The following is a 276848-nucleotide window of genomic DNA, read 5'->3' as shown; positions in this document are numbered from 1 at the left end:
TTAGAATCGCAATGATCATCAGTGGCCAAAAACTTGACTTTGAGCCAATCAGAGAGCATGAACCCCCACGCGGGGGTGCCAACAAAAAATGATAATAAATAAGGCATTTTTTCCGTACATCCACAGATGAGCCAGTCACACTCCATATGCAATGCAAGCTATGGGATGGTAGCTAGCTAAGTGCACAGACGCAATGCACACAACACTAAATACTTCCTCCAAGATAGTTAACCACTGTAGCTTGTACCTTATAATATAATTGACCTTATAATTAAATCACAGTGGATGACCTAGTTTCCATTAAACAGCTTCCTATGTTAGCTGCCGAGTTAGTGCAGTATACTTAGCTAGCTAGGGCTTTCTACAAAATAGCAACATTAGCACAGATTGCTTGGAATCTAGACCATAAGCAATACGCATGGCTATGCATTGTCAAACAACGCTACTGCCACCTTCTGGTTTGGAGTATTTAAGGCTGAGTGGCTGACAACTTCCAAGGTCTTTGCTGTGTGAACACAAAAGAGATTAACTGCTGACACTCTGTTCAAAGGTGCTAAGTACTGTTGGAAGGCAATCCTTCCAGTGTGTCTGAGCTATCAAATACTTTCCCTTTAAAATGATTTTGAACAGCTGATGTGTTAACTCTCCTGATTACGGTTAAGATTGTGTTAAATCCTCAATTTGCCAAAATGTGTTACTCAGCTTACTTTCCAGGTTAACACTAGGTTTGAAGCTGACATTTCAAGTCCTTCACCTAAATAACAAGAGGTAATGGCTAGAATGTGGTTGCCTTACACAGGCATGATGAGTAATGTCCTATAGGTGCTAAATCAGTAACAATGTTGGGAGTAGGGTGAAAGCTGATATTTATGCTGGGGTAGGGTAGTAATTGGTTCCAAATGCAAACATTTGGGGCTTCTCTCAACCATAGCCCCACTATCCCCCTATGTTTAGGCTGAATCACACGTCAGAACATCTGGAATTCTTCAGCAATAAAGTAATCAAAATTGATGCCACGCTGCTCTGTGAAGTTTATTCCCAAGAGTAAGCAATCTGGCTCACAATCAATATGCTGTGTAAAGAAACATTTCCTTAACAAATAAGAGTGCTTTATGGTATATGATAACATACTGCAGTGGAACATATTATGCAGCTGTTGTCAGCAACAGACATCACAGTGTTGTGTTGTGAGGGGGTGACTTTGCCATCTGGCTGATGCCACATTGTGTTGAGTTAAAACTGAGTTTAGCCTTCACGTTCCGATTCTCATGTTTGGTAAATGTTACTTTTGTTATCTTTTAACATCTTCCGTTCCTATAGGACAATTCTTTCACTTTCCATAAATACATCAATGTTGAGCCATTTTCAATCATATCTGACAACCAGGTTTTTAGGAAAAGTCCAAAACGAAACTATTCTGAACAAATGTGTGAACACAATATACTATAATTTCAAAGATTCTACTGAGTAACAGTTCATATACGGAAATCAGTCAATTTAAATCATTTCAAATCTTTGGATTTCACATGACTAGGAATACAGATATCCATCTGTTGGTCACAGATACCTTTAAAAAAAAGTTAGAGACAAAAATAAAATAAAAAACAGTCAGTATCTGGTGTGACCACTATTTGCTTCATGCACATCTCCTTATAATATATGCCATTTTAGCAGACGCTTTTATCCAAAGCGACTTACAGTCATGTGTGCATACATTCTACGTATGGGTGGTCCCGGGGATAGAACCCACTACCCTGGTGTTACAAGCGCCATGCTCTACCAACTGAGCTACACAGGACCCCTTCGCATAGAGTTGATTAGGCTCTTGATTGTGGCCTGTGGAATGTTGTCCTACTCCGCTTCGATGGCTGTTCAAAGTTGCTGGATATTGTCGGGAATGGAACACGCTGTCGTACACGTCAATCCAGAGCATCACAAACGTGCTCATTGGGTGACATGTCTGGTGAGTATGCAAGCCATGGAAGAACTGGGACATTTTCAGCATTCAGGAATTGTGTACAGATCCTTGTGAAATTGGGCCATGCTGAAACGTGAGGTGATGACGGCAGATGAATGGCATGACAATGGGCCTGAGGATCTCATCAAAAAAACATCAATATATTTGTTTTTGTTTTTGTAAATTGCTCCGCTGTTGCCCATCCCTGGTATACAATGCTTTCCTCCCTGTGACATAGTCTCACAGCGAATCTGTCCGTCACCTGGAAAAATGTGCAGACATGCTTTTCACCATGCCCTTGATTCCATCTGGCTACTTTATGGCAGACATGCTTTTCACCATGCCCTTGATTCCAGCTGTCTTCTTTATGGCAGACATGCTTTTCACCATGCCTTTGATTCCAGCTGGCTTCTTTATGGCAGACATGCTTTTCACCATGCCTTTGATTCCAGCTGGCTTCTTTATGGCAGACATGCTTTTCACCATGCCTTTGATTCCAGCTGGCTTCTTTATGGCAGACATGCTTTTCACCATGCCTTTGATTCCAGCTGGCTTCTTTATGGCAGACATGCTTTTCACCATGCCTTTGATTCCAGCTGGCTTCTTTATGGCAGACATGCTTTTCACCATGCCTTTGATTCCAGCTGGCTTCTTTATGGCAGACATGCTTTTCACCATGCCCTTGATTCCAGCTGGCTTCTTTGTGGCAGACATGGACTCAGGTATCCTGTCTATTACTCCGTGAAACATCATCAGGACACTGTATTTTTGTGCATTAAAATTGCCGCAATAATTTTGTTCATTGTCCGTAGGTTAAGGCTGCCCATACCATAACCCCACCTCCACCATGTGGCACTCTGTTCATAACGTTGATATCCAAAAATCGCTCGCCCACACAACGCCATACACATGGTCTGCGCTTGTGAGGCTGTTTGGATGTACTGACAAATTCTCTAGAAAGACATTGGAGGCAGCTTATTGTAGAGAAATTAACATGACATTTTCTGGCAGCTACTCTGGTGGACATTCCCGCAGTCAGCATGCCATTTACTCACTCCCTCCAAACTTGAGACATCTGTGGCAATGTTGTGTGACTAAACTGCACATTTTAGAGTGGCCTTTTATTGTCCACAGCACAAGGTGCACCTGTGTAATGAACATGCTGTTTAATAAGCTTCTTGATCTGCCACACCTGTCAGGTGGATGAATTATCTTGGCAAAGGAGAAATGCTCACTGACATGGATTTAAACAAATGTGAGAGAATCAGGTTTGAGAGAAATAAGCTTTTTGTGCTTTTATTTTAGCTCATGAAACATGGGACCAACACTTTACATGTTGCGTTTATATTTTTGTTCAGTGTATTTTAAATATTCAAATATGCATATTTAGAGATACTCAGCAAAATATTTTTGAAGTGAGAACAACATTGTAATTAAAGTGTGCTTAATTCTGCACAAGAAAAATTTCATTTGAGACTTTCTGGAAACCTTTGTGACTGTTTTTATTTAATGGGGCCCCATCGTCAATCCTGTGAGGTACAGTATTTTGCTGAAATTGCATTCAAGTAAAAAGCTGCTGACTGACGTTGGCAGGATATGATGATGTCTGTACTCTGTAGGTGGTTCTCAGGAAAGGAATAGAGATAAAATCCAACCACTGTCAAAATGCACATAAGCTCAACAGCCCATGGAGCTCTGACAGTCCCCACATCTGTACATTTTACGCTATGTGAAGCCCAATAATTAGCATTCAGTTTTAAGCCCAAAATATATATACAAATAGAAAGCCCACATACATTCATCCGTTACTGCACACACCATGTTCATAGATATGTCAACTTTCTTAGGGCCTGAAATTCCCTGTTCAGATTTGGTGTAATTTGTATCACTGTTACAGTTTTCAGCTCCAAGCTGTCAAGTGAAGCTATCTTTCTCTAGTAGAAACCCAAACATGCCAGTTCTGCCTCATGCGACTGGTGGATGATAGTCAGACAGGATCAGTCCTGCTCAGTATGCAGTTTCCTCTCAGTTCAACCAACCAGCTGTTTATTTTGTGAAAATTAATGGAAGGGGAATATATTTCTGAAATGAAGTTTGTTATAGCAAATTATTCCGGGTTTGGAACATGGACGTTAGCTGAATAGAATCCTGTCACAGCCTGGCCTTAGTTATCTTTGTTTTCTTTATTATTTTGGTTAGGCCAAGGTGTGATATGGGTGATTTATGTGTTTTGTCTTGTCTAGGGGTTTTTGTAGATTCATGGGGTTGTGTTCAGTTTAGGTGTCTAGGTAAGTCTATGGTTGCCTAGATTGGTTCTCAATCAGAGGCAGGTATTTATTGTTGTCTCTGATTGGGAACCATATTTAGGCAGCCATATTCTTTGGGTATTTTGTGGGTGATTGTTTCCTGTCTTTGTGTTTTATGCACCAGTTAGGACTGTTACAGTTTTCACAGTTATTGTTTTGTAGTTTGTTCATGTTTGAGTTTTCTGATTAAAGAACCATGAACTATAACCACGCTGCGTTTTGGTCCGCCTCTCCTTCCCAGGAAGAAAGCCGTGACAATCCTCAGATTCCATTTCATTATAATGTCATTAAAGATGACGTGTTTGTAATAATGATTCAGATTATCAACAATGTGTTTGAGGACGCATGCATTTATAAATAATTGATTTCCATCATATAAATAAAACACAATGCAATAGAATAATAATGATACTTGCTAGTTCACTCGCATTACAGTAATTATTTATTAATCGATTAGCGAATGACCATGATAACTATACTGAACAAAAATATAAACACAACATGTAAAGTGTTGGTCTCATGTTTCTTGAGCTGAAATAAAAGTTCCCCGAAATTTGCCATATCCACAAAAAGCTTATTTCTCTCAAATGTTGTGCACACATTTGTTTACATCCCTGTTAGTGAGCATTTCTCCTTTGCCAAGATAATCCATCCACTTGTCAGGTGTGGCATATCAAGAATCTTATAAAAACAGCATATTAATTACACAGGTGCACCTTGTGCTGTGGACAATAAATGGCCACTCTAAAATGTGCAGTTTTGTCACGCAACACAATGCCATGTTTTGAGGAAGCGTACAATTGGCATGCTGACTGCAGGAATGTCCACCAGAGATGTTACCAGAGAATTTAATGTTAATTTCTCTACAATAAGCCGCCTCCAACGTCGTTTTAGAGAATTTGGCAGTACGTCCGTTGTGTGGGCGAGCACTTTGCTGATGTCAACGTTCTGAACAGAGTGCCCCATGCTGGCAGTGGGGTTATGGCATGGACAGAAATAAGCTACTGACAACGAACACAATTGCAATTTATTGATGGCAATTTGAACAGAGATAACTTGACAAGATGTTGAGGCCCATTGTCGTGTAATTCATCTGCTGCCATCACCTCATGTTTCAGCATCATAATGCACAGCTATAATGCCATGGCGCAAGGATCTGTACACAATTCCTGGAAGCTGAAAATGTTCCAGTTTTTCCATGGCCTGCATACTCACCAGACACGTCACCCATTGAGCACATTTGGGATGCTCTGGATCGACGTGTACGACAGCGTGTTCCAGTTCCCACCAATATCCAGCAACTTTGCACAGCCATTGAAGATGACTGGGACCAGTGGTGGGAAAAGTACTCAATTGTCATACTTGAGTAAAAGTAAAGAAATACCTTAATAGAAAATGACTCAAGTAAAAGTGTAAGTCACCCAGTAAAATTCGAGTTGAGTAAAATATATACTTAAGTATCAAAAGTAAATGGAATTGCTAAAAGGTACTTAAGTATCAAACGTAAAAGAATAAACCATTTCAAATTCCATATATTAAGCAAACCAATTTCTTTTTTAATTTATTGGCGGATAGCCAGGGGCACACCCTAAGATACAATTTACAAATGAAGCATTTGTGTTTAGTGAATTGGTAAGTGTATGAGTTGGACCATTTTCCTGACAAATTGTAACTAGTACTTTTGGATGTCAGGGAAAATGTATAGAGTAAAAAGTACATTATTTTCTTTAGGGATGTAGTGAAGTTAAAGTAAACGTTGCCAAGGATAATTAATAGTGAAGTAAAGTACAGATACCCCAAAAAACAAATTAAGTAGTAGTTTAACATATTTTGACTTAAGTACTTTACACCACTGAGTGGGACAACATTCCACTGGCCACAATCAACAGCCTGAACAACTCTATGTGAAGGAGATGTGTCGCGCTGCATGAGACAAATGATGGTAGCACCAGATACTGACTGACTGACTGGTCTTCTGATCCATGCCCCTACCTTTTTTAAGGTATCTGTGACCAATGGATGCATATCTATATTTCCAGTCATGTGAAATCCATAGATTGGGGTCTACTGAATTCATTTCAATTGAGAGATGTCCTTAGTTTAACTGTAACTCAGTAAAATCCTTGAAGTTGTTTAATTTATAATTTGGTTCAGCGTAGTTCTAATTATATCAAGTAGAGTAAATCTGTCTGTTTTCAATGAAAGGTACCAGATATAAAAGATCTAGCAAAGCTACAGCTGGCTCAAAACAGAACAGCATGCCTTGCCCTTAACTGCACATACAGAACTAATATCAACAACATGCATGACAGTTTTTCCTGGTTGAGGGTTGATGAGAGATTAACTGCATCTCTCCTAGAGAAATATTACAGTGATGAAAATTCCAGATTGTCTGCATAATCAAATAACATTCAGCTCAGATACTCATACATACCCCACAAGATATGCCACCAGGGGTCTCTTCACAGTCCCCAAGTCCAAAACGAATTCACAGCAACACACTTTATTATGCAGAGTCATGATCACATGGAACTCCCTTCTATCTCCAATTACTCAAGCAAAAAGCTAAATTACCTTCAAAAATGGATTAAACAACATCTCCTGGAATGGCAGGGACTGTGAGGACACACACACATACACAAACAGACACACTCCAACACATATATAATTGTTGCTGTTGTGTTGTTTGTATAATTTTTGTTGTTGTATTGTTTGTATATCGTTGTATTTAAAATTTCTGTGACTGTCCTTGTCTGTCAGTGTATCAGTGTTTTGTTACTTGTGTTTCTTGGGGACCCCAGGAACAGTAGTTGCTACTCCTGCAAAAGCTCATGGGGATCCAAATAAAGAAAGAAAGAAATATAGTAGATTACATGATTCAATATTTTCACATAAAAAATAAAATCTCCAGCTCCATAAGATTGGCATTGCTAAACAAAGAGAGTGGGGTTGTTCTGTTGTGTATGTTTTGTCCTACAGGCAGAGTAGCAGGACAAATCAGCAGGCCCCAGGACAAACCTCCTGTAACTAGAGATGGAGAGCCTGGCCAACAGCATTGACTGATTGTTAGCATTAGTGGCTGTGAGTGTGATTAATATGCCTGCCCCTCACATAGCACTCAGAAAAAAAGAGAGGTGTTGCTTAAAACTGAACAGGTGTGGCCACATTTGATCCTTTTAAAGAAGATAATCCATAACCTAATGCATAACCACATCGAAGCTGGCTAGTTGCATACGTAGCATGTGCCAGAATGGATGTCTCTGGGAGTACAGATGCTGTTGCATTAATTCCTCAAACTAAAATCAGTGTGAATGTGTCCCATGGCCTAATGATCTTGTAGTGTGGGATGCTGTGAGTGCTGCTGAGATGCTGGGAGAACATACTGTGCTCCGCTTTACTGAATTCTCAACTCTCATAATTGCTGCACTATGATTTCTCTTCTTCCAAGCAGCCCCATAGCATCTGCTTGTTTGCCTGGGCCTCCTGTCTTCTACGGTCTTACCAGTCCCTCAGCTGACACACACACACAGACTGTGCCTGTAACATTTGCCCGAACATTTGGACTAAAATTTTAGAAGATTACGTTCCCATGCTGATATGTCAAACACTGTGACTGTACCACAACCATTTGGTTTTTGTGGAATGTTGTCTGTCACTAGATAAATGCCAATGCAGTCGTGCCCGCTCTGTCTGGATTGCTACAATACTAGCTCACTAAAAACAGCACAGTATACTTCTATAGAACATTGTGAAAGTGATTCATGTATTACAAATCAAAGGAAAGAGAAGTCTGATTCATGCTTAATCACAACAGAACCCTAATCACAGACATACATGACATGGAAGATCCTTCATTCATTCTCCCATCTCCCATCTTTCAGAAAAGACTTTGAAATGGCCAAGCGATTAACCAGTCTGCGTTCTCAACATCTGTAAGAGGTTCATCTGTGCAGCAGAGATCGTGGGCTCAAGCTCTCCCTCTATGCCCCTACGGAAAAAGGGGTCTGCCAGAATGAGCAATGATGCTGACGGCCCTGATTATTAGGATTAATTGTCTTTTAGCCATGCAGTGGAGCAAGTATGCCAGGATAAAGCAAGATGGAAGTAACGAGGGCTATTGAGTAGTTGTGTTTTCCTTCAAGCCACCCTTCACGAAACGGTTGTTTTAAGGTCCTTCGCCTGTCAACACCACTGAGATTGGCATTAATAAAATGTCTCTTAGAAAATGATGGTGAGCTGTGAAGTACAGCTTTTCACTGAGGTATACTGTACTCACAGTCATGGTGAAGGGATGACAGGGTTTTTAGCAGATACCAGAGTCAGCGTAAAAAGCTTTATAGTGGGTGGCCTCTGCCTGCACACCTGCTAGGGTAACACCAAGGGGTATGTCTAAAGGGATGTGACCTGACTTGAGCTCTTCATTACATTCTGCTTGACCTTCTATACATCACTGATATTGATTATCATACATGGGACAAGCGCCCCCTATCACTAGCATATGGTTGTCTGACAACATGTAATGCTACATGACAAAGATTCATGTGTTTTAGAAAAACAGAACGAGATTCTTGTGTTCTTTTCCTCCACGTTTTCATGGGGTAGGCTATTGTGGAGGTGCTTTCAAGCTTCTCTTGAGGCAGAGAGCACCTGGAATGTCCTAAGGTAAACATACACAAAGGGGCCGGTCAAGACCTTTAGATTAGGATCTTTTTATTAGCACGCTCTTCGTGAGGATAAATGTGAAAAGGTTATGCTTTCCCCGTGTACCACAAAAAAACATGACAGCTACAGTGTCACCCAACACTGACCTCTTTAAACGAATGGGGATTTTGGTTTTACTTCACCTTGCATTTTGGTAATAGATATGTACATCTACTATTGAAGTGTTGGTTTTATCTTCCCTAAAACATATGTGAAACCCATCATGTGGTAAAGTTGTTTTGGGTACATCTCCTCAAAGTCAAACAAACCTGATTTCAGGGGAAGTTGCAAATAGATACCTGACTGCAAACAAAGCACCCAAACAGCTGTCACTTCCAGGCATGTTCATTCATCATTATTAGATAATAAGTAGGGAATAGCCCCTGAAAGCCACTATTACTTTTATGTACTCTGCACAAGTGTGCCACCGATAACAGATGAGGCCAATGTAAAATTAAATTGCTTTTTATATTGGTTGCAATTAATGGTTGTTAGAAGCAGTGCAGCTCAGTGCATTTGAGGATGTGTCCTATCGACTCCTCCAGGGAGGAACCTATCAGCTCACCATGGGCCTCTGACTGCGTGCAAGCTATTCTAATCTGTTCACTTTCAGACAAGCCCCTTTGAACAACTTTCAAAAACATTCAGTTTGATGATGGAATATCTGTCAACAGGATGTCATTAATGTTGTATATGATTAAGTGTATTTAGGACACTTGTCAAACTAAAGTTTGGATGTGTCCCAGGTTTTAGGCAGGAAGTTTCACTCACCCCAAGATTATACTCTTATATATGTTTTTATATCCAAAGAAACTTGGACCCATGCATGATTAATTGTACTTTAAGTGCTTTGGGATTCAACGTCATGCTGCATATGGGATTTCTCTCAAGGTGACAGGGTTTTAGTTAATCTCATTTGACTAATCATTGTTGTCTGTTTCTTGAATTACATTTCATTTATACTTGTCTACTTCTGTACATGTCCTTCACAATATCAGTACCTTGCAAGTATATGCATGATATTTCACATTTTGCAAACATGGTGTTTTATTCTGAGGATTTGTAATAGTGTGTTTTCCCATATGAAAGTTGTGGTTTATTGTTGTCTTTGTATATCTGATTAGTTGTTTCTGTTTATTTTAGTGTTTGCAGATACCTCTTGGCCACAGCGAATCTCCCCATACCTCGGTTGTGACAATATGTTGGTTGAAAAGAAGTCATAGGAGAAATCCCTTTGATTCTGGGATACAACTCAGAATCTTCCATTGCCTTGGTAAGAACACAGAGGAGGAAGATAGAGGTACAGTACAATGGAGGCACTGAACATGAACTAATCAGTGCTTTGGGAATATATTTGTCTCTCTTCGACTTTCAAGGGAGTTAAGGGAGGGAGAATGTTTTGAAGTTGTTTCTTATCCACAACATATCTTCCCTGCAGCACTTCTTCTTCATACTTCTAATAATAGTGACTGGTTCAAATGCCAAAATGTGCGTTACTCTGACATATTGCCCACACCATGTGGTATCATCGGCGTATAATTGTGCGTGTGTGTGCGTGTGTGTGCGTGTGTGTGTGTGTGTGTGTGTGTGTGTGTGTGTGTGTGTGTGTGTGTGTGTGTGTGTGTGTGTGTGTGTGTGTGTGTGTGTGTGTGTGTGTGTGTGTGTGTGTGTGTGTGTGTGTGTGTGTGTGTGTGTGTGTGTGTGTGTGTGTGTGTGTGTGTGTGAAGGTGGCTGGCTGATGGCTGTCTACCACAGAGTCACGAACCTAGAGGACTACATTTACCATTTCAAATATGCCTGTTTTTCAAAAGTTTACACACACTCACACAAGCACACTCCCACACGCTGCTTCCCCAGCTTGTCAATGTGCAACGTGGGCTGTGCAGGCTTCGTGCGAACAGATGGGAGGAACAAACCGGCATAAAATATAGTTAAACTAGAACAAAATGACTATGCAAGTGGCGTGGCTGCCCTTTGTTTGCCAGGAAGGTGATCCTCAGCATCTGGGAATGATGGAACACATGATTAAAATTACCAGAGGGAATGATTAATATCTCCTTAAAGCACACACTTCCAGCTTATCAATCATCTCATTACACTGGAAAAGTTAATTGTCTGAGGGGAGGGTTGGGGCCCCTGAACCATGAAAAAGTAGCCCACCCCTCGACATGTTTACTTACACAACAGAACAGACCCAATAACTCTACACGTTCATATCCCACCACTTCTTTCTCACGCTAAATATTTAAAGTATAATCATTGTATATTGAGCATTAGCAGTTATTTAAATAGAAGACATGTTTATTCCATGTTGTCATTATAACAAAATATTTCTGCATGGCCACTGTCCTCTAATTGTATTGCTAATGATTCTACTTTCATCCAAGAGTTTATTCTATGACAGTGCCTTGTAGAAGGAAACAGGATCACATCCAAAGGTGAAAACTTCCAATTATCAACTACAGAAAATTGCTGCACTGCAGTGTAATAAAATTCAAGCGCTATGACATTTAACCCTAATGTATTTTAAAAGTTGAAATAAATTATGCAATGTTTGCCATGTATGTGTGGGCTATGTGCATGAAGAATATTTAAACAGTGAGCCATGGTGAGTGTGTATGTGGTGAGAAGAGGGGCGGTATGGGAGGTAGGGGTCCCTGTGCCTACGGTGGCCTGGCTTGCCCTTGCCTTGCCTCGCCTCCCCCTAGTTGCCAGTGTGTCCTACTCTTTGCCCTCTCTGCTCCGTTGCGCTCGCTCCCGTCCCCCAACCCACCTCTCCCTGCGTGCCTGCGCTGCCTGAGCCAGCTGCTCCCACTTCATCTTCAGCAGCGTCACCAGGCGGGGTATTAATCATGTTTTTCAACGGGGACACTCCGCTATTTATCTCCCTGACACTTCCAGCATTCAGAGGCCCGTTGCTGGGCACAGCCCATTGAGTAGTAAGATTACACATTACCTCGCTCCATTGCCTCTCCCTGCCCTCTTCATTGACTGGCTGTTCAACGGTGGCATCGTGCTTGCACGATCGGACATAATGTATGCTTTACATGTATGAATAAAGACTATCCTGTTTCTTTTTTTCTCCTTTTCCCCTTTAACTTAAGCTTAAGTGTAGCATGTGTACTTGTAATTGGTAATCATCTCTCTGTGCTCCTTCTACGTATGTACAGTACAAAGCATAATGTGGTACAGATCTGCTATTTTTATTCCTTCTAAGTGGAACTTCCATCATGAGCTAGCCAGCTAACTAGCTACTAGTCTTTGTTAGCCACGGCTAGCGGTCCTCGCCTTTTTCCCCCAGCATCAGCCAGCCTTAGCTCGGACAATCACCTGCCAGTCTACACAGTGCGATATCAACTCAGAGCATATCAGACTACTTCTCTCTACCATATCACCGGTTTCCTGCCGCTCTGGGTCATTACACCGCATCGTTACTCCGCATCATCGCAGCTAGCTAGTTACAACCGAGTGGCTACTGTTAACTAACGCCTCTGTCCCGAATCAAGCACCAGCTAGCCTTGAGCAAGCCTCGAGCTAGGCCCAGATACCAGCTAATTCTAGGGCTATGATACCTCCTTTGCCAATTGGCCTGGACCCTTTATTGTTGACAGGAGCCCTGCCAATCCATCACGACTGGACTGCCGACGTGTTCGTCCGGTGTGGTTTCAACAGGCTATTCTGTTACGATATCGCCGAAGAACCATCTAATAGCCCCGGCCTGCTAGCTTTTCTGAATGCTGTGTCCCCTGCTCGCCTAGGGTAGTAGTGACTACCGAACAGCACCCTGACTCCCCTATTGCTGCTCTTTTGACCCTATGATCACTCAGCTACACAGCTGATGCCCCCTGGACTGTTTCAATAACACAGTACCTCATTTTGTTTACCTAACTGACCCGCTTTGCCCATTCATTGCCATTTACCCGTTGGTGTCTTAGCTCTCATGATCAACACCTGTGATTACTTTATGCCTCTCTCTAATGTCAATATGCCTTGTCTACTGCTGCCTTGGCTAGTTTCTATTGTTTTTTTTCAACGATAGAGCCCTCAGACCCGCTCAAAATGCCTTAGATATCTCTTTCGTCCCACCCCACACACATGCCGACACCTCACCTAGGTTAATTGATGCCTCCAGAGATGAAACTTCTCTCATCGTCACTCAATGCATAGGTTTACCTCTACTGTACTCAAATCCTACCATACCCTTGTCTGTACATTATGCCTTGAATCTATTCTACCACGCCCAGAAATCTTCTCCTTTTATTCTCTGTCCCCAACGCACGAGACGACCAGTTCTTATAGCCTCTAGCCGTACCCTTATCCTACTCCTCCTCTGTTCCTCTGGTGATGTAGAGGTTAACTTAGGCCCAACAGCCCCCAGTTCCACTCCTATTCCGCAGGTGCTATCATTTGTTGACTTCTGTAACCGTAAAAGCCTTGGTTTCATGCATGTTACCATCAGAAGCCACCACCCTAAGTTAGTTTTTTCACTGCTTTAGCTCACTCCGCCAACCCTGATGTCCTAGCTGTGTCTGAATCCTGGCCTAGGAAGGCCAGCAACAATTCTGACATTACCATCCCCAATAACAACATTTTCCGCCAAGATAGAACTGCCAAAGAGGGTGGAGTTGCAATCTACTGCAAACATTTCAAGCTTCTACCTTTCCAGAAATAAGTTTCTCACTATTGGTGCTTGTTATAGACGCACCTCAGCCCCCAGCTGTACTCTGGACACCATATGTGAATGAATTGCCCCCCATTTATCTTCAGAGTTTGTACTGTTAGGTGACCTAAACTGGGATATGCTGAACACGCCGGCCGTCCTACAATCTAAGATAGATGCCCTCAATCTCACGCAAATTATCATGGAACCTACCAGGTACAACCCTAAATCCATAAACACAGGCATCCTCATAGATATCATCCTGACCAACCTGCCCTCTCAATACACCTCTGCTGTTTTGAACCAGTATCTCAGCGATCACTGACTCATTGCCTGCATCCTTAATGGGTATGCTGTCAAACGACCACCCCTCATCACTGTCAAACACTCCCTAAAACACTTCAGCGAGCAGGCGTTTCTAATCGACCTGGCACGGGTATCCTGGAAGGATATTGACTTCACTCCATCAGTAGAGGATGCCTGGTTATTCTTTAAAAGTGCTTTCCTCACATTCTTAAATAAGCACGCCCTGTTCAAAAAAATGTAGAACTAAGAACTGATATAGCCCTTGGTTCACTCCAAACCTGAACCAGCACAAAAACATCCTGTGGCGTACTGCATTAGCATCCAATAGCCCCCGCGATATGCAATTTTTCAGGGATGTTAGGAACCAATATACACAGGCGGTTAGGAAAGCAAAGGCTAGCTTTTTCAAATAGAAAAATAAGTTCTGGGACACTGTAAAATAAATGGGTGTCACGCCCTGACCTGAGAGAGCTTTTTTTATGTGATTTGGGAGGGCATTCTATGTTCTGTTTTCTATGTTTTTGTATTTCTATGTTTTGGCTGGGTATGGTTCTCAATCAGGGACAGCTCGTCGTTGTCTCTGATTGGGAATCATACTTAGCTAGCCTTTTTCTCTTTTGTCATGGTGGGAAGTTATCTTTGTTAGGGGCACTATAGCCCTGTTAAGCTACACGGTCATTTTTGTTATTTTATCTTAAATAAATTAAATGTATGCTCACCACGCTGCGCTTTGGTCCACTTATTCATTTCAGGAAGACGGTCGTGACAATAAGAGCACCTCATCCCAGATGCCCACTGCACTGAGGCTAGGAAACACTGTCACCACTTATAAATCTACCATAATCGAGAATTTCAATAAGCATTTTTCTACGGCTGACCATGCTTTCCACCTGGCTACCACTACCCCGGTCGACAGCTCTGCACCCCCCACAGCTACTTGCCCAAGCCTCTCCATTTTTCCTTCATCCAAATCCAGATAGCTGATGTTCTGAAAAAGCTGCGAACTCTGGACCCCTACAAATCAGCTGGGCTAGACAATCTGGACCCTCTTTTTCTAAAATGATTTGCCACAATTGTTGCAACCCCTATTACTAGCCTGTTCAACCTCTCTTTAGTATCGTATGAGATCCCCAAAGATTGGAAAGCTGCCGCGGTCATCCACCTCGTCAAAGGGGGAGACATTCTAGACCCAAACAGTTACAGACAGTTTCTATCCTACCCTGCCTTTCTAAGGTCTTCGAAAGCCATGTTAACAAACAGATCACCGACCATTTCGAATCCCACCGTACCTTCTCCGCTATGCAATTTGGCTTCCGAGCTTGTCATGGGAGCACCTCAGCCACGCTCAAGGTCCTAAACGATATCATAACCACCATCGATAAAAGACTACTGTGCAGCTATATTCATCAACCTGGCCAAGGCTTTCGATTCTGTCAATCACCGCATTCTTATCGGCAGACGCAACAGCCTTGGTTTCTCAAATGATTGCCTCACCTGGTTCACCAACTACTTCTCAGACAGAGTTCAGTGTGTCTAATCAGAGGGCCTGTTGTCCAGACCTCTGGCAGTCTTTATGGGGGTGCCACAGGGTTCAATTCTCGGACCGAATCTTTTCTCTGTATACATCAAGGACGTCGCTCTTGCTGCTGGTGATTCTCTGGTCCACCTATACGCAGATGACAGCGTTCTGTATACATCTCAAATCAAATCAAATCAAATTTTATTTGTCACATACACATGGTTAGCAGATGTTAATGCGAGTGTAGCGAAATGCTTGTGCTTCTAGTTCCGACAATGCAGTGATAACCAACAAGTAATCTAACTAACAATTCCAAAACTACTGTCTTATACACAGTGTAAGGGGATAAGGAACATGTACATAAGGATATATGAATGAGTGATGGTACAGAGCAGCATACAGTAGATGGTATCGAGTACAGTATATACATATGAGATGAGTGTGTAGACAAAGTAAACAAAGTGGCATAGTTAAAGTGGCTAGTGATACATGTGTTACATAAGGATGCAGTCGATGATGTAGAGTACAGTATATACATATGCATATGAGATGAATAATGTAGGGTAAGTAACATTATATAAGGTAGCATTGTTTAAAGTGGCTAGTGATATATTTACATAATTTCCCATCAATTCCCATTATTAAAATGGCTGGAGTTGGGTCAGTGTCAATGACAGTGTGTTGGCAGCAGCCACTCAATGTTAGTGGTGGCTGTTTAACAGTCTGATGGCCTTGAGATAGAAGCTGTTTTTCAGTCTCTCGGTCCCAGCTTTGATGCACCTGTACTGACCTCGCCTTCTGGATGATAGCGGGGTGAACAGGCAGTGGTTCGGGTGGTTGATGTCCTTGATGATCTTTATGGCCTTCCTGTAACAACGGGTGGTGTAGGTGTCCTGGAGGGCAGGTAGTTTGCCCCCGGTGATGCGTTGTGCAGTCCTCACTACCCTCTGGAGAGCCTTACGGTTGAGGGCGGAGCAGTTGCCGTACCAGGCGGTGATACAGCCCGCCAGGATGCTCTCGATTGTGCATCTGTAGAAGTTTGTGAGTGCTTTTGGTGACAAGCCGAATTTCTTCAGCCTCCTGAGGTTGAATAGGCGCTGCTGCGCCTTCTTCACGACGCTGTCAGTGTGAGTGGACCAATTCAGTTTGTCTGTGATGTGTATGCCGAGGAACTTAAAACTGGCCCTTCTTTGGACACTGTGTTAACAAACCTCCAGACGAGCTTTATTGCCATACAACTCTCATTCCGTCACCTCCAACTGCTCTTAAATGCAAGTAAAACTAAATGCATGCTCTTCAAACGATCCCTGCCCGCACCTGCCCGCCCGTCTAGCATCACTACTCAGGACGGTTCTGAATATGTGGACAATTACAAATACCTAGATTTCTGGCTAGACTGCAAACTCTCCTTCCAGACTCACATTAAGCATGTCCAATCCAAAATTGAATCTAGAATCGCCTTCCTATTTCGCAACAAAGAATCCTTTACTCATGCTGCCGAACATACCCTCGTAAAACTGACTATCCTACCGATCCTTAACTTCAGCGATGTCATTTGCAAAATAGCCTCCAACACTCTACTTAGCAAACTGGATGTAGTCCATCACAGTGCCAACTGTTTTGTCACCAAAGCCCCATATACCACCCACCATTCCTACCTGTATGCTCTCGTTGGCTGGCCCTCGCTTCATACTCATCGCCAAACCCACTGGCTCCAGGTCATCTTTTAAGTCTTTGCTAGGTAAAGCCCCGCCTTATCTCAGCTCACTGGTCACCATAGCAGCACTCACCCATAGCACGCGCTCCAGCAGGTATATTTCAAAGCCAACTCCAAAGCCAACTCCTGCTTTGGCCACCTTTCCTTCCAGTTCTCTGCTGCCAATGACTGGAACGAATTGCAAAAATCACTGAAGCTGGAGACTCATATCTCCCTCACTAACTTTAAGCATCAGCTGTCAGAGCAGCTCACAGATGATTCCACCTGTACATAGCCCATCTGTAAATATCCCACCCTACTACCTCATCCCCATATTGTTATTTATTTTTGCTCCTTTGCACCCCAGTATCTCTAACTGCACATTCATCTTCTGCACATCTATCACTCCAGTGTTGAATTATTTTGCCACTATGGCCTATTTATTGCCTTACCTCCCTAATCTTACTTAATTTGCACACACTGCATATGGACTTGTTCTATTATGTTATTGACTGTAAGTTTATTTATTCCATGTGTAAGTCTGTGTTGTTTGTGTTACACTGCTTTGTTTTATCTTGGCCAGGTTGCAGTTGTAAATGAGAACTTGTTCTTAACTGGCCTACCTGGTTAAATTAAGGTGAAATACATTCAAAATAAGTATATGCTACTTTTGTATTTGCATCACATGGACAGTACATTCAGAGTAATAATATTTCAAAGATATTTTAACCTTGACAATTTAACATGCTTCTATGTCAATATAGTGATGGTTTTCATTTCCTCATGGTTTTAAAATAAGGCTTAGAAATACTGTAGTTACTTGAAATAGCTTAGCATCAAACTACTTTCTTACCCTATCATCCAAAAAGAATTGTGAACAGCTTCAAAATCGGTATACTTTTCCACTTTCTTTGGTACTTTAATGAGAGTGGTGAAATGCTTACCTAACTTAGCTATGTATACTGATGTATTGCTTTCAATGAGGCAGTGGAAATGTAGGCGTCTGTTAACTCCAATTACTCTCACTGACCCTTTTCTCACTTCTCTCTCTCACTGTGTCTTGAAACACTTATCTGATTAATACTGTAATGTGTTATGGTTTATGGCTCGTCATTTTCAACTGAAAGAACCTTACTCTAAAACGTAATTGCCTGAATGCTTGAAATAAAACTAGTCATGTAATTAAAACTTAAAGGGCCGGTTTATTGGACATAGATTAAGTTTAACACTAAAAGGCATTTTCAATGCAGATTCTTCATAGTTTTTTTGTTGTTTTTTTGTCGAGGAGAACACTTAATCTGTGTCCGGAAAACCGGAGTAAAAGTACATTTCCTGGTCTGTGACTTGGTACAAGCTTTTATGTTGGTAAATTGAACATCAATCTCAAGTTGAAGTAATACGATGCCTCTTCCTCTAGTATAAAAATTGTTAACACAACTGAATTAGACAGAAGATGAGAAAAAGGTGTCTTGGAGAAACAGGAAGCGTTACTGTAGGCTGATAGCCCATCTAATGCACTCATGTGAATGCTGAATGAATGAATGAGAGGTTCCTGAGGGATATCTTCAGCTTTGGGTTTAGTTTTGAATGGGAGTGTCAACTAAATCCCCTTCAGATGGAAATTGAGGGTGAACGTGTGTTGAAATCCAGCGAAATATTAAATCAAATATCTATTTTCAAAGAGGAAGTGAATTTTTAGAATAGTGGAGTAAAGAATTATCTCTCTCTCTCTCTCTCTCTCTCTCTCTCTCTCTCTCTCTCTCTCTCTCTCTCTCTCTCTCTCTCTCTCTCTCTCTCTCTCTCTCTCTCTCTCTCTCTCTCTCTCTCTCTCTCTCTCTCTCTCTCTCTCTCTCTCTCTCTCTCTCTCTCTCTCTCTCTCTGAACTAAGAATGTCTAAGAATTATTCTAGCATATTTCTTAAAGCATAATTTAAGTACCAGTATCTTCAAGTTTAGAATCATCTCTCTTGATCTCACAATGATCCCAGAATTTTTCTTTAGATTGTGTGAACATTGTGGTAATATATCAAGAGATAGGTTCCCAAAACACTAAAACTGTCCAGTTTGCTGACATTCAGATGTTTGTATCAGGGTGCACAAACATTTCCTTTGATGTTGCAAGAATATTGACAGAACACCTGGGGCCTATTTTATAAATATTGCATAAACAATATACAAAAATATAACTTAGGAACGGAATTTACAATGTTCGTATGCATAGAAAAAGTGTGATTTATCAAACAATCCTACAAGCGTCATATGCACACTGGTAGGAGATAAATACCAATTGTTCTCAGCTTCAGTGCTCATGTACGACCTTGGCTATTTGCATTTCGAAATGCCCTAATTAACCATACAGTATATAGTCAAAATCATTCCTTTGAACCACGTGGGGAATATACAAATCTGTACAATTAAATACCCTACAATGGCGCAACCAAAAGAAAGCGACGAATAAAACACTTTTTCGAGACTGAAATAGAGAAATTGAGTACAACCAAAAGGTTTTATTTGGCTAGTTCAGTTGTGGTTTGACCAGTAAAAATGAAAACATAGCTACAGAGAGAGGACCATTAGGACAATTGAAGTTGATTTAGCAATGGCACATATACTGTACTTCAACTGAATAGGCAACACTCACCAATAAGCCATCCATCCTCAACAGAATATAGGCCAACATTGCTGTTCTGCAGAACGAACTAATCATGCTTTCCATCTGGCCACCTGGCCACCTTGCCATCACATTCAGCACTGTTTTTTCACCTGCACATTAAGAGTGGACGTATTTTGTGTTCACATAAGTCATTTGTTCTTTTGACCATTTTTAAACATGTATTTTTCCATATATAGACACAGACACAGACATGTGTTTTAATAAAATCAACTATATTGTCACGTTCTGACCTTTATTTCCTGTGTTTTGTATTTAGTTAGTATGGTCAGGGCGTGAGTTGGGTGGGCAGTCTATGTTTGTTTTTCTAGGTTTTGGGAATTTATATGTTTCGGCCTAGTATGGTTCTCAATCAGAGGCAGGTGTCATTGGTTGTCTCTGATTGAGAATCATACTTAGGTAGCCTGGGTTTCACTGTGTGTTTGTGGGTGATTGTTTCTATCTCTGTGATTGCACCAGATAGGACTGTTTTGAGTTTTCACATTTATTGTTTTTTGTAGTCAGTTGTTCATGTGTACCTTAACGTATTAAAAAGAACCATTGACACTTACCACGCCGCATATTGGTCCTCTGATCCGTTTCGCCTCTCCTCTTCGGAAGAAGAGGAGGAAATTCATTACATATATGAATTGACCTTGTCTAATGCTTTAAGCTTACTGTTTGATGGAATGAGACACAAATGACAAGAGGGAGCCAGAGATCTAGATAAACAGAAGAAAATAAACTTAACCTGACCCAACCATTCTCCTCCCACTCCTGCTGGCCTTCGCAGATTCCGCCTTTACTCTTGTGAAGTTGCCGGGAATAGGCTGCACGAGGAGTCAGCAAACTTTCTCATGTAGAATGTCAATTTATCTTACCATTTCTACCGATCTGCGTGCCAGTTATGGTTTTCATGTGCATTTTTTTGTGCAATGTTATCATTTGATTTTTAATAACGTCTTCATTTCTCAAATTCTATCCAAATCTAAAGGAAAATGATACAAACCTCAAAGTAAGTTCTATTGCCAGTGGCAACTAAGTAAAAATAGCCTACATAAAGACAGCAAATAAAAACTGCAGCCTGCAGGTAGAGAATATCCTGATAAAAATGTCTGGCCTGTCTGCAACGAATTTGAAACATTGTATGAACTATTAACTGGGTCCAACCTGAAGCTTGCACTGGCGAACTTGCAACTTTATATAAAATATTCTGGGCCTTAGAGTTTCCCTACAGTGAGCTTGGAACTGACACAGCTGTGTAGGCTATTTGTGCAAGGGATAAGAAGCACTGCTTCTTTTCTACTGCTTGAGCTCCTGTTCCTCTTATAGAATATTATCACAAAAGTATTGTAGATCTCCTGCATCTAAATATAAGTACCAGCACCCAAAATGAGTACCGGAACCTATTTCAATCCAAGTCAAGCACTGATAAGAAGTTATCAGGTAGGCCTATTTTATGACATTTCCACTGTTTCAGAGCATGATATTTTTCCCTTACAAGTTGAGTGATTATCGAAAGGGAGAGAGCTGGAAAGATTTTTCAAATACATGAACTATTGTCATTCTTAATGGATGTAAAAACATACTTTGTTTGCTTGCTGTTTGAGGTGAAGAAACATTACTTTGAGAAGCTCCACAGCTCATTAGTGGTGGTGCATAAAGCCAATCAGAAATACTATCAGGTCCCCAAATGGGCACATTTACATGCCCACATTGGCGAACAGGCCATGTAGCCTATAGGTCTACTTCTAAGCGTAATCAGGTGCACATCCTTACTCAATATTGACAGAAGCGCTCCAAACAAAAGTCAATGACTATATTGAATTGACAAAACATGTAAATGGAATGAACTAAACCAACACTTGTTTCTCACAAGTGTTGCATAGGTTGTGTGCTCTGCAAACAATGTCCCCCCCTGACAATGAGGAATAATATATTGGATGCATTTACAGACATTACTGTGACCAAACAAACATTGTAGATTAGAAATGATAAGATTTAACGGTACTACTGGTGATATATGTAATGGAGAATTGATATACACTAACAATAAAACACGAACAATTGACACAACAAGGTTATGAAACAATGAATGTGCACAAATTGGCAGGAGAGAGCGCATTCTGCAGAAAGAAGTGCATTGTGCTTCTGAGCGCGGTGTGGTCAATCCGATGTCTACTTCTTGAGCTTTGCAGAGCAGTGCAGAGCTGTTGGTAAGGAAGTTGTCAAGGAGAGTGAGTTTGTGTTTATACGGGATGTACTGCCCTCACCTACCTTCAACCAATCTTGTAAATCTCTCATGAACTCTCAACCTACTGTGCAGTTTTACCAACAACCACAGTACTACCTTGAGCCTCAAGTCTATTCCAACCATTACCAGCCTCCTCCACCCCGGCACCCAGAGGTTTACCCTACCCCTTCCTAAGCAACTCCTGCACCATGTCAGCATTGTTACCCAGCACACCAACCTCAAAGCGTCACCACCTCTCAAACACAGATAGGAAGACCCCCCCCCCCCAGATGTAAAGTGAATTCGCAAAGTATTCAGACCACTGAAATATCACATTTACATAAATATTCAGACCCTTTAGTCAGTACTTTGTTGAAGCACCTTTGGCAGCAATTACAGCCTTGAGTCTTCTAGGGTATGACACTACAAGCTTGGCACACCTGTATTTGGAGAGTTTCTCCCATTCTTCTCTGCAGATCCTCTCAAGCTCTGTCAGTTTGGATGGAGCACGTCACTGCACAGCTATTTTCAAGTCTCTCCAGAGGTGTTCGATTGGGTTCAAGTCCGGGCTCTGGCTGGGCCACTCAAGGACATTCAGAGACTTGTCCCAAAGCCACTCTTGCATTGTATTGGCTGTGTGCTTAGGGTCATTGTCCTGTTGGAAGGTGAACCATGCCCCAGTCTGAGATCCTGAGCGCTCTTGATCAGGTTTTCATCAAGAATCTCTCTGTACTTTGCACCTTTCATCTTTCTTTCAATCCTAACCAGTCTCCAAGTCCCTGCCGCTGAAAAACATCCCAACAGCATGATGCTGCCACCACCATGCGTCACCGTAGGGATGTTGCCAGGTGTTCTCCAGACGTGACTCTTGGCATTCAGGCCAAAGAGTTCAATCTTGGTTTCATCAGACCAGAGAATCTTGTTTCTCATGGTCTGAGAGTCCTTTAGGTGCCTTTTGGCAAACTCCAAGCGGGTTGTCATGTGCCCTTTACTGAGGAGTGGTTTCCTATCTCTGTCTGGTTTATCATTTATTTAATCCATTTTAGAATAAGGCTGTAACATAACAAAATATGGAAAACGTAAAGTGGTATGAATGCTTTCCGAATGCACTGTATATGAGTGGCAAGTCTTACCCTTTGCAACAAACGCAAGTCCATGTCTTAGTTTTTTAAACCTTTATTTTTTTTAAACACAGCATGGTAGCAACACAACATGACAAGCAACACAACATGGCAGCAGAACAACATGGTAGCTTCAAAAAACATGGTATAAACATTATTGGGTACATACAATAGCACAAAGGGCAAGAAGGTAGAGACAACAATACATCACACAAAGCAGCCACTACTGTCAGTAAGTGTGTCCATGATTGAGTCTTTGAATGAAGAGATGGAGAGAAAACGGTCCAGTTTGAGTTTTTTTTACAGCTCGTTCCAGTTGCTAGCTGCAGCGAACTGAAAAGAGGAGAGACCCAGGGATGTGTTTGCTTTGGGGACCTTTAACAGAATGTGACTGGCAGAACTGGTGTTGTATGTGGAGGATGAGGGCTGCAGTAGGTATCTCAGATAGGGGGGAGTGAGGCCTAAGAGGGTTTTATAAATAAGCATCAACAAGTGCTTGCATATGTTGTGCCACATATGCATTTCAGAAACATGTGCACGACAACCGAGAGAACAGCAAAGACATCCATAACTCAGTGCTACACTTCTTCTATGTGGATAACTGTCTACAGAGCGTTCCCACCATCCAGGAGGCCAAACAACTGCTGGTCAGAATGCGAGAACTGATAGCTTCAGGGGGGCTTCGAAATACGGCAGTTGGCCAGCAACCAGACATCTGTAGTTGACCACCTTCCTCCTGAAGCACGTTCTGAAAGGGCTGAACTCTGAGTCATTACCGAACAGAACCAAGAGAGGGTACCCTCGGCCTGAGTTGGCACTGTCCATCGGATACATTGGGCTACAAGCACCGACCAGTTGAGTACAAGAGCCTTACCCTGACAAATGTGTACAAACTCTTGGCAGGCCTGGACTGAGTGGGAAGGTGAGCTCCCTGACTTGGACAAGATCCAGATTCCCAGATGCTATAGCCCCAGTGAACATCTCACAGAGTCACTTTCCAGAGAGCAGGCTTATGGGTCAATGGCATGCCTCAGGAAACCCTGCAGGCACAAGTCCACGTCTTCTTTGTCATGGCTCACTCAAGAGTAGCTCCTAAACATCCTCTCTCAATTATCCGCCTTGAACTGTGCGCAGCCCTTACAGGTGCCCAGCGGGTCAAGCTGGTACAGACCGAGCACCTTACCTGTGGACAGGACAGTTCTGTGGTCAGACTCCACTACAGTGTTGACTTGGTTTCTCTCAGAATCCTTCCGATACAAAGTCTGCGTGACTGAACTCCTGGACCACACATCACCACAGGATTGGAGGTATGTTGACACACAGATAAACATAGCAGATGACATCACCAGAGGAAAGCATCTGGCTGAGTTTTCAGCTACGCACAGGTGGAATCATGGCCCTCCATTCCTTCACTTACCCCCTGATCAGTGGCCAAAGACTCCCTCTGTAGCACCACAGGAACAACTATCAGAGTTGAGGAAACCACTGTTCTGTGGACTCATCCAATCCCCCCCCCCAAACAAATGGACAGTTTTAGTATTTTGGGAACCTCTTGTCATATCCACACAATGTTCCAACAAAATAAAGACATTTGAGGAACGTTTAAAGAACATGTGTTCAGGAAATGTTCTTGCAACGTCAGGTGAATGTTTTTTTGCATCCTAAAATTAACATTATGTAATCATCTGCAAAACTGGACCGTTGTTGTGTTTTGGGAACATATATTTTTAGATGACCATATAATGTTCCACCAGACTGTTCCCACAACCTAATGAAATATTCTGGAAACCTTTTAAAGAACAGAACATTTGTTCTGGGAATGTTCTTACAACCTCAGGCGGATGTTTTATACAAAAATGGTTTAATCATCAGCACGACTGGACAGTTTTTGTTGGATATGCTGGATATATGCAAGGATATTTAAAGTTGTTATTATCCTAATGTTAGATAAAACCCTAACCAGAACTTAATGGGAATCTTCGCTAATGTTCTGGGAATGTTCCCGGTTTGCTGGGAAGAGACTCACTTTTCACTCACTGATACCACCTGACTATGTGGAAAAAATGAAATACTTTATTGGTCATTTGCCCTTCACTTATCTTGTAAATCTTGGTGGAGAGACTGAGGGGGTGATGGGTGGCTATTAACAAGAAAAAACATCCCTTAGGCAGTCAGTGTAAGGAGGAGACCTGTGTTGTCTTTTCTCCCGCCTCTTTCCTCTCTTAATTTCATTCCTATAGTTGTAACCCAAAGTTTTGAAACAAGTAGAGGGGGTGGAAAACTTGGATAGAGAAAATAAATACTTGCCATCCTATCAGTATTTGGGCATGCTGTATCACTGCTTAATCGTAGCGAACAGTTTTTTGGGTTTCTCTTTTGGCCCAGGGTCTCAAATGGGCCTCAAGAGAAGTGATTACAGTCAAAGAGAAAATCCAATCCATGAAACTTGTTTTTTTCCCTTCTTTGTCTGAACACTCCCTGGGGACTTGTTGCAAGCACATATGGTTCAGATTCCAAGTGTGAAATAGGCCTAAACACCAATTATTTTATGGTATAAACACTGGAGAAAGATTTTCAGCCTTGTAACTACTTACTGTAGCTTAGATTAGCCGTGCATATATGTTTCTCCTACATAAACTGTACAACACTGTTTTACAACACAACTTAATGTCATAGTTTTAAAACCGATGACTCCCAGTCCTACTGCTCAGGTCAGTTGTTTTATGGGAATTCAACCACACCCCTCCACTCCCCTCCTCTTCCTCTTCTTCTCCCCTCCCCAGGCCCATGCTGCCAGTGGTCCAGGCTGGCTGGGTTAATTTCAAACAGGAAATGGCAGCATCATGACTGTTGGTATTGTCTGCTTACACTGCCTGTAATTGGTTGAATTCAGAACCATGAGGAGTGGGTGTTAGTGGTGGGGTCTATGGGGCAGGGAGCTAGAATGACTTCATAAAGCCACCATAAGACATCTATAGAATAAGATGAAACACTGCTGAGTAAGAAAAGATTAGTTCCATAATTTCTCTTATATTCTTGGTATCTTATTTTTTGGTATTTAAATATTTTTCTTGGTTATAGCTCTACCAATTTCCATTGTGTTTCCATGTCTTAGAGACTTGTTGGGATTGACCCAAGCACTGGGGGTTGAAATCCTTAACAAATGAATTCACCCAAACAAGCATTGGCAAGCATGCTTTGATTTTACACATGTATCAAGTGACACTGTCCCACAAGACATTCAACCCACTAGTTCACGTTCAACCCACTAGTTCACGTTCAACCCACTAGTTCATGAGAGGATATGAATGTCTGATTTCATAACATTCTTCAGTAATGTTGAATTATAATGATTGTTTAAACTTACCACAATGGCAGAAACTATTATATTAATCTGCCTGCAAAATGTTCACGGTAAGATTTACCCTCCCAAAAATGTCCATCACATGTCAAAGTATTTATTTTCATTTTAGTGTGTGTATTTTTAGCTTGTCTGTCACTTGGTAGTTGGTTGTACCTGTCATGTCTGAACATAAGGCAGGCATTTTGAAAAGTTAACCATCAGTCACAATGTCATTTCTCATAACACTGTTGGCTTCTATATCAACGGTGGCTCTTGCATGAAAGACCTGGACTCCTATCAAAAACCTGGGAAATGGAGCTTGGAATATAGCACTGATAACAAGACTTTGGCTTCAAACAAGTAAAACATCAAATACTTCAGCAGTGTGTTTGTGTTTGTGAGAGTGTGAGATTGTGTGTGTGTGTGTGTGTGTGTGTGTGTGTGTGTGTGTGTGTGTGTGTGTGTGTGTGTGTGTGTGTGTGTGTGTGTGTGTGTGTGTGTGTGTGTGTGTGTGTGTGTGTGTGTGTGTGTGTGTGTGTGTGTGTGTGTGTGTGTGTGTGTGTGTGTGTGTGTGTGCATGCGCGTGTGCTTGTGCGTGCCTGCGTGCGTGTTCACCCACAGACATCTGTGTTTGTGTGTCTTTACAGCCAAACCCACCCATCTTGAGCTCTAATGACACAGTCTGTTGTGGTTGAGGCCATGGGATTTGGACATACATTCACCTTGCTTTTGATGAACAGAAATTGAGACCAGAAGAAAGGGAACAACATTTGGACCAGGGATTCACCAAAGGGAATAAGATGAAAAGGGAAGGACTAGATGGGTAGTGAAAATACTGTCATGACCAACAGAGTGGCCCATTCATCTGCTGTAATTCAGGGCATTAGTGCCTCATAGGATCAGCATTGTCAAGGCTACAAACAAGAATTGTTATAGACTTCAGTAGTTCTTTAGATGTGTTCCATGACATTCTTTCATGTAGATCTCACAGTACAATCCTGTACAGTAGCTTTCATTGTTGTGGTATGATTGTAATAATATTACTATGAAAAGGATCATAATAGGATGCACTGTATTTTGTCAACCAGTAATACAGAATATTGAACATGGATCTTTATTTTACTCTAGATATATTCCACAAAAGAACTGACATATTTATTAACATAATGATTTGCTTTCCTGAACTTAAAGGTGCTATACAGATTTTTTTTGTTGAATTCTTACATTGTAATTTCAGAAAATTTCCATAATATGTCTGGCACTAAAAGTATAATGATTGTGTTTCACAGTATTACTTACCCACCAGTGTTTTGATTGGCTGTGATATTTCCCTAAAACTAAGGTTACTTTCAGTTTTGGTCCACAAGCTTCAAACAGATGTAAAGATTATATTTTTTGTTATTAAAAATATATTTTACATCAATTTAGATGGTACAATGATTCCCTATGCTATTCAGTGCTTGTTTTTTCACATAAACTGAAATTGAGTGAACAGTGTAGAATTTGAGCAACCAGGTAATGACAGCGCGTTTTCCATACACATCCACAAAGTTAAAACAGCTTTCCCAGTTTGACAGACGATGCCGCTCGGACGGGAGAAATCAATAGGTGAATATCACAGCCAATCACAACACTGGCAGTTAAGAAATACTCTGAAACACCATCATTCCACTATTAGTGGCAGATATATTATGTAAATCTTCTGAAATTACAATGTGAAAAAGCAAAAAAAATCCTGTGTAGCATTTTTAACCTAGTACTTTGTCTGCAATTAAGCTGGGGAATTTTGGCGTCTCTAACCCAATGCTCGGAGTTTAAGAGTAATGATGAATCACCTCTATCTGGCACAGAGTCCTGGAGGACTGGTGATATTCTATCTCCAAATGTCCTATTGATTCTGATCATACTCATAAATGTGTAGCATGACCTCTCTTTAGAATTCTCCCTGCTACACATCTGAGCCTCTCCTCTGTGGAAAGACTCATTAATGCTTTTGCAATTGGCTTTATTGAAATGTCTCGTTTTTGCCTCTATGATTGATTGTTGACATAGAAACAGATTGGAATAGCTCTCTCCTGTGATTGTTTTGTTAAACAACTACATACTATCCATTACTAAAGGTCTTTTGTCTTCCCAGAATGCTTGATCCCAGTCTATATCATTTTGAAAAATCAATTATACTTTTAATCCACGCTTAAAAACACATAACCCATGAGTCCTGACAGTCATATCACCAATGCATTTAACTTTATTTATTAAAGTTAGCATTTGTTTTTCAAGAAGTAATTTGTATAATTGTTGTCTCAAGTCAGTTAAAGAAGCTATTATTATATAGATAAATACTGTATACACAACAAACAAACAGTTACTGTCAAATTATTGTTTATAGTTTATCACTTGTTTTCAATGCTAGATGTATATATCAGTTGGCATCTCTATAAGCTACAATATGAGGTCAGTGCATCTTTGTAACATAAAATAATGATTATATTTTGTCCGTTTTATGCATAATAGGCATAGTTTTTTGCAATGTGTCATGCACATGAACTCAAGATAAAGGGACAACTCACTGTTGTATTAAAATGTAAAGTAGTCCTCAGCATCTATTAGACTGAATATGTGCATTTGAACTTCACAGTTGAGATAAGAATTCCAATCCGGCAGTATGTATGCAAAGAGAGAAAAATCATTGATCCCTTATTGCTGTCCCAAAGGGTCCACTGGTGAAGTAAAATTAAGAAGCCATAATACTAGGCTATCATCACTCAAATCACAACAAGCACTGATTGGGTTTAAAATAATGAAGAAATCAACATGATCAATCATCATCAAGGGCCCTGCCCTTCATGTATGAGCCCAGGCCTTGAACAGGGTGGAACCTAGTGTGGCAAGGAATAGGGCTCTATTTACAGGGGCCAGGCTGGAGCATGTCCGTGGGGCACACATCCATCCTCCATGATCAACCTCTGACTGTCTGGGACACAGCAACTTTGGAAAGCTTACATTAACTGTTCTCACCAGCCCCATACTGCAGTAGAAGATACTGTAATTGTATTTGATAGATTATTGTATGGAGGATTTAGTCAGGATTAATTTGGGTCAGTGCTCATCAGTAAATCCTAATCCATGGAAATTTCTATGCGTTTATGTTCATAATGAATCAAAACGTTTTGGAGAAAAGCTCTTGATATTGCCTTTATTATTGCCAGAGTTTAAATTGAATTTGAAAGAAAACGATGAATTGAATAACTACTTTTTTATAATCCCACTTTTATAGAATAGAGCACTTGCACCACCTATTATCATTCTAATACCCTGCTGCACTTACTTCAATCTGAGTTGCTGACAAAATGGTTTTCTAAAGTAAGTAGTCTTACGGAAAGGGAAGTCATTTACGCCCATGGTTCATCGTAGATAGCTCTATGAAGATAAGAGACTCGCATAATAGAGAAAATTTAAGAAATATTAAGGAGAATATGCAGATGTACAAAAGTAATCCCTGTGGTGATTAGGAACTATTATGTGATGAATTATGTGATGGATGACTAGAGAAAGTAAGTGTGTCACAGGAGGCTGCTGAGGGGAGGACAGCTCATAAGAATGAACAGATCAAATGGAACCAAACACCTGGAAACCATGCGTTTGATACCATTCCACCGATTCTGTCATTACCCAGAGGCCATTCTCCCCAATGAAGGTGTCACCAACCTCGTGTGTGTTTGTGCGCATTCACACACAAAATGTATTACGTTGCTATTATCTTGGTGAGCTCACCTCATGTTTAATATGCCACCATTTCATGTTGCTGTTTTCTTGACTGCGTTGTGTGAGTAGTAGTTCCTCACCTATTTCTCCCCGTTCATCTTCCCCATTGTGCAAGACATACAGATGTGGGATCTTAATTTGATCACTCTTGTTGCTGAGAATTTTCCTGCATTGCAAGAAATGCAGATGAGCTTTGTGATTTACATAATGTCAGTGAAAACAGACACTAACACATGATGATATTAACAGTATTGCACTTTTCATGTAGCATACTTTTTGCCAGTTAATAGCCTAACCACTGATCATGCAACATTATGGACTACACCAGAGTGTAATGAATACACAGGGAGAAAAAGGTGTAGATTCATGCACAGAGCACGGAAGATGTTTATTATGCCTTCGCAGAAGGCAGGAATCGTGGTCACAGGCAGGCAATGGTCAAACACAGGTAGGCGGACAAAACAATACCTCAACCATACAAACAGAATGAACTAAATAGGGAGCTGATGAGACCAGGTGAGAAACAAACAGTGAAATAAATGAACAAAATGAAAAACAGGGCTATTTTCAAGAACACAAGGTTTACTAAGAAAAGAAAGGCAGAACCTTACAGTTCATAAAGGATTGGAAGAATGCGGGGGCGTTCGTAAGGCATGACCAGGTATTCGTAGTGCCCTCGAGCGGTGATAAAGGCCGTCTTGCATTTGTCGCCTTCATGTATACGGACATGGTTACATGCACTTCACAGGTCAAGTTTAGTATAGATGTTGGTGCGGCCCACTTGTTCAAGGGATGCTGGGATCAGAGGGAAACGGTTATTGACCGTGATGTCATTTGGGGAATGATAATCAATACATGGACGGAGGCAACTGTCCTTTCTTCCAACGAACAAGCTGGACGCAGCCAGGGAAGAAGGACAAATGAAACCATTTGAGTGATTCATCAATGTAGTTCTCCATTGCCTCCTTTTCAGGGATAGATAGGGTGTAAACACGGCCCTTCGGTGGGGATACTCCAGGGAGTAAGTCAATAGCACAGTCTCCTGGGCGATGTGGTGGCAGAGTGGAGGCCTTGGTTTTGTTGAAGACATTGCTGTACTGGGCGTATTCAGATGGTATGGCGCAGAGCCACCACCATTGAGAGTCCTCAATGGTGGTGGCTCTGCAGGGTATGCTGAGACAACTAGAGAAGCAGGTAGAAGACCAGGACAGTAGTTCACCTTGTTGACACGAGATGGCAGGGTCGTGACGACAATGCCAGGGGTGTCCGAGGATGAGTGGATGTTTGGGGGATGAGAGTTCCATGAGTTGAATGGTTTCAGTGTGGAAGACTCCAATCTGGAGGATGACGATGTGTCAGGTGCGCGATGAAGCGTGTGCGCAATGGCTGCCCATCCAGGGTGTTAATCCGTAAGGGATGGGTGACAGGTGTTAGATCTATGTCAAGCTCTTGTACTAGCTGGTGATCTATAAAATTACTTGCTGCTCCTGAATCTATCAAGCCTTCTACGTACTTGGTAACCCCCTTCACGGTTATCATTACTGGGACGGAGAATTTCTTCTGAGAGATATTTAGAAATAAGGACACGCCTACCTGCATGGCAGCAGGGGGACCCTTCTCATCTCTTCATGGGGGTGAACAGGGCAATGGCTGAGTAGATGATCTTTCCCCCCACAGTATAGGCAGAGCCCTTCTTGGATCTGCTTTTGACGTTCGATACGCAGGAGAGGAGCATGGCCCAACGGCCTCAAACAGGATCATGGAAAGAGAAGGTTTCGGGTTCTTGGGTGGCAGAGTTCTTCGACGGAAGGCCAATCGATGGAGATGGACATACAAATGTATTGATTTAAATCCTGAAGTTCACCACTACAGGCCAGCGCCGCCTGAAGTTCCCTGTTGAGCTCTCTTTGGTAGACGGTAAATAAAGTAGCCTCATTCCATTTACTCCCTGCAGCCATGTTGCGGAACGCTAGGGCATACTTGGCAGCTGAAGTGCGTCCTTGTTGAAGTTCTATAAGGAAGTCTCCTATAAGACGACTGGAGGAAGAGTGATCGAATACCTATTTGAAGAGGGTGTGGAAATGGGTCTTGGATCCGAGTTCTGTGCTGTTGGCAGTCCATATGGCGGTGGCCCAATCCAGGGCTTTGCCTGCGAGTAGAGACAACAAAATCCACCCTGCTCTTGTCTGTGGCGAAGTTAGTGGGGTTGTGGTCAATGTATTTGAGGCATTGCATCAGAAATCCCTGACATTTCCCAGGCAAACTGTCATATTTTCCAGGCATGGTATGAACGAAGGAGGGCTATTGGTTACAATACCTGGCATCGGAGGAGTAGGGATAGGCTGGCGGAAAAGATGGCAAATTTCCTCCATAAGATCCTCTTGCTGGTTTAGGCGCCGCTGTAACTCCACTGAAGCCAATCCGTTTTTAGGTGAGGTATTGTGTAACTCAAGGAGAAAAAGGTGTAGATTCATGCACAGAGCGCGGCAGATGTTTATTTAATCCATTTTAGAATAAGGCTGTAACGTAATAAAATATGGAAAAAAAACCATTTTTAAAGCCGGAATACTTTCCGAATGCACTGTATCTGCCACTATACTGTTTTACAGCTAGGAAATGAATAAGAGTCATTTTGGGGCCTCCCGAGTGGAGCAGTGCTAGAGGCGTCACAGATCCGTGGTTGATCCTGGGCTGTGTCTCAGCAGGCCGCAACCGGGAGACCCATGAGGCGGCGTACAATTGGCCCTGCGTCGTCCTGGTTATGGGAGGGTTTTTCTGCTAGGGATGCCCTTGTCCCATCGCTCTCTAGCGACTCCTTGTGGTGGGCCGGATGCATGCACACTGACTCGTCGCCAGTTCTACGGTGTTTCCTCCGACTGGTGCAGCTGTTTTCCGGGTTAAAGGGGCAGTGTGTCAAGAAGCAGTGTAGCTTGGCAGGTTCGTGTTTCGGAGGACAATATTTGTTTGAAAGCCCGGGACAAATACTGTTGCTGCAGGTTTATTATGCTGTGACAATATACTCTAGGTCAAATTAAGATCCAACATCTGTAGACCTAAACCAGCAAAGTTTTTTGCTGATCCAATCCCTACACAGATTCAGTGTGCATGAAAGCTCCTAAAGTTGCCTACCATCAATAATGAGGTCTCATTTACACAAATTACTCTGAACGCTGATTAGGTATTATCTAACGGCAAGGGCCACCTCGATCAATCATCATCAGCCCCTGGAGTGTCAACGGACATCGAAAGGTTAGCCCAGATCTAGGAGGCCCCTGGCAGTGTCAGCAGAATCAGTGAGGGAGGGCCTCTATAATGTCGATAGAGCAGCCGGACAATTAGGTAATGATTAAAATAGCGGCACCTGGGAGTCAATAAGAAAATGAGCCATCCCGGCATAATTTGAGAATGATTTGTTTACCAATCTATACAGCCGTAGAAGAAAGTCACTGAAGTGCAATCTATTAAATGCAGTTGGTTCTTACGTTCGGCCATTACAAACTTCCTGAATTGCTCTCCTGCATGTGTTCAACAGTTAATACATAGCAGGTAAGCTCACTCTGTGCTAATGCATGATCTATCACCAGTGTGGTTCTCAAATAAAATGTTATTTGTCACATGTGCCATATACAGCAGGTGTAAACTTAACTATGAAATGTGTGCTTACGACCCCTGCCAAACGATGCAGTTAAAAATAATAATAATAAAAATAAAAATAGTAACACAAGGAATAAAATACACAATAATGGAGCTGTATATAGGGAGTACCAGTACCAGATCAATGTGAAAGGGTATGAGGTATTTGCAAGGTAATGTTCTTGTTGTCTACGAAGACACTGTAGTGGTTTGCAGTAGTGGTTTGCAATGGTACTGATTTATCATTATGAAACTGATGAAACTGATGAATGCTCCCTAGAATTGAAAGGATTTGAGAGCCTTCTCTAGGTTCATATTTTATTGAAATGTTTTTGGTGTCGATTCTGCACGTTGAAAACAGATGTTTTCTATTCCACCTACTGCAATTGTATTGGCTCAGATATCGTATAATTGTTTTGTATTTCTTCCAGTTTCAGCCATTTGTGTTTGTTTATGGGTGGTATGTGTTTGGCTGTTTGTGTATTGAGACAATTTGTGTCAAAATGTTCTATCTGTGTGCAGTTTGTAATCTGTGTAGGTGGAGTGTTTATGTAAACATATGTTAGAGCCACATCGACACGGGTCAGAGATGTTCAGAGCCTCTGTTCCAAGAAACAGCTGGTAGTTTGCCATGAAACATAGGTGATAATGTCAAGTTGTGACAGGAGACAATATACAGGTTATGGATTGATAATAAAGATGGATAATGGGAGATGCTTCTGTTTTTAGAGTCTGTGGAAGTTGAAGAAGACAGAGGAACAATAGGCCTATAGAATCCCACAGAAGAACAGAGATGTCAGTCTGAGACTGCATGCAGAGGCTATTGGCTGGTTGCTGACTCCGGGTTTGAATATATTTCTTGGTCGATTCTAGAAAATAGGTGTACACTCCTGCGTGAGTATTTCAGTGCAAAATATGAGATGAGTTATTCAAACCTAAGGTCTTCACAATTTCTGACATTTGCCCAGCAATCCAGAGTATTGCATCCAAATAAAGCTAGACTATATCCTAGCAATGGACCAACTATTTTACATTAACTTTCATTTACTCTCTACTTTCAAAGAATGTCAGGTTTGTGTTAGTTTTCTATTGGTGTTTTTCCTTGCATTCATCATCTCATTACAGTCATGAATTTTACATTCGGGGAATAAATAGCCTCATCACTGGTTAAGCCAACTCTAGGTTGATTTGAATAAGGAAATGAAATCACGTCTCTTTCCTTCCTCGGCCTTCATTGTTTGACTATCACTTACTCTGGGACAGAATATGAACATGACCCCTAATTTAAAAAAATATTTGCACTGCATTGCTGAGAACAGATAGCAAATTAGAGCCATTGTGATGAGAATGAGAGTGCAGTCTCCTAGAACATCCTTCACTCTACAAAAAAAACATTAGTAGGTTTTACATTTAGTAGGTTATGCAACCTTGGATGGTTCTGTTGAATTGTGATGAATTTTTATTGCAATTTGTTTGTTTCCTTATTGGCCACAACAAAATGATTATAATGATTTTATGGAAAGCTTGTTTTACATGTACATGTACATTTTGTTTTGTGAAGGACACATGCCTAGCACTGATATCATCTGATATTCATCAACAAATCTTCCCAAAGGCTCATGTAACACTAAAACATAATCCTAAATATCACCTCGCAATCCTGAACCCCATTCCTTTACATCTAGTTCAAGTCAAAAATGTGCTCTTAGAAAAACCTGTTACCCATATCAGTTGTTGGTCCTTGGTATACATCCACCCCATAAGTCAGGAGTGCAGAACATGCTGTGTGTATCCCCTAATACAAATTAACTCCTTTGCCTAGGTTCGGCAAACTGATGATAGCTTATAGCAGTGAGCAAACTGAGCAGGCTTCTTATCTAATGGATAGCAGTGGGGCATGGCAGTGTTATTATGAAGCACGCAGGCCCATTGCCTCTAGATGGAGGGTAGTGCTGTCTCACAACTGGGATTAACACATGTCCCCCACAGCCAAGTAGCATGCAGCTCCATGCAGTTCCCTGTCTATGGGGCACAAGTAGGGTTACAAGTGTTATTACTCTCACCTTTTAGAAGGGCTTTAGACAGAGAGATTATTAAATGAACCACAGGCCACTACCTTTGTATCCATAAGGCCATGCTCTCAGTATCTTACGATGCAGAGCCAAAGAAAGCTAGAACCTGTGTGGCACAGAGGTGACAGTAGGTTTGCACCTGTAGTTGCCTTTTTGGCGAAAGCAACTCTGCTCTTTAGATCTGATTAACTTTCTCCCCCCTGAAAGGACACAGACGTAATAGTTTACAATCACTAGAATAGTATGTTATAGCTAGACACTGCCTACACATCTTACCTTTTTCATTTTATCACTAAACTTCCATAAACATCCTGCTGTCGGGAGAGTTTGTTTTATCTAATCTAGTTGAGATGGCTATACTTCAACATGAGAGAATGATTGGCAACATCTGCTCACAGAAAATGGTACAGTGTATTGTCATAATCGTCCCTCATTTTTAACTGGCAAATATGTCTGTGTACTTCAGCTATGCTTTTCACAAAGTGTATCCTTTAAATCATTGTCAATAAATACATCTGATAATTGTCAGAGCAGACAGCTGTTTGTGAAAGCTTTGTTGTCTTGACTCGCTGCTTCCTGTCATTCTCACAGAGGGAGAAGTGAGTTTTATACACCCTGACTGCCATCCGGGGAATAGAGACATTTGCACATGAATCAATTGTCAACATCATTGTACTCTGACAACTCTGAGACAGCTCAAATACATTGAGAGATGTTGTTATGCACTTTTTTCTTTGTAGCATCCAAAGTTTACGCAGGTATTTTTTACTCATCATGTGATTCAGAGATGGAATATCAAGGTTATCTCATCATTATGAAAACATAACTGCAGAAAGCTTCAGAATTATGGACATGACGAGAACAGGAAACTATATTAAATATTTTCCTTTTTTCAAAATATCCCCTCTTTCAACAACTACTTGAAAGTGAGTCACTCAGATTATGATTGAGGCTCTTGTTGCTCAAGATAACTGCTTGACATTTGCTTATTCAGTCAGTGTCAGTCTTGCATAGTCAATTTTCCCTAAACTTGAAAGCTCTCTCCAACTTTGGCATTTTTCAATGTTCTGTCACTCAAGCAGGATTTGCTATGGTATCAATGAACAAAATATACACTTCACGGTGTAGAAAACATAAAGTGTATTTATTCCAGAAATAACATACAGTGCTTTCTATCCCTACAATCTGATTAAAAAAGATGGAGACAGTATAGGGGAAAAACATCTCCACAAACTAGGCCCAATAGCTGGTAGATATCAAGTCCTCCGTATGTCTTTTAAGCATTTCATTGTGGTGAAATGTTAATCTTCCTCCTTAACCCCATTTTGGAGGAGGTCCTCAGTAGCAGTATTGGTGTAGGCAACAGTTCCTAAAAGCTTGTTTAAATGCCAACATTAACAACCCATTATGATTTTCAGTCCAGTTAAGCAAGGGCTACTCCTAGACATTTGAAAGCCATTGGCCTCCGAGTCACAGCCCATGGGTTAATAAGTATTAAGAAAATTAAGATGTGCTGACCTGCTGTCGGCACAACAAGCCACTTACACGCCCAGGCAGGCAGTAGCACATTTATCCTCTGTGGTGAGAGGAACGCTCTCCAGTTACATGTCACCCTGCTGAACATCTCTTAAACGTTGGACTTGTGTCAGTGCTCTCAGAGTGCTCCCAGTGAAAAGATAATCACTGTGATCAGTGTTCTTTTAAAGCTTGACCAGCCACAATAATCTGTTCACATCAACAACAGTGCACTCACTTGTGCTTAATGGCTCTTAAGTTCCCTGGCCCCAGACCCCTTTGGCCCCCTCCAACTGACAGCGCTCCAGCTCCAAGGCTGATCAATTAAAACAACTTTATCATTTACAGACCAATCAATAAGCAGTCCCGTTTGGCTCAACAGTTCTTGCCTACATTTGGTTTGCATGTGAGGAGTCAGTTGTTTCCAATCAATTGACTTCAATGTCATAAACAAAGCAAATTCACAGCCAGGGATCCATTACATGGGAGCTAAATGTTGATTTACTTTCAGTTTTCATGTCTCCAGGAAGGGCTTTTCTCTCCTCAGTCTGTTCACACCTTTACAGTAGGCTATGGAAACTCATTAAAAAGGCAGCAGATTGTTTATGGAATTCATATCATACAGTATAGTTATTTTCTTAATGACTGGTGGTCTATTCTGGCTTATTTTCCATGAAATGTTTAATCTAATTAAACGGTAATCTTATTGTACTGCACTACAGATCGTTAAAGACTGATACAAATCCTCATTTTATTAGGGAACAATCTACTCTACTTTAGGAGTGAAGTGGGAGTTGCATTCACATCAGTGTGGTAGGGAGATGAGTTGGAAGTTGATGCTATAAATGGGCTGATCCCTTAAGGGAGCCTTACTTGACATGTGTTACTAAATCTTTCAGAGCTGCCATCTGCCTCCGTGTTAACTGCTGGGAATGCTGACCTCTGCCGGCAATAAGGTCATCCAGAACTGATTAAATCCTGAGTGGCATACTCACAATCCTCAGGGATGCTAAACGGAAGTTTTATACTTTCTTAATGTTGCTATTTTGAGACTTCAACTCATTCGATCCGTATACAACTTCCTTACTGAAGCAAATGTGTCAGCTCATTGTAAATTAAGGGTGTTGTTCTGGCTCTTGACTGGACAGCAATGACCTCCTGCAACCTAAACATGCTGAACACAGATGTATCACACAGTTGCATTAGCTTGTGGCTAGTAGGCCTCAATGGTAACTTATTAGTTTTGTCATTGCCTGTTGCTAGCAATCCTGAGCTTCACAGAAATATTCTATCCTTCAATACTTCATTTCCATAAGGACAACTGTCACTGTACCTTTTTCTCCTTCCAATCGCAGAGTTTTCAGTCGTTAACAAGGCATGAAAATCCCGACAATTCTGTTATTGTCTTCCGTGGGCATACACAGTGTGATATGACGGTGGTGGCAGGCTAAACTGTGGTGGCAGGCAAAACTAATGAAGCTTTGAAGCTACACTAATGAGGTGTTTCCTAAACAAATGTCCATAATGGAATGTTCTAAATATTAACATTTCACAGATATGCAAATATGTGACTCACCACCTGGATTCGATCTTATGTAGCAACTTTTGAAATTGTGTTATTTCATGATATGAAAGTAGAGACTCAGAGCTACAAAATGGTATATAATTCACTGCATTTGAGGAACAATGGGAAGGAAAGTAATTCTGTTTTGAAAGTTGATCAACTTTTGAGAAAATCACCTTTGAATGTTTTGCTATCTACATCCATTCAGCATAGTTCACAACCTCACCCTAAGCTTTAGCCTCACCCATCTCGGTTCGCTCTAAAAGTGCACACAACGCTCTGATTTGTTTACCTCTGGATAACATGATACAGCCTAACCGGGTCTGCAGGCAACAATTTCATTACGCTTCATTACGTATTCAACGAATGTTGTACACAAGTCACGTAATGTTAGCTAATGAGCCAGCCAGCCAATGTTAGCTAGTTAAACAATAAACAGTGCAAACAATGTCACAGTGCTGGGAGCTAACCAACCATGTTCAATGTTAGCTAGCAAACATTAGGCTCTAACTAGAACAGCACACGGCTCTGGGAAACGAATAATAACGTCAGCTAGGCAGCCAGCCAGCTAATGTTAGCTAGCTAGCTAACAGTACACTTTAGCTTGAAATTAATTCACTTTCTTAAAAATGTGAAAACGTGTAATATCTGAAAATGTAATGTTACCTGTATACATCATTGTACATGGACGTGTCTCCCTGTCAGGAATGAGTGATCCTCCAGAAAGTGGAGAGCCACACTTATGCAGCTTCACTAGAAAATACATTTTTTTTAAACCGTGTTGGACAGTACTACCAAAGCAAACTGACCAAGACCAATCCAAACTCCTTACTCTGCCTGTCCAGTCCTCTCATTATCTCAGCCAATCATAGCTAGTGGGAAGGTTGCTTCCCTTTTTCTGTGGCTTAACCAACAAGGCTTGTAATTGAACAATTGTATTTGTATTTACAGATGGCATACAAGTTTGTTATTAAGGCACATGAAAGTTCACATGTTCAACAAGACATTTCTTCCAAAAAAACACATTTCTCCTGTGAAGTCGTGACTTGCGACATACGCCTAGTTTCCTGAATTGAGTGTTCTTGGTTTTCTCTTTTATCACTTGTTGAATAGGTTTTTTTGTCACTTTTTTTCCAGTGAGCTCTCAATCTGGTTCTTGTGACAGGCAGAGCTTAGTGATAGGTTGCTCTAGTGTACTGGACTTTCTGCAATGCTTTGATTTCCTCTGGATACTTCTGTCTCTGGCTGAAGCGGATTAGCTCAATCTTAGTTTGGGCCAAATCTTCCACTGTAGGTGCTTTCTTATGCAGTGTTGCTTTGTATTTATTCATGTGATGCTCTAGAAGATTCTTCTGTTTGTAAAGGGTTCATCTCAGGCTGACTGATTGAAGCTTGAAACTATTTTATTTTACCACTCAGGTGCAGCAGGATTAGGTGCAGCAGAAACCATACCACTTTCTTAAGCTGATGCCAACCTGAGTAGTGATTGATGAGTTTGTTCACCATGTCAGAGTTATTTTCTGCACTGATATGGTTGACTGTGACAGATTTCTTAATCTCGATGTCATACTCGAACTTGACTCGTTTGATCTGGTCGTCTGGCCATTCATTTTGGTCCGTGAATCCAATCTTGACTCTTGATTATTCGTTTTCAGGTTTCAAGTCTCTTGAAGCCTGATCCACTGGGTTCACTGAGGGGTTGACATACTTCCATTGGATTGGTTCTGTAGCCTCGCAGATAGTATCAAATCAAATCAATTTTATTTATATAGCCCTTCTTACATCACCTGATATCTCAATGTGCTGTACAGAAACCCAGCCTAAAACCCCAAACAGCAAGGAATGCAGGTGTAGAAGCACGGTGTAGTGATTCTGCTGGCAATGAAGGTCTTGAAACTGTATGTACTTCAGCACTGTAGTGCTATCTGTCCAGAAGATAAACTCTTCAAACGGAATTCAAAGTTCTTGCCTCATCATCTTGTCAACTTTAACTGCGATGACAGCTGCTATATCCTGGGGATAGTGATCTGTTTCAGTGGTGATATTCTGGATTTTCCCATCAGGATAGAACCATGTTCCTTGCCTTCTTCGTTTGTCAGCAGGAGGTATGTCGCTGTGACATTGCCGTCCTGACTTGCTTCGGAAAAGTAGTGTAGCTGTGCTGTCTTCGGAGGTCCAAAACTTGCAGGCTTGGTACATCTGCTTACATTAAAGCTAGAAAGCTGCTGCAGGTCTGTCAACCATTTCTGCCACTTCTGAGTTTGCCCATATTGGATTTCTTCTTTCCAGCTTCTCTTCATTCTACACATGTCTCTCAGTAGCAGCTTCACTGTTAGAATGAACACTGCCAGAAACCAAGAGGGTCGTGGACAGAGCTGACCACAGAGAGGATACCTCGCCTTGTGATTGGTTTATCCTGTTCGTGCATCTGGAACTTAAATGTGCCCGACTCATAGCATGAATAGACACTGTCCTCTCTCCATGAAGCGCAAGTCTTTGACTTCAGTGACTCGTTCTTCATCTGGGATTGATGACAGGACAACTCTGTTGTTGCTCACCCACTTTTTGTCAAGCAGAATCCTCCACTGGAATACAGAGTTAAGCAATTCCTTGACAGAGCAACGGCGTGGTCTTCTGATGACACAGATTTCAAGCAATCATCAACATGGAAATATTTTAAGACTGTGCCAACCACATCTGGTGTTGTCTTGTCTTTTCCATATTCAGCTGTTCTTTGCAGTGCATATAATGCGCAACTGGGGATGATGTGGCACCGAATAGGTTCACAACCATTTGGGACTCCACTACGGCTTCACTCAGAACGCCATCTGGCAACCACATGTAACTTAGTAGATCAGCATCTTCCTCTGGAACTCTGACCTGGTAAGATATCAACCCAATGTCCGACATCGTAGCCACAGGCTCTTCTCTGAATTTTGTCAGGACACCAATGAGTTAGTTGGTGAGGTCGGGTCCCTGGAGTAGCTGCTCGTTCAGTGAGGTTCCCTGGTAAGTCGCAGTGCAGTCAAAGACTACACAGATCTTCTTTTTCTTTGGGTGGTACAACCCATGGTGAGGAATATCCCACACTCTTCCATATTCTCGATCCTGCCAGAAGGACAACAGTCTCCACAGCACAATCTGGGTTTTATGGGATAGTGGCCAGATGCAAGCCAATCCTGAGAAAAAGGCACATAACAGCATGCCTGGAGTTTGAAAAAAGGCATGTGAAAGACTCTGAGATAATAAGGTAAAAGATTTATGTGGTCTGATGAGACAAAAATGTTACTCTTTGGGATGAATGCAAACCGATATGTCTGGAGAAAACTAGGCACAGCTAATCACCCGTCTAACACCATCCCTACCATGAAGCATGGTGGTGGCAGCATAATGCTATAGGGATGCTATTCAGCAGCAGGGACTGGGAGACTGGTAAGGATAGAGAGAACAATGAATGGAGTCAAATATAGGCAAATCCTTGATGATAACCTGCTTCAGATTGCAAACGACCTTAGACTTGGGCGAAGATTTACATTCCTACAGGACAATGACCTCAAGTATACAGTCAAAGCAATGCTGGAATGGCTTCAGAGCAAGAATGTGAAAGTCCTTGAGTACCCCCAGCCAAAGCCCAAAAGATATGTGGTTCACCTCCACTCCCCATCTGACTTAACAGATTTTGAGAAAATCTGCAAGGAGGAATGGGAGAAAATCCCCAAATCCAGATGTGCAAAGCTGATTCAGATATGCCCAAGGCTGTAATTGCTGCCAAAGGTGCTTCTACAAAGTATTGACTCAGGGGTGTGAATACTTATGTAAATAAGATATCTGTATTTAATTTTCAATTAATTTGAAAAATGTGTAAAAACATGTTTTCACTTTGTCATTATGGGGTATTGTGTGTAGATGGGTGAGGGAAAAAACATATATTTAATCCATTTTGAATTCAGGCTGTAAAATTTGAAATAAGGGGTATGAATACTTTCTGAAGGTACCGTGTCTCCAAACAGCATGTCCATAGCAACTTTAGCTTGCATGTCAATGAAGTTCACCAAGTCTGTAAACCTGGCTCTTCTCCTCTGTCATTCCTGATCATCGAAGGCTGTCCCTCTCCACCGCTCACTCGTCTTGTAAGGTAGCGTCGATGCTTGTGGGATTATCCATTACGTCCATGTACTCAATGTCTTTCATGGTGTTCCGACATCCAGTCAGGAGTAGCGCATACATGTGCAATGATTTCCCACCTTCTGTCTTGATCTGTGGCCACTTCAAAGCTTTATCCCCATGTAGGCAATGGCTTTTTCTTCAGCTCATCACCATAATGCTTTTTAAGTAGCGTCCTGTCTTCTTGATAGCAGCTTTTAGGTTTCATGTTCACAGCTGCAGACAAGATCTTGTGGTTCTCCACTGGTGTACTGTTTCAGGTAGTACAACTTATCTCGGCTGCCGTTCTGTCTTGCTGTCGATCGCATGCCCGAATGCTCTGATGGAGGACTTGTAGACGAGCGGGTCACCTTTGAACACAGGTATGTCTCTCTGCTGGAAATTTGAAAAATCTTGCTGCTTCACGAGCATCTCTATAATCTCCTTCTGACGCTGCATGAATTGATCGAGATCTGTCTCATATCTTGGTTTATCCTGTACATGCATCACAGGCCTTTGGTGCTCTTCACTGGGATCTGGTCTTCAGCGTTCTGTACCTGGGCCAACTTCCATGCCTTCATTCTTCTATATGGTTGTGCATAGGGATGGATTCTGTACTCCTCGCACTGTCTTGAGGCTCCTCTGGATCCTCCCTTGGCCTTGAAAAATCCATCCATGTCATCCAGTGTCATCATTGACTTCAAACCCTTTCAGCTTAGCATTGGATGCTGCAATAATTGTCTCTAGCATCAGTTGCTCCTTCTTAGCATTCAGCTGTGCTTTTTCAAGTTCTAAAGCTAGCTTCTTCTTTAGAGATGCTGCACATGCTACCAGTGCTGCATGTTCTGACTCTTCTTTTAAGCGTGCTGAACCTGAGGAGCTGGTGGAGGAAGCTACTAATCTGCATCCAGTAACAGAGCCATGTTTCCCTTTGTTCTTGCGCCGCAGCACTGAAACTCATCATCATCATCATTATCTTCATCCTTTTTTCCACCCGTACATTTGTGTACTTTTGTGGTCTATTTCTCAGTATGTCGGACAAACTTGTTGATGCTTGCTGATTTAGGTTTATAACAGTATTCTTCTCATCTTCAGGTAAGAGAGCTACAGTAGTACTTCTTCATTAAGAGTTTTAAACTCTCACTATAGAGCCCCACAGTGGAGGTGTCATAATACCCATAAAACCTAGCGGTCAAACAGGGAAATGGTTCCAATCGTTTTTCCACCATTCATTTTAGAAACACTTCAAATAAGGGCTGTGTTTTGTGTAGGCTAACCCTGGCATGACGTTTGATAACTATGTAAATCTCTTTCAACAACAACCGGCATATTATAATTTTCTCTTTCCAATCGCAGAATTTTAGATTATTAATGAGGTGTGAAAATTCTGTCCTTTTCTGTCGTGAGGCTACACAGTGTGTCTGAGGTCCTCAATTTCAAGGCTTGCAACGTGAGCATAGTTTTTGACTAAATTTAGTGGCGCATCCTTCTCAAAAAATGCAACCACAGTAGTCTATGTAAAAAGCAGTGAGTCTGATGCGAATAAAAAACATTTCAAAGCTTTGTTTGAACTTTTATATAGTAATGAAAAGTTTACAAAAAAAAATGAATTTAACACGGTCAAAAAATGTATTGCTCCATAGACTTCTTCTTGCCTAATGAGCTAAGCAATTATGTCAGAGATATGATGTCACACAGGCTAAACTAATGGTGCATTCTAACAGGTTTTTTTCTATACAAATATTCATAATGGAATGTTCTAAATATGAACGCTATACAAATGTGTAAATATACACAAATAATAATATTGTAATAACTTAAAATAGCAAAGTGCTCTTTTCTGCATTTTACACCACTATTAGCCAAGACAGAGTATAGCTGAGTACAACCACATGTCTCCTCTATTTACATTAACTGACCACTGTTGTTTACATGTATTTATTTGTTTTGCACAGTGATGCAATGTAGGTGGGTTAAGTTTATCATAGTCATCAGAAACAGCCTGTGTAATAGAAGCTGTGGAGATCATTGTGAGTGGAAACACTTGCCTGGAGCTTGAGGTCGTGACTTTGACATACCAGGCCCTCCGTCCTTAGAAGTGACTGACAGGAGGAGGCAGCTTGCTGATGTCTTTCACATGGGAATCACAGCTTGCAGCAATTTTAAAACAAAACCGTCTGCAGGATTTTGTGGGAACATTTAATTGTGAGGTATTTGGGTCCCTGTCTGTTTCGCAGGTTGAAGTTTATTGTCATGAATCTTGCCCTGGAGGTAGGTCTGAGCGCTTTCCGCTAGATGGGCCAGCTGCAAAGGCAAAATTGGCTATATCGTAAAGTTTGTTAGTTCAGATAACATTTTAGTCCAAAGAAAGAGCAGCTGTGTTTCAGTCCTTTCCACAAGGTTGTCCAACATACATTTATCACTAAAAATAACTAAACTAATATTTTAATACCAATTCACTTTGAAGTCAATGCACCCCAATACATGTTTTGTATTTGAATCTAACTGTGTCTTTGTCATTGTCAATATCATTAGTCAAAGATTCTGAGTATGATGTTTAAGTTCTGTTCTGTTTTTTTGAAAGATTTCCCCGGAGTTGGTGTTGAACTAGTATTGCTGTCTGAACATTGAACTCGTGATGACATATAGTGGAAATGAGAAACTTCACAGTGCATCATTCTGTCAGCTGTACTGCAGCAGTGATTTAAACGGGTCTACTTATTCTCTGCCATGGACTATTGTGCATGTAAAATGCTTTAATCAGTTGGCAAGCTTATAAAACATCCATTAGTTATAGAGCCATTAAGTCTTCACACCTCAAAGACATCTTGCTTATGGGACAGCGGGGGGGCTGCAGCAGACGTTACAGTATGCACTGTACGTTCTTCACTCTTTTGTGGAAGTTTAGCGGGCTTATTACTCAAGGGGTAGGGGAGGGGTGGGGGTCTTCACTGTTTTTCTAGCGTGTCCCAGGGGTGTCTTTTCCAGCTGTAATGAGGCCTCCAGGACCACAGAGCTCTCTTTTAAAAGGGGAGTAATGAGTCTGTGTTGGCACAGAGAACAGGGATTTTCACTCCTCAGTGGAACAGGAAGGTCAATGAGAGGAGTTTTATTTTGGGAAACTGTCTTGTTTCTGAACCAAACAAAGCTTGAAGGGAGGCCTTGGACCGGGAAGGGGCTGTGGTTGACCATCGGAAATACAACAGCATTTGTTAGACAGCTGTGGAGACTACCCTCACCCTGACTATAGTATGGAATGTCACATGGGGTGATTTTACTTTAGTGTAGGATATTTTAATGTGGGCTAGTACTTGGCAAAATTGCATATGTATGACATTTTATAGACGCTTTGAAGTTGAGTAATCAGAGCTCTGGGAAAATGTTTCAAACCTGTTTCACTTCAATCAAGCACCACTGAATAGTTCAGTCACATGTCAAAGACTATAATGTCTGTTCCCTGCTTCAGCCTTTCAAGGTCAGCAGCAAGGCTTACTTTCAAAAAGGATTAATTGTAAGTTTGATGAAATGCATGAAATAAAATGTTCATGACATGCATGTAAAACAGGCTCTCTTGAAGATACAGTATAGCTTGTTCTCCTGTTCCTACGGTATCACCATGTCCCTTTAATGGACTTGTGCATTACAAACCCAGAGAACAGGCCAGCCAATTGTATGCATGAAGAGCAGGAAAAACACTATACACTTTCAACAATTCATGCTAAGTTTAGCCTCAAATGGGTCCTTCACTTGCCCTTCATTGACCCCAGACTAGTAGAGGAGCTTCAGTATACTGTAGCACCTGCTAACCCAGGGCTAGGTGGAGAGGACACAGCCAGCCTCACGTCATCCCTCTCCACCATTAATAGCAGTCCCCAGCCCGGCGAGCCCGCCACCCTGCCACATTCAGGGATAATTACCCCTGACAAGAGGGCAAGTCATCAGCACAGGCCTGATAAGCATTACAGCCAGATGACAGCGTACAGAAGTGTATTAGCAACAGTGTGACATATCACATTACCACTGTGAATATAATAAAGGAGATAATAAACACTATGGCAGCTTTAAAGACGAGCCATCTCTCCTCTCTCCCGCCGGGCCATTACGTCCCATTTACTAGAGCTGATATGTTGATTCCAACTGTCACCTTCCAAAATAGACGTTGACACACACAAAACACACACACAAACACAGATTAAGACAGATTTGAACCATGTTGATGCCAGATAAGCAATCAATTCATATCGTGACTTGAGTAATTGGTGCTGATGGTTACAAGCATCCTGGTGTCTTAGGTGCCATAGTGATATTATGAAATGAAATACTTTGCTAGTATCACAAAATGAGTACTGTGCTGCACAAAGTTCAGCATCAATTGCTTGCGAGGAGCAGCAGAACTACTGCCCAGATTCCACAGGGCATCTACTTTTGGGAGCATTGTCCCATGTTTAACAGATAAACATCTAGACTATGTACAGAGTTTGACCACACTAACACATTTTTAAAGAATGGTTTAATGACATTTTACATATTTTTCATTTGTTGGTCAGATTTATTTTATATTGACGATCATATAATAGTGAATGATCGGTGCTAAAAAATGGACATTGGGCAACTGATTTCCTATTTGCAGCCAGTGAAAGAGACATTTTCCTTAATTGTTTGAAAATGTGTACTAAAGACAGATGTGTAACTGGAGCCCTGAGATACTGGGAGAGGTCTTGAACCTGATAACTTGTACATGTTTTATCGCTGTTACATTATAAATTATTTCCACAGACTGGGGCCTTGTGGGATCATATTCTGTCAGCTTCAGTTCCTGGTAACATAATTTAATGATATTAACAAATTTGCAGCTCTAGTGTTTCAGCGTTATCTGGGAAATCTTAAACGTCTATGGTAAATACTTGGTTATGATATTATCAGGAGCAGCCGAATGTACGCAGGGTGTATCCGATGGCTATTAAATGTGGGACAGCAGTGGAAATAACTAAGCTCATAAAGGCCTGTGACGCTGTCGAACAGCCTGCCTGCATTTCCTGTTGTAGCTGACAGAGGACGGCTGGAAAAGTAGGAAAGAACAGCCGTTTTAATGGATGCAGAAGCAACATTTTATGGTTTATTTTTCATGGCTCCGTGGTGCTCTGTTAAACCTCTCATTAACCCCCTCCTTAACTTTTGATACGGTATTTCTGCTCAATTTCAATGGTGCCAGTGCTAATGAGGCCAGCAGTAAAGTGTGTGTCCGATATGAACGTCTTTTAGGGTTCACACTCTTATACAAGCTATTTGTAATGTTCAAATAGCCTCAAACTATTTGTACAGATTCCTATCGCAAATTGAGCATGTTCATTAGCCTGTACATTTACCTTGCCATTTATTTTTCATTAATGCCATATGCCTCATAATGCCAAGGGCAGCTGTCAATAAGTTAAGGTACACATGTAATCAGTGTATAACTCCTGTATGTAAAGTGGCAACAGTATTGTTTTAAACCTATACCTGGTCTTACCCATTGATCTACGTTCATCACCATAGGGTTTCTATGTTCAGCCAACGACAGGGTCCTCAAACGTACCAATGACCTTATCAGAGCCCCATCAGGATTGGCTAATGGGAAGAGATTTTGCATTGGAATAAGGCAATTTGAATTATGTTTAGAGGGGTAAGGTACGGCAAGAGCATAATGAACAGATGTAATCATTATAACTGGCTGAGATTTATTAAGGAATATTTCAAAGTGTGTAGCTTATGTTATCTAAATAAGAAAACTTTACTTGTAAATCTGATACTAATGAAAATGTACATGGAATAACGAGCTGCCAGATATCATTCGGAGGGACCATCCCGACATGTCCCGTCTCTGTGGCTGCACAAGACATGACACATTTTAATTTGAGCACGAAACTATGCCAAAGCCTATTTCATCCGGCGGACAGGGAGAGGGATTTGCCTCCACTAATGGAGTTCAATGATTGCAGCATGTCAGATAACTAATAACCATAAGGAGTCATGAGAAGTGAGAGACAGGACAGAGACAGGTGTTGTGTGTGTGTGTGTGTGTGTGTTGTTTAATTTTAAGAGGGGAGGCCTCCATTGTCACAGTGCTTTGTAGCACTCTGGATTTCTAACCAGCACAACAGAGGAGATGGGGAAATGTTCACAAAACCTCCTTAAAATCAGACCTAAGGGGCCATAAGCAGCATCACTCCAGACAGCTATTTATCGGAGATGACAGTTTGCAAATATCTCAATCTGGGAGAAGGCACTCGGGGTGACACTGAGGAGAGCCGTGAAATTGGAGGAGTCAGCAGCCAGCATTTATTTCATCAGGCTTTCTCCAATGAGGTACAGTCGCCTGACAGCATGAGATTGCTGGCGGATACGTCACAGCAGTCCCTTCAGACACTTTAATCCATTCTGCATAGATCAGAATTAAGCTGTCTAATGAAAATGTGAAAACTCAAAAGAGAGAAAGAAAAAGGATAAGATAGAACAGCCATTGTGAAAGCAGGGTAGACACCACACTGCAGAATCTGAATGTGAAAGTAGTAATAGTCTAAATGTCCATTACAGTAAAAGTGCTCAGTTGTAGCTTGTTTTAGACCCCAATCACGTTGGAGAGAGTATAACAGAATGTACAGTACATCATATGAATGATGTCACTGACTTGCAGTTGGCTGCCTAGCCTCCTTCCTAGCATCCTGACTACAATAAGGCAAGTGCTCAGTCCACCCTCCCTCTTCCCCCCTCTCGACTCCCCCTCTCTCCTCCCCTTCCCACTCTCCTCTCTCCTCTCCTCTCCTCTCCCCCCATTCCCCCTACCTCCCTCCCCTTCCAGGGTCTACAGCATACAGTATATCAGTCCCGGGGCTCGGATCTAAGCCATGTCAAGGCCAATGGCTTTCATGATTCTGTAGATTAGAGGAGAAGGGAAACTATGGTGTGTCAGGAGATGTGTCCAGCTGAGGAACACAGCTGTGCAAACGTTATATAACTAATATATAATAACTCAAAAGGAAGCAAATCATTTGCCGTAAAGATCGAGGGAAAGGTAAAGCCTTCTCTCTCTCCCCTGCCCTCCTCCACCTTCTGCCCTAGATCATTTCCAGTATGTTTTCCAAGGTCCAAACGAGGTGATTTAGTGCCATTGGCTCAGCCTGTGCTCATGTGGCTCTTTCAAATATAAACATGGCCCAAAAGGCGAACATTATGTAATTATGGTAAGTGCAGGCACAGACTTATTCTGAAGAATCAACATTTCAGCCACTAAACGAGGTCAGGAGCAAACTGACATCATCAGCATATGCTGCAATTTTTTTAACTTCTAAAATAGTTTAATTCATAAGAAGCTCTGCTTGTCCCTACCTCTTGCACGACCTTACCTCTTGTCCCTACCTCTTGTCCCTACCTCTTGTCCCTACCTCTTGCACGACCTTACCTCTTGTCCCTACCTCTTGTCCCTACCTCTTGTCCCTACCTCTTGTCCCTACCTCTTGTCCCTACCTCTTGTCCCTACCTCTTGTCCCTACCTCTTGTCCCTACCTCTTGCACGACCTTACCTCTTGTCCCTACCTCTTGTCCCTACCTCTTGTCCCTACCTCTTGTCCCTACCTCTTGTCCCTACCTCTTGTCCCTACCTCTTGTCCCTACCTCTTGCACGACCTTACCTCTCCCTGAAGTATCAAACGGCATAATGCTCCACTGGCCTTCATTGAGCATGGCAGTGTGTTTAAGGCCAGCAGCACACACGAGAGTGTTCATCTGGCTGACAATATGCTGTCTTCAGGGTACAGGACCTTTAGCTGTGATCAGAAGTGAAGGGGAGTATAGCCTCAGCAGTCACAGTGGAATGCCTTCTCAGATACCCTCCAATCAGCAGAGACTTCCCTATCCCAGGCCTCCTGACCTCCACCCAGCATGACACAACACTGGCAGTCAGTCAGTCAGTCTTAGTGGTTAACACTGTGGCTGTACTACAAATGGTACCTCTTCATAATGCATGTCTGTATGTCATGAATGGAATTGGAACTAAACTGGAACAGAATTACATACATACAGGTAACTGCCAAAATAATGGATTCAGGTTCCCACTGTTCAGTCCAGAGCAAGGCAAGTTTCATTCCATCAGCCATCGGGCTGCTGAACAGTGGGACAGAGTGGGATGTAGTCCTAATACACAGACAGACAGTAGGTGAACATGTAAATGTATGACCTGTACTAACCTTCCAGTTTGCCATACAGCATGTCATATGTTGTGTTTATGTATTTTTATGCTGACGTCACAGAATTAATTTCCCTGTAAATGGACTATAAAGTATATGCTAGGCAGGCCATTATTTTTTCCATTATTTTGGCTACCATAGCTATGCCCCCATAGGATGACAATGCCCCCATCCACAGAAAAGTTTGATGAGCATGAAAAGGATGTGAACCATAAGCTATGGCTGTCTCAGTCACCAGATCTCAATCCAGTTAAACACTTATGGGAGATTCTGGAGTGGCGCCCGTTTTCCTCCACCATCAACAAAACACCAAATACTCCCATCTCTCCAATAGAGTTCCAGACACTTGTAGAATATATGCCAATGTGCATTGAAGCTGTTCTGGCTCGTGGTGCACCAAAGCCCAATCAAGACCCTTTATGTTGGTGTTTCCTCTATTCTGTTAGTTAACTGTACATTTCATGACATACTTACTGTATGATGGATTGAAAGTATGGAATCTTGAATGTTACTGTTGTAAGGGTTCATTAGAGCTACACTCAACGCTGCTAATAAAAAAACAAGGGTGGGCAGAAATGTATTGTAAAGATGTGTATTCACATTTGAATCAGCTGGGACAACAGAATCAAACCAGAAATACCCCAAATAAACTCAAATGTATAGGATTGATCTAACCAGTTCAATTGTTAGTCTATGTAATAACCTAAAGGAAAAATACCAACATATATGTAAATAGGCCTAAGAAAAGGCCTTCCAGCGGCCTCCCGGGTGGCGCAGTGGTTAAGGGCGCTGTACTGCAGCGCCAGCTGCGCCACCAGAGACTCTGGGTTCGCGCCCAGGCTCTGTCGTAACCGGCCGTGACCGGGAGGTCTGTGGGGCGACGCACAATTGGCGTAGCGTCGTCCGGGTTAGGGAGGGTTTGGCCGGTAGGGAAATCCTAGTCTCATCACGCACCAGCGACTCCTGTGGCGGGCCGGGCGCAGTGCACACTAACCAAGGTTGCCAGGTGCATGGTGTTTCCTCCGACACATTTTTAGTGGTTTGCTTCCGGGTTGGATGGCCCTGTGTTAAGAAGCAGTGCGGCTTGGTTGGGTTGTGTATTGGAGGACGCATGACTTTCAACCTTCGTCTCTCCCGAGCCCGTACGGGAGTTGTAGCGATGAGACAAGATAGTAGATACCATGAAATTGGGGAGAAAAAGGGGTACAATTCACAAAAAAAGTGGGGAAAAAGGCCTTCCACTTTGGTTATTTGAAGTCAATAGTCCACACTCTACACAAAGGAACCTTCTCTTGATGACCAATACAATATCCCTGACAATATCTCACTTGTATGGAGTCAGAAAACTAGGTTTTCAAATTATGAACAGTTTTCTAATTACAAACATTTCTGATCAAATGTCTTGCCGTCAAGATAGCTTATTTCCCCTTCTGACCATGTTCCTGACACTCAAATCAGGGGTTTATTCATTACGTCTTGTCATGTAAATCGTTTACCGTTTTAAGAACCCAATGAAAGCAAACAGAGCAAATTGATACAGGGAGGGACCTATCTGAATTTGTCCAATAGAAGTGCTTGTTTTTGTTGCATAATTTGTTCCGGTTGGAGTAAATGTTTTGCAACAGATCGTTTTGCAACAGAATCAGTCTAATGAATATACCCCAGAGCCACGTTCAGTTGCCAAACGTAGTGGAACGTTGCAGATAGAAATTCCATCAACAGAGCTGACATGATTACTTGTTCTACATGTCGGAGTGGCGTGTTTGTTCTACATAACATATTTATATCTGAACGTTCCAAAGCATTGTGTCCTTCTGATTACGCCACCGTAAGTGCCTGTGGGTGTGGCTAGGGAGTGACCAGGGCAGAGCCCACAGCCTATACACATCTCAAGGAACCATGGAACCTTGTGGATGACTGTATTCTAACTAAAGGTAAATATGAAGATCATATAAAGGCAAATATTGTGATCTTGCAGAGCACAGGTTATGTTTAACACCCTGATTAGGGAACTTTGACCTCTTACATAAACACACCAGTGCAGTATGGCCAGTGGGATTGTGAGAGTAATATTAATGTTAACGTTTTTAGCGTCATGCTTGATATATGCTTGTAGCCAAATATACTGTGTATAATGTGACACAATGATGCTGCAATGGTTTTCCAGACACAAAGGGAGAAATGGGAATGTAAACCCCACAGTTTATGTTGCACTGGCTGTTTGTGTAGTGATATTTTTGAATTGCTTCAGACAAATTTGTTTTGAGACAAGCGTCAAATTCTGCAACGTTAAAGTGCATTTCAGCGGATGGAGCGCGTAAAAGGCGTGTCCACAGGGAGCCCTGTGATGCACTGGTAATGAGTAGAGGTAATGAAAGACTTCACACAGACAGATCTATCCATTTAAAGTAGTAATACCTACAGTTAAGATGGCAAAGAGCAAATTACACACAACTTCCATTAAAGCACATGTTTATCTTGGCTCTGGAGGGACCTGTCATTTTTATCCAGTTCCCAGGAAGATAAGAGCACGCACAACGACCTTCATTGCACCTCAAACAAGGTCAGAACGGTGATAGAGCCTGGATAACATGTGCAACTGGGTTAGGTTCCCCCGAGGACAGGCTTCATTCACAGTGTTATACACCATAATTCTACTGTTACATACAAAGTAACCGGACATGGAACTGTGTTACAGATGTCAAATCCACAAGCAGCTCCCGGCATCATACCTAAAGCAGACATTGCCATTGGCTGCAGGGGGTCGCATTAAGAGAAAAATCATGCAGCTTCATTTACACTTTCAAACACTGGAATGTGAGATGTAATCTACACCTTAGGGATTGAGTGCCATTCTCAAGGGCACGTCGACAAATTCTTCACCTTGTCAGCTCGGGGATTCGAACCAGTGACTTTTTGGTTGCTGGCCCAACACTCTAACCACTAGGCTATTGGGTGACACTGCCCACACCTCCAACACCACCAATACATCAGCTATGCAGGTGTCGGCTATCGCAGGTTAACGCTTGATCTGATTGAATCCTGGCCTCAGCCACATTCATTTTGTACAGTATACCTAAAGGAAAACATGACAATCAACATGTCATCACAAAGGTCTTCCCTGAGGTCTGCTCGTCATCCATATGATGTGGAGGCTATAGTCCAAAAGTTGATGCTATTAAAGGGATATGCACATATTTACTTTTCCTAGAATAGCTTTAAATATATTACGAATATAAAATACGTTATGAATATAAGTGTATGTTTTGCTTCATTTGCTGCAAATGTTGTCCGTACTGTTCCTTGTAATCAACGACTAAATATATAATAACTGCTTCTTGCAATGCCCAACGGCTTACACCATGTTGTAGGCCTACACAATTTACTTAATGAAAATGATAAATGCACAGCAACAGTTTTGGCTACCATTACCAATAATTATATAAGGGATTTTAAATGTGCACTTTGCCTGAGGACTTTATTGCATGACTGTCATTGTAGTTTACCATTATTCAGCAGTTTACAGCAGTACATCTATTGCTGGTGTAGTGATATTATTTCAAAACAACAGTGCTATTTCAGATGATGATGCATACCATTAAAATAGTGCAAAGACATTATACTACAGTCATGTCCGCAAAAACACTACAGTAAATACTATAGTATACTGTATAAATATAGTAATACTTGTAATGTGGTGCGTGCTGGTGGCAGGGAAGGCAGGAGCAGGAGAATGAACTTGGTAAAAACAGAGATGTTTAATAAACATCAAAACCTCCGAAAACCAAAGTATACAAAATAACAAATAGAGGGTGCAAAACCCGTCGCACACCAGAATGAACAATAAACACCTACATACAACAAACAATCTCCACCCAGGACATGAGGGGAAACAGAGGGTTAAATACACAACATGTAAATGATGGGATTGGAACCAGGTGTGTTGGAAGACAAGACAAAACCAATGGAAAATGAAAAATGGATCAATGATGGCCAGAAGGACGGTGACGTCGACCGCCGAACACTTCGGCGGAAGTCGTGAAAATACTACAGTATTTATACCATATTTGTTCATGTGGGTATTACATTACTTCTGCATGCGTGGCATGGATGACCGAGATGAGAACGTGATCATCCATATGGATGGTGAGGCTGCTCAGTGACTTGGTGAATTGCACTCCCCCGAGCAGGGCAGTGGTTCTCATCGGGCTGATTCTGAGTGCTGGTGTATTTGTCTGGCCCAACCCCTTCATCCCCTGGCCTGGCTGTTGTCTCAGGTACAGACAGTCAGTGAATCATTAAAGGTCAATAGACTCCATTGACAGGCCGTAACAGTAGCTCATCCTGGTCTGATGGAGACAGGACGGCAGGTTAAAATACATAGCTGTAGTGTACAGCAGGGCTCCTTATCTGTGCACTCTTTTGTGGCCTGTAATTCCCCTGGTATCAGAGTGCTGCTCTGAAGACAGCTGTAGAACTGTTGTTGGGGAGTCACAACATGATGGATGGTGGGGTATTGAAAGAAGATCACCCTCTTCCTGTGTGTGAGAGTGTACAGTGCGTGTGTGTGGTGTGTGTGTGTCCATGCATGCGCATGTGTGTGTCTTTCCACTCTTCAGTGTCACCTCATCCTTCTTCATTCCAGGAGAGTTTCTCTTCCCATTTATCCTGATTTAGACTGGAGCGCTAACATCAGTACTTCTCTTTGAGGCTGGACAGAAACTGACTCTGATAGATATTATTTTAAACAATGGTGTGGCAAATGACTCGAGTCGGTGGTGTGAAACTCTGGAGGGTGTCTGTGTGTGTGTGTGTGTGTGTGTGTGTGTGTGTGTGTGTGTGTGTGTGTGTGTGTGTGTGTGTGTGTGTGTGTGTGTGTGTGTGTGTGTGTGTGTGTGTGTGTGTGTGTGTGTGTGTGTGTGTGTGTGTGTGTGTGTGTGTGTGTCTGTTGAAGTCGCCTTGTGGCAATAAGAAATGCCTATCTCACTCTCTCTCTGTCAGCCGGCATAGAGATGAGTGGTGTGCCAATTGCCAAAGCACTCCTGCCCACACGCCTAATGGCTGCGATGCGGAAATGACTGGCTGGCTGGGGCAGTGTGTGGAGGCAGGGGATGTGTTAATTGAAAGTTAGGATCACTTTGTGACCATTACAGGGAAACCTGAGATGTGTTAACGCGGCGGAGTCAGGCAGCACCTGCTGTCACCGGCTAATTGTGTTGAGTTTGGTCATGTCTGTCAGCCAGGGCTCCCATCATGCTCCGCCTCCAGTTACATCTGTATTATTACCAGTGTTGACATTACAGCAGCAGCCACAGGGGGTTCTGGGTAACCTGCGACCACACTGCCATGTCAGACAGACAGGCTTCCAAAAGACCACTGAAATCGAAGTATTCTTTAAATGTCTAATGTTGTGATTAATTCAGTTTACATTGTAGCTTTAGATCCTTACATTTATTTCCGTTTTTTAAATACATCATTGTGTTTGTAGGGTAGATTGAAGCAAGAAGCTGTGGTCGCTGTAGAGAGGAATAAAAGCTATGTATTTTAAATTCAGCCTCACTCCTGAACCAGGATGCTGTGAGGCTGGTGGTGAAGCCATACTGTGCTTTTGAGAGCCAGCTAGGGGCAGTTATGTATAATCTGATTTAGACTGGAGCAACCTCCTATTTATTTTTAATTGTCCCACTGTAGCATTTAAGAGCTATTGATCGCCGGAAAGGCATTAAGTGACAGAATCACTATTACTGTTAATACTCCCTGCTTGGCAAAGGCACATCAAAGGACATTTTAATGTCACTGACTTTCTGAGGGAATTTGAAGGCCGGGTTTGAACAGGCTAGCCTATGAGTGAAAAGGACACACAATAGACAAATGCAGAAACAAATGTGAGGGCAATTTGCAGCTAATCAAATTGTATCTAAGCATTGATTTTTGAAGTAAATGTTTATCGTGCATGGATTTCAAAAGTTGGCAGCATTGAATGCTGTGTTCCCATGCTTAATCATTCAAACTGTGAGTGGATACTGTGAAAGGATGTATTGCTATTCAGAGAGAAATATACAGTATACAGTTATTATATTGTGTGAGAGACCTGTAAAATAATGGATTGAGGATATAATTTTTTTACGAGGCCCATTGTTTTTGACAACTGTCTTCTATAAGATATTGTTACATCAGCACATTCATGTCTTCAGGCTTTGTGTGGTTGCAATATATATATATATATATATATATATATATATACAGTTTTTTTGGTCACATACACATATTTAGCAGATATTATTGCGGGTGTGGCGAAATGCTTGTGTTCCTAGCTCCAACAGTGCAGTAGTATCTAACAATTTACAACAATACACACTAATCTAAAAGTAAAATAGTGGAATTAAGAAATATATACACTACCATTCAAAAGCAAGAGGACAAATACATTAGAGTGTATAGTTTGAGAAACAGAGTCCTCAACTGGCAGCTTCATTAAATAGTACCCCCAAAAGAAAATGTGCCATTGGAACACAGGAGTGGTGGTTGCTGATAATGGGCCTCTACGCCTATGTAGATATTCCATTACAAGTCAGCCATTTCCAGCTACAATAGTTATTTACAACATTAACAATGTCTACACTGTATTTCTGATCAATTTGATGTTATTTTAATGGACAAAAAATGTGCTTTTCTTTCAACAACAAGGACATCTCTAAGTGACCCCAAACTTTTGAAAAGTAGTGTAAAATTAGGACGAGCAATGTCGGAGTGGCATTGACTAAAATACAGTAGAATAGAATACAGTATATACATATGAAATGAGTAAAGCAGTATGTAAACATTATTAAAGTGACTAATGTTCCATTATTAAAGTGACCAGTGATTAGATGTCTATGTATATAGGGCAGCAGTCTCTATGGTGCGGAGTTGATGGCCTTGAGATAGAAACTGTTTTTCAGTCCCCCGATTCCAGCTTTGATGCACCTGTACTGACCTCGCCTTCTGTATCCTGTGACATCGGGTGTATCAGATCTCACACCTTTAATTTCAGCCAAGCCCTTTATTGAACAGTAGCCTTGCATCCCCTCTACTTTCAAAATATGGTCCTTTCAAGTGAGCCCTCCCCCCTTTTTCTGCCACCACCCCAGATGTTTTGATTAGCAGCGACTCGTATGCTGGTCAGATCCCTGGATTAATGATGGATAATTTGCCTAAGGTTGGCACAGCACACCGCCGCGCTGCCAGCCTTTGGATGCCATATGGGCAGAAGCAGCTGTTTTCATTACTCTCCCTTGCCCAGATGTGTCAAACAGGATGCCGACTTCAATCCACAGTCTTGCTGGCACTTGGTGGGGGGTGCTTTCTACTAGCTTGGCAGCTAATTACTTTAATGTAGCCGAGGATGGAGGCCCTGCGTGTTTTTTAAAAGCCTTTTACAAACTGCTGAATGCCAGCTGTCACCTCTGTGCACAATGAGGGAAGACGGATAGGTAGTGCCGAGCTACTGATGAGTATGGCCCCAGGCACAGACACATCCCAGACCAGGAGAAGAGCAGGGACAGACCGGGGGCAACAAGGCCTCTTCTCAGGAACAAAGGGAAGGTCATCCCGAACACACGCTGCAGAAAGCCACTGCAACAGCATCATACTGACTCCTACAGTCACACAGTGCATTGATAAACGTCCGCCTCTTTCAGATGCAACTTTTTCCATGTTGTCAGGATTGTCCTCCCAACCTCCGGAGTTGGTTGTTTAGGTTCTGTAGATAGATAAAATCAGTCTCTGATGCTGTAGTAATGTGAGCAGGGGAAGCAGAGTGCCAAGTCACAGCAAATAACACACACAGGCTGAGCTGGCACAGGAGCAGAGAACAGAGCGAAAACAGAATGGAGGATGATGCCAAAATGTCAGCCATGTCTTTACACAAGATTCCAGGGACCAGTAACATGTGTTCCAATGTTCCCACTTACTGCAGAGTTGCTCTTTGTTGTTCAGTGTTACAGTAAGTCCAGAAATGTGTTGTTCTGTTACATTTTAAAATTATTAGCACATGTAATACAATAGACAAGATGTTGTAAATTGTAAAAGTTATTTCTGACACCAGTCATATAGAACTTTCCTCAGCAAACAGACATTGACACATGTCAAACCGTTTGAATAATACAAATAGTAGCTCAGCACATTCAATCAATATCATCATTACAGCAACACAAGTCATCAATAAGTCTTCATGATGGTGAGCTATTTGTCTATATCATCACTTACGCAGCGCCCAACGGCAGAGTGGTGGACCAACTCCACTTGAGGGTCAGCAGCACCTGTCTGTTTCTGATATGTCCACCAATAAGGCTTCACTCTCACTCCCTCGTAAGCGTCGCTTCTCCAGTGATGCTTTGACAGACGGAATTGGTGTATGTCTTCACCACATGAGTAATGCTCAACAAGGGCTATGTATCAGTCAATACAAGTGTGACTTCCTGGGGGAAAAAAAGGATGGAAACGGTCTTTGTTCTTTCTCTCCAGATATGACTTAACTGTAATGTACACAGAGCCCTGGGTGAATGTCATGTCTTGTTGCCTTATGACATGCTCGAGGTAGCTTGAATTCAAACATCTGGATTGAAAATATATTCAGTCATATTCAATCAAATATGCTTTACAAAAAACTTGTTTTCATCAGCAGTTGTCACAAGGTGCTATACAGAAACCCAGCCTAAACCCCCAAAGAGCAAGCAATGCAGATGTAGAAGCACAGTGGCTAGTAAAAAATCCCAAGCAGTTTTTGTAGGTTAGCCTACCTGATATGACAAAACATTAGTGGATCATGAATGCAGTCTGTGAAACCTTTTCTCTAGTTCACCCTAGCGCTCAGTTACTTGTTTTGTTGCTGTTGTTGTGTTCAGTATTGATCACAAGCTTGTGTTTGCTTTCATTGGGGGAAAGAATGAGAAAAGAGTGCATTTTTGCTAAATCAAAAGAGACTCTTCAGGCAAGTATATTTGTATTTTTTGGTTACATTGTGCTCAATTTACATAGATACTGCACCATAGGGGCAGGGAAGAACTTAAACGATTGTTATTGTACAGACACATTTTTCTTTATTTCCCTGTTGTGGCACATAATTGGATATCTGTTGTTTTGTTTATCATGGCCTGCCTCATGTACTCTACAGTGTGGTGAGGAACCCTTTCATAGTCCTACTTTAGTCACGCTCACTCATGGGCATCCGTGTTTTCTCCCATAGGAACCCATTAATATCCTTTACGTACTGTATGCAAGAGCTCGCTGGATTGTGCATCATACTCACTGAGGGACTTGACACACTTGTTTTGTAGAACTAACGCTTGTGTACAGTTTGCTCATGTCTATCGTAGAAGTGTTTCTCATTTTGAAACACCTACTCAATGTGAAAGTGTTCATATTGAAAGTCACACTAAGTTTGGTGAGAGCATGAAGGGTTATAGAATGAAGGCAAAATGGCAGGGATACCTCATTTGAAGTGTGGGCTTGATTTTCCTAAATGTTAAAGAATCTATAACTTGATGAAAATATTAGATCTTGTTTGCTCCTATCACCTATTCATTTGCTAATTGTTGAAGTGTGAACTGGCTTGTAGGCTGTAGCTGTTAGCTTTACCTGAAACCATGCATTTTGTTCAGTACTTCAGAATTATCCCTATATATTTAGCTAGTTGGATACTCCCTAAGTGGTGATTTTCTCTCACTAGTTTCATGGCACATTGAGTCTCCATCTATTTGATTTGGAGTGACATAATCAGTTCTAACATAGAACCCTCTTCATATAAAGTACTAAAGAGCACAGCTGATCAGAGTTTGAGCTAACTACTGTTAATCAACAAGAACTTTACAGTGACTTGAACATTTTAGATTTTCATAGCACGAGGTTAATCATTTTGTGATTTTAATAATTGTTCATTCTTTTTTAAAAGTATTGTTATATTCATTTATTTTACATCATCATGATATGTTGAATCCCCCACCACACACTTTAAGCAACATGTTTGAAACTGAAGTTTTCTGAAATACTTAATCCTATAATTGTTGTCTCTGTTTTATGGAAATACTATGTTTTAATAGGTTTTTGGAGGGATATGAAATTCTGAGTGTCTGCATACCCCCAATGAAAAGCCTTCTCTCCAGAGATGCTTTCATTTCACCTATGAAATTATAATTTTAAAAAGAAAGGGACATATTGCACTTATTCCAATCTAACTTTGTTCCCCAAACTGGAAGATTGGATTTTCTTTATTAAATTATCCTTCTTGTTCACACACTCAAGGAGGACATTGGCTCAAGGCATGGAGAAAAATGTGTCTGGGTTTTGGGATGTAAGGTTGGCATAATGCTGGTTTGTGAAGAGAATGAAATGTTTTGTTCTGGTGGTGCCCTTTTTCAAGAATGGGTTCATTTGGACTCCCTTTTTTTAACTGGCCTTCCTTGCTTTCTTCTGTGCTCCTCTGTGTTGTGCCAGCATCAGCCCTGAGAAGGCTTTGATGTGGCCCCGCTGGGCCGCCGCCCCCCTGTGCCCTGATTGGTGGATGGCAGGCGGGGCTAGCGGGGCAATGTGGGAGTGGATGGGGGATGAAAGCATGCGGGGCAGCAAGGGGGCACCTGCACACAGAGCCTGGCCTGTGTGGCTGCTTCATCTTCAACTGCTTCCCCGACCGCCGGCTGAACTCCTGTGTCAGCGACCATCACGCGGTTGCTGTGACCTCTCCCTCTCTCCCTGCCTCTCCCTCTCTACTCACTCACTCACTCACTCAATCTCTCTTCCTCTGCCCCCTCTCTTTCTCTCTCTCTCTCTCTCTCCCTCGCTTTCCATATCAATGTATTATGAGTGCAGAGTTGTCAGTTGACAGGTGTGGTGTGTGCTGTGTAATGTGCAGCTGAAATATGTGAGGTGAAATAATATGTTGCAAGAATATTGATGTCTCTGCCTCTGGAATTTAACTGGTCTTTGTACAAGAGATCCCAGCATGTGCTCACAACTGTTCAATGTTATAAAGCATTTATATTATTTTGTTGGCTCTTCATACTAACGTCAGTTCCTACTAATATTATAGAAATGCAGAAATTGGTTTCACTGTGAGGGTGTGGTAAGGAAAATTTAACTGAACATTTACAATTTTTGGCATAATAACTCAATATCCATTTAATGTGAAGCAGATGAACATTACCCAACATCTCTCAAGTTTCAACTGTAGGGCTGATTTGCCAGCTCTTGAGCTCCGTGGGAATTTTATTAACCATAAAATGGTACATTATGTCACCCCTATTAGGGCCATTTAGTATTGCCAGAAGGTCAGATCAAAAAAGACAGCTTTTTCAGTTTTATTGAGATGTCTCAGCAATAAGGATACTGTTTCAGTACAGCTGTATGCCAAGAAGGCACAATCAACTACAATGAACTCCTCTGTGCCATCACATTTAAAGTCATTTAACTGTCCAAAAGAATATGTGGTGTGTATTCTTAAAAAAAAAATATATATATAAAAGGAATGCTGGCCTATGTTGCTAGTTCATAATATCAAATAAAGGATGTTTAGTTTGAGTAACGTGATTATCAATTCATTTGGGTTCATCATGTACAGTTGAAGTCAGAAGTTTACATATACTTAGGTTGGAGTCATTAAAACTCATTTTTCAACCACTCCACAAATGTATTTTTAATAAACTATAGTTTTGGCAAGTCGGTTAGGACATCTACTTTGTGCATGACACAAGTAATTTTTCCAACAATTGTTTACAGACTGATTATTTCACTTATAATTCACTGTATCACAATTCCAGTGGGTCAGAAGTTTACATACACTAAGTTGACTGTGCCTTTAAACAGCTTGGAAAATTCCAGAAAATTATGTCATGGTTTTAAAATCTTCTGATAGACTAATTGACATCATTTGAGTGTACCTGTGGATATATTTCAAGGCCTACCTTCAAACTCAGTGCCTCCTTGCTTGACATCATGGGAAAATCTAAATAAATCAGCCAAAGACCTCAGAAAAAAATGTAGACCTCCACAAGTCTGGTTCATCCATGGTAGCAATTTCCAAATGCCTGAAGGTACCACGTTCATCTGTACAAACAATAGTACGCAAGTATAAACACCATGGGACCATGCAGCCGTCATACCGCTCAGGAAGGAGACGCGTTCTGTCTCCTAGAGATGAATGCACTTTGGTTTGAAAAGTGCAAATCAAACAGCAAAGGACTTTGTGATTATGCTGGAGGAAATGAGTACAAAAGTATCTATATCCTCAGTAAAATGACCTGAAAGGCCACTCAGCAAGGAAGAAGCCACTGCCCCAAAACTGCCATAAAAAAGCCAGACTGCGGTTTGCAACTGCACATGGGGACAATGATCATACTTTTTGGAGAAATGTCCTCTGGTCTGATGAAACAAAAATAGAATGGTTTGGCCATAATGACCATTGTTATGTTTGGAGGAAAAAGGGGGAGGCTTGCAAGCTGAAGAACACCATCCCAACCGTGAAGCACGGGGGTGGCAGCATCATGTTGTGGGGGTGCTTTGCTGCAGGAGGGACTGGTGTACTTCACAAAATAGATGGCATCATGAGGGAAGAAAATTATGTGGATATATTGAAGCAAAATCTCAAGACATCAGTCAGGAAGTTAGAGCTTGGCCGCAAATGAGTCTTCCAAATAGACAATGACCCCAGGCATACTTCCAAAGTTGTGACAAAATGGCTTAAGGACAACAAAGTTAAGGTATTGGAGTGGCCATCACAAAGCCCTGACCTCAATCCTATAGAACATTCATGGGCAGAACTGAAAAAGTGTGTGAGAGCAAGGAGGCCTGCACACCTTACTCAGTTACACCAGCTCTGTCATGGGGAATGGGCCAAAGTTCACCCAACTTATTGTGGGCAGCTTGTGGAAGGCTACCGGAAACGTTTGACCCAAGTTAAACAATTTAAAAGCAATGCTATCAAATACTAGTTGAGTGTATGTAAGCTTCTGACCCACTGGGAATGTGATGAAAAAAATAAAAGCTGAAATAAATCATTCTCTCTGCAATTATTCTGACATTTCACATTCTTAAAATAAAGTGTTGACTCTAACTGACCTAAGACAGGGAATTTTTACTAGGATTAAATGTCAGGAATTTTGTATAATTAACAGAGTTTAAATGTATTTGGCTAAGGTGTATGTAAACTTCCGACTTCAACTGTATGCTGTATACAGTGTTTTGGGGGGTAAATGAAAACATGACTTACATTTTAAGGCTAGACATTTTTATTAATGTTTTCCTTTTTGGGCTCTCTGTTTTGGAGAGTTTGTGAGGAACCGACAAACTATTTATTTTTCCCACTTACAGAGGTACTACTACACTAATACTTCAGAGGCTTGTGACAATGCATCATCTATTAGGCTGAAATGAAGGTTGTGTGTAGATTTACTGCTGTGTGTCCGTGTGTGGGTTTGTCCAAATAATGCACTGTATTTCCTGCTAGACCGGGGTCATGACCGTTCTCGCATATGCTGCCGGTGTGCACCAATGTCCCAGGTTTCAGGGAACACTATATGATTAAGATCCCTCTGCTTTTTAGAGCTTTTTAGAGGACAGAGATCTTAGCTGACCCTGTGTAAATGCAGTTGTTGCAGAGTTGACCTGCTTGTAAATGAGGGTCATGGTTCAGGTGCTAGAGGTCACAGGGGTTGGCCCTCTATGTGCATGAGGGTGCCTCTGTGCCTGCCTCCTCTTCGACCCCCTTTCGCTGAACGTGCATTCGATTGTGTTAGAGCCGATAACGTATGGAGCTCAGTGGCAACAGAGTCACCTCTGGGTGAGAGGTGACAGAGAGCAGGATCTCAGCCAATAAGACCTCAAAGAGCATCTGTCATATGTCACAGACCAAAGTGTGTGCTCAACAACCACAAAGACACATGGATATTGTGTGGATGGACAGGTGTTACCTCACTATTGACTGGCACTGAGTTTTGTTTAACCTTTTAATACGTTCCATGTTACTTTGTTGTTTACTTTCATCCCACAAATCTTGGGAGATCTTTCAAACTCTCATTTATTCTGACGCTAAAGTTTCAACTTAGAAATCTCCATGTCATGTATCTAGTGTTTAATTATTATACCTACCTACCTGTCCAGACATACAGTAGGAATAGCTTGAAGGAATTGCCAAAGGAAGTGTGAAAGTGCTGCGCTTCTGGCCGTGCAAGAGAATTTCAGAGCAAAGCGTCAGGACTCACAGCACTTAGGCCCAGTCCCAAAGGCCGTGACTGGCGCAGCGTGGCCCACATTAGCTCAGCCACAGCTCTCTGAAATGGACTCGCCTGAGCGGAATGAAGCACATAAGGCACCATGCACACCATGCCAAGGGCTTTATCAGGCACAGATCAATGAGCGCCTGCATTCTCTCAGAGCGCCCGAGTCGCAAGGGCAAATACAGTATCTTGGGGGGTGGTGGGAGTCATTGATAGGCTTAGTGTGTGTGTGTGTGTGTGTGTGTGTGTGTGTGTGTGTGTGTGTGTGTGTGTGTGTGTGTGTGTGTGTGTGTGTGTGTGTGTGTGTGTGTGTGTGTGTGTGTGTGTGTGTGTGTGTGTGTGTGTGTGTGTGTGTGTGTGTGTGTGTGTGTGTGTGTGTGTGTGTGTGTGTGTGTGTGTGTGTGTCTATCGCCTGCTTTAATCAGGCTTTCCAAAAGCAAACACTGGCCCGTCAAGTGAAGCGTTTCAGGCGGCAAGGCCTTTCAGCCAGGACAAAAGGTGGGAGAAGCTGTGGGACTGCAAGGCCCAGCCCTCTCATTCGCTGAATGCTCCTCAGTTCTCCAGTGGAGCTCAAAAGGCCTTTGCCCTTCCAGCTGTAAAATTGGCTGACAGGGAGCCTCTAAAGCCCCCCACTCATAGATGAGTCCACACAAACTGCAGCATTTACTCAGGCTGATTGAGTCCTGAAGCAACCAAGCTTTTCATCAGGATGATATTTCACCCAGGTAACGACTGAAAATTAAACATTACTTCAGTGGCTGTTTTGGCAAATGTTAAGATGATCATGATTCCACTGTTACATAGTTTATGATAATATAACAAAAATATATATATATTAGCGATGAATGATAAGCTTCCATTAAGTTTGGTAAAGATCAATTTTAAATAATCAGAGAAAATGAAATCACACTAATTGAGGAAATGTGTTTTCAGGACCAAAGCTGAGTGATACACATTTCCATGGAAAACACATTGCAAACATATTGATTTCCATTTTTTATCAGTGTAGAATGAACATATTTATCTCTGAAACCATAGGGATAGTCTATAAACAGAATGAAGAGGAAAGAAAAATCAATGGTAATGTCCCAGTAGATTCTGTCTTCTAGCTAGCTATTACAACAGTCTCTCAGACTGTCATGATGGTGTCTATGTGAAAGCAAACACAACCGTTAGCTTTTCAATGTTGATATTTGGTAGCATCTTGTTAGCATGTAGTTCGTAGAAGGCTTAGCCTATAATTCTGTGATTTTGAATCTGTGTGTGAAAATACACCAAAGTGCATCCTTTGGAAATTGACACTGTGACCAAAGATTACAACAAATGGACTGCTGATTAGAATAGGAGACAAACCATTTGTGAATGTCTGAAATTGGTTAACGACAAGGTTGTGGCCATGGGCTCCAGGACACTGAGCAGTACAGTCGAGGAAATCTGCAGTCGGCACAGAGCACCAACAGTCAGGTGCCTCACCATGTTGTTGACATGATTCCTAGGACTCTCCTTTCATCACGGCCGCTGCCACTCTCTGTCAGGAGGAGAGAGAAAGGATTGTAACTTTGGCCTATTGTTTAACAGCTCCCAAAGACAGAGGACACAGAAATGATTCTGAAGAGCAGGAGACACACGGTGGCAAATGACCTTTAACTGCACTTCCTTAGCTGAATCTCATCCAATTAGAGCACTGTATATTTTCTCTAATAGCGGCTGATGAGGCAGGGCGTATGAGCGAGCACGCCCGACTGGCGTTGCTATGCAGCGAGATGGCTGCTTAGCACCGGCGGAGCGCTAGGGAATAAGTGAGCAGAGAGCTTTAATTTGATAGGGTTAGAATCCTGCAGGCTCCAGGGTCGAGGGTCATCAGGAGCTCGTCTCACACTGAATATGAAGAAATCACAAGTAAATTGCTTACATCTGCTGCCGGTGGCTGGGAGGACTGTGATTGGTTCCCAGAGGTGTGCACCATCTCACGCAGGCAGCGGTGGGTGCCTTGGTGCAAGCAAGGCTTGTAATTGGAGTAATTCTGCATTAATAGATGTTAAAAAATCCTTGGAGCAGCTGGTTTGAAAAGCAGAGCCTTTATGAAATGCTTGTGGATCATGGGGTCGTTTTTTTACCCTTCTTCTTTAAATGTCTCTGCTATTATCACTACAGCCTCCTGCAAGTGCTCTCTCTCTCCCTCTCTCTCTTTCTCTCTCTCTCACTGATGGAGGCGATGATGGGTGCATGTGCAATATGTCAGACAGGAGAGCAGATAAATAAAGCAAACAAAACCGCCATGTGAAAATGACTATCCATCAACATTGTCCAAGGCCTGGAATGAAGAAAAACAGCTTGTAATATTACTGCTCATGAATAATGTTACTGGGGGTTAGAGTTCAAGATGCAGAAAATTGCACTCCCCACATTTTTCTTTTCCACGTATAGAATGTATACGTAGGTACCCAACCCAAACACCTCCTCTGTAATTGCTTACCCATTGAATGTGTTTTGTTTATGTTCGAAACTTTGATAGATACAGGCATGCATTTGGCGAGGAAGTAGTTACTTTGACATTTTTATTTGGATTCAATCACAATTAAGATATTTTGTGGAGCTAAAAATGTATTTTCTCTAGCCAATATAACACTCGCCGGGCGTTCGTATTTCTCATCGTAGCATTTAATTTGGGATTGTGTCCAACAGAAAATTAGACAGGCTGTGAATTATCACAAATGCTCTGGCAAATGACACTCCATTGGAAGGTCTTTGAAACCAATTATGTGTCTATTAAGAAACAGTCAATCAGTCAATGTGCAAATAGCCAACCCTCCAAGGGCTCAGTCATTGACAGGATGCTGTCAATAGCCCATTTGATATGATTTAACTGTGGAGGAACTAGCTGCTCACCATAGGCTGTGTCTACACTTGACACTTACATGCGACTTCTGCCATCAGAATACAAAGATCGCATTGAAAAGACACACGAAAGTCGCATTGTGGTCTGATGGTGTTCAGATCTGGCTGACCGCTTCAGGAGGAGGTCAGGGATGCATTGTGTACGGATTTCTCCTCAGTTTGATTTGAGTTTATTTTATTTTTCAGGGACAGTGCACATGAATCAACGTTTCAGCAAAAGTGCCGGTTTTAGCCAGTCGGCTAATTTTCAGCCCAGTCCCTGGGCAGGTTATTATTAGCCTGGACGGAGTCAGGCTACCGAAAGCGCATACAATGGGCGACGTCAGCACTCTGCCCACAAGTCTCCAGAAAATGTGTGTTTTGGGAGCGAGAGCCATCTTTTCATTATAACATTGGAGGAAATACGTTGCTAGCTTGTGAGAAACATGTTTGTTGGCCGCATAAATGCTAGCCAGCTAACTGTTATTTAGAAAAATATTTTTTTGTTTGGCTAGAGTTATGGTAACCCGTTTGCAATCCTTTTAGCTTTGCTTGCTAGCTAGATACAGAGGTTAGCAGGCTAGTTAGTAACAGTAGATAGCTCATGCCATCAAGTTGTTGTTGTGTTATTATAAGATTTAGCCTATTCCATTTAGCCTAAACAACAAAAAAATGAGGAAATAATCTGGAGAATGGACATGGGATTGAATTGCTTCTCTCTCTCTCTCTCTCTCTCTCTCTCTCTCTGCCCTACAGCAGTCAAAGCAGCAGCAGTACATTTGACTAAACAAAAACGCAAATTGGATGTCTGGTGGACTAATTTGATTTCCGAAAAGCTGAAACTGAGACCCTGTTAGCTACCTCGAATGATGGACACTAATATTATGTTCTCACTTTGTAACTGCGGTTTTAGTGGGTATCCCTTCCCAATCAAAACAACTGCCTCCAAAACATTATTGCATTATGTTACCATTTTGAACCAAATGACTGTGAACTGTCTCCGCTTCATCGGAAAAGTCCATGCACAAACACATTACAATTACTGCTGCTTGACTCCTGTTTCATAGAGTCCAACTGTCTGTGTCAGCTAACTCACCAACTCTAGATAATGGACTGTGTTAGAATATCATCTCCCTACCTGTCAAGTCCATTACTAAAGATTATTGACAGTGACATAGTTAGACATTTCTATACCATTTAAACTAGAAATCAAACTATTTCAACCAAGTCTAATTCTTCCCTCACAGTCATAAGTCATAAGTGACAGGTGCTATTTATGCATTTCACTATAATATGGTCTGTATTTTTGGTAAGCATTATTCTGCTGCAAAATCTGTCAACGGAGGCACGGAAATGAGAAAAGAAAAGAAGTCTGGATGCTTCATAAGAGTGCTGATGGATATTGGCTGCAGCTTTCACATCTTCTCCCTGTCAAGAACTGACTGGATTGTCAGCTAACATAGCCTCGAACGAATGACAATCCTGTAACAATACATCTGCCTTATTAACCAGTGAGCTGGTAACCTTTATTCCAGTTCTAACATAAACCAACTAGATGATCTAATATGGAAAGTACATTTGACCATTGGGCACACTGATAGTGTGATAGTGTGTTTTTCATACATTATTTTCATGACATACAATGCATGTGGTTTTCCTCAGCCACTCAGCCAGTGCTTTTAGGTAGATAAAGAACTGTATGTATTTTCAATATTCCTGTGCTCAGGAGACTCTTTACATCCAGTATATAGATCAGTGTACCTCAGAGCTAGCTGAAGACCTGACCATCCTCCATAATTACTATGACAGACTCACTTAGGCTGCTCTTCCATCCAGCTGCATTATCGACATGGATATATCTAAGCATCTTTGTGGTTGGGAGAGAGAGCCTTACAGACAGTCCACCACATAATGTCTGGATATGTACAGTGTGGAAAGGAAACTAACTTTTTATAATGACAGGTGAATAGTATCCCACTGGGAACGCTTTTAAGAAGGAAAGGGATTAGATAAATTAGTCACATACTCCAAAGTCAGGCGACCATTTTGACGTTCCTTTGAAAACCTTTACAGTATCCAAAATGTATAAAAACAGGTTGGTGACAAAGCCCGAGATGATAGTACTCATCCAAAAAGGAACCGACTTCAAAATATCCTGTTCAAATGCACAAAAAAGGATGTTTGACCTAAACTTGTTTTCCTCCATCTGTCAAAGAATCTTCCCACTAAGCAGAAAGCACCATTACTTTGAATCCCACTTGATATACATTTTAATGTCTAAATGTTTCCCATAACCTTGTTGATTTACATGATTTGTTAGGGAAATAAATTCCTTAATAATTATAAGAGGAGGTATGTTTGGCTTGTGAATCAGTGGTTGGCTATTATGGTTGCAGCTCCAGCTGAGGCTGAGGTAGCTAGCTCAATAAGTCTGCTCTCCTCTTCAACGTTAGGCCATGGTAATGGGAATATCTGGAGGTCAATCAGGGTTACTCAGTCTTCCTCAACAGGAAATTGGCTTTTGGTGGGCTCTGTTCCCAAGGTAATGAGCAATGTGTATGTGTTTAATCTTAGCTAATATTGTTATAATAACTGAATTAATTATAAAAAAACAAGCAAATAGCTACATTCTAAAGACCACCAATGTGAGAGGGATCCGTAGATTCTGCATTAGCCTACTAGTTCTATCAGTACAGTGAAGCTTGGTTGTGAGGTAGTATAATTATGATCATTTGGAGAGCAGGGTCAGACAGTGCCTACGGTGATCAAATGTTACCGTGGATGTAGCTTGCTCAAATTTGATTTGATGTACCACAGAATGGGGGCCAGGATCTCTAAGGAACTAGAACACAACCTTAGTTTGCTGGGGTCAAAGGTCATGGTTACTTTGCAAAGCCCATCTTCACTATTTGTTATTCTTTAGGTTTATAAAATAAATAATGATTACTAGAGAGCAATTTATTGTAAATCATATCATATGTGAGTAGTTATTTTTTTATACTTAGATAGCAACGTTTATTAATCTTTCCTCCCACACACGTTTAACCAGTCCAGTTAAAATCTGTTTAATCATTTTGACCATTGCAAGGTCATCATTTCCCTAATATCTATTGTTAAGTAGTTAGGATTCTGAATCTAAATGTATTCTCCATATTGTATTCTCCTTATTGTATAACCAAATGCAACTGGTATGATTGGGTAGAGAGGGACAAATTGTCCTCTGCCAAGACGTTTTGCGACTGAGAGCAAAAGCTAATTCTGATCTTCCTAATAGCACAGCTCTGTTCAGAATCTCCATGATAAAGGTGAGCATAAAGAGAGAGGAGGTGAATAAATTGCAAAATGAAGAGCCTCTGTTTGCACGGCATAGTCTTTTCTCCTGTATGTATATGAGGTGGAGCTGGACACCATGCAACTGTTTGGTGCAAGACGGTGTAAATACTTTATTCATATGATGCTAATTACACCCTGTCATTTTGATCACGTCATTCTCTCTGGAAAATTGCAATTAAGTTGGGAGAGATAAAACATGCCAACTGCTTTGCATTTCAAGGCTTGATTGGACTATCAGCTAGTCAGTATGCCGCTGTGGTTTTCATCACTGTTAATTGATCCTTTCTTTAATTAATCTGGAAAGGAAAGCCCATATCTCTATCCTGTCTGATGGTTTCCTCCCTCCGTCATAACATAATAAAGGCCCTATCCTACTCTGCCTTAGCCCCTCGCTCTAGCACCCTGCCAACTGGACTACAGTATGTATGGAACACCTGTCTAAAGGCAGGCACTGCTATATACACGCCCAACATCTGGGTCCATTAACAGTGCTTTACATGCAATCGCCTTAGTATGCCTTTAATAAGGATGCATGGGTTAGTGGTAAGCCAAGCTTCAGACCTCCGTTTGACGTCCAACTCCTCTCTATTTTCCCCTCTCTCTCTCAATCCTACTGCTACCTCCTGCATAGTTAACATTTTACTCAGATGGTGGTGCATAGTCCATCACTAGTACCATTATCATCTCAGACACAATCTTCATTCAAGAGTTAACTTATCAGCCTTAAGCAGTATGGCTTTCTTGGGGAAAAAGGGTTGCCCAAGATCTAGCCAACTTTAGTATCATTCATTCTATTCTTCACATCATAGTCCTCTGTTTAGGACATTCACAGCCATATAGTATTTGGAACAGCAGGTGACTAAAAGTTGGATACGGTACTTTATTTTTTCAGATTCATGGGTTTAAGACATGGGCATAAGACAAAGGCTTACCTGAGGCATTTTTCCAACTGGTTTCTTTGTTCAATGTAATTGCCTCAGTACTCTCAATTCAGGATTTTCACAGCTCTACTATGATTTTGACAGAGCTACCTGCTATAATGATTACTCGTAGGAGGTGTGAAACAAGGTCTTAACTCTTGGCTTTTTGCAATGAAAGTGTGGTTATTTTTTTGTGGTTGCAGTTAAACTTACAATAGGACCATAAAGCGTTTTCCCCAATCAGACTGGATGGGAGGCAGCTGAGAAATGAACATGTAAGTATCAGTTTCTGTCTAATTAAATACGGAGAGGAGTCTCAGACCTGCTTCTGCCTAGAGCTGGATCCTCAGCACTGCTGGGTATGCTGCTATTGGTTTTTGTGGTAGCACACTGCCACCTATAGCTCAAACCACAATACTCCTCATAACCACAAACCTTTGTCTGTCTGTCTACTTTCAGATTACTGAGGAGGTTAGGTAGTGACAGATACCTGATGCCAGTTTCATCAGTCAGCTGGTAAGATAAAACATTCATTTTAAGATCACATACTTCTTTTGATGCTTCCTTCATCACTATTTGTACAACATACACCTGTAATAACACTAATCATCAGAACAGGGGATAATGCAACTTCACCTCCTTATCTGCTATGATATGAGAGTGAAATGTGTTTTCTTAGTGTGAGGTTTTGTGAAGCCACATTAGTTGTTTGCTCCTCCTGAGAACAAAGGAGAAGAAGAGGCAGCTGGAGGAGCAATTTTTGTCCATCAAGGGCTTTTGAGAGTTCAATTATTTATCTTGTGAAGTGTTCCAAGGATGTGGTCAGCTCATCGGGGTCATAATGCACACAGAGAGAGGACATGTGCATGAGGCAATAAGAAGAGGATGTTATTGTAGTTGGTGAAGAAAGGCAAACGAGTGTTTCCAGGTCCCCGATCCTCCCACGGTTCATGCAGTGGTTGTGAGGAAGTCTTGGACTCACCACCTACTGTATACATCTCAGCTGGTGAGCTGTGGCAAGACTTTAGTGGTCAACTCTCTGACTTTATTCAGCTGTTTAAGACATCAGTGAAAGACAGACAGACAGACAGACAGACAGACAGACAGACAGACAGACAGACAGACAGACAGACAGACAGACAGACAGACAGACAGACAGACAGACAGACAGACAGACAGACAGACAGACAGACAGACAGACAGACAGACAGACAGACAGACAGACAGACAGACAGACAGACAGACAGACAGACAGACAGACAGACAGACAGACAGACAGACAGACAGACAGACAGACAGACAGACAGACAGTATCACTGTACTAACATACCACAGCATGCTGTACACCCACTCATTTAGAGGATAGTCAATGTGAAAAGTATAATGAAATATTATTATTATTAGCTGTATAATTTGTTCTTTAGGCCTTTTTGCTCATGTTTGTAGATCAGTAGCAAAACACATTTCCCTTGCCAGGATTCTGAGAATTATGAAAATTTGCCTTTAGCTACCCTACTTTCACAATTCTCAAAGCACATCTGAAAAATGACAGTGAATTGTATAGCAGTGGTTATAATGTTATCTGTTTCAGAATCCATCACCAGACTGTTCACAGAAAATATCACCTTCAAATGTACAGTTAATGCCATCTATTGCTCTCAGTGAAATGGACTGGGAGACTTAAGAGAAGTGACTGATTTTACACTGAACTCAATAATCCATGAAGCCGGTTTTGCTTAAGTCATTGTGCCGTGCTGTGGGTATGTTAACACCATTAAATCACCTCAAATGTCTTATTGATTCAATCTTTTTCACAGGGGACGACAAGTGAATTGAATTCCCCCAAAGTGCCTGTCCATTTCCTGTCTGTGTGCGACGAGCAGCGAGGCTGCTGGGAGAAGCTCAGATTCACTCTGTCTTTCAATGCATTTTACACACTTACAAAACGTGACAGCACATATTTCAAATAAAAAGATTAGAAACTTAACTGATCCATTTTTGTTGTTGCAATGCTCAAAATATAATATTTTAACCTTCAATGACTAGAAAATAGTGCAGCACCAAGTGTGATTGAATATACTATTATTGTATAAACACCATTCTTTCTTCAACCAATGCACTATACAATAGCTAATTAATTTTACCTCAGAGCGATGTATAATCTTTTCTCTCATCCAGAAAAAGTAGTATTAATCCTCTCTCTATTTTTGAGAGCAGGCAAAATACATGCAAATTCTGCTCCTCACTCAGCCACCCACCCACCCAGCTGCTGCCCCAGCCTTGGCCCAGCCTGTCAGTGGTACTCTATAGCACGGCTGCTCTTAGTAGCCGTGACTCTGTGACCTGCTTTCCCGCTCTGCTGCGGCGACTCCTGCGTGAATAGCTGCTGGCGCCTCTCTGTGGCCTGTCTCCCAGATCAGGACACAGTCTGAACACATAGAATGGGCACCATTACCACGCACTGCGGATAGTCTTTGATTGTGTTATTTTACTATACGCTTCTTTATGTCTGCCTGTTTCTGCGCTGCTTGACAATGCCCTCCAGGTCAGGTATAAGACTAACAATAGGCGTCTCCTTCTATGTTCCTCAAAGACTCTGTATTGTTCCATTTGCATGCTTCATTCTCTCCCTGCTAACGTTCTGCATGAATAAGGAATATGAGAGAACACAGACAGAGATATAGGCCTTTAGATTTATTTTCAGAAAGACGTGCATCAAATGCATCCCTTTGACCATCATTTATACAAAGGGCCGGCAAACAGGGATGGATGTAAGGAATGTGTGCAATGGGAATGAAACAAAAATTGGCCTCACAATGATGCAGGGGCAAAGCATGCAAGTTTTTGAAAGCCTATGTAAAAGTCCAGTCAGTTACCTCTAAATGCCTAATTAAATATGTCTGTAGCCATAATAACTGTGATAAGTTTCATGATGATGATATGATTGCTGGTCCCTTATGCACGAGCACTTATCATCTGTGTGGGAAAGCAGTCCACCATCCCAGTAGCCTACGGATGGAGTGAGGCAGGGTAGACTAGACTCTAGGCTGGGGAGCAATGATTCCCTCTGATTCCCTCTGCTTGCTACCTGCCTAATCCCTGAGTCTTTAAAATTGTGTTTGGAATAAACTCACTAAAGGGAATAGAGATTCAGAGAGCTGAAGGAAATTGAGAGCTCTTTAGGTTTGATTGACAGCTCTTCTCGGTAAGTGTCTCTTAGTAAGAGGCACCTGCCTCAGTCCTGGTGGAATCTGCATTCTAAAGCGAAGCGCAAAGGCGCTGTCTTAATTATCCCCCGAAAAAAAGAAACACAATTAACAGTAAAGTGTTTAGGGTAGACAGATTATTAACTGGGGTCTATTCAGAGGAGACAGACGCTGGGCACTTCTGGGATACGGACATGTCCGTCAGCATGGGATGGGATTGCCAACCAATCCAATTAAATCTCAAATCTTTCAGCCGGTCAGCACTAGCCAACGGTGTTCATCATCCAACAATGACATTCCTTTGGTTTTTCATTTAAATCCCAATGTGTTCTCAAGACAAAAGGGTTCTATTCAGTCCAAGATTGCGCAACAGCAATAGTTTGCATTGATAAAGCAATCCTTACAATACAATGAAACACATATGATTACATTATGTTTATCCAAGGTTAAGTATGAGTACAGTATTCATGAAGGTTGTATGCATACGGTTCAGTATGGCTGTGAGTGGCTGGTAAAGAAAGGATCCTGTAAGAGCCTGTATGTAGCCTGTATATTAGAAGCCCTGGTTCTCAGCCATCTACATGGGAGGTTGGTCACTCAGGGTCATGGACATGGGGATTCGGATTAAGACGTTGATGGATGTAACAAAGGAGATGGGGGCTGTGACAGAGGGAAGATGCCAGTGCTTTTCTACATGCACTTCACTGGAGAGCAGACCCTCCAGGCAGTGGCATGCCAGAGAAAGAAGGATTGCAATGAGCCAAAGAACTTTACTTCAGGAGAGGCAGACCAAATGAAAGTCTGGAGCTCTGGGTCTCCGGGTCAGCTAGCAGGTGGGAATGAGATGGAGAAGAGAGGGAAAAACAGGGTGGCGGAGCAAGAACGTCACATCTGGCCTGAATTAGGAAGGTAATACGTTGGGCCATGAAAAAGTGTTTGAGGATCTCGGAGGCAGATCTCCTTTCCTAAGTAACACCAGGTTAGTGTGTCAGCGGGGGCAGATGAGAGTGATTATAGCTGGTCTTTGAGGAGCAGGTGCCTCTTCTACTGCTGTGTCATACCCACTGAATGGAATGTCGTTAGTCTAACATTGCCATAGGATATCTACGCAGAGGATAGTTTCAGTTTTACATACTACTCAGTAGTTGCACTAGATCTTGTTCAGTATTTCTCATTTGGAGGTACTTCATCAGATGTGCTATAACATGTTGAAGAAAACAATGGCTGTGGTGAATGTTGAACTTGACCAGTGCACTGTGGTGGCAAAGCAGAGTGTCCCATTTAATCATAGTAAGTGGATTACCTCACCTCACATTACCTCATCCTCTAATTTGTGAACACATTATTTAAAGATACCACAATATAAAACCCCTTGGCCAGCTGATTTAACATCCCCTGACCGCCCACTGTCAACTATTAACAGGGAGATACATTCAGTGACAAAATCCTTGGAGAAGCCAAGAGTAACAACAGCGTCTCCTAATCGTCTCATAATTCCCCCTATGGCTCGATCACATTCAATGTCTCATACGGCTTCTTTCCCCCTGCTACCATAGCAGGGACTGACATTTAGGAGAATTGATTCATCGCTACATTAAGTAATGTAGTAATCAATTACTCAAACTATTTTTTTTTTGGGGGGGGGGGATAAGCATATTACAGAGGCATTAATGTCACTATTGGAGGAATAAAATGGTTTGGTTGCAATGTGAGCTGTATCTGACTGGGAGCTCTCGGAGCCCCTGCTCAGTTGGTAACCCGGGCAGCACAGTGAAGTGGAAGGTCTCTTTTTCACGCTACCATTTCTATCCCATTTCATCAAATCCCCCACTATTGTTATCACATCTTCAAAACAATTCAGTGCTGAGGTTACCCAGTAAGTGAGCCTGCATCTGCTCTCACCGGCGAGTGGGATGAGCAGCTGTGGACAAAGAAGACAGTGTGAGGATCACAGTGTAGGAGTAACTCAGAGATGAAAGGCGGAGACAATGCTATAACACACTTTTACAGAATACAGTGTTGAACTGGAACACAGCTTTGTTATTCAAGGTTTTCGACGGGATATTGGTCACAAAAAAATATGGTTTCATTGTTGTTGTACACTATTATATTCCCCATCCACTTTACTAGAATGCTATATATTTTTTTGTACTACATAGTCAGACAAGGTAGTTATGAAGTAGCTTCAGGACTATTATAACAGAATTGAAACACAAATATGCCTTTGTTATATTATCTATACATTTATTGGCACTTTTTACCCCTTTTTTCTCCCCAATTTCGTGATCCATTTGGTAGTTAGTCTTTTCACATCACAGCAAGGACTCCCGTACGGACTCAGGAGAGGCGAAGGTCGAGAGCCATGCGTCCTCCGAAACATGACCCCGACATGCCTCCCTGCTTCTTGACACACTGCTCACTTAACCCGGAAGTCAGCCGCACCAATGTGTCGGAGGAAACACCGCATGCGCCCGGTCGCCACAAGGAGTCGCCCTAACCCGGAAGTCAGCCGCACCAATGTGTCGGAGGAAACACCGCATGCCCTAACCCGCCCGCACCAATGCCGCCACAAGGAGTCGCCCTAACCCGGAAGTCAGCCGCACCAATGTGTCGGAGGAAATACCGCATGCGCCCGGCCGCCACAAGGAGTCGCCCTAACCCGGAAGTCAGCCGCACCAATATGTCGGAGGAAACACCGCATGCGCCCGGCCGCCACAAGGAGACGCCCTAACCCGGAAGTCAGCCGCACCAATGTGTCGGAGGAAACACCGCATGCGCCCGGCCGCCACAAGGAGTCACCCTAACCTGGACGACGGGTTCACCTTAAGTTTTTTAATCAGAACTGTATGGTCTCCAGAGCTATACCTGAAACCTAGCCCAAAGACACAGAGATGGAACTGAAATCAGATTTTTTTAAATAATAATAATTGTTTGTATTATTGGCCCACCCAACACCCGTTCTCTATGAAGGACAAAGGTAACTTTGTTTTACATTTTCCTTTTTTTTCCCCAGCTATTTTGTTACATATACATTTCAAATACATGGTACTTTTATACACTGTATTAAATGTCAGAAATACACTTTGATATACATTAAATGGTACTCAGCCTTACAGTATCTGATATACATGATATTTAGTGTTTACATATTACAGATCATGAGCTTTAATCACCTCCTCAGATACTCTTAGCCCATCTCACCTATCTCCGCAGGCAGACCACCCTCTCTTGATTTCCATGTCCCACATATTTTTCAACTGTGCTGTGATGTTTTACATGAATTCTGAACCTTTCTGATCTCATAGTATCCACAGATTGTAAATGAAAGTTTACAATTTTTGCTAAGCGTATTATTACTGTATATTGTTAATTGTTTGACTATGGCTTTCCAAATCCAACAACATTTGTGTTTGAACAGCTTTTTAGGCTTGCCTCGAGTACATTGTACACCCTTGTGGTTTAACAGGACATAATAATTATACTTATCTAGTAATGGTTGGTGCAATAGTATTGGACCAGTTTAGTACCTATGCATCCTCATCAGTCCATAAGGATATTTATAAACTGGGTGGTTCGAGCCCTGAATGTTGATTGGCCGAAAGCAGTGGTTTACAATATCAGATCATATACCACGGGTATGACAAAACATGTATTTTTACTGCTCTAATTATGTTGGTAACCAGTTTATAATAGCAATAAGGTACCTCTGGGGTTTGTGGTATATTGCCAATATTCCACGGCTAAGGGCTATATCCAGACACTCCCCGTTGCATCATGCTTAAGAACAGCCCTTAACCATGGTATGTTGTCCATATACCACACCCCCCCGGGCCTTTTTTCTTAAATAGTTCATTACAGATATGAAAATATAATATTGTTGAATATTGAATTTTGAAGCATTATGCATAATTTCCCCCATAGCCACCATATCAACATGTATTATTTGTGTCCACACAACAAAATTCAACAATACACAAACTGGGTTCACATAACTTTTGCTGTGTACTATACCCCAGTTACCCACACTCATTGGGTGATGATGGGGCGCCGGTTGGCCGCAGCTCTGTAATTATTTACAAAGAACAATAAACAAAAGACTGACCAAATCAATAAATCAGTAGATCTCTGGATATTTGAGAGGCAGCATTATTTCTTTATTTATTTGGGTGTTTTATTTGTTTTCGTCTCTCCAAGGCAGGAGCAGGAATCCCAAATTATCCAAGGGGTTAGGGGGTGCGGTGCCCCTGAGCCCCTAGCCCCATAGCGGAGGTAACATATTCAATGGCCTGGGGCGAGTGGTGGAGAGAAGCAGCCCTGCTGCATACTGATGGTAGGGAGAGGAGGCAGTAATTGGAGCTACAGAGGAGAGGGGAGAAGAGGGCAAGCACTGGGAGATGATGGCTTTGTTTTCTCTCTCTGTCTGTCTGTGCTGCTCAAACTCCTCCCCCCATACCTCTCCCTCTCACGCTCACACTCACTTACTGCAGATAGGGAGGAATATAAAAGAGATAGTTGCTAATTGGTTCTCTCCTGCTGCATGCTTAAAGATCCATAGGCATTCAGGGGATTTCTAGGGGTTGTATGTCTATTAAAACTTGTAAATGACATATACAGTACTTTGTGTATGGTAATTCAAGAATTACATAAACGTATAATGTATTGTTATAGTGCACAGTGGCATGTGTGAAAGACTGGTAGTGAAGTTATTAATTAGTCTACAGCGCTTTCAGAAAGTATTCACACCCCTTTACTTTTTCCACATTTTGTGTTACAGCCTGAGTGAAAAAAATAATATGTTTTTTTCACTGGCCTAAACACAATACCCCATAATGTCAAAGTGGAAATATGTTTTTCAAAATTTTTACAAATTAATAAAACATTTAAAGCTGAAAAGTCTTGAGTCAATAAGTATTCAACCCCTTCGTTATTGTCATGACTGCTCCCGCACTTCCCCCCTGGCGCTCGAGGGCGCCAGGCTCCCCGGCATTGCGTCCTCCTGTCATCATCATTACCCACACCTACCTTCCCCCCGTCACGTGCATCAGCGATTATTGGAATCCCCTGGACTCAATCAGCTCTGTCATTACCTTCCCTATATCTGTCTGGCTCTGTTCCCCGCTCTGTTCTCTGCTTCTGCATTAATGTTCGTATGTCTTTGTATAACCGTGTGTTCCGCATTAAATGTTCAACTTTATTCAAGCCATCATACGAAGCATCTGGGAGTGCTGACGTTCCGGTTGTGGGTGACGTCGGGTCCGGGGCCCGACACCTATGGAACCGGGGGTGCCTAAGCCAGCTCGTCGGGTTGTCATGCCCTAGCTGGCTCGAGAGGTTTCTCGCCTCCGCCGGATCGACAGGCCTTCATGCCTCAGTCGGCATGCCAGGCTCTCACGCCTCTGCCGGTTCGTCGGGGTTTAATGCCCAGCGCCTGTGCCTCGGCCGGCCCGTAAGTTGGGTGCTCCTGTGGGGGTGGTACTGTCACGCCTGCCTTCTCCCCATCATGCGCATCAGCTATTATTGGGCTCACCTGGACTCAATCACCTCTGTCATTACCTTCCCTATATCTGTCGGGTTTCTCGCTCTGTTCCCTGCTTCAGCATTAATGTTTGTATATCCTTGTATACCCGTGTGCTGATGCTTTTCTTGTCCTGTTACCTGTCTGTTCCGCCTTAAATGTTCAACTCCCCGTACCTGCTTCTCATCTTCTCATCTCTGGCGTCGGTCCTTACAGTTATGGCAAGACTAAATAAGTTCAGGAGTATAAATGTGCTTATCAAGTCACATAATAAGTTGCATGGACTCACTCTATGTGTAATAATAGTGTTTAACATGATTTGTGAATGACTACCTCAATTATCTGTAAGGTCCCTCAGTCTAGCAGTGATTTTTATTCACAGATTCAACCACAAAGACCAGGGAGATTTTCCAATTGGTAGACTGCAAAAAAAATATATATAATTAAAAGCCGACATATCCGTTTGAGCATTAATTACACTTTGGATGGTGTATCAAAACACCCAATCACTACAACTCAGTTGCTGGAGAGGAAGGAAACCACTCAGGGATTTCACCATGAGGCTAACATGTATGTAAATAAATTTACACATACATGTTATTCAATAATTTCACCCACACTGCTCGTGCGCGTCAATGAGCGTCTGAGTAGCCAGCCGCTAAAATATAACTTGGTTTTATTTGTGACACTTGACTCGCTGCAAGTCCCGCCTCTCCCTCATTGGTTTATAGGAGCATATACCCATGTGGGTGATTGAAAGATGAACTGAGGTCCACATTCCAGTCCAGTTGGTAGTGGTAATACACCTTAAAGCTGGTTGCCAACCGCCATATAGTCCAAAGAAGGAGAAGCCTGAAGGAGGAGAGATTACTAGAAACAAACCTTTAACCTTTTATCTGTGGATGAACTGTCGGAGTAGAGGACCTTGTGCATTTCAGGTAAAATAATGTTTATGTTTATATCCCAGGACAAGTTGAAAGGCTGTGATAGGCAAAAACTAGGATGGATAACAGCATTGTAGTTACTCCACAAAAGTAACCTAATTGAGAGAATGAAAAGAAGGACGCCTGTAGAGAATAAAAATATTCCAAAACGTTCATCCTGTTTGCAATAAGGCACTAAACTAAAACTGCAAAAACTGTGGCAAAGAAATGTACTTTATGTTCTGAATACAAAGTGTTATGTTTGGGGCGAATCCAACACAACACATCACTGAGTACCACTCCTCATATTTTCATGCATGTTGGTGGCTGTATCATGATATGGTATGGTATTTGTCTTCCACTTTGACATTACAGAGTATTTTCTGTAGATGGCTGACAAAATAAATGGTGAATATAACAATCTTCCACATGTATGTGTTCATGCAAAATAACACAGAACTCTTTTAATGTTGTGTAGAAACATGAGTAGATATTCTACGCTCTGTTTGTATCTCCTGGTTATAAAACACATGCTTGGAGTCTATGAAAGGCAATTTAAAGCCTGAAAGGATGTAAATTGGTAAATATCAGTTTAATCAGAGCACATCGCAGTTAATTAAGAAAATTACTCTGACAAACTGTCTGAAGCTGACATAAGAATGCAATCCAACATGGCAATCAGGACCTTTTCTTGTGGAACAGCCACACAGCTCCCTCATGTAGGTAAGAGACCTGCTCATTCAGTATGCTGCAGCACTGTACAGTAGATGTTGTTTAACATCTCAATCTAAGAAACAGTACAGGAGGTAGCCATGCATGATAGTAAATGTCTAGCCTACCAGCCTAGCCTCAAAGATGTAACATAGTAAATGTGAAACTGTGACACTCATATTTTTATATGTTATGTTTGGTATGGTTACATAAGACCGAAGCTTTACTTAAGCCAAAAACAAAGGAGGGTAGTTAGTCAGGGAGAATGGGTGGGCATATAACACGAACGTCTAGCAACCCAAAGGTTGCGTGTTAGAATCACATATAGGGTAACCACATTTCTAATACCCAAATGCGGGACAAAGGGATGAAGTTGCGGGACTTTCTAGGGTGACCACATTTAAAATACCCAAATGCAGGACAATTTAGGTATTGTCCCGCAAAAAAATCCTCCTCCTGCTGCACAGAACGCCCGCTGCACCGAACTAGCTAATTGAAGCCCACTCTTTTGCCCCATGCAAAATTTGGTAAAGAAATGAGAGAAAAAATGTGTGGCTGTTTTATGAAAATCTGGGAATATTTGGCCACGAAACATTTCTGGTTGGTCTCAAGGAGACATTGAAGGGAGACAGTGAAAAATGCATTGAGTAAAGTAGCAAAAAATATGTTGATTGAGCAACTAATGAGCATGGAGAGCCTCACAAGTTTGACAAAAATCACCTTATATATTTTCATTCTAATACAGCTATTTACTTACTTTTGTAGCTCTTTGTCAGACGCACGCTTTAGTTAACTGTCCTCTCCAAGTTTAGCTGGAATCTTGACCGAAAGGATTTGATAAAAGTGATTGGTTGATATGACATTGGCCTACCTCGCATCTTCCGTTGATCAGAATATCAGATCTCAAGAACGATTGGAAACATGTTTAACATCACCAGTACCACATCCTTATGATATATTGTAGATCTTATCAAAAGCATAACTTCACTGCAAAAGAGACAGGTTGGAATGTCTGACTGAAATAAGGGACAAATCAACTTTTTTTTGTAAATTAGTGGTTTTGGCATTTGTTGATAAAATGCATGACAAGGGGCTAAAATGCGTGACTGACCTGCACAATCCGGGACATGTGGTTCCCCTAATCACATCATGGACTTTAGCATTTTAGCTCATTTGCAACTTGGCCACTACTTTTTATCTACTTTACAACTAATTAGCATGTTAGATAACCTTTCCCCTAACATTAACCTCTAACCCTAACTCCTAATCCTAACCTTAACCCCTAGCCTAGCTAACATTTGCCATCTAGCCACCTAGCTAACATTAGGCATGAGAAATTGGAATTCATAACATATTATACTTAATGCAAATTCATAACATATTATATGAATTGCAATTCATAACATATATGAAATGGATGATGGACATCCACAAACTAAAATATACCATATGAAACATAACATACTTGTCAGGACCCGGTTACGAACCCGGGTCTCCGGAGTGAGAAACAGTCACTTAACCAACTGAGCCACGAATAGTCGGCAGAACCCAGAAGATGAGGCAGACACAGCAGTACTTGAGATGGTGTATTTAATGAAGTAAAAAGTGAAGTTCTTCAGGAAAACATGTAACTCCACAACCTCAAAAGGAATTCCACAAGAACAAAGGTAATCCTCCAAGACAAAAAAGGTAAATCCACAAGGTGGAAGGTATAGCACCAAAAGCCTCAAAAGATAGTCAAAAACAAACAAACAAGAACAAAAAACAGAATTCCACAAGAGAGTCCACCGGAATCAACAAGAGTTCCCAGAGTACTAGGGCTGGGTGCTAACATACAAACACAGAGCAAATAACTAAGGAAAACAAAGGGTTTAAATACAATCAGGGGAAACGAGGCACAGGTGCAAATAATAATGGGGATCAAGGGAAAACAAAAGGTCAAAAGGCACAATGGGGGCATCTAGTGACCCTTAACCGGAACAACCCTGGCCAAATCCTGACAATACTGTATCATACTATATGGAGGGAGACAGGTTTACATTTAATATGTTACATCTACCCCTGAGTCCAGGTTAAGCCTACAAGACCATTTGTGTCTTATGAACTTGCCTTGAAGAATTGTATTCCTTAAACGTTCACATCATCACGGCGCTATGCTCTGTTGACACAGATAAGTGATGTGACATGCTGGAAAAACTCTGAGACGACTAACTAGAGGAACAAAACGCTGTTCTCGTGGCGGTGTGTTGAAGTCATTGCTCCCCACCAGACTAGACTGCAGTGAAACAGGTTGAGCCTGGAGCCTGCGGGTCAGTGGAAGGACGTGAGCAATTGGAGCTTTCATTTCCTGTCAAAGAGGAGCAGCAAGGAGCTTTCAGAGGCATCAGTCACAGCCTAATTGGGCCCCGGTGGGTGACACGGCAGCGTCGTAAATAAAACACCGTTTTAGTGTCTCTACCACTGGACTCTTTAAACCTTCATCACAGAGCAAGCACTTCCAATGAAAGTCTATGTCTAATTACTCAGCTAGAGGATGGATTTTTTTCTGTCCCTTCCTGCAATTGATCCTTTTTTCCATATGCATTTATTTTTTAATCTGAAATGAGAGCATACATTGCCTCAGCACTAGAGGACCTGTTAGGAGACAGTAATTAGCAGGCCTGGTTAGTGGGCCTGATGGTATCTGCTGCTGTCTGGCACACTGGTCTGGTGTCACTCTGACACTACTACTGAGGAGAAGGCTGCTGCTGTGTTGGAGGTGAAGTCCATGGGGTTATTCTCTTCACTCAACTGCCCAGCCAAACACACACTGTCCAGGCTTAAACATTACTTCACTCACAGTTAAAACTCAGCAACAAAGGGTTTTGCCACAGAACCTTCACAGTCATGTGTAGCCTAACTGCAGTCATTTCATAAACTTAAAAGGACCACTATTGATCAGATTTAGAAGAGTGATACATCATCTATAAAGCTATGTTTATTAGGATTTGCCACTCTAATTCAAGCATCAAATTAATAAGCAAGAGGATAAACCTATTGAAAATATGCATGGCCAAATGCAATATGCATTGTGCTGGGGAAGAAGGAGAGGCACGAAACACACAAGTAGCTTTGAATAAAAACATTGATTGAAGATATACGAGAGGTAGTTCCTGCAATACCGTTGGTATCTCTATAAGATGAAAGTAGTATGGCCATGTTATGTTTGTAGTGTGCGATTGTGTGGCTGTTGAAATTTCAAATGTGTAGCTGTATAAATGTATGCTAATTTGTGTAAATACACAACTTGTCCTAGGCTGTGAATTATGAATAGGGCTTATAATATACTTTTAGTCTCTTGGTTCTTTTAAATTCACAGCAGATCAAAATATATCAGCTCCTGATTGTCATGTTGTGGGCTTCTTCAGTCTACTAGGTTTGCCCACTGTGATTTCACTTTGTAATTCTGCTACGTCTCCTTCCTAGAGACTGCATATACATATTCATTATGATGCTATAGAATGTGTCAAATAGAGGTGTCCTAATTGTGTCCTTGATGAAAGGCTATTAATATTGAGCATTTCTGCAGTCACACATGTGCCAGCCACTGTGGAAATGTGTTTTTCCCTCCCTCTCTTTCAGTGAGACAAAAAGGAGATCTGTCCTTATCTATAATGATACCGGATTCCCCTGGGGTTAGCAACGGCGAGACTATCGGTGGCTTTAGCAGATTCATCAAACCAAATATTGTGCTCTTTCCTCAGGAGGCTTAGAGTCACAATGTGTTATATCACTGTTAATTCAAATGAAATATGCAGTTAGATGATTCTGCGTATTGTTGCCTGACGCTCACACTAAGTACAGAGCACCGAGGTAACACAATAAGTTAACAAAGGCTTTACAGTTCTGTTGCTTTTCTTTTTTTTAAAGTCAGCCCAGTGTTTTTCCTACAAATATGTTAAAGGTTCTTTGTCAAGGTTGTATAGCTTCATTTTAATTTTTTTTATTTTACCAGGATAAACACAGTAACAGTTGCCACTGTTTTTCAGGGAGTCTTGGGATAGGCATTTTGAAGAATAGGAAATTAAGGTTGAAACCAGTGCAAATGCCTCTGAATGGCATTGCCCTAGCTAGCTTAATTAAAGTACACACAGTATTTTGAAATAGTGCCCATTTATAGATTACTGGAAGTTTTTGTCATTCTCTCAGTAACAGTAGCACAGTAATAACAGCAAGGCTGTCCTGATTTGATGCAAGGCCCTGGTTTCTGTTCACGTGTGACATTGTTCCGAGATAGGCAGAACGGTCACTGCCCTGAGGCCCATGTCAGTACCCAGGACCCCCTGATCCAAGAGCAGCGCCTGTCAGGCCTGCACCTGTAACACAGAGACCTTGTGGCCCTGCATTCAGCGCGCAGGGCCGCTGCACTGCATCAGACATGCTTTGCATTCAACCACCACTCAAGACCCAGGCAATACTCCAGAGACCGGCCATGAACCCAGCTGTTCGCTTCATTTTAATGCACTCTGAATAATATTAAAGCAGTATCAGTTGAATTTATTAATGCAGGCTGCCCCCGGAGAGATGCTTTTAAAGGCCAATGATTTCATTTAATATCTTAAAGGCTACCATCTATTCTTGATATGTTACAAAGAATTATGGCTTTTGAAATGTCTTTACACCACAGAGTACAGTGGACCACGGTATAAATTATTAGCAAACTGTGACTTTTGGAAACAGCCACCATTAGCAGTCATATTTCTCTTTGTTGTTAACATAGTCATATTTTCACCCCTAATCCTAGAGACCATATCAGTCCCTGTTCTTGCGCTTTCTAGTATTCCTGTCATTAGAGCTGGTTCTTGAATAAAGAGCGACACTGACAGTATAAAACTGTTTGATTGGCTTTTTTATAGTTGACTTTGAGGATAAACCGACTCCTACAATGCAAACTGGCACCTGAATAAAGCCCTGGACGTCTTTTTAAAAGCTCTCCATGCAGTCTCCTCGGGCACATGCTTATGGAGGCTGAACAATCTGGGACTGTAGCAACACAATCTGGCCTTCATTTGGATCTCGTTACTGAGTTGATTCCAGGAAAGCCTGCCACTTTATTGGTGTCAAGGTCCTCTTAGGATAGGCCCTGACCTCTGGCATTTTAATTCATGGCAGCCCAGACTCAGGGCATTAGTGCTAATCTCTTTGGCCCGTTTTTCAAATGGTACAACTAGAACAAATGACTAGAACCAAATAGATTTGACACCTGTAAGTATAACCAAGCGTAGTGCCTCTGTTACTCTGCTGCACTGTGGTAATATAGTGTCTCCATGATGGGAGGTCAGAGAACCATCATGAAATCGCTCATGTAACAATTACTAAAAAGAGGTGCGGAGTGTAGTGGAATATTAAAATGAAGCCCTTGCTGGCATCCTCTGAAAGGCAGGGTGGTACACCTGTGAAGGACAGAAGGGATCAGTGTTCTATGTGTTTGCGCTTGCGCTTGCTAGTTTGACGCCTGCTTCGGAGCTACACATCACAGAAGCGACTGCTGAAAAAACAGGTTGTAGGGGTCCTTGCACACAGCCTGCCTGTGGTGCTGCCTGAAGGACTACCATGGAAACAAGGAGTGTGACAGGCTCTGGGGGGGGGGGGGATCTACCACAGCTGCAGGCGTTTTTTTGACAGGCTGATGAAGACATCACTGCCACGCAGTGCACAACAACAACAACAACTAGTGGAAAAAATATGATCCAGGCGATGTTAACTGGCTCAAATGTTCATTAGCGAGCTTGTAAAATATCCAGGGAGTTTCTAATGCATTCAGGGACCAGATTGCATGGTGGCTTCCTCTGATGAGATATAGGCTTTTCCCGGGAGGAAATAAATGTATAAATAATTGATGAAATATGATTACCTCTATAAAAAGGAGAGAGAAAGTATGGTCTGTGAGAATGCAATGGCAGTTCTAATCCTATCTATTTATTCTCTTTATTTCGTTGACTTCGAATGTCTCAAAATTACACAGAGAGCATCCAAGCCCAAAAGCTCACCTATTGACTTGACATCTAGGAAGCAGACAGCCTATTCACCATGACCTCTCAATGCCACTGATGAAAGCTCCAACCTCTTTGTTCCCAGAAGTCCCCAGAGCCAGGCTCAATTCATCAATATTGGCCAACAATGCTCATGTCATACATTGTGGTACATGAAGTGGTTTTAACATCAAGACAAAATGTCACCTTTTATAGTAATTTGGTCATTTCTTTCAGAAACTATTTATCATCAGTAAGCAATTGCAGTATTTCTCTTTGGAATGTTCTGTTTTGTATTTTCAGAAGTTCTGCATTGAATCCAAACAAGAGTCTGTAGGATGAAAGATACTGCAGAACACATCTAACTGTATGTGTGAGATACAGACGTTCTGGTGTGGCGTTTTTGGAGTGTTAAAATATGATGATTAACAGTACCCTGGGAGCGAAGCTTAATTGGTTTCACCTCTCAGGGACACCTCATTGGGTCTCCTCAGTGGTCTGTGGGAACCCCACCCCTCCTCATTCTCCATGCCAGCCCCACCCGCCCCCATTGGAGCCCAGAATGAAGCAGGGCTTCAGCTTGTGTGTGGGATTTAGCTCGTCAGAAGCTCAGGGTCACCTCGACTCCCCCTCACTTTGAAATGGACCCCTGGTGGCAGCTCCTGGGAGAGCCCAGTGATGTCTCTATCAGGCTGTCAAAAGAGATAGCCCGGGGCTCCACCGGGTCCCCCTGAGCCAATCAAACTCTTCACAAAGCACAGACGGATGCTCTTTCACCAGCTTGCTACTGCAGAGGAGGGGGAGCGCCCGCAGCCCGACTGGGATGCTCAGCACACCAATCAGTAGGAACAAATTCCCAGTGCTGAGGTCCAGGGCTCACCGTAGCCCAAACTCTTCTTAAACTAGGGCTATTTATAAGTGTTGCTTACTTGTTTATTTATTTAACTGAGAAAACACACCAAATGAACAATAAGTTATTTTAATGGCCTTACTGTTTGGAGAGCCAATGACAAAAAAGGCCAATCTCTAAGAACTCTGATAACATGTTATATGTTAAAGTTCCACTGTTATATGTGCGAAAAGTATTCCACATAGATTTGATCCATCAAGCAATATGTCCTTAGTCTAGAAATGTCATGAGAATAATTGATTTCCCATTGAAAAGAGATAATAATTTCTCAAAGGCACTGAAAGAGCCAGTTAATGTAGGCCCATCAAGGATAAAATCATCACATTCAAATCTAATACATATAAGATCTAAAACAATCTTCCAAACACACCAATAATCATCTCTAAGTAACATCACATCAGTGCTTGAGGCTAATCATTGTGAATAACTTGAAGATGCCTTGAAGCAAACCGTAAAATGCCCTCTGATTGGGGATTATGTCTGATGGAAAAGAAACCATATGTTACTCTTCCAAGAACTCCATCATGGAGAGAAAGACTATCATGGAGCTGTGTGTGTGCGTGTGTGTCTGTGTAGCCACCATTAGGCAGGGGAGGTGATTTTAATGGAAATGTGAAGCACTAAGTGCTGAGGATGGGGAGTACTCTCTGGGAGAGATGAGCTCTCTCTCATGTGGACCCTGTTATTGTGGGAAGGCAACAAAGCGCTGCATTAGCCACTGCACTGGACCGACGTACAGTGCTTTGATGTGAGCTCAGTAACCAAGGCACAGTGGTGGCCAATGCATGAGCTCTGTTCCAATGGGTGTGTTGTGCAATCAGATGTGTTTACTGTGTATACAGGGATAGAAGTGGCCTAATCCATCCCCAGTACAGTGTAGTTAGGGACAAAATCAGTCTGCAACAACTCCAGTCGGAGATGGGATTGTTTCTATATTTTACAATTCATCAAAAATAGATTTGAGGATATACAAAGAAGAACATACCAAAACAGGAAACCTGAGAAGTTGCACAGTAGACTGGAAACTCAAAGTTACATGTATCAAACTTTCATTTGGCTCGATTCCGAAAATGTATTCTTCATTATAAAGAATATTCTGGTAATTTATACAAATTATTGTACAGTGAATTGACATTTGAATTAAAATAATGATATACAAAGGTTTTAGTTTTTCTTTATTTTTTAACTATTTTCTAAAATGTAGATGAATAGTGAAGACAATGAAATAACACATATGGAAAACATGTAGTAAATTAAAAAGTGTTACACACCCTTTGCCTTGATTGACAGCTTTGCACACTCTTGGCATTCTCTCAACCAGCTTCATGAGATAGTCACCTGGAATGCAATTCAATTAACAGGTGTGCCTTCTTTAAAGTTCATTTGTGGAATTTCTTTCCTTCTTAATGCATTTGAGCCAATCAGTTGTGTTGTGACAAGGTAGGGGGGTATACAGAGGATAGCCATATTTGGCAAAATACCAAGTCCATATTATGGTAAGAACAGCTCAAATAAGTAAAGAGAAATGACAGTCCATCATTATTTTAAGACATGAAGGTCAGTCAATACAGAACATTTTAAGAACTTTGAAAGTTTCTTCAAGTGCAGTTGCAAAAACCATCAAGCACTATGATGAAACTGACTCTCACGAGGACCGCCACAGGAATGGAAGACCCAGAATTAACTCTGCTGCAGAGGATAAGTTCATTAGAGTTACCAGCCTTAGAAATTGCAGCCCAAATAAATGCTTCACAGAGTTCAAGTAACAGACACATCTCAACATCAACTGTTCAGAGGAGACTGTGTGAATCAGGCCTTCATGGTCAAATTGCTGCAAAGAAACCACTACTAAAGGACAACAATCATAAGAAGAGACTTGCTTGGGCCAAGAAACACGAGCAAATGACATTAGACCAGTGGAAATTTGTGCTTTGGTCTGGAGTCAAAATGTGAGATTTTTGGTTCCAACCGCTGTGTCATTGTGAGACGCAGTGTGAGTGAACGGATGATCTCCGCATGTATATTTCCCACTGTAAAGCATGGAGGAGGAGGTGTTATGTGGTGGGGGTGCTTTGCTGGTGACACTGATTTATTTATAATTCAAGGCACATCCCATCTGGTTTGGGCCCTACACACCACCAGGCTGTGTAGGGGCTATTTTTCCAGGAATGAGAGTGATAGAGTGCTGCATCAGATACCCTGCCTCCACAATCATCCGACCTCAACCAAATTGAGATGGTTTGGGATGAGTTGGACCGCAGAGTGAAGGAAAAGCAGCCAACAAGTGCTCAGCATATGTGGGAACTCCTTCAAGACTGTTGGAAAAGCATTCCAGGTAAAGCTGGTTGAGAGAATGCCAAGAGTGTGCAAAGCTGTCATCAAGGCAAAGAATGCCTACTTTGAAGAATGTAAAATCTATTTGGATTTATTTAACACTGTTTTGGTTACTACATGATTCCATATGTGTGATTTTATAATTTTGATGTCTTCACTACTATTCTACAATGTAGAAAATAGTTTAAAAAAATAAAGACTGGTACTCCATTTGTTTTGTACACAGCTGCTATTATCTATGCATAGTCACTTCACCCCTACCTACATGTACAAATTACCTTGACTAACCTGTACCCCCGCACATTGACTTGGTACCGGTACCCCCTGTATATAGCCTCGTTATTTATTGTGTTACTTTTCATTATTTTTTACTTTAGCTTATTTGGTAAATATTTTCTTTACTCTTCTTGAACTGCACTGTTGGTTAAGGGCTTGTAAGTAAGCATTTCATGGTAAGGTCTACACTTGTTGTTTTCAGCGCATGTGACAAATACAATTTGATTTGATTTGTTAATTGTAGCAGAAAAGCTGTAAATAAATAAACAAGATGTGTCCTCCGAAGAGGGAGGTTAATGAAAAATATATATAATAAAAATAAATAAATGTGACCACAAAGTAATAACTGGATTAAACACAGTTACAGTATTGTATTTGCCCTTATATGAAATGAAAATGTAAATGAGTCAAAGCATTGCAGCAGTTCAGTTGAACGCCTTGATCTGACCGAAGGCGCATTTTGTACATCAGAAGTACATTCATTTCCAATGTAACGCTGTGTTTGACTTGCAGCATTGCGTTCCAGAGGCAGTTGCAGTGTGTTTCATATGGTGCAGATGTTGGATAAATCCAATGTAAACATCAAACTGTATGCATAGACTTGACAGAAATAGTAGCAAAAGGGGAATGTTTAACTTTTGTTGCATACACATCCAGCACAAATGTTGGATTACATAATGAAAAAAGTTTGACTGCAGAATATTTTAGGCAGCCTTGATGCAATGAGGCTGTCAAGTCTGATCAAGGTGTTACTATTCAAATCTATAAAAGCAAAACAGCAGTGGTTTGAGTTAAACCAAACTCTAGCTCTCATTCTTTTTATAAAATGCATGAATGGATGCAAGCTGGGCCGGAGTGGGCAGACGGTGTCTCTGGTTCTATGATTGACAGCTCCATGTGCTGCCCTCCTAGCCCGGTGCAGTGTACAGCCCCTGTCAGGGGGTGGCAGACACACAAGCGGGAGAGCGGCTGACTGCACCCCTGCAGCACGGGGCAGGGGAGAGGGGGGAGTAGGGGGATAAGGGGTCGCAGGTTCTGCTGGCACTGGACCGTTGTCATCGTAGCAGACTGGGCTGCGCCGTTTTCAGACGGAGCCTGGTCCTTTCATCCAGCACGTCCAAGGGGCTTACCTTCTCCTTCGTGGTGGGCTCTGGACGCTGGGCGCTCTCAGCTCGCTGTACTGCACCTGTAAAAACAAACAGGAGTTTGGTTAGAGACAGGTAATCTGAACTCAGTAGAGCGCACGGTAATGGCTCCCCCGAGGAAAGCTGGTGCAGAGGAAAGCGAGGCGGGCTCGCCTGTAATGAATCATTTTATAAACACAGGAGCAGAGGGGATTAATCACAAGGAGGAAGGATTTGAGAAGTCAAGGGTTCCGTACCAGTGTACGCCCCCCTCCTCTGCCACAATCGCAATATTAGAAGCTGTCATCAACTTTTGAGACAACCTGCCAGTGAGGGAGTAAACTGCATAATCACTCGTGCAAGTTGTGTCCTTTCTGAGAAAACTTTATATGAAGCAAAGAACATCCTCAGCCAGGTTTCCTGACTAAGGTAGCAACTAGCATCGATGGGATGTCGACTTTTACATGCTTCAATGGGATCTCAAAGATGATAGATTTCATACGAAAAAAAGAGACAAGCCACTTTGGCATTTGATCTTAAACCCCTTTTTCCTTTCAGCTACAGTATGTTTGCACTGTAGAATTATGAGGCTCAACATCAATGATTGTGTCATGTCAATGTTCTGGAAATCAATCTTTAACACAGATTCCTATATGTCCAAAAATATTTGTACCATGAATTAAGGCGGAAAATCTAGAATGAAACTTCCAAATTGGAGCTTACTTTGGCCAATGGTTTAAATAACGTAAGTATCTGAAATATCTGGTATCATTGTGTAATTTTTGTAATGTGTGTAGTGAAAGTAACAGGCCACAAAACATGAAATAAAATACAAATTATGTGAAACATTAGTTTGAAAAAGATTTAGAAACTCAGCATGATGAAGTTTTAAGAAAATTTGCTTTCAAAAGATTTGTTTTTGCTACAACAGTAACATGGTTCTGTTGAATCAAGGTAGAGACTCCATACTAATTACCAAATCCTGATTATTAGAATGGGAGATGGAATGAATGAGGGAACAAAGTGACTGCCGTCTGCATCAGAACATGAAACTGTTCTCAGAACTGACAGATGCTTCTTATTTCAGGACAGACACACTCCTGTCAGAAGTCCCGGTTTGAGGGGGGCTTTGTAGATTTGCACAGGCTCTAATTGCCAAGTAATTTTGCTGTGAGAAAGGAGTCCATTTCCAGCCTTTGTAATATGGCTCGACTGTGTCCAAACCTAGGCCTTTCTAAGGGTTGAAGTTGTAAGGTAACAACAGCAATTTGTGGTGTATTGTTATGGTTATTGTGTTTGTATTATTCAGCAACATTATTGTTCACAGAGGTTTATGTAGTGGTGAGTCACCATGAATGATTTGTAGCCATCATCCAGGACATAGCTGAACCATAAACTAAAAAGTATTGTCCCCATGGTCATTTTCAAAACTTGAACAAATGTGTCACATATAAAAGATGTGAGACATATAAAAGATGGTGAAATTAAATGTATTCATGTTGTTTTGCCAACTTGCTCAGCTGAAAAATCACATAGGCTTCTCTCCAACAACATCACTGAACATTTGGCAATAACTCTTAGAGGGACATAAAGGGGACAGCAGCGAAAGAGACTGGGGTTCAGAGTGTCTTTCCAGATCCAGACAGTCACGTATCCTGGCTGAATACTGTCTGTAAAGTACCTGGGAGAGGAAGGAGCAGTGCTGCTCTATTTCCTGCCCACACTCAGCCTCTCTCTCAGTCAGAGAACAAAATAGAGAGTGAACAGGATGAACACCCAGCTCCACTTAAAGTACAGCACCCTGCCCTGACAGCTATTTACTATCAGCCCTGTGATGTAACCGCAAATGACATATCAGCCATGGCTAATATATGATCACATATGGCAGCCAGCAGGACGGCCGGGGCTCACGACTACATTCATTGACTCCCCCACCCTGATGTGACAGGGGCCACGTCAGAGTGTCTCAACTGACTCAGAGCTGGGCACACCAGCCACACACAACTACAGCCATCAGGGGCCCGCCACCGTCCCCTGGCCAATCATAGGCCCGGATGCCACAGCACTTTTATCACAGAGAGACAAAACTGCTAATCAGGAACGAGGCTGGAGCGATATGGCAGAGGACAGATCAGAGTAGAACACATCCAGGCACCGGGGCGACTGCATCAAACCACTGCCAGAAATAATTGGGCCAGGGGTGCTTTAAAGGCGTGAGTCCATTAATAATCAAACAAAGCCAGAGGATATATTTCCACAACACTTGGGAATTCTGTTAGAGCAAATAATGCAGATATCTTCAGGGAATTCCCTCTGTCTGTATGGAAAATTGGACCCTTACCTTTTGAACATCAGAGGGCACCCTCTTGATGAAATCCAGTATTTCATTATTGTCAATGGCATACGGGTTGCGCAGCTTCTTGGTAAATTTGTTAATGCCTGTGAAAACAAGGACACGTTAATAAATAAAGGTGTCATCCAGACCTGCATATTTTTACAAGGATAAAAAAAATATTGCTACCCATCGCTAGCGCTTTCACCTACATAGCTACGTTTATATCGGTCCACGAATACAGGACTACAGTAGTAAAGCCTTTGTGAAAAATGTTCTACAAAATGTATTTGAGTGTTTACCAGCATTTGTAACTTGAATGTGATAATTATATGTACAAAACAGTTAATCTGATAATATTTGTGAAATATAAAATGTTTTCCAGTTTCTTGAAATACTTTGTTACACTGTATTTCTATGTGAAAACTGAAATGGTCTATTCATTCCTTTTCCATTTTAGTAGACGCTCTTCCAGAACAACTTCCAGTAGTGAGTGCATACATTTTCATACTTTTTACCAGTGTGGTAATCAAACCGACAACCCTAGCATTGTAAGCTCCATGCTCTACCAACTGAGCCACATCATCACAAACCACTTGATGTCTCAATGTACTCAATTACAGTACTGTGCATTGTTTTTCTTCAGGCTGATGGAAACGTCTGCAGGTACTACTGCACAAAAAGTGGTTGTTTTACATGTTATTTGATCAAGAGAAATATTTAATTTGATAAGGATGTTTTGTGTCTTTGCCCATAACTTTGCACGTGTTGATGTACATGACAGGGCAACTACTCTTACAATTAATTTATTGAATCTTGCAAGATACTGTTCTTAATTGTGTAACTACCTTTCTTGCCAAAGCAAAGCAACAAACGTCTATATCGGTCAGCTAATACTAGTCAAGGCCCAGTGCACTACTTTTGTGAGGAAAAAATATATATACTGTATATTTGTAATTATTTTTGTATGATTCCATTTTTTCCCCCTGATTTATCAGGGGTGCTGCAGCACCCTCAGCACCCTCAGCACCCTCAGCACCCTCAGCACCCTCAGCACCCCTATTTCCCACGTCTATGTTCACCACTGTATGAAATTGCACCCTGTGATGCTATTTGAATTGATCCCCAGGAACTAAATTGAATCAGTACATCAATAAGGTGGTGGGGTTGTATGGACAAGTGCAATGGATATGTATCATCACAAATGTAGAAGTTGTCAGCACAACCGTACAGAGGATGCTATAATGCAGGCAGACACACACACATCCATGACAGCTTTTGAACAGAGCCTGATAGTTGACTGCAGAACATACACTTTAGTCTGTATCCAAAGGCGACTCAGGTCCTCTGAGTACAGATTCAGTACAATAGCCCAGAGCAGAGATTACCACCAACCTCCCCTCCCCCTATCACCACCCCACTCCCAACTACCTTTCCATATCACTCAATCAAATAAGTTTATTCTTTGCTCAATACTGTTATTTCCCCACATTTGGTTGCATTCCACAGTAGTTCTGGAAAGAAAACAGACCATAATGGGACCATATACTCACTGCTAGCTACAGCGCTTACCTCAACGTGTACACAAATAACCTAAGGACCTAAATGTGTACAGACTACATGAAAGGCTTGCCTTGCAACCAGACATGGGGGTTAACTGTAGAGTCAGGAGAGTGTATCAGTGCTGTTGTTTGATATGATTTTGGTATCGATTGTGTTGGAGGCAGTGTAGAAGTACAGTTAGTTGTTGGCTAACAGCTGGAGGAGGAGTGTCTGTTTCCCTCTGACCGCTGAGACGACTGTCTTCCTCTGTAGGACTGGAGCAGATAATGAGGGTTTACACCAGTAGCCTACACTGCCCAAGGACATCCTGTTTTATATACAGCATGATGTTCTCCCTGCCTCGCTGCTCGGCTTTGTTTTCTCACAGACCCTGGGCCTAGCCTTAGACTGTCCTGCTTACATCTCACACTGAGCAGAGCTCTGAGCACAATGGGCCTCTGGAGCTAGCAGCCTGAGCTCTGGGCATTCAAGAGGTGTGAGTGTTCAAATGACTATTATATAATGGCTGTAAGCGCTATTTACTGTGATTGTCTTCTTCAACAATGTTTTGCCGAAGGGGAGCTATTCATTACAAATGACAGTATTTATAATAAAAATAATGCTGTATATTTGACTTACCCCATATGAAGATAATGTAGCGCAGTGGGATGTAGTATAATGCTGCTGTTGCCACAAAGAGAACCAAGCAGGCCAGGCAGGACAGGAAGGGCACAGACCAGTTGAATGTGCTGTGGATGAAATATTACATCAAATAAAGTCAGAATATCATTATGACCAGGATGTTACAAGATACTGCACAATCAATAATGTAGTTGCTAGCCAAAGCATTATACACCCACTGCTGAAGAGAACATTGAACTCACCAGTATACTGTGAGCATAAAATGTCAAACTTACTTCTTGACTCTTTCCCCTATGCATGCGATTTCATCCAAAATGTTTTGGACAGTGATGATGATCTCTTGAACCATATGGATTTTCTCCATCAGTCCCTTTTTCCCAGATTCCTAAAAGTACACAGGCACTGATGAGGTCTACTGTGCTGCATGTCAATTGTTTGAGGAAGCAAACGAAGCCCAGTTCATGTCTGCCGTACTATCATGAGTAATTCCATCTATTGAATGGCCTATAATGTCTCTTCAGACTATGCTTTTGAAAATGAGGCAGATTCAACGTTGGAAAGCTGTCATGATTTCTGCTTTTGTCCGCCACAAACAATGGAAGTGCTCTACATCTAAATCACAGATTAACTGGAGGATGAGACGGACATAAAATGGCCATCAGCAATCAGGCAGCATCCCAGATGACCCAGACAGGAAGAGTAGAAAGAGACGACATGGTGCAACCAATCCACGGGGCGGGTTTAGACTTGTTTTGCTAATTCTATCCCACCCACCTATATACTCTGTTTGGCTCTCTGTCCTCACACCTCTGTGTGTGAGAGAGCAGTGGCTCAACCATCCCAGATCACAGGGTCGTAATCATTGGATATATTTTCACTCAGATAAGACTAATGTCATGTGAATGGGCTTTAGCTATGTCCACTTTCATCACCAAGGTAGTGTTAATAGTGTTATATCGTTCATTTTGTATTGCTAAATTAATATCATGGTGCAGAAGCCGTGATATGATACAGACACCCTATATAGACCAGATGGACATGGTATGGTGTCTGCCAATTTCAGTGTGGGGGAAAAAAAACAGATATTCTTCAGTTGAAATAGACATGATCAGATGAGTGCTGCTAACGGCAGAGAAGAAGCAGCACTGTGAAGCTTTCCAGAGGGAGAGGAGAGGCTGCAGATGATAACACCAGTAATGTGAGCTAAAGAGGGCTGAGAAGACATCAAAAGGAGGAAATAATGACAGAAATGATGACAGAGAAGCGCGCGAGAGAGGGGGAGGAAGATATCTGATGGAGTCTAACAGGAGGCTTGAGGATGTCTATATGTTTGTGTTAGAAGGCAGATCCAGCCCCAGCCTGGGCTCAGTGACAGCGTCCAGACAGAATGCCTTTATCAGTCTCATGAGGCAGCCCCTGGGAAAACACGCTGTCCGCCAGCCCAGCACAGATAGACTCCCCACTGTCAGTCCCAAGTCTCCTCCACAACAAACACAGGAAGAGAGCAATTCCCACCCCTGTAGAGAGCCTCCCCTACCAGGCCGCTGGAAATATCTCAAATATGCTTTCTCTGAGAGATCTGTGAAGAGATTATTATCCCATCGTGTCATACAATAGAGACAGAGGGATAGTACTGTAGCCTATCATCCTATAGAAGAGACACGGCACTGTCTGCAGCAAGGCATAAAGAAAACCAACCTCAGTCTAATGTGAATGCAGATCCTTTACTTCACATTAGGTGTTAATTGAGCTCTTTCTCCTGAGCTCTCATTCAAAGCAGATTTTTGCCTGCTAAAAGCCATTTAAGATCCATGTCTGTGTGCTCCTGATGGACTGAGAGAGCTGCGCACAGGGAAATTAGAGCTCACTGGATATGGAGCCTCATCAGTTAGGCTCAGATTCCCTTTCATATCTCGATCTAAACTTGTTTAAGGCCCCCTAAACATGAATTAGGATTCAAACCTGATAAGAGATATGAACTCTTATTTAACTGTAACAGATAGACCTGTGTGCACAAGGTAAATGTAGACAAAGATTATCCAAAGATAAGCTTTCATTTGAATACAAAAAAAGGTCCAAAAGATATGTACTATAAAGTGCGCATCAACAAGCTCTCCTGATTATCACCATTCATCTTCCTTAAGACCCTTGAAGTCCTCCATCTCCATAGTAATGAAAATTGGAAGTCCTTTACTACATCACTCATTTGATGATATTATTTATCTTTGTTCATTTCCCTTTTTAGCCCCTTACAAAACTGTTCTGTGCTCCTGGCAAACAAAAAAAATAAAACAGCTTGGAAAGGGATGGGTATACTGAGGGGGGTGGACCACATAAATCGTAAATGTGTACTGATTAGAAAACATGTGTCAAATCATATTCTCATTTCAGAAAAAAATGGTAAACGCTACCTTTTAAGGCGCCGTAATGGGAACGGATTTGATCTTCTGCACAAAGGTAAATAGCAAATGTGGTTTCACAGGCATGTTGGGCATAATCAAACGCTTAAGAAAGCTCATTTAACATTGCTTTAATTTGAATAAATGGCATCAAATTTGAATATTCATTCAAAGCTTGACTGAATATTTTCTAGTGACTTATTCCACAAAGGCGCAAAAATGCACATCTTAATGAAAAACACCTGTGATTTTGGCATAGGTTCTGGTATGGTGTTAAAACAAGCTAACAAACAAATGAATACACAAACAAACGTGTGAGCAGTGAGCAGCTCCCAGAAGCAGTACGTTTTAGCGGATACATACCTACCAAAATGCACAGATCACAGTCTGCAGTCGGTCTGGCCGGTGTGCTGAAGGTGACCCAACGGTCTGAGGGGGTAAGCGAAAGCACCCCTCCAGCTCAATCTGCCACCTCCTCAACCCCCCCGAATCCAACCCCCTGCTTCCCTGGACAGTGCTTGAGGAGAATGTGCGCCCTCTCCCTCCCCCAGACCAGCCATACCAGCCAAAGGCCATAGGAGACCTATTTTATCTTCTCTGTTCATTATGATGGAGATCTATGGGCTTGTTTTTCTTTGTATTTTTTATGTTTAAATGATTAAATATTGTCTATCTGCACAATTGATACCTAAGGCCAAAAGGAAGTCACTTTGGCCACATCATTTGTAAACCGTCTCTTTCCCTGAGGACAGATTTGAACACAGAGAGAGAGAGAGATCTGTTATCCTGCTGTAACGTAGCCGGGCCTTTCGTCTCTCCTTAACGTCATGCCTTCACATTCCTAGTGCTCTAGCGGAGGTTTATATATTTCCTTCCTCCAGGGGAAAACAGGGGAAACACATATTTGAGTGGTTTTTTTCTTCTTTTTTTCTCCCTTTTTTAAGGGGTGGATCAGCTAAATATTGCGGAAAGAATATTGGTTCCATCAATGTAATTGTCTGCATCATTTCCAATCCCCCATATATTTTTGGGGTAAATATATATATCCATACACACATGCATACATATACACATACTGCATATACATACACATACCTATATAGACATACATACTTTTTTAAAGAATATACCTTTATGATTATTCCCTGCAAACCCTACCATCGATCCCCCAATTGGAGTAAACTAATAAACACTTCGTCTTTTACCTTCAATTTACACATCTTATACACATTTTACAGACACAGTCTATTTTACAATAGTTATTTTTTGTTTGTTCTTAGTCCTTCCTCTATTTCTGATGTCCATCCAGTTTGATTTCTATTTGTAACTGTGCTATTTCACAAAGGTTCTGAACCTATATACATTTTACAGACCCCGTATGTTCTACATGTTTTATCTTTAACACTCTCATATTTGAGTGTTAATGGTAACCTTCTCAGAGGAGATAGCCTTCATTCACATCTTCGCAAAAGGACTAGGGAAAAAAGTCGTGCCTTTGAAGTCATCACATCTTTAACACTGACCACTCTTTAACCCCAAATAGCTTGGAAGAAGACCTTAATATGAAGTGTAACGCTACACTGCTTGATCTGCCTGCATGATATCACATTTAAGTGACAGCAAACCCATAATAGGACAGAAATAAGCCACTTTAAATGAAATCTGACAGCTTAAAACAAACACAGGCAACTGCTTCATTAGTAAATTAAAGAAGAGAGTGTGAATGGTCTTAGCTGGCTCATGTTAAACCGTTCAGAGAGGACTTCAAGGAACAGGAATTATTTGGTTTAAATTGTTACTCCGCAATACATGGCAATACATGAAAAACTCCTCCCTGCTTTTTGAAAATCGCATTTCTTTTTTTAATCTTAAAGAAAAAAAAAGTAAGGTGAAAGGAAACCAAAAACTGTCAAATCATTGAGATGATAAAGACCTGCTTCTAATGATCCTATTTCAGTAGTAGCGTTATTAAAAGGAACACCATAAAAGCGGCACATCCTCATTCACTATTCATGCAAACACACAATTGTCATATCATTGCTATATATATTTGGCCGCAGGATTGTCTCTCCTAAGCTCTTAATGCAGTGCAGCTAAGCGTACGCTGCGTTATGTGTATCCACACATATCATGAGACTTTCATCCATGAATTAGCCTTTGCTTTCAGACCGGATTTGGAGGACGGGCCTGTTTTTTAGCGGAGGGTGTTCCTCTCCATATGAAGGTAGCCCCTGGTCATCACAACAGAATATATTGAGCATATTATGGATATGATTCCTGGGCCTAGACGTACTGCAGAGGGATCATTGCTTGGAGGCTTTGCAGCAGATCCACACTTCCCCACCATAAAGCAATAATGCACATCCCATTAACTCTTAGCTCTCCTGACTAAAATGAAAGGAAATGTCTGTATAGGAGGAATAAGGAATAAAGACCATGTCTCTTTTGTCTTCTCCTTTTGGTGTTGGTGTGCATTAAAATACTTGTTTTGGTATTGGGTGTCAAGAGAAAAAAAATCACATTCAGATTAACAATTAGAAATATGACATCATTATGAATACAGAGGTCCAATTGTTTAAGTGAGTGATAATCTTTATAGAATAGATAAGTAGATACTGTTCAGATGTCTGTAAATATGTATACTGCTGTACCGTTGCGTTTAGCCTCATTTGTTAGGGTAGGGAAAAGGTCAATCACATAGTAACCATCCCATTTAGAAAAGTGAACACATCTTCACCCGCTACTAATATCCCCAATGGCAGACAAACTTCAATTAATGATGCAGTTTAACATCGATTTTGGATTTCAAAGGACTGGGATACTGCAGCAGAGCACATTTGTAGTGATACTGAAGACCCAATGGAATAGAGTGTAGTGCTGAAGTAGACGTGTTTGTCACATGGCATTACTATTTCCTACATTCTGTCCTCATTTTGAACGCATTCAATGTTTGTTTCTGCGAGACCATTTCCAGTGGAAATATGCAAACTAGATATTGTATAACTTGGCATACAGAATATTTGACTATTAAGATAGTTAGAAATAAATCAAATAAAATACCTTCTCATCTTCCTCCTCATCATCGGTCATGTTCATGTTCGTCTACAAGAGAATGGAGAGAGGTAGAGTGTGTTTTCAAATGGACAGGGACACACGCGGGCACTGGAGCATTTTGAACAAACACCTAGTAATGAAATCCTGCTCTAGTACATATACCCCTATTGGGAGAGGCCTGTTTCATAGAGACGGCATCACAGGGGTGACCTCACACAAAAGGAGAGGTGAAAGAGGGCCTTCCTCACAAGAGCACTGTCACAGCAAAGCAATCTCATTTCTTCACAACATCAAAACAGAAAGAGGGGGAAAAAAACATTTAATTTGGATGCCGTTGCCTAGTTTACTTCACGTCAACTCATCCCTGATGCCTACATGGTGCACACTGTGACATTGGGCTGTGTTACTGCTGGGCACAGGGTCACGGAGAGGTGAAAAAGGCTCCACGCTTGATATGAGGGTGAACCCGGGCTTTAACTGCATCTTTGCCAGCAGCCACAAACACAATCAGTGGGTTGGTGTTGGGGATGTTGCTGCAGGGAGGGGATGTTTGCAGGCCAGGGCCCTGGCCATCAAGATAGCTTGCAACACAGTGAAATTGGGGGACATTGAGAAGTGGGAACAGCATTAACCTTTACAGACATGGCTAGGGGAGACTTAATTTCCATAACCTCGACTTTGATACAGAGGAGATAGCCGTACCATCTTGAGAATGTAATAAATACCCTGTGTCTAGAACAGTATCAACACAGCATCAATGCAATGTTGTATGCTCAAATAATACTGTGTATGCCTCAACATAGTAAATAAATGGAAAAAAAATGATGTTAACGGCATACTCTTCATTCACTATTGTAGAGCATTGTGGGCAGTTCGACACAGCCAAATTCTAGTGGGAGTGCCAATCTATATCCTGACAGCCAGAGGCTGCTCTGCTCTGTATGCTTCTGACCAGTGAGTGGGCGAGGGGGACATGAAGAGCTGCTATGACGTGTGTAGTATAGACCAGCTCTGTATAGAGTACAGTACAGTAGGAGGAGACACTCACCAAGTCCTGATTGCTGCTGACCCTCCCCGGGGTGACCTGGAAGTAGTTCCAGCCGATAAGCAGCAGCAGGAAGATGGGCATCATGAAGAGTTCCCAGGTCCACACCATCACCATGAAGGTCTGGAAGGACAGGGGGTGGTCAGGGAGAGGCATAGTGTGGGAGAGAGTGGGGTGTGAGACTCACAAACAGCACGGATACAGCACGAAGGGTGGCATCGCCGTCATACAACATGGCCTAGAACCCAAGCCCAGACACAATGTTCTTCTCACCCCACACATCCCAGCATGCACCTCTCCAAATAAACATAATGGGTTTACCTACCGCCCAAGCCCCATGAACATCACAGAAGAATGCAAAGCTACGCCACTAAACTACACAGCATCTTAGTGGCTGGGAGGTAAGAGAGGCATTTGGGGATAATTTTTTCTATTCCAAAATCCCATTTATTTACAGCGATAACAGTGCTGGCAGTGTGCCTTTATGCAGAACGGAATGTCTGACAAGGGTAGGCATGGAATCCTGTATTTTATACAGCATATCAAACCCTCTTAGACTGGGAAGAATTTCGGCTGTCTGACTGACTGTGACTAGGAACATATGGCAACTGGAGAAGCATTTGCAACATTTACCCCTCCACAGTGATGATAGTGAGAAAAGCCAAGACCCCTGGTTGAAATAAGATGGATCACACTGAATGAGTAATCCCTCATAATTCTGTAAAGAAACGGCGGTAAGCATAGCACACAACACCCACTGCACTTCACAGCAGAGCACTAATTGGACGGCTGCATTTAAACCCATTTAGTGACAGCCTAATGAGTTTGGCTCTTGCTGAAATTGTCCAGTGTGTGAGGAGGAGCACACCAGCAAGTTGACAATGAAGAAATGAAGTCCTCAAAGTTAGTATTATTTTATATCTATTACTGTGTAACACTCTGCCTAGACCAACCCACTGATTGTGTTTGTGGCTGCTGGCAAAGATGCAGTCCCTGGGCAATGTTAAAGCCCGGGTTCACCCTCATATCAACCTGTCAGGCTTAAGTGTACATTTATATTGACATTCATTTTACCCGTTTCTGAGGAGGCCATTTTATTTTGTAATGGATATAAGTACTTCCTTCTATATCATAAAATATGATTTACTCTTTGAAAAGGTACAAAAACTCCTCTCTTTCTTTAACTTTGTTTTCATGAGAGGAGGAACTTAACCATAAGGCTAGAAGAAAACAAACCTAGTAACCTACAACACCCAATGGAATGAGGAGTGGGATGGATTCTCAAAACTCTACACTAGCTCACTACAATAGCATGCTGTGCCGTTTGAGTGTGGACTGCTGGGGGCTTGTTACAGTAGAAACAATATGTTTGACTTAGACCTTAGACAGGATGTGAACCGCTTGGGCCTTCAGGCCTCCATTTGAGCCCTGTAAACAGCAGACTGGTCCTGTCATATCAGCCTGTTTCCAGCCCTACTGGCTCTGGGGCAGTCTACCTACTGCCACACCAGGCTTGGGTTCAATGGATTCAAACTGCCTCCAGGGAAACGTGAACCATGAGTAATACTCCAAACACTGGTCCCTCACAGCCCTAGGCTTCCTCATCGCATAGGTTTATTCAATAATATCTGTGTAATGTGAAGTGTAGGAACAACACCGTGGGATGACCAAGATGTGAGGACACAATATGTTACTGCAATTTCTCCATATCAAATTATTTGAATTACGCATCCACAACAAACGCTGGTGGGAAAACCTAAAGGTAAACAATGAATTTGCATGATGTGCAGAGGTAGCTTTAGCACGTCTGCTTCTATTTATGAATAACCTACATCATATGTTGTCACCTCTATTCCCATGAGACTATTCTAAACCTACACTAATTTCACCCCAGAGGAATTCAGCAGGCTGCTGGACAGGTAGCTTGTCATATTGAGAGCATTCCCGCAACAAAAAAATGCCTGGAAACTGACATGAGCCCAGCAGGAATGTTGAACCCCCTTGCCCTCCCTGCAAAAGCTGCTACATTAACCACTAAAGTCTAATTGCCTGGTCTCTGTCTTCCTGTGCGAGTCAACAATGGGAGGCAATTCATTTCCTCCCAGGGAGTCAGTAGAGAGAATCTGTCACAGGTATTCATAATCGCCCACTAATGCAAATTTCTGCTCACAACGCTCTGGCTTGGTGGACAAGATAAAAGGCTAGAGAAATACAATGGCTGGTGTCTAAACTGAGCACCTAAATGAGGGTAGAAACCAAAACTGTCAGAAACATGTCCACAATTCCTCCCTCGCGGTGTGTCAGTTCGTGTTTGGAGAATTTACATGCTTAAAAAAAAAAAAACACTAATAAAAATGTAACTGTGAACATCTGGGAAAGCTGCTGGAATTCCTTCACTCAGGCTCACAGAGCTGCGTCTTCACCATCAGATATTTCTCATTAATGAGCAGAGGCAAAGTTATACCTTTCCCCCGTCTCCTCACATTCTCTGAGGCTTCTGTGAAATGGAGAGAAGTAATTCCTCGCTAAGTGGTTTCTGTTTTATTAGTGCCGAGCGTGAGTGATTAAAGGACGGGGTGGACAGAGTGCAACCTGTCAGGCTTAAGTGTACATTTATATTGAAAATAATCCACCTTTTAATGGGCCTCAAAGTTGGGCTCCATTTCATTTCAGTCCTATCGTAGTTGTTTTTTATCCCACTACAAATTACACATGACAACGGGAACCTTAAAATCCAAAACACCTCAACACTGATATTTTACATTGGCGGTAAAGCAGTCATTTAGTTCACTAAAAGGACAGAAAGCAACAAACAGGAAGCAGGGGAGCTAATAATAAATGATCTACCTGAGCGGTACGTTTACACACAGCAGAATTGGATAATGAACGACTTGTAATTGCACAAGTGTTAGTATGTGTGTCTGGGAGGAGTGTCTTTAATGTAGGAAACCTCCCTTGACAAACACCATTTTACTGAAAGATTCCTTAATGATTATGCATGGGGTGTCTAATAATGAATGAATAAAAAATATTAGCGTGCAGTGGACTAAGTGATGGAGATGTACTCTCCTTAGCCACCTGTAAGAGCCTGGAGAAGGGCCGACCCTGGGCAGAGCCACTCTGCCAGCGGGGTTAACAACAGGCTGACAGATTTGTTTTATAGTGCCATTAATATGATTTCAGTAAATGCATTCTGCGCCTTCTCATGCAGATCCCCTGGCCAGCAGAATCCAGCACCTAATAATAAAGCACTCAGCGATTAAAAGTGTGAATAAAATAACTCTTAAAGCTGAGCAAGCATGGCAGCTCACACCACCCACACTCTCCCAGGAGGGGGAGAGGGGACCGCAGTAGGAACAAAAGGTCGAAGACGCCTTCTCCAAGAGTTTCTACCATCCTGCAAATTGATTAATGGGAGAGAGAGGACCCACTCTACCAACCAGACGACTGACTGACTGACTAAACACTAGACAGGAGGGCTGCCAAACCCTGCACATATACACAGCTCCATGTAAACATATACTGTATGTGCCAAACTAATGAAATGTGTTATGGAATCATATCATTGAATGTATTTAATCCTACAATTATAGCAATTATTACCAATAGTGTATCACTCATTATTACCCTGACATTAAGCTTGCATTAAAGAGGACACCGTAATTACAAATACAATACTAAGCAGCTCTAATACTGTAACTATAGGAAATCTATAAAAAGGGGAATTTCTTATCTCTTCTGTGTCTATCTTTGGTTGAGCTTGGAAAGCTACTGTAAACTAAGCGAAAAACAGAGCAGAGAGAGGAGAGAGCCAACTAGCATTATGGGGGTCAGTCAGTGGGGCTGTGGATGGATGCCAGATTACATGAATGTAGCTGAATAAGTTTAACAAGGCTTACTACAGGCTCCAGGGGTATCTGTCTCTCTCTTTCTCTGTCTCTCTCTCTGTGTGTGTGTGTGTGTGTGTGTGTGTGTGTGTGTGTGTGTGTGTGTGTGTGTGTGTGTGTGTGTGTGTGTGTGTGTGTGTGTGTGTGTGTGTGTGTGTGTGTGTGTGTGTGTGTGTGTGTGTGTGTGTGTGTGTGTGTGTGTGTGTGTTGTGTGTGTGTGTGTGTGTGTGTGTGTGTGTGTGTGTGTGTGTGTGTGTGTGTGTGTGTGTGTGTGTGTGTGTGTGTGTGTGTGTGTGTGTGTGTGTGTGTGTGTGTGTGTGTGTGTGTGTGTGTGTGTGTAAAGAGGGGTAAGAACCTTGCATAATCGCCACTCTGGTATAGATGTACTTTTTCTGGGTGAAATCAAGGGCAGTGGGAGTAATCTGCATTGCTTCCTCAAATTAAAATACAAAAAATTAGACATTAATAATGAATCAAAGGCACCAGTGGCTGCTCGGCTCACGCAGGCCTTTTTTTCAGCCAGGCTGGAACAGAGAGTCTAGCTGAGGGCTAATGTTGGGGACGCTAGTCTGTGGTAGGCTTTAAAGCAGCTGTAAACGCAGAGAAATTAGACATATAATTTGTGGTGAGCTCGGGCCAATAAGGGGACAGGCTTTCAGGGGGTGTCGGAGGCAGAGAGGAAGCACAGATGAGATTTCTCTGCAGGGCAGGTAGAGATGGTGTGGGCAGCCATGGTGCTCGGAGCTAACGCTAAATAAATATTTCACATACGCTCAGCTCGTCTTATTGACTAGGGAGAGCGAGAGAGAGAGAGAGAAAGAGAGAGAGGGGAAATCTCACCTCCCTCTTGGGCATGAATTTATCATCTGTAGCAGCTCGGACCACTAAATGTATACACAGTACACACAAATAAACCATTGGTATAGACAAGTTTCTGATAATCCAAGCCATATCTAAAAAACAATAAAAAAACAATATGAACAATATGAGTTTTACTTACTGCAATTGCTTTTAAGTATGCCATGAAACAAGGCAATACATTTCAATGTGAATGTAAATCCATTTAATTACATTTGAATAATGAATCTACTTGAGTTTAATTCAGTAATGATTCATAAATAAGGAAATTGAAAGCTTAGAACTCTAGGAATGTTAAGAAAATTCAGTGGCTGCTAGTAAGGATGCCAGTACTAGTACAGTATAGCGATAGCGGGCTCCTTATCAAAGGGAAGGGAAGACAAGAGAAGATCAGCAGCGCTAGGCAGGGCATTAGCATTTCCTTGCAAGACCAGTGTTGGCCATTGTCTCCCTGCCTGTCTGACACATGCCAATGCTAAAGCAGGTCTGGAGTCAGGGTGGAGCGGGGCTGGACCAGGGTTGTACCAGGGCGGTCAGTAGGGGCCCCGTGGTGCCTGTCAGTAGTGACCACTCCAACCCCAAGCTCCAGCACTGGCCACAAGTGTTTAATCCGTGTCGGGAGCGTTAGCACTGAACGACCTCCTGGGTGACAGATCCTTCATGAGAGCCTTTTCCCCCGAGGAGGTGGGGAGGGAGGGAGTAGCATTTACTCTCTCTCCCTTCCCTCCCTGTCAGCTCGGCTCACAGACATGTTAGCGCACACAGGCCGAGGTCTGCCCCGTTACAGCCACACACAGACACGGTCAGGTCACAGGCTCTTGGGAGAGGTGTCCTCTGTGACTGGGGAGGTGGTGAGCATGTTAGAGGCAGTCATTACGATACGGCACACACCACAGGGTTAAACACAGAGCACACTTCATCTGGGGCCAAAATAAGCACAATTTGAAAGCGCTACGGAGGGACAGACAAAGCACCACGGCGGATGCACCAACACAGAAGGGCTGCAGTGTTATTCATAGCAACATCATCTTGTTTATCCTCTGAAATTATCATTTCATACTGCTTTATATTTGTAAGGAAAATGAATATATTATACAATACAAGACAATTAATTATTAAAATGAACTTGAAAATAACAAGTGTACTATTTTGCAGAAAATATGTTATTTAATGCTCTAATTGAGAGAGGACTGCTAGAGAAAGGCTCTCTGTATAATAAGAGGATGTGTCTCAAGGTTACGGTTACCAGCTAGCCCCTAGAGCTGTCAACTGACACACTGCCATCCAATGTGGCACCTCAATAGCAGTACCGACTATTTAAAATAGGAAGGCGGCTCTCAGTAATTGTGGATACTGATATCCCATTCTTTAATAATTAATACATCTTAGACTATTTTCAAAAGGGCTGTCTCCCTCTCCCTCCCTGACATATTCCCAATGCAAACTATGTGAGAACTCCCACATCCATAAGGTTTAAGAGTGTAACCCCCGAGACGCAAGAACCCAGTCTTTTAAGGCCAGCCAGCCGAGCCACACACAGTCCTCCAACCTTTTCAACAGAAAGAAAACAGATGCAGAGAAAGGAACGAGAGGATCACATGCATGTATAAAGTTTGACATTACACTCCTTTCACACTCTTTTGGTCATACATACTGCATTACTGCATCGCAGTAAACCAAAAAGGGACAGATCAGTGTTCACCAAACATGTCACTTTTGGGGACGGTGTTAACTAGAATAATTATGACAGCACTGACTATGGCTTTGATCCTGGCCGTCCTGGTATTCTGGGTAATGGGTCCGGCTGGGGGGCAAGTGGGCGTGGTGCGGCGACACCTCACAGGTGGTCCCTTGGGACCTCTGGATCCAGATCTGACCCTGTCCTGCTCTCATCTGGGAGATGAGGATTCTATCAGCCAAAAAAAGCAGCCGTGGCAGCTGCCAACAGTGTTTTTCAGCTGCACCGCATCAAACATTCATCAACAGCCATCTTTACAGTCTGTGATGTGAGGCAATCAGCATTTCACAGGCTGTCAAATGATGTCTAAACCAGTTGCTACCTGGCAGTGTCAAAAAGAAAGCTGTTCAAATACTCTCATAAGATATACAGGTTTCTTTCTAATCAGAACTCCTGACAGACGAGACCACCTAATATGTTAAAATATTAATTCTACTTAAATACTTAAAGCGCACTAATGACAGAAAAGCTCAAAATCAGCTTTCATGTGTAAATAATCCCTTTTCTTTTTTTTGAGGACCTCCATCCATTTAATCTAAATCTAAATTGTTCTCAACTTTAAACCTCTGAAACAGATTAATATGTCTGGCTAATACATGCTCATTTTAGTATGTTTGAGAAACTTCTGTTCTGTTGGTCCAGCAGATCCACAGAATGGAGGCTTTCACTTTGACAGTTTTTCCCATGAAGAATTGTAGCTGGGAGAAGAGTTATCGCCCATCAGGGTCTCCACTACATAGTTCAGCAGTGCTATAGCTCCATCTACAGGCACTGGAAATGTCTGCAGGAAAGAACTCTGGGTGACCCCTCTCTCTGCAGTTGCTGCTGATGTATGGCACATTCATCTAGCTCAGTATTGGGGAGCAGCATATTTAAAAGGGAGTTATTTGATGAAGATTTTAGCTGTCACACACTCTCTCTCTCTCTCTCTCTCTCTCTCTCTCTCTCTCTCTCTCTCTCTCTCTCTCTCTCTCTCTCTCTCTCTCTCTCTCTCTCTCTCTCTCTCTCTCTCTCTCTCTCTCTCTCTCTCTCTCTCTCTCTCTCTCTCTCTCTCTCTCTCTCTCTCTCTCTCTCTCTCTCTCTCTCTCTCTCTCTCTCTCTCTCTCCCAGAAGAAGGGAACAGGCCATTGACAAACTTTAGAAAAAGGCACATCCTAGGCTCATTACTGTGGCATAAACAAGCGCTGAAAGAAATCCACATTTCTTGTTTGTATTTCTGTTTACCAATGAAGACGTTTATGAGTCTTTGCCAGAAGTTTATTTAGATGCTTGCAAAATATTATTTGAACATTACCTAATTAGAAAGTTGCTATTTTGAAACTGAAACCTATGGGTGGAAAATCCAAGGTATAGACTCCATTTACAAAAGAGATTACGCAATCGGAATCAGTGACCTCAAGCCCTGCAAACGATGACAGCGCTGCAGAAGTTTGCATTCTTAACAGGCTTCCTCTTCGCATTATAATAATAAGATGAGCCATCTTGATTTTAAAACAGTGTACATTGTATTCCCGATTTAAATAGTCTACTCAAAATACTCACTTTTCTGATTGCCACACATGAGGGAATTTTTATTTAACCATTATCATACCAGGTAAGTGACTGAGAACACATTCTAATTTACTGCAACAACCTGGGGAATAGTTACAGGGGAGAGACGGGGGGGATGAATGAGCTAATTGGAAGCTGGGGATGATTAGGTGGCCATGATGGTATGAGGGCCAGATTATCTTATGATAAGTGCCATGGGATCTTTAGTGACCACAGAGAGTCAAGACACCCATTTAACGTCCCAACTGAGAGACTGCACCCTATCACTGCCCTGGGGCATTTCTTTTTTTTGGGGGGCTCCTATTGGCCCTTCAACACCCTTTCCAGCAGCATCTGGTCTCCCATCCAGGGACCAACGATGGGGACCAACCCTGCTTAGCTTCAGAGGCAAGCCAGCAGTGGGATGCAGGATGATATGCTGCCTGCCAGTTGGAGGTAGAAGTTATGTGACTGAGACGTTTAAAAATATATATATATATTCTCAATGATACCTAAAGGCTCAACACATTGCCAATACAGCTCATGGGAAACTAGATTTCACTGTTCCTTTTGTGAGACAAATCTCTCAAACAAACAAAAAATACTTCACACATACCAAAAGGTATTTCATAATGCACACACAAAGATCCCCATTTCCTGAATTGACTGCATGTTTTGAGCAGGTCAGAGCATTAGCCTATGGGACTTACAGTGGCTTGGCGGCTAAGGCTTTCTGGTAAGGCACTAGCGGAGGATCCCACAGTCCAGAGATGAAACCACATCAGCGGTAATGCATTACAGGATGCATGTGGTGTAAAACGGCAGCAATGGTCTGTTTGGCTGATAAATAATGTATTGTAATGTATATTCAAGTCTAAGCCTACACTGCAGCCGTTCCTAGCAGCATATTCTGAGAAGCAGCAGAGGCAGAGTGCTGCTGTAGAAAGGAGAAGACAATCCTCTAATTATGCACATCTTAGAGGCAAGCGGAGGCCATCTGTCAGTGTCTGAATCAGTTACCTATTAGCAGGGCCTAAATATATAAATATAGGAGCGGTAGCTTGTTTCATTAAGGCACGGTGGCATGCTGCTTCAGACAGCTCCAAACACAAACTTAATTGCAAATTGGGAGGAGGAGTGGTCCTCGTGTCGCTGTGCTGTGGCTGACCCCACAGAGGGCCAGGGCAATGGCGTGTGTAATGGTACGCCACTGGGCTTGCAATGGCTGTTAAGGCCCCTCGGCTGCACTCTTGTATCACATGGCAAGGCTTTTGTCTGTGTTAATACTCAATAGTTATATTTGACTGTCGCTCCATATTCAGGTTTTGATTGTTGCTGCTCTTCATGTAGTGAGGTGTTGAGGATGCGATGCCTGATTAGAAATCAGAACTTTTCTTCAGTCTAACTCCTATCTGCTGGTGAGTGGGTGATTAACACGGCTTATTTATCAGCAGGCTGATTCACTCTCTCCTCAGGCAAGTCTTGGCAGACACCTTTAACACAAGCGCAATGCTTTCCAGAGGAAAGAGGAAAGCATTTTCCAGAGGAAAGCATAGGGCTCAGTGGACTGCAGATAGCCAGACTGCTCTATTGCAGTGTGTCTGTCTCTAAATGGAACTGCATGGGTACAGCTGTGCTGTCCACAAACTGTCCATCTTACTCACAATCAAGATAACACATTTTAAAACACACCATTTCATCCCTGCAACAGGAGCACTCAGCTCTTACACAAATTCAACAAAACATTTCAAACTGTTAATCTTTAGGTACAAATATGCAACAACAAAAAAGTACATATTTTTGGTCACAGTATGCCAGAGAGTAAGTCTTGTTTTTCCCTTCTCAGATCTCCTATTTGTGGGCTCGTCTTGAACAGCAGGTGTAGTGGAAGTGGAAATGAAAGATTAGAGTGTGCCACCACACACTGGTGGCCTGCCGAGCATCTAATTATAGGTGGGGGCCAGGAGATGGCCCTATCCCGCTGACCTGTCACCTGTCAGCCCGCCTACCCTCCTGCATGCCCGCATTGCTGACTACGTGCCTTTCTCCTTCCCAGTCTCCGTCTATCTGCCTGCACACACTCGCTTCCTGTCTGCCAGTCTGTCTCCTTGTCTGTCTGTGTCCATACCTGTACTGATACCGTGAGACTGGCCATTGCCTGAGGGGATATGCACTTGAGGATCAGTGAGCAGAGCTTACACAATACACCAGGTATGAAATACACGTCGCCCCTGAAACAGAATATAGTGAGGAATGAAGGCTGTGAAGAAAGGAATCTTCACACACCCTGTCTGTGACTGCTTCCTCACCCTGACTTGATGCTGCCAGGGCTTTATGGCACGAGGATGCTCTTATTCATGATGACATTACATGTGCTTTAAGGTGAGAGATTCACAGGGTGAAATAAAGATTATTTCAGCTTAGGGTATTAGATCACAATGCCTCATTAAAACAGCTAGACAGAGACATTTAAACAAGGATCAAATCTCTCAGGCCAACTGTCACTACTCCTCCACACAGAGGACACCGTCCCCAGGAGGAGAGGGCTTAGCTAAGAAGTCAGATGACCAAACAGCCAGACCCAAGGCCTTCACATAAAGCCCTCGTGCCAGAAGAACACTGAAGGAAGCCAAGTGGGGTTTGAATTAAAGGATATAGCACAGCTTGTACTTTACTTTCTAATTCAGCATGGAGATAAAGACTGACCGTGTCAATTCTAGGGAGCATGTGAATGAGAAACAGTAACAATGATCTAAGTAGGCCTGTACCTGAACATGCTGTACCTATCATCTACCGCAGATGAACAGAAGGAAGTGTTAAAATAGTGCTGCAGTGAAATAGGATACACCAATTGCACAGCCTAAGGCTTGGAACTAGTTCATTAGCATGGGGCAATGACTTACCAGGAAGGCTATTACACTCCGCTGTGTGCTCTCCCACTGAAAACAGCTTTTAATGTACTGTAACATATGCAGCACTGCCAGGGTGATTTTCCGAACTCGGTAGATATTCTGGGCAAGGACCTAATGGGAAATAATTCAAACAAAATGGCAGCTAGCATGATTTGATAAAAGCTTTATGTGTATGATTCAAAATCAGGTTTATTCAAGGCCTTATTTGCTGCAGTATGGCTTTTCTGGTTTGTTGTAATATAATAATTATAATATATGCCATTTAGCAGACGCTTTTATCCAAAGCGACTTACAGTCATGTGTGCATACATTCTACGTATGGGTGGTCCCGGGAATCGAACCCACTACCCTGGCGTTACAAGCGCCATGCTCTACCAACTGAGCTACAGAAGGAGCCAAATAGTTAGACTATGACCAATCAAAGCTAATATGCTGCTTGCCTATGGAAGCTTTGTTTCTGTGATTTAAGGAGCATGTTCCAGTACTCCTTCATCCAACAAACGGTATCTACCATGCTCTATGTGTATAAATCATACATTTTAGACTCTATATGCCTAACATTCATTGCGAAGGCAAACCTTTTTGGAGAATTTTCTGTTGTCCTCCATGAATTTCTCCTCTTTTGGTTTGAAGGTTTTGATGCCGGCTCTAACCTGAGAAAGATGTTAGAAATTGTCAAAGACAAAGTGATTGTGTCAATTGTCAAAGAGCATGAGCTTGGCTAGAATCAGCCAGTGAGTTCTTACTGGGTTGTAGTGGACCTCCATCACCAGTGAGATGGTCCCTTTGGCTGGACCCCTCAAGTTCTCATTCTTCAACCCCCGGGTGACCTGCTGTCCATTCTGAACCTGTAGCATTAGAAAATGCATGTCAATCAATTGCACCACATTAGTATTTACTGAGGATGCTCCTACCTCTCTGACCCCATGACATGTTTTACAACTTGTCAATGTCAATGAATAAACTATTATGAATCAAAAGATCCCCAACTTACAGAGAGTAGTGGAATGGCCACTCTGCCCAAAAAGTCTGGGGCTTTGTCTCCGTCTTCATCAAAGACCTTCAGCTCCAACACATCATGGATGTCCTTTACTGGGCTGTCAACAGATAACTAGTTAGTCCAGATCTGAAGGAATACATTCATTTGCATTCATGTTTACAAAGTACACTTTAAGACCAAGGAAAAACACATGTACAATGTAAAGACTTTGTTCCACTCAGGGCTGAGTGTTTTGTAGATGGTGTGAGTCTGTAGCCTGCTGTTCCCCAGCTCCAGTACACAGAATGGATCACTTTTCCCTGCAAAGAAAGAACAAAGCTGTGTTACATTGTGTGTGCAAGTGTAAATGGACTCAGCCATAGAAAGTGACCAGTTCAAAGGGGAATGGTTAAAAGTGGAGTGATATATCACCATTGAGATCAGTTGATGTGAGATCTGTTGCATTGAAAACCTTGACTTGAAGGAAGCCAACCTCCCTCACACCTTTGTGAGAGTTCTTCAAACTCTGCAAAGGTAAAATGACACCATCAGTCTTAGTTAAATGTATAAACGCATGTTAGTATTCTGCAAGTTAGTATAGATCGCTTTTGAAATGTATTTACTTGTCTGCTTGTACTTACTAATTCAAGCATGTAAAATGTCAAAAGTGACATGAATAAGTAGTAATATTTCCCTAAAGATACTAACATATTTCTCCAGTATTTGGTCCCTCTCGTCTGGCTGTTCCAGGGGAGGTTTGTTAATGTCTGATATGGAGGCCTCACTGCAGGGGTTGAAGGTGGCCAGTAATATCAGCCTGCCTTTGCCTGGGTCCAGGGCTTGTGTGTAGAGCTGCTGTGTGTTTACTGGCAGCTTGGACAGGTCCACCTCAAACCTGCACACAAGACGGTATCAGCCTTCAATATCACGGCTGAACCATGTCCATTTAATAGAACAGCCAAGATAACAAACAATCAGACAATCAAGGCCATACTAACATTCCCCAGGATTCCTCACTCTTCCTGCCTCTCTTAACAAACACCTCCACATTCAGTGGCTCCAGCCAGTTCTCATACTTGTTGAAGTCAAACTTCTCCCTCCACCGAGGGTTGGCCTGAATGCGCAGGTTCTGAGGGAGAGAGCGATAGAGCATAGTGCTGATACAGTACTGTAGTGTGGGTGGGCACTGGAACACACACGGCCTGATGCAAAGCGGTGTCAGGTTTAATGCAGTGTCACAGTGAGCAGAGATTACATGACAGGTGGATTTAGTTTTCATTCAGTGCGAACAGGACGGGGCGGGGGAGAGGAGAGGAAAGGAGAGAAGGGGTTTTTGTGTGAGCGCTCCTCAGCCTCTTCTCTAGGATTGTAACTACTGACAGCATCCAGTTAGGATTAGCTTTGTTCAACAAACAAACAAGCCAAAACAAAACCAGAGAGGTTTACAGAGAAATGACATGAGAACACAAGACTGGCACGCTGCAGAATCATCAGGAGGGAGGCCAATAAGTAGAGGTAGACGAGCAGGGCCTGCTGGGTATGCAAATCAAGTGAAGCATAGTGAAGCCCTCCACCTGAAGGGGAGCATGGTCCTTCTGTAGCTCAGTTGGTAGAGCATGGCGTTTGTAACGCCAGGGTAGTGGGTTTGATTCCCAGGACCACCCATACGTAGAATGTATGCACACATGACTGTAAGTCGCTTTGGATAAAAGCGTCTGCTAAATGGCATATATTATATTATATCATATATAGATGCCCAGTCTAATGAGCTGCTCTGCCATGCTCCAGTGAGCCAAGGTGGAGGTAAAACACTGACACACCTGCTGAGAGAAAGGGAGGGACAGAGAAAGGGAGGGACAGAGAAAGGGAGGGAGAGAGAACGAAAGTGAGGGAGGGAGAGAAGGAGTGAAAGGGGAGTGGGAAGAAATTAGTAGCAGAAAGGAGGGTGGAGAGCTATGTGCAAATGGGAAGGGAAGAGACGAAAGGACTAATAGATCGAGAAATAAGCTCACCTTGCTCTTGTATTTCTGCTCTCCCAGTCTGTAACGCACATAGACGTCCCCCTGGCCGTATTCAGGCATGTCCTGTCCCTCTAACAGGGTAATACCAAACACGCCACTCCACAGCTGGCTCATATTGGTGGCCTCAGCTGAACCCTGGGTCTGGTCCTTATCCTGGGGCTGGTCCCCCTTCTGGTTCTGGCCTCCCTGAGAGACACAAACATGGACACACAGCTGCATTAGGACACCCTCCATGACAAAACCCCCTGAGTGGCTACCCCACTATTCACCGGTGCCTCAAGTCTGGCACCTCATCTGCATGGACTGCATGGGCTACAGCCTCTTTCTGTTTGAGCACATTAGCCTTTCTCCAGTGAATGTAGCAGAGCCACGTCAGTGGGGAGAGGAGAGGTTCCTGGAGAGAGGGGGGTGTCAGTGAGCAGAGCCGCCAGATGTCCCTGGCTGTGACAGTCCCACTCATCACAGACCTAGAGACAGAGTGTGGGGAGGCAGGACACTTGGCATACTGCACAGGAGACAGCCGGCCGCAGTGAGTAATGATGCAAACCAACCACACAGCCCTCTCATCAGCAAATTATGCATGGATGTACATAAAGCCTGGCAATGACATATACAGCATTGTACACATTGGTCTATTCTTCACTAAATCTCAATTATCCAATCAAATCTCTAAAATCAGCAAGAAGGGTATGAGAGGAACAAGATGTCCAGGATATCAGAACACAGAGACATCAAGGACAGCCTTTCCCAAATCTAACCGTCCTTCCGGGCCACAGGGGAAGACGGGGAGGATCTATTTAACATCAAAAGGAGATTGTCTACTGGCCTATCAGGAGATTAAACTGTGGCAGATGTTGCGACTGAATAGGCGTGAGAATAAACCCACAATCACCATAATGAGAGAAGCGTCAGTCTAAAAAACAAAACAATTTAACTGCCTCCAATTTCAGCCTAAATCACAATGCTTAAAAAGAGATAGATCTGAGGCTCTACAGAGTGGGAGAAACAGGCCTTGATACGCATCTATGTGTTCAAAGTTCCCTTGAGCCTGTGCAGCGATAGGCCATCTCTTTCAAAACAAACAGCAGAGAGAGAGGGGATGTGTGGGGCTGAGCGTAATTAAAGAACAGGACTGTAATCTGCTCCGACCTCTTTGATACTCTGTCTCCCTCTGCTGCCCTGGCCGGCACGGCTTCAAAAGGCCCAGCCCAGCCCCAGCTATGGCCCCCCTGCCCCCCCCGTCCCTCCCCTCCTCTCCGGGGTCACTGCCCACACCGTCACCCAGGGGCCAGGCCGCTGGGGATCAAAGCCTGTACGTCTCAGGGACCTGTATTAACATGGAATACCACGGCACAGTGCTGCTCGGCCCTATAAATATCCCTCATCTCCTCTCTAAAGAGGAGGAACACAGTGGAGTGGAGGAGCGACATGAAGCAGGGCCCGCCAAGTGTTTATCTTGGACACATTTCTATCTCAGCGGCCAACAAAACAATTCCACTTAACTGTAAGTGGCCCCTAAAGAGAGTCTATTCCTGGTCCTTAAAGGGGTCTGCGATTGCTTCCATATGCTAGGACAGCATGGGGACGAGCAGGATGGGCTCAGACCTACATCCATTTGGCTGGTAGCTCGGCTCTGTCCATCCACAGCTGTGATATTACATCCTAACATCTGGGTTATTGCCCACTATGCCTGGGAATTATCAGCATCACGAATCTTCGGCATCTCATACTGGCAACGTGCCTCAAACAGCAGAGCCCCCGCTCTCCCACACAGCCCCCTCCAGACAGAAACACTATCACACAACGCACAGGGACAGAGTTTTACTGTGGCATTTTCTATTCACTGTCTCTGTGGTAGTTGCACTGAACAGGAGTGGGGAGTAGCAGTGGGAGATGAAGAATGATTAAGAGCTTAGTGCTCAGTCCCAGACACCAGGATAGGTGTCAAATGGAACAGGATTTTATATTTATATTTATAAAAAATATTAATTCAATCGTGTCACAAAATGAACATAGTCATACTGCTACAGACAAATCTTGGCACTGCCGTCTGCCTCTGCAGAAGTCTATATTTGTACCATAATTTGAGCAGAGGAACATCGGGAGAGTCGGATCACACATTTCTGTCTCTTTGTCTATTCATTTGTCCATCTGCAGAGCATACAATGTGTCTATGAAATGGGTTTTATTTCTTATCTATTTAACATCAAATGGAGATCGTCTACTGGCCTATCAGGAGATTAAACTGTGGCAGATGTAGCGAGTGAATAGGTGTGAGAATAAACCCACAATCACAGTAATGAGAGAAGCGTCAGTCTAAAAAACAAAACCCTTTAACTGCCTCCAATTTCAGCCTAAATCGCAATGCTTCAAAAGAGATAGAGCTGTATATTAAACCCCAAAGAGGCTCTACTCCTAAGTGAGCTTATTTAACATGTAAATATGTTAAAATGTTTAGATCATTCTAATGTATGGTTTAGTCGGACATTGTAAACACAATACAATTCCAAAAACAAAACTTGTCGTTGGCAATGTGACAAGGAAGTTAACCCCATTAACTAAGAAATACATTATTTCACACAATTAAGATTGAAAACGCATGCACAAAAACAAAAATCCTCAGACTTGACTTCATTCTTTGTCATGATCATCGTTTATAATGCAGTGATATACTGCCCCCTGCTGCTGGAAATTAGGCACAATATCAGCCATATTTGGATTTCTCATCTGACGAGTAATGAGGAGTATACTGTTAGTATAACTTGTATTGTGAATATCTATTCTAGCAATAGACACATTGCCAGATATTGGCATAGAACACTTTTTAGAATTACATTTACACAACAAAAATACGCAAGTAGAAAATGCAATGTCCTACCCTAAATCTTCTTCTATTTTTCAGGTGCCGTTTCTGTAATGGAGATAAACATTTACGGACAAACGTGAAAATATTGAGATTGAAAATCTGAGATGCAACATTATTTTTAGACTCCAGTCAAATGAGGCTTACTGGTCTTTTGATCGTAGCATCTCTGAAAGTTAGGCATGTGTCAATGACGATGACGCCCATGTCATCCTCCAGACTGCTGGGGTCCTCCAGACTTAGCACCATCTCACTGGTCCTGGACAAAGAGAGAGATACAGACACATACAATCATTTACCAGATCGAGTCTACACAAGACGTTCTGCAGTTTACTGGATGATATACAGGCTGAGTGATTAGTAGTGTGTGTATTACTCACTTGTCTAATTCAAGGTTTTTGATCACAATTGTGCTGGAACCCATGAATTCATCAGTGGTACGGTCCTTATCATAGACCTACAGCAATTAGAAACACCATACTCGGAATAAAATATTGTTTTTTTGTATGTCAATCAGGCTTTGGCACAATGAACTGTTATTGTATGCCAGTTGTGTATCCTATACAGGCCATAGCTATGACACTTTTAAGACAATATAAGTACATTGTCGTTCATGTGCAGGTGTTACTTAGACAACGAAAGTCAAAACAACAGATTCATGGGATGCTCACCCTCACGTCGACAACCTGCTCCCAATCCTGCAGGGGGAAAGAGAAGGACTCACTCCATTTTGGATTCAGGTTCTTATGCACAACTTTGCTTTTGTAAAACGTCTTTCCTTCCAGTTTGAACTTGACATAAGGATCACTTGTACCTAGAGAAAATGAAGGAAAATGGAATGTTCAGATAATAGCAGATAAAAACCATTATAAGATCACAACATTATCAACAAAATCAATCATGACACAAAATCATACTTGCTAAGAGGTGAGTATCATAATTTACAAAAATGGTATAAAAAAGATATGACATACACATACACACACATACATATATATATATATATATGACAATATATATCCACACCCTTCCCCCAGCTAGATAAATCAAAGAGCGGTTGTGTGAGAAACTGAGATATGCAGGGAGGAGGTGCACCCCACATTTATTTCAGAAAACAGAGGGATGTAGCTGTTTAATTGTGAAAGAGTAGAAACTCTCGCCAGCATGAGAGAACCAGTAAATAAAGTCCAGCAACCAGGAGCAACCGGTGTTAATCTCCCAAGCCTGTTAAGAAAGTCTGCCTGGTGGTGGAGTGGGGGGACGGGGTGTCTTTGTTTCAGTCATTGCATGCAGATTGGCTGAAAAATGAAAGCCAGTCCCATACCTTCATTTGTATGGAGGAATAAAGGGGTGCTTGAGAGAGCCTGCAGGGAGGCTTGAATCACATGACAAAGCCCTGCGGGGATGGGCTGTCAGGCCTGTCAGCTCCCCACTCCAAATGAACATCTCCCAAAGGCAGGCAGGACCCACAGCAGCTCCACCCTGCCAGTCTGTGACAGGGAAACCTCCAGGCAACTTGACAGAAGGAGAATGTGGCAGCCAGTGAGAAGAAAAGCTCTGGCATGACTGAGAACGGTGACGATGGAAATTAACGGTGAAAAGGGAGAACAAAAAAATAGAAGTGGGGGCTGGTGGCAAGGGTCCTTTTAGAATATGTAATGACAGTGGATGGTGTTGGTGGGTCTCTGGCACCATGTTGATTGTTGGGAAAACGGTGAAGAGGCAGCGGGCGTGTGGGGATTGCATCATCATCATGGTGACATGCTGTCAGGAAAAGTAAGGTCTCAACTAGCAGGGAACTGTGGCTCGAGACAACAAGGCCAGGGAAGCCATGGCCACAGTTACACAGGAAACCTCAGCACAAGTGGAGGGCTACATAATTCTATCCTCCTGATTCTTGCTTACAAGCAAAAACGAAAGCAGCAAGGACCAGTGACTCGCTTAATACGGAAGTGGTCAAATAATGCAATTGATAAGCAGATGCTAAGCTGGACTGTTTTGCTAGCAGAGACTGGAATATGTTCCGGGACTCATCCGATGGCATTCAGGAGTATGCCACATCAGTTACTGGCTTCATCAATAAGTGCATCGATGACATTATCCCCACAGTAACCATACGTACATACCCCAAACAGAAGCCATAGATTACAGGCAACATCTGCACTGAGCTAAAGGGTAAAGCTGCCGCTTTCAAGGAATGAGATTCTAACCTGGACACTTAAAAGAAATCCCGCTATGCCCTCAAACGAACCATCAAACAGGCAAAGCCTAAATACAGGACTAAGATTGAATCCTACTACACCGGCTCCGATGCTCGCGAGGCCCATCCGCGAGCTGTCCAGTGACAAGCCTACCAGACAAGCTAAATTACTTCTATGCATGCTTCGAGGCAAGCAACACTGAAGCATGCATGAGAGCCCCAGCTGTTCCAGATGACTGTGTGACCATGCTCGCCGTAGTCAATGTGAGCAAGACCTTTAAACAGGTTAACATTCACAAGACTGAAGGGCCAGACGGATTACCAGGACGTGTACTCCAAGAATGCGCTGACCCACTGGCAAGAAAATGACATGTTCAATCTGTCCCTTGCCGAGTCTGTAATACCTAAATGCCCACCATAGTCTCTGTGCCCAAGAACCTGCCTAAATGACTACCGACCCATAGCACTCACGTCTGTAGCCATGAAGTGCTTTGAGAGGCTGGTCATGGCTCACATCAACACCATCATCCCACTCCAATTTGCATACCGCCCCAACAGATCCACAGAAGAAGGAGAATGATGGAGTGCTGCATCAAATGACCTAGCCTCCACAATCACCCGACCTCAACCCAATTGAGATGGTTTGGAATGAGTTGGACCGCAGAGTGAAGGAAAAACAGCTAACAAGTGCTCAGTATATGTGGGAACTCTTTCAATACTGTTGGAAAAGCATTCCTCATGAAGCTGGTTGAGAGAATGCCAAGAGTGTACAAAGCTGTCAAAGGCAAAGGGTGGCTACTTTGAAGAATCTAAAATACAAAATATATTTTGATTTGTTTAACACTTTTCTGGTTACTACAGGATTCCATGTATGCAATTTAATATTGTGATGTCTTCACTATTATTCTACAATGTAGAAAATAGTAAAACATTAAGAAAAATCCTTGACTGAGTAGGTGTGTTCAAAATGTTGACTGGTACTGTAGATATTACCTCAATTACCTCGACGAAACTGTACCCCTGCACATTGACTCTGTACCGGTACCTCCTGTATATAGCCTCGTTATTGTTATTGGTGCCCTTTTATTTTTTACTTTAATTTATTTAGTAAATATTTGTCTAATCTTTTATTATTCTTAAAACTGCATTGTTGATTAAGGGCTTGTAAGTAAGCATTTCATGGTAAGGTCTACTACACCTGTTGTATCAGGGCAGCAGGTAGCCTAGTGGTTAGAGTGTTAGACTAGTAAACAAAAGGTTGCAAGATCAAATCCCTGAGCTGACAAGGTAAAAATCTGTAATTCTGCCCCTGAACAAGGCAGTTAACCCGCTGTCACTGAAAATAATAAATTATTCTTAACTGACTTGTCTAGTTTAAAAAGAAAAAAAATGTATACATTTGACAAATACCATTTGAAATGGAGAAAATAAAAAGCCTACATATGGCAACGATGGTCGATGAGGTGGAACTTAAGATTGGAGATCTAAGAAGGTTTTATTGAAATGCAGCCAAAAACATCCAACAAACAAAATGTTGCAGTGATGTTAGTTTTCAATAGCAGAGGAGAAATGAATGAAGGCCACGCGTTACTTTCAAACAGCAATTCAGTCTATTGACACTTGAGGTTGCTGCTTCCCCAGATGAAATCCCTTTGTATCCCTACAAGTCCACAATGACAATTGACAGAGGACTGAGGAAATGTAAAAAAAAATGGAGGTATACATTTGAGTTGTATTTTGGAGGTGAGATAAGATAATTCATATTCAGAAAATGTTATGTCTAACAATCAATACTTTTTTGGATCCAGACCCCAAACAATCAGTTAGTATTCCAGAGTCGTTGAGTATAATTCAGGGATGGGCAACTTTGATGGGGCCGGCCCTAGCCTTTTGTGGGCCCTAAAGGCCACTACACACTTCACGCAAACAGAGCGACGGAGTCATATATGTTCCGTTCCGAGATTTGAGCCAAACAAAAGTATTTAGAACTACGTGTGAAAACTACGCTCTGTCGTGTAGGGCCCTTAAGCAAGATTTGATTGTGGGGCTCCCCCACCTTAAAGTCAAAACATTTTATTGGCCCCTGTCTTGGCGGCAGAGAGACAAGTTTATGTTTTAAAGTTAATTACCTGCAATTTTACAAATGTTTGCCATGGGGCAGAGAGAATTGAGCAATTGTATAACACATTTCATGCAATTCCACAAATTTTGCCATGGGACAGATATTTATTTATCCAGTTAATGTCCTGCAATTCAACCATTTTGCCACGGGGTGCAGAGAAATGTTTGCAGTTGTAAAGTACATTTCCTGCAATTATACACATTTTTCCATGACTTATGCCACGTTAATGTGATATCTGAGTGAGAGTGACTAACAAAATAAATGTGGGCCCCCTGGAGTCAGGGCCCCTGGGCACGTGCCCTGCATGAACGGTCGGTATTCGGCCTAATTTACCAGTCTAAAAATTGTTAGCTGACATGGCTAATTGAGTGATTGTCAGTGACTGATAAAACAAGAGAAACTGCTGATGCACAACCAAGTTTCTAAATTGCACCTTGTGTATTCTACTATTCTAACTCTCAAAAGTACATTGAGACCCTGACTGAGTTCCATAAACAGTTGCCCATCCCTGATCTAATCTGTGTAGAATATGACAGAACGCTATATAATGACATTCCAACTAGTCAACATCTACTGTCCTATACAGACTGAACTCATAAGTATGACAAAGTAAACAAACATTTCACACCATAATGATGTGAGATCAGGGATTTCCTTTCAGGGGTTCAGAACACACAAAAAGGTGAGAACTTCTTAGGATGTATTTTAGGAAATCTCCAGCAGGTGGCAGTTTGTCATTTATGGCAGGAAAATAGTTTGCCAGCAGCTGCAAAACATTGCATGCACTCTCCAACTGACTTAACAATTTAGCCTTTAAAATTTGCATTGGTTATTAAAACCACACCACATCATTTGTTTCTCCACACACGTTTGCCTACATAGAAACCGCCACAGTGCTTCGCAATCTATTCAGCCCACCACTAGGAGCTTGGCTGGCAAAATAAACTTCTGCAGTATATGAAGATAGGTTTCTGTCACTGGAAAATATGGACTAAAGATACCAGGCCCATGTAACCTCTAGTGTAGCTGCTAATATGGAGTGGAGTAGGATGTGCCTCCATAAGGAAAGGCTCCCGGGTGTGTTTTTGGAGACAGAGACCAAATCTGGTCTGACTGCATGCCTTTCTGGTGTCTCCCTGCTCTTCACTGACAACATTTAACAGGGACCTTCACTTGTAAACAGTAGCATTGATCAAAATCATTGTCATTATGCCTACACATACTGTAGACCACACCATTTCCCCTTGTTTGACTTCTGTGTGTATGAGACACACCCTGAAATTCAGGGCGGGATTAATGTTGAGTGAAAGTGGAACTCAGTTTCTATTGGAAATTACCATAGTAAAGCAAACAATTTGAGGGACAGTTTCACCAAATATACACCACTGTTCAAAAGTTTGGGGTAACTTAGAAGTTTTTTTTAAAGAAAAGCAACATTTTTGTCCATTAAAATAACATCACATTGATCAGAAATAAAGTGTAGACATTGTTAATGTTGTAAATGAATATTGTAGCTGGAAACAACTGATTTCTAATGGAATATCTACGCAGGAGTAAAGAGGCCCATTAATTGATCATTAGAAAACCCTTTTGCAATTATGTTAGCACAGCTGAAAACTGTTGTTCTAATTAAAGAAGCAATAAAACTCGCCTTTTTGTTGAATATCTGGAGTTGAGTATCTGGGGCATCAGCATTTGTGAGTTCGATTACAGGCTCAAAATGGCCAGAAGCAAAAACTTTCTTCTGAAACTCATCAGTCTATTCTTGTTTGGAGAAATTAAGGCTATTCCATGTGAGAAATTGCCAAGAAACTGAAGATCTCGTACAACGCTGTGTACAACTCCCTTCACAGAACAGCCCCAGTGCACAACTGAGCAAGACGACAAGTACATTAGAGTGTCTAGTTTGAGAAACAGATGGCTCACAAGTCCTCTGTACACCTATGTAGATATTCCATTAAAAACTCTGTAGTTTCCAGCTACAATATTAATTTACAACATTAACAATGTCTACACTGTATTTCTGATCAATTTGATGTTCTTTTAAATGGACAAAAATATGATTTTCTATCAAAAACAAGGACATTTCTAAGTGACATTTGAACGGTAGTGTATAATCTCAATTGCTCTGCTTCAGTTTGTCTAAAACAGTGAAAACATACTGTTTGGGGCAGCTACTGTGATATGTACATATGTCTTTACGCAGGTGAAAATAACGATGAACAAGAACAGCATGCTGTAATCACTGTCAAAAATACATTCGACACAGGTAGGTGCCCTTTGTACAGTATTTGCTTCCACAATAGTTTTTGAAGATCAGCAAAGTAAATATGATTAACTGCTTTGTCATCATCTGACTCAGCATAATATACACCTCCTCAAATTGTAAGTATGTACAGTTGAAGTCGAAGTTTACATACACTTATGTTGGAGTCATTAAAACTTGTTTACAGACAGATCATTTCACTTATAATTCACTGTATCACAATTCCAGTCGATCAGAAGTTTACATACACTAAGTTGACTGTGCCTTTAAACAGCTTGTAAAATCCCAGAAAATTATGTCATGGCTTTAGAAGCTTCTGATAGGCTAATTGACATCATTTGAGCCAATTGATGTGCCTCAAACTCAGTGCCTCTGCTTGACATCATGGGAAAATCAAAAGAAATCAGCCAACACCTCAGAAAAAAATTGTAAACCTCCACAAAGTCTGGTTCATCATTGGGAGCAATTTCCAAATGCCTGAAGGTGCCACGTTCATGTGTGCAAATAATAGTACACAAGTATAAACACCATGGAACCACGCAGCCATCATACAGCTTGGGAAGGAGACGCGTTCTGTCTCCTAGAGATGAATGTACTTTGGTGCGAAAAGTGCAAATCAATCCCAGAACAACAGCAAAGGACCTTGTGAAGATGCTGGAGGAACAGGTACAAAAGTATCTATATCCACAGTAAAACGAGTCTTATATCGACATAACCTAAAAGGCCGCTCAGCAAGGAAGAAGCCACTTTTGCAAAACCGCCATAAAAAAGCCAGACTACAGTTTGCAACTGCACATGGGAACAAAGATCATACTTTTTGGAGAAATGTCCTCTGGTCTGATGAAACAATGGCCATAAAAACCATCACTATGTTTGGAGGAAAAGGGAGAGACTTGCAAGCCGAAGAACACCATCCCAACTGTGAAGCACGGGGGTGGCAGCATCATGTTGTGGGGGTGCTTTGCTGCAGGAGTGACTGGTGTACTTCACAAAATACATGGCATCATGAGGAAAGAAAATTGTGTGACTATATTGAAGCAACATCTCAAGACATCCGTCAGGAAGTTAGCGCTTGGTCGCAAATGGGTCTTCCAAATGGACAATGACCCCAGGCATACTTCCAAAGTTGTGGCAAAATGGCTTAAGGACAATAAAGTCACGTTATTGGAGTGGCCAACACAAAGCCCTGACCTCAATCCTATAGAACATTTGTGGGCAGAACTGAAAAAGCGTGTGCGAGCAAGGAAGCCTACAAACCTGACTCAGTTACAGCAACTCTGTCAGGAGGCATTGGCTAAAATTCACCCAATTTATTGTGGGAAGCTTGTGGAAGGCTACCCGAAACGTTTGACCCAAGTTAAACAATTTAAAGTCTACCAAATACTAGTTGAGTGTATGTAAACTTCTGACCTACTGAGAATGTGATGAAAGAAAGAAATCATTCTCTTCTATTATTCTGACATTTCACATTCTTAAAACAAAGTGGTGATCCTAACTGACCTAAGACAGAAAATGTTTACTAGGATTAAATGTCAGGGATTGTGAAAAACTGAGTTTAAATGTATTTGGCTAAGGTGTATGTAAACTTCTGACTTCAACTGTATATATCAATATATCCAGCATGTCTCAGAGATTACATTCATCCATTTGTAGACCTCCAGAAGTTCCAGGTACTTTCCTTCCACTTACCGTGACGGTCTCTGATGACCAGGTTCCTGCCCTCCTTCAGGTTGACAGTGAGGAGGTACTTCTGAATGGGACCAGGTTGGCTCCCTGCTGCCATAGCCTGTCAATGAAAGGAATCACATTAATATGATGCTCTATAGTCTACAGCCTTAATGTTGTCCATTATCATTAACAGTGTCTGAATGTCCAAGTCCAGTACTCACATTGTTGCCTGCTTGATCCTGCAAGGGCTGGGCATAGAAGTTGTGCTCGTTGGGTAACTACGGGAGAAAGAAAGTAAGCATATCAATAAGACATTCTACAAAGTATGTAACAAAGTTACATGTTATAATGTTCGGTTGTCATTCTTCACCAACGTTGAACTTACTATAATTGTGACTGCAACTAGTTAAGATCGGCAAGTTTCCGGCCATGCATAGCAAACATCAATTAGACAGATCCACAGATAATACATTGGAAGTGACTTTAGGTCTACACAAAAGTTTCAAAAAAATGTTTGCTTCTATTTGACATCATATCGGGCTCCCGAGTGGCACAGCGGTCTAAGGCACTGCATCTCAGTGCTAAAGGTGTTACTACAGTCCCTGGTTTGAATCCAGGCTGGATCACATCTGACCGTAATTGGGAGTCCCATAGTGCGGCACACAATTGGCCCAGCGTTTGGCCTGGGTAGGCCGTCATTGTAAGTAAGAATTGGTTCTTGACTGACTTGCCTAGTTAAATAAAGGTTACATTTCTGACAAAGAAACACTGAAGCATTATCTTAAGCACAATCCATGACTTTATGCAATTCTATTGTAACAGATCTAGAGACTGATCATAGAAAACCTTGAGGCAGAGAGCAGGCATAACAGCTCAAGAGTGTGAAAAACCAGTCCACATTATTTGAATGTGAAAAGAGAGCTTGCAAATGTTCATGCTAATGAGACCACAGTGAAAACACACTACGTCAAACATACTGTCTTATGGTCACTAAAGTATCCTGTGTTACTGTGACATACTGTAGATACATTTATTTTATATGAAAACGTGTGTGAAAACTGTATTTTAGTCCGTATTTTGACTTAACACTGTGTGCACTAGGCCTATAACTATATCTGTGGAGGGTATGATAAAGTTCAATATTAGTGTGTCATCTGACCTCAATGTCTTCCTGAAGCTCCCTGCAGAAGATGTCTCTGATGTATGTGGATACGGGGGGCTCTGGCATATCCAAGTCCTCAGAGGGCCAGAACATGTAGGGTTCTTTCTCTAATGGGGTTCCACACGCAGAACCGTCCATACTGTCAGCAGGGGTGCCCATCCTGTCCGCCCTGTTCACTGGCAGAGACCATCTATCTGGAGGGATGTTCAATCTGTCCTGTGGGTTTGGAGGAAAAGACCATTTCACTTCTGCTAGTTGTTTCCCTCCCTCACTGGAAGCAGACAGTCTCTCTGTACCTAGGTTTGTTTGGTCAGAGACAGAAGAAGCAAATCTTTCAGCAGATGTACTCACTCGGTCCCTAGCGGCCACTCTGTCTTCAGAGAAGAGCAATCTTTCTGTAGAAACATTAATTCCCTCCACTGATGAAGTCAATCTTGTTGTGCACACATATATATTTGGAGCATTTGATTTCGGGGTAGGTACGGGTGGGTTCCCTCTGTCCGCTGGTATTTTTACTATTTCTGCTGAAGTAGAAGAAGCAGAAGAAGTTGATCTCTCTGCAGGTGTGTTCCATTTGTCTGATGGCATGTGGATTCTGCCCATAAAGGTTGCCATGTCCTCCTCTTCTGATTCATCATAGAGAGTTTGTGTCTCCACAGGTGCACTCATTCTAGAAACAGACACATTCATGTTATCTTTGAAAGCCAAATCATACACAGTCTTTCTACCTGAGGGGCCGGCATCAGTTGCAGTCAGCCCATCCATGAATAGAGGGACTGAGATAAAAGAGGTGTTATCACTTGAACCTGAGGAGCTACCAAATAAGATGGCGTCCGAGGCTGTGGGGAATGCACTTTCTACTGCAGAGGATTCAGCTTCCTGAACAAACCTCAAGTCCGGCACTGACATACTGCGTCTATAACGCAGGGGCTTGGGCTTTTTCTCATCCAGCTTCCCCGGGGTTGTCTTCTTCTTTATGTTGTTAAACTGGGTCTTGGTCTTCTCACGCAGGTTCTCCCAGACACTTTTCTTCTTGGGGCCCATGCTGAGAGATGCAGAGCACAGGCTACACCTTTCACACAGAGACTGCAACGACAAGATCAAATGACAGCATTATTGGTTCATCCTTGATAGTATATTGACCCACCCGTTGGTCAATCTAAGTAATATAATAGCAAAAATCCCCATCAAAATCCATCAGTTTAAGCTAGAAATATTTTTTTGCATGGACTGTGTTTCAATCCACCGCATTCACATATGTCAGCCTTCCGCATCTGTGGTGGAAGATGGCCGAGCATCCGATCCGGAAACTCAGTTTTCTCATGAAAACATATGTATTGTCCGAATGGTCTGGGCTCCACTGTGAAAAGGGGAGACTCTCACGATGGTGTTCTCCGTTTTGCTTTACGACCCCCACAAGTGTCACGGGAGTCGTCTGAAGGTAACCCAACAAATCAATGGAAGTATAGAGATAGTTTATGCCAACAAAAATAAGGGGTTAAATATGTGTAAATATATATATTTCCTGGGCTTTATTATATGTCCTAGATATAGGACAGACACTTCAAAACATTATTCCTCGTGATTAATTCTCTAACGGTCTTTTTTGACATGTATGCATTTGTTATTGAATGTGTTTCTATGGGCTATAGTTGTAAAGACCAAATGCTAGATTTTGTCAAATAATTTTGAAATGTATATTTTTTTAATCTAAAGGGGTCCTAAAATGCTAAATCAAATAGAATCATGGTATGACCATCTTAAGACAATTCCCTATGTTAGCTTAGTGTGTATGCACATTTCTGGGTTCTCATCAAAGAAATGTCCTTCATATCGTATCCTATAGAGATTGTTAAAGGCCCGGTGCAGTCAAAATTCAGTTTTTTTTGTATCCTACTGTACAACTGTACATGAAACTAACAGTGTGAAACAATTTGATCATTGTCTTTTCTTGATAGTTGCTGGTTGAAAATACAATCGACACAGGACCTTCTAACCAGCAGGTTTTGCAAGAGTGGACTTTCGGCTTGCCGGGTGACATCACCAGGCGGTAAATAAGTTAATAGACCAATAACAAAGTAAGTTCCAAACCTCTCTGCCAATAACAGCTTAGTTTTCAGGTTTCCCCTCCCCACTCAGTTCACTCCTAGTAAAACTCTGATTTGATAAATTATTTTTTGCTTTTGTTTCTTTTTTTTACAATTTTAATGAAAAGCTGTACAGGAATGTACTTGATACTCAGAAATAATTTGATATTTATATAAAACCGGCAGCATTGGGCCTTTAACAAATTATCATCATATAATTACATAATTAAATATGAAAAACATCCAAATACCTGTTTAGACAGTACACCGCTGCTTCACGACCTTACAGAAAGGAAATATAAATATGTTCCAAGTATGTTGTTTGAAACTTCCAGAGAGTTAGTGAGTTGACAGTCATCAGACAACAGTATGGTGAAAATGAGGAAGTCACTTGTGAAGGAACTTATAAATACATGCTCTTGCTTCAAGACAGGTTTGACAATTGGTGGAGAGAAACAACACCGCCAAACAGGCCACACCAGTTCCACCCTTTTAATGTTCATGGCCCAACCAGGTGAGTTTCATCACAAGGTAATGCTTCCTGTCCACCAACAGCAGGTTTAAGTGGTGAACAGGCTTCTATGTCTTTACTTACCCCATTCATAGATGCAAACTACCTTTAGCACATATCGATGAATGTATCTTCTTACCGGGGAATTTTTGTGAAGAGCTCTGACAGTCGGTCTGAGTGTGAACACACATTGCTTGTGGTACCGTTTTGGAGACATAAGGAGTGTATCTTTCATACCAGCAAGGCATCGTTTTCAAAAAAACAAAAGGTAAAATTATTACACACCTTTATAGGGTTAGAGTTAGCGTACAATATTCCCTGCCATTTTGGGTACTACGTCACTCACCTGTTTCTGCATATGCAGAAATGTGCATATTTTGCATAACTGGTTGAAAGCAGCAGGGAATTGTACGCTGGTGCCAACATTGCCTTTGTTATTTCCTTACTTACAATAACTTTGTACAAGTTTGTGTTCATGCAACACTAAGTACCTTATCATAATGCATTTTGTTTTATGTCGTTTTTTTTACTTTAGCACACCGAGTTGGTATTTTTACTAGCCAATTGATTTGCACGTGCAGCCTCATGTCCAGCAATTTGTATATGTATAGAGATTTGTAATCTGTTGTAACTGCTTACACATGAGTTCTTATTTACCACAAGGTACTACTTCTATAACCTTTAAGGTATGTGCTTATGTACATTCCTCCACTAGTTCTTTAGCTATAATCTGTATGCTAGTAAAGATGGGGAATTGCTAGTTTGTGCTGCTAAAAGCATCCGCATTCTTCCGAGCCAAAACAGTTCAGAATAATTTGTTTGTTTTGGACTTCGGTGAGGGTTCTTTCGGTTGTTCGAGCACACAAAATATCATTAATATCTGTTGGTGTCCGGTTACTGAGTAGACTAAATTACCTGCACTAACAAATGTATTTGTTCAAAACTGTTCAACTATGGTCTTTCTCTCTTTGAGTTAACTACTCAAAACACCTTATGCACTGTAGTGCTAGCGAGCTGTAGGTTATACTTTCAGTATTCATTGTCTGATCCTTTGATTGGATGGACAACGTGTCAGTTCATGTTGCAAGAGCTCTGATGGGTTGGAGGACGTCCTCCGGAAGTCATCTCAATTACTGTGTAAGTCTATAGAAGGGAGTGAGAACCATGAGCCTCCTAGGTTTTGTATTGAAGTCTATGGACAGAAAATAGCTGTCCTTTGGCCACACCATGGAGCTAACCTAGAGAGCGCTGTTGAGCTACATTGCAAAAGTGTTTTTAATCCGTTTTTTTTGGTGACATGATTATATTTAGTATAGTATCAGACATTGTTTTTATTTTTTATGTTTCACTATTTATTTTTCTTCAGAAATTCACTGAGTAGGATGGTCATCTCTTCCTCCTCTGAGGAGCATCCACTAGTGTACAGGAAGTGCGTGTTTTGCATTTGTGAAATGATTTTAAAGTGGTATGAAAGTAAAGGGCTTTATGTTTCTAGAACCACATTGCAATTGATAATCGAGTCACATTTAGATGGCTGTTTTGGCTGCCAGAGCAAGTCTACCTCTGAAAATAACATAAGGTCCTTGGACCTTGTTACATGCTTTGGTTTTCAATTTCGTGGTTGGTTATATTTGGGTGTGGACGTGCACTGACTGGAGTCATCTTCGTTGGTCAGGATGTGATGCACCTGGCCCCTCGTTAGTCTGTTGTTAGTTTCACCGGTGCTGGCACAGGTGATATTTAAGAGCGGCAGACCCAATGCTCTAGTTGGCATGAGAGCTGTTGAACGACTGCTGTTTAGCACTCCCTCTAAGTTATGAAACCAATCCTTTTTTATCTTGTCTCACCTGTTTCATTTGCAGTCCCTTACCTGTTATGGGTTTTCTTTTCCTTTAGTTGGTCTGATATCCGGCAAAGCGAGTGGGCATCCATGGTGTTTAAGATCCTGCTCGAGGTTGCTTTGCCAGCACCCAGTCAGGAGGAACCCCCATGGATGACTTTCAGAACACATTTTAAAAACCCACCTGTTTCCTTCTGGTTGTCAGTGGCTCATTTGGTAGTTACCTTTTTCTGTTGAGGAGTGATATTTTGCATTTCTTATTAGGGAACGTAACAATCTTAAGACGTAACGGTAGGCTCGCCTACACTCCTTAAGAGTAAAATTGTTGGGCTTGTCGTTACTATTCTTCACAGGCCATTTACAAAGGTAAAGGCACAATGACGATCATTCTCCACTTTAAATAAATAGAGATCATTCGTTGAGCAAACAAACAGGCCTACAGTGTGTCATGTTTGTCATTTATTATCATGTCTTGTCCCTGTGCTCCCCATTCTATTCGTTTCCCTCTGCTGGTCTTATTTGGTTCTTTCCCTCCTTCTATCCCTCTCTCTCCCCCTCCCTCTCTCACTCTCTCGCTCTCTCTTCTCTCTATCGTTCCGTTCCTGCTCCCAGCTGTTCCTATTCCCCTAATCATCATTTAGTCTTCCCACACCTGTTCCCGATCCTTTCCCCTGATTAGAGTCCCTATTTATTCCTTTGTGTTCCGTTCCTGTCCCGTCGGTTCCTTGTTTAGTATTCACCGTGCTGTGATTGTGTTTCGCCCTGTCCTGTCGTGTTTTTGCCTTCATCAGATGCTGCACAGGTGTCTCTGTCAACTACGGCCTGCGCCTACCCGAGCAGTCTGTGGCCGCTTCTCTTGTTATTCCCCTCTACAGACTAGAGGATTTCTGTTATTCCCTGTTTGGACTTGAATAAACTCTGTTTCTGTTAAGTCGCTTTTGGGTCCCCTATCACCAGCATGACAGAAGGAACCGACCAAGGAATGGACAGCGACTTCAGACGCTCGTTACACTGCCGTCAAGATCCAAGGAGCCATGCTCGGCAGACACGAGCAGGAATTGTCTGCTGCTCGCCATGCCGTGGAGAACCTGGCCGCTCAGGTTTCCGACCTCTCTGGACAGTTCCAGAGTCTACGTCTCGTGCCACCTGTTACTTCCTGGCCTGCCGAGCCTCCAGAACCTAGGGTTAATAACCCACCTTGCTACTCCGGGCAGCCCACTGAGTGCCGCTCCTTTCTCACGCAGTGTGAGATTGTGTTCTCTCTCCAACCCAACACATACTCTAGAGAGAGAGCTCGGGTTGCTTACGTCATTTCACTCCTTACTGGCCGGGCTCAGAATGGGGCACAGCTATCTGGGAGGCAAGGGCTGATTGCTCTAACAAGTTCCAGAACTTTAAAGAGGAGATGATTCGGGTTTTTGACCGTTCAGTTTTTGGTAGGGAGGCTTTTGGCTTCCTTATGCCAAGGTGAACGGTCCATAACGGATTATTCTATTGAGTTTCGCACTCTTGCTGCCTCTAGTGAGTGGAACATGCTCGCTCGTTTTCTGGAGGGACTCCACGCAGTGGTTAAGGATGAGATTCTCTCCCGGGAGGTTCCTTCAGATGTGGACTCTTTGATTGCTCTCGCCATCCGCATAGAACGACGGGTAGATCTTCGTCACCGGGCTCGTGGAAGAGAGCTCGCATCAACGGTGTTTCCCTGCTCCGCATTCTCCCTCCTCTGGCTTTGAGACTGAGCCCATGCAGCTGGGAGGGATTTAAGGAGAGGGAACGGAGGATCACCAACCGCCTGTGCCTCTATTGCGGAGTTGCTGGACATTTTGTTAATTCATGTCCAGTAAGAGGCCAGAGCCCATCAGTAAGCGGAGGGCTACTGGTGAGCGCTACTACTCAGGTCTCTTCATCTAGATCTTGTACTACTATGTCGGTCCATCTACGCTGGACCGGTTCGGGTGCTACATGCAGTGCCTTGATTGACTCTGGGGCTGAGGGTTGTTTCATGGACGAAGCATGGGTTCGGAAACATAACATTCCTTTCAGACCGTTAGACAAGCCTACGCCCATGTTTGCCTTAGATGGTAGTCATCTTCCCAGTATCAAATTTGAGACACTACCTTTAACTCTCACAGTATCTGGTAACCACAGTGAGACTATTTCTTTTTTGATTTTCCGTTCACCGTTTACACCTGTTGTTTTGGGTCATCCCTGGCTAGTATGTCATAATCCTTCTATTAATTGGTCTAGTAATTCTATCCTATCCTGGAACGTTTCTTGTCATGTGAAGTGTTTAATGTCTGCCATCCCTCCCGTTTCTTCTGTCCCTACTTCTCAGGAGGAACCTGGCGATTTGACAGGAGTGCCGGAGGAATATCATGATCTGCGCACGGTCTTCAGTCGGTCCCGAGCCAACTCCCTTCCTCCTCACCGGTCGTATGATTGTAGTATTGATCTCCTTCCGGGGACCACTCCTCCTCGAGGTAGACTATACTCTCTGTCTCCCGAACGTAAGGCTCTCAAGGATTATTTGTCTGTGTCTCTTGACGCCGGTACCATAGTGCCTTCTTCTTCTCCGGCCGGGCGGGGTTCTTTTTTGTTAAGAAGAAGGACGGTACTCTGCGCCCCTGCGTGGATTATCGAGGGCTGAATGACATAACGGTTAAGAATCGTTATCCGCTTCCCCTTATGTCATCAGCCTTCGAGATTCTGCAGGGAGCCAGGTGCTTTACTAAGTTGGACCTTCGTGAACGCTTACCATCTTGCGCATCAGAGAGGGGGACGAGTGGAAAACGGCGTTTAACACTCCGTTAGGGCATTTTGAGTACCGGGTTCTGCCGTTCGGTCTCGCCAATGCGCCAGCTGTTTTTCAGGCATTAGTTAATGATGTTCTGAGAGACATGCTGAACATCTTTGTTTTTGTCTATCTTGACGATATCCTGATTTTCTCCGTCACTCGAGATTCATGTTCAGCACGTTCGACGTGTTCTACAGCGCCTTTTAGAGAATTGTCTCTACGTAAAGGCTGAGAAGTGCTCTTTTCATGTCTCCTCCGTTACTTTTCTCGGTTCCGTTATTTCCGCTGAAGGCATTCAGATGGATTCCGCTAAGGTCCAAGCTGTCAGTGATTGGCCTTTCCAAGGTCACGTGTCGAGTTGCAGCGCTTTTTAGGTTTCGCTAATTTCTATCGGCGTTTCATTCGTAATTTCGGTCAAGTTGCTGCCCCTCTCACAGCTCTTACTTCTGTCAAGACGTGTTTTAAGTGGTCCGGTTCCGCCCAGGAGCTTTTGATCTTCTAAAAGAACGTTTTACGTCCGCTCCTATCCTCGTTACTCCTGACGTCACTAGACAATTCATTGTCGAGGTTGACGCTTCAGAGGTAGGCGTGGGAGCCATTCTATCCCAGCGCTTCCAGTCTGACGATAAGGTTCATCCTTGCGCTTATTTTCTCATCGCCTGTCGCCATCTGAGCGCAACTATGATGTGGGTAACCGTGAACTGCTCGCCATCCGCTTAGCCCTGGCGAATGGCGACAGTGGTTGGAGGGGGCGACCGTTCCTTTTGTCGTTTGGACAGACCATAAGAACCTTGAGTACATCCGTTCTGCCAAACGACTTAATGCCCGTCAAGCTCGTTGGGCGTTGTTTTTCGCTCGTTTCGAGTTTGTGATTTCTTACCGTCCGGGTAGCAAGAACACCAAGCCTGATGCCTTATCCCGTCTGTTTAGTTCTTCTGTGGCTTCTACTGATCCCGAGGGGATTCTTCCTTATGGGCGTGTTGTCGGGTTAACAGTCTGGGGAATTGAAAGACAGGTTAAGCAAGCACTCACGCACACTGCGTCGCCGCGCGCTGTCCTAGTAACCTCCTTTTCGTTCCTGTTTCCACTCGTCTGGCTGTTCTTCAGTGGGCTCACTCTGCCAAGTTAGCTGGTCATCCCGGTGTTCGAGGCACTCTTGCGTCTATTCGCCAGCGCTTTGGTGGCCGACTCAGGAGCGTGACACGCGCCGTTTCATGGCTGCTTGTTCGGACTGCGCGCAGACTAGTCGGGTAACTCTCCTCCTGCCGGTCGTCTCAGACCGCTCCCCATTCCTTCTCGACCATGGTCTCACATCGCCTTAGGCTTCACTACCGGTCTGCCTTTGTCTGCGGGGAAGACTGTGAGAGCCGCCAATAAACGCAGGATTAAGAGTCCAAGGTATTGTTGCGGCCAGAGAGTGTGGCTTTCCACTCGCAACCTTCCTCTTACGACAGCTTCTCGTACGTTGACTCCGCGGTTCATTGGTCCGTTCCGTGTCTCCCAGGTCGTCAATCCTGTCGCTGTGCGACTACATCTTCGTCGCGTCCATCCTGTCTTCCATGTCTCCTGTGTTAAGCCCTTTCTTCGCACCCCCGTTCGTCTTCCCTCCCCCCCTCCCGTCCTTGTCGAGAGCGCACCTATTTACAAGGTACATAAGATCATGGACATGCGTTCTCGGGGACGGGGTCACCAATACTTAGTGGATTGGGAGGGTTACGGTCCTGAGGAGAGGAGTTGGGTTCCGTCTCGGGACGTGCTGGACCGTTCACTCATCGATGATTTCCTCCGTTGCCGCCAGGATTCCTCCTCGAGTGCGCCAGGAGGCGCTCGGTGAGTGGGGGGGTACTGTCATGTTTGTCATTTATTATCATGTCTTGTCCCTGTGCTCCCCATTCTATTCGTTTCCCTCTGCTGGTCTTATTTGGTTCTTTCCCTCCTTCTATCCCTCTCTCTCCCCCTCCCTCTCTCACTCTCTCGCTCTCTCTTCTCTCTATCGTTCCGTTCCTGCTCCCAGCTGTTCCTATTCCCCTAATCATCATTTAGTCTTCCCACACCTGTTCCCGATCCTTTCCCCTGATTAGAGTCCCTATTTATTCCTTTGTGTTCCGTTCCTGTCCCGTCGGTTCCTTGTTTAGTATTCACCGTGCTGTGATTGTGTTTCGCCCTGTCCTGTCGTGTTTTTTGCCTTCATCAGATGCTGCGTGTGAGCAGGTGTCTCTGTCAACTACGGCCTGCGCCTACCCGAAGCGACCTGCAGTCTGTGGCCGCTTCTCTTGTTATTCCCCTCTACAGACTAGAGGATTTCTGTTATTCCCTGTTTGGACTTGAATAAACTCTGTTTCTGTTAAGTCGCTTTTGGGTCCTCTATCACCAGCATGACACAGTGTGGACACGGATATCCTCAAGTTATGGAAGTGCTTCAAAACAAAGGAACAGTAGGTCACTAATGGTCCCAAAAGATGAGTTACTGTACAGTATGTCTAACATTTTTACATTCAGAAATTAAGAGGAAAGTACATACACAGGAATGCTTTGTTGTTCATATTTATATTGGGCAAACAATATGATACAGATGGATTCTGAGTCATGAAGTCTGAGTAAAGAATGCAGGCTATGGCTATGATCTACTACTACTGACCTCCAACACTAACATCCAATCACTGAATCACTTGTCTGTAGATAACATATCCAGGCTCTGTTTCTTTCATTCATCTCCGTTTGTTTACAGTGCAACATGGTAAAGCCTAAGCTCATCAAAAGTGAGAATTTACGTTGGCTGAGAATCAACAATAGTTTTGTCCACACACGGATGTTAATACAACAGGCCTAGCGATGCTCACACACTGATCTTCTCTGCATAACAGCGGTGACTCTGTGACAACCGATGCATTTGAATCTGGACCAAGCCTTGTTCAATATTTGCCAATGTCTTAGAGCTCAGGCACACATGAAAGAAGCCCCAGCTTGGCAACCAGTTAAAAGCGAGGACTTGGGGCCCAGAGTGGGCAAGCCCCTGTTGCAGGTGGCCTGTTGCCCTCTATCTCAAACAGTCCAAAATCCTGCCTGGTTACTTTACACATGCACACTGGACCTCTTCCAGTACCATGCACAAGTGGCCCAGAACACTGAACCCCAAAAAACATGCACTAGTGGAGCACTAGAGGTAAATATACACTGTTTGAGGGCAGAGATTAGTAGACCCATGAAAGATGGCCTGTAACACAGCGCTTTCAAGTGCCATTGGTCCATTCAAGGGTCAAAATGCATTCATTAGAGTTGCCTTCTACACTCTTACGTCCGAAGTCTACAACAGCGCAATACAATGAAAGTGCCGAAGATACATTTTTTAAATTGCTTGTCAATTTTATTCATACCTTTTTTTGGAAGTACATACTGGCCAAACGGTAATAAATGAAGATGGTTGCTCAGCTAAACATCATATTTGGAGAATAACGAATGCATTTTGACATAACACTTGCAGAGCTTTCGAATGGGAGTTGGAATCTGAGCTTCCTGGGTGTTAGAGAGGAGACACATCATGCACTTTTCAGTTTGTGGCAGCTAGCAACTGGAATGAGCTGCAACAAACACTCAAACTGGACAGTTTTATCTCAATTTCCTCATTCAAAGACTCAATCATGGACACTTACTGACAGTTGTGGCTGCTTTGTGTGATGTGTTTTTGTCTCTATCTTCTTGCTGTTGTCTATGCCCAATAATGTTTGTACTATGTTTTGTTCCGCTACCATTTTCTGTTGCTACCATGTTGTTGATATGTTGTGTTGCTACCATGCTGTGTTGTCATGTGTTGCTGCCTTGCTATGTTGTTGTCTTAGGTCTCTCTTTATGTAGTGTTGTCTCTCGTCGTTAAGTTTTGTCCTATATTTATTTATATATTTATTTTATTTTTAATCCCAGCCCCCGTCCCCACAGGAGGCCTTTTGGTAGGCCGTCACTGTAATTAAGAATTTGTTCTTAACTGACTTGCCTAGTTACATAAAGGTTCAATAAAAAAAATATAAAAATACTCAACATAGACATCTCTAACATACAGGTAATGGGACGTACAGACACATGCTCCAACGTAACATAGCAAGAACTGTCGCTAAGTGCATCATCTTCAATGCATGGGAAATATGCATCGTTAAAACACTCTTATCGCTATATGAAAACCTGGGACTGGTGTGGCCTGTTTGACCCTGTGGTTGGTCTCCACCATTTGTCAAACCTGTTTGGAAGCAAGAGCATGTATTTCTAAGTACCTTCACAAAGGACATCCTTATTTTCACCATATTATTGTCTGATGGCAGTCCACTGACTGAGCACCGCTGACCTCTCCGTCTGGGTAGAATTCCGCCTCTGCCTATCTTAATTGAAAATGAATGGGAAACTCTGCTGCCACTTCCTGTCTGGAAAGCCCTTTACTTAGGTCTTAGGGCTTATCGTTTTTTTGCTCCAGAGTCCAATGCTGGCAAGCTTTACACCATTTCAGTCGACGCTTGGCACTGCACATGGTGACCTTAGGCTTGTGTGTGGCTGCTCGGCCATGGAACCCCATTTCATGAAGTTCCCGACGGATAGTTTTTGTGCTGATGTTGCTTCCAGAAGCAGTTTAGAACTTGGTTGTGAGTGTTGCAAACGAGGACAGATGATTTTTACGCGTTTCAGCACTCGGCGGTCCCGTTATGTGAGCTTGTGTTTCCTACCACTTCGCGGCTGAGCTGTTATTGCTGCTAGACGTTTCCACTTCACAATAACATCAATTACAGATGACCAGGGCAGCTGTAGCAGGGCAGAAATTTGATGAACTGACTTGTTGGAAAGGTGGCATCCTATGACAGTGCACGTTGAAAGTTACTGAGCTATTCAACAATGCCATTCTACTGTCAATGTTTGTCTATGGAGATTGCATGGCGGTGTGCTTGATGTTATACACCTGTCAACAACAGGTGTGGCTGAAATAGCTCAATCCATTACTTTGAAGGGGTGTCCAGGACTCTGGTCCTGGAGTGCCGCAGACGCTTCATGTTTTTGATTTAACCAACCTGGAAGAACAGGTGTGTTGAATTTAGGCAATCGCTGAACTGATCAATTAGCTCAGTCGGTCCGGTGTTGTGCCTAGTTGGAACAAAATCCTGCAGTACCTGTGGCACTCCAGGAACAGGGTTGCGTACCCCTGATATAGTGTGTGTGTATATATATTGTATATATTTTTTTTTTTAAGATTGAAAATGTTTCATATTTCCAACGATTACAAGCACATATTCCTGTTGATATGTCCCACAGTTATTACACAATAGCATGTGAATACATTTATTTTATGAACAAGTGGTGGAAAAAGTACCGAATTGTCATACTTATAGATACCTTGATAGAAAGTTACTCAAGTAAAAGTAAAAATCAGCCAGTAAAATACTACTTGAGTAAAAGTCTAAAAGTATTTGGTTTTAAATATACTTAAGTATCAAAAGTAAATGTAATTGCCAAAATATACTTAAGTATCAAAAGTAAATGTAATTGCCAAAATATACTTAAGTATCAAAAGTATAAAGGTAATCCATATATTAAGCAAAGCAGACGGCATAATTTTCTCATTTTAAAAATGTACGAATGGCCAGGGGCACAGTCCAACTGATATTATTTACAAAAGATGCATTTGTGTTTAGTGAGTCCGCCAGACCATAAGCAGTAGGGATGACCATGTGTTCTCTTGATAAGTGTGTAAATTTAACAACTTTCCGGTCCTGCTAAGCATTCAAATGTAACAATTACTTTTGTTTGTCAGGGAAAATGTATGGAGTAAAAAGTACAATATTTTCTATAGGAATGTAGTGAAGTAAAAGTTGTCAAAAATATAAATAGTAAAGTATAGGTACCCCAAAAAAATACATAAGTAGTATTTTAAAGTGCATTTAATTAAGCACTTTACACCACTGCATTGTATCACCGACCTGCTGCCAACTCACTTTCTAGCCAAAAGGCTGGCCGATGGTGATATTGAGTCATTTCATCTTATCGTCGAAAAGGAATTTATGCAGCTGCCTATACACTCGTACTCTGTGGTGGAAAATGGTGTTTCATAAAAATGTATGCATATTTTCCAAGTTTTCTTCTGCCTTCTCGCCATTAAATCGAATTAAGGAGGAAATTGACGCCTTTGCAGCCTGAATGGAGAATGCTGAATTTACGAACCGGTTCACGGGGGATATGAATCTATAGCCAGTTACTAACATTAATTTTGGATGGTAAGATGAATGACTCGATATGGCCATCTGCCGGCCTTTGGGATACTCACCTTTCAGATTTTTTGGACTGATTTTGGACTGATCAGATGCTATGTTGTGGGGTGTTTTCCTAATATCTTTATCCATTGAATGCTTGTGATTTTACAGGGTATATCCTGATATTGTGAAATTTATTGGCTATTTGGTATATTGGCTTTAGAGAAATATTGATTATAGGATTACATATTATTGATGAAATAGCCTATCTCTTCAGTTATAGGTGATCTGCCTAGTTTGGAGGCACTCTGCAGAAGCCAGTCATAACTTCAGTTATTGGCTATTTAGATTATTCTTTGTTATTTTGAAAGTCTACGTAGGACAGAGTTCATCAACATCTTGTAAATACTTGTGGATCCAGCTTACCTTCTAGCCCAAAACCTGTAAATATACAACAGCATGTTTCACCTGATTCCGTTTGACTATTTATGCTTCACACACACTGACAGTAGGGTCCTCCTATTTTACTAGTAGTATTAATGTTAGCATATAATGGCTAAAAAGTGTATTGATTATGGTCAGGCTATGCAGGAGTTCCAGAATATTTTTCCCATCCACCCGCCAGTAAGCATTGGTACTGCACAACTGTAGTTCAACATTCCTGCCTATGTGTACACGGAGTATACGAAACATTAGGACACCTTCCTAATATTGAGTTGAACCCCCACCTTTGCCTTCGGAACAGCCTCAATTTGTCAGGGCATGGACTGTACAAGGTGTTGAGCGATCCACAGGGATGCTGGCCCATGTTGACTACAATGTTTGCAGTTCTTGTCACAAACCAGTACAGTACGCCTGGCACCTGCTACCATACCCAGTTCAAAGGCACTTAAATATTGTGTCTTGCCCATTCACCCTCTGAATGGCAAACACCCACAATCCAATTCTCAATTGTCTCAAATCCTTCGTTAACCCATCTCCTCCCCTTGAAGTGGATTTAACAAGTGACATCAATAAGGAATTATAGCTGTCACCCGGTCAGTCTATGTCATGGAAAGAGCAGGTGTTTTTAAGGTGTTGTATACTCAATGTATAATAGCCTGTAGTGTCTGAATGAAGGTTTTCCAAAAAGATCAATGACAATGTGAACTATTCGGTTTGAAAACGCACTTCCTGCACTTCTGTATTATGAAAGCCAACTTGTGCTGACCTTTTGTGAACATTACATGATGCTTGTAAATAATTAATTGGGACACTTTCCTCTCCATCACTCCCATATGAAGGCACATAGAGTTGGTGTTTAAGCATACATTGAGGTGTTTAATAAAGCTGACAGTCTCTATTGTTGGGGACTTCACAGGGGGACAAAATCTAGGTAAGAGAGTTGTTTACTTAATTTTATACAGGATGAGTGAGAGAACCTAAAATACACAGTAAAAGCCAATAGTTTTACTTTTAGTGAATGTAGAATACAAATTTGTACAACAATCTCTAGCTTGGTATGTTAGTCATTCAATAAAAAGTTCACTAGAATATTTATTGTATAATGAAGATAAAACAACACATTCAAGGGAAATAAAATGCAGATTAACTTAAAATTCTCTCTTGATTTTGAAACAGTTTGTTTCATTCATGGCAACAAAGTCCAGCTTGTGCCGCCAAACGGTTTGAGCATCCAAACCGCAAACAGCTTCTTTAAGTGAACTATTAACTACAACAATTACCAAACACATAGTTCTGTTTTGTAAAAGCCATAAAGCAAAGCATTGTAGGCTTACTCTCGCAAAGCAAAGTGAAGAAAGTACTTCAAACAAAGTTCTGTTGTCTCCTTAAATCCTGTTCTTTCACATTCAATAGTTGTGCATATTTTTACACAGCACATAGACCAAAAAAGCAAGTCTATCCCTTTACATTCTCAATACATTCCTTGTGTGAATCTGATTTCAGGGGAGTGTGATTATCCAGTCTATGTACTGTGATGTATGTCAGCTTCTTTAGCTGTAGGGGTGCAAGTTTGGAGCTTTTTGAGGCTTTTCTTGATGTATAACATGAGTAATTCTTTGGGATAAGGCTATTTTCTAACCGTGCATATAAAGAGTGAACCTAGAAAAATTCCCTGATATCCTACCAAGTGCTAAAGTGTGCATGTAATTGTGTGATGAAGTTATTAAAAAAGACTGCTACTGCCTTTTAAGAATAGTGTAATGGTTTTATTGCTATTCTGAAACCTGAAGTGTTAAATTTTATATTAATAAGTTATGTTGTGTTTCTTATGCATCTCTAAAATATTTCTGAATTGATCAAGACTGAGGAAAACAATGTGTTCAGAAAGGTTTACATGATTTCAAATTGATGTGCAACTGCCTATCAAGCTCCCTCACACAGTGGCACTTAAGGACTAAAGGTTAACAGTCATATTTTCATCTGCTCAGGCCCTGTAGGCCCTAAGCACATAGTTCCTACTTCATCATAACCGCAAATCTTCATTCTAGTGCTGAGGATGACTATATGGGACTTGCAATAACATCTAATAGTAGACTGGACCCTTCAAGTCACATTTTGTTGGGGTCCCATCTGGACAGAGTATGAGTTGTAAACTACATAGATCACTATTGGCTTATGGCCAACTGTTATGGATCAAATGAAAGGGGTGGAGGTGGGCATGGAGAAGAAACACACAAGGGAAAATATAGCAAATATAAAGAGAGACTCCTTTTGTACAACACAATTCTCATACAAATGTGTGCAATCCAGCAGTGTGAGATCAAGTCAATTCAGTTGCATTGTCTCTACTACGTTTTAGCTGCTGAATTCTCTGACACTTAGCCACTGTGAGGATTGGGTATAATGAAACCAGGGCCACCTGTAACAGACAATGACCTACATGCCTCTGCCAGGTTCTGATATGCTGACACAGGCAAACATACAACAGTGAAACAGAAAATGGCTGTTTCCCCTCACCAGTACTACACCCTGTTTATGACATCATGATTTCTGGATTATTCATTTCCTACTAGTGATGGGGCATTTACAAAGGATATTTTACTGTGCCAATTTATAATGACTGAGATGTACATTTAGGCTATGATATTTACAACGTTTGTAACTTAGTTTACTCAATGTGAAAAAATTCACCAGAGTGATCTATCGATGGATAATTTAATTAACCATAAATAGGTTTATTGGCATGGTTAATGAAATGGTATATCTTTCGATTGAGCTAAGCACAATCACAATGGGCGGTTTTGCAATGCTGAGATGGGACCTTGGGTTTGAAAGTTGGCAGAGTATCCAGCAGCTGCAGGTAAATAGTTAACACAATAGAAGGAACCATGTTATCCTTAGCATTGCGATTTTCCTTCACAACATACGGTATACAGGAACTTTAACCTCACAGCACTGTTATTACAATTTCATAGGGACAGATATTCACCACTATTAAAGGGAAAATGACCCAAAAAACTACTCTGGAAATAAATCCACTGATTTTAAAACAGTAATAACAAAATTTTAAAGAAAGCACAGTATAATTAACAAAATAGTAAATATTAACCAGTGAATACTCTACTTAATAAGGATCTCGCTGGGTAAACATGGCAGTAATCCACAAAAATATACCTTTTTCTTGAATCTGGTGATGGTACAATACATACGTACTTAACACCAAGGTGATAAATATTAAAGTTGCTATTTACATAACAAAAGAAAACATTTGGCTCAAATTTAGAATTTTACAAACAGAACATCAAGTGTTCATGGCTTTAGATATTGATTCAAGATCTGGCTTGCATGTCTTCGTATTGGTTGTAACAGAGCACAGTAAAAACATAACTAAGATAAACAGTTGTTTTTGAGAGAATTGCTAGGAAAACATAGCTACAAAATAACAAATAAACATACAGTACAGCTTTGGCTTACATTACCAATGAATTGTTGGAGCAATGAGAATATTTCTTACTATTACTATGCTACCAGTTCAACTGGACCATTTCCCATTATCTTAATTTCCCATATCAGATTATAAAATGAATATGTTATTATTGCAATATACTTTTCCTCTCTTTTAGAACTAATCACATGACTCTGAGCCATGTCCTTCCCATACATGATAGCTTTTCCTGTCTCAAACCCCACGAGAGAAATTCTACCTCTTTCAAATTATGTTGTAGTGTCTCTGAGGTCGATTTTGTTTTAAAATGAGATTTCACATCGATTTGATGTAATAACTTAATAGAAAGAGACAAATTGAGTCAACATTGTGTGAGATTAAAGGTGTATGCCGTTACACCATCATGTTGGAAACCTGCGCTCTAACAGTGGATGCCACAAGCAGGGGCCCTCAGCCAGTAGGCAACACTCTGACTTTCTTTGATTGTTTGCAACTTGCAACCACAACAGCAAAAACAGCAACTACAAGTAAGTGCCAGACTAGACCAGTGACTACAATGAACTAGATTGTTTCATTTGCTTTTTTTTCTTTGAACATCGGACTCCTGCAAACATAATCTTGATTGCACCCAGTACCTGATAACATCTGTTTGTGTACATAATTCAGTCCAACTACTTGAATGCTCTTCTTATTCATGTGAGATGTATTTAATTTAGATATGTCCTTTAATTGTATTTGCCATTCTCCTTCTTACAAAATGAAATGGAGTTAAATAATAATATTATAATGATAACTATAAAGGACCTTACCTACCCCATCCATCTCTCCCCCAAGTCTACCCCCTCCCTCCCTCCCTCCCTCTGACTAGCTGGTGACTGGAGGCTTGACCATGTGGCTCTATGTTACCCAGGTGTCCATGCGCATGCGCTTGACAGAAGGGCTTGCCCTGTTGTCCTCGGTGCCGGCCGGGGGTCTGCCCAGCCCCATGGAGGAGGTGTGGAAGTCTGGCCGGTGGTCCTCGCGGTCGCTGCCATCATATGAACTGCAGGAGGAGCTGAGGCTGTCCACTGGCGAGCGGCCCAGGTCCTGCCGGCTGGACGCCTGCTGCTGCTGCTGATGCCGCTGCTGTTGCTGCTGCTGGTGGAAGCCAGAGGGGGTGACGCGCTCCCGAGGAGGGGAGATGGGTTCTGACTTGATATTGATGTTTTGGCTGGTGTTGATGGAGAGGTTGGAGCCCTGAGGTAGGTGACCACCACCCCTGTGAGAGAAACAGCATGGGCTCAGTGGCCATTTGGAAAGTGACATAGATCAGGTTCTTGGAGTGGTGGTTGGAAAAGGGATATTTAAAGGAGCACAAGCTACAGTGCCTTGCGAAAGTATTCGGCCCCCTTGAACTTTGCGACCTTTTGAAAAATTTCAGGCTTCAAACATAAATATATAAATCTGTATTTTTTTGTGAAGAATCAACAACAAGTGGGACACAATCATGAAGTGGAACGACATTTATTGGATATTTCAAACTTTTTTTAACAAATCAAAAACTGAAAAATTGGGCGTGCAAAATCATTCAGCCCCTTTACTTTCAGTGCAGCAAACTCTCTCCAGAAGTTCAGTGAGGATCTCTGAATGATCCAATGTTGACCTAAATGACTAATGATGATAAATACAATCCACCTGTGTGTAATCAAGTCTCCGTATAAATGCACCTGCACTGTGATAGTCTCAGAGGTCCGTTAAAACCGCAGAGAGCATCATGAAGAACAAGGAACACACCAGGCAGGTCCGAGATACTGTTGTGAAGAAGTTTAAAGCTGGATTTGGATACAAAACGATTTCCCAAGCTTTAAACATCCCAAGGAGCACTGTGCAAGCGATAATATTTAAATGGAAGGAGTATCAGACCACTGCAAATCTACCAAGACCTGGCCGTCCCTCTAAACTTTCAGCTCATACAAGGAGATCAGCCAAGATCAGAGATGCAGCCAAGAGGCCCATGATCACTCTGGATGAACTGCAGAGATCTACAGCTGAGGTGGGAGACTCTGTCCATAGGATAACAATCAGTCGTATATTGCACAAATCTGGCCTTTATGGAAGAGTGGCAAGAAGAAAGCCATTTCTTAAAGATATCCATAAAAAGTGTTGTTTAAAGTTTGCCACAAGCCACCTGGGAGACACAACAAACATGTGGAAGAAGGTGCTCTGGTCAGATGAAACCAAAATTTAATTTTGTGGCAACAATGCAAAACGTTATGTTTGGTGTAAAAGCAACACAGCTCATCACCCTGAACACACCATCTCCACTGTCAAACATGGTGGTGGCAGCATCATGGTTTGGGCCTGCTTTTCTTTAGCAGGGACAGGGAAGATGGTTAAAATTGATGGGAAGATGGATGGAGCCAAATACAGGACCATTCTGGAAGAAAACCTGATGGAGTCTGCAAAAGACCTGAGACTGGGACGGAGATTTGTCTTCCAACAAGACAATGATCCAAAACATAAAGCAAAATCTACAATGGAATGGTTCAAAAATAAACATATCCAGGTGTTAGAATGGCCAAGTCAAAGTCCAGACCTGAATCCAATCGAGAATCTGTGGAAGGAACTGAAAACTGCTGTTCACAAATGCTCTCCATCCAACCTCACTGAGCTCGAGCTGTTTTGCAAGGAGGAATGGGAAAAAATGTCAGTCTCTCGATGTGCAAAACTGATAGAGACATACCTCAAGCGACTTACAGCTGTAATCGCAGCAAAAGGTGGCGCTACAATGTATTAACTTAAGGGGGCTGAATAATTTTGCACGCCCAATTCTTCAGTTTTTGATTTGTAATTTTTTTTTAAATATCCAATAAATGTCGTTCCACTTCATGATTGTGTCCCACTTGTTGTTGATTCTTCACAAAAAAAATACAGTTTTATATCTTTATGTTTGAAGCCTGAAATGTGGCAAAAGGTCGCAAAGTTCAAGGGGGCCGAATACTTTCGCAAGGCACTGTATGTAGTTTGAATGTGTATATAATGTGTGTTCATGTGTGGGTTTCTTAATGTGTATGTATGTGTGTGTGTGTTTGCTAATGTGTTACTCACACCAAAGAACTGAGAGCTGCCTGGCCCAGTTGATGTTGTTGCCATGCCGACATGGAGCCCAGAGAGAGCCCTGGAGAGCCGAAGCCCTGTAGGGAGGAGATCTCTGCACTGCTCAGGGAGTACTCTGCAACAACAGCACCAGAGAACAGTGAGTTACACACAATCCCCCTCACACTGTTACTGCAGCAACACCTCTCACCACAGGAGACCAGACCAATCAGTAACAGCCAGGCAGGCAGCTGTGGCAGGGGACAGAGGGGTAGACTCACCGGTGTTGTAAGCGGTGGGCATGCCTGAGTAGACCAGGCCTTGAGGGGGCAGGCTGGGGGTGGTGACAGACACTACTGGGGTGGCCAGTGGCTGGGACTGGGAGCTGCTTAGCCTTTGGGTGTTCTGCAAACAAAACCAGGAAAACACAGATGTAATGAACAAAGCAACAGTATGGCCCTATAGGCCTTACTGTAGTGAACCCAAATTTTACAAAATGTCAGTTGTTATATATTTCATTTTATATGTTTTTAAGTAGTAACTTGATAAAGACCATTATTATTGTGACAGTGGACAAATGTGTTGTGATACTACTTTCCACCAAGAGGGGGCATTGTAGCTTCATGTCACATGTAGCTACAATCCAGATAACATACTGAGGCTTGTTATATGACAACGGCTTGACAATATGCACAATAAGCATAAAACTCAATCCCATTAAGTAAAGACATTGCATGTGTTTGTCCAATATTGAGAAGAGGGCTGTTGTTTGTGGATGAATCTCTTAACAGTTATTCAATGTAGGGATTATGGATAAGGGAATATAGTTCTGAAGTATGATATCGTTTTACCATATACAATAGTGGGATTGGTGCTGATATGCGATCTTTTTCATATTCAATTGTCCTTACAAGCTAAGGCAAATGCTCTTCAGCACTCAAGTCGTTTACAGATTGCAGATTTCTTAAGCCTGATACAAAAAGAGATGGGTCCTACATTTGGATAATATACAGTAGCTACTACTAACTCCTTTTAAAACCGCAATCCTGGCTGCAGTGGCTGGCATGCTGTCCTAAGCACACAGTCACACACAACGCAGTGCCTTCATAAGGCAGCAACTGGACCACAAAAGCTCTGAGGGAGCCTACTACACTCACCAGGCCCACACACTCACACTGAACTCAGATCTATGCATGCTTTATTCAAATCTTCTGAGGTTATAACATTCTGTCCATTATGTACCACTATCAACTTTGAATGCTACACTTGTTTGTTCTGATCTAAAAGTGAGACATACAGTGTATTCGGAAAGTATTCAGACGACTTCCCTTTTTCCACATTTTGTTTTACGTTACAGCCTTATTCTATAATGGGTTTAATAAAAATGTTTCATCAATCTACACACACTACCCCATAATGATAAAGCGAAAACAGGTTTTTGACATTTTCGCAAATGCATTCAAAATATTTAAAAAACAGACCCTTTGCTATGAGACTCAAAATGGAGCTCAGGTGCATCCTGTTTCCATTGATCATCCTTGAGATGTTTCTACAACTTGATTGGAGTCCACCTGTACTATATTAACTTGATTGGACATGATTTAGAAAGGCACACACCTGTCTACATAAGGTCCCACAGGTAACAGTGCATGTAAGAGCAAAAACCTAGCAATGAGGTCGAAGGAATTGTCCGTAGAGCTCTGAGATAGGATTGTGTCGAGACACAGATCTGGGGAAGGGTACCAATAAATGTCTACAGTAATGAAGGTGCCCAAGAACACAGTGGCCTCCATCATATAGTGGCCAGAGATGCCACTCCTCAGTAAAAGGCACATGACAGCCCGCTTGGAGTTTGCCAAAAGGCACCTAAAGGGAAAGATTCTCTGCTCTGATGAAACCAAGATTGAACTGTTGTGACAAGCTTCACGTCTGGAGGAAACCTGGTACCATCCATACGGTAAAGCATGGTGGTGGTAGCATCATACTGTGGGGATGTTTTTCAGAGGCAGGGACTGGGAGACTAATCAGGTTCGAGGGGAAGATTAATGGAGCAAAGTACAGAGAGATCCTTGATGAAAACATGGTCCAGAGCGCTCAGGACCTCAGACTGGGGCGAAGGTTCATCTTCCAACAGGACAACAACCCTAGGCACACAGCCAAGACAACACAGTGGCTTCTGGACAAGTCTCTGAATGTCCTTGAGTGTCCCAGCCAGAGACCAGACTTGAACCCGATCGAAAATCTCTGGAGAGACCTGAAAATTGCTCTGCAGCGATGCTCCCCATCCAACCTGACAGAGTTTTAGAGGATCTGCAGAGAACAATGGGAGAAACTACCCAAATACAGCTGTGCCAAGCTTGCAGCGTCATACCCAAGAAGACTCGAGGCTGTAATCACTGCCAAAGGTGCTTCAACAAAGCACTGAGTACAGGGTCTGAATACTTATGTAAATGCAATATTTCTGTTTGACATTTTTTATAAATTTGCAAACATTCCAAAAAACCTGTTTTTGCTTTGTCATTATAGGGTATTGTGTGTACATTTATTAAGAAAAAAATAATTTCATAAAATTTAGAATAAGGCTGTAACATAACAAATTGTAGAAAAAGTCAAGGGGTCTGAATACTTTCCGAATGCACTGTATTTGCTAGCACCTGATAGAGGCAAAATGACATTTAGCATGAGCAGCAGGACTGTTTGGGATCTGGGTGGGAATAACATCAAGAGACACCTTTACTCAATAAGTGTAGCAAACACATAAGGCAAATCCTTGTAATATAGTGCAGCTGAAGGTTACATTTGAGGCAATATTGCATCATGACAGTTTGATAAATATCCGCTGCTCCTATTCTCTCCAACGAGGTGACATCATCAAAAACAAACTTCTTCATAGACTTAATCCACAATGAAGTAATCTGCCCCTCCCAATTAGAAAAATAAATCCAAGATCTGAAATCTCTTCTTGGAAAGTTACTTTGGAATTTCTGTGATATTACGAAACCTTTCGTTTGACTAAATAATATTTGATGTCTGTCCAAACGACTTTCTTGAAGTAACCAGACACAAGATTGATGTAGGACCTGTCTGATAGTTCTTGTGAACATGTGCATTGTGTGCTCATTCGCAAACAAACAGAAACACACACAAACCCAGCAGGATGTCTGGCATTCCCTGAACAACACATGGGAGTGGCGGTGCACAGCACATTAGACAGGTTGAGGCATCTTTAACAGGCCAGGCCTAAAACATGCAGTGACACACTGATGCTACTGTTCATTTCTCAATTTAGTCTTTATAAAAATAAAATGCATTCAATCAAATCAATTCAATAAACCCAGTTCAAGTTATTCAAATCTACAGTTCAAGTACAGCTTTCACTCCTGAACACGTGTTACTGATCTATATGCCTCTTTCTGTTGTTACGATTTAAAGTGTGCTCATTCAGCCATTTTTCTCAGGCATTTCTTAAAACTCACCAAATCCATTTCCTCTTCCTCTGACTGCTCTCAACAGAAAAGAAGAAGAGAGGCAGGGTTACAAGAGAAGGTCAGGATGGCTTCTACAGTCACCCTTTTAATGTTGAAATCCAAAGTCCTAATTGCCTGATTGTATTCCACAACTAAAAGTCATCTAGACGTGCCTGACCTCTAGACTTACAAATTCATTCTGTCCTCTGCTATTCATGTTACCTTGCAAAACCCTCTTTGTCAAATGCAATGTCAATCAATTTCTTTGTGGACTCATGAACTTCCCTGAAATACTTTGGATAGAAGAGTCTGCTAAATGACCATGTTATAACACTCTAGCATTGTTTTTGTGACCATTTCTGAGTTTGACCTATGATTTTGGATCCACCACTATTCGCTACTCAGAAGGTTACTGATGTAAAACCGAAATGGATAAACTCTTAAGGTGAAGAGTTTAAGTCAGCAAACACACGTTGACTTGGACTTAACCTCACATTGAATAAGTTCTTAACCTCTCATGCATCAATACATAACTATGTCAATCAAATTACTTCATCAACCCTGAGGCTCTAACGTGACTCATTTGGAAGGCTCTCCACTTTCAAAAAACTGTGTTCAAGAAACTAAGACTGACTAGTTAGGTCAACTCATGAAAAAACAAATCTTTGTAGCTCATGTAAAGTAGTCAACGAGGTACCAGTCAATGCAATATATTGATAAAGTAATACTAAGCCTGCATATGGTGCATGTTTGTTTCACCTAGGGATTACTGGGGTCTCTCTGTATCTGAGGGCTACTGTTCTGCTACACAGGAGACTAACTGGATGCCCCTCTTCCAACTTCCCTGTGCCCTGGCCAGTCCTGGTCTTAATACCACACTCAATCAATAGCATCAGGAAGACACGACAAGGGCGACAAGATATTATCTGGCTCACACTGGGGCCCTGATTAAGCCTTCATCCCCACTCTGTCACACTGAGATGTGATTAATTTAATACCATTATGGCCTAATGACAGGCTGTCTGCAGACCTGCCAGCCCCCAAAGCCTTAACCTATCTGGAATGTTGCGTTTACACTGATAGAGCAGAGCAGGCCCTCCCTTTCGTCTCAATACTACTGACACATTCAGGCCTTCTAAATTATCTCTGTCTGAACCATTCTACCAGTTATATCTAAAATAATGCTTTGTCTTTGTGACGTATGGAGCTCTACCACTTCCAGATGCTGGCATGGTAACAGTACCATACACATGTTGATCCCCTGCTCCGGGCTGGTGGATGGTTCACGGGTGCCCAAGCTACGGGCACCCCTGATCCAAACAACGCCTCTGTGTCTTGGAGGAACTCCCGTTGCTGAGAGCTCCAGCAACATGTAGGTTGGAAAGAGTCTATTACTGGCCAATTTCGGAACACTTTTTTCCTCTTTCTCTTTCTTCTCATTTAGATTGATGAGACAGTCTAGTGGAGCCTCCGGTGCTCTGCACCTTCATTATAATAATTAGAGAGGGCCTATCATTTCAATATGAATAATTGAGTGACTGGGCCTCAGAAATATAGACCAACTAGCTATAGCGCTGTTTGTGTTCTTGGCACTGTCCAGAATCTTGCTCCTGTAGGTGATCAAATAAAAATGCAGCATGAGAACGAATGCCACTTGCTGATTGCTGTTGATGGAAGTGAATCTAAGCTGCACGTCAACCAGTCCCACCAGGAAGAAAGGGGTCCTCAGACAGCACTTATATCCTCATGACATTGTCTCCTGCGCCAAAACATTTCCAGCATGGCACGCTATACCACAATGATACCGTCACGATCCTGTGTAGGGAAAATGAAACTCCCTCTGTTGCACACATGTGAGGGGAAAGGAGAATGCTTCTAAGCCAGAATCTAAGCCAGCCCTAGGACTGAGAGATACATAGTGTTCCTACAGTCTGCTCATGTGCAGTGAGGAGTGGAGACTGTAGACTACTCACCAGTGGGGGCATCATGCCTTTGCTGGATGGGGGGATCACCACTCTCAGGTCTGGCTTGCGGTTTCCCATCCCCATGTTCACTCCAGGGGGCGGTGGAGACTTGGTGGGCATAACTTTCCCCAGGCCATTCCCGCTGGGTGTGCCCAGGAGTCCCGGAGAGCCCCTGGAGTTGACAAAGCCACTCCCTGGAGAGACACACAGAGACAAAAGCCATCACGGGACTGTGAGCCACTACAACAACAGGCATCTGCCAAATCTCCAACCATTTAAAGCTGCATAGCTTGCTACGGCATGCAACGTTAAGTGTTCCCAACCCTCTGGGAAGTTTTAATAGACTCTGATAATTATCCTGCACATTTACCAAAATAAAATGTCCATTTCAGAATTGATGAGCCTTTCATTCTTGCTGTGAGTGACGATATCAAAGTCAACTCCTTGTATCCTGGGATGAGGAGCAATTCACTTAACAAATGTACTGTGACTGCTGTTTAAGGTGGGAATAGCATGCCATTACAGTTGGGTAAAACACTTTGCTAAAAGATTGTTACTTTTTTTAAAGTGACAATATGGGAATACTATGTACTCATAGTACTGTATTCGTGGTACTATATACATTTGTGTGAAATGTAATTTCCTTGTTTTACTCTAATGGTAGATTTACAGAAGAATGAGTCATAAGGCTGGTTTCCCCCCACCCAGAGTCATTTCCTGTGGCAGCAGCTCTAAAACAAAGTGAAAGAAAGCACAGGGAAATGACACCATCTCAGAGCTGATCAGGAGAAGGACCATTACAGTGCATGTCACACCATGCATATATGGAATGGAACTGATTTGAGGTATATATGCAATGAAATCAATGAAATCCTATGGTATCAACGTGAGAGTATAAGCACATTTAATAGCAGTTTCTAACTTGTTTTGATCCATTATTCAGCTTTTTTTTAAAGATTACAGATAGTCATTTGTTTTATTTGAAACAGAGGGATGAAAGAATCTATGCTATCTATTATTTCATCAAGAGATCAGTGACACAATTCAACATGTAACTGAGTACTCCATTGTGTTGTATAGAGCCTCGTGAAACACAAGCCAGCTGCAGAATAAGCAGGACCTCGCTCTGTGAAATATTGGAACGATCACCTCTCTAGCTACAGATAAGAAACACCACAATGCATGGCCAAATAAACAGTTATGAGACATACAATGGTATCTCACAGCTGAATCAACAACATACGCAATGCAAACTACTATAGCTCCCAGCACTCGCTTTCATCTTATACTGGAAGTGAATGCTGCAAAATCCAAGGTGCACGCATATAATTAGCCATGTAAATGACCCAAACCCTATAAATAGCAGACACTGCTATTGCTTATGGCAAAACATCCAATACGTTAACATAAGCATAGGTCCATTGGAGGACGAGTACCATCTGGGTCAACAACCGTTGGTCAACAACCGTTGCAAAGAATGTATCTTCACTATTGGAAAGTCAGTGCAAATCAGAATTCTTTATTTCTAAGAAAGATAAATTATTTTCTGAAAGGCAAACTCTGGTTGTGGATTTCCACACAGAGGTTTCTTCTCTGCTCGGCTGTACTCAAAAACCAATGTGAGAGTGGGCGAGCAAATCAAGTGAGGCAATATCTGGGCTGGAGTTTGGGAGGGGGAGGGTCCTATCTTGCTTGATATGACTGTAAAAGGTGCAGCAACACAGCTCTCTGATAATGATCAGAAGCTATGATATCATCGTAAGGAATCCGTCCAAAAGTGTTCCTACAAATGTGGATGTGTAGGCAGTAACTAGGGCCTAACGGAGGAGAAACATGCTCCTTGAAGCTAATTTGACATGGACTAAAGCCAGTTGTGCACAAAAGCAACATGCAGAATAACTGTAGTGTACATTTGTACAGATGACCATGCCTAAAAATATCTGATGAAGAAAATACTTAAATGTAATTAGTGCCAGCATCCCTTTTAGACCTTTAAATGGTTTCTAAATGGGGCACTGTTACAAGATAGAAACAACTATTTTTACCTCACAGTTCATTTTAAAATGAGAAAATTATCACAAGAATGGAGCCAAGCCTTTTGGCAGAATCATATTTGTGGATTTCTTTTCTGTGTGTCATCTGAACCAGAATGGTTCTTCTGCCATCAAATCCTCAGTGAATGACCCCAGGACATGTACAATGATGTTTAGTTTCTGTTTGGGTAAATAAATATACTTTTTGTTGTAAGTAATTAACACCGCCCACTGTGGGAGCAAACTTACAAGGTTGTCTGTACCACTCAAACCTTCAGTTTTCATCTGAACGTAAGACAAAATAAACTCTGTTGACTAAGTCGTGATTTCACCAGAATGAACCGCAGAGCAAGTGAGGCAGATCTGACCAGACCTGACTGTCATTAAGCAAACACCAGAGGAACATGAGTCTCAGTGAGGGAAGAGAATACACATTAATGAGAAAAGATTAATGGGTGTGAATCAAGAGCCTCTAATAGATTAAGTGGAAAGGAGAGCAAATTATAATTAATGATCCTGGACAGAAACTCTTTAGCGGGTGCTCTGGTATTGATTTGACTCAGGAAACAGAGAGCAGGGCCACAGTATGTGAGAGATTACAGTACAGTCACTCACTCGGTAGTGTTTCCAAGAATGCCAATCCATATTTCACTTGGAGGGCCCCTTAACATAAAACAAATACAGTTTAGAAGGCTTTTTAAAGGAAAAAACATACACATTAGAAGTGGTAATCTACTGGGAATAGCTACGGCTTCCACAGTTGTCTAGAAATAAATAAATAATATGTTCAAATAGACTCTTTTTGACACACAAACATCCCTTGTAATTGCTCTTCAAGAGACTGTAACGCTCCGGCATTAATGAAAGAATCTGCACAACTTGCAGGCATATTGCACAACAGAGAGAAGAGTGACATCTCTTACATATTGACAAGCTCTCATTCTGAATGCTCGACAGAGTGGGAATAGAGAGAGCATGGCAAGAGTGGAACCTTGTGCAAAGCAGCCCTAATGCATTGAGCAGTGTGACTTTATCACATAAACAATTCTACATTAGAATGCTAATTAGGAATGTATATATATATATATAGAATGCTAATATATATATATATATATATATATATATATATATATATATATATACAGTGGGGCAAAAATATTTAGTCAGCCACCAATTGTGCAAGTTCTCCCACTTAAAAAGATGAGAGACGCCTGTAATTTTCATCATAGGTACACTTCAACTATGACAGACAAAATCCAGAAAATCACATTGTAGGATTTTTAATTAATTAATTTGCAAATTATGGTGTAAAATAAGTATTTGGTCACCTACAAACAAGCAAGATTTCTGGCTCACACAGACCTGTAACTTCTTCTTTAAGAGGCTCCTCTGTCCTCCACTCATTACCTGTATTAATGGCACCTGTTTGAACTTGTTATCAGTATAAAAGACACCTGTCCACAACCTCAAACAGTCACACTCCAAACTCCACTATGGCCAAGACCAGAGAGCTGTCAAAGGACACAAGAAACTGTAGAAAATTGTAGACCTGCACCAGGCTGGGAAGACTGAATCTGCAATAGGTAAGCAGCTTGGTTTGAAGAATTCAACTGTGGGAGCGATTATTAGGAAATGGAAGACATACAAGACATACAAGACCACTGATAATCTCGCTCGATCTGGGGCAAGATCTCACCCCGTGGGGTCAAAATGATCACAAGAACAGTGAGCAAAAATCCCAGAACAACACAGGGGGACCTAGTGAATGACCTGCAGAGAGCTGGGACCAAAGTAACAAAGCCTACCATCAGTAACACATTACGCCGGGACATTACAGTAACACACTACTATCAGTAACACACTACTAGGGACTCAAATCCTGCAGTGCCAGACGTGTCCCCCTGCTTAAGCCAGTACATGTCCAGGCCCGTCTGAAGTTTGCTAGAGAGCATTTGGATGATCCAGAAGAAGATTGGGAGAATGTCATATGGTCAGATGAAACCAAAATATAACTTTTTGGTAAAATCTCAACTCGTTGTGTTTGGGGGACAAAGAATGCCGAGTTGCATCCAAAGAACACCATACCTACTGTTAAGCATGGGGGTGGAAACATCATGCTTTGGGGCTGTTTTTCTGCAAAGGGACCGGGACGACTGATCCGTGTAAAGGAAAGAATGAATGGGGCCATGTATCATGAGATTTTGAGTGAAAAACCTCCTTCCATCAGCATGGGCATTGAAGATGAAACGTGGCTGGATCTTTCAGCATGAAAATGATCCCAAATACACCGCCCGGGCAACGAAGGAGTGGCTTCGTAAGAAGCATTTCAAGGTCCTGGAGTGGCCTCGCCAGTCTCCAGATCTCAACCCCATAGAAAATCTTTGGAGTTGAAAGTCCGTGTTGCCCAGCAACAGCCCCAAAACATGACTGCTCTAGAGGAGATCTCCATGGAGGAATGGGCCAAAATACCAGCAACAGTGTGTGAAAACCTTGTGAAGACATACAGAAAACGTTTGACCTCTGTCATTGCCAACAAAGGGTATATAACAAAGTATTGAGATAAACTTTTGTTATTGACCAAATACTTATTTTCCACCATAATTTGCAAATAAATTCGTTAAAATTCCTACAATGTGATTTTCTGGATTTTTTTTCTCATTTTGTCTGTCATAGTTGAAGTGTACCTATGATGAAAACTACAGGCCTCTCTCATATTTTTAAGTGGGAGAACTTGCACAATTGATGGCTGACTAAATACTTTTTTGCCCCACTGTATATAACACCTACTCATTCAAGAGTTTTTCTTTATTTTTACTATTTCCTACATTGTAGAATAATAGTGAAGACATCAAAACTATGAAATGGCACATATGGAATCATGTTGTAACCAAAAGTGTTAAACAAATCAAAATATATTTTATATTTGAGATTCTTCAAATTGCCTCCCTTTGCCTTGATGACAGCTTTGCACTCTCTTGGCATTCTCTCAGCCAGCTTCATGAGGTAGTCACCTGGAATGCAATTCAATTAACAGGTGTGCCTTTTTTAAAGTTAATTTGTGGAATTTCTTTCCTTCTCATTAATGCATTTGAGTCAATCAGTTGTGTTGTGACAAGGTATGGGGGCATACAGAACATAGCCCTATTTGGTAAAAGACTAACTCTATATTATGGCAAGAACAGCTCAAATAATCCAAGAGAAACGACAGTACATCTTTACTTTAAGACGGAACATTTCTTCAAGTGCAGTCGCAAAAACCATCAAGCGTTATGATGAAATTGTCTCTCATAAGGACCGCCACAGGAATGATCCAGAGTTACTTCTGCTGCAGAGGATAAGCTCATTAGAGTTTCCAAATAAATGCTTCACAGAGTTCAAGTAACAGACACATATCAACATCAACTGTTCAGTTGAACATCAACTGTTAAGACAACAATAAGAAGAAGAGACTTGCTTGGGCCAGGAAACATGAGCAATGGACATTAGACCAGTGGAAATTTGTCCTTTGGCCTGGAGTGCAAATTGGAGATTTTTGGTTCCAACCGCTGTGTTTTTATGAGATGCAGTGTGGGTAAACGGATGTGTATATCCCACTGTGAAGCATGGAGGAGGTGGTGTTATGGTGTGGGGGTGCTTTGCTCGTGACACTGTCAGTGATTTATTTAGAATTCAAGGCACACTTAACCAGCATGGCTACCACAGCATTCTGCAGTGATACGCCATCCAACCTGGTTTGGGCTTAGTGGGACTATCATTTGTTTTTCAACAGGACAATGACCCAACACACCTCCAGGCTGTGTAAGGGCTATTTTACCAAGAAGGAGAGTGATGGCGTGCCGCATCAGATGATCTGGCCTCCGCAACCGCCAAACCTCAATCAAATTGAGATGTTGTGGGATGAGTCGGGCCGCAAAGCAGCCAACAATTGCTCAGCATATGACGGAACTCCTTCAAGACTGTTGGAAACTGAGTCAGGTTTGTAGGCCTCCTTGCTCGCACACACTTTTTCAGTTCTGCCCACAAATCTTCTATATGATTGAGGTCAGGGCTTTGTAATGGCCACTCCAATACCTTGACTTTGTTTTCCTTAAACCATTTTGCCACAACTTTGGAAGTATGCTTGGAGTCCTTGTCCATTTGGAAGACCCATTTGCGACCAAGGTTTAACTTCCTGACTGATGTTGCTTCAATATATCCACATAAATTCCCCTCCTCATGATGCCATCAATTTTGTGAAGTGCACCAGTCCCTCCTGCAGCAAAGCACCCCCACAACACGATGCTCCCATCCCCGTGCTTCACGGTTGGGATGGTGTTCTTCGGCTTGCAAGTCTCCCCCTTTTTCCTCCAAACATAACGATGGTCATTATGACCAAACAGTTCTATTTTTGTTTCATCAGACCAGAGGATATTTCTCCCAAAACTATGATCTTTGTCTCCATGTGCAGTTGCAAACCATAGTCTTGCTTTTCTATGGCGTTTATGTCGATATAGGACTCGTTTTACTGTGGATATAGATACCTTTGTACCTATTTCCTCCAGCATCTTCACAAGGTCCTTTGCTGTTGTTCTGGGATTGATTTGCACTTTTCGCATCAAAGTACGTTAATCTCTAGGAGACAGAACGTGTCTCCTTTCTGAGCGGTATGACGGCTGCGTTGTCCCATGGTGTTTATACTTGCGTACTATTGTTTGTACAGATGAACGTGGTACCTTCAGGCGTTTGGAAATTGCTCCCAAGGATGAACCAAACTTGTGGAGGTCTACAGTTTTTTTCTGAGGTCTTGGCTGATTTCTTTTGATTTTCCCATGATGCCAAGCAAAGAGGCACTGAGTTTGAAGGTAGGCCTTGAAATACATCCACAAGTACACCTCCAATTGACTCAAATGATGTCAATTAGCAAATCAGAAGCTTCTAAAGCCATTTTCTGGAATTTTCCAAGCTGTTTAAAGGCACAGTCAATTTAGTGTATGTAAACTTCTGATCCACTGGAATTGTGATTTATAAGTTAAATAATCTGTTGGAAAAATTACTTGTGTCATGCACAAAGTAGATGTCCTAACCGACTTGCCAAAACTATAGCTTGTTAACAAGAAATTTGTGGAGTGTTTGAAAAACAAGTTTTAATGACTCCAACCTAAGTGCATGTAAACTTCCGACTTCAACTGTATGTATCACAGTTGCTTTAATTACATCCATATCATGTATGTTTGAGCAAAGCATGAGTTCATATTCTTGTGAGCCAAGGTCTAGGTATTTGAACGAAAGCCAATACAGATGGCTCATTCCAGACAGAACAATTTATTAGTGAATATTTAGACCCTGACTCTCGCCTTTTGTCATGGTCACCAAGAACCAGGCTTCTTTATGGAGCCCGGGGCTCTTCAAACATAATCTCAGCCCCATCTCCTTATCTATCATGATTCATGCCTGCAGAGCACTGGGACTGAGCCACTGCGAGACCTCTCCAAGAGGAATATTGGGGAACTTTTCCCCCCTTATTTAAACACTGGCTTGTGTGCTCCTCACGTGCTAGATGACCCTCTCTGCTGATCCTCATTTACCCAAGTTAAACATGGTGTACATTTAGCACTGCCTGTAATGTTCTACGGGTGAAATTCATGTATGAAAATAGAAAATCCTATTGTGGCTTAACGTAAGATGTGGTGTGGTGCATTAACAGAAACACACTGTCATGTTTTTGTTTTAATATTATTATGTTCTCGGATTGAAAACAGGCTCATGTTCATTCTGAATCAATACATACTCGATTTCCAATCAAATGACAAAGGCCTCTAATGTATTTCCTTCACACTGCTGCAGAAAGGAAACTATGACAACGGCTCCAAAAAGCTACAGCTTTCCAGCTGCAGTACTTCTGCTTCCACAATGTGGAAGAGAGAAATGCTAAGGTGCAATGAGATGTCATGTCCATGGACAAAATGATTAATTTGCACTTTGTCTGTGCATGTCAATATTAAGAGAGTTTTCTTTCCAAGGACAAGAGCTGGCATGACAGGTAGGATTAGTGTTCGGATCAGGGCCACCATTCCCGAGGCTTAATCATTGATCCTGAGCATTTCCCAGGACATTCTCCATGCTTGTAAGCTCTTCTTAGTAGAGATATAAAGCCACACCACCGAGGGAGAAAAGAGAGCAACCAGTACAAGACAGGAGCATTCCGTCTACTTTGTCCAAAAGGCCTCTCTTCTCCCAATAGCTGCAGCTTGTGAAAAATCTGAGCTATGTAAGAAATGGCCATCTGACAGCAGCACTGAAGAGAGAGGTTTCTCTCCCAAGCAGTCTGTCTCTGCTGTTCCACCCAGTTTGGTACATACAACCCCACAACCTTACCGCTTACCCCTTACCCAGCACAGGGTCAGGGTTCCGAGCACTGCCAAAGACCAAATACAGACAGACCAAACATTTCACACAGCACTGACTCAGAGTATTGAATCACCTCACCAACCTCTTACTCAAACTTCTACCCAGCATATCTAGGCTCACAATTCAGGACAGAATTACATTTAATATCTATAGCTTTAAAGGGATACTTCGGGATTTTGGCAATGAACCCCTCTATCTACTTCCCCAGAGTCAGATTAATTCATGGATAACATTTGTATGTCTCTGCATCCTGTAGGAAGGAAGTTAGAGGTAGTTTCGCAAGCCGATGCTAACTAGCATTGGTTACCATAGACTCCCAATCATTGCGCTAACACTGGTTAGCAATTCCGCTAAAGATAATAAGAAACTTCCTTCAAACTCCACAGAGAGACATACAAATGGTATCCACAAGATCATCTGGCAAAGTAGATAAAGGGCTTACATTTTTTTTTTACCTGGCCTACCTGGTTAAATTAAAGTGAAATAGAAAAATAAATAAAAACTTCTTTTTTTTTTGAGTCTCATAGCAAAGGGTCTGAATAGTTATGTAAATAAGGCATTTAAAAAATCATTTCTAATAACATGTTTTTGCTTAGTCATTATGGGCTATTGTGTGTAGATTGATGAAATAGTTTAAAAAAATCAATTTTAGAGTAACAAAATGTGGAAAAAGTCAAGTGATCTGTATATAGTATTCAGTTTTTTAAATGTATTCAGACCCCTTGTCTTTTTCCATATTTTGTTACGTGACAGCCATATTCTAAAATTGATTAAATCAAACAATTTCCTCATTAATCTACACACAATACCCCATAATGACAAAGCAAAAACAGAAATAGCTTATTTACATTAGTATTCAGACCCTTTGCTATGAGACTCAAAATTTAGCTCAGGTGCATCCTGTTTCCATTGATCATCCTTGAGATGTCTCTACAACTTGATTGGAGTTCACCTGTGCTATATTAAATTCATTGGACATTTTTTGGAAAGGCACACACCTGTGTATAAATAAGGTCCCACAGTTGACAGTGCATGTCAGAGCAAAAACCAAGCCATGAGGTCGAAGAAATTGTCCATAAAGCTCCGAAACAGGATTGTGTTGAGGCACAGATCTAGCAAATGGTACCAAAAAAATGTATTCAGCATTGAAGGTCCCAAAGGACACATTTGCCTCCATTATTCTTAAATGGAAGACGTTTGGAACTGGCCCGCCCAGCCAAACTGAGCAATGTGGGGAGAAGGGCCTTGGTCAGGGAGGTGATCAGCGGCAGGGACTGGGAGACTAGTCAGCAAAGTACAGAGAGATGCTCCAGAGCGCTCAGGACCTCAGACTGGGGCGAAGGTTCACTTTCCAACAGGACAAAAACGCTAAGCACACAGCCATGACAACGCAGGAGTGGCTTCGGGGGAAGTCTCTGAATGTCCTTGAGTGGCCCAGCTAGAGCCAGGACTTGAACCCAATCTAACATCTCTGGAGAGACCTGAAAATAGCTCTGCAGTGACGCTCCCCATCCAACCTGACAGATCTTGAGTGGATCTGCAGAGAAGGATGGAAGAAACTCCCTAAATACAGGTGTGCCAAGCTTGTAGCGTCATACCCAAGACGACTCAAGGCTGTAATCACTGCCAAAGGCGCTTCAACAAAGAACTGAGTAAAGGTTCTGAATACTTATGTAAATGTGATATTTCCATTTTTATTTTTAATACATTTGCAAACATTTCTAAAAACGTGTTTTTGCTTTCTCAGTATGGGGTATTGTATGTAGATTGTTGAGAAAAAAACTATTGAATACATTTTAGAATAAGGCTGTAACGTAACAAAATGTGGTAAAAGTCAAGGGGTCTGAATACTTTCCGAATGCAGTGTATATATTTATATACAGCAATATAAAAATTGAAGTTTATTGGTCGCGTATACAGATTTACAGATTTTATCGCAGGTGCTTGAGTTTCTAACTAGGTATTCACTTTCCCTAATATTGTATCATATGAGACACAGTGGCCTGCCTGGCAAGGAAAGTGGTTAATGTCCACCTGCCTCTGCCTCTGCCTCTGCCTCTCACAGAGCACATAGCAGCCATGACAGGCTGTCCGGTCATTGTGTACAGAAGACTTAGAGGGATGTCATGGCCGGAATACCTCCAGAGTTCTGCTGGCATAGGCATCTTGCAGGCTCTCTCCAGCCATATAAGGGCTGCCTTGTTACTTACTGGGAATAACAGATGCACCTGTCAATAGGAGGAAGGAAGCTGGAGGAGGGATGGTGGTATGGAGGTGTCAGTCTTAAAGGAAACATTGTATTTATTTACCTGCTAAAGAGAATCAGCCACCTCAACACTACCCTTTAGTATGTTAACTCTTTCAGACACAGACAAGTTCCTAATGAAGGGAGAGCCCCTAAGAAAATATAGTGACTGTTGTCATCTCTAAACCCTTAACAAAACATGTTTAAAGCAACACAAAGTGAGCAATCTATTGAGAACAAAAGACAATCTAGTTCTGTTACTATCCAGAAGGAACAGTTGGATGTGTGACCTTCCTGGTGTCCTTGGTAATTTGATTGTGTGTTACTATAGCGGAGGGACAGACATTAGCAGCTGTCGCCATTTTCCTCGGTTACTGTACTCAACCATCTATTCCTCTTCTTTGGAACAAATTGCCAAATAAAGACCTGTCCCTCTGGTCTTGGAGCCTTGGATGCATCATTACTCCAACATGTCTAGCTGCAGTCTGAATAACATACTGAACACTGTCAGGGTGTTGGGGATAGAAAAGAACATGCTGACATTCTGCTTGTCTGTCTTGCTATACAGTAAGGACAGTGTCCCATCACTCGAACATGCATATGTGACCTGTTTCAGGAAACTAGCCGTATGTCACGGATCACTACTTCACAGGAGAGCCATTTGAATGTGAACTTTACATTTTTTAAAAAATCAAAATATGTTTTTGGGCAGAAATGCCTTCTCATACATGTGAACTTTCATGTGCATTAATAACAAACTTGTATGCCATCTGTAAATACGAATGACATTTTAAAATTATGAGCCTAGTTGGTTAAGCCAATGAGTGGGTAATGAGTGGGCTGGACATGCCGAGAGATGAGTTTGGATTGGTCTACCATATAGCAAGCTTCTGTCTATTTGAGCAGGTCAGTATGTCAAGGGAATCCTTTCTAACACACTTTTTTTATATCATGTAGTAAAACTGCATAAGTGTTTTGAAATCAATTGAATTCGAGTATGATAGCTAAGGAGATGGAGAAAACACCTGTCTCCGGATTACATCTTCAAACTAGCTAACGTTACGTGTATGATCTTATTATTCATATCTCAGAGCCATTTGCTTGGCTAGCTATAGCCTAATGTTAGCTAGCTAACATTGAACCTGTTTGGTTAGCTACCTGCCGATTCATGCAGGATAGTAATGTCATGTGTTGGGATTATGGTTCACTGTTTACCTAGCTAGCTAGCTACATGTCTTAATAAAAGACTCCACTATGCAAGTAACCACTTCGGGTGCGTTCGTAAATTCAGTCTGGTCATCTACTCAGATTTCAGAGAACTCTCGTCTGAGTGTGTCAGAGAGAAGAATAGCTGAATTTGCGAACACTCAACACCCGTTGAATATCGGCAAAAAAGCATAATTAAATTCTTGCCAGCAGCACAGTTACAGTCACCAACGATCTGGATAACATAACCGCCTAACCAGCTCTGCTTGGGCGAGTAATGTTCAGTGTTCTCTTATTTGTGTCTGGAAGTAGCTAGCAAGTTAGCTTGGGTGCTTGACAGCTGTTAGTACAGAACGCTCAGTCAACCCTTACAGAGATGGGTGGGGATAAAGCTTCAGAGGGTGTGAACGACGGGTGTAGACAAATAAGGGCTCTCCAATAGTAATAATCAAATAAAATAAAATACACATTTTATTGGTCACATACACGTGTGTAGCAGATGTTATTGCGGAAGGCTTGTGCTTCCAGTTCCGACAGTGCAGCAATATCTACAGTAACCAGTAGTATCTCACAATTTCACAACAAATACCTAATACACACACATCTAAGTAAAGGAATGGAATTAAGAATATATGGATGAGCAATGTCAGAGCGGCATAGACTAAGATACAGTAGATAGTATAGAATACAATATATGCATATGAGATGAGTAATGCAAGATATGTAAACACTATTAAAGTAACATTATTATTACAAATCAGCCAGGCTAGATAATATCTCTCTTTATAAAATTATCTGCCGAAATTGTTGCAACACCTATTACTAGCCTGTTCAACCTCTCTTTCGTATCATCTGAGATTCCCATAGATTGGAAAGCTGCCGCGGTCATCCCCCTCTTCAAAGGGGGAGACACTCTAGACCCAAACTGCTACAGACCTATATCTATCCTACCCTACCTTTCTAAGGTCTTCGAAAGCCAAGTTAACAAACAGATCAACGACCATTTCAAAGCTCACCGTACCTTCTCCGCTATGAAATCTGGTTTCAGAGCTGGTCATGGGTGCACCTCAGCCATGCTCAAGGTCCTAAACGATATCAAAACCACCATCGATAAGATACATTGAATACGGCTGCGCATTATCGACCTAGCCAAGACTTTCGACTCTGTCAATCACCACATTCTTATCGGCAGACTCAACAGCCTTGGTATCTCAAATGATTGCCTCACCTGGTTCACCAACTACTTCTCGGATCAAGTTCCGTGTATCAAATCGGAGGGCCTGTTGTCTGGACCTCTGGCAGTTTTTATGGGGGTGGCACAGGGCTCAATTCTCGGGCTGACTCTCTTCTCTGTATACATCAATGATGTCGCTCTTGCTGCTGGTGATTCTCTGATCCACCTCTACGCAGACAACACCATTCTGTATACCTCTGGCCCTTCTTTAGACACTGTGTTAACTAACCTCCAGATGAGCTACCATGCCATGCAACTCTCCTTCCTTGGCCTCCAACGGCTCTTAAATGCAAGTAAAACTAAATGCATGCTCTTCAACCGATCGCTGCCCAGACCTGCCCGCCCGTCCAGCATCACTACTCTGGACGGTTCTGACTTACAATATGTGGACAGCTACAAATACCTAGGTGTCTGGTTAGACTGTAAACTCTCCTTCCAGACTCACATTAAGCATCTCCAATCCAAAATTAAATCTAGAATCGGCTTCCTATTTCGCAACAAAGCATCCTTCACTCATGCTGCCAAACATACCCTCGTAAAACTGACCATCCTACCGATCCTCGACTTCGGCGATGTCATTTACAAAATAGCCTCCAACACTCTATTCAACAAATTGGATGCAGTCTATCACAGTGCCATCTGTTTTGTCACCAAAGCACCATATACTACCTACCACTGGAACCTAGGTCATCTACATGTCTCTGCAAGGTAAAGCCACGCCTTAACTCAGCTCACTGGTCACCATAGCAGCACCCACCTGTAGCACGCGCTGCAGCAGGTATATCTCACTGGTCACCCCCAAAGCCAATTCTTAATTTGGCCGCCTTAACTTCCAGTTCTCTGCTGCCAATGACTGGAATGATCTGCAAAAATCACTGAAGCTGGAGACTCCTATCTCCCTCACTAGCTGTCAGAGCAGCTCACAGATCACTGCACCTGTACATAGCCCATCTGTAAATAGCCCATCCAACTACCTCATCCCCATACTGTAGGTATTTATTTATTTAGCTCCTTTGAACCCCAGTATCTCTATGCACATTCATCTTCTGCACATCTACCATTCCAGTGTTTAATTGCTATATTGTAATGACTTCGCCACCATGGCCTATATATTGCCTTAGCTCCCTTATCCTACCTCATTTGCACACACTGTATATAGACATTTTTTCTACTGTAATATTGACTGTATGTTTGTTTATTCCATGTGTAACTCTGTGTTGTTGTATGTGTCGAACTGCTTTGCTTTATCTTGGCCAGGTCGCAGTTGTAAATGAGAACTTGTTCTCAACTAGCCTACCTGGTTATATAAAGTTGAAATAAATAAAAAATAAAAAATGTAAGACTATTGTTCCATTTATTAAAGTGGCCAATGATTTCAAGTCTGTGTATGTAGGCAGCAGCCTCTCTGTGCTAGTGATGGCTATTTAACAGTCTGATGGCCTTGAGATAGAAGCTGTTTTTCAGTCTATCGATCCCAAATGTGATGCATCTGCACTGACCTCGCCGTCTGGATGAAAGCGGGGTGAATATGCAGTGGCTTGGGTGGTTGGCTTTGATTATCTTTTTGGCCTTCCTATCAGATGCTGTAGGTGTCCTGGAGGGCAAGTATTTTGCCCCCCGTGAAGCGTTGTGCAGACCGCACCACCCTCTGGAGACCCCTGCGGTTGTGTGCGGTGCAGTTGCCATACCAGGTGATGATACAGCCCGACAGGATGCTCTCAACTGTACATCTGTAAAAGTTTGTGAGGGTTTTAGGTGACACGCCAAATTTCTTCAGCTTCCTGAGGTTGAAGAGGCGCTGTTGTGCCTTCATTGCCACACTGTCTGGGTGGACCATCTCAGTTTGTCAGTGATATGTACGCAGAGGAACTTAACTTTCCACCTTCTTCACTGCTGTCCCGTCGATAGGGGGGTGCTCCCTTTGCTGTTTCCTGAAGTACACGATCATCCCCTTTGTTTTGTTGACGTTGAGTGAGCAGTTATTTTCCTGACACCACACTCCCAGAGCCCTCACCTCCTCCCTGTAGGTTGTCTCGTTATTGTTGGTAATCAAGCCTAATACTGTTGTGTCGTGCATTGTCAAGCTGTCATGGATGAACAGGGAGTACAGGAGGGGGCTGAGCACTCACCCTTGTGGGGCCCCAGTGTTGAGGATCAGCAAAGTGGAGATGATGTTTCCTACCATCACCACCTGGGAGCGGTCTGTTAGGAAGTCCAGGACCCAAATGCGCAGGATTGGGTTCAGACCCAGGGTTTCGAACTTAATGATGAGCTTGGAGGGTACTATGTTGTTGAATGCTGAGTTATAGTCAATGAACAGCATTCTTACATAGGTTTTCCTCTTGTGCAGATGAAATAGGCCAGTGTGTAGTATGATGGCGACGGCATCGTCTGTGGACCTGCTCCCCTCTCTCTCCAGATGAAATCTCGCGTCTTGTGACGGCCGGCCGCCCAACAACCTGCCCGCTTGACCCTATCCCCTCCTCTCTTCTCCAGACCATTTCCGGAGACCTTCTCCCTTACCTCACCTCGCTCATCAACTCATCCCTGACCGCTGGCTACGTCCCTTCCGTCTTCAAGAGAGCGAGAGTTGCACCCCTTCTGAAAAAACCTACACTCGATCCCTCCGATGTCAACAATTACAGACCAGTATCCCTTCTTTCTTTTCTCTCCAAAACTCTTGAACGTGCCGTCCTTGGCCAGCTCTCCCGCTATCTCTCTCTGAATGACCTTCTTGATCCAAATCAGTCAGGTTTCAAGACTAGTCATTCAACTGAGACTGCTCTCCTCTGTATCACGGAGGCGCTCCGCACTGCTAAAGCTAACTCTCTCTCCTCTGCTCTCATCCTTCTAGATCTATCGGCTGCCTTCGATACTGTGAACCATCAGATCCTCCTCTCCACCCTCTCCGAGTTGGGCATCTCCGGTGCGGCCCACGCTTGGATTGCGTCCTACCTGACAGGTCGCTCCTACCAGGTGGCGTGGCGAGAATCTGTCTCCTCACCACGCGCTCTCACCACTGGTGTCCCCCAGGGCTCTGTTCTTGGCCCTCTCCTATTCTCGCTATACACCAAGTCACTTGGCTCTGTCATAACCTCACATGGTCTCTCTTATCATTCCTATGCAGACGACACACAATTAATCTTCTCCTTTCCCCCTTCTGATGACCAGGTGGCGAATCGCATCTCTGCATGTCTGGCAGACATATCAGTGTGGATGACGGATCACCACCTCAAGCTGAACCTCGGCAAGACGGAGCTGCTCTTCCTCCCGGGGAAGGACTGCCCGTTCCATGATCTCGCCATCACGGTTGACAACTCCATTGTGTCCTCCTCCCAGAGCGCCAAGAACCTTGGCGTGATCCTGGACAACACCCTGTCGTTCTCAACCAACATCAAGGCGGTGGCCCGTTCCTGTAGGTTCATGCTCTACAACATCCGCAGAGTACGACCCTGCCTCACACAGGAAGCGGTGCAGGTCCTAATCCAGGCACTTGTCATCTCCCGTCTGGATTACTGCAACTCGCTGTTGGCTGGGCTCCCTGCCTGTGCCATTAAACCCCTTCAACTCATCCAGAACGCCGCAGCCCGTCTGGTGTTCAACCTTCCCAAGTTCTCTCACGTCACCCCGCTCCTCCGTTCTCTCCACTGGCTTCCAGTTGAAGCTCGCATCCGCTACAAGACCATGGTGCTTGCCTACGGAGCTGTGAGGGGAACGGCACCTCAGTACCTCCAGGCTCTGATCAGGCCCTACACCCAAACAAGGGCACTGCGTTCATCCACCTCTGGCCTGCTCGCCTCCCTACCACTGAGGAAGTACAGCTCCCGCTCTGCCCAGTCAAAACTGTTCGCTGCCCTGGCCCCCAATGGTGGAACAAACTCCCTCACGACGCCAGGACAGCGGAGTCAATCACCACCTTCCGGAGACACCTGAAACCCCACCTCTTTAAGGAATACCTAGGATAGGATAAGTAATCCCTCTCACCCCCCCTTAAGTTTTAGATGCACTATTGTAAAGTGACTGTTCCACTGGATGTCATAAGGTGAATGCACCAATTTGTAAGTCGCTCTGGATAAGAGCGTCTGCTAAATGACTTAAATGTAAATGTAAATGTATGGACCTATTGGGGCGATAAGCAAATTGAAGTGGGTCTAAGGTGGCAGGTAAGGTGGAGGTGACATGATCCTTGACTAGCCTCTCAAAGCACTTCATGATGACAGAAGTGAGTGCTATGGGGAGATAGTCATTTAATTAGGTTTATTTTGCATTATTGGGTACAGATACAATGGTGGCCATCTGGAAGTAGGGACAGCAGACTGGGATAGGGAATATGTCTGTAAACACACCATCAGCTGGTCTGCACTTGCTCTGAGGAAGCGGCTAGGGATGCCGTCTGGGCCAGCCACGGAGAAGGAGAGCCCACAGTCCTTGGTAGCTGGCTGCGTCGGTGGCACTTTGTTATCCTCAAAGCGGGCAAATAATGTGTTTAGCCTGTCTGGATCCAAAACGTTGGTGTCCACGATGTGGCTGGTTTTTCTTTTGTAGTCCGTGATTGTCTGTAGACCCTGCCACATACGTCTCATGTCTGAGCCGTTGAATTACGACTCCACTTTGCCTTTGCCATATTCCCAGTCACATTGCCATGGTTAAATAGTACCAAAACATTCAAAGGACATTTTCTCAAAAGTGAGTTTACAAGTTTATCAACTTTCAAAGCAGAATGACTTTCCCATTGTTCCTCAACTGTACAGTGGTGGCCAAATATTTTGAGAATGACACAAATATTAATTTCCACAAAGTTTGCTGCTTCGGTGTCTTTAGACATTTTTGTCAGATGTTACTATGGAATACTAAAGTATAATTACAAGCATTTCATAAGTGTCAAAGGCTTTTATTGACAATTACATGAAGTTGATGCAAAGAGTCAATATTTGCAGTACTTTTTTCAAGACCTCTGCAATCCGCCCGGGCATGCTGTCAATTAACTTCAGGGCCACATCCTGACTGATGGCAACCCATTCTTGCATAATCAATGGCTGGAGTTTTCAGAATTTGTGGGGTTTTGTTTGTCCACCCGCCTCTTGAGGATTGGTCACAAGTTCTCAACGGGATTAAGGTCTGGGGATGTTTTGTTCCCCGAGCCACTTAGTTATCACTTTTGCCTTTTGGTAATGTGCTCCATCATGCTGGAAAAGGCATTGTTCGAAACCAAACTGTTCCTGGATGGTTGGGAGATGCTGCTCTCAGAGGACGTGTTAGTACCATTCTTTATTCATGGCTGTGTTCTTAGGCACAATTGTGAGTGAGCCCACTCCCTTGGCTGAGAAGCAACCCCACACATGAAAGTTCTCAGGATGCTTTATTGTTGGCATGACACAGGACTGATGGTAGCGCTCACCTTGTCTTCTCCGGACAAGCTTTTTTCCGGAAGCCCCAAACAATTGGAAATGGGATTCATCAGAGAAGATTACTTTACCCTAGTCCTCAGCAGTCCAATCCCTGTACCTTTTGCAGAATATCAGTCTGTCCCTGATGTTTTCCTGGAGAGAAGTGGCTTCTTTGCTGCCCTTCTTGACACCAGGCCATCCTCCAAAAGTATTCGCCTCACTGTGCGTGCAGATACACTCACACCTGCCTGCTGCCATTCCTGAGGAAGCTCTGTACTGGTGGTGCCCTGATCCCACAGCTGAATCAACACTAGGAGACGTGCTAGTGCTTGCTGGACTTTCTTGGGTGCCCTGAAGCCTTCTTCACAACAATTGAACCGCTCTCCTTGAGGTTCTTGATGATCCGATAAATGGTTGATTTAGGCGCAATCTTACTGGCAGCAATATCCTTGCCTGTGAAGCCCTTTCTGTGCAAAGCAATGATGACGACACATGTTTCCTTGCAGGTAACAATGGTTGACAGAGGAAGAACAATGATTCCAAGCACCACTCTCCTTTTGAAGCTTCCAGTCTGTTATTCGAACTCAATCAGCATGACAGAGTGATCTCCAGCCTTGTCCTCGTCAACACACCTGTGTTAACGAGAGAATCACTGACATGATGTCAGCTGGTCCATTTGTGGCTTGGCTGAAATGCAGTGGAAATGTTTTTAGGGGATTCAGTTTAATTTGCAGTTAATTGCAATTCATCTGATTACTCTTCATAATATTCTGGAGTATATGCAAATTGTCACCATACAAACTGAGGCAGCAGACTTTGTTAAAATTAATATTTGTGTCACTCTCAAAACTTCTGGCCACGACTGTAGTGTATGATTTACCATTTTGAGTCTCTACTTTTATCCAATATAAAACACACAATTTCAGATATTGCTACATAAGACTGATTTGAGCCGGTTGAAATCGCTCCACTATTTCCTGGTTGCTAAAATGATAATAGTTTGTGGCAAAACAAGCACTCTATAGTGTAGAGAATCATTTTACCATCTAAACTTGGGTGAATTTTTTTTTTTTTTTAAACCACTAAAAATATTGTATTTTCAGCTAAATGAAGCTGGTGTACAAAAACAAAAGTAAGACACAAAAATTAAACTTATGATTGGAAGAATAGAAATAGCGCATATAGAAATGATATACCACGTCTTAGACTTGCTTTCAATGAGAATGACATATCTATAACTCACATTTCTATGGGAATTTGCTCAGGTCAGCCAAAAAGTTACATATTGCAGCTTTAATGCTCCCCTCACATACAGACAACAAATACAGTCCCCCCCTGCCAAAAAGCATGGAATGACCAATTGAAACTGACAAGAGAGGCCTTTGACCATGTCGTAGGCAAATGTATGCAGCCGGTTGAGCTGAGGGCCTGTCGGGCAGAGCAAGAGTGAACTAATCAGTACCTCCTGAGGACATACTTTTCCGGCTGGGCTGGGGCCCACGCCAGGTCTGTCCTTCCCAGCATGCCAGCTAATAAGATGCATGAAATTATATGATTAACCATCTGCATCCTTCAGATGGGAGCCAGGGATCAGCCTGGATATAGCACTCAATCCTTCCAAAGAAGCTGGACTCATGCTCCAGAATACATGGAATGTAGAATTCTTACTCATATTTTTGTGGAAACCCACAGACCACCTCACATACTCAACATCATCGAGATATGTCGAGTTTCCTTGTAGGCCTATTTGGTGGGGAAACTGTGAAGCCAGCTGTATAGCCAATTGCATGTTTCTGTTTATTAAAGAATGTGAAACAATGTTGTGTCTGTTTTCTGCTTTTCAGTAAATCCTGTTCTTTATGTAACCTAAAATAAACGTGTTCATATGTGACTCGTTTCAGGAAACTAGGCATATGTCGTGCATCACTACTTCATAGGAGAAGTCCATACATAGTTACCACCATGTACGTACTATTGTCAGGTGTAGTGAAAACAACAGTGAGGTGTAGTGATACTGACCCGCATTGCCTTGAGTGGGGAGCCTCTGCTGACCCCCGCTCCTGTGTAAGGAGGCCTGAGGGGGGGAGAGCATCCCACTGTCACTCAGAGAGGCTGCGGCCTGGGCCAGGGCCTGGCTGCTCATGGATCCTCCTGGGTTGTAGGACATGGTATTCTGGTTGGAGACTGGCACTGCCACATGCATGGGGAAGTTCTGCTGGGGCAGCGCTGTGGGCTACAGGAGGGAAACACAGAGACATGAAGAGAATCAAAGACCTGGCGCTGGGCTGAGGGTCACACTGGGAAGGAAATGGCAGAGATGGCATCTGTGATGGTGCCACATCAATCACATTGGTATGGTTAACAGAGCAGTCCTATTAACTGATGGCAATGTTACAAATCTAGGTTTATTGGATGCTAACATAAGCCTGTATAATATATAAATACTAATGTATAAAATGTACAGATGACCACTATATTTCTGTAAATGCACAAAACAATAACTTTGCTATTTAAAAAACATTACAGACCAAAACATGCACAATAGCAAGTGTCTTGTACCAGGTGTTGCATTGTAATAGTCAGCACTGCAGATCATCAACGTTTCTTATTTTTATTCGGATAGTCTAATTGTGTTATTTCCCAAAATATACAGTTGAAGTCGGAAGTTTACATACAATTAGGTTGGAGTCATTAAAATTTGTTTTTCAACCACTCCACAAATGTCTTGTTAACAAACTATAGTTTTCACAAGTCGGTTAGGACGTCTACTTTGTGCATGACACAGGTAATTTTTCCAACAAATGTTTACAGATATTATTTAACTTATAATTCACTGTATCACAATTCCAGTAGGTCAGAAGTTTACATACACTAAGTTGACTGTGCCTTTAAACAGCTTGGAGAATTCCAGAAATGGCTTTAGAAGCTTCTGATAGGGTAATTGACATCATTTGAGTCAATTGGAGGTGTATCTGTAGATTTATTTCAAGGCCTACCTTTAAACTCAGTGCCTCTTTGCTTGACATCATGGGAAAATCAAAAGAAATCAGCCAAAGAATTGTTGACCTCCACAAGTCTGGTTCATCCTTGGGCGCAATTTCCAAACGCCTGAAGGTACCACGTTCATTTGTACAAGCAATAGTACTCAAGTATAAACACCATGGGACCACGCAGCCATCATACCGCTCAGGAAGGAGAAGCATTCTGTCTGCTAGAGATGAGTGTACTCTGGTGCGAAATCAATCCCAGAACAACAGCAAAGGACCTTGTGAAGATGCTGGAGGAAACGGGTACAAAAGTATCTATATCCACAATAAAACGAATCCTATATCGACATAACCTGAAAGGCTGCTCAGCAAGGAAGAAGTCACTGCTCCAAAACCGCCATAAAAAACCCAGACCGGTTTGGAACTGCACATGGGGACAAAGATCATACTTTTTCGAGAAATTTCCTCTGATGAAACAAAAATGGCCATAATGGCCATAAAGACCATTGTTATGTTTGGAGGAAATAGGGGGATGCTTGCAAGCCGAAGAATACCATCCCAAGTGTGAAGCACGGGGGAGGCAGCATCATGTTGTGGGGGTGCTTTGCTGCAGGAGGGACTGGTGCACTTCACAAAATAGATGGCATCATGAGGTAGAAAAACGATGTGGATATATTGAAGAAACATCTCAAGGCATCAGTCAGGAAGTTAAAGCTTGGTCGCAAATGAGTCAACCAAATGGACAATGACTTCAAAAGTTGTGGCAAAATGGCTTAAGGACAACAAAGTCAAGGTATTGGAGTGGCCATCACAAAGCCCTGACCACAAAGTCCTGACCTCAATCCTATAGAAAATTTGTGGGCAGAACTGAAAAAGCGTGTGCGAGCAAGGAGGCCTACAAACCTGACTCAGTTACACCAGCTCTGTCAGGAGGAATTCACCCAACTTATTGTGGGAAGCTTGTGGAAGGCGACCCGAAATGTTTGACCCAAGTTAAACAATTTAAAGGCAATGCTACCAAATAATAATTAAGTGTAAGGAAACTTCTGACCCACTGGGAATGTGATGAAAGAAATAAAAGCTGAAATAAATCATTCTCTCTACTATTATTCTGACATTTCACAATCTTAAAATAAAGTGGTGATTCTAACTGACCCAAGACAGGGAATTTTTACTAGGATTTAATGTCAGGAATTGTGAAAAACTGAGTTTAAATATATTTGGCTAAAGTGTATGTAAACTTCCGATTTGCATTTTGGATCAAAACTCAGTGTCAGTGCAGTGCTGACAATCCAAATAGTTTGTGAGAGTAACTTGTGACAGTGAGACCACTCCATTCACAGCATAGTCCAGTGAGGCAGTCAGTTAGTGATATTATTAGTGTGTTAATTGCAAACAATGGTGCTCTCCATGTCAGAATTAGAGAGAAAACAACAGTTGAAGCACTATACTTTATGCAGGATTCTATAATTGCCACCCGCAATAAGATCACTATTGTCTTAAGGTAAAGCTCTGTGTAATTCCAGGGTAATTTGGTCACCTCCAGTCTGATAGTAGCTTGATGAAAGAGTGGAAAATAAACAGTGATAGTCCACTGATGTTGTGACTTGGCGAATACTTGAATTGCCCACGTGAATGGAGGACCCACCAAGATGAGAAACTAGGAGAGATCATACAATGAGCAAAGGGGAGGGAAGATAAATAAAATGAATCAAAAATTATCCCCCCCTTCGCCAAATGATCCAGGCACTGAAAGAGATTCAATTTCTCGATCTGCTTGGGGGTGAAAATTGGGTTTTGGGAAAAAAATACATAAATCACCAAAGCTACAGAACCAGTCAATATTTAAGCCAGTGGAGGAATCTTCCTCTTTTTCTCAGGGGGAAATGTGTCTTTTATAATAAAGAAGCTTCTCCTCCACAATAACAAAAATGCAATTTCCTTTTCTTATAGTTTTCAATATGATCTTCCCAATAGAGCTTTAAAAAGGTTCAACCTGTCATAACAATATGATCTTCCCAATAGAGCTTTAAAAAGGTTCAACCTGTCATAACAATATGATCTTCCCAATAGAGCTTTAAAAAGGTTCAACCTGTCATAACAATATGATCTTCCCAATAGAGCTTTAAAAAGGTTCAACCTGTCATAACAATGTGATCTTATCAGGGTGTGCCAAAATATAAGTTGCAGAACAAATCAACAAAATAAACAAATACACTTCCAATGAACAGAAAAAAGGTTATGCTTGAATAGTCCATGTTTGCTTATAGTAGTTGACAGAGGTTGCAGGGTGGGATAATTTAAAAAAGAAGAAAAAGTCAAACCAAAAGGAGGTCAAAATCCTTTGTGCCACAAAGCCAAGCAGCAAAATCATTTCATTTACTTACGATTTTATGATTTCTCATCATATTATCAAACTCCTCATTAATTTTTTTATACTTTTCTTCTGTGTGAGGGGTGAGGACATATGAGGCATCAGGGTCCGGGCTATCACAGCCTCTGTGTTCTTTCTTGTTTAGCGCCTGTAGTGAACATCAACATAAAAACAGGAATCAACACAAAATGGCAGGAGAGGGAAAAAGTACTTACACCACAGCGCTTGTACATTAAATCACTCTCTTCGCTTAGTTTGCCGAAACGGTCGTCCATGAGGGGGCTGTGCCCAAAACAGTCATCTGGATCAGGACTGGCACACAGGTCATTATGGCCTTTGTTTCTTAATTTCTGAAATAAAATTGCACAATTCACACATACAATATATACTGCAGGATACTCAGTCTACTACCACATGACTCTCTGTCTAGGTAGGCTACAATACACCTCTACAAACCTGTTCCCATAACAAAACATGAACAAAAATACCAACATAAGTAAAAGGCATCATTCAAGTCAAGACACTAATTAATTGAATACATATGACAGATATTCAATGACTTGTAATACATCAATTATAATACACCTGCTTTCACATGTACACATGCATATTTGAAATCATTTCTTATTTTTTGGCTTGCCAGTGTGCTGGTATGTGCAGGGAACGGGATGAATACTGTCTTCCTATGCAATGGTTAACAATGATAGGCAAATTGAAATGTCAATCCTTATCCTTTCATCCTTTAGAGACCATCACAGAATAAACTAAATATTTCTCTGCACTCCTCTCCCTGCACTCTCTCTCTTTCTCTTCTCAACCTCTACCCAACCCCCTTCTCTCTCTCTCTCTCTCTCTCTCTCTCTCTCTCTCTCTCTCTCTCTCTCTCTCTCTCTCTCTCTCTCTCTCTCTCTCTCTCTCTCTCTCTCTCTCTCTCTCTCTCTCTCTCGCTCTCTCTCTCTCTTCCCGCTCTCTTGCTGCATGTGTGTGTTTCAATGCATATTTCATTATCTCTCAGTTATCATAAGCCACCCAGCTGGAAGACACCCCGGTATAAGAGGATCCAACAGAGCAGCAGTTTAAAACATTGCAGACTTTAATTCAGCATGGCTGCCACTCATGGGATTTTATCAATGTTAAGTAATGTAGGAAATAAAATGGATTATTATACTGTATGTGGTCAAATACGCTTATTAGAGCATGAAATGGTGTGATTATTGTAAGAGTAAAGAGCACACAGTATGGTGTGATATAGCTTCATTTGACCTCTTAAAAAGACTGCACACTATCAAATTAACTAAATAAAAAGAGTGAAACTGTGTTGTGCTTGTTATAACTTTCTATCAAAGGAGCAGTTCTCTCCGCTTTGATAAAACTGTGAATGATGGTGGTAACGAGAACCCATGACAGCACGTGACAGCATGTGATATCAAGCCAGTCAGAGAACATCAAGTTTGATTTATATATGTGCTGTTCGGGTTCCCCTATCAGGCTGGTGCAGGCCCAGAGCAGTGACCTACCCTGTCTCTGGGCTGCCTCTGAGCCGGATGTCTACAGCAGTCACGGACTCCTCTGGATGGAGGGGTCACGGTGTGAGGGAGAGGAGTAGGACTCAAAGGCACTAATGAGCCCTTCGTCTCTGCCTCCATCTCCATTATCCTGGAGGTGCAGGAGGTAACGCTGGTGTGTGTGGGTGTTCATGGGCGTTGCAGCAGCAGCTGGCATCTGCTGACAGCTCTCTGACAGTACAGTGGTGTTTGGGCTGATCTCTATCTAACAGCATGTCTTACCCAGCCCTGCTTACAGTAACTACATCGTTCCACGAAAAGAGTGCCTTTTGCAACCCTTTTTTATTTGAAGTATTGTTCACCAATACTGAATATTGCATTTTCAAAACCTGTTATATTAAATTAAGTGCCCTTTAATATAGACCACATGGTGAATTCAATAAATGTGATTTTTTTAATGAATAAAGGCATTTAAGATTACATCTTCAACCCTAATATGGTCAACCCTGTTACTTTATTTGGCACTTAATAGACACTTACTATAATAATTTGAGATGGGAAAACATGTTTTTTTCTATGAAGTTGAACATGTGCTATTTATGACAGAATGTTAACATTTTGTGAAATCTAAAGTTTTTTGCCACTCCTATTTACACTTCTTAAAAGGCACCGATTTGGTGGAAGAACCCAGATCCCAACATGCTGACAAGCTCTGTATGACACACTACTGTCGGATTTCCTAGGATTGAAATATGAAACTTTACTGGTTTTCAATTATTTCCTACTATACAAAGGGGGGGGGGCTACCAAGGCACAGTTTACTTTAACTTTTACAAATGTACCAGTACTGAATGAAGCTACAGCTATTGTATGCAGTAATCATGTGCCTATGAACCAGAGATATACTGTTAGCACTGAGGCGGTGTGTGCCCTAGTAGGAAGTCCACTGTGTGAAGCTCACCCTGATCAAACATAAATAACATAAGCATGTCTACATCTGATAAACTTCCCAGTAAAGCAATAAAAACAATCAAGCATCCCATAAAATTGCAAAAAAATAGCCCACATTAAAATATGTAGGCTAAGAAACAAAGTTCATGAAATCAATAACTTGCTAGTAACAGTTGGCATTCATGTTCTAACTATATCTGAAACTCACTTATATAATACCTTTGATGATACAGTGGTAGCAATACATGGTTATAACATCTACAGAAAAGACAGAAATGCCAATGGGGCGGTGATGCGGGTCTATATTCAGAACCACATTACTGTAAAGCTTAGAGAGGATCTCATGTTAAATACTGTTGAAGTAATATGGCTTCAGGTTCATCTGCTTCACCTAAAGCCTTGTGGGAACCTGCTATAGACCAACAAGTGTTAACTATCAGTATCTGAATAATATGTGCGAAAAGCTTGATAATGTACGTGAAATCAACAGCGTGCTTTGGAACACATTCAATGAAATTTTTAGGAAAAATGGCAAACTCAGTTCTATCATTCATTGAATCAGATGGCTCATAAATAAAATAAAAACACTGATATTGCCAACTACTTTAATGATTTTTTCAATTTTCAAGATTAGCAAACTCAGGCATGACATGCCATCAACAAACGCTGACACTTCACATGAAAGTATAACTGACCAAATTATGAAAGACAAGCATTGTAAATTTGAATTCCATAAAGTGAGTGTGGAAGAGATGAAAATAATTGTTGTCTATTAACAATGACAAGCCACCAGGGTCTGACAACTTGGATGGAAAATTACTGAGGATAATAGGGGACGATATTGCCACTCCTATTTGCCATATCTTCAATCTAAGCCTAATAGAAAGTGTGTCACCCAGACCTAGAGGGAAGCAAAAGTCATCCCACTACCCAAGAATAGTAAACCTCCCTTTACTGGCTCAAATAGCCAACCAATCAGCCTGATACCAACCCTTAGTAAACTTTTGGATAAAATTGTGTTTGACCAGATACAATACTATTTTACAGTAAACAAATTGACAACAGAATTTCAGCGCACTTATAGGAAAGGACATTCAACAAGCACATCACTTACACAAATGACTGATGACTGGCTGAGAGAAATTGGTGATCAAAAGATTGTGGGGGCTGTTTTGTTGACTTCAGTGAGGCTTTTCAGTGAGGCTTTTGACATTATTGATCATAATCTGCTGCTGGAAAAATGTATGTGTTAGGCTTTACACCCCCTGCTATAATTGTGGATAAAGAGTTACCTGTCTAACATAACACAGAGGGTGTTCTTTAATGGAAGCCTCTCCAACAGAATCCATGGAAAAATCAGGAAATCCCCAGGGCAGCTGTCTAGGCCCCTTAATTTTTTTGAGTAAAGCCAGTGTATCTACTGTATGTATGCGGATGACACAACACTATACATGTCAGCCACTACAGCGAATTCAAATGACTGCAACACTTAACAAAGAGCTCCAGTTAGTTTCAGAATGGGTGGCAAACAATAAGTTAGACCTAAATATTTAAAAAACTAAAAGCATTGTATTTGGGACAAACCATTCACTAAACCCTAAACCTCAACTAAATCCTGTAATGAATAATGTGGAAATTGAGCAAGTTGAGGTGACTAAACTGCTTGGAGTAACCCTGGATTGTAAACTGTCATGGTCAAAACATACAACAGTAGCTAAGATGGGGAGAAGTCTGTCCATAATAAAGCGCTGCTCTGCCTTCTTAACTTCTTGGTGACAGAGGGCAGTATTTTCACATCCGGATGAAATGCATGCCCAAATTCATGTATTTCATGATGATACTCATCCCCAGAAGATAATATATGCATAGTATTAGTAGATTTGGATAGAAAACACTCTGAAGTTTCTAAAACCGTTTGAATCATGTCTGTGAGTATAACATAACTTATTTAGCAGGCGAAACCCAGAGGACAAACCATTCAGATTTGTTTGTTTGTTGAGGTCACTCTCTTTTCAATGGGTTTTCATTGGGAATCCAGATTTCAAAGGGACATTCTTGCAGTTCCTTTCACGCCCACTGGATGTCAACAGTCTTTAGAAATTGATTGAGGTTATTCCTTTGTAATGAAGAAGTACGGCCATCTTGAACAAGGGGTGTACAAGAGGTGTACTGTTCGATAGAGGTGCGTGACCAGAAAGTATGCTTCAGTTTGTTTTCTTCCTGTATTGAACACAGATTATCCCGTCTTCAATTTTATTGATTATTTACGTTACAAAATCCCTAAAGTTGTGTTACAAATGTAGTTTGAAATGTTTTGACAAAATTTACAGGTAACTTTGGAGATATTTTGTAGTCACGTTGAGCCAGTTAGAACCGGTGTTTTTCTGGATCAAATGCGCCAAATAAATGGACATATTTTGGATATATATCGACGGAATTAATCGAACAAAAGGACCATTTGTGATGTTTATGGGACTTATTGGAGTGCCAACAAAAGAAGCTCGTCAAAGGTAAGGCATGAATTATATTTTTATTTCTGCGTTTTGTGTCGCTACTGCAGGGTTGAAATATGGTTTCTCTCTTTGTTTACTATGGTGCTATCCTCAGATAATAGCATTGTTTGCTTTCGCCGAAAAGCCTTTTTGAAATCTGACATGTTGGCTGGATTCACAACAAGTGTAGCTTTAATTTGCTATCTTGCATGCGTGATTTAATGAAAGTTGGATTTTTATAGTAATTTATTTGAATTTGGTGCTCTGCGTTTTCCCTGGATATCGGCCAGGTGGGACGCTAGCGTCCCACATATCCCAAAGAGGTTTTAACAACACTATCAACAAAGGCCTTAGTTTTGTCCCACCTGGACCACTGTTCAGTTGTGTGGTCAGGTGGCACAAAGAGGGACTTAGGAAAATTACAATTGGCTCAGAACAGGGCTGGCTGGCCTTTAAATCTACACAGAGAGCTAACATTAATAATATGCATGTCAATCTCTCATGGCTCAAAGTGGAGGAGAGATTGACTTGTTTCTGTAAGAAGTGTTGACAAGCTGAATGCACCAAGCTGTCTGTTTAAACTACTAGCACACAGTCATGCATACCCCACAAGACATGCCACCAGAGGTCTCTTTACAATCCACAACTCTAGAACAGACTATGGGGGGTGCACAATACTACATAGAGCCATGGCTATTCCACATCAGGTAAATTATTTAAGCAGTAGAGTCAGAAGAATAAAAATATTAAAATACACTTTATGGAACAGCAGGGACTGTAAAGTGGCACACACACAGGTATAGACACACGCATAAGCACACACACACTCTACACACACGTAATATTGTTATATTGTAGATATGTAGTGGTGTAATAATGTTATATGATGTACTGTTTTACCTTTTGTTTTATGTGTGATGTAAGTGCCTTAATGTGTTTGGACCCCAGTAAGAGTAGCTGCTGCCTTAATAATACAAATACAAACTAGACACTCTACTCTAGTTACACACTTGATGAAACAGTGTATGAGCTAAAGTTTGAAGCAGAGGAACTCTGAAAAGCACCTAAATCATATCAGTCATATATGCCTGATAATGTTACTGGAGAGAGAGATATGAATGATACACACCATGTGTAAATGTGCATTTAGATCCACTAGTGTTTGGTGTGGTACAGAGCCGGGGCATTCTTCTCATTCGAAGAAAACGCCTTCCTGGTTCATTTCCTGTTTACTGAGGCTGCTCTTCAGTTAGGCTCCTGTTAAGGCTATGTTTACCAGGGAAACTATGCACTTTCTCCGCCAGACTGCCACAGATCTGATCAGGACCTGCAAATTAAAGTCCAAACCTGCTCATTATGGGAATAGCTGGGTTGGGCTGGCCGGCCATGGCTATGTGAGATGGGCAGGGCTGCAGGCAGCACTTCCATCCAGCCGCACCCTCTGCCCCTGGCCCCGTGCCCTGCTAGCCACTCAGGGAGGGGCCAGAGTGGAAACATCCAGTGCCAGGGACACTCAGCACTCAGAACAAACCATGGAACATATTGCACTGAGACTAAACAGCACAAAGCCCAACAGTGAGTGCTCATATCTAGGTAATTCATTTCACAAGTCAATATTGATCTCCATGATCTAAGATGAATTGAAATTAAACATTATGACAGCATTTAATTTATTCATGCCTAAGAAAGAGTGAAGAGTGACAGATTTCCTCTTCAAGGTACTCCTAGCTGAGCACGTTAAGGAGTGAAGGTCTGGGACAGCACGGCAGTAATTCCTCCTTAAATGACTTGGCATGTTTCGGGTGTCCCACAGACGCTGCCCGCAGCTCCCAGTAAATGGATCACTAAATCAGCACATGGCCAAACAGGTGTCTCTCTCCCAAACACCTGTCAGGCCCTGGCTTCCCGGCCCGGCCAATCACACACAGCCTCACACTAACATGGCCTTAGAAGGGGCCACATGGAACCCTGAAGGCCATCAGACATCACTCAACCCAAGCTTATTACTCTATACTATTGGTTCAGTAATACATACAAACGTTTACACAAAACAAACCAACCAACGCTGAATTATGGTAAACAAAATTGAAGTTGTGTTCGTTCTATTCCATTTCTTCCTTTCTATTCCTTCTATAGTTCAGAAATTCACTTTCAAAGGTCATATCATACTCTGTATTTTCTGTATTTTGAAAGTTCAATATCTTCAAAACTTGATTGCTGACATGAAAAACATTTAGGGACTGTATCAATAGTGGACTAATGAAACAAATACCAAAAGTCCTTTAAGAAAGCAAAGCTGGAAGTGTGTGAATATATTAGAACTTATAGGGCTTTTCAACAACAACATTTATAATGGAGGGTGGGTGGTGAGTCTGTCTGTATATGGGTCTGCAGACAGAGAGTAGTGATGATTGAACTTGTGTAATCTGTTCACAAGGCTCATGGAGGCTCATAAAGAGCAGTGGGAACCAGGCCAGCAGATATTTTCTCACAGCCATCCTGAACTGCTAGAAAATTGGCTCTATACACCAAAAATGTAAATCTGGTTGTCTGACGTCAAACCAGCGGGGCATCATAGTGAGTGTGTGAGTGTAATGTTAAAAGAACAGGCTTTTTTCTGATGTTCCGAAAGTGAGAGAGACCTTGAAATGTGTCTGTTCACTCATAGTACTGTATGCCCAACCCCCATACTGATGATAACATCTACAGTATCACTCATCTCCTCCAGAGCACCTGTTGTTCATTTATATTAAACTTACAAATGCAAGAGTATGAGCTATTGAAGCAGTGTCTCAATTGTACGTTATATAGAAAATAATTGTTTTCATATGATGTTAGAATTGATAGCTCCATTCTATCTCTTTGTCAGGTAAATGACTGTTGTGGGTGGGGGGGGGGGGGGGGGGGGGGTTTGCCATGATGCTCCTGTACTGCCCGCGCTTGAGTGATTGAAGCGGGGAGAACAGGGCATGGCTTGAGTGGCTGGGGTCCTGGATGATCTTCTTGGCCTTCCTGCAACACCTGGTATTGTAGGTGTCCTGCAATGTGCACCCAACAGCTGCACATATCACCCTCTGAAGCGCCCGTCTGTCTGCGGCAGTGGAGTTGCCGTACCAGGCTGTGATGCAGCCCGACCGTATGCTCTCATTGGTGCTCCTGTAGAACACTGTGAAGGCCCTCGAGGACAGGCCACCGGAACTTGACCAGCGGAACGTCCCTCTTGAGTCTTTGTTTGTAGGCGTGGAGAAGCAAGATGGAGTCAGTCGGATTTGCCGAAAGGAGGATGGGAGAGGTCCTTATATCCGTGTCGAGGGTATAAGGCCTGAGCAAGAGGACAAGTACATTAGAGTGTCTAGTTTTAAGTGAAAATGCAACTCTGGGATGTTGGCCTTCTAGGCAGAGTTGCAAAGAAAAAGCCATATCTCAGACTGGCCAATAAAAATAAAAGATTAAGATGGGCAAAAGAACACAGACACTGGACAGAGGAACTCTGCCTAGAAGGCCAGCATCCCAGAGTCGCCTCTTCACTGTTGGCGTTGAGACTGGTGTTTGCGGGTACTATTTAATGAAGCTGCCATTGGAGGACATGTGAGGCATCTGTTTCTCAAACTAGACACTCTAATATACTTGTTCTCTTGCTCAGTTGTGCACTGGGGCCTCCCACTCCTCTTTCTATTCTGATTGGAGACAGTTTGTGCTGTTCTGTGAGGGGAGTAGTACCCAGCGTTGTACGAGATCTTCAGTTTCTTGGCAATTTCTCGCAAATTAATAGCCTTCATTTCTCAGAACAAGAATAGACTTATGAGTTTCAGAAGGAAGTTATTTGTTTCTGGTCATTTTGAGCTTGTAATCGAACCCACAAATGCTGATGCTCCAGAAACTCAACTCGTCTAAAGAAGGCCAGTTGTATTGCTTCTTTAATGTGGACAACAGTTTTCAGCTGTGCTAACATAATTGCAAAAAGGTTTTCTAATGATCAATTAGCGTTTTAAAATGATAAACTTGGATTAGCAAACACAACGTGCCATTTGAACACAGGAGTCATGTTTGCTTATAATTGGCCTCTGTACGCCTATTTAGATATTCTATAAAAAAAAATCAGCTGTTTCCAGCTGAAATAGTAATTTACAACGTTAAGAGGGTCTACACTGTCACGCCATGGCCTTAGTTATCTTTGTTTTCTTTATTATTTTGATTAGGTCAGGGTGTGACAAGGGGGATTTATGTGTTTTGTCTGGTCTAGGGGTTTTGTATGTTTATGGGGTTGTTTCCTTTCTAGGTAGTTTTGTATGTCTATGGTTGCCTAGATTGGTTCTCAATTAGAGGCAGCTGTTTGTCATTGTCTCTGATTGGGAACCATATTTAGGCAGCCATGTTCTCTGGGTATTTTGTGGGTGATTGTCTTCTGTCTTTGTACCAGATAGGACTGTTTCGGTTTTCACAGTTGTTATTTTGTAGTGTTCTCATTTATCGTCTATATTAAAGATGTTGAAAACTAACCACGCTGCATTTTGGTCCTCCTCTCCTTCAGTGGAAGAAAACCGTTACATACACTGTATTTCCGATCAATTTTATGTTATTTTAATGGACAAAAAATGTGCTTTACTTTCAAAAACAAGAACGGTTTTAAGTGATCCCAAACTTTTGAATGGTAGTGTACATATGATGTAAGAAATAATACACAAAAACAAAATACTGCAAAGTTTCCAAATGATTAGAAGTGAGGCGACCTTCTCTGTCGGCGCCATCTTGCTCGAGACGAGGCATGGTGCCTGCTGTCGAAGCCATATTAGCCAAATATAGTGTTCCATTTAGATCTATGTTTATGTCACAGAAAATAAACACGACTGTTGCAATCAAAACAAAAAAGTTGAGTATTTTGAGTGTATGATTTAACCACAACCACAGAGTTTATATTATAGCCCCATTTACATTGAACTTTTAAGAAAACATAATTTAATGAGTTAAAGATAAAGTGGAGCCAAAGCTGTTGCGTAAGCCACCTACCATACCTGCACTTTCACTGAAATGGGCCAAAGCAATTTCTGCAGTCTGCCTTAGATGGAACACCATTACACTCCAATGCCCCCCGCTTGTGTCGAGCTTTTTACATTTCACTTATTCATGTACTGAATGTGAATAAAAGGGAGTTTGGAAGTAGACAGTAGATGTCGTTACAAAAGCCAAACTTCTCAAATGTGGGGAGAAGGCAGGTTGTGGCTGAACTGTCAGTGTCTTCCAGTGGTAGCTATATAGAACACACACCAAAATAATGCTTTAAGAGCCATTATGATTTGATTATAGTCTATATAAATAATGTATATTTGAACTATTTTTGCTTCTGTAGTGTTCCTCACCTCATTTCAACTGTGTCCCCACCTTGCACACCCACCCTGCAGTGTTGTGAATTCGCTGTTGTGCACGTTGCCGCACTAAGCAAGGTAGCGTGCTAATCCTCATGACATCACCATTGTGTCCGGCCCGTTCCATCTAATGTGGTTATCAAAGGGCCTCTTTGAGTGTGAACACTGTTGAGAATCAGCATGGGGAGGCGGCTGATAGCAAGGCTTTCATCTGCTCACAAATATTTTAGCTTTTATATAACATCTTAAGAGACAAGTCTTTCACTGTGAGTATGTTCCCATTTTTCCTTTGGTGATGTAGATTTCACTTGAGGGGGAAAAGGGTATGTTGGTTGTTCTCGTGAAGTCTCCAGCTAGTGGCTGTATGTACTGTATGCCATTACCGAGGGCCCTAACAGCTTCTCCTCTCTACACACTGGTAATGGTCATATTCCTGGTCTGGGAGTAGGGAGGGCTAGATAAGGAAATTGGTTTTGATTCCCAGACATATCTGGTTTAATCTCATGACCATTCCACATCATCAGTGATCTAACTGATATCAGGATATGACCCCATGCATGTCCTTCCTCTCTTTCAGCCCATTGTCTGACAGGAAATACAGCAGGAGGTGCTCCTTCTCAGCTGTACGGGACAGACTGTGTTTTGTTAGGTTATTATGACCGGACTGCAGCTGTTTGGAAAACAATATATCCTGAAGTCTGATCCAATCCTCTCAAAAACAGGACAATGGTGAGACCACAGTTAGCTCCGAGCTGATACACCAAACAGAGTAAGACATGCAGACATATAAAAGTAGAGTAATCCTTACTGAGCTGTGGTCTGCGTGTCCCTAAAGGACAGACAGCGAGGAGAAAGCCTCTGTCTCAGGTCAGCTCAATTTACAGTAGAGCAGAAAATGATTGTGGTTGACTGGCTAGATTGAAACTTTGATAAATATAGCCGCTATATTATTGAGTAAGAATAAATTGCACAGCAGAGAGCAATACCATTCCCTCCGAGAGACAGGCAGCTGCTCAGAGACTTTGTTGAATAACGGACGTGGCAAAGATATTAGTTGCCACAGTCAAAGAGAACACATTTTCAATCAGTGGCTTGGATATTTTCAGACAATTTAGTCAATTGGGAATTGAAGTCCAAATTGAGGATAAAGGCATCTCAATGTCATCATTATCTACATCTTTAAAAGATTGGGAACAAATGAGAGGAACACGTTCCATTACATCCAACTAGCTCTAGACAGCTATATTAAAGATAAAAAGGTATAAACAACCATTCACAAAACTATTACTACTACAAGAAGTTCACTTAACATCTTTTTCCCTGCTCCCACCTCCCTCCCCCTCTCTCTAATTATCAACCTCTCTCTCTCTCCCTGTCTCCCTCTCCCTGTCTCCCTCTCCCTGCACCCACAGAGTGGATCATTAGCTGTCAGAGCCCTTGAAACCAAACCTCCGTCCTCAACTCCCATACTTGCTCGCCTTTAAAATATTCATAAGGACAATTAGGAGTTCCAAAAAGGCAGGCGTAGAGAGCTGGGGTGGGCGTGGAGGGCTGGGGCGGACGTGGAGGGCTGGGGCGGGCGTGGAGGGCTGGGGCGGAGCGCTGGTAGGGCGTGGAGCACTGGTAGGGCGTGGAGCGCTGGTAGGGTGTGGAGCGCTGGGGGGGTGTGGAGCGCTGGGGCGGGTGTTGAGGGCTGGGGCGGGTGTGGAGTGCTGGGGCGGGCGTGGAGGGCTGGGGCGGGCGCGGAGCGCTGGGGGCGCACAGCGGAGGGAGAGGGCAGGATATGCCAGCAGGAGGTATGTTCTGCAACACTCTATACCCAGAACACAGACCTGGCCTCATCAATCTGAGCCACAGCACCCCTCCCTCCCTGCCCACCCACCTCCTCACTCAGCCATGCAAGGCAGGGGAGGGTGGCATGATGCCAGCTAACCCCCCTCCTTCTCCTCCCAACTGGCTGTGCTCTGCTTTGTCCTCACCCCTGGGTAGAGAAGAGAGGTCTCACACTGCCCATGGTGAGACGGGGGGAGGGCAAACTGATTGTTGCCCAACGGAGCTAACATACAGAAGCCGTTCTATGTGAAATAAGGGTCACATTTCTGTTACAGGGACCACAAGGTCAGTAGAGAACATGGGGGTGGGCTCATGGTTTGGCCTTCAGCATAACCGTCAACATAGTTCCTCTGTCCATATTGGTCACTGTGGTCTCTCATGTCAGCTATACATTAGACAGTAAACACAAACTTGGCAAGGGCGCTCCATTGGAGGCATGACTGTCATTAAAGTACACTATATAAAAAGAAACGTCCTCTCACTATCATCTGTGTTTATTTTCAGCAAACTTGTAAATATTTGTATGAACAAAACAAGACGCAACAACTGAGACATAAACTGAACAAGTTCCACAGACATGTGACTAACACAAATTGAATAATGTGCCCCAGTTTCGAACCCGGGTCTCCGGAGTGAGAAACAGTCACTTAACCAACTGAGCCACGAGTAGTCAGCAGAACCCAGAAGATGAGGCAGACACAGCAGTACTTGAGATGGTGTATTTAATGAAGTAAAAAGTGAAGTTCTTCAGGAAAACATGTAACTCCACAACCTCAAAAGGAATCCTACAAGAACAAAGGTAATCCTCCAAGACAAAAAAAGGTAAATCCACAAGGTGGAAGGTAAAGCACAAAAGGCCTCAAAAGATACTCAAAAAACAAACAAACAAGAACAAAAAAGAGAATTCCACAAGAAAGTCCACCGGGATCAACAAGAGTTCTCAGAGTACTAGGGCTGGGTGCTAACATACAAACACAGAGCAAAGAACAGAGGAAAACAAAAGGTTTAAATACAATCAGGGGAAACGAGGCACAGGTGCAAATAATAATGGGGATCAAGGGAAAACAAAAGGTCAAAAGGCACAATGGGGGCATCTAGTGACCAAAAACCGGAACAACCCTGGCCAAATCCTGACAGGGGGGGGGGTCAAAATCAAAAGTAACAGTCAGTATCTGGTGTGGCCACCAGCTGCATTAAGTACTGCAGTTGCTATTCTTTTCATGGACTGCACCAGATTTGCCAGTTCTTGCTGTGAGATGTTACCCCACTCTTCCACCGAAGCACCTGTAAGTTACCGGACATTTCTGGGGGAATGGCCCTAGCCCTCACCCTCCGATCCAACAGGTCCCAGACGTGCTCAATGGGCTTGAGATCCGGGCTTTTCGCTGGCCATGGCATAACACTGACATTCCTGTCTTGCAGGAAGAAACACACAGAACAAGCAGTATGGCTGGGGGCATTGTCATGCTGGAGGGTCATGTCAGGATGAACCTGCAGGAAGGGTACCACATGAGGGAGGAGGATCTTCCCTGTAGCGCACAGCATTGAGATTGCCTGCAATGACAACAAGCTCAGTCCGATGATGCTGTGACACACTGCCCCAGACCATGATGGACCCTCCACCTTCAAATCGATCCCACTCCAGAGTACAGGCTTCGGTGTAAGGCTCATTCCTTTGACGATAAACACGAATCCAACCATCACCCCTGGTGAAACAAAACCGCGACTCGTCAGTGAAGAGCACTTTTTGCCAGTTCTGTCTGGTCCAGCGACGGTGGATTTGTGCCCATAGGCGGCGTTGTTGACGGTGATGTCTGGTGAGGACCTGCCTTTACAACAGGCCTTCAAGCCCTCAGTCCCGCCTATTGCGGACAGTCTGAGTACTGATGGAGGGATTGTGCATTCCTGGTGTAACTTTGGGAGCTGTTGTTTCATCCTGCACCTGTCCCGCAGGTGTGATGATCGGATGCACCGATCCTGTGCAAGTGTTGTTACACGTGGTCTGCCACTGCGAGGGCTATCAGCTGTCTGTCCTGTCTCCCTGTAGCACTGTCTTAGGTGTCTCACAGTACGGACATTGTATTTTATTGCCCTGGCCACATCTGCAGTCCTCATGCCTTTTTGCAGCATATCTAAGGCACATTCACTCAGATGAGCAGGGATCCTGGGCATCTTTCTTTTGGTGTTCTTCAGAGTCAGTAGAAAGACCTCTAAGTTTTCATAACTGTGACCTTAATTGCCTGCCGTCTGTTAGTGTCTTAACGACCGTTCCACAAGTGTATGTTCATTAATTGTTTATGGTTCAATGAACAAACATGGGACACAGTGTATAAACCCTTTACATTTAAGATCTCTGAAGTTATTTGGATTTTTTATGAATTATCTTTGAAAGACAGGGTCCTGATAAATGGATGTTTCTTTTTTTTGCTGTTTGCGGCCTCTGGAAGCATCATAAGCAGAATAATTGTTCATTGGGAGCTTCATGAAATGGGTTTCCATGGCTGAGCAGCCGCACACAAGCCTGAGATCACCGGGTGCAATGCCAAGCATCGGTTGGAGTGGTGTAAAGTTTGCCGCCATTGGACTCTGGAGCATTGGAAACGCGTTCTCTTGAGTGATGAATCACGTTTCACCATCTGGCAGTCTGACGCACAAATCTGGGTTTGGCGGATGCCAGGAGAACACTACCTGCCCAAATGCATTGTGCCAACTGTAAAGTTTGTTGGATGAGGAATAATGGTCTGGGGCTGTTTTTATGGTTTGGGCTAGGCCCCTTAGTTCCAGTGAAGGGAAATCTTAACACTACAGCATACAATGACATTCTAGACAATTCTGTGCTTCCAAGTTTTTGGCAACAGTTTGGGGAAGGCCTTTTCCTGTTTCCACACCTGTTTCCACAAAGCAAGGTGCATATAGAAATGGTTTGTCGAGATCGGTGTGGAAGAACTTGACTGACCTGCAGAGCCCTGACCTCAACCCCATCGAACAACTTTGGGATGAATTGGAATGCCGAATGCGAGCCAGGCCTACTCGCCCAACATCAGTGCCCGACCTCAATAATGCTCTTGTGGCTGAATGAAAGCAAGTCCCCGCAGCAACGTTCCAACATCTAGTGGAAAGCCTTCCCAGAATAGTGTAGGCTGTTATAGCAGCAAAGTGGGGAACAACTCCATATTAATGCCCATGATTTTAGAATGAGATGTTTGATGAGCAGGTGTCCACATACTTTTGGTAATGTGTGTAGTTCAAACCAAATTAGGGCTGACCTACTTGATGTATTCCGATGTATTCTGACTGACATGTGTAGCTCTTCCTACATGAACAAAAACGCAAAATAAAGTGGCTATGAAATGAACATGGTGTTGCATGTTGCTGCTGAGCGACATGTATTGCATTACACGTTAGGCCTTCTTTTACAAAGAGGTTTACCATAAGCCATGGTAGGCCTGTGCCAGTTAATCAGTGGCATGCCTCTAGAAACTAAATAATACATCACTTAAGACATTTGAATCAAGTAAAACAGCGAGGAATCATATATCATGGCAATGTTGAAATCATTCAAGTGTTTATGAGATGATGTCAGCAACATGTAATTCATAGTTGAAATATGAAAACATTTGCCAGAACAATGAGATGCTGTAGAAAGCAAAGAAATCTATTACTGTAAAGGTCTTCATTCCTGGCATTATTGAATTGCATTAAACCATGTATTTGAGTGTTGGAGATGTTCCATTATCTCATAGAATACTTGAAGTTTGCAGGCCTTCCATTTACGTTAAGGCTTTCTAAATTCACTTTTTAAGGCAGGAGTGTGTTAACCAAGGTGAGACTGGAAAACAGTTTATTCTTGGTTTTAACTGGCGCCACTGAGTCTAAAGCAGCCTGACACATGTCATTGAAAATGTTCAGCAAATCATGAGTGTGATGACAAAGAACATGATCAGTAGTAGAGCATTTAATAGCATCTGTAAATTTACTAGCAGTTGTGGAGTTAATGATGCCAGAGAGTGGGGACAGACATTTTTAAGAGGAGGAGAAAGCATTTTTAAAACAATACTGACATGGTCATGGAAACTATTGATGTGTCTGTCTAAGTTATCAAAATATTCAAGTCATATAGTGTTGGTTGTGTGGGATGCTGCTACTCGTGCTGCTTCTCAGACTCCAGCCCAGTAGGGTCTGTCCCCCTGCCAGGAGACAGGTAACCTAGGGACAGGTTAGGATCTGTCTCATCTCAAGACCAGGTTCAGCAAGAAACCAGAAGAGAACTACACCGACACCAACCAGTTCTAATCTAACACAAGAGTGTTTGTGTTAACTAACAGCAAAAACCATCAGTGGGAATATCCCACATCTGTACACACCTAAGAACATAAACCACTGAAACACTAGTAATACATTTCATTCATATGGAGTCTTCTAACACAAGCACATGAGAAATAACCAACATAATACAAATTCTACTCAGATGAACAGCAGAGGGAAATGTTTATTTCACAAAAAAAAAGAGCCCGAATGTAATTTGTCATTCAGTTTAAAAAACATGTACTCGTGTCATCTCTCTTGTTTCCTTTCTGAATGAGTGCTAGTGTTTTTTTGTACAAAGCCGCCAGTGCAGTGCTCCAGCACTAGAGATTAGAGCATGGCTCATTAGTGTCATTGGAGAGTAATGTTTACAGGGACTGCAATGGCTGGGGGTCTTTTGTTGTTCTCTCTCCTTTTATTGTCACCCTCTCCAAGAAGACCTAGTTTTGAAATGAAAAATACATATCACACTTGAGAGTGAAGGATGAAAAGAAGCTCTGACGTCAATGAAGCATGAAAACAAAAAACTCTTGACTGTAACCTGGTAACAAACATCGCAGTGAAGAGTGCAGGGGCTTTGTTGAAGAACAGGGGCAAAGGGCTAACACACATGCACACATTTTAATGGGACTCTTCTGGTTGTGATAAACTGAGGAAGATTTATTTGTTCACTGTCCATGTCCTGTTTTTCTGAAACATGAACATGAGTTTCCACAGCAACCAAGCCATAGTGAACATGAGGAAAAAGAGACAATTATAGTCCATTCATGGCTTGTTTCATAAATGTGGTGTGAAATAGGATGTTCTATAAAAGACTTGGATAAAAATGATCACAAGTGTTGCTTTCATAGAATGCAAAAAAACTCCAAAGAGAGTGGTGACCCTTTTTCTAGCGAAAGGCCAGAGTCCTTGTCCTATAAACTTTGAAACCCAGCAGGAGACTGGCTACAACCCCATTAGTACTCCTACACTCAGCATGGCAAATTATGGCTTTTCAACCAGAATGCGTACTGCACCTCAGGGAAAAAGGTATGTTCTGTCATCTAGAACTACAAAGACAATTCTGAAAAGTGTATCCAGCAATATCAAAACATATGAAACGTGGATTTTAGCTTCTCTTCAGAAAATGACGGAAACATTTGTTCAACAACGCCTGACTGACAACTTGACTTGTTTATATGTGTGTATGACATTTTTTCATCATGTAGTAATAAAGTACAGTGTGTGTTACTAGAAATCAGACTCAACATATCAGTATTCCTCCATATTCACATGTGGAAGCAGATGAAATGCCTTGGGTAGAAGAGAATTGCAGTGCCAAGCAGATTTCCTAAAAACACAATCAACAAAAGTAGATCAGTGTTTTATCTTGTCTTTTATACACTTGACAGAATGTACAGACATATGCCACTAGTAACACTCACAACATAATCCTCAGCTATGAGGTTAGTGCTATTATTGCTAGGCCAGTGTTGAAGTCTAATGTTGAATTTGTTAAATGAGAATTGCATTTGTTTTGATTAAATGTAAACATTTATTATGGTGTTGTCACGTTCTGACCATTGTTCATGTGTGTTTTCCTTGTTTTAGTGTTGGTCAGGGCGTGAGCTGGGTGGACATTCTATGTTGTGTGTCTGGTTTGTCTATTTCTATGTTTTGCCTGATATGGTTCTCAATCAGAGGCAGGTGTTAGTCATTGTCTCTGATTGGGAACCATATTTAGGTAGCCTGTTTTTGTGTGGGTGATTGTTCCTGTCTTTGTGGCACCAGATAGGACTGTTTTGTTTTTTTTCACGGTTCTTGTTTTGTAGATTGTTGTACTTTCATCTTTATTAAAGATGCACAAAACTAACCACGCTGCATTTTGGTCCGCCTCTCTTTCCCCAGAAGAAAACCATTACAGGTGTTGAAATGGTAGTTTTTAAAAATTGTAACCTGTAGGTCACCATAGAAAATGAGACCCTGCTCTCAATGGGCTTCCCTGATTAAATAAAAACACGTGTTTTTTTGCTTTCAATATATACATTAGTGATTCCTTGATTATTTTTAGGTGGCTCATCATTATACTTTCCTGCAGATATATCCATGGCCTCATTGGCCTGCTCAGAATAATGTGTTTGTTTTGACAGTGCAGACTGACAGTACAGGTTAATTTAACTGACCTTTCCTGGAATCCACAGCAAAACCTACACTGAACTGGATACACACAGCACAGTGATAGGAAACTAGCCATTTGCTTTGTTTTTCAAAACAAATCCATTACTTTAATATGAGCATTAGAACAAAATCAAATGGTTTTTTTTCTGCATTACATGATTACAGATAATCCCAAGCAAACAGGTTCAGGACCGACCCTTGCACTCAGTGCAGTTCCATTTCCAGGGACAAATGCAGAGAATAATCCCAGACACTGACAGCCTCAGTTTATAGTATGAATGCATGGATAAACGCACACTGCTATTCATATCCTACTCATTACAGACCAATTCCATAGAGAATCCAGTTGCAACAAATATATCAATACAGAGACGGCTTCAAAGATAATGAGCAAATACACCTTATCAGATCTTCAGCTGAGCATTAGTTGCAATACACCATCTCACCATGAATAGTACTCCACTAAACCAAACCCCCTCTATTGGAATAAACATACAAACCGGGCATAGGTAGAAACTATTTGATGTATCATAGGTTATGAAAAAGAAGGGAAAAGCAAATGAATGTCATTTTAATAAAGCTTGAGAGACCAAAAAGGTACACATTTGGTTTGCTGCTGGAATATTAACATTGGGATCAGCAGTTCATAAATCATAAATGCCCTAAATCTACTTTAATTCAATAGTTATATGTCAATAGAACTTACATTAGTCTTAGCTTAAGATCTATTTCTAATATTGTGGGGTGCTCAGAGAGAGCTATAGCGACATAGCAGTAAGAATGAGAAGGTACTGCTGAAGAAAACAGATACCAAGTGGTGCCAATGATCAGTGAAATGAAATGAGACCATGATGCAAACTAATCCCGACACAATTTATGGGTAAATATACAATTAAATCATGGCTCTATAAAGATAGAAAGGCTGCGGAGACTGTCTAAATGACTTTGTTAGATAGATGTTTAGACTGTGGAAGAGGGTATTGCCCAATGGGTTTTGAAATGCCCAATGGATTTTGAAATCTTGCCAGATTATATCACTTTGCAGGCAGTGGTATGTAACCCTGATGTATAGTGTGGACATTGTATGGCTACTCTGTTAAAGTAAGAGTTTCTTTTAGTGGTATAAGAATAAGTATAGTAAAAACATGCTTTAATCAGGGGAAGTGGGCTTTTAGATTCTCCCTCAGAGCGACCTTACGCAGGAGAGCCAGTGCAGCTAACCATGTGTACCCTTCAGCCATCTCAAATGTCAAACAAGGCTTTAGTGGATCAGAGGGATTCTGGCTTCTGGCCAACCCAAAGTCAAGTCGCTAAGTTAAGCACTTGCCAATTAAAATGTAATACTTTTCATTTGTGTTGTCATCTGTGCATATCAAACATAAATTAGGCCCCTGACCGCTTTTAGATTAATCTTTCAAACTTGGTTAATCATCCAGGATTGGGAGAGTCAGTAACATCACTGGAGCGTGAGGTAAGTGCAATAATCCATGTGTGATGCCAGTAACTATAAGGCAGAAGAAACTCCTCAGCACACGGCAGCTCCATGTTCTCCTACGACGCAACACTTTGTCACATGATCATACAGTATAGTGATTGCTGACTGTTCACGACTCACACAAAATGTCTTTGAAATTTAAACTAAGTATTCAATTTGAGACTGAAGCTTGTAATTTTATCACAGTTTTCTTGTTTTACTGAGACAAATACTGTAAAGGTGCATGCTTACAGCAGACTTCATAGTATGCACTACATTCTATCTGTTCCAGAGAGCCAGCCCCTCTAGAGGAGTGGTATGTTTGAGAGGATTCAGTGGTGAAAGCTTCTCTCTGTGCCAGCCAGAGCCTCATGTGACTGTCCCCATTATCTTGGAATGTCACAATTAGAGATACACAGCACTCAGGCCTGAATCTGTGTCTGATACTCCACAGAGGGAACCTTCACCACTGGGCTATGATGTTCATTAAATCTGCTTACTCACTAAGCCAACGTGGCTATGTTCATAATATTCCAGGAAGATAACACACTAGAAGGCAAATCATTTCGATGATTACTTCCTATACTTGAGGAACAGTTGTTTATACGAGTATGAACTAGTGGGAAGCCTTGGTGGGGTCACTTCAAACTGGAGTAAGACACTAAAATTAAAGGACAATGGTTTCCATCATATAATTACAGCATTATGTGGGCCACTGAAGTGCAGTTGTGTTGTGCATAAATACAAAGCAGGTCACGTTGTTGCAAGAGACCTGGTGTCCACTGCCTGAGAAACATGATTCATTGGTCCAAATGAAAGGAATTCATCAGGGAAAGTGCCAAGACTCAGATTAAGCAACTTATATATGACAAAAAATATCCTCCTGCTGTTCCTCAAGCAATTGAGAATTGGAGAAAACACCAGCAATAAACATGTAAATGAGATTGCTAATTGTTTTGTCGCACGGTGTCAACCTGACCTGAAATTTGACTCATTACTCACTTAAGTAATTACACATCATGACCCCTTCATCTTGATTGAAAGTGACATCCATTAACCTATCAAGTCCACTTATGTGTAATATAATGCATCTATTACATGGTGATAACCGTCCTCTGATCTCTGGTCCGCCTCTTACAAGTGGCAAAGTGCTCAAGACAGAAGTCTTTTGATTCTTCTTCTTTTTTAGATCTAATATCATTACACAGAAATGTACTCAGAACATTTCCATCATTTTCAATTCCACAATTCAATGTCTATTTGAGGACTACATCATTAAATTGAATGCTCCACTATAATAAAATGAAAGAAATTCCATCATCATTTTTGCCTAATCAAATAAAGCATCCGTATTTTGATCGGTAGAGTGAAGGGTTTCGAACAGAGGGCTTCCTTTCCCTCTCCTCCTGTCGATCTTTCTGTGCTGACAATTTTCTTCCCTGTCACGTCCTCCGCAGAAGCACCGGGAGGAAGATAATTGATCAATCAGGCTAATTGAACAGTCTGGACAGTTAGCCCACCATAGCAGATGTGCCAATTTGCATTCATTAAGACAGAGATGAGTCTTAATCACTGTACTGGCTTTGATTGACAACATAAACACCTCCTGTCTCAAACCCTGGATACACTCACTCTTTTATTTAAAAAAAGAAAATACAGTCGTTTCTATATGTCAGAGGCCTTTATTTCATGATCCACTGCCAATGCGGTTACTATAAGCAGGCTTTGTGGTGAAAGAGTGGAATGATTCAAATGGAAAGTAGTGGAGTAAAGAGAGAAAAGCAGACCCAATAGACCTGACATTATGAAATGGTCAGGATTTACATACCTTATTGGATTATTATTCTGAATAGTGAGTGCCATTCATAATAATAGCTGATCATTGAAAGTAACAATACTGATAAATCTATGGAGATGATGCAAGTAATATTTACGCTAATTTTCTTTCACTGAATGAGCTCTCTATCTATAGAACACTCAACAATGAGGAACATTGTTCTACTTCCAAAGCCACATTTAACAAATACGGCCCCTCTAATGTCGGAGATAAAGGTGAATTTGCGTATGACTGCTCTAGCTTTGTTTACTCCAGAAGATGAGCATGGGAAAAGACAAAAAAACAAGAAGCAAAATGTCAACGTTTTATATCCATTGTAGTCCAGCTCTATACATGCCCAGGCATGGTATTTGAGTAAAACTGCAGCTCCAAATTTGATTAAAGCCATTATTCCCATCATGGTCTAATGGGGATCCTAATAAATACCAATGGACTAAAGTGTAGTCTACCACTCATGTTTAAACTATTACAGCTGTATAATCCCATTCAATTATATCCACATCCCCTATTTTATGACATTACTTTAAATGTGTTTAGTCCATGTCAATTTCATTTAAATGAAAACTTGATTAATCCAAGCATAGCTGCAAACAGTAATTGTGTTGAAATGTTTTAAAGAAAAGCACAGATGGACGCCAAATCGTTCCTGTGAAGTTGATATCTGATTTTAAGGATTCTCAGCTAGACAGTGAGCTGTCTGTACTCAGAATAACGGTAGGTTATAAAACAGCTCAAGGAAGATTTCATTATCTCCCGTTGGGAAGGAAGAGGAGAAGGGATGATTTGATTATTTTAATTACCTACAGCAGCATTTTCATTTATGGTACAATTGAAATTCAATAAGAGAAGCAACAACAGCTACTATACTGTAGGACTTTTGCCACAGCACCCAACACGAACAGCAATGGTCTAATTATACAGGGTAGTCTGACATACAGTATGCAAGCTGGAGTCGATCTGTTTCTTTATCGCAGTGATCTTGCTCAAGTTGACCTGCATTTACATTTACATTTACATTTAAGTCATTTAGCAGACGCTCTTATCCAGAGCGACTTACAAATTGGTGCATTCACCTTATGACATCCAGTGGAACAGTCACTTTACAATAGTGCATCTAAATCTTAAAGGGGGGGGTGAGGGGGATTACTTATCCTATCCTAGGTATTCCTTAAAGAGGTGGGGTTTCAGGTGTCTCCGGAAGGTGGTTTGATGTATCCTCTGTATATCAGTCAGATAAAAGGTTTGATGTATCCTCTGAACATCAGTCAGATAAAAGGTTTGATGTATCCTCTGTACATCAGTCAGATAAAAGGTTTGATGTATCCTCTGTACATCAGTCAGATAAAAGGTTTGATGTATCCTCTGAACATCAGTCAGATAAAAGGTTTGATGTATCCTCTGTACATCAGTCAGATAAAAGGTTTGATGTATCCTCTGTACATCAGTCAGATAAAAGGTTTGATGTATCCTCTGAACATCAGTCAGATAAAAGGTTTGATGTATCCTCTGAACATCAGTCAGATAAAAGGTTTGATGTATCCTCTGTACATCAGTCAGATAAAAGGTTTGATGTATCCTCTGAACATCAGTCAGATAAAAGGTTTGATGTATCCTCTGTACATCAGTCAGATAAAAGGTTTGATGTATCCTCTGTACATCAGTCAGATAAAAGGTTTGATGTATCCTCTGAACATCAGTCAGATAAAAGGTTCACAGGTTGCCCACTGCAAATTGTTTGTAAAGAAAATAAAATGAGCTAAATTGTATTCTCAGCACAGCACAGCACAAATGTTCACTCAGCACAGGAAAACGACAATGCAACAAATAAAGTTTGCTCTGGCAAGATATTTGTTATAAAGCCCTTACAGACCCAGACAAGCTTGACCTAACCTCTGAGGAAAGGAACCGGTGAATCAATCTATCCAGCATAGCTACTCAGTCAATAAAAGTCTGCTCTGTAAGCCGGGTCTTTAAAGGCGAGACGCAGGTGGGATCAGATTGAAGCGGGGACACTTCTAATCAAACAGAGAAGTGGACGTGATCCACAAAGGGAGATTTCATGCAATAGTTCAGTTGTCGCCCGGAGTGTTGCTGGAGTTCAGACCACCACACACACACCCACACATACATATTAAGATGGCGCCGAAGAGGATGGCAGACGTTTTACACGCCCATAACCAATTGTGCTATTTTGTTCGTTTTTTTTAGTTGTTTGTAAGTTATTTTTTAAACTTATTTTGTACATAATGTTGCTGCTACCGTCTCTTATGACCAAAAATAACTTCTGGACATCAGAACTGGGATTACTCACCACGAACTGGAAGAAGGTTTTTCCTTTAACGAGTCTGACGAGAAAGATATACTGCTCTCCCGGGAACAGGCCCAGATCCCCATCATTTGCGAGAAGAAAAGACAGAGGAAAAGATGACGCTGTATTTTGGGAATCCGCGAGTAAACTCCCATTGTCATCTATTCTACTTGCTAACATGCAAATCATTGGAAAATTTAAATGTATGACCTACGATTACGATTATCCTACCAACAGGACATTAAGAACTGAAATATGTTTCACCGAGTCGTGGCAGAACGACGACACGGATAATATAGAGCTGGAGGGATTTTCATTGGTTGCCATGAAGTGCTTTGAAAGGTTGGCTCACATGGCTCACATCAACAGCATCCTCCCAGATACCCTAGACCCATTTCAATTTACATACTGCAACAACAGATCCACAGTTGACGCAATCTCATTCGCACTCCACACTGCCCTTTCCCACCTGGACAAAAATAACACCTATGTGAGAATGCTGCTCATTGACTACAGCTCAGCATTCAACACCATAGTGCCCAGGAAGCTCATCACTAAGCTAAGGACCCTGGGACTAAACACCTCCCTCTGCCACTGGATCCTGGAACTCCTGACGGGCCGCCCACAGGTGGTAAGTGTAGGCAACAACACATCCGCCACGCTGATCCTCAACACTGGGGCCCCTCAGCGGTGTGTGCTTAGTCCCCTCCTGTTCTCCTTGTTAAGACTGCTGAACAATTAATCAAATCGCCACCAGACTATCACATTGACCCCTCCCTCCATTTGTTTTGTACACTGCTGCTTCTTGCTGTTTATTATCTATGCATAGTCACTTCACCCCTACCTACATGTAAACATTATCTCTAACCTGCACCCCCGCACACTGGCTCAGTACCGGTACCCCCTGTATATAGCCTCGGTATTGTGTTACTTTTTATTATTTTTTATTTTTTACTTTAGTTTATTTGGTAAATATTTTCTTAACTCTACTTGAACTGCACTGTTGGTTAAGGGCATGCAAGTAACATTTCACGGTAAGGTCTACACTTGTATTCGGCTCATGTGACAAATCAATTTTGATTTGATTGACGCACGCATACACGCATGCACAGACACACATTCATGCTCAAGCACAGCTCTCTGAGCCTGCTGTTCTGGTATCTACAGCAGAGCCAAGTTTAAGACAAAGTCCATAGCTCTCCACTGGGCTATCAAACTGTGCCCCAGGCATACATCCATCTGTGAGAAACATGGCAAATACACTCCCACACTGCAAGGCCCACCCTTTATCTATAGATGGTACTACTGAGCAGGAATGTGACCTTTGATTTGGCTTCGCACATGGAATTGGACCGTATGCTGCCCAATGAAAACTCAGAAAGGATTCGCTTGGTCTCTCAAGCGAGGCAGATGAGCAAATAACTGTTTGTTTGGCAATTATCCTTTTAATGCAATTTATACATTTAGATAAGTGTCAGGGTAAGTGTCTCCATGTGAAACACATCAACACAGAGAGAGAGAGGGAGAGAGAGAGATGGCTCATTAGGAGTGCAGTCATCCCAATGACACTGACTACACCAATAGGAAAGCAGCAGCCAGCCAACCAGGTAGACATTCATATCATGCCTTTTCAAAAGAGTAGTCCGTGTTCTAATGATAAAGATCATGCTTAAAAGTGCAGACATCTATCGGCAATCTTTGTGCTCTGCGAGAATAAAAGGACATCCTTTGTCTTTTATTGAAGAGGCCGTCTGGCTTTCTCTATAAGAACACTCCACAACAAGATGCAGCCAACAGCCTGGGCTATATCAGATAAGCCCACAGCAGACACTGAGCTCAGTGAATGACACACGGCTCTGACGTTTGCTCTTGTGCCGCAGCACTTTTTGGACCAGTGAATGGTGGCTTGTGTGGAAATGTTCAAAAGTGGAGCCTGGACAGGCCTGGTTACTTCTGCTCTGCTTCTTCACTTCTGAACCTTGGCCACATAGCCAGCAGGGCTAGAGGGATTTGCACATATCTGCACAGATGCTGGCCGAGTGAGCAGGGACAACACTGCATTGTTCTCGTCTTTCGTTCGTGCAGCAAGAGCAGGGCAGTATCCTTGCAGATGGCTAGAGGGGCTACGTGGGAAATGGACAGATCCCCACCAGCATGTACTACACTTGAGTTAGTGATGGACCATTGGCAGTGCTCCCTAGAGATGACACTGTGTGCCAAACTGAGTACAGTACATGCCAATTACAAGATACAGCTGACACGTACATCAACAATATACAATACTGTAGCAATAGACACATACACTACCATACTGTACAATCTCTATGGGTATCTCTACAAAAAGGAAACATGGAACAAATAGCAAACAATGAATCCTCTTCCATCTACGAGAATCAGTTGTTGTACTTGATAAGTACAAGGACTCAAGTCACAACAGAAAACAAGCATGGTATCACTGTTACATAAGGGTGGAGTGTGTCCATTTATTTGAATGCAGGTGAGACCCATCTCAGCTCAGAGAGAGAGAGCATAGGACCCCTGATAGAGGGCTGAGACTGCTGGATGCCAGACCACTGTTTTGCAGCTCTGCCAAGCAGGTAATTCAATAGCAGCAGTAACATGAACAAAATATACCTGGCACAGCTGACTCCTTTTATGCAATTTTACAAATTTCTTTAAGTGAAATTTCTTTAAAAAATACGTGGGATTCTTGGAATTGGTGTATTCATCATGCTCTTTCAACTCATGAAGTCTCTCTGTTGGACAGATTAATAATAAGGTATGTTTGAGTGAAGTCTGCCAGTGAAAACACAAGTGTATTACGATGCCGCAAGCAGTGCAGAAACCAGAGAAATGTCTGTCCTGTTTAATGAAAACACCTCAGTCAAAACTTGAAACACAAGACCTAGTCTGTGTCTACTTTAAATATTGGCTTGCAAAACAAATAAAGCACTTTTATTGTTATTATCATGAATTTTAAACTGGGCCTGAATGTGTTTGTTTTTCATTTAGTCAAAAGTGAAGACACTAGCTTCAGAAAACAGATTCTGAATAGGTTGAAAAACAAAGTGCGTCAGTGGGAGGGATTTGGATCCCGATGGATCCACAATCTCCCCCCATTTTCTTTGCAGTGATACTCTTGGCCGACAAATTTGATAGGCTGGCATAACAAGCGGCTTCTTCTTCTTCTTCTGTGAATGTTTGGGCATGTAGAGGGACACTAGCTGCCAGGGAGACCAAGTGCTGCTGGAATTCTCTCCAACACTCTCAGAGCCAATAGGAATCTCGAAAGTATGTTCATTACATAATGCTATGTAATTAAACCTAACATCTGAGTAAAGTATAGGCTTTTTGTCTTAAACAGTGGTATAATGATTATGGAATTCATCCATGCAGGTATAGACAGTATAGTATCTGGGGGAAACAGAGTTTCCATGCTGTTTGGACAGCTACTGAGTGCAGGCCTGTGCAGCGGTAGATTTGTCTTGTCGGTTGCTGGACTGAACTGAAGCTCAACTTATCATAGGCTGCAGATGTCCCCTGCCCTATCTGACTGGTAGCTAGAGGAAACTGTTACAAGCCCTTCAGTCTTCAAAGCCCAAACATTGTATTTTTTTCTGCATAAGCATATGCATGGTTTCCTGCCCTGATACAGTGAAAATGTAAAAGCAACTTACCTCGACAATGTCGGAGTTGGTTCTGCTCTCGTGGGGCTCGTTGTACTCAGTGTATTTGAGCAGGACCTTGTCCATATCTGTGCTCGCATACTGAAAGAGTTTGTTTGAGCTGTTGAATATGATCAGGGCTATCTCACAGTCACATAGAACGCTGAGCTCATAGGCCTTCTTCATTAGCCCAAACTTCCTCTTCGTGAAGGTAACCTGAGGAGACAGTGACCATCATCATCAGTTACACACAGAACAAAATCAGATTACAAAAAATACTATTCAAATTCAGAAATGATGCATAGATACATCTACACATATTTAGTATGCATGTATAAAAGAGGGTGATAAAACAGAATTGGAAATGATGTTGAGCAGCAGCCTGGGGGTGTTCTTACTGGTTGGATAGGGGTCAGGCTGCAGCAGCACAGTTTCAGAACTAATAATAAGACACTTTCCTATCTCCATCTCTCATAATACAGAAGTCATAAGTGTATCCCTTTAGGACAACTACAGTGAGGATATAAGGCTGGTGTGACTGGTTAGCAGGCCAGAGGTCAGGCAGTGTAAAGTCATGTAGCGGTTAGGTAAGCTGAATCAGGGCGTTGGGAGCAGGGATCCATACATTACATTAGCTCCTGACTCCATGTACAGTACGGACAGCGGTCCCTCCCTGCCCCTGCATCACTCTGCCTGTAACACGAGCCCACAGACGGGACTGTAGGTCATGCATCACTCCAGGGGTACTGAAACCTAACCCTCTCTGCAGACTTCTGTCCTGCATCTCTTCAGCTCTGTATCTGTGGTTGCCTGTACCCAATACACACATCATTATGTAGCACTACTTTATTGCCTATGCAGTAATGTATGCTAGGACCCTGTTTCATTGTAGAACCTCATCCAGACAAACAGGGAAACAAGGAATGCAGATGTTCTTCCATTGGTATATTTTACAGGCAGTGTACTTTGAGACTGTACAAGCGGTTCTGTAATGTTGTTTATATGAAACACCTCCTCGATAGCATTTATGCAAGCTTATCATCCTCACAGTGTGCGTCATGTAAAGTGCATTCAGTTACAGTACAGTGAGAGCTATTCTATGGATATGCCAGTGAAAGCTGTGCTTCAGGCCAAAGCAGATTGAATGTGTCTGTATTCACTTCCACCAATTTCACTGACCTACTAAGAGGAGCTAGGCAGATGAGCTAGCTTTGTTCAACTTTAATTGGTCACAGCTTGTGCCTACCCTAATTTAAAATGGCATAATGCAACATAATCCTATGAGTTGTATAGCTTCTCTGTCTCAACTGACCCAGTGGGGTCACTTCAACTGTGAAAAATGAATTTCAAATGTTCCACACTACAGGTAATTACACAGGTCCATTATAACTCTGGGAGACACACAGGCCCTTTACACATGTCAGGTTTGGACATGATGACAAAACCAAACACCAGAATAACATTTCCATTAAATGCATGAGTTGCAAGTCTTAGAACATGTTAAAGTTAATGACCTTTGACATATGGATATATATGAGTCCTGCTGGAGAGCAGTCTCTCTATCCATTGCTTTAGTGCATGTCATAGTGTTTATTTGTGCTGTGGAGGCAATACGCTCCACGAGGGCAGACAAGGGTATGTGCCATCTCTGTATCCTTGGTCCACAGAGGACCAGTCCCCACTCTGTTCTCATCAGACCTGACTATAACAATGTATAGTACAGTAGGCTACAGTAGCTCCTGGAGCAGGTTAATGGGCCGGCGTATGACAAGCCAAACCACCTGACATTGACCTCCCTTGACTCACTCTCCTCCTCAGAGCTGCTTGCTTGTTTACTTGTTTGTTTGTTTAACCGTCTGGAAAGCACTGACTGTCATGTGGGGAAATAATTAACAAATTGACAACGTTTTCGCAGATGAGTGTGTCTGCTAAGCTAAGCCATGGAGGGAGGGAGACGTCACCTTTCAGCAGGAAGCAGGCAGCTAACCCTGGGTGAGTAAACTGAACGGGTGGGCTGGGACTTTGTTCCACCTGGCTGGGCTAGCCATCAGTGTGCTGAGTGGAGTAGCAGGGCCACAGCGCTGCGCTGACCCAGGCTCCTGCTTCATTTCACCCAGAGAAGCACAGAGACCTGGATCAGCCCGCATCGCCCCCGCAGAGCCAGCTGCTCTTAAAGAGGAGTGTTCCCTATTCTAGTATACGGTCTGTATCCTTTCACTGACTGGAGATACTGTAGGATGTCTAAATGGTTTCTGTACTGTATTCTCTTATCAGAGAATAAAATACCATGTCAAACATGCCCACATACTGTGCTTCATACTAATGTACAATGAGCGACATTTTGATCATCGACTAATATCTTAGATGCAGCGAGAACAAGCTGCTTGTGTCATGATTGTCAGTAGCCTACACCGCAGAGTTTAGACCTTGCTAAGGCGTGGGCCTTTGGGTTGACACCCCTCTCAGTGGAAAACCACAAGCACCTTTGAGTTCACGTGGGCTATAGGTAGTGTTTTCCTATGGCTCGCAAAGAAACCCACACACACAGACACCATTCTATGGGTTCCTCAAGAATTACGGTGGTGTAATGATTATGTTCAATTAATGTACTGTCTAATTCATGCAAATCACGGTGACAGAAAAACTGGTATCCACTGTAAATCATGTGAAACAAACTTCTTTTGAATACCACAAGTTACTAGTGTGTTACTATTACTCTCTACCAAACATTCAACTGCAAATATGGAAACAAAAAAATGACTAAACTATTCTAAAAAATGCATCTATTTCTCCATCAATTTTGCAGCCTTTGATAAGGTTATTATAATAATCCACACAATGCCTACAACGACAGACAGAAATTATATTAGGATTTTTCACCTGACTATGAACCTGGCTGAAAACCTTGACCTTTTCAGATTCTCTCTCATTGCTAGTGACGAGCTGGAGCTGGGGGTGCTAATTCTACTCTCATAGAAAACTTTCTCCAACTACTTTTCCTTCATGACTCCACCACTCATCCTATGAAGTGCACGTCTCAGGCATTGCTGTTCCAAAATTCTCCGTTGACAACTGTAATCAGCAATGAAATGTGGGAAGATGAACGAAGAGGAAAAGTGATGTGACTTCAACAGAGTGTCTAGCTTGGTCAAGTGGTTATATACAGAACCAGTAAAACGTTTGCACGCACCTACTCATTCAAGGGTTTTTCTTTATTTTCTTTATTTTGTATTATTTTCTACATTGTAGAATAATAGTGAAGACATCAAAACTATGAAATAACATATATGGAATCATGTAGTAACCAAAAAAGTGTTAAAACAAATAAAAATATGTTATATTTGAGAATCTTCAAAGTAGCCAACACCCCCCCCCCAAAAAAAAAAATTGCCTCGATGACAGTTTTGCACACTCTAGGCATTAATTCAACCAGCTTCATGAGGTAGTCAGCTGGAAGACATTTCAATTAACAGGTGTGCCTTGTTTAAAACGTCTTAGGGTTTAAATCCCGTTAACAGGCTTGATATGACAACAGCCAGTGAAAGTGCAGAGCGCCAAATTCAAACAACAGAAATCTCATAATTAAAATTCCTCAAACATACATGTATCTTATACCATTTTAAATGTAATCTTGTTGTTAATCCCACCAATGTGTCTGATTTCAAATAGGTTTAACAGTGAAAGCACCACAAAGGATTATGTTAGATCACCGCCGAGTCATATAATTTTTTTCCCATTTTTTCAGCCAAAGAAGAGTCACAAAAAGCACAAATAGAGATAAAATCCTTTGATGATCTTTATCAGATAACACTCATAGGACTTCATGTTACACAATAAATGTATGTTTTGTTCGATAAAGTGCATATTTATATTTAAAAGATCTCAGTATACAGTGCCTTGCGAAAGTATTTGGCCCCCTTGAACTTTGCGACCTTTTGCCACATTTCAGGCTTCAAACATAAAGATATAAAACTGTATTTTTTTGTGAAGAATCAACAACAAGTGGGACACAATCATGAAGTGGAACGACATTTATTGGATATTTCAAACTTTTTTAACAAATCAAAAACCAAAAAATTGGGCGTGCAAAATTATTCAGCCCCCTTAAGTTAATACTTTGTAGCGCCACCTTTTGCTGCGATTACAGCTGTAAGTCGCTTGGGGTATGTCTCTATCAGTTTTGCACATCGAGAGACTGACATTTTTTCCCATTCCTCCTTGCAAAACAGCTCGAGCTCAGTGAGGTTGGATGGAGAGCATTTGTGAACAGCAGTTTTCAGTTCTTTCCACAGATTCTCGATTGGATTCAGGTCTGGACTTTGACTTGGCCATTCTAACACCTAGATATGTTTATTTTTTAACCATTCCATTGTAGATTTTGCTTTATGTTTTGGATCATTGTCTTGTTGGAAGACAAATCTCCGTCCCAGTCTCAGGTCTTTTGCAGAGTCCATCAGGGTTTCTTCCAGAATGGTCCTGTATTTGGCTCCATCCAACTTCCCATCAATTTTAACCATCTTCCCTGTCCCTGCTGAAGAAAAGCAGGCCCGAACCATTATGCTGCCACAACCATGTTTGACAGTGGGGATGGTGTGTTCAGGGTGATGAGCTGTGTTGCTTTTACGCCAAACATAACGTTTTGCATTGTTGCCAAAAAGTTCAATTTTGCTTTCATCTGACCAGAGCACCTTCTTCCACATGTTTGTTGTGTCTCCCAGGTGGCTTGTCGCAAACTTTAAACAACACTTTTTATGGCTATCTTTAAGAAATGGCTTTCTTCTTGCCACTCTTCCATAAAGGCCAGATTTGTGCAATATACGACTGATTGTTGTCCTATGGACAGAGTCTCCCACCTCAGCTGTAGATCTCTGCAGTTCATCCAGAGTGATCATGGGCCTCTTGGCTGCATCTCTGATCAGTCTTCTCCTTGTATGAGCTGAAAGTTTAGAGGGACGGCCAGGTCTTGGTAGATTTGCAGTGGTCTGATACTCCTTTCATTTCAATATTATCGCTTGCACAGTGCTCCTTGGGATGTTTAAAGCTTGGAAAATCTTTTTGTATCCAAATTCGGCTTTAAACGTCTTCACAACAGCATCTCGGACCTGCCTGGTGTGTTCCTTGTTCTTCATGATGCTCTCTGCGCTTTTAACGGACCTCTGAGACTATCACAGTGCAGGTGCATTTATACGGACACTTGATTACACACAGGTGGATTGTATTTATCATTATTAGTCATTTAGGTCAACATTGGATCATTCACAGATCCTCACTGAACTTCTGGAGAGAGTTTGCTGCACTGAAAGTAAAGGGGCTGAATAATTTTGCATGCCCAATTTTTCAGTTCTTGATTTGTTAAAAAAGTTTGAAATATCCAATAAATGTCGTTCCTCTTCATGATTGTGTCCCACTTGTTGCTGATTCTTCACAAAAAAATACAGTTTTATATCTTTATGTTTGAAGCCTGAAATGTGACAAAAGGTCGCAAAGTTCAAGGGGGCCAAATACTTTCGCAAGGCACTGTACATTGGCGCGTTATGTTCACTAGTTCCAAAAACATCCGGTGATATTGCAGAGAGCCACATCATTTTACAGAACTACTCATTATAAATGTCGATGAAAATACAAGTGTTAGACATGGAAATATAGATATACTTCACCTTAATGCAACCGCTGTGTCAGATTTTTAAAAAGCTTTATGGAAAAAGGAAACCATGCAATAATCTGAGAACGGCGCTCAGAAAACAAATAGAGATATCCGCCATGTTGGAGTCAACAGAAATCAGAAATAACATTATAAATATTCACTTACCTTTGATGATCTTCATCAGAATGCACTCCCAGGAATCCCAGTTCCACATGAAATGTTTGTTTTGTTCGATAATGTCCATCATTTATGTCCAAAGGGCTACTTTTGTTAGCACATTTGGTAAACAAATCCAAAGTCATGAAGCGCGTCCCCTAATTGCAGACGAAATGTCAAAAAGATCTGTTTCTGTCCGTAGAAACATGTCAAACGATGTATGGAATCAATCTTTAGGATGTTTTTAACATAAAACTTAAATAATATTCCAACCGGAGAATTCCTTTGTCTTCAGAAAAGCAAAGGAGTGCGAGCTACCTCTTATGTGAAATGCGCGTGACTGCTGGCAGACCTCTGACTCATTCCCCTCTCATTCTATCCCCTTTCACAGGAGAATCCTAAAACAGTTTCTAAAGACGTTTGACATCTAGTGGAAGCCTTAGGAAGTGCAACATAACCAATATCCCACTGTGTATTCAATAGGGGCTGGGTTGAAAATCGACCAAATTCAGATTTCCCACCTCCTGTTTGGATTTCTTCTCAGGTTTTTGCCTGCGATATGAGTTCTGTTATAGTCACAGACATCATTCAAACAGTTTTAGAATCTTCAGATTGTTTTCTATCCAATACTAATAATCATATGCATATATTAGCAACTTGGACTGAGGAGCAGGCAGTTTACTCTGGGCACCTTTTCATCCAAGCTACTCAATACTGCCCCTGCAGCCATAAGAAGTTAAAGTATTATTTGTGCAATTTCTTTCCTTCTTAATGCATTTGAGCCAATCAATTGTAGGGGTGGTATACAGAAGATAGCCCTATTTGGTAAAAAAAACAAGTCCATATTATGGCAAGTACAGCTCAAATAAACAAAAAGAAACGACAGTCCATTATTACTTTAAGACATGAAGGTCAGTCAATACGGAAGAATTTCAATCATAAAACTGTCTCTCATGTGTAATGAACACGATGGGAAACAGAGAGCTGGTTTCAAGCGCAGGGCGCAGCAGGTGTTTATTGTAAAGGACCACAGGAAGAGGCAGGTAGCTGGGTCCAGGGGCAGGCAGGTCATACACAGGGGTCCAAAAAAGGCATCAGTACAGGCAGGGAAAAGGCTAGTAATGTCGTCCGGGAGATCAGGCAATAGGTTGATAACAGGAAATCCGATAGGGTAAAGTACAGGCAGGGAATAGGCAAAAGGCGTCGTTCATAAAGCAGGGAAAAACTTTATATACAGGAGGATGAAATTACAGGAAAAACAGAGCTCCAAATAGAAGTTTGTCACAAAACAAAACATATCTCAATGATGGAGTGCAAAGAACTGAACTAAATAGTGTGTGATAATGATATACAGGTGTGTAAACAGGTGATCAGGTGAACAGGTGATAATTGCTGCAAATAAACCACTACTAAAGGACACCAATAAGAAGAAGATACTTGCTTGGGCCAAGAAACATGAGCAATGGATATTAGACCAGTGGAAATCGGTTCTTTGTTCTAACGAGTCCAAATTAGAGATTTTTGGTTCCAACCTCAGTGTCTTTGTGAGATGCAGAATAGGTGAACGGATGATCTCCGCATGTGTGGTTCCACCCGTGAAGCATGGAGTATGTGGTGTGATGGTGTGGAGGTGCTTTGCTGGTGACACTGTCTGTGTTTTTTTTTAATTCAAGGCACACTTAACCAGCATTGCTACCACAGCATTCTGCAGCGATACGCCGTCCCATCTGGCTTGCGCTTAGTGGGACTGTCATTTGTTGACCCAACACACCTCCAGCCTGTGTAAGGGCTATTTGACCAAGAAGGATAGTGATGGAGTGGCTGCATCAGATGACCTGGCCACCACAATCACCCGACCTCAACCCAATTGAGATGGTTTGGGATGAGTTGGACCGCAGAGTGAAGGAAAAGCAGCCAACAAGTGCTCGGCATATGTGGGAACTTCAAGACTGTTGGAAAAGCATTCCAGTCGACGCTGGTTGAGAGAATGCCAAGAGTGTGCAAAGCTCTCATCAAGGCAAAGGGTGGCTACTTCGAAGAATCTCAAATCTCAAAACTATTTTGATTTGTTTAACCCTTTTTTACTTTTGATGTCTTCAGTATTATTCTAAAATGTAGAAAATAGTAAAAATAAAGAAAACCCCTTGAATGAGAAGGTGTGTCCAAACTTTTGACTGCTACTGTATATGACCTACTGTACTGAAAAGAATGTGTTGCCAGAGATCAAACTGAGTGCATGGCCGTCTTGCTCTGCCATGAAAGGATCATGTAGACTAGGGATGGGCAACTTTGATGGAGGTGGAGCCACAATAAATCTGAATTCATCACGAGGGTCCGCAGTTGCTCACAGGTCTGTGTCCATACCCACACATTCAATCAACTGATTTGTGCAATCAATCTATTTGTGCAGTGAAACTACTTAACTCTCTTAACAATGCATTATACCAGTAGCCAGAACCGGCCCTAGCCTTCTGGGGGCCTAATCAAGATTTTGATGGGGTCCCCCCCACCTCGCAGGCAAAACATTTTACTGGCCCCTGTCTTAATAATGGAGAGAATAATTTAAGTTTAAAAGTTAATTTCCTGCAATTCTACACATTGTGCCTTGACTTATGACATGTTAAAGGTAGACTCAGCGACATGACGTAGACGAAGAAAGTAAACAGCATAGTTGGTGCTGATGCACATCCAAATTTCGAAATTGTACTTTGCGTATTCTACTATTCTAACTCTCAACAGTAATCTATCACTGTCCATCTGTGCGCCCTGGCACCAGCTGAGAGATTGACCCGGTCCCCCTGGCTGTGCAGAACTAGAGTACAGTACTAGGCACAGGGCCTTCCTTCATGTCTTGTCTGGCTGGATCAGCTCTGACGAGGGGGACGGACATCCACAAGTCCCCCATTCCAATGGATCACTGTAGCACCCAGAGGTCTGGCCAGCCAGCTGCGCTTGACCTTGAAACTCAACTGTAAGATTCTTCCCATTAAACTCCATGAAATGAGCCCACCGCTCAAGCTCTTCTGCTAGGTCTACATTGATAGTGTATGTATAGAGTGAAAACAAAACGTAATAGTCTCTGTTTCACATACAGCTGCTACCCTCTCATTTGTAAGGCAGTTTAAAGATTCTACTTTTCAAACATGCGTCATAGGCAGTGCACTCAATCTAGCCTCCCCCGTTTACCCTGTTGTCTCTCTCTACATTCTCTATCAACACAGATTTTACCTGTTCAAAAAAGAACGGCGTTGGCCTGAGAGCTTTCAGAGTTTCAGAGCGGGGAGACTAAGGGATGAAAAATAGTGATGTGCTCCGATGCTTCCCCGGTGAGAGAGGGAGAGACGGGGAGAGAGAGCGGGAGAGAGAGAGAGAAGGAGAGAGCAGCACTGTGCCCATGAGCATGTGACATGCCAAAGCCAAATCCAAAGTGAGCCACAGCAAGGGCAGGCAACCCTCCACCCAGCAGGAAAATCATCAAACTTTTAATGACTTGGGCAATTACCCCCGATGAGCCTGCTTAATGGCATCCAGAGGACGTCGTTAGACATGAGGAGCGAGCTACGCAGAGCTCTCTAGGCCAGCCACAGCCAGCCTCACTCCACTCCACTACTAAACAAGGCCACTCTGTACCTTTCACTGGGAGGGAGACCCCACACATGCTGCTGCTAAAAAGTCCTTCTCGGCTATTCCATGGGCTTTCACGTTGTTATTTTGTACTATTCATGAGGCAAGGACCGTCACAACACAATCAAGGCACAACAGAGAGTTTCTCTGTTTGCAAGGCACTTCTCATCAGGCCATGTGAGCGTACTTAAGCCAGATTCGCCCTCAGGGATTCATCTCAGAACATTCCCCTACTCTTCAATTATCCAGCCAGACTGTCTAAATGAGACAGGTGAGTGTTATCATTAGGAGTTGTAATTGTAGGGTGGTGCTGAGCTGAGGATGGATCTATCCACAGTGATCCTGTTGTCCAGCTCCATTATAGCATTCATCCCTTACACAGGTTTTCAATTAGCATGTCAGGCAAGCTGCTCTGCTCTGTGAGGCTGGCTGAGCTGAAGCTTCTCTCTCCCTCCCATTGCCTACACTAAGGGCCACACTCAGGGACTGGTGTCTAGAACGGTGTGGGCCCTGTGGGCCCTGTACTCATGACAGGACCTCAGCCTCCATCTTTCATACACCTAGAGGATGAAGAGAACAGTAGAACCAAGGGGATATAGGGTGAGCATCATAAAATAATGCTATGGTTATGATATGGCTAAAACGTTGGCTATTATTACATTTTAGAGAATTGATAGGCGAGTCTATCCAAAGGTAAACAAAGAAACATCCTAGAAATGACACACTTTATGTGCTCTGCCTGAGCTCATTCCTGCATGGGCTCTTGAGCCTAATCCATTTGTTTTGATAGATGCAATTACAGACCTCCCAGCTCATGCCACACTCGCTGCCATAAATCGTGAAAGGTCAACAGCCCTTCCAGAGCACTTCCAGTGATGATATGAGAAGACGACCCCCCCCCCCGCGCAGCGTCCTGTATTACCACGCTATTTAATTAGCCTACTTAAGGCCTTCGTTCACTTTAACGCTATGAATATGGATTGCTGGCAGTGAAGCCACACGGATAACGATTCTAATTGTCTTCCGACAATGAGCTCGTATGCTAATGGTCGTTTCCCCTTGGTTAGGAGCACACCCCAGGGACAGGACACTGTGTGTTTCAAAGTCCATGGAGAGAAGATACACACACATCACATTACCATGGTGAAGCTTCATTTTAGCAGCACTCCCAGTGTATTCACAGTGTGCCCTGTTCTCATAGAAGAGTCTCTGTTGCTGAGCCAGCGAAACCACAGTAATGGTTGCGCCTGGGCACTACTGATAACCATTATGGGAGATGAAGTGTGACATTTGAAAATCATATGGAAAGACAACACACACATTAAATGACTAAGCAGTGTGTCTCCACGCCTGGACTTTTCTGTAAAACAATACAGTACTGTAAGTGTATTTCCCTTCTACACTTTACGCTACAAGCCGCAAGTTTTCAGAGAGTTCCCAGCTTGTCAATTCAGCAATCAGAAACAACCTGAATCTACGTTCTTGCTTCCTTCCTTTTTTGCTGATGTCACAGGTCAGTGCAGATGGTGCAGATACTAATGCTCTGGCATGAGTCTGCTCACCCCTGGACTGCTATTTAGATCCCACCCAGAAAAAGGTGTTATGCTGATAATTGGCCCATTGTGTAGATTTTGGTATCTCACTTGGCAGAGCTGCATCCCACACAGTAACTGTCAGAGACATGGGGGAGCGGGAGCAGAGCAGCTGAGGGGCAGGGTCACGAGGTCTCATGTTATCACCCTCAGGAGGGTGAGCAAAACCCCAATTAACTTTCTGTGCACATGGCATGAAAGTTGTTCCACCTGCCAGAGAGTGCAAATTATATTTTGAGATGGTGCGAATAGGATACATCCTATTTTTATATTTATTCTCAGTAATACCAATTACACCACCGAAGACATTCTTTTTAAAACTATACTCGGTCATAGTATGAAAAAGTATATTTGGAAGAAAATTAAGCGTATTCTACAAGAACCAATATCAAATTCTAAAAACACAACCCTATGGAACAATCCTTAGATAGCTTTTCAGAATTCCCCGATAAATTGGTCCAAATGGAAAACTAAAAACAGAGAAAGCGTAAATTACTTGGTAATAGGAAATACATTTATTTCGATGACAGAATTAAAAAGCAGTTTTGACTGACCAATGTAGATATTTTCAAATAGATGTAACATAAAAGTTTCATATCACAAAATTTCAATTTGAAATCGTTTGGACATCAGAGCAATTTTGATGGAATCTTATTTGAATCAGAAAAGGATGTTCATATGATAGGTAAGATATGCAAAACCTTGCAGAGAGCCTATCCAACTTACAATCTCTTAGAAACTAATAGTAAAAAAACTATTGGAACCAAGACTTTAAAACAACTGATCTTGGCACAAGACGGAGTGAACGTTGGAATATAACTAAATTACAGTTAACAAAAATGTACAATTAATCCAGTATAAACTAATGTATACAATGTATTATGTAAAAGACAAAATTCACAAATTTTATATCACAACGGCAGAGTCATGTCTTAAGTGCAAAACTAACAATGACTCAATAATACATGCCTTCTGGGAATGCAATAAAGTTGGCTGTCAGAAGTGTTACAATGCAAATGTACACTTAGAAATGTCCTTGTTTTTGAAAGAAAGGCAAAAAATGTACCATTAAAATAACATCGAATTGATCAGAAATACGGTGTAGACATTGTCAATGTTGTAAATGACTATTGTAGCTGGAAACAGTTGACTTGTAATGGAATATCTACATAGGCGTACAGAGGCCCATTATCAGCAACCATCACTCCTGAGTTCCAATGGCACGTTGTGTTAGCTAATCCAAGTTTATCATTTTAAAAGACTAATTGATCATTAGAAAACCCTTTTGTAATTATGTTCACACAGCTGAAAACTGTTGTCCTGATTAAAAAGCAATAAAACTGGCCTTCTTTAGACTAGATGAGTATCTGGAGCATCAGCATTTGTGGGTTCGATTATAGGCTCAAAATGGGCAGAAACAAAGAACTTTCTTCTGAAACTCTTCAGTTTAATTTTGTTCTAAGAAATGAAGGCTATTCCATGCAAGAAATTGTCAAGAAACTGAAGAACTCATACAACACTGTGCATTACTCTAGTCACAGAACAGTACAAACATACTCTAACCAGAATAGAAAGAGGAGTGGGAGGCCCCGATGCACAATTGAGCAAGAGGACAAGTACACCAGAGTGTCTAGTTTGAGAAAAGTCCTCAACTAGCAGCTTCATTAAATAGTACCCGAAAAACACCATTCTCAACGTCAACAGTGAAGAGGCGACTCTGTGATGCTGGCCTTCTAGACAACGTGCCATTGGAACACAGGAGTGGTGGTTGCTGATAACGGGCCCCTGTACACTTATGTAGACATTCCATTAAAAATCAGCCATTTCCAGCTACAATAGTCATTTACAACATTAACAATGTCTACACTGTATTTCTGATCAATTTGATGTCATTTTAATGGACAAAAAAATAGCTTTCTTTAAAAAACAAGGACACTTCTAAATGACCCCAAACCTTTGAACAGTAGGGTACTTTTAATCCGTCTGTCTGCGTATTTCAAGACATGGCATATGAGGGTGCATTGAGATACTCGATGGGTTGGACGGTACTTTACTTGTCAATCATCTTGTAAAAACATATACTTAAAAACTGGAAATCAACCAATCGTCCCTTGTTAACATAATGGAAAGGTCAAATGCTATATTACCTAAATGTTGAAAGTACGTCGGCAACGGAGAGAAACAAAATGGTGCAGTTTGAGGCCATGTGGCGGAGAATGATGCGGGCGCTGGAGAGAGGGTGTGAGCAGGTGGTCTGGGTAGGTCTGATGTCATTGATGTGCGACAGTATGCTGTCATTTGTAAATGTATGTTTTGTATTGTTAAATAATATATATATAAATCTTAACCCCAAAAAAGGATATATCCTATTGGATCGGGGTCAAAAGACCACTTCTCCATACTTTATGTAAAAGTGCAAACTCTAGGGATCCCTCTTCTCCACGGCTATACAGTAGGCCTCTGAGACAGTGGTTGAGCAGACAGGACTGGGAAGTGTTGTGCTGTTTAGGGGTTTATATTTAGCGTAAGCAGGTAGACAGACTGAATTCCAGGGCAGGCCTCTCTGTACTCTGTGGCTGGCCAGTACCAGAGCCATGGCAGTTAGAGTCGAGGGACAGAAGGGTGCTGTGTGTCCGGCTGACTGACCCACCCTGCTAATGACAGGGTGCTGAGGTGCAGTGGCTGCTCCTAATTACTACCAAGTAGCTGCAACCGCATGGAGCCGTGCGGAGCCCAGCGAGGGGCCCTGCCAGGCCAAGGGACAAGTCCTCCAGTGTGGAGAGGCCGCAGTCACCCCACTTCGCCCTGCTCACTCACTGCTCAGTGCTCTGGGTTCACTCCCACGCCAAGCAGCCCCTGCTGCAGCCTGCTATACTGCTGCTGCCTCATCAACTTCTCTGGCTGAAATTGCAGGGTGGCGGGGGAATCGTGTCTGTAAATACGACTGCACTGACAAAAAATGCCATGGTGCCTGTTGATCCAGCTGGGACTTTGGGGACATAAGTTCTTTCTGTTCAGATTCATATTGTCAGTGACAGCAGCCGAGCTGCAGTTCCATAAAACAGGTAACCTATCCTAACACTACCCAATATAGAAATGGCCTCTCTTCTGAATGGCGTGAATAGTATTTCAATTGACAGTCAATATAATGGATCATTATTTCTGCATCTAATATTTTCTGATAATAAATGCTGTTGAGATGAGGCTTAAATTATACACTCAGTTTAAATGACATGATTACATTACTTTGTTTCATAACACCAGTTTATACCTAGAAAATATATGGAATATAAACATATTTAAAGCCAGCTGATCCCATCTTTTCTCAACATTGAAGGCATATCATTTTACAGCTAACCCATACACTGGATAGATACACTTTATCTTACAGTCCCGGAGAATGGTAATGTATTACAAACAATAAATTACATCTATTGGATTGAAAATAATTGAAGCACACTTGAATACCAGGGAACATTCCTACCTCAAAACAAACATTCTTGTGCAGGGGCCGTGCACAGACCTTTCAGGGGGCAGGTGCTCAAAATGAAAAAAAAGGGCGCACCTCCCCCTTTCATAATCAATATCTAGGAATTCATAACATACCAATTGCCTCTTTAGTGAACATTTTAACATTTTTGAGCATAAGCGTATTTATTTCTGCAACAAAACACAAATTGTAAGCAAGCTATTATTTACAGTGCCTCCTAAGACTGGATTGACATTGGGAAATAAGGGTGGGCAATCAGCTGATCATTGACGTTGATAATTGATGTATTTGGTATTTTATTAGGATCTCCATTAGCTGTTGCAACAGCTAACTCTTCCTGGGGTCCACACAAAACATGAAACATAATACAGAAAATGAATAGACAAGAACAGCTCAAGGACAGAACTACATTTAAAACAATTAAAGGCACACATCCCCTATATATATCAATGCATACACACAAACTATCTAGGTCAAATAGGGGAGAGGCGTTGTGCCGTGAAGTGTTGCTTTATCTGTTTTTTGAAACCAGGTTTGCTGATTATTTGAGCAATATGAGATGAAACGGAGTTCCATGAAATAATGGTTCTTTATAATACTGTATGCTTTCTTGAATTTGTTCTGGATTTGGGTACTGTGAAAAGACCCCTTTTAGAGTTTCAGGACCTGTTTATTACTGCCCACCCATTCCAAAACAGACTGCAACTCTTTATTAAGGGTTATTAACTTCTTGTGACTCTCAAACCCGGATCCGGGAGCGTAATCATCGCCTGACACTAATTAGCATAACGCAACGGACATAAATCTTCCTAGAAAATATTCCTATTCATGAAAATCACAAGTGAAATATATTGGAAGACAGCTTAGCCTTTTGTTAATCACCCTGTCATCTGAGATTTTCAAAATATGCTTTACAGCCAATGCTAGACAAGCATGTGTGTAAGTTTATCATAGCCTAGCATAGCATTATGCCTTGCTAGCAGCAGGCAACCTTGTCACGGAAATCGGAAAAGCAATCAAATTAAATCGTTTACCTTTGATGAACTTCGAAACTTGATGGCATAAGCTACAGCTAGCTAGCACTGCAGTGCATAAAAGGTGGTGAGTAGTTGACTCATAGAGCGAGAAAGACAATAGTTGAACAGTTCAACAAATTAATTTCATCAAAAACGAAGGTGAAGCAAGAGAGAGAGATTGTAATTTTTTTCACTTTCAGTTTCACTTACTTAGCTAGCAAATGCAGATGGCTTGTTTAGCCTACTCAACAGAGGGATGCTATGTTAGCTAGCTGGCTATGACTATCCAACACAACATCGGAACTCATCCAAATCAAGGTAAGCTTTTGGTTTTATTAATGTATTGCCACAGGGGCCTGCCGGTATAACTGGTAAACTGCTTGCTGACTATACACTGTAACGTTTCTGCATGATTGTAGCGGGTTTTACTAACTCATTAGTTATATTAGCTATGTTGACGAGGACGTTACTTTAGCTAATATTGGGACAACGATGTAGGCTGTGTGGGGGGGTTATGACATGTTTTTATTTTTCTGGTCACATACAGCTGATGTCTTGTGCATTGAAGTCCACAAACAAATGTTAAAGGTGAGAGGAGGAGAGTGGCTAGAAGGAATACAATCTGGCAGCTATGAAAGTGAACTGTATTTAGGCGCGATCAGGGGTGTATTCCTTCCAACGATTCTGTTGAAAAACTTTTATTAAACGGAAGAAAACGAAATGGGGATAAAAATACCTGAATTTGTCCAATAGAAACTCTCGTTTGCAACTGTTGAACTAATGATTACACCCGAGATAAGCTAGATGCAGGCAAGAGTGTGCAACGCAGTACTGAATGTGTCACAGTCTATCCATCAGTCACTGTCTGTCAGCTCATATTTTTCTCTCGACCTGTGTGCACCTACAGTGTAAACTTTCATTCATAGGCTTGGTTGTAGCAACCTCAAGATGGGTATGGGGAAAATTAGAGTATAATGTAGTAGCCTAAACCTATCGATGCTACATTGAACTGGGTGAATGGAATATGAATGTCAGTCATCCAACATCCTGTAATAGAAATAAGGCCATGCTCATAAAAAAATATATTATTCCTCCCTGATAGCACAGTGCATCCACTGTGCCAAAGGCGACTTTAAAACAGTTTGAGATTTCATTGGTTGTGATAGGAGACAACTGAGGATGGCTCAACAACATTGTAGTTACTCTACAATACTAACCTAATTGACTGAGTGAAAAGAAGGAAGCATGTACAGAATAAACATCTTCCAAAACATGCATCCTGTTTGCAGCAAGGCACTAAAGAAATACTGCAACAAATGTGGCAAAGCAATGAACTTTTTGTCCTGAATAGAAATAGTTGTTTGTGGCAAATCCAAAACAACACATTACTGAGTACCACTCTCCATATTTTCAAGTAGAGTGGTGGCTGCATCATGTTATGGGTATACTTGTAATCGTTGACTGGGCAGTTTTTCAGGATAAAAAATAAACAGAAGGGAGCTAAGCACAGGTAAAATCTTAGAGGAAAACCTGGTTCCATCAGCTTTCTACTAGAGACTGGGAGATTAATTCACCTTTCATCAGGACAATATCTTAAAACACAAGGTTAAATCTACACTGGAGTTGCTTGCCAAGAGGACAGTAAATGTTCCTGATTGGCAGAGTTACAGTTTTGACTTAAATCTGATGACACACTCCAGCCACATGAGGTCTAGCATTGTCTTGCATTAGGAGGAACCCAGGGCCAACCGCACCAGCATATGGTCTCACAAGGGGTCTGAGGATCGCATCTCGGTACCTAATGGCAGTCAGGCTACCTCAAGCGAGCACATGGAGGGCTGTGCGGCCCCCCAAAGAAATGCCACCCCACACCATGACTGACCCACCGCCAAACCGGTCATGCTGGAGGATGTTGCAGGCACCAGAACGTTCTCCACGGCGTCTCCAGACTCTGTCACGTCTGTCACATGTGCTCAGTGTGAACCTGCTTTCATCTGTGAAGAGCACAGGGCGCCAGTGGCGAATTTGCCAATCTTGGTGTTCTCTGGCAAATGCCAAACGTCCTGCATGATGTTGGGCTGTAAGCACAACCCCCACCTGTGGACGCCGGGCCCTCATACCACCCTCATGGAGTCTGTTTCTGACCATTTGAGCAGACACATGCAAATTTGTGGCCTGCTGGAGGTAATTTTGCAGGGATCTGGCAGTGCTCCTCCTGCTCCTCCTTGCACAAATGCGGAGGTAGCGGTCCTGCTGCTGGGTCGTCGCCCTCCTACGGCCTCCTCCACGTCTCCTGATGTACTGGCCTGTCTCCTGGTAGCGCCTCCATGCTCTGGACACTACGCTGACAGACACAGCAAACCTTGCCACAGCTCGCATTGATGTCCCATCCTGGATGAGCTGCACTACCTGAGCCACTTGTGTGGGTTGTAGACTCCGTCTCATGCTACCACTAGAGTGAAAGCACCGCCAGCATTCAAAAGTGACCAAAACATCAGCCAGGAAGCATAGGAACTGAGAAGTGGTCTGTGGTCCCCACCTGCAGAACCACTCCTTTATTGGGGGTGTCTTGCTAATTGTCTATAATTTCCACCTGTTGTCTATTCCATTTGCACAACAGCATGTGAAATTTATTGTCAATCAGTGTTGCTTCCTAAGTGGACAGTTTGATTTCACAGAAGTGTGATTGACTTGGAGTTACATTGTGTTGTTTAAGTGTTCCCTTTATTTTTTGAGCAGTGTATCTAATTGAGTCTCAGAAATGGCTAATATATGAATGTTATCGGATGTTAGCAAGTTATTGATTTCATGAATTTCCTGGGTAGCTTATCAAAGATAGACATAAAATGGAAAAGAGCAAACAAAGCAAGAGAAAAAGATATACATTCAGCAGTCCATTAATCAGTTGGTGTATGTAAGTATGTGTGTGTGCTGCAGGGTTGAAGCTACAAACCCATAGGCTTGGCTTTCTCATTCCTTCCAGACTTTTTGAAGAGAGGGTGGACAATGAGCCTGTCGTAGCGGATGTAAGCAATGTCCCCATTTGCTCTGGCAGCTTTCATGGCTGGGATAATTTATTTCCTCTTCTGGCACACAGCTTAAGGACAGTCCTGATTGAGGAAATATACGTTCCTCTCAAGTTCTTGGCACTTTCCAGAACAGCTCCCTTGTCCTTGAACCTCAGGAATCTGACCACTATCAGCCTGGTCCTGTCACCTGTGCCGGTGGTGAGTTTTCCAGTCATGTGGGCACACTCCACCTCAACCTTCATGTGATCCAAGTTCAGTTTTTCCAAGATCATTTCCCTCACTTTGTCCTCAGACTCCATCCAGGTCTCATGTGGAGATTCTGCAGTTCCGTCCACAACAATGTTGTTCCGCCTTGATTGTCCCTTGAGATAATCTGATTTCTCCATCATTGTTATCATGGATTCACATACAAAACTGATGTCCTCTCTCAATGACTTACAGATTGATGTAAATTTGCCATTCTCCTGAGTATTCACACACCCGTGTCAATACTATGTAGAAGCAACTTTGGCAGCGATTACAGCTGTGAGCCTTTCTGGGTAAGTCTCTATGAGCTTGGATTGGATTGCATAACGTTTGCCATTATTCTTTTCAAAATTGTCAAATTGGTTGTTGATTATTGCTAGACAACCATTATTGCTAGACAACCATTTTCAGGTATTTCCATAGATTTACAAGTAGATTTAAGTCAAAACTGTACTCTGCCACTCAGGAACATTTATTGTCTTCTTGGAAAGCAACTCCAGTGTAGATTTGGCATTATATTTTAGGTTATTGTCCTGCTGATATGTGAATTTATCTCCCAGTGTCTGGTGGAATGCAGACTAAAACAGGTTTTCCTCTAGCATTTTGCCTGTGCTTAGCTCCCTTCCGTTTATTTTTTATCCTGAAAAACTCCCCAGTCCTTAATGATTACAAGAATACCCATAACATAATGTGGCCACCACCATGCTTGAAAATATGGAGAACGGTACTCAGTAATGTGTTGTATTGTTTTTTCCCCAAACCTAACACTTTGTACTCAGGATAAAAAGTGAATTGCTTTGACACATTTCAGTATTACTTCATTGCCTTGTACAGGCTTCCTTCTTTTTTTCTCTGTCAATTAGGTTAGTATTGTAGAGTAACTACAATTTGTTGATCCATACACAGTTTTCTCCTATCACAGCTATAAACTCTGCAACTCTTTTAAAGTCGCCATTGGCCCAATGGTGAAATCCATGAGCGGTTTCCTTCCATTCCGGCAACTGAGCTAGGAAGGAATCCTGTATCTTTGTAGTGACTCGGTGTATTGATAAATCATCCAAGTGTAACTAATAACTTCACCATGCTCAAAGGGATATTCAATGTCAATGTTTTTGTTTTTTCACCCATCTACCTATAGGTGCCCTTCTTTTTTATATATTTTTATTTCACCTTTATTTAACCAGGTAGGCCAGTTGAGAACAACTGCGACCTGGCCAAGATAAAGCAAAGCAATGCGACAAAAACAACAACACAGAGTTACACATGGGATAAACAAACGTACAGTCAATAACACAGTATAAAATCTGTATACAGTGTGTGCAAATTATGTAAGGAGGTAAGGCAATAAATAGGCCATAGCGGCGAGGTAGTTAGAATTTTAAGCAATTAACACTGGAGCGATAGATGTGCAGATGAGGATGTGCAAGTAGAGATACTGGTGTGCAAACGAGCAGAAAAAAACAAAAACAAATATGGGGATGAGGTAGGTAGTTGGTTGGATGGGCAATTTACAGATGGGCTGTGTACAGCTGCAGAGATCTGTAAGCTGCTCTGACAGCCGATGCTTGAAGTTAGTCAGGGAGATATAAGTCTCCCACTTAATTTTGCAATTCATTCCAGTCATTGGCAGCAAGGAACTGGAAGAAAAGGCAGCCAAAGGAGGTGTTGACTTTGGGGATGACCAGTGAAATATACCTGCTGGAGCGCGTGCTACGGGTGGGTGTTGCTATGGTGACCAGTGAGCTGAGATAAGGTGGGGCTTTACCTAGCAGAGACTTGTAGATGAGCCAGTGGGGTTGGGGTTGGCAACAAATATGTAGCAAGGACCAGCCAACGAGAGCATACAGGTCGCAATGTTGGGTAGTATATGGGGCTTTGGTGACAAAACTGATGCACTGTGATAGACGGCATCCAATTTGCTGAGTAGAGTGTTGGAGGCTATTTTGTAAATGACATCGCCGAAGTCAAGGCTCATCAGGATAGTCAGTTTTACGAGGGTATGTTTGGCAGCATGAGTGAAAGGAGGCTTGCGAAATGGGAAGCCAATTCTAGATGTAATTTTGAATTGTAGATGCTTAATATGAGTCTGGAAGGAGAGTTTACAGTCTAGCCAGACACCTAGGTATTTATAGTTGTCCACATATTCTAAGTCAGAACCATCCAGAGTAGTGATGCTAGGCAGGCGGGTGCGGGTAGCAATCGGTTGAAGAGCATGCATTTAGTTTTACTAGCGTTTAAGAGCAGTTGGAGGCCAAGGAAGGAGGCTCTTTGCGAGGCATTGGAATACCTCCCTGGCATTTGTGGTTGAATCTGTGTTTGAAATTCACTGCTTGACATTACAGATAATTGTATGTGCTGGGTACAGAGATAGGTAGTCATTAAAAAAAATCACGTTAACCCTTTAAGGTCGATGTCCGTGCCACTGCGGAAATCAAATTAGCATAATAAAAAATACCTATAAAAATCTGTCATTTTAACCCTCTAGAGTTGATTGACGCACCGGTGCATCAATCTAAGTTACATAACAAAAAAATCCCCACCAAAATATGTCAGTTTAAGCTAGAGATATCTGTTTTTTTCCATTCACCAGTGTCGCATTTACACATCTACGGTGAAAGGTGGCAAAGCTAGAGCTGTGTTTTTTAACACCATGAGACATCCTGAAAATGTATTTTATCATGGAAATGTATGTAGCGTCAGTATGGTCTGACCTACAAGATGGTGTTCTCTGTTTTTCTCTACGACCCCCAGAAGAGAGAAGTAAAATCTGGGAAAAGGGAGAGCCAGAGCAATAGAGCATGAGACAGAGAAATTAATGAATAGATATTGGTGAGAGTTACCCGTCTCTCCCACCCCCCCAAAAAGTCAACCTCAGAGCCCATCCTTCCTTGCCATTGGATGAGAAGATTGTGACATCACCAGCCCCAAACACTTCCTCTTCCTGTGTCCCCCTCAGCCAATCATAGAGCCCCTACCCAAGTAGATACATTCCTTCCACCTGTCCTAATTATGCCTGATTCCGTATAGTTTTTTAAATAAATTCTGTTTTCCATTTTTTCCCTTTTCCGTTCACAAAAACCAAATTGAATGTTCTAAATCCACAACAATGTTTACACCACAACAGGAAAAATTAAACATTTAAAGTTTTGTGTGTAGTCACCCTTTAATGCGAACCAGGAAGAGACCGTTGTTTGGTTAGTGGTGTTTCTGTAGACTCATGTGATTGCAGAGTTTGCAAAACAAATGGCCACTAGATTAATTTTAATTATCATAATATCAGGTAGGCATAGGCTACATTGTAGTTAACATTTTAATTGAAAAGGTTTTTGGGAAAGCCTTTCCATCTCTACCAGAAAATTGTTACGTGCACACCGCACACATACACACAGACGTGCATTCCTGTGCCGTTTCAGAAAGTTTCTGGAAAATACAAATCACTGATGCATTTCGTGGCGAACTTGACAATGTCACAACGACTTGCGGGCAGTGGGTTCAGAACAACAACAAAAACTGTTTACAAAAAATTGTATACCCCCACCCAAAAGGGCACTTGGTGAGTGGGAGGGCAAAGGGGCATGTGTTCTGCACAGGTATAACCCTATCTGTGCACATGCCTGGTCCTGTGTTGTCAGTAGGCACTCTGAGTCCCTGTCAAGAATTCAAAACAGGTGGTTAAGTGGTGAGAACTTAACTCCTGTTTTCAACTCCATACAGGGCAACAGTAGCCTACTGCCATTAGCCTGTGTGGCAAGAGAGAGAGAGGCTTCTTTATGTTGAGTGGAGGGTAGGGGGGATGGGGGGATGACACTGACCTGCCTGTTCCTCTCATCCATGATCCTGGTGATCTGTATCTTCTTCCGGCCCATCTCTGCGTCCTGTTTGGTCTCTCTGACACCTCAAGAATATCAGAAAAACAACAGAGCTTGTCTTCTTTCCTTCACTCCTAGCACATTGTACAACACTCTACTCGGTTTTACTCTGTCCTTCTTGTGACCACACGACAATCTGCAGGAGAGAAAGAGAGAGAGAGAGATAGAAAGAAAGAGGAAAGAACAACATATTTGTTTTATTTAACCAGGCAAGTCAGTACAGAACAAATTCTTATTTTTACAATGACGGCCTACCCCAGGCAACGCCTATGGGACTCCTGATCACGGCCGGTTATGATACAGGCCAGGATCGAACCAGGGTCTTTAGTGACCCCTGTAGCACTCATATGCAGTGCCTTAGACCGCACCACTCGGAAGCTAACATAACACTGAGTGATCTCTTCTCAGGCACATCAAAGCAGCCAAGGAGTCTGTATTCCATTCCCTGACACATACAGAGAGGATCTGAGAATGACCGGAGAACATGATGTCTCCTTATCTCCCCACATGCACTTACACAGCAGCTGGAGCCACTGGCAGAACACTTCAGACTTTAAGGGGAGACTGCTTAGAAAATGCTAAACGCAATTGATATGTCCTTAGTGTTGAATAGGCCTGATTCAGAACCAATGAAAAGACTTTCAAAAGCATTTTAAACTTAATTGTGAAATTATGTTTTCCATTTGAAGTGAGAAATTACTGCATTGAGCTGTTATTGAAGTGCACCTTGCCATTTATGACTCCCAACCAAGTACATTTCTACTGGGTTTATCTTTCTTCGATCTTAAAGCCTAACAACCAGTAACAGGACGACAGAATCACAGAGCTTTAACTAATATACTTCTGCTTCACTCTTCCTTATCTGACCCAGGCTGCTCCCAGCTTTGCTCTTAAGATTATTAAGAGTGCACCTAGTCTCAGGTTGACATCCTCAGGTTTAAATCCTCTGAGGTGGATGAGGTAGTTCCCACGTGAGGTGCTCTGTAACCTGCCAACCTGGCGACTGGTTCAGACCTTATGAACTCTGCTCTATAGCTGCTCCTCCGATCTAAGGGAAATACAGTGCCTTCGGAAATTCTTCAGACCCCTTGACTTTTTCCACATTTCTGCAGCATTGAAGGTCCCCAAGAACACAGTGGCCTCCATCATTCTTAAATGGACATTTTTTTGGAACCACCAAGACTCTTCCTAGAGCTGGCTGCCCTGCCAAATTGAGCTATTGGAGGAAAGGGCCTTGGTCAGGGAGGTGACCAAGAACCCGATGGTCACTCTGACAAAACTCTAGAGCTCCTCTGTAGAGATGGGAGAACTTTCCAGAACGACAACCATCTCTGCAGCATTCAATCAGGCCTTTATGCTAGAGTGGCCAGACGGAAGCCAAAAAGGCACATAAAGATTATCAGACCATGAGAAAAACCAAGATTGAACTCTTTACCACCAAAACTTCTCAGACCTGATGAAACCAAGATTGAACTCTTTAGCCTGAATGCCAAGAGTCACGTCTGGAGGAAACGTCTGGAGGAAACCTGGCACCATCCGTACGGTGAAGCATGGTTGTAGCAGCATCATGCTGTTGGGATGTTTTTCAGCGGCAGGGACTGGAAGACTAGTCAGGATCGAGGCAAAGATGAATGGAGCAAAGTACAGAGAGATCCTTGATGAAAACCTGCTCCAGAGCGCTCAGGACCTCAGACTGGGGCGAAGGTTCACCTTCCAACAGGACAATGACCCTAAGCACAGAGCCAAGACAGTCCAGGAGTGGCTTCGGGACAAGCCTCTGAATGTCCTTGAGTGGCCCAGCCAGAGCCTGGACTTGAACCCGATCAAACATCTCTGGAGAGACCTGAAAATAGCTGTGCAGCAACATTCTCCATCCAACCTGACAGAGCTTGAGAGAATTTTCAGAGAAGAATGGGAGAAACTCCCCAAATACAGGTGTGCCAAGCTTCTAGCGTCGTACCCAAGAAGAATCGCTGCCAAAGGTGCTTCAACAAAGTACTGAGTAAAGGGTCTGAATACTTTTGTAAATGTGATATTTCAGTTTTTTTATTTGTAATAAATTAGCAACAATGTTTTTAAAAAACAACAACAGTTTTTGCTTTGTCATTATGGGCTAATGTGAGTAGATTGAGGGGGAAGAAACTATTTAATACATTTTGGAATAAGACTATAACCTAACAAAATGTGGAAAATTTGAAGGGGTCTGAATACTTTCCGAAGGCACTGTATATACCTCTCGCTGGAGGAGCATTCATCACTGACACACAAAAAAAATGCATATACAACTACATTTCACCATAGAGCAGAACCTCTGAATAAAGTTAACGTTAGAGTATTCAGCCCACGTCCAGAGATACAGTCAGCATTACAGACTACTGTGTGGTTACACTTGAGAGCTGACTAACATCATGGGACCAGAAATGGCCAGTTCCAGTGGCATACAGTAATTTGGGGGTTTGTGACACTGGCATTATAGTGTCTGGCTGTCTGAATCTAACCTCCACTGTTAGGCAAACTCAACATGAGTTCACCGAGCCAACAACCCACGCATGGCTGTCCACAGTAAGGAAACTAACCACGTAAAAACCCATTAAGAATTTCCCTAAACCACATCACAACACACCAGTGAGAACGAGTGTACTTTTTCATTCACCGTTTCCAAATACTCATAATGACACTTTTTCTACTGGTGTGTCTATATGAGTGTTTGTCTGTCTGTCTCTTACTTTGAAAGTAAGTTATCTTGCTTGTCTTGACACTGTATTGTACAATTGTACAGTAGGCCTGAATCTATTACCAGTAAAACACACACATTCCACCATGTCTCTAAACTGTGAGAGGATATGTCATAGCAGTGCAGGACAGTGCAGGTTCTTGTGGTGTAATGCCTTGTGTCATGACATTTCTGTTACATAAATATGAGATGACAAGCTGAGGCCCCTCAGACACCAGGTGTGCTACACTCCGCTTGGTACAGCCACTCTGAATAAATATATTTCCTTATTCTATCTGTAAACCTAGATTGACTTGCATCATTTTACTTGAATGAGAGTAATAATTAACACAGTACAAGTTGTTTGCCATTACAAAAATGCAGACCAATTTTATCCTAATAAAAGGTGTTGTGAATCCCAATGTAAAATCAACACATAATAACTGGTGAATGTTAAGGCATACTTTACATTTTAGGCAAGTCGCTTAAGGACAGATTCTTATTTACAATGTCTTGGTCAAAAGCAGAACAACATATTTTTACCTTTACAGCTCAGGGATTCGATCCAGCAACCTTTCGGTTACTGGCCCAACGCTCTAACCACTTGGCTATCTGCTGCCCCAAAAGAGAAACCAGATGGGAGACAGACAATCAACACCTTTACTGTTTTCATTTACTGTTTTAAACCTTTTCACATAACTGCCTACACAATCAAATTCAAAGTCAAAATTAAGTTAAACTTAATCCATAACTAAACTAAAAGAAATGCTTTTGGGTTGGTTAACTGCTTGATGGATGTGAAGTGAACAGGTGTAAGAGTTAGGTAGGTAGAGAGCAGAATTATAGTCTTGACTGTGAGACCTATCTTAATCTTGTTGGGTGACAGAGCAGAGCAGGGCAGGGCCGAGACAGCAGAGGGGATTAAAGTAGTGTAGTGGAGATATGTGGCCTATCAATTAATAGAGCTGATGGAACAGGTCGGAATGTTTGGCTTAACATGTTGAAAAACTATACTTTTTTCACATTTTAGGCACAGCAATGCAATGTACACACAGCAGTAGGCCTATGAGTGAATGTTCCAAAAATGCAATTTGCAGCAAACCACTGTTCTAAAATGTGCACCGCACATGCAAGTGGTTTCATGGACAGAGATGGAAATATGTATTAGAAAGAGGGGGGACTTAGAGATGCAACTATCATGGGTTGCCAATTTGATTAGGATAATGCCTTTGGCTGCTAGACAATGAAAGGAAGTTTAAAGAAAAACTAAATGAACAGGACAACACATATGTGTAAGTCTTTATAAAAAATAATTGCCTCCATGTTTCTACGGTGGGATTTTGTCTATATGCTACTTTGAAGCAAGGTAAGACATGCCTCCTAATGAGGTAAAACATTCAGGTTTCAGACAATTAAGGAACAAGAAAGATATAGATATATATAGATATATATATATATATATATATAGATATAGCCATGGTAATGATAGGCCTAACTGTCTTCTGGTAGATGGAAAGACTCCCAAAAACATTCTCAGTTAAATGTTAAATAATAATGATATTTTGAGCTAAATCAAACAATACTAATCAAACAATAGTACTATGTGCCTGCACACTGGAATAAAATGGTAACTACCCTCAAGTGTGGTTTAAGCATTGTTATGGACTTAGAACATACATACATAATTTGATGTTTTTCTGTAAAACAAAGAAAGTGTGACTAAGAATGAAAACCTGAAAAATGTGGTAAATTATGACTGAGTTTATCTGTTTCAATAGTAGGCCTACTACAGAATGAGCCTACTGCACAGAACAGCTTGGGTTGGCCTGACTGTCTTCAGTTTATCTGTTTCAATAGTAGGCCTACTACAGAATGAGCCTACTGCACAGAACAGCTTGGGTTGGCCTGACTGTCTTCAGTTTATCTGTTTCAATAGTAGGCCTACTACAGAATGAGCCTACTGCACAGAACAGCTTGGGTTGGCCTGACTGTCTTCAGTTTATCTGTTTCAATAGTAGGTCTACTACAGAATGAGCCTACTGCACAGAACAGCTTGGGTTGGCCTGACTGTCTTCAGTTTACCTGTTTCAATAGTAGGCCTACTACAGAATGAGCCTACTGCACAGAACAGCTTGGGTTGGCCTGACTGTCTACAGTTTATCTGTTTCAATAGTAGGCCTACTGCACAGAACAGCTTGGGTTGACCTGACTGTCTTCAGGTTATCTGTTTCAATAGTAGGCCTACTACAGAATGAGCCTACTGCACAGAACAGCTTGGGTTGACCTGACTGGGAAAGATATGGGATTCATCATTTTAGGTCATTCAGAGTGTATGTCACTGTTTCTCATATAATCTTTCACACATGGTGCCTTTCCTTTGCCAGGGGTGCCATTTGGAAATAATTTGGCAAAATTAGAGTATATCCACTTCTCCAGGCACCACTACACCAATGGCTAGCGCTAGTTGGCTGTACATGCACCTAAACTTCTGTATTTTTCAACCTAAATCTTGTTCTCCATCCTCTTTTTAAATAATGAGCCAACATGTTTTCAGCACTTTAATTTCGATCACTGATCCAAACTCAATTTCTCATGTTCTCGTTTGTCTCTCTGCAGAAGACATACTGTGTAGTGTGAAATATGTTTGGAGCATCAAATCGGAAGTAAAATCGCAGTCTCGAATCGCAATATACATAGAATTGTAAGAATCGCAATACATATCAACTTGGCACCTAAGTATCGTGATAATATCATATCATGAGGTCCCTGGCAATTCCCAGCCCTACTATCTACAGTTGAAGTCGGAAGTTTAAATACACTTGGGTTGGAGTCATTAAAACTCGTTTTTCAACCACTCCACAAATTTCTTGTTAACAAACTATAGTTTTGGCAAGTCGGTTAGGACATATACTTTGTGCATGACACAAGTCATTTTTCCAACAATTGTTTACAGACAGATTATTTCACTTATAAATCACTGCATCACAATTCCAGTAAGTCAGAAGTTTACATACACAGTTGACTGCGCCTTTAATCAGCTTGGAAAATTCCAAAAGATTATTTCATGGCTTTAGAAGCTTCTGATAGGCTAATTTACATAATTTGAGTCAATTGGAGGCGCACCTGTGGATGTATTTCAAGGCCTACCTTCAAACTCAGGTACTCTTTGCTTGACATCCTGGGAAAATCAAAAGAAATCAGCCAAGACCCCATAAAAAATTGTTGACCTCTACAAGTCTGGTTCATCCTTGGGAGCAATTTCCAAATGCCTGGAAGTACCACGTTCATCTGTACAAACAATAGAACGTAAGTATAAACATCATGGAACCACACAGCCGTCATACCACTCAGGAAGGAGACACGTTCTGTCTCCTAGAGATGAACGTACTTTCATGTTAAAAGTGCAAATCATTCCCAGAACAACAGCAAAGGACCTTGTGAAGATACTGGAGGAAAGAGGTACAAAAGTATCTATATCCACAGTTAAATTTGTCCTATATCGACATAATCTGAAAGGCAAGGAAGAAGCCACTGCTCCAATATCGCCATAAAAAGCCAGCCTACGTTTTGCAACTGCACATGGGGACAAAGATCATACTTTTTGGAGAAATGTCCTCTGGTCTGATGACACAAAAATGGAACTGTTTGGCAATTAAGACCATTGTTATGTTTGGAGGAAAAAGGGGAAGGCTTGCAAGCCGAAGAACACCATCCCAAGTGTGAAGCACGGGGGTGGCTGCATCATGTTGTGGGGGTGCTTTGCTGCAGGAGGGACTGGTGCACTTCACAAAATAGATGGTGTCACGAGGGAGGAAAATGTTTTGAAGCAACATCTCAAGACATCAGTCAGGAAGTTAAAGTTGAGTCGCAAATGGGTCTTCCAAATGGACAATGACCCCAAATATACTTCCAAAGTTGTGGCAAAATGGCATAAGGACAACAAAGTCAAGGTATTGGAGTGACCATCACAAAGCCCTGACCTCAATCATATAGATAATGTGGGGCAGAACTGAAAAAGCATGTGCAAGCAAGGAGGTCTACAAACCTGTTACACCAGCTCTGTCTAGAGGAATGGGTCAAAATTCACCCAACTTATTGTGGGAAGCTTGTGGAAGGCTACCCGAAACGTTTGACCCAAGTAAAACAATTAAAAGGCAATGCTACCAAATACTAATTGAGTGTATGTAAACTTCTAACCCACTAGGAATGTGATGAAAGAAATTAAAGCTGAAATAAATTATTCTCTCTACTATTATTCTGACATTTCACATTCTTAAAATAAAGTGGTGATCCTAACTCACCTACGACAGGGAATGTTTACTAGGATTAATGTCAGGAATTGTGAAAAACTGAGTTTAAATTTAGTTGTCTAAGGTGTATGTAAACTTCCCGACTTCCACTGTAACTTTTTAACTTTTTAACTACAGTTATTGGTGTAAACATGGGCGAGAGAGTTTCTTAACAACATCTTTTTTTTCACCAGTCTCAGGATTATTCTTTTCAAATTAAAATCACATTGAGTGATGTTTTATTTATTTTGTTTTTTATTTCACCTTTATTTAACCAGGTAGGCTAAGTTCTCATTTGCAACTGCGACCTGGCCAAGATAAAGCAAAGCAGTTCGACACATACAACAACACAGAGTTACACATCGAATAAACAAACATACAATCAATAATACAGAAGAAAAATCTATATACAGCATGTGCAAATGAGGTAGGATAAGAGAGGTAAGGAAAAATAGGCTATGGTGGCAAATTAAATACAACATACCAATTAAAACACTGGAATGGTAGGATGTGCAGAAGATGAATGTGCAAGTTGAGATACTGGGGTGCAAAAGAGCAAGATAAATAAATAAATAAATACAGTATGGGGATGAGGTTGATTGGATGAGCTATTTACAGATGATCTATGTACAGGTGCAGTGATCTGTGAGCTGCTCTGACAGCTGGTGCTTAAAGCTAGTGAGGGGTGTAAGAGTCTCCAGCTTCAGAGATTTTTGCAGTTCGATCCAGTCATTGGCAGCAGAGAGCTGGAAGGATAGGCGGCCAAAGGAAAATTGGCTTTCGGGGTGACCTGTGCTGTTGGAGCGCGTGCTACGGGTGGGTGCGGCTATGGTGACCAGTGAGCTGAGATAAGGCCTGGAGCCAGTGGGTTTGGCGATGAGTATGAAGCGAGGGTCAGCCAACACCTGGAGGGTAGTATATGGGGCTTTGGTGACAAAATGGATGGCACTGTGATAGACTCCATCCAATTTGTTGAGTAGAGTGTTGGAGGCTATTTTGTAAATGTCATCGCCGAAGTCGAGGATCAGTAGGATGGTCAGTTTTACGAGGGTATGTTTGGCAGCATGAGTGAAGGATTCTTTGTTGCGAAATAGGAAGTCGATTCTAGATTTAATTTTGGATTTGAGAGGTTTAATGTGAATCTGGAAGGAGAGCTTTCAGTATAACCAGTCACCTAGGTATTTGTAGTTATCCACATATACTAAGTCAGAACCGTAGTGATGCTGGACGGGCGGGCAGGTGCGGGTAGTGATTGGTTGAAGAGTATGCATTTAGTTTTACTTGCCACAGAAGGTGAGTTGTATGGCATTGAAGCTCATCTGGAGGTTAGGTAACACAGTGTCTAATGAAGGGCCAGAGGTATAAGCCAAGGCTAGCTTTTTCAAGCAGAAATTTGCTTCCTGCAACACTAACTCAAAAAAGTTCTGAGACACTGTAAAGTCCATGGGGGAGGTTTGGGCGAGTTTCTGTGGGGAGTGCAGGCCTGTTGACCGGGGTAGGGGAAGCCAGGTGGAAAGCATGGCCAGCCACAGAAAAATGCTTCTTGAAATTCTCACTTATTGTGGATTTATCGGTGGTGACAGTGTTTCCTTGCCTCAGTGCAGTGGGCAGCTGGGAGGAGGTGCTCTGATTCTCCATGGAATTTACAGTGTCCCAGAACTTTTTTGAGTTTGTACTACAGGATGCAAAACTCTGTTTGAAAAAGCTAGCGTTAGCTTACCTAACTGCCTGTGTATATTGGTTCCTAACTTCCCTGAAAAGTTGCATATCACGGGGGGCTATTCGATGCTAATGGAGAATGCCACAGGATGTTTTTGTGCTGGTCAAGGGCAGACAGGTCTGGAGTGAACCAAGGGCTATATCTATTCCTAGTTCTACATTTTTTGAATGCAGCATGCTTATTTAAGATGGTGAGGAAGGCACTTATAAAGAATAACCAGGCATACTCTACTGACGGGATGAGGTCAATGTCATTCCAGGATACCCCGGCATGTTCGATTAGAAAGGCCTGTTCGCTGAAGTGTTTTAGGGAGCGTTTGACAGTGATGAGGGGTGGTCGTTTGACCGCAGACCCATTACGGATGCCGGCAATGAGGCAGTTATTGCTGATTGTGTATTTGGAGGGCGAGTTAGTTAGGATGATATCTATAAGGGTGCCCGTATTTACAGATTTGGGGTTGTACCTGGTAGGTTCATTGATAATTTGTGTGAGATTGAGGGCATCAAGCTTAGATTGTAGGATGGCCGGGGTGTTAAGCATGCCCCCGTTTAGGTCCACCTAGCAGCACGAGCTCAGAAGATTTATGGGGGGGGCAATCAATTCACATATGGTGTCCAGGGCACAGCTAGGGGCAGAGGGTGGTCTTTAGCAAGCGGCACCGGTGAGAGACTTGTTTCTGGAAAGGTGAATTGTTAGAAGTAGAAGCTCGAATTGTTTTGGTACAGACCTGGATAGTAAGACAGAACTCTGCAGGCTATCTCTGCAGTAGATTGCAACACCGCCCCCTTTGGCAGTTCTAGCTTGGCGGAAAATGTTATAGTTAGGGATGGAAATTTCAGTGTTTTTGGTGGTTTTCCTAAGCCAGAATTCAGACACGGCTAACACGTCCGGGTTGGCAGAATGTGCTAAAGCAGTGAATAAAGCAATCTTAGGGAGTAGGCTTCTAATGTTAACATGCATGAATCCAAGGCTTTTACGATTACAGAGGTCAACAAATGAGAGCACCTGGGGAGTAGGAGTGTAGCTAGGCATTGCAGATCCTGGATTAACCTCTAGATCACCAGAGGAACAGACGAGAAGTAGGATAAGGGTAAAGCTAAAGGCTATAAGAACTGGCCGTCTAGCACGTTCGGAACAGAGAGTAAAAGGGAGCAGGTTACTGGGCACGATAGCATAGATTCAAGGCATAATGTACAGACAAAGGTATGGTAGGAAGAGAGTACATTGGAGGTAAACCTATGCAATGAGTAATGATTAGAGAGATATAGTCACGAGAGACTTTTAAACCAGGTGATGTCATCGCATATGTGGGAGGTGGTACAACATGGTTGGTTAAGGCATATTTAGCTGGGCTAGAGGCTCTACAGTGAAATAAGACAGTAATCACTAACCAGGATAGTAATGGACAAGGCATATTGATATTAGGGAAAGGCATGCGTAGCCAGGTAATTGTATGGGTAGTTGGCTAGTTGGTGCTTGCTCCAGGCTAGTTGTTGCTTGCTCTGGGACGGAAACATTTTCCAGGAGTAGTCAACCCGGCTTGCGGTTAGCTAGCTGCCATGATCCAGATGAAAAGGTTCAGAGTTTGCGGTAGCAATCCGAGGTTATGGAGAGAAAAATAGGTCCGGTATGCTCTGATTTCAAACGCGTTGTACGAACTGGTGAGAGATTTCTGAGCTAAAGGTTAGCTGATGACCACTAGCAGGGGTTAGCTGACTGATAGCTGATAGCTGGTAGCTAGTTAGCTAGCTAGCTTCAGTTGAGGTATTCCAGTTCGGAGGTAAATAGAAATACTTTAGAAAAAAACAGATCAACACCACATTGGGTGAGGCGGGTTGCAGGAGAGTATTTTGAAGTTGAGGTTTAGGAAAAATCTTAAAAAGAATGCGAAGAAAATATATAAAAATATACATACATGGAAAGAGACAAGACAGAGACATAGACGTCTGACTGCTACGCCATCTTGGAAATGTGACGAACCTCCCACTCTGTCTGCTGTATTCTTTCTCTTTGCTCTTGTTTTCCTTATTAGGATGCCGGTGGGCGGAGCCGAGAGGGTCGTCAGCGACATGGGACACCTCTTCCCCATTCATTGAGGAGACTCTCTCCATGCAGACGCACTGTTAGAATTTGGTTGTGGCATTTTTGTGTGTTTGCTTGCTTTGGCACCTTTCAACACCCTTCATTATCACATATATGCACGCAACCACTCACTTACACTACTGATTACTGACTATTGTTAATTGTATTTACGTTACATCAGTTAATTATATTTTTGTTATTCCAAATCTCCATGTTGTCTCCCTTTTTTTTACGGACCTCGAGCCGGTTCGTGACAAGTGGGGGCTCATCCGGAATTTTGAAGGTATTGTGTTTGGGAGAAAATGTGGAGTTCATGTGTTTGAATCTTTTGTTACAGATTTTTCTGGAGTTGTAATGTTTGGTAGGCCCAGTATTGGTTGTCTTTGTTTGGTAAACTTGCCACTGCGGTGGACAGTTGGTTGTGTGCTGTGTTGGAGAGAGTACATTGGTTAGTTTCCAGGCCCCTGCTAAGGTTGGAGACTCTTGCTCTACTCGCTGTTGGGACATTGGTCTGAGGAGGTGAGTACAATCGGCTGTGTACCTCAGTGGGAGATTTGGGTAGGGTAGTGACAAATCAAATCAAATTTTATTTGTCACATACACATGGTTAGCAGATGTTAATGCGAGTGTAGCGAAATGCTTGTGCTTCTAGTTCCGACAATGCAGTGATAACAAACAAGTAATCTAACTAACAATTCCAAAACTACTGTCTTATACACAGTGTAAGGGGATAAGGAATATGTACATAAGGATACATGAATGAGTGATGGTACAGAGCAGCATACAGTAGATGGTATCGAGTACAGTATATACATATGAGATGAGTGTGTAGACAAAGTAAACAAAGTGGCATAGTTAAAGTGGCTAGTGATACATGTATTACATAAGGATGCAGTCGATGATGTAGAGTACAGTATATACATATGCATATGAGATGAATAATGTAGGGTAAGTAACATTATATAAGGTAGCATTGTTTAAAGTGGCTAGTGATATATTTACATCATTTCCCATCAATTCCCATTATTAAAGTGGCACTTGCTACCCGGCGCTAAAACCTTTCTTTTTCCCTTGTTAGGTTTAGTGACGTTTTCACTTTGGAATACGTTGGGCATGGTTATTTTGTTATTTTTGTGTGGTGTATGGACTGAGCAGTTGTCTCGGGTGCACATCTGTGGCTTGGGGGAATCTGCCAGCATGATGAGTGTTTTTTGTTTTTTTTTCCCTTGCCATCGGGCTACAGTGCGTAATTACCCACCGCAAATCCGTACGAAGACTATGGTTGAGTTATTGTTGATTTTGAGGAAGCTCCATATATATCTTTAACTTCTGTGGTGCCCAGTGTGATTGTCATTTCTCTTGTTGTGGTCTGGTGCGCTCAGCATAGGGGAAGAGAGAGAATTTCTTTATTGTATTTACTTGTGACTATGGTGTCTAATATAGATGAGTTAATTCGCTTTCCATCAGAGGAACTGTTAGAATTATGTACTGAAGATCAGCTGTTGAAGATTGCTGAACACTACAAGATTGAAATTAGTGCTAAAAGTAAAAAATTCTGTTAGGTTGATATTGAAAGCCAATCTGATGGAAAGTGTTATTCTTGAAGTTACCACTGGGGCATCCTCTGCAGAGGATTCGCCGTCTCCCCGTTTCATGATCATGTAAAGTATGAAAAGAAATTGGCATTTAAACAGGATTTGGAGTGTGCAAAAATCAAGTTGCTACCAGAGCGGCTACAGTTGGTTAGGGAAGGAAAGCTCTCAGGGGAGAGTTTTCTCTGGGAAGATTTCTTCTTTCCTCTTAACCTCTTGAAGCTAGGGGGCACAATTTTTATGTTTGGAAAAATAAGGTTCCCAAAGTAAACGGCCTATTTCTCAGGACCAGATGCTAGAATATGCATATAATTGACAGATTAGGATAGAAAACACTCTAAAGTTTCCAAAACTGTAAACCTGATTCCTTTTTCTGTGGCTTCCCTAAGGTGTCAACAGTCTTTAGACATAGTTTCAGGCTTTTATTTTGAAAAATGAGCGAAGGATCACATTGCGTAAGTGGAGAGGTGGGGGCTCTCAGAGTGAGTTTGTGTGCAATTGAGTAAAGCCGCCATTGTTACTCGTGCTGTTATGAAAGAAGCTACACACTCGGTTGATATATTATCAAATATATATTTTAAAAACTACCTGAGAAATGATTATAAAAAACGTTTATCATGTTTCTGTGGACTTTATGAAGACTATTTGGAATTTCCTTCTGCGTTGTCATGACCGCTCTTTCCTGTGGATTTCTGAACATAACGCGACAAACAAACGTCGGTATTTTGGGTAGAAAAATAATCTTTATGGAACAAAAGGAACATTTGCTGTGTAACTGGGAGTCTCATGAGTGAAAACATCCGAAGATCATCAAAGGTAAACGGTTCATTTGATTGCTTTTCTGATTTTTGTGACCAAGCTTCCTGATGCTAAGTGTACATAATGCTATGCTAAGATATCGATAAACTTACACAAACGCTTGGATTGCTTTCGTTGTAAAGCATAATTTCTAAATCTGAGACACCCTTCATTATCACATTTATGCACGCAACCACTCACTTACACCACTGACAAACAGTAAAAAAAAAAAAAAATTGTCATACACGTGGTACAGTATATGATATACCACGGCTTTCAGCCAATCAGCATTCAGTCCTCGAACCACCCAGTTTATAATTGAAAATAATGCCATTGATTAGATGCTTTAAAATTGGCTATTTCTGTTGAACCATATGGTCTATCTACTAGAAACTCATTGACAAAATGATTTTATATATGAATACTTTTTCTATTCAAGTATAAATTACCAAAGTTATAATAGATTGCCTTGGATTTTCTGTTAATTACCAAAATTACTGAAGATTCCAGTAAATTTGGTAAATTACCGGTAGCTTTGCAATCCTAACTGCAGTTAAATAAAACTAGCAAATCAGGTCTGAAAACTAACTGAAACTAAAAAAGAATTTCAAATAAAAATAGAAAAACTAGGATAAATAAAAAAGAACAAATATAAAAACATAAAACTATAATAACCTTGCACTCCAGGCCAATACAACAATTTGATCCATAAGGTGAGGTAAACTGAACTCTCCCTTTAAAGCATTACTCAATGCTAATGATGCTTGATAGGATGATTCTGTCCATTTAACCTTGCTTAAGAATGTAAACATATACATCTCACCATGTACTCTTTAGAAGACCTCGATAATGTACACCTGGACCACTTTGTCTTTAAACCGGTCCAGCAATTCTGAAAGGTTGCTTACCAAACATTTGCACCACAGAGATCAATGTACACTGAATATGTCTCGACGGAGACCACATCAGGCTGACATCAAAATGAATACGATCTACATGTCCCACAGAATGTCCAGATGAAACCAAGCCTCACTCACGACTACCATCTGAGTGTAGTGAAGCTGTTAAAATAGTGGAACGATATTGTACATTGTTTAGTTTAAAAAGCCCCTGTAGATCCTTGGTATTCATCTAAGTTGGAGGGATGTTTGACCACTTTTGTTGTGTGTTACTGTTTGTGTGAGACACAGGCCCAAAGAGGCAAGCCCAGTAGCAGCCAATCTCCATCTCTCTGTCCCCTCCTCCCTCCCGTGAGACAGGCCTCTGGAACACGGGGAGGGTTGGTGACGGGGTCGGCCCTTTCACACTCAATAAAACATAGTCCACTACCACTGTAATTACTGAATACAGCACATCCGCCTCCCTCACTCTTTCGCTCTCAGTCAGTAAGTCTGAATAAGCTCTGCACGTATGCCTAGTATTACTTAACCTTAATATACATCTCGCAATGCTGGCAAACACAAAATATGACATCCTACATGGTTTATTTCTTAAAAAAGGATGAGAACAGGAGCTATTATTGACCCTGTTGTTGACCATGTTATTATGCTGTTATCAACTACAACACAATAGTCTAAAACTACATCCAGAGCATGATGTGGTTACAATGATCTATATAAACTTAAAGCCAAGAAAAACATCTAATACTTTGAATGTTCAGCTCTTCCTTGCTTAAGACTCTATACTTTCAAACATGTACTGTGCTGTCTGTCTAACTGAGTGTTTAATATGAGGAAAGCCGAAAGCCTTCCCTATTTCCCTTATTCCTCTGACTGTGATGGACATCAGTCAAAGTCCTGAGCATAGCCATGACAGTTGTGCTTCCTGTGTGTGATGACCTCATTTGACTATCCTACCACAGGGCCAGGCCACAGCGTGAGCCGACAAGACTCAACCTCCTGCCTCTCTACTTCCTGTTTTTCAGGACCCCTCTAAATGCCCACTGCAGGGGAGGTAGGGAAAAAAAATGGAGGGAGAGAAAAAAGGGAAGGAGTGTGCCTTGGGGACACCCTTCCTCTCTGATCCCTCTGCTTGTTACCTTCCTGACTGTAAGTCTGAGACTAAACAACAACACTACTCCATCTCCTGTTGATTCTCTCCGTGTGTTTATTATATTTACAGTACATGGCCATTAGACAGGCTGGACAGGCACATGCTGCCACACCAAGCACACAACCACTTGATATTATTTTAGACGTCAGTACTTTCCTTGTTTTGGCCAATACGGATAATGATTTGAAACATAACCTGAGTTACATAATGATGAGTTATGCAAGTTCATACATAACAAGAAAACAGCCATGTAAAACAGTATAAATATTAAATTCAACTCCAAAACTTGAAAGTGTAAGGAAATGGCTCAGTTCCAGTTTGTAAGGCCTTAAGCGGAGTGGGACATAGAGCAAAGAAAACCCTCACAGTTCTGCTGCTTAATTTCAATGAGACCCTGACATAAGTGCATTAAGAAATGAACACCCCAACTCTTTGTTCTTCCTGTCATCAGGCTGTGCTGTACCTGTAAATGGGGCTGTTGGCCTGGGGGCGAGTGGAGGCGAGCCAGCCTCTCTCTCCTGCTCCTACACTTCCCTTTGTGATTGCACGCTTATCTCCCACTCCAGCAGAGCAGGGAGACGGAGGATTGTGATCCCAGAAGAAGCACCACTAGTGTTAATGTCTCCTGATGCTAATCTGACACAAGGCTGATCCTTCACAAACCACTTTCTCCATTCCTCTCTCCTTCTTTTTCCTTCTCCCTCATCTATCTCCCTTTCTCCCACATATCTCACCCTCTCTATCTCCCTCGTATCTCTCTCTTTCGCTCTCTCACTCTGTACATTCCCTCACCTCTGTTTCCAAGGCAACTAATGAGATATTAATAAGATCTACCAAAGGGCTGTGTGAACAAAAATTAGTGGGAAATAGGCTTTGAGAAAAAGAGGGAGAGCTGCTTCCCTTGTGAGTTAAATAAAATGCTTTAAATATGTGCTCGTATTGGACTTTCTACAGCCTGTAAACTTTATTTGTAAAACATTTATTGGGGTGACATTATCTTCCTAGAAAATGACTTGAAAAACAGTACCGAGAAGCTAAAACAATAACTATATGAGGGACATGACTGTTATAAAGAAATGTCATTTCCACAAAACATAAACCTATGGAGTGAAATGAAATATGTAGATATTTTCTACATGGTCATTAAGTTTAAAATGAATTGCTTGGCTTAAGATTTAGATTTTTTAAAAGCATGAATGCTATACTCTGAAGAGGTTTGCAATATACTGTTATTTCAACTGTGAAGAAAACAACATTTGACTTGCAAATCTCACCAAATGATAACTCCTAGGAACCATTGTGTGAACAATGAGTTTAAACCCACACCCTTTGAAATAGCTGTGATACGTTGAACCACTAAAAGCTATGTGAGAAAACACATAATGTTACATTGAGTAATGGCTTTATGTCTCTGACGGAATGAAGGGTGAATGTGTTTTTTTTAGATGACCTCGAGATACCAACAGACAATAGAAAGTATTTTCCTTTGTTTATTTCAATGAATAGTTATACTCAAGTAGGGCTTGTTATGATGTTAGTAGATCCAGCCCTGACATACTGTACATTGGTAATTCAAGTCAGAGTTCAACAAGGGTTGAACAGTGACTCACAAACATTCCAGAGCATGTTCTGCATAGCTTGCATAGTAAACAATAATGGTTTATTGAGCTTATGGCTACTGGGGCATGGCAATGCTTCTCCACTTTTATAACTATTTTAGCATGCATTTTAGACCTACCTTGATCAAGTTGATAAAAAAAGAAATCCATTGACATGTATGGGTGTGTGACTTGTAGGCGACAATGATGCAAAGGTTAGCGTTTTTCATCATGAATCTTGCTCTGAGTATTTGTGTTGAGGAGTCAAACCAAAGCAGGCCAGGCTGCGAGTGGTTAATCTCTCCAAATGATGACTCTTACCTCAATCCAACTCTCCACTGACCCAGCTGCAATCGCTCATTGGAACAACGCAAGTTCAAACCATGATCCATCCTGCTAGCACCCAACTCTGGCTGGGAAGATGGAGCTACAGACAGCGGCACGCAGAGACAAAGATACCTATCACCTCCACAATGACATCATCAGGAAAACCCCACTGGATCAACTGAATATTCTCTTGGGGAAATTAGCTTTAGACCCCCACATCATACATCAATAACCTGGGAGACAAATGCAAAAAACGTAGCTCTTTAGGAGAGAGCACAACAGAACATACACCCTTGCCAATCACTACAGGTATCCTATTGTTACCTTTTAATGTATTCCTCTATTGCATGCTGAAATCAGCTGAATTGAGCAGGTTTCAAAGGTATGGTAAGGTTTGGATAATAGGCTACATCTTCAGAAATATAAAGGACATCAGATGCTGACAGTGAAACGGAGCGCTAGCAGACAGACACCCTCACTCTCAGTCACACAGTAATGTCAGGGGATGAGAGGACTATGCAAGGTGACTTTGACAAAATGCCTTGGGGTCCATGAGAGAATTCCATTGAAGTGACTTTAATATGGCATTTGTTTCTCATTTATCACCATATTGAGTCCGACAAACCTGTATGATGGAACCAGCAGGAAGAACAAAACCAATACACATTTTCCTCTGGCTTGAAGGCATAGTGAGAAGAATCTGAGGCCAGTAAGACACAGTAATCACTGCCAACATGTATGTACACTCTAGCAGACAGAGCCAGTTACACTGTACTGTTCAGGTAACTTCTACTGACAGTGCAGTGAAGTTCAGACTTTGTAACTTCACAATGTAAACAGATGTTGTTTTGCTGGAGTTTGTGTGTGTGAGTATGTGAGTGCACATGTGTTTCTGTGTGAACTTAAATGGAGAGGAAACAGGGATAAAACCTTGAGATGGATTTGAGGAAGAGTTCTCCCCCCTGCCAGCCCCGGTACGCTGGTTGTGTGCAGTAGTCGCAGCGTTGTAACATAATTACTGCTGGGACAATTCTATTCCCAATGATCCATTTGTGTCAATCAAGTTTTCGAGCCTAGCGAATGAACGGATTCTCAGTTTCTCAAGGATAAAGAGATGACCCTCTCCTAACTGGTATATCCATTTCATGTGCAGAGGCCGCTCTCCTTCAAAAGGTTTGTCTCGTTATGCTAATTGTTGTACAAGTTTAAGCATGTAGAAACGGATGCAACCTTGGATTATTCTTGATGAAAAGGATCTGGTTTTGGCAATTGAGAAATGCATGATGTACATTAATGCTATCCTAAATTATACTGGCATTGGCAATTTTCCATCAATAGTCAACAAACCACAGGCTAAACCCAAACAATATGCAAGTATATTCACTTGAATATGTTGCTGTTCTTAGATGAAGCCCCAAATGTAATATTGTTCCATCATCCTTAATACCTTGTTATGTAATAGTCAGTAATCACTTCTAATCAACCACAATGTTATATTCTACTGCAAAAAATGTACTGACTAAAGTGTCTAACTACTTACATCAAATTAACTACTCACATAAGATTTTAGGGCTCCCGAGTGGCACAGCGGTCTAAGGCACTGCATCTCGTAGAGTTTCAGTGCGAGAGGCATCACTACAGACCCTGGTTCAATCCTGGGGTGTATCACAACTGGTTGTGATTGGGAGTCCCAAAGGGTGTGGCTGGGGTAGGCCGTCATTGTAAAATAAGAATTTGTTCTCAACTGACTTGCCTAGTTAAATTTAAAAAATAAACAGTAACAGCCACTTAATGTCTCGGAGCCAAAACCTCTCTCCAAAAACATTTTATCACCAACATCTCTTATGACAGTACGCCAATTTTACCAGTGGATTTCCTGGCAGGAGTTAGTGTCAGAATCTGACATTCTCTCTGTATGAGCACTTCAAGTGTCACAACGCACCAAATTCTCCTTTTCTAAATCATTCGGATGGAGTCACAGATGACACAGGTCTAAAAGAAATTCACAGACTACACATTCCTCCGTTTTTCTGTACAGTTCTGTAGATTTTCTTCATCAATCATAACTTCAACTTTTCAGGGATATCAGGAAAAGCCCATTTTCAGAGTCTTCTGTAAACATGCATGCACCCACACCCAAAATGTACACATTCTAAATCCTAACCTGTTGTCTGTGTGATGTGCTGGTATGTGTCCATTTGCATGGTTGTCCATCATCACAGGGACTTCTCACCAGGGAGAGATAATCCCACCAACGCAGAGGGGTGCGACAGCCCCCTACCCCCCAGGCCCCCTACAAGCTGTGCTAAGTGGCATGGCAGCCTTTTGATGTTCCATAGAACACAACACTGAAATGGTAAACAGCACAGATGAATCAAGATCTTCCTCCTGGGGGAATACGCTGTGTAAGGATGTTAGGGACGTCATGCATTAATGTGTATCGGCAGCACTACAGTTCCTCACTCTCATCCCCTCTCTAAATTCACTGAATATCCAGATGAGACTTTCCGATTCAGTTTAGATATTTCATTCTCCTTCAAATATGTTGTTTGATCAACAGCGGGCAGATTTAACTACACAAACAAATTAAACTGCTCTGAGTTTACCATATTGTGTTGTACACATCCTGTCTAGTTTCTGTTGGCTGTTAGTGTGTTTCTTCCTGTCCAACAGAGCACTGGTGCTTCTTTTAATGGGAGTTTAAAAATGGCTTGGAATAAATATTAGATTTTCTCTTCCCATTTTTCTTGTGCTCTCCATCCCTCTGTTGCTCAGTGTTCCATTACATAAAATGTTTATGCAACCCAAGCAGCATGGACGGTTATGACTCACAATAACTGTGAAAGGTTCAACATTGATTAGATAAAAAAATAAAAATATGACTCCACACAAACCTAGGCCTACATGGATGATTGTGGAAATGACTAAATGTAACACTAATCTGTAACACTAATCCCTTGAGGTAAAACTACAACAGTTGGAAGATTTTCTAATGCTAAACAACATAATTGTAATTGGTTTAATAGACTGATTTCAACATACAGCCAATAAATCCATATCACTTTGGCAAGGTGAAACCATTTGTTTCCATTATAACAAATCAGTTTTATGTCTGCTGGTTTCAATTGGTTGTTTAGTGTTTTTGGCATGATAAAACCTCTTCCGTTTATTGTAAATGGGTCCTTGTTAAAACCGACAGGGAGAAGAGGAAAGATGTACAGTAGAGATAACATTAAACACAATCACATCATGTAGGCACCAGGGAGAACGTTCATGGGATGCAAGGTAATTTTACTTCAATACCAAGTCAAAGCTGAGTAACAATTTTCACTTTGAAATAAAAATGTGCTCTTATATAAACAGTGTCTGCCTGGTGCATGACTGGTGTTTATGCAATCAGATTTGAATGGGGGCATATCCTTGGAAAAGCTACGTTCTGACAGGACACAAAGGACACAAAATGAGTCATATTAAAGTATTTTCTCTATACTTGTTGTTTGTTGCTCAGAAGACTGAATCTGAACAAAACATGAAAACTTTCCTCCAACTAATCCGTCTCAAGATCAAGGATAAAAGTATTGTAAATTATGCAAGAATGTATTGTTTAAGCAAAGGGCTCGACATCAAATAAACAATATTATGAATATTTCCAGGCATTCCAGGAAGAATTGACTTAGTTTGCATAATGATTCAGTACCTCCATAACATACCGGTGCTGGGGAACAACAGGAATTGTGTATGGGTGGAGAAAGTAGAGCTGATACAATCCATCTTTAACAAAATGTACATGTTTTGTAGATGCACAACTCAGCCTTTTGGAATTCCCTAAATGTCTTCTGACTCTACCAAATCAAACCCATTCCTTTTAAAGTCAATAGGACAGACACATTGTGATCACCACTTTGATAGGTCATCAAACAGTTTGATAGGTCATCAAACAAACATACCCTCACATCCATACATAACTACACACACACACATAAGCATGCACGCACACACAACACAACACACAGTGAGATAAACCCACTGGCCCTGCTGCCTGCCTCTCCAGGAATCTTTTCAGCCTAACTGTTCTGTGATAGCCTGTGGCCCAGTTGCTGGTGACGGATGCCTCTCCCCCATACATGGTCTGAACACTGTTGGCAGCTGGGTCAGTGACAGGAGGGCCGAGGGGAGGGAGGGGACTAGGAACAAGCTGGGGAGCATTGAGTGTGACACTGGCCGAGTACAGTCAGAGAACAGCTGATAGACCAGTGGGTTTTGTCTACCATTTCACCTGGATCAGCAGCTCACGGAAGCCACACAGTTTGCTCCCAGGCAGAGAGAGACTGGACTGGTAGAGAGAAGGAGAAGAGGAGGGAGGGAGGGCACAGACAACTGGCAGCCTCAACATACTCTCAAACAGAGGCTTCAGAGAGCTGGGCTCTGGAGATGGAGAGTAGGGTACAACTACTGCAGCCTGGACAGGGATTAAATATATTTTGGGGGGATGAAGAAAGACAGAGTGCCCTAATATAAATCACCATATCAAAACATTTCACTTTCAAACTCAAACATTTCAGACATCTACAAATGTTTTTCCATTCCAGGTGATAACCTGTAATGTACTACCGCTCCCAGCACTAAGTTGTTATTGTGAGACTACATGTTTTACTACAGGAGTGATGTAATGTTTTCCCTGGTTGGATGCTGCCAGGGCTGTAAAGGCCAAGGAATGATGTCATGCCCAGCCCAGTATTAGTGACACGTCCCTGCCCCGCCTTCCACTTCTCCTCATATGGCAAGGGTCAAGTCTCCTTTCGTACACTGGTGTAGGAGCATAGTAGGGGAAATTGATGGGGAGAATGTTTTTGGGCTGCACCTACTTCTGATATAATTTTACAGTGTCAAAGCGAAGGTGAGTAAAGACATTCTGAAATCAAGATCAAGTTCGTAAGCGTCACACACACAACGCTACATGTTTTGCTGAATACAAAACAACCTAGTGGACTTAAACCCCCTACCCCTAGTGTCCCTAATTACTTAAAATGCTCAGTTTGAAAACAAAACTACCCGTCATTCTGCTCAAACACGACCCTCAGAGCAGAGAGATGGTGGGACTTATAGTCTGAGTCCAGAGGTGGACCCGACCAGCTTTCAAACCAGAAGAGGGTGTTAGGTCACCACCAGCAACTGTACTTACTGACTGCATGGGGTCACACTAGGGACTATGACCTCCAGATCCCCAAATAAGGGCCATACACCTGCAAATCTGTTTATTATTCTGGACACACCTAATCAGATTCAATTCTATACTTTTGTATGTATAGTATCAGTCAAAGGTTTGGACACACCTAATCATTCCATAGTTTGTAAGTCGCTCTGGATAAGAGCGTCTGCTAAATGACTTAAATGTAAATGTAATGTAAATGTAGTTGTTCTTTATTCTACTATTTTCTACATTGTAGAATAACAGTGAAGGCATCAAAACTATGAAATAACATTTATGAAATCATGTAGTAACCAAAAAAAGTGTTAAACAAATCAAATATATTTTATATTTCAGAATCTTCAAAGTAGCCACCCTTAGCCTTGATGACAGCTCTGGAATGTTTCCGGAAATTTTCCATGGGATGTTAAGCCTGGGTATTTCGTGAATTTTGCTTAAATTCATCAAAAAAGTTCACTTATAACAGTGAGGTCTCCTGGCATATTTTGGTTATACTATCCCCAATTCAATGGAATTGCAACCCTTTGCATGCACAGTGCATTCTTCCATCACATGTGCAGTGCACTCTTCCATGTACATCTGATTCTCAAGATCTTGTACACTAATGAGATGCAATTGAGCACTTACTACTACACTGTCCTATTTCCATACATGTTTCATTTTTAAACATTTATCTTACAAAGGAGTTGTTTAATCCAACTGCTTAACTATTTATCTGTACATGGAATTGTATTTGGGGTTTTTCTTATAATGTTTTTCTCATCTTTACAGGAAAATGCCACGGGCACTCTCTGATGTGTGGAGACATTTCACTGCAACTAATGTAGAAGGAAAAGCAGTGTACTTTTGCAAATACTGTGCCAAATCATATGTGAAGAATGCAACAAAGATACAGAATCATCTGGCCAAGTGCATAAGTTCCCTCGGTGCTCACAACAAGCAACCTCTGACAAAAGTCCCTCTACTTCTATTCAAGGTGAAAATTATGAAACAGATACCTTATCGATAGCAACAGCTCATGGTCCTCCTGGAATCAGAAGTTTATTTGACTCAATGAACATAGTCAGAGAAATGCTGATGAATGTCTTGCTCAAGCTGCGTATGCAACTGGTTCACCTCTGATTCTCACAGGCAATGTGTATTGTAAGAGATTTCTGAATGTTCTTTGCCAGCATTTACCCCTCCAACCAGACATGCTTTATCTACTCACTTGCTGGATGCAGAGATTAACAGAGCTCAAGTGAAGGTCAAGCAAATCATAGAGGAAGCAGACTGTATTGCAATCATCTCTGATGGGTAGTCGAATGTTCGTGGCAAGGAATAATTAACTACATCATCTCTACCCCTCAACCAGTATTCTACAAGAGCACAGACACAAGGGACAACATACACACTGGTCTCTACATTGTAGATGAGCTGAAGGCAGTCATCAATGACCTTGGACCACAGAGGGTATTTGCACTGGTGACAGACAATGCTGCGAACATGAAGGCTGCTTGGTCTAAAGTGGAGGAGTCCTACCCTCACATCACACCCATTGGCTGTGCTGCTCATGCATTGAATCTGCTCCTCAAGGACATCATGGCACTGAAAACAATGGATACACTCTACAAGAGAGCCAAGGAAATAGTTAGGTATGTGAAGGGTCATCAAGTTATAGCAGCAATCCACCTCACCAAGCAAAGTGAGAAGAATAAGAGCACCACATTGAAGCTGCCCAGCAACACCCATTGGGGTGGTGTTGTCATCATGTTTGACAGTCTCCTGGAGGGGAGTGAGTCTCTCCAAGAAATGGCCATATCACAGTCTGCCGATATGGACAGCCCCATCAAGTGGAGCCTCCTGGATGATGTATTTTGGGAGAGAGTGGTAATCAGCCTGAAACTCCTGAAACCTATAGCAGTAGCCATTGCACGGATTGAGGGAAACGATGCCATTCTGTCTGATTTTCAGACTCTGCTTGCAGATGTAAGAGAAGACATACGTACTGCCCTGCCCACTTCACTGTTGCTCCAAGCAGAGGAAACTGCAGTTTCGAAATACATTAAAAAGCATGAAGACTTCTGCCTGAAGCCCATACACGCCGCAGCATACATGTTGGGCCCCAAGTATGCTGGCAAGAGCATCCTGTCTAGTGCAGAGATCAACAAGGCTTATGGTGTCATCACTACAGTGTCTCACCACCTTGGCTTGGATAAGGGCAAGGTGCTTGGCAGTCTGGCGAAGTACACTTCCAAGCAAGGGCTTTGGGATGGAGATGCAATATGGCAGTCGTGCCAACATATCTCATCAGTCACCTGGTGGAAGGGAATTTGTGGATCTGAGGCTCTTTCCCCTGTTGCCTCCATCCTCCTCTAAATCCCACCAAAATCAGGCGCCTCAGAGTGCAACTGGTCGTTGTTTGGAAACACACACACCAAAGCACGCAACAGGCTGACCAACAAGGGTTGAAAAATGAAGGCTTTTTAAGCCTGACAACGAGCCATCCTCAACATTGTTGGAAAGTGACCGTGAAGGTGAGGCCTCAGAGTCTGATGTTCAAGAAGTGGACATTGAGGAGGTCCAGGGAGAAGACATGGAAGCCTGAGAGGAAGACAACCAAAGCTTTAGTTTCCAGACTAAATCATTTTACACATTTTGGGAGATGCAATGGATCATTGGGGATCATTCAATATTCCCTTTGTTTTGTTGTTCAGTGAAATCATCCCATGTAAAGAGTCAACTCATTTAATTAAAGTTAAATTCATAACTAAATCTGTTTTTTTTTCTAGTGGAAGGATTTAATCATTTGCATTTTTTTAACCTTTATTTAACTAGGCAATTCAGTTAAGAACAAATTCTTATTTTCAATGACGGCCTAGGAACAGTGGGTTAACTGCCTTGTTCAGGGGCAGAACGACAGATTTTTACCTTGTCAGCTCGGGGATTCGATCTTGCAGCCCTTCGGTTACAAATCCAACACTCTAACCACTAGGCTACCTGCCGCCCAAATCATGTCTACTTATGATATGGTACAAAGCTTATGTTTCTGTCTCCATGTGATATGGTAAATATATCCAATGTAAAACACATCTACATTTAAATTATATTAATATTAATTTGCATATATTCCCATTAATTCCCATATATTCCCGTTAATTCCCATGGAAAATTTCCACTTCTGAATATTCCCCAAAATGTGCAACCCTATAGACCCTGCAAGACAACTCAGGTCCTCCATCGGGACTTACCGTAAGTGGATGTCTTAAATGGGATACAGGGGAGCATATTAGTGGTCACAAGAAATCTTTTGATCTGGCAAATTAGATTATAATGTATTCCTTAATGTTTTTTCAAAGTCTCATTGAAATTCAGTCAAACTGCTCAATGTTTTCCTTAAATTAATGGGAAAATTCCTAAAACAATTCTGATCTATGATAATGTATGTATTTCAGTGTTATCTGTTAGGCTACCGCTTTTTTTTCATCTGCTATTACGATGCAACAAATCTTCAACAACAAAACAAAATGAAATCCATTTCTGACACCTACAGTATCATGCAAACAAAGAACAAACAAATCAACCACAGGATGGACTCCCTTGACTATGTTCATAGGCTCTTATGTTTATGAAGCACAACATGATTGTGTTTTTGCTAACGTATCAATAGTGACACTAATATTGTAGAATGAGAGGCCAGAGGTCCATCAGGTGCATGGTGACTGTTTGTTGCCATCCCCTCTGCTCCACCACATAGCAGAAGCTTTAACACGCTAACCTCAGAAGCCACACTGCAGATAGCATGCATGTACTACTTATTTTTTCTCAGTTTATATCTTTTGTCAGTCCTCGGTATAACTCAAGTCACTTAACTTGACTTGGTAGAGGTGAATATATCAAACTAAAAGTATGGTTCTTGTCCTACTCCAATTAAGTAACATAGCAGTACACCTTAAAGTTCACATGCAATACAAGTGCGTCACATTTGTTATGACAATGTGTCAGTTAAGCCCTCAGTTTGTATTAATGATGTGTACCATTTGTTTTAATGATGTGTACCATTTGTTTTAATGATGTGTACCATTTGTTTTAATGATGTGTACCATTTGTTTTAATGATGTGTACCATTTGTTTTAATGATGTGTACCATTTGTTTTAATGATGTGTACCATTTGTATTAATGATGTGTACCATTTGTTTTAATGATGTGTACCATTTGTTCGAATGCCATAGTGGCGTGGCACTGCTTTATTTTTTATCTGTAGAGAGCCTGTCAGAAATGCACTCAGAAAGAAAGATATCTAAAGATTGGAGTGCACTGTTGATCCAACATGACTCAACATGAAAACTGCTCTAGTCAATTTCACTTAGGGGCGATTCCACGACAGCATGTCCCAAATAAAACAAAATCTGTCAATTCTCACATAGAAACTTCATTGGAAGGAAGGATGTTTGACATGCTTTTTACATTTGTATTTTGAGACCTATACATGCCTCCTGTCAGAACCTTTGATCTGTGAACCATACATGATACAGACAATATCTTGGTGTCATTATACTCGTTATGGAGTCCTCGAAAATATGAGGTAAGTCTATGTTCTGAGAAAAATTCACATTGATTTATTCAACCTTGAAAATAGTAATATCAATATCTCAAAAGTACCCTTTTAGATGTCCGTATCCTGCACGGTTCACGTATCATAAGCTGCGTTTAGACAGGCAGACAAATTCTGATATTTTAGTCCACTAAATTGGTCTTTTGACTAATCACATCAGATCTATTCACATCAGATCTTTTTTAAGAAATTAGTGAACAAACGATCGGAATTGGGCTGCCTGTCTAAATGCAGCATATGATATGTGAACCGTGCAGGATACGGACATTTCAAATCAAATCAAATTTTTGACATTGTATTATGTGATCAGGCCACACAGAGGAACATCTGTGATAATCTGAAGTATCCAAAAAGGCCACGAGATGTCATTTTATAAAAATTAACCCAAAACTTTAAAGCTAGTAAAATTCTGGTTGTTTAGTGGTAAACTTAGAAAGTTTCCAGTAATATTCCCTCTTTCCGCACTACCTGTGTCAATTTGGATTCGTAGAATACGTTCTTTTCTGTTACTGCTGAGCCTTTTAAAGGGAAATCTGAAAAGGACTAAATTAAGCAAATATGAGCGCTCTTGTCAGAGGTAGGCCTTACTGTCAATGCTTTGAATCAGCCTACAGGAGACATTCAAATGGCAATAGCCCAAATCAATGCCATATAGAAAGACAGCTGTGATCATCTAATACCTGGTAACAAATGGTTCATAATGTCCTTATGAAACTTTAAAAATATCCTTGTGATGATTTATAGATTTAAAAGGGAAAGGTTATCATAAACCATTGATAACTCAATTTACACTATGAACTTCCTCAAGACTGTTTACTTCAACAAGTAAAACATTTTCACATTCAAAGTTGATTTGCAGTCTTAACCCTGTGTGGGCCACTTAAACAGTGGAGGGGAGAGAGAGACAGGGATGATAGTAGTGAAAGAGGATTAGCTGCAGATTGAGGCTGCCGCTTTGGTTCAGCTGATTCTTCAGTATGACCAGAGAGAGCTGAGGGGGTAAGGACAACTCTGTCTGACTGAGGGCTCGAAGGGGAAAGGCAAAGAAGACAGGAAGAAGCTGTCTATCTTTAAGCCGCTCTGCCATGCTCAGCAGCACATGTGCTGAGTGGGCCGTATGGGGTGGCTTACTACCAGAGGTCACAGCCAAGGGCAGGACAGTTGAAAGGTCACTGTTAGGTGCTCCCTTAGACAACAGTGCATTAGTGAGTGGTTCACTCATGCTTCTGTTAGAAACAGTTTTTCAGGCTATCAGATGTTTATAAGCCACTGTAGTTTAGGATATTGATATTTAGGTCAGAATGATAGGGGGCTAATTGTAAACAGAGATGCTTTGTTGACATACTACAGTGACATAGCAGGCAGATGTGATGAGAATTATAAATAGGTCTATAGGAAGAATTGGTGCTTTTTACATTTGCTTTTCCGAGTATACATTGACCATCGGCCGCACCACTGTACGTTATTAGTATAAATCTTTCTTAATTTCAGATTTAAAATCATGTCTAATTATATATTTGAGTGTGGCTTTTCCTTTAAAAAAAAGAAGAAATAAATAACTGCATAATAAGTGTTTGAATATGATTTCAAAATATTTTAATTATATTAACTTTGAAACCGCACCGCCATGTAGGATATTAAGCCGTATTTATAAAGGGTACATCTGGTATATTAGCCTGTGCCAGGGCTGGTCCCTGATCCACAGGCTAACGGTTTGGAAGTCATCATCACAGCACATTAAGGGTCTGCCTAATAAAGTTCCAACTGTGCAGCCTCATAGCATGATAGACGGTTTGATTTGGCACACTCCACAACATATTTGCAGAATAACTTGACTCAGTTTTGTGAGACTGGAGGAGAGAGGAAAAACAAACAAGGAGCTAATATTTTGATACACATTTTACATGATAATAACCTGTGTTTTATCAAACTGGCTGGTATCCTGGGGGTAACTAACCCATTTAGCATCAAAGGTGAGGCTCTGTGACCAAATCAAATCAAAAAAGTATATTGTATTATGTGATCAGGCCACACAGAGGAACATCTGTGATAATCTGAAGTATACAAAAAGGCCACGAGATGTCATTTTATAAAATTCCTCCCAAAACTTGAAAGCTAGTCAAATTCTGGTAATTTAGTGGTAAACCTAGAAAGTTTCCAGTAATATTCCCTCTTTCCGCACTACCTGTGTCAATTTGGATTCGTAGAATACGTTCTTTTCTGTTACTGCTGAGCCTTTTAAAGGGAAATCTGATGGAAAAGGACTAAATTAAGCAAATATGAGAGCTCTTGTCAGAGGTAGGCCTTACTGTCAATGCTTTGAATTAGCCTACAGGAGACAGGAGAGAGGAGAAAGGTGAGGCTCTGTGACCAAATCAAATCAAATTTTTTATATTGTATTATGTGATCAGGCCACACTCCACAACGTATTTGCAGAATTACTTGACTCAATTCTGTGAGACTGGAGGAGAGAGGAAAAACGAACAGGGAGCAAATATTTTGATACACAGTTTAAATGATAATTGCGTGTGTTTGTCAAACTGGCTGGTATCCTGGGGGTAACTAACCCATTTAGCATCAACGGTGAGGCTCTGTGACCTGGTGGTCAGACAGGAGGCAGCCAGGGGTTTCTGTGTTTGGAGCTCAGCTCTCTGTTGGATTGGGTTGTGGGGTTGGGTGACACCGCTAGGACACTGTGCATTCCTCTGGGTTACACAGCCATTGCAGTAGCCACACACGATAGAAGGGGAAGTCAGAGTTGATTTGATGCAGTGTATAAACACAAGAAAGAACATCCATATTCATGGTTCGCCCTTTCTGGAATAGAATAACTACATTTATACCCATTTTATTTATTAAAGTACTCAGGAAGCGTTCCTTTAGAATAAATAGTCTAGAGCGTACACAATTGTCTGCTAGGCTCAAGATTCTGCATCCTGCCTCCAGGTCTCACGGGAGAATGCTGGAATCTCCAGTTTGATGATGGAGCTCCATTAAACAATGAATCATGTTGCTGAGAGCATGTGCAGAGGGCTTTGTAACAAAGAAACTAAGCAAAGTGGACATAGAGAATAAGCATAGTGTTTTTCCTGTTGTTGCTCTGATAAATATCTTGAACATCTAGAGTTCCCTCACACCTAACTCTGAGAATAAGAGAGGACTTCCTACATAGGGTCGCAGTCACACTGGCGAATAAAGAGAGAGTAAGAGTGAAACAACTACTAATTTACACCTCGATGTATAAACACATTCAGTACTTTGATGAAATAATGTAATATCATGACCTTTGCTGATACTTGTTGATTGTGGGGAGGTGTGATACACAACGTGTATTCTTTGTTTCTCTTCTTTGTTATTGTCATTGTATTATCTAAAGAAGTTTAAAGGTTAATTGTGTAAGCTACTGGTTCTCTCAAAACAAGTAGTCTTGTAGAACTCTCAAAAAATGTGCTATAAAACTGTGCCTGATGAGTCAGCTGCAGTTGACACCAGTTCAGCTCTCAAGTGTACTGTAGGGGAAGTGCTGTGCCACAGTACAATGGTGTAACATGGTGAACACTACAAAATCCATGCACAGCTGACACTCTCATGAAACCAGATGGTCTTAATGATGTTTCCCACTTGAGATAAAGAGAATAACCAAAAGGACCAAATAAAGCATAAAACATTACTGGAGATTTAGGGTTGTGCGATATTACAACAGCATCACCTATCAACGATGACTGACAGCCATCATCGATGTTGACAACATTGTTATGTGACAGACGATGGTTTAGCCTATTTGAACATGACTTGCACCGTGCCACAAAGAATGGAGTCGGAGAGAGCAAAATATTGTTTTAATTCCCTAAAAACTTAATTTAGCCGGAGGACTAATAATGAGAGTGAACAAACAATATAAATAGACTACAGAAAAATAAAGTTCAATCAAGTTTAAGCTGATTAAGAAATTGATTTTCTGTGTGTGCCAGGAAAAATCCCCCATGCGAGGTTGAAAACCAAATAGCCTACAACCTATCCTCCTACTAGGTCTATCATAAAAGCTTCAAGACAAGTTATTTCCTAAATATTCAAATAACTATGAAGCTATGAACAGTAACCTATTTCCTAAATATTCAAATAGCTTAAGAAGGAGTTGTCTATAATGTGCCTCTATCAAAAATTACAAGAATGAAAGATGGAATCTATAGGCCGAGGCATATGCTATTCTCAATCACAGCTTTATGAGAAATCTAACAAACAATTATAGGTCTGAAGACGGTACGCTTCTATCAAGCCCATGATTTATAACCTAACTCACTATGGTAAAACAGTCCGTTCCTCATCAGTTGACTGTCACTCCATCATGTGCATGCCACACAGACACACACACACACACACTGACCTGGCCATACGGAAGCTCCACCCGAAATATTATCTAAGCTTTTCCTCCACTTAGGCTTTGTCCAGGCTTTCAACAAACGTATCTTTCGTCAAGTTATAGCATGCAATTTCTGGCTATAGCCCAACAGTTGTTTTAACTGAGTTTTTTTTCTCACAAATACAATTTTGGGGGTTGGCCAATAGGGGGCGATGCCATCTTATATCACAATGTTTTATGAGTACCTAATCACCATAGGACAAAGGTTGACATCATCCAACCCTATGGAGATCCATGGCATATACAATTAAGTAAGTTAAGTGACTCTCGTAAAAAAACAGGAGAGTAAATAAACGGGTAAACAACAACAACAATACCAAGATTTTTTTAAGAACACGTGGCTTACCCAACTATCAAAGCAGTGATATTCTCTTTATGGGAAAATCCAGCTCCTGTCTGTCTCTTCCTTTCCCTTCAATGCTTCCCTCGCTTGCGTTAAGCTTCCTGCTGTGTTTTCCTCCTTGGGAAAAATGTCCTGGGAGGGGGAGAGGAGAGTTGAGAAAGTGTTTCGCTCATTAATTCAGAGGCATGGTGTAAACGCCAGCATTCTCTTTCTGACAACCAGCGTTAATTGCATATCCGACTTGCCCACACACTCAACGTTTCTCCTGTGTGTCTCCTGGAAGGAGCTGAATCCAAGCTGTGATATTCTGGTGCTATGAAGAGAAGCGAGGTGGGAGACACTCCAGACCCCCACTCCTCACACCAATCACCACCTTAGAACTTCTCCCTTTTACCTGGGTCAACTTTCTTCACTCACAACAAATACTGTATTTACACATCTATCAATTTACAGAGAGACATTTAGGCCTGAACACACAAACAGAAACACATTATGTAATATGGTACTGAGAAAGATGATATTAAATCAATAACTGTATCTACTGCACCCTGACATAACACTAGAGAAACAAACAAAACATTGCATTGCTCTTTCGTTAATAAGGCCACAAATATATATATTACAGACAAGGATGTATATTACAGATCAGGATACTATTATACTATGAGTGCCATATGACCAATTTTACTGTAAGTTCTTAAATAAGTTAACTGTACTGCAGCAAATCACCTTTCTATAAGCTGGGGCAGTAAACGGTTGGGGGAAAAATGAATGCAGACGGGACCAAAACAGACACTCAATAAAAATACACACAGATATACCTTTATATTGCTGCCAAGAATGCCGTCCCTTAAAAAACTTTGCTATTTTCATTATCAACAAGCTAGGAATACCTCATGGTTGGGGAAACCGGGGGGGGGGGACATTAGACATTTATCAGTCAGTATCAACGAAACACTCTCTACTGTTATCTGTCTGGAATTATATACAATGGGGTCAAGTCAAGCCATAAACTTTTGTCCTCATACTGAAGTTCACAGTGCCAGTAAATCATCTACAACAAACTAAGTTCCTGGGGTTTATTATTTGACCATCTTGCGTGAGTTTACGAGCTCTTGAGTGACTGCACATAACTCTTTACACTGACACCTACAATATGGCTTGTGGCCTTCCAAAACAAATATGCTGAATCAGAAAAGTGTAATTTGTTATTATGTTGAACCTTCATTTAATGATGTATGTTTAATTTTAAATAGCAGATAAATGATCACAACAAATCAACACAGTCAATACCACCATGGCTCCATCATAATATTATAGCTGTAAATCTGTTCAATCCATTCAGTCATTAGTGCAGAAAAACACTGATGTTGAGGTCATTCTCCTAACTATTCACTGTGACCAGACTGCCTCTCATCAGGCTTGTAATTAGAAATAAAACCATACAAAACAGGTGCAATGACTCTTCCATTCAAAAGATTGAAGCATTGCTGTATTAATCCTTTACTGGGATTAGATTTGATGTAGCTCCTGACTGTGGAATGAATCCGTACTGGAGATATGCCCCAGGCTAAATAAAAACATCAGATTCTAACTATAAATATAATATATCATCAAAATAGTCCCTTATAACTGAGAACAAGACATAGGCCTACTATAAGAAAACAAAATTGCTTCAAAAATAGACATAGGTCACATATTATTGGTGGAAAACATACATTGCTCCATAGCAGAGGAGATTCACATATTATTGGTGGAAAACATACATTGCTCCATAGCAGAGGAGATGTTGCCCTAACTCAAGCAAATAGCAGTGATAAAAACAAAGCAACAGTAGAAGTTGGAGTAGCCTAGTTCTAAATGGACAAATGACCACCACCAGCTGACCAGCAAAATGTAGATTTCAGAAATAACAATGCAAAGTATCTTTACCAATAAACTGACACTGTATAGACTACTATATATTACAATGATTTGTTTATAACAAAGTAATCACATGTTTAGGCTACTAACTTATTATTGTGAACCTATTAAAATAAGGAAATATTCTAGTCCACAACTAAGAAAATGCATTCGATTTTACAGTGGTATGCAATGGAATGGATAAAGTCAATTTTTAGTTGTTCATACAGCTATAGTGCACATAGACGGTTATATTAATTCGCCTAGTCTACACAGACAATTATAAAGGATTTCAAAGCAACCAAAGTAAAAAGCCGAAAAGTAATCTGATGGCATGTAATCTATTGTGATGTGATGGCGTTGATGTGAAAAAAATATATATATATTTCAACGTAGATAATACAAAACCAAGTAAAATTGCAAGCAAACACATTCCTCCCGTTGTCTGAGAAGTCCACGACACAGTTAACTCTACGATATTGCGCGCTCACAAACATAATCAGTAAACAAGTTATAGTAAAGTCATAGCTAGACATTAGTAATTCAAGACGATTGATATAATCTATTATTCTAAGAAATATTCTGAAATTGACAAACTACGATAAAGTTGATCGAATTACTGTAGGCTTCCAAATAAGATAAAGCATAACTGTTTACTTATTGGAGCTATAAGAGCAAAGACGCACGGGCATCTAGGGTAAAAATCAATGTATATCTAAAATAAGTGTCGCCTATTATTAGGAATACTAATAAACAATAGTTCATACTATATTCATCCAGAATATAAACACAGAAACGGGCATGGCATAATCACATAGCGCTACATGTAGGCTACAGTATGGGATGGCTTTTCGATCCCAAATTCACTCTACGTCTTCCTCTTGCGCTTTCTCTCTCTCACTCGTGCCCCTCTGTGCAATATTGTTGCTATTTTTGCTACTCACCTTGTCTCCCAAGTTCCTCGTTGTATATAGACACTCTATAGCAGAGGCTCCAATAGACATACACGTAATTTCAGTCACATTTACACACGAACTGCTATTTTAGGGAGCAGACAAACTCAGAAGAGCCAGTCTCATGTCAGTGAGAGACTCCTCCCCTTATCTGACTAATACCAGACGAGGTAGAAATCAACCTCCTCCCACTCTCGTCTCGTCACTACAAAAAACGTAGGTTTGTAGCTTAGCCTACATTGTAGGCTACCTATAGCTGGATTTCAAAAGGTGACTCTAAAAAGTGAAAAAGTATGAGGAAAGGACACTTCGCGAGCGAGATATCTATAGTTTGTAATACGTGTTCAATGATATTAGCATTTATAATTCCAGTCTTACTACATCATTCTTTGAAATCTTAGTGTCAAAATAACACTCCTTTAACTCGGCTACGTTTGTTACTGATCCTCTCTTCGGTAGGCAGCTACAGTCAAGTGGTTGACACGTGGGTAGTGTAACGCAACAAATGATCTTACATTGTAAATGATTGACAGAGTTTACTTGTGGCAGAAACTACAGTCAAATTAATTTAAACTACAGTATGAAATCTCAGCGACAAGTTTTTTTTTTCTGGTGTTAATTATGATTGTTGGCCCGTCACCTCACACCCCTTTGATACGATTGACGTCATATCTCTAAAAGACAACAGCAGCATAGGACCATTGATTTTGAAAGGACATGTTTCTGATCCAATAGAAATCCTCAGCGGCTGGTCAGAACCAATTACAGCAGGGAGGTGGGATCTGTATAACTCGCATGTGACAAAGTCACGTGTAAGTGCAGGATCTGAGGAAGAGGTGTGGTGCAGATCCTGATCTCAGATTGTTTTTACCAGGATTTAAAGGAACATGTGCATGTGAAAGAAAACGTAGGTCAATTCTAGTTTCAATGTCTTTTTTATTTTTTTTTATAAGATTTTGCATGGGCACCTTACTGGAGTGGGTTTTGGAAGCATCAAGAAGACAAGTAAATGATCTGGCACCATATTTCCATCAATGTGCACAGTAAGCACGGGAAGGTTCATATAGTTGTGTTTTCATATTCATTTTTATTTATATTCGTTTTATTTGAAATTCAGTTTAGTTTCAGTTAGTTTTCATGCCTGGTTTGTTTGTGTTTTTAGTTTTAGACCTAGTTGTATTCAGTTTTAGTGTTGCGTGGGAGGCTAGGAGCCATTTGTGTTGTATAGTTTTTACAATTATAATACATAAGGTGATGGGTCAGGTCAAAGGTTAGATTTACATTATAATGTCAATCTCAATATGACTTGGATTTAAAAGGAATCATGCGAGACTGGTGCAAAAAAAAAACATGTTAAAAGGAAACTCCCTTGCCAATGTATACACCAATCAAATGCTTTTTAACTGTAGTGCATGTCAGAATTAAGTTAGATATTAGAGCTGGGAATTGCCAGGGACCTCACGATACGATATTATCACAATACTTAGGTCTCGAGGTGATATGTATTGCGATTTTCACAATTCTATATGTATTGCGATTTGATACTGCAAATTTATTCTAATTTGATGTTCCAGACATATTACTCACTATATATCTGCTGCAGAGACAAGAGAGAGCATGAGAACATTAGTTTTGATCAGTCATGGAAATAGAAGTACTGAAAACATGTTGTCTCACTATTTAAGAAGAAGATGGAGAACAAGCTATAGAATGAAAAATTCCAGAGTTTTGGCGCAGGTACAGCCGACTAGCACTAGCTAATGCTACCTACAAATCCATACTTGGGATTCAAAGTATCAATATAATATAGTCCAAAATAATTTTGCAATATTTAACTGTGTACATTTTCCCCCCATCACTATTAGCTATAGCCACATTTTTCAAGTATGGGTAACTGTTAGCCAGACTAGATTCCAACCTTATGGTCATTTTTATATATTTTCAGTGTATTTAACTAGGCAAGTAAGTTAAGAACAAATTCTTATTTACAATGATGGAACAGTGGGTTTAACTGCCTTGTTCAGGGGCAAAACAATCTTTCGGTTACTGGCCCAAAGCTCTATCCACTAGGCTACCTGCCGCTCCAATTGTTCTAAGTACATCTTACCCTATAAGGTAGGACATGGCTTCTGTTTTGATTAGGACACAGTAGAGCCGGTGCCAGTCATAAAACGTACCTCAATCCAGGAATACTATAAATGTACCCATTATCCAAAAAGCTACATTTTGTATTGTATGTTGCATTGAACAACAAAGAATAGTGAGCCAATCAGGCCCCTTGTTATTCACTGCAACATGCATTCCAAAATGGCTGCTGTGGTGGTGCTACCTAGCATGAGGATGGCAAATGCAGTTTAATTAAACAAAATAGCAGTATTTCAATCTCCTCAATGTAGTTTTTTTGGATTATGGGAAACTTTGGACTACAGTGCTATTCCTGTATTAAAGTATGTTACTGAGCCATATCTCATGCTGGCTCTGTCTTGTACTAATCAAAACATCATGTTTTTATTTTATTTTAGTTCATTTAGGAGTCAAAGGTAATAGTTCCAGAATAGTTTTAGTTTTTCAAAAGGGTTTGTTAATTATTGTATTTTAATTTACTAAATAGTTTTTGATGATTAGTTTTAATTTTAGTTTCAGTTTTAGTTTACTATAATAACTTTGGTGCACTGTCTACACACTCTGTTATGACCTGGGTAACACTTTATCATAACTTTCATAAAGCATTATCAAGGAAGAAATGTTCATATATGTGTATAAATGCATTATTTGTTATACATGCTTACATATAATGAAATACTTATTCATTAACAGTTTATACATCATTTATTAATTATTACTCAGGAAAGTTAGTTTTTCCCTAGGGGTATCACATTCTAGCTATTGTATAAGTGTATTCTATACCCCCATTAAAGATCAGGGAATAAGGTATACATTGCCCTTTTCATACTAATGTACATGGCATTTGTGTCAGAGCTTGTGTATGTTAGAGTAGAAAGGACCAGCACCTGTGGATGGAAATAGGGTGTATACAGACACAGAGTTACATCCCAGATCTCCAAACCACATTAGGTGTCTGAATAATGAATTCTTCAAATGAAGCTCTGCACTGTTAAAATCCCTCATTAAATTGTTCCTACGGTTCGACTATCATTGATTTTAGTGGGTTTATTTATCCCTCTCTTAGCTAGACTTCAGTCCTAGCAAAACCCAGACCGTCTACAAAAATAGTCCTGCCAGGGTGAGGCAGATTCTGTAGATCCATTCCACAAACACTTGTAAGCTCTGGAACCCTGTAACCTCAGCCTAATATACCCCTGAAAAACCTCACCATATACCACTGAAGACCTCAGCATATACCACTGAAGACCTCAGCATATACCCAGTCACTTGTGATACGATTGGGAAACAGTTATATTCCTATATATCACCACCTTGATAATAATGCATAATACTTTGACATCTCAGTAGAATGAGCCATTGCTCACCACATGAATGCTCCTTGCGTGGGTAACACTCCTTCATATACAACCCTCCTCTTCCATGTGTCAAGATGGAGACGCTACTCATGACACCCCCACACTTTGTGTAACACCAAGCCTATGTTGCTGTGTGTCTCACCTGTTTGGGTTTTTGCACAAATACCTTAACGGAACCAAAAAGGGTCTTCAGGTTTTTTCCTGCATGGATTCACTTTCTGTATCTCTTGTTTCCTCTCTTTATCTGACTCTCTCTCTCTCTTCTTTGTATCACGGCTTCTCTCTTGTTCTTCAAAGCCAGACCAGCTGGCTTTGGATGCTTTCCTTCTTGCCCCTGACAGGCCTGACTTCACACCCTCTGCCTCCTCTTGTCCCTTGGTCTTTCTGCCGGGAGTGGGGCGACAGCAGTTGGAAGGGTAGTACCCCAGATGGACGTAGACATGCTGGGCATGCGTTGTGTGACAGGGCTCTGGGGCTCTCTGGACGAGCCACAGCTGTCAGTCATGGACACAGAAGGTGTTAGGTTTTTTCTCCTTGTGTTATTGTGATTAATATAAATGTGAAGATGGAGTGCAAACATCATGACTTATCAAGTTAAAAATGACTTTCCAGATAAATTGTTGTAGTGTATTTATGAGCGTATGCTTAAACTGACCCATAAACAAGATTTACTTTTAATGTTAGGTTCAGAAAGTCAGATCCTTCATCTTTACAACATGGCATTAGAAGCATGGTGCAACGCCTTCCAAGTATGAAAAATGTTTGTAAACAAAGTTACATTTGTATTAAAAACTACATGTATTTTTTATGTTTATTTTATTAGGGAGTCATACTGAGACCAATGTCTATTTTACAGATGAGCCCTGAATGACAAATTACAGAAAATACACACTTCAAATATAAATACAAATTGCAAGAAGAAAGAAAACAAAAACATTCTTTAATAATAAGGTCCTCAATCAGCTTTTTGAATTGCCCAAGAGGCACCAGAGTACAGATGTAAGAACATTTTGAAGATTGTTCCACAAAAAACTAAAAGCTGGTTTACTTAACTCAATAGAGACCAAAGGAATTTCCAGAGTTTGCCATCCCTGAGACCAGTTGTGGTAACTCGTGTCTAAATTTTTAGTAAAGATGTTAGGTACAGTGGGACTTTTTGTAAAAGGGATTTGTAAATGATAACATAGTAATGCATCAAGCTATGTGACAGCAAAGAGGGCCAACCAACTTTCTGGTAGAGAATGCAGTGAGGAGTACTTAAAATGTCACCCATAATAAAGAGCTGTGCGCTATGATAAACTGCATCTAGTGGCTTTAATGAAGTGGCAGCTTCCTTCATATAGGTGATGTTGCCGTAGTCTAGGAGCGATAGGAACGTCGGTCCTATTAATATGCTTTTTAAAAGACAGCTTTCCATCTATCCAGATGCCCAGATATTTGTAAACAGGGACACGATCGATTTGATCACAATCCAAAGTACAGTGCATTCGGAAAGTTTTCAGACCCCCTGACTTTTCCTATATTTTGTTACGTTATAGATTTATTCTAAAATGTATTAAATATATTTTTCCTCGTTAATCTACACATAATACCCCATAATGACAAAGCAAAAACTGTTTTTAGACATTTTTGCAAATGTATTTAAAAAATACAGAAATACTGTATTTACGTACGTATTCAGACCCTTTGCAATGAGACTTGAAATTGAAAGATCCTAGCTGAGAATTAATCAAGGATTCTAATATTTTAGCTAGGCAAGAAAGTTTAGAAATTGGCCGATAATTATTTAGGTCACAAGGGTCACTACATTTGGGAATTATGTATCAATAACAAAAATATTTTACATGAATATTAAGTTGGACAAATACAAACGATAACAACCGGTTCCATCAGAGTACCAACTCTGCACCAGACTACAAAAAGCTCCAGAGACACTTTCCCTCCAATAAAAAAATATATTGAAGAAAATACTGATATATGATATTGAAGAAAGAGATGGATGTTTACTTGGTAAATTAGGACTCTGCAAACAATTCCCCGTGTCTCACAGTTTTCCAAGACGTAGTCTGGTCATGCAGCTCTGAAATAACACTTATATATGGCTCATTAGAACAGCCCCTCTAAAAAGCATTCAGTGCCCCTTTCCAATCTGTGACTCTCCAATCTTTAACTGTCCAATCTCTGCTTCTCGATGGGGGTACTCTCTGAATACTTTTCAAATCCAGTCATGGGGCAGACAGTCAACAAACCACATACAATGCATTTGAAAATTATTCAGACCCCTTGACTTTTTCCATATTTTGTTAAGTTACAGCCTTATTCTAAAATGGATTAAATCGTTTTCCCCCCTCATCAATCTACACGCAATAACCAGGCTTTTAGAAATGTTTGAAAATGTATTTATTTTTTAATTCTGAAACATCACATTTACATAACTCCAAGCGGGCTGTTATGTGCCTTTTACTGAGGAGTGGCTTCTGTCTGGCCACTCTATTATAAAGGCCAGATTTTTTTAGGGCCCCTGAGTGGCGCAGGGGTCTAAGGCACTGCATCTCAATGCAAAAGCTGCATCACATCTGGCTGTGATTGGGAGTCACATAGGGCGGTGCACAATTGGCCCAGTGTCATCTGGGTTTGACTGGGGTAGGCTGTCATTTTAAGTAAGAATTTGTTCTTAACTGACTTGCCTAGTTAAATAAAGGTTAAATAAAACAAAAAAAAAAAACAATTGTTGGAGTGCTGCAGAGCTGGTTGTCCTTCTGGAAGGTTCTCCCATCTCCACAGAGGAACTCTGGAGCTCAGCCAGACTGACCATCAGGTTCTTGGTCACCTCCCTGACCAAGGCCCTTCTCTCCTGATTGTTCAGTTTGACTGGGCGGCCAGCTCATGGGTGGCAGTTTGACTGGGCGGCCAGAAACATCTCAAGAACGATCAATGGAAACAGGATGCACCTGAGCTCACTTTGGAGTCTCATAGCAAAGGGTCTGAATACTTTAGTAAATAAGGTTTTTCAGTTTTTTTATTTTTATAAATTAGTCAACTTAAAAAAAAATGTTTTTGCTTTGTCATTATGGGGTATTGTGTGTAAATTGATGAGAAAAAAATAAATAATTGAATACATTTTAGAATAAGGCTGTAACGTAACAAATGTGGAAAAAGTCAAGGGGTCTGAATATTTTCCAAATGTTTTGATTTAAATTTTTCAACAAACTATTATATATATTTGAACATAAAGCAACTTTAAGAACTTGTATATACAGTAATGTCTGAATGTAACAATACACAAATATGTTTTATTAAAGCCTCTATAAAAGAAAGTGAAATCATCACTAACACTATTACATATCTACAGCATGTTATTTGCCGCAAAAATATGATTCAACAAAACACAGGTAGCAAATCTTCAGGTGAAAGCACTGTTTTATTTCTATGGAATAAAGCAGTAAGTAAGTTGAAAAAAAAAATATTACGTTGTCTCTGTGCAGACTCCAGCTATGTGTTAGATAACTCTGTCAAAGATCTAAAAATACCCAATGTCTCAGTCTGGATCAGTTCTCTCATTACCAACTGTAATTAACACTAACCAAGCCCAGCCAACTCAGAGTAGTGTAGAGCAGCACACAACTGTTATGTGGAGGTATGACATGCTTAATGAGAATGACTGATTACAATATGTCATCTTAGTTCCCTGAGGGAGAGGAAAGAGACGTAGCACATAGACAGGGGAATACAAAATCATGACTCACGAGTCAGGCTGATCAAGATCTATAATCATGTGGGTAGGCCAAGAGACATGTCACTCATGAATGCAAAAGTCCTGCCTTCCAAATACCCAGTCCAAAATAAACTCCTATCCTCTGGTCAGTTGTACAACTGAATGCATTCACCTGAAATTTGTCTTCCGCATTTAACACAACTCCTCTGAATCAGAGAGGTGCGGGGGTTGCCTTAAATCGACATCCATGTCTTTGGTGTCCAGGGAACATTGGGTTAACTGCCTTTCTCAGGGGCAGAACAACAGATTTTTACCTTGTTAGCTCAGGGATTTGATCCAGCAACCCGATATAACACTCTAACCACTAGGCTACCTGCAGGCTAGACAGATTCCACCATGTTGCTTACACCCGTCCAATCCTTTCAGATCCATGAAAACTGTTTAGGAGTGAGAGTTAGGGTCATGTACTATAGTTGAGGAGTCATAAGCCCTCACTACCTCTGCACAATTGGTGAATATCCTGGATGCAGGGGAGAACCAAAAGGGAGCACAATGCATTTGTACGATCCACCTTCGAAGACAAAGCACAGGTATTTGTGTGCCTCTGTTGATTTATGTACAGGAGTCTATCATGTATGTTTTTTCTAGTGAAATAACTTTAACAGCGTACATAAAGGTTATTGTAATTAGTACCTGCATCTGTGCTTATCTCAGGAGTGACTGAGGTGGCATGTAAAGCATGTTTTTTAATGATTAGATGATCTCCCCTGGGGATTTCTAAACCCCTTGGGCTGTGGTTTTCGAGCCCATGCTGCTCTGTTCTTCACACTGCTCGATGTTTACGAGCTCCGAAGGGGTGAGGAGCCCGAAACAACTTATTGTCAGTTTGTTTTGGCCAGGCCCTTTCTCTGATAGAAGTAAATAGTTCCTGGCAACAATATGATCTCCTTAATTATCTCAAATATTCAGACTTGTCTTCATTTACAAAATGTGCCAGCCCTAGTACTGAGCTCATTAAAAATTTAACAAGGTTAGAGATGAAACTCTTCTTCCCATTATTCATTTTGGCCTTAATTTCAAGTATCATTTCATTTATCACTTAAAATGACTACCAACTAATTCACTCTGACATGTTCTGGTCAGGTAACATTAGCAGTATCTATGCAATAAGCACAGATTGAAAAGTCAGTTGTACTCTGAACAAACAAGAGGTACTACCCATTATTGGGATTTTTTATTTTTTATCATATCTTTCTGAAGATGATTCACTAATGCATTGTTGACTTTAATTTATGAATGACAATTGAAAGAAACCACCTGTAATCGTTTGAAAAAATACTTAAGATCAGTCAAAATACATTATGAGCTGGTTTCCTTTGTACATTCATGGGGTTTTGACTGATATTTTGGTAGCAGTGCTATTATTCATGGGTATGGGACTGTACGCTAACATGGGATATTGATATTCACTAAGCATTATTATTTAGTTGTGTTTATTTAGTTTGGTCCTTCAGCATTATTACAGGTTCTTAAAAACACTGAATTACTTTGCTGTTACAGTAAAAAAAACATAAATGTTGAATAAATACAACTAATTTAAAGTGCTAAAAATGTCTATGCTAAAATATAAAATCCTTTTTAATTTAGGAGCCTGCTCAGATAAGCTTTTGGTTATCTCCTGTATCTCTTCGTATGACAGTTTGGGATGATGAGTTTGTTTGTGTTTCTTGGACCTGTAAGCTCCTCCTAGTGGGTGGAGGAGGAGGGGGGGGGGGGTAACCAGGCTCTGAAGTCGGTCTTTATCAGCTCTCTGGCAAAGTCAAGGAACAGTTTAGTGCATCTGTCAGATAGGGTGCACAAGCCGAGGGCACAGACTGCCTCTGGGTACCCTAAGTACTTCTGACCAAGGATGGTCTTACAGACACTTTTATGTGTGTGTTCTAGCCTTTCAGCCTGGTCTGTCGTCAGAGCCAGACCGGGGCTGCGCATTCCAGTACAGGGCACACATAATCTGTGTAGATGGAAACCAGTTCTGGGTATAGGATGCCACATTTCTTCTGATTCCGCAGAGTAAACAGCTTCCTGTTGGCAGATATCAGCATGTGGTACACTTGACTGTCCCATCGTAAGTTATTCTGGATGGTGTCACAGACTTCAAGGGTGTTCTGGTCAATGGAGAGAGTCGGCAGGCTGGGTGGATGCCTCATGTGGGTGACATGGAGAACTTTACATTTTTGTTGGGTTAGGTTCTGTGCTCCTCTACCCAGATGTTGAGACCATTCAGGGTCTGTTGGAGGGTACAGGGTAGTTGAGGTGTCCAAGTCTGAGCCAGATACATGTCATCCACGTATTTCCAGGGGTTTGTTGTGTCCCGAAGAGGGCACTGTCAATCAGGACTAGAAAGACTCTAGGCCCGAGCATGGTCCCCTGTGCCACTCCACAAGTGGGGTATTCCCAGTCAGAGAAATGCCCCTGGTAGGGTACTTTCTGATGGTGGTCGGTCATTAAACTGCAGATCCATGGGATCAAGGGAGGTCTCACACCAAGATCAAGGAGGCACTGTACTACTGTTGTGTGGTCTACAACATTGAATGCCTTGGCACAATCAGTTGCAACCAATGTGCACACTGAGCAAGGAACATCAGGATGAACAGGCAATGTTCTGTGGAACGGTTCTGACGGCCATGGTTTGTCTGAAGACTAGGTTTTCACAGTCTTTATAAGGAATTTTCTATCAATTTCAGGCAGGAGGGTGTTGCAGAAGGCGTTGGCTTTAGCATTAGAGTTGGTTGCTTCATTCACCCACAGCCATGGATGTGGTAACTTGAGCTGATGGGAAGGAGGATCCCAGTCTTCAAGTATGTTTTCTTGTTGGTGACAATCATGTCAAGGATGGCTTCAACTCTGGTGTTTTTCTGAACCACATGACAGTTTGTTGTCAACGCAGATTTCATGTACACTGAGGCGGTTGAAGTCTCCAAGAATTGCAAGTCCGATGTCTGGGTACTTGACAGATGAGGATATTAGGTGTTCAATGAGTTCATCCTGATGTGGTGATTGTGGGGGTACACCACAATAACAGATATGTGCTGTAGGATTCCCAGGTGTCTCACTTTCACCCACAAGCATTCCAGATGGTCGGGAACACTAATGCAGGTTAAAGGGTATGATGGAACACTGTCACGCCCTGACCCTAGATTGCTTTGTATGTTTTTATTTTTCATTTGGTCAGGGTGTGATGTGGGTGTGTATTCTATGTTGTATGTCTAGGTGTTGTGTTTCTATGTTTAGGCCTGGTATAGTTCCGGCCGTTCTCTTTGTTATTTTTGTTATTTATGTGTTCATTAAATAAATATGGACACATACCACGATGCACCTTGGTCCTCTCCTTCCAACAGCCGTTACAGAACTACCGACCACAACCGGACCAAGCAGAGGGTTCTGGACTCCTGGACATGGGAGAAGATTTTGGGCGGTAGGGAACCCTGGGCACAGGCTGGGGAATATCGCCGCCCCAGGGAGCAGCTGGAGGCAGCTAAAGCCGAGCGGTGGCGATATGAGGAGTTAGCACGGTAGCGCAACAGGGACAAGAGGCAGCCCCAAAAAAATGATTGGGGGGGACACTCGGGGGACACACAAGAGGAGTGTGGCTATGTCAGGTAGGAGACCTGAGCCAACTCCCCATGCTTACCGTGGCGAGAGGTTGACCAGGCAGGCACTGTGTTATGCCATGAGGTTCACGGTGTCCCTAGTGCGCAGACATAGCCCGGTGCGCTACAATTCAGCTCCT

At 41.9% G+C, this 276848-nt stretch overlaps 2 protein-coding genes and 1 long non-coding RNA gene across 11 annotated transcripts; 1 reads left to right on the top strand and 2 right to left on the bottom strand.

Moving 5' to 3' along the window:
* Positions 1-73016: 73016 nt before the first annotated feature.
* LOC123995444 lies at positions 73017-74734 on the top strand. The gene is made up of 3 exons (XR_006831837.1): positions 73017-73056; positions 73241-73297; positions 74599-74734. It is a non-coding gene; the product is annotated as an uncharacterized LOC123995444 (long non-coding RNA).
* Positions 74735-92820: 18086 nt separating this feature from the next.
* On the bottom strand, positions 92821-133462 carry mctp2a (multiple C2 domains, transmembrane 2a). Its single transcript, XM_046307514.1, has 25 exons — positions 133350-133462; positions 131901-132097; positions 131363-131681; positions 131009-131227; positions 130071-130127; positions 129871-129967; positions 122265-122407; positions 121974-122050; positions 121741-121852; positions 121609-121641; positions 118722-118916; positions 117708-117838; positions 117418-117604; positions 117142-117235; positions 116927-117029; positions 116725-116827; positions 116477-116578; positions 116309-116383; positions 115722-115841; positions 104809-104928; positions 103767-103808; positions 98583-98692; positions 98305-98414; positions 96133-96230; positions 92821-93853 (listed from the first exon to the last, which is right to left on the bottom strand). The coding sequence occupies exons 2-25, from the start codon at positions 132053-132055 to the stop codon at positions 93794-93796; spliced, it is 2862 nt and encodes a 953-aa protein (XP_046163470.1). The 5' UTR covers positions 132056-132097; positions 133350-133462; the 3' UTR covers positions 92821-93793.
* Positions 133463-145982: 12520 nt separating this feature from the next.
* Positions 145983-266307, bottom strand: LOC124000809 (myocyte-specific enhancer factor 2A-like). 9 transcript variants are annotated; one of them, XM_046307443.1, is made up of 12 exons: positions 265853-266307; positions 263010-263138; positions 231212-231404; positions 208615-208818; positions 180726-180860; positions 177371-177584; positions 159508-159555; positions 156869-157053; positions 154905-154928; positions 151710-151833; positions 151441-151564; positions 145983-149611 (listed from the first exon to the last, which is right to left on the bottom strand). In XM_046307443.1, exons 3-12 carry the CDS (start codon positions 231263-231265, stop codon positions 149251-149253), a joined length of 1473 nt encoding a protein of 490 aa, XP_046163399.1. In that variant the 5' UTR covers positions 231266-231404; positions 263010-263138; positions 265853-266307; the 3' UTR covers positions 145983-149250. The 9 variants fall into 9 exon arrangements, with proteins under 9 accessions (XP_046163399.1, XP_046163458.1, XP_046163392.1 ...); XM_046307502.1 differs by lacking the exon at positions 154905-154928 and adding an exon at positions 180928-181062 and having other exon boundaries at positions 265853-266306; XM_046307436.1 differs by lacking the exon at positions 180726-180860 and adding an exon at positions 180928-181062 and having other exon boundaries at positions 265853-266305.
* Between the last annotated feature and the right edge of the window lie 10541 nt (positions 266308-276848).

Source organism: Oncorhynchus gorbuscha, linkage group LG02, assembly GCF_021184085.1.
Source record: "Oncorhynchus gorbuscha isolate QuinsamMale2020 ecotype Even-year linkage group LG02, OgorEven_v1.0, whole genome shotgun sequence".
Lineage (NCBI taxonomy): Eukaryota > Metazoa > Chordata > Actinopteri > Salmoniformes > Salmonidae > Oncorhynchus > Oncorhynchus gorbuscha.
This window is presented reverse-complemented; position numbering and strand designations above follow the sequence as displayed.

Coding starts and splice junctions, on each gene's coding strand:
- LOC124000809 (XM_046307502.1), bottom strand. CDS start 231,265: ATGGGCCGGAAGAAGATACAGATCACCAGGATCATGGATGAGAGGAAC. Junction 181,063..208,614: donor CCAACTCCGACATTGTCGAG/GTAAGTTGCTTT, acceptor ATTTTATTTCAG/AAATTAAGAAACAAAGGCCA. Junction 177,585..180,725: donor TGATGAGAAATCATAAAATC/GTAAGTAAATGA, acceptor TCCCTCCTGTAG/CCCACAGCGCTGCCCCAGCA.
- mctp2a (XM_046307514.1), bottom strand. CDS start 132,055: ATGGGCCCCAAGAAGAAAAGTGTCTGGGAGAACCTGCGTGAGAAGACC. Junction 117,030..117,141: donor CACATCAACTGATCTCAATG/GTGATATATCAC, acceptor CTTTCTTTGCAG/GGAAAAGTGATCCATTCTGT. Junction 116,384..116,476: donor TGGAGGTCCACTACAACCCA/GTAAGAACTCAC, acceptor CATCTTTCTCAG/GTTAGAGCCGGCATCAAAAC.